This window comes from Lepisma saccharinum, chromosome 1, assembly GCF_977018435.1.
Source record: "Lepisma saccharinum chromosome 1, izLepSacc3.1, whole genome shotgun sequence".
Taxonomy (NCBI): Eukaryota; Metazoa; Arthropoda; class Insecta; order Zygentoma; family Lepismatidae; genus Lepisma; species Lepisma saccharinum.
The window spans coordinates 178,425,151-178,704,250 of record NC_139229.1 but is presented as its reverse complement, the minus strand read 5'-3'; the positions used below and the strand labels follow the sequence as shown (position 1 = coordinate 178,704,250).

The following is a 279,100-nucleotide window of genomic DNA, read 5'->3' as shown; positions in this document are numbered from 1 at the left end:
CACACGAGTTCAATGCAAGGATACTTCCGCAAATATCGATTGAAAAGTTTTCATCATGTGCAATTCTCCATTAAATGTTTTCGCCGAGTCGTACTACCTTCGTTTTCTTTGTTACAAACAAGTATTGTTTGCACATTACATGTAGGAGGAGAGTTGCATCTACATTTCACATTGGTCAGCTCCTTCTACTTACTTGAAGGAGCGAAAGCTTGTAGGGTAGTGTTTACCGTCCAGGAATGTCAATCTGATGGTCGTAGGTTCAAACCCTTCCGGTGGCAGAAAATTTTCGTAAGTTTCAGACCTATCCCATTGTGTTCATTGTCCACGCCGTGTGGAACGGAATGATTCAGTTTGGAATTAACGATGGGGGGAGGGGAAATATTAAATTGCAAAGTCTTCATTTCAACGAACCAAAAAGTGGACAAAAATTGGATAATTCTTATAAATATTCAAATTACATTCATGTTTTTAGTGGTATAATCGCAGGTAAAATCAAAGATCTTACATGGAACTAAGAACTAAGTCAAAAGGCATTTCGAACCGATCTAATACATTTCAAAATGTTATTGAATGTTTCATGTCGATAATTTGACCAATGTATCAATTCTTGACGCTGGTACGATATTTTCTGCAACTAACTCTTCTCTTCAGTCCCTTCTGTTCTTCTCTTCTCGTTCTCCTCTCCCCTCCTTCTGCTCGCTCTGCTTTTATCTCATATCGCCTTCCCTACTTTTCTCGCATCTTATCTCCATCCCACTCATCTCCACCTCGTATCTCCTCTCCTGTCTTAGATTTCCGACTCCACTGCACTCTTCTCCTCTTCTTTTCGTTATTCTCTTTTTCTCTCCTTTACTTTTCTCTCCACTCTCCTCTTCTTTTCGTTCTTCTCTTTTTCTCTCCTTTACTTTACTCTCCACTCTCCTCTTCTCTCATCTTTGCTCCATTTTCCTCATCTCTCCTAGAATCTTTTTCCATTTTCCTCACTACATCTCCTCTCCTCGTCTATCCTCTCTTTCTTCTCTCCTCTACTTTTCCTCTTCTCCTTTCGCTCTCTCTTTTTCCTCTCTTTTGTAACCTTTCGTTTTCTCTCACGTTTTTGTTTTTATTTCTTTCGCGTATTTTAATAAATATCTATTGTGCATGTGGCAACCCTGAAATTGAGCCTAACTCTACACGCAACCCACCAACGCTTTGTGTAAATTGGGTTGCCTAGTTTAAAATGTCGTTGTCCTAAAACTTTTGAGAGACACTGTACCATTTATGAAAAATTGAGGCTTAAATTTTTAAATTTGAATATCTAGTTGTTTCTTTTTAAAGAAGGTCATTGATACTTATAATTTTGAAGGTAATTTTTTGAACGAGCGGCTATTGACAACTTTAGCAAATCGAAGCTATGACGTCACGTATCCCTATTTGTTGTATGCAGTGCAAAGATGCTAGACACAAAACCTAACCTGCCTAAACTCTTCACATGTTTATTGTGCTGTTAGGAAGATTCGTGAGTAGATTAGCCAGGCCGCGTTTGGCTAGCTGTGGCTAGCCGCTGTCTATTAATCATCATTCCGAGAAACGCATTCATAGAATAAATAAAATAAAATGTAAAGTTTATTTACACAGCAAAGTAGCAGGCAATAGTCAAAGTCTCCCGGTTCATTATTGTTTTATTCATTACAAATTCAAGAAATCCCGTTTCCGGTCATTGCCACATCTCTTAGATAATAGCATACCCTTGTCTGTGATAATTGTCTTTGAAACAAAGTTATCAAAATTTTAATATGGTCTGACAACAACCAATGAAATGAATACAGTTACAATGCAATTTTCTCGGTATTTGAGCATTTGTCTTTTGTTTATAAACTTACTTATTTCTGCCTCTGTGTATGTGTGTTCCATTTTGTAATTTCATTTTGAATATATTGTTGCAACCACAATACTTCAGTTAGATCAAATCATAGGCTAATCCGCTAATGTGTAACACTCAGACAATCAAATCCATAGTTTATGAGTTAGGTTCCTTAATTTAAATTCAACTTGAACTCTTTCCATGTTTTGGTGTTGCTGTAAGCTTGTTGTTGTTTTAAATAACATTGTTTAGTATCGTCGCCCGACAATTTCGATCTATCTTATTCTCTCCCTCTCCTTTTCTCCCCTTCCCCCCTCTCTCTCTCTCTCTCTCTTTCCGCCTGTTTTTCTATCTACTTATCTCTTTCTCCTTATATATATATATATATATATATATATATATATATATATATATATATATATATATTGCTTTCTCTGTCTACCCTTCAGTAGTATCTGACCCCGCCAAGGCCTGTTTTCTCCATGGGTGGTCTTTTATTTGCACGTACTTATAACTAATTTGCACGTACTTAGAACTTATTTGCGCGTACTTAGAATTCATTAGCAAGTACTTAGAGTACTTTACATTTATGTATTTGCATGTTTATAACTTTTTATGAATATATATTTATTTATTTTATGAAAAATATGTATATAAAAGGTAATTAGAGGCACTAAACGCTATGCATATGGTTTTATATTCACTAGTGCAAAGTATGTAATGTATGAAACTATAATAATTAATGTTTATAATATTGAAAATAAGAGTTTATGGTTTATGAACCGCTATGAACGGTGGTAATGGCTGTAGGTACAGGTCCAATTACGATTGGGGACGGTCCCGGTACTCGAACCCGCGATATGTAATATTATTAATTAGTACTATGTTTTAATGTTATATGTTATGAAACACGATGATCTCAGACGCTAGACAGAATACTGTCTCCGAATCTCGACTCCGCTCTGATGCCAGACAGAGAGAATGAATTAATATTCCGCGCAGGTAGAGAAGAAAGGAATTTAGGGAGTGTGCGTTCAAGGTCAAATGACGTCAGAACAAAGAAGGAACCCGATTGACCAATCAGAGAACGCGTCGGTAGGTTTTCAGAACCGGTTTTTTCAAGGTTAACCAGTACGCAATAACAGGGGAAAGCTATGCAATACTGTAGGGCAGGGGAGGGATTGAGCCAGACAACAAAGGATGTCTAGAATGCGCAGCAAGGGTCAAATCTCTGAAGCTATGCGGTTTCCGCCGCCAATTAATATTCCGCTCAGGTTTGCCTCCAAGGCACAGGACGCTTTAGCGCAGGGTTTTTTTATCTGCACTATGAAGAAGGGAGAGCTATTAGGGACGGGGCCTACAGTTTTCACCATTTGCTTTTATCACGGGGTAACGAACCTAGGACCCTTTGATTATTGATTTAGGTAGTAAATGTATGTTACTGTGTGCTATTTAACTTAATTTTGAGTTTATTTTTTACCAAACTTTGACTTTATGTCAAACATTTTCACAGCTTATCCTTATTTTTACCAAAATAACACTATTTGTACTATTCAGGCAACACTTTTATTAAATTTTGGACTCACAAAGACATTTTTTCAACGTTTAATTTATTATTTTACAACTTTATATTAATTTTTTTACCAAAATAACACTATTTGTACTATTCAAGCAACATTTTTTATTAAATTCTGGACTCGCAAAGATATTTTTACAACTTTTTAACTTATTATTTTACAATTTTATGTTAATTTTTTTTACCAAAATAACACTATTTGTACTATTCAGGCAACATTTTTTATTAAATTTTGGACTCGCAAAGATATTTTTTCAACTTTTAACTTATTATTTTACAACTTTATATTAATTTTTTACCAAAATAACAATATTTGTACTATTCAAGCAACATTTTTTATTAAATTTTGCACTCACAAAAGACATTTTTACAACTTTTTAACTTATTATTTTACAACTTTATGTTAATTTTTTTACCAAAATAACACTATTTGTACTAATCAGGCAACATTTTTTATTAAATTTTGGACTCACAAAGACATTTTTACAACTTTTAACTTATTATTTTACAACTTTAAGTTAATTTTTTACCAAAATAACACTATTTGTACTATTCAAGCAACATTTTTTATTAAATTTTGGACTCACAAAGACATTTTTTCAACTTTTAACTTATTATTTTACAACTTTATGTTAATTTTTACCAAAAAAACACAATTCAATCTGTTCAGGCAACATTTTTTATTAAATTTTGTATTTACAAAGAGATTTTTTCAACTTTTAATTTATTATTTACAAGTTTATGCCTATTTTTTTACTCAAATAACACAATTCAATCTGTTCAGGAAAGACTTTTAGTTACATTTTCGACACACTAAGTGTCTGTTCTCAACTTCTATCTGTTTATTAGGCTTATTATTACTCAAATAACACAATTTCAGCTGTTCAGGCAACATTTTTTATTAAATTTATTTTAAAATTTTATACCTATTTTTACCTAAATAACACTATTTATACTATTCAGGAAAGAGTTTTAGGTATATTTTCGACACACAAAGTGTGTGTTCTCAACTTTTATCTGTTTATTTCACAAGTTTATTCTAATATTTACTCAAATAACACGATTAGATCGTGTCTTTTATTACATTTTGGACACACACACACACACACACACACACACACACACACACACACACACACACAGAGAGAGAGAGAGAGAGAGAGAGAGAGAGGGAGAGAGAAAGAGAGAGAGAGAGAGGGAAATTTTTTTCCAAGTTTACAGGATTATTCTCCACGTTTACTCAAATAACACAATTCAAATGTGTTTTGAATTAAATTTTGTACACACGAAGTGTGTTTCGTCAAGTTTTACCCTTTATTTTTCAATTTTATGCTTATTTTACCAAAGTAAGACCTCTTAGTCTATTCAAGAAAGAGTTTTCAATTATATTTTGGATGCACAAAGAGATGTTTTCAACTTTTTTACTGTTTTTTTGCAGGGTATGTATTAATTTTTATTTATTTTGTTTTGTATTATATATACATTTACAAATTTTTAACTTAGAGTTTAGTATTTACTTAAATCTTTTCAAAATCACTAAATAAAAAGTACTTTTAGCTAAAATGTAAGCCACAGAATATATTATTATTATTATTATTATTATTATTATTATTATTAGGGTTTACTGATTTCCACTATGCTATTTTTGGTTCTGTATTTCTATATGTATTTATTTAGGGCAGGTTACGCCTGCTACGTAGGAAAGTTTGTTTATTTTAGAGTTTGCTGAGTATTTTGTTACTTTTATACTAGGTAAAGTTTCCTAAATATATCAGGTAGGGCTCCATCCATATAATTTTGTTTTTGCTGTTTGGAGATGATGCGATCAGCATCACTCTCCATCTGCTTTTTATTTTATGTACCCAATATTATTTTGAGGCTTAGTGAATTCTAGAGCCTATTTATGCAGGAGAGAGGGCTTGAAAATTTTGATCTCAGATAACCCACAACTATTTGTCAGAGTATTTTAAAGGATATTTTATATTTATTATGTGCCACTAGAATATCAAACCTTGCTTAATTTTTATGTCTGTAACGCTGTTATTGTATTTCTAGCTAAGCCTTACTGGATAAAGTACACGAAATGTTTATCATTTCGACTATTTACCTTTATACGAGGCCAAATGTTTAGTGTAACGAAAATTATTGTGTGTCTATAAAGACTGAAATTCTTTTACCGAGGGGTCCACAACTGGACGCTTACCAACATTGTTTTTTTTTTCTTTTTTAAATATAACCATTTATCAATATATTGACAATTCACAGGACAAGACGAAGTTCACCCACGACTGACTATATGAACCATAGGTCCACTTGCTAAACTTTTTTCTATGCTAGAAGAATAATTTAGCCTTATAGCTATTTTCAAGGTATTTTGAAGTATAACTGGTTTTTTGGGTGCATCAACACTTGGGTTATTTCCATTTGGTTTATTACACTAGGCTACAATCACTATCTGAACACTGAAATCCTCTGATTGAAACTAAATGCTTAGGCTGTAACTAGGGATTTAGTATGTATATCGACAATTTATAGGACAACACGAACCTTACAAAGGATTATAGGTGGCGTAGGACCACACGCCAGAGCTTTGTTAATCTGCAAGAAGCACTTACAGCTAATATTACGAGGAAATGAGGTTGATTTTTTACTGTTTCACAAGAATGCTACCTTTTATACACCCAATATTTGCTTTTTCAAGTAACTATTTGTACCAGAAGCACTTACAGGCCAACTCTAACTAGATTTCGACTTATTCTATATCAGGTGCTAAATTTATAAAGAACTATGATTGTGTATATTTCTGAGGAAGTACGCAAAAGCAGATTACCCGATTAAAGTATCTGAAAAACAGATTTTTCTATGCAAGTATATTTTTATTGACTGGATTATTTAACAGATCAAACAGGAAGACTGCAAAATTTATTAAATCTAGTTCTATAGTATAGGTGGTTTCAGAGATATAAAAAAGAACAAATATAAGATTTCGCTTTTTTTGCTTCTGAGGCTAATCGCGACGCTAAGGGTAAATGGCGAGGAAATGTAACGGAGAGGAAACAGTCCCAAAAGTTTTGGGCTGCATGTAAGTTAATACCACAGAGATATTACAGTAGGTGTAGGTTCTACCACCAGAACTTTTCTATCATAATAATACTGGTTATGCTGTACTGTTAGCTAAAGATGCTGATATTTGAGGAACTTAAAAGCTTACTCACGACTTACTGTTGCAAAAGATCCGATGACAAAATTTAAAAATTGTTATCGCCCAGACAGGGACTCGAACCCTGGACAGATAGGTTAAAAGCCTAACGCTATACAAACTAAGCTACCTGCATTTTTAAAAAGTTAGTTATGTTAAGAAATATATTGAAACACCTGAGAACACTTTTGGTCTGGTTCGACAGAGAAGGAGACAACATTTCCAAATTTTTACAGACTGGGTGTGAAAAAACTAAATATGCTGACCAAGGCAGTAATTTATTTTATTAAAAAACATAAACTAACGTAACGTTTCAACCTTCTAGCAAGGTCTTCTTCAGACTCTGTATCAAGTACAAAAGTAACCAGATACAGCAAGAAGGGTAATATATATACACAAACATTACTCCCTCCAGACTATTTAGAAAGTTGTTTGGAACTTTCTAGCAGATGACTTTCACTTTCCAACTTTACTTTCACCTAAAAGGCTAAACACTTCCAAATAGAATGTGGTTGGACTTTTTAATCTCACGCTCTTTTCCCTTCATTTTTCTTCCTTCTCCTCTCCTCTTTTTCTCTTGTCCTTTCCACTCTTTCCAACATCTTCTTCCATTCTTTGTTTAACTTCAGTCCCCCATTCCAGTTCATTGTGTCTTCTTCGCCTTTCTTCTCTATTTCCTTGGCTTCCTTCCATTTTCTCACTAGCATTCTCTTCTCCCTTCCTATCTGCTTAGCCTCATCCCACTCTATGTCATGTCCTGTTTCTCTCGTGTGTTTAAATTTCTCTCTCTCTTAAGTCGTACATCATCCCTATGTTGTTTCAACCTGTCTTTCAGCCTTTTTTTCGTTTCTCCTATGTACACACTCTGACATTCTTTACATTTTACTTCGTAGATAATCCCTTCTTCTTCCTCTTCACTGTTTTCCTTTTTCTTGTTAGCATTCCTCGCTATTCATAAGATGCTTCTTCCTCCCTTCCTGTAAGTTTTAATTCCTGCTTTCCTAAGCACTTTGCATATCTTTTCTGTGGTCTTCCCCATACTCCTTATTCCAAACCTTCTCTCCTCTTTTTCTTTCTCTTCCAATTCTCCCCTGCCCGTTTTCTTACTTCTTCTGTTTATGTCCAGTCTATCCTGCTTCTCATAGCCATTCTTTTCCAGCTGTTTCCATAGGCTATTTATTTTGCCTTCTTTTTCACATTCTTTCATGCATATTTTCTTGATTCTGTCCTCCATATTCTTTATAAAATTTATTTTTGTCACCTCACTTACATCACTTCTTTTGTGGCAGAATACCCCTGCTGCACACTTCTTCTGATGCCAAGCGGTTTCAATTTCTTGTCCTCTTTTCCTTTTCATCAATATATCTAGATAGCTTAACTTGTCTTCTTCTTCTATTTCAAGTTCCAATAATATCCCTCTTTCTTCATCTTGAATTTCTTTGGCAAAAATGTCAAGCTGCCTCTTCGTTCCCTTCCATATGCCAAAACAGTCGTCCACATATCTGCAAAACATGAAAATATGCATGAAAGAATGTGAAAAAGAAGGCAAAATAAATAGCCTATGGAAACAGCTGGAAAAGAATGGCTATGAGAAGCAGGATAGACTGGACATAAACAGAAGAAGTAAGAAAACGGGCAGGGGAGAATTGGAAGAGAAAGAAAAAGAGGAGAGAAGGTTTGGAATAAGGAGTATGGGGAAGACCACAGAAAAGATATGCAAAGTGCTTAGGAAAGCAGGAATTAAAACTTACAGGAAGGGAGGAAGAAGCATCTTAGGAATAGCGAGGAATGCTAACAAGAAAAAGGAAAACAGTGAAGAGGAAGAAGAAGGGATTATCTACGAAGTAAAATGTAAAGAATGTCAGAGTGTGTACATAGGAGAAACGAAAAAAAGGCTGAAAGACAGGTTGAAACAACATAGGGATGATGTACGACTTAAGAGAGAGATAAATTTAAACACACGAGAGAAGCAGGACATGACATAGAGTGGGATGAGGCTAAGCAGATAGGAAGGGAGAAGAGAATGCTAGTGAGAAAATGGAAGGAAGCCAAGGAAATAGAGAAGAAAGGCGAAGAAGACACAATGAACTGGAATGGGGGACTGAAGTTAAACAAAGAATGGAAGAAGATGTTGGAAAGAGTGGAAAGGACAAGAGAAAAAGAGGAGAGGAGAAGGAAGAAAAATGAAGGGAAAAGAGCGTGAGATTAAAAAGTCCAACCACATTCTATTTGGAAGTGTTTAGCCTTTTAGGTGAAAGTAAAGTTGGAAAGTGAAAGTCATCTGCTAGAAAGTTCCAAACAACTTTCTAAATAGTCTGGAGGGAGTAATGTTTGTGTATATATATTACCCTTCTTGCTGTATCTGGTTACTTTTGTACTTGATACAGAGTCTGAAGAAGACCTTGCTAGAAGGTTGAAACGTTACGTTAGTTTATGTTTTTTAATAAAATAAATTACTGCCTTGGTCAGCATATTTAGTTTTTTCATAATCATGGAAACAAGGCTTAATGGAGTTATAAGACTGGGTGTATTTTTCCACTATAGAGGCCTTCACTATATGTAATTCGAAACGCTAAAGTTCAGCTAGCTTCCAAAATTGAGGTAAAGATTGTGTTTGGCGAGATTAACAAGTTACAATTATATCCAGTTACGGACAAATAAAGCTAAAACTCTCAGATTTACTGTACTAGCCAAGTTTTAGTAACATTTTCCTTTACTATAGTACTAATACCAAAGAAATAGGTATATTTTATTTATAATTTGACAAAATGTACTAGTATTTAATTCACAAAGTTAGGTAAAAAACAGTATTTTTTTAAAATATTATTACTGCCTTCAAATTTTATGTTATTTAGCCACTAACAACTGGTTTACACTGTTTGGCATACTTTAAATAGGAAAAGAAGGAATTATTTGTTTAGTATTTTTACTACTTTATATTTATTTAAGAAAACAATTCTACACTTTAACTTAATTTTAACAAATTGTTACTAATTTATATATCAAAGTTATGTTATTTAGAGTGCATAAAGGCGTATAAAGTTAATATTTGTACTTATCAGTTCAACTAACAATTATATTTTACACACAAAAGATAATGTTTACAGTTAAATTACTTGAATCAGAGAATAATATTGATTCATTCAGCACTAGTCAGTACTTTTATGCATCAGAAAGTTTTCTTAATTTTCTATTACGCATGCTATTTTGGGCTATTCTTAAAATGTATTTCTAGGGCAAACTGGTTTAATTTTCTGCTTATAATGCAAAGTTGACAGTTTTCGCACAATGCATTGTACATTTGTTATATTCTCTACTTACAATCCAAATATTATGCTTATTTAATGTATAACTAACTAACTCTCTAGCCTTCTTAAACCCGAATGTTCATGGCTGCACCAACACATGCCTTTCATCTGTCCATGTCCTGAGCAAGATCTATATACTCCTTTCCTTCCCTACCAATTTCCTTTAGGTCCATCTCTACATTATCCCTCCATCTTTGTTTTGGTTTTCCTATTGGTCTTTTATCATCAGGTTTCCCAACAAGAATCCTGTATACTCTTCTTTCCTCTCCCATTCGTACCACATGATCTACACACCTAAGTCTTCTTGATTTAATCATTCTAATAATATCTGGACATGAATACAAATTATGTACTTCTAATTTATGTAACCTTCTCCACTCATTTGTCTCCTCATCTGTTTTAGGCCCAAATATTTTCCTAAGGATCTTATTTTCAAATAGTCTCAATTTATGTTCCTTTTTCAATCTAAGGGACCAGGTTTATTTACTGTATTTAACTTTTATTTTTTGTAATTAACAAAAATTAAAAGCTTATACTGTAGTTATTATATCTTTTTCTATCAGCTTATTTTGAAATTAATATTATTAGTTATAGTCGTTGATTTATAACTATATTGCTTTTTTATCAATTTATCTAAGAGTACACGCAGACAAACACATGTGTACACACGTTTATGTAAATAGATATGCCTTTTTTCAATATTTTAGTATGAAGATTGCACTTTAGCTATTTAAGCAAGGGTAGGAAAGGTAGGATTTCTGAGAATTTGTTGCAGGATTTTGTTGTCCAAGTATAGATGAGAACTGAGCTGGGAGACTGTTTTGAACATTTTCATGAGAGTTTGCATGTGAACTGTATGCAAATTGAGCACTATTGACTGTGCATGCTTCTAAGTTTTGCTGTTATTTCACATCAACTTTGTGAGACTGTAGACAGTTTTCCTATTTCAAGTAGTTTTTATTGATTGTATTTGTATATGTTTTGGGGACTTAGCAGTTTTATGTTATGAGGCAGTTTGTTGTAGAATATTTTTACCGGATTGTTTTGAGATATTGAGTGTCTGCTGTTTTACTTGTAATTATTTTCCTTCTTGTGTTGTGTATTTGACTATATTTTGTCCAAGTTCGTAGTATTTAGAATAATTGTTATTGACTTGTAGATGTAGGGAGTAATAATTCTTTGCAAGATGCTCTATACTTTAGTTTGAACATTATTCTTAGTGTTCACTTTTGAAGCCTAAGTATTCTGGTAGTATTATTAATGTAGAGGTAAATTAGGCTGAAATGTAGGCATTTTTCTGATACATTATACTCACTTAGTTGTTTCAGCAGGTAGAAGTTGCATGATGGTTTACTGCTGATGATGTTAATTTGCTCTTCTTATGTACTACGTATGATGTAGCTTACTTGAGTAATTGGAATTTTCTACTGAAAAAAGGATTGCTTGTCTATTTTATTCCTATGTTGTTGAGTTTGTCCATAAGCAAGCCATGTTTTTACTCTATCCTATGCCTTGGAAGAATCTAGATATATTGTGTTGGCAGTTTTATGTTTCTCTAAGGTTTCAGCTATGTAGTTTTAAACTGTGCTATGGGTGTGACTATTAATTTCTCTTTCTGGATGCCATGTTGGTTTCTGTGTATTCCTCTTGCTGCTTGAATTTGACTTAGGTTGTTTGCTTTTTTTCTTAGCTCTTTATATGTTTATTTGTTCAGTATTTTTTATTTTTTAATATTCTTTTACATAAAAAATTCAAAGTACATTGTTAAAGTCAAAGTGTGTTAAAATTCAATTTTTCAAAGTTAAAGTTTTAAAAATACAATTTTCTAAAGTTAAAAGTTATAATAGTATATTTTTGTTAGTAGAAGTTTTTATACAAGGGCAAATTATGTTGTTGTTAATGTAAAATTTGTTAGTTAATGTAAAATTAAAGTAATTAAACATCAATTTTTGAAAGTTAATGTTCTAAAATACAATTTTCTAAAATTAAATGTTATAATAGTGCATTTTTGTTAGTAGAAGTTTTTATACTAGAGTAAATTCTTTTGTTGTTAAAGTAAAATATATTAGTTAATGTAAAATTAAAATAATTAAAATTCAAAAAAATAAAAATTACTGAACAAATAAACAAATAAAGATCTAAGAAAAAAAGCAAACAACCTTAGTCAAATTCAAGCAGCAAGAGGAATACACAGAAACCAACATGGCATCCAGAAAGAGAAATTAATAGTCACACCCATAGCACAGTTTAAAACTACATAGCTGAAACCTTAGAGAAACATAAAACTGCCAACACAATATATCTAGATTCTTCCAAGGCATAGGATAGAGTAAAAACATGGCTTGCTTATGGACAAACTCAACAACATAGGAATAAAATAGACAAGCAATCCTTTTTTCAGTAGAAAATTCCAATTACTCAAGTAAGCTACATCATACGTAGTACATAAGAAGAGCAAATTAACATCATCAGCAGTAAACCATCATGCAACTTCTACCTGCTGAAACAACTAAGTGAGTATAATGTATCAGAAAAATGCCTACATTTCAGCCTAATTTACCTCTACATTAATAATACTACCAGAATACTTAGGCTTCAAAAGTGAACACTAAGAATAATGTTCAAACTAAAGTATAGAGCATCTTGCAAAGAATTATTACTCCCTACATCTACAAGTCAATAACAATTATTCTAAATACTACGAACTTGGACAAAATATAGTCAAATACACAACACAAGAAGGAAAATAATTACAAGTAAAACAGCAGACACTCAATATCTCAAAACAATCCGGTAAAAATATTCTACAACAAACTGCCTCATAACATAAAACTGCTAAGTCCCCAAAACATATACAAATACAATCAATAAAAACTACTTGAAATAGGAAAACTGTCTACAGTCTCACAAAGTTGATGTGAAATAACAGCAAAACTTAGAAGCATGCACAGTCAATAGTGCTCAATTTGCATACAGTTCACATGCAAACTCTCATGAAAATGTTCAAAACAGTCTCCCAGCTCAGTTCTCATCTATACTTGGACAACAAAATCCTGCAACAAATTCTCAGAAATCCTACCTTTCCTACCCTTGCTTAAATAGCTAAAGTGCAATCTTCATACTAAAATATTGAAAAAAGGCATATCTATTTACATAAACGTGTGTACACATGTGTTTGTCTGCGTGTACTCTTAGATAAATTGATAAAAAAGCAATATAGTTATAAATCAACGACTATAACTAATAATATTAATTTCAAAATAAGCTGATAGAAAAAGATATAATAACTACAGTATAAGCTTTTAATTTTTGTTAATTACAAAAAATAAAAGTTAAATACAGTAAATAAACCTGGTCCCTTAGATTGAAAAAGGAACATAAATTGAGACTATTTGAAAATAAGATCCTTAGGAAAATATTTGGGCCTAAAACAGATGAGGAGACAAATGAGTGGAGAAGGTTACATAAATTAGAAGTACATAATTTGTATTCATGTCCAGATATTATTAGAATGATTAAATCAAGAAGACTTAGGTGTGTAGATCATGTGGTACGAATGGGAGAGGAAAGAAGAGTATACAGGATTCTTGTTGGGAAACCTGATGATAAAAGACCAATAGGAAAACCAAAACAAAGATGGAGGGATAATGTAGAGATGGACCTAAAGGAAATTGGTAGGGAAGGAAAGGAGTATATAGATCTTGCTCAGGACATGGACAGATGAAAGGCATGTGTTGGTGCAGCCATGAACATTCGGGTTTAAGAAGGCTAGAGAGTTAGTTAGTTATACATTAAATAAGCATAATATTTGGATTGTAAGTAGAGAATATAACAAATGTACAATGCATTGTGCGAAAACTGTCAACTTTGCATTATAAGCAGAAAATTAAACCAGTTTGCCCTAGAAATACATTTTAAGAATAGCCCAAAATAGCATGCGTAATAGAAAATTAAGAAAACTTTCTGATGCATAAAAGTACTGACTAGTGCTGAATGAATCAATATTATTCTCTGATTCAAGTAATTTAACTGTAAACATTATCTTTTGTGTGTAAAATATAATTGTTAGTTGAACTGATAAGTACAAATATTAACTTTATACGCCTTTATGCACTCTAAATAACATAACTTTGATATATAAATTAGTAACAATTTGTTAAAATTAAGTTAAAGTGTAGAATTGTTTTCTTAAATAAATATAAAGTAGTAAAAATACTAAACAAATAATTCCTTCTTTTCCTATTTAAAGTATGCCAAACAGTGTAAACCAGTTGTTAGTGGCTAAATAACATAAAATTTGAAGGCAGTAATAATATTTTAAAAAAATACTGTTTTTTACCTAACTTTGTGAATTAAATACTAGTACATTTTGTCAAATTATAAATAAAATATACCTATTTCTTTGGTATTAGTACTATAGTAAAGGAAAATGTTACTAAAACTTGGCTAGTACAGTAAATCTGAGAGTTTTAGCTTTATTTGTCCGTAACTGGATATAATTGTAACTTGTTAATCTCGCCAAACACAATCTTTACCTCAATTTTGGAAGCTAGCTGAACTTTAGCGTTTCGAATTACATATAGTGAAGGCCTCTATAGTGGAAAAATACACCCAGTCTGTAAAAATTTGGAAATGTTGTCTCCTTCTCTGTCGAACCAGACCAAAAGTGTTCTCAGGTGTTTCAATATATTTCTTAACATAACTAACTTTTTAAAAATGCAGGTAGCTTAGTTTGTATAGCGTTAGGCTTTTAACCTATCTGTCCAGGGTTCGAGTCCCTGTCTGGGCGATAACAATTTTTAAATTTTGTCATCGGATCTTTTGCAACAGTAAGTCGTGAGTAAGCTTTTAAGTTCCTCAAATATCAGCATCTTTAGCTAACAGTACAGCATAACCAGTATTATTATGATAGAAAAGTTCTGGTGGTAGAACCTACACCTACTGTAATATCTCTGTGGTATTAACTTACATGCAGCCCAAAACTTTTGGGACTGTTTCCTCTCCGTTACATTTCCTCGCCATTTACCCTTAGCGTCGCGATTAGCCTCAGAAGCAAAAAAAGCGAAATCTTATATTTGTTCTTTTTTATATCTCTGAAACCACCTATACTATAGAACTAGATTTAATAAATTTTGCAGTCTTCCTGTTTGATCTGTTAAATAATCCAGTCAATAAAAATATACTTGCATAGAAAAATCTGTTTTTCAGATACTTTAATCGGGTAATCTGCTTTTGCGTACTTCCTCAGAAATATACACAATCATAGTTCTTTATAAATTTAGCACCTGATATAGAATAAGTCGAAATCTAGTTAGAGTTGGCCTGTAAGTGCTTCTGGTACAAATAGTTACTTGAAAAAGCAAATATTGGGTGTATAAAAGGTAGCATTCTTGTGAAACAGTAAAAAATCAACCTCATTTCCTCGTAATATTAGCTGTAAGTGCTTCTTGCAGATTAACAAAGCTCTGGCGTGTGGTCCTACGCCACCTATAATCCTTTGTAAGGTTCGTGTTGTCCTATAAATTGTCGATATACATACTAAATCCCTAGTTACAGCCTAAGCATTTAGTTTCAATCAGAGGATTTCAGTGTTCAGATAGTGATTGTAGCCTAGTGTAATAAACCAAATGGAAATAACCCAAGTGTTGATGCACCCAAAAAACCAGTTATACTTCAAAATACCTTGAAAATAGCTATAAGGCTAAATTATTCTTCTAGCATAGAAAAAAGTTTAGCAAGTGGACCTATGGTTCATATAGTCAGTCGTGGGTGAACTTCGTCTTGTCCTGTGAATTGTCAATATATTGATAAATGGTTATATTTAAAAAAGAAAAAAAAACAATGTTGGTAAGCGTCCAGTTGTGGACCCCTCGGTAAAAGAATTTCAGTCTTTATAGACACACAATAATTTTCGTTACACTAAACATTTGGCCTCGTATAAAGGTAAATAGTCGAAATGATAAACATTTCGTGTACTTTATCCAGTAAGGCTTAGCTAGAAATACAATAACAGCGTTACAGACATAAAAATTAAGCAAGGTTTGATATTCTAGTGGCACATAATAAATATAAAATATCCTTTAAAATACTCTGACAAATAGTTGTGGGTTATCTGAGATCAAAATTTTCAAGCCCTCTCTCCTGCATAAATAGGCTCTAGAATTCACTAAGCCTCAAAATAATATTGGGTACATAAAATAAAAAGCAGATGGAGAGTGATGCTGATCGCATCATCTCCAAACAGCAAAAACAAAATTATATGGATGGAGCCCTACCTGATATATTTAGGAAACTTTACCTAGTATAAAAGTAACAAAATACTCAGCAAACTCTAAAATAAACAAACTTTCCTACGTAGCAGGCGTAACCTGCCCTAAATAAATACATATAGAAATACAGAACCAAAAATAGCATAGTGGAAATCAGTAAACCCTAATAATAATAATAATAATAATAATAATAATAATAATATATTCTGTGGCTTACATTTTAGCTAAAAGTACTTTTTATTTAGTGATTTTGAAAAGATTTAAGTAAATACTAAACTCTAAGTTAAAAATTTGTAAATGTATATATAATACAAAACAAAATAAATAAAAATTAATACATACCCTGCAAAAAAACAGTAAAAAAGTTGAAAACATCTCTTTGTGCATCCAAAATATAATTGAAAACTCTTTCTTGAATAGACTAAGAGGTCTTACTTTGGTAAAATAAGCATAAAATTGAAAAATAAAGGGTAAAACTTGACGAAACACACTTCGTGTGTACAAAATTTAATTCAAAACACATTTGAATTGTGTTATTTGAGTAAACGTGGAGAATAATCCTGTAAACTTGGAAAAAAATTTCCCTCTCTCTCTCTCTCTTTCTCTCTCCCTCTCTCTCTCTCTCTCTCTCTCTCTCTCTGTGTGTGTGTGTGTGTGTGTGTGTGTGTGTGTGTGTGTGTGTGTGTGTGTCCAAAATGTAATAAAAGACACGATCTAATCGTGTTATTTGAGTAAATATTAGAATAAACTTGTGAAATAAACAGATAAAAGTTGAGAACACACACTTTGTGTGTCGAAAATATACCTAAAACTCTTTCCTGAATAGTATAAATAGTGTTATTTAGGTAAAAATAGGTATAAAATTTTAAAATAATAAGTTAAAAAGTTGTAAAAATATCTTTGTGAGTCCAAAATTTAATAAAAAATGTTGCCTGAACAGCTGAAATTGTGTTATTTGAGTAATAATAAGCCTAATAAACAGATAGAAGTTGAGAACAGACACTTAGTGTGTCGAAAATGTAACTAAAAGTCTTTCCTGAACAGATTGAATTGTGTTATTTGAGTAAAAAAATAGGCATAAACTTGTAAATAATAAATTAAAAGTTGAAAAAATCTCTTTGTAAATACAAAATTTAATAAAAAATGTTGCCTGAACAGATTGAATTGTGTTTTTTTGGTAAAAATTAACATAAAGTTGTAAAATAATAAGTTAAAAGTTGAAAAAATGTCTTTGTGAGTCCAAAATTTAATAAAAAATGTTGCTTGAATAGTACAAATAGTGTTATTTTGGTAAAAAATTAACTTAAAGTTGTAAAATAATAAGTTAAAAGTTGTAAAAATGTCTTTGTGAGTCCAAAATTTAATAAAAAATGTTGCCTGATTAGTACAAATAGTGTTATTTTGGTAAAAAAATTAACATAAAGTTGTAAAATAATAAGTTAAAAAGTTGTAAAAATGTCTTTTGTGAGTGCAAAATTTAATAAAAAATGTTGCTTGAATAGTACAAATATTGTTATTTTGGTAAAAAATTAATATAAAGTTGTAAAATAATAAGTTAAAAGTTGAAAAAATATCTTTGCGAGTCCAAAATTTAATAAAAAATGTTGCCTGAATAGTACAAATAGTGTTATTTTGGTAAAAAAAATTAACATAAAATTGTAAAATAATAAGTTAAAAAGTTGTAAAAATATCTTTGCGAGTCCAGAATTTAATAAAAAATGTTGCCTGATTAGTACAAATAGTGTTATTTTGGTAAAAAAATTAACATAAAGTTGTAAAATAATAAGTTAAAAAGTTGTAAAAATGTCTTTTGTGAGTGCAAAATTTAATAAAAAATGTTGCTTGAATAGTACAAATATTGTTATTTTGGTAAAAAATTAATATAAAGTTGTAAAATAATAAGTTAAAAGTTGAAAAAATATCTTTGCGAGTCCAAAATTTAATAAAAAATGTTGCCTGAATAGTACAAATAGTGTTATTTTGGTAAAAAAAATTAACATAAAATTGTAAAATAATAAGTTAAAAAGTTGTAAAAATATCTTTGCGAGTCCAGAATTTAATAAAAAATGTTGCTTGAATAGTACAAATAGTGTTATTTTGGTAAAAAAATTAATATAAAGTTGTAAAATAATAAATTAAACGTTGAAAAAATGTCTTTGTGAGTCCAAAATTTAATAAAAGTGTTGCCTGAATAGTACAAATAGTGTTATTTTGGTAAAAATAAGGATAAGCTGTGAAAATGTTTGACATAAAGTCAAAGTTTGGTAAAAAATAAACTCAAAATTAAGTTAAATAGCACACAGTAACATACATTTACTACCTAAATCAATAATCAAAGGGTCCTAGGTTCGTTACCCCGTGATAAAAGCAAATGGTGAAAACTGTAGGCCCCGTCCCTAATAGCTCTCCCTTCTTCATAGTACAGATAAAAAAACCCTGCGCTAAAGCGTCCTGTGCCTTGGAGGCAAACCTGAGCGGAATATTAATTGGCGGCGGAAACCGCATAGCTTCAGAGATTTGACCCTTGCTGCGCATTCTAGACATCCTTTGTTGTCTGGCTCAATCCCTCCCCTGCCCTACAGTATTGCATAGCTTTCCCCTGTTATTGCGTACTGGTTAACCTTGAAAAAACCGGTTCTGAAAACCTACCGACGCGTTCTCTGATTGGTCAATCGGGTTCCTTCTTTGTTCTGACGTCATTTGACCTTGAACGCACACTCCCTAAATTCCTTTCTTCTCTACCTGCGCGGAATATTAATTCATTCTCTCTGTCTGGCATCAGAGCGGAGTCGAGATTCGGAGACAGTATTCTGTCTAGCGTCTGAGATCATCGTGTTTCATAACATATAACATTAAAACATAGTACTAATTAATAATATTACATATCGCGGGTTCGAGTACCGGGACCGTCCCCAATCGTAATTGGACCTGTACCTACAGCCATTACCACCGTTCATAGCGGTTCATAAACCATAAACTCTTATTTTCAATATTATAAACATTAATTATTATAGTTTCATACATTACATACTTTGCACTAGTGAATATAAAACCATATGCATAGCGTTTAGTGCCTCTAATTACCTTTTATATACATATTTTTCATAAAATAAATAAATATATATTCATAAAAAGTTATAAACATGCAAATACATAAATGTAAAGTACTCTAAGTACTTGCTAATGAATTCTAAGTACGCGCAAATAAGTTCTAAGTACGTGCAAATTAGTTATAAGTACGTGCAAATAAAAGACCACCCATGGAGAAAACAGGCCTTGGCGGGGTCAGATACTACTCCCTTCTTTCCTTCTTTTCTTCGACTGTTTATCTTTCTATCTCCACCTGTTTCTCCATATCCTTCCTTCTCACTCTCTCATCCTCTGCTGGACTCAAGATCTCGTCACCGAAGATTCTCCTTTCGGGCCATGCCTGGGCATGGGTATTTTTCGTGCGGTTTCATCTATTTGCGTATCAGAATCAAATGTCAAGAAGACCTTGAAACGATCAACTTTGAGTCGTTTGCTTAACGTTCAGTGAAGTGTTCCAAAGACTATCTCGTTGGAATTATCTTGACATCTCTTGTAAAGATAATTTTGGAGGGTATTGTAATTTGCGTCCTCCTCCGTAGTCGAGCGGGTTAAGGCGTTCACTCGTCTTGAGATCGTTCGCTGCGGGACGGCGTAGGTTCGAATCCGGCTCTGGTCGGAATTTATTCGGCCTACGTATAGGGCCGGTGGCAACCCACCATCGTGAGGAAATTGGGAAGCTCCGAGTGAGTGAGCGTAACCTGGTCAAGAAGACCTACAATAACGGCTGGGGGTTCGTCGGGCTGATCCCCGTCACCCCAACACTGGTCTGAGACCTCCACGCTATAACAGGTGACGGCGGAACAGTGTGGGAGGGAGACCAGCAGTCGGTAGGTAAGCCAAGGCCCACCGTGGTGCTGTAGAGCTATAGGGTTATGTTATTGTAATTTGTGGAAGGACTCCCGTTTATTAAATTTCCATTCCTTTTTTTAAAATAACTCCTGTTAATAAACTTACCATTATACATTTTACACTGTTGCTAGCCGAATTTTAAAATCTACAGCGATAGAGTTGGCCACCCATTAGAATTATTGCATAGTTATTCATGCTGTACTAGTTGAGCCTTCTTCAGGAAGGCCACTACTCTCGCGCAAGAATTAATTACTTTTAATGCAGTCCAATTAATAAATTAAATATTTTAAGATCATATTCCAAAATGTGTAGCTTTATCTTAGTTCATGGCTTTCTTAGACAATATTTAAAAAAGAAAAACTGCCTCCTGACAGAAAGGATCTGGCGCCTGAATTTGTTTTAATATTTTCTAACCCTGTGCATAAATATACCATGGTAGTAGTGTAATATGGAATGAATTATTTGTAAATTTCAATAATCAAATTTTCTCCTCGACGTTTTACCGAAGTACAGGTATAGGTAAAGAATCACCATTAACGAAATTTTATTTCCTTTACATTTCTTTACTGTTATTTTTGTGTCCTTTAGAGAGAAAATTAAAAGACTTACGTACTATCCTGCACCTGCCAGCATCTCTCCACTTTTGAATGGAAATCTGGTATTAAGAATTTTTACCTTAAGTAATCAGAATAGATTTCTCTTTCGCGTCGAGTCGTCAGTTTTTAATGTAGTTTCATAGTTACTGTAACGAGCTTCAACAATGAAACAATCACTGTTGAATGTTAAACATTGTTGTGTTCCAAATACAAAATTCTTCGGCCATACTTTTTCTGACACCGCAATCTTCAACAGTGTTAACTTCCAAATGTACACCTTCAAGTTACAAAGATATTTGCGGAATTTCCAGAGATGCACCGAGAAGTGGAGGATCAAGATCAATCCTAACAAGAGTGTCTCTGTATTATTTACAATGAAGAGAAAACTTGGACCACTGAATCTCAGACTGGTAAGACACAATATTCCCATGAGAGCAAGGCTAGGTACCTCTTGGACGAAGGTTTAACATTCAGGGAACATCTAAGAGATACCGCTAACAAAGAAAATGCTAGAATCGGACAATTGTATCCACTTTGGAAAGACACTGACGATTAAAAAGCGAATTACATCGTTCAAAGTATTAATAAGATCAATCCTTACGTATGCTTGTGTAGCGAGGCAACATGGCGCAACAACGTATATAAATCGCATCCAAAGTGTACAAAACAAAACACTTCGAATAATAACAGGTGAAGATAGATATCTTTCCAAATGTAGATTCGAGAAATGCTAGATCAAAAACTCTATTGACTTCATAAGAGAAAAATTAAATTTTGGACTAAGCAGTTATAGCGTCTGACTATCATGCGAGAGACCCGGGTTCGATCCCCTGCGAGATTTTTCCATCTGTTAAAGCGGCTCCGGCGCCCACCCAGCGTCGTATAAAGTGGCTACCTGGAGGAAACTCTGGGGGGAGGGTAAATTCGGCCAGGGGTGTGGTGCTGATCACATCATACCCACCTTCGGCCGTGATCAAGAAAGTGTTTGGCCCTAACTCCACACCCCCTATATACCTTCATGACGGCTGCAAAGCACAGGGGAACGCTTAAATGTAACATCACATAAAGTCAAACAGCATCTCCAAATCAATAATCAATATATCGTGCTAAAGATTCAATATACTATCAATAAATTATCTCCATCTAAATGTAGCAAAAGTAGATTGGGTCTACACCTGTGTGTATCTGACTGACTGTCATGCAATGCAATGCGTGTATTAGAGATTTTCTTACGTATCGCTTAATATCCTGGCCATGTACGTACCATACGGAAAGATTTCCTAGTTTATTGAAAGGAGGGACTCATCAAGAATTTCAACGCAGCAAGCATAAGGATAAAAGGCCAAAATTCATAACTCCAAATCAGGGCATCAAAGATGCTGTAACTTTAACAACCAAAATTAAACCGCTATGATAGTCTTGATATTTGTTTAAGGAACACATGATTGATTGAGTTGGTGTTTTAAGTCAAATTTATGCACAGTAAGGCTAATCGGGACTGTATCTACAGTTTTAAAGTGGGATCCGAACCACTCCAAGTATCGAACCCGGAATCCCTTGATTCCAAGGCGACGACACTACCACTGCGCCATCGTGGAGGCTCCGGTTTAAGGAGCACATCAAAAAGTTAGCATATAAGGGAAACACGCATTTTGGACAGCTGTACCCATTGTTTAAGAATGCCACAAATGACATTTTTTTAAAAAATAATCCCCGTGGGACGCAAGGCCCCTTCAGGTGCGAGGACCGGACCCTTGCCCACCCTTTGCTATGCCTCTGAGTAAGGTAATATCGCTGTGCTTTGAAATGAAAACGGTAGCTTAACTTGATTTGCCAGTTGTTTCTCGTTACAGAATGTTGGATGTTATTCGTCGCTCCGGCTGCCTATCCTTCCAATTGCAGCGAAGGTTATGTGGGTTAAGTCGCTCAATGGGACAAAAGATGTAACCGAGACCTTTCCCTCAGTTTCATTGAGGGTTAATTGAGCCAACGTTCGGTGGCAAGATGTCTTTCGGAGTGGCGTGATGTCTGGAAACTGGCTTCAACCGGTATCCACACAGTTTGGGCTCGGATCTCTGTGTGAAGTGTGAAGTGTAGCATTTGACCAGTTTGTACGGGACGTAACTTACTTATAAAAGCTCGAGAGAGAGAACAAAGTTTGCACCTTTCGAGGTAGGCAATAAAACAGTTTTATATTATCTTCTGTGTTAAGCTGAATTTCAAGTGCCAAAATTGGTGAGAATAAGAATTGCGTTTAGTGGAAAATTCACACTGGCGCGTGTGTGCATCAGGATGGCACTGAAGGGATGTGGGAAGCAAGATGGGAACGATATGTTGGAATTTTTATTAGTATGGAAACGCTTGGCGGAAGTAGCACTATGGTGCATTTAATGCATACAACTACACTGTACTATAAATATTACAACTTAATTCTCAAAGAGTCAAAGTAGTATCGAAATAAAATTTCTCTGTCCCGTTCGGGTACCAAATTTTCGTTAGAACAAAACTTTGGTTTGCGATTTTTCCTAATAATTTAAGGTCAGAACCTTGATACATGTTGCCTCCGTCTGTCGATATAATTCTGTACTGCTAGTGTACTAAATTACAATAATAAGCAACTATAATAAAAATGGGACGCGGACATAAGCTCACCGGCAAAAAGCTCACCACAAATAATGCAATTGTATTATAAAATAATAATTGACATTTTTTGACGGTGCCTGGTCGCAATTAGCCTTAAACCCCTAAAACGATGCACCGGTAGCTCCACGAATCAAGCACGCGCAGCCCCACAAACCATCACGCATAGCCCCACAAACCATTCACGGTAAGGTTAGGTTAGGCAAACATAGTTAAAATTTGGGGTCTTAATAATATCAGGAATATATATTTAGTTTCTTAAGTATTACATACCCAACGGATCCAGTCTTTCCCTTCATTTTTCACTATATGTTCGTAACCATCAAAGACCAATTTCTTTCTTCCCTTTTGCGTAGTTATTACTTCCATTCTTTTGTCCTGCACTTCCTAACACTACGCCTCTTGGAATTATAATGTTCTTAATGTGTTATCCTTTCATAATGTTGGTCTAAAGTGAAAGGAACAAACAGCCAATGACGATGGAGAGGGGTGATCCATTAAGTACTGCACATGGCCCCTATTGGTTGAAAATCACAGAATAGCTTGACGTTAATCACAGAATTTCGAATTATAACCCTGCGATAATTTCTTATTACTTTTTCTCTCCCTAAGTTGGTATCCGGAAACAGAATCAGTCTGACTTGAACCATTAATTTCAGAATTTCCTGTATTAAGCAAAGAGGTAACCAAATGTATTTAAAAAATATATCAGTGGACGTAGCTTCACAATGCAGAAACCCCGGTGTGAATATCTGTTCCAGTTTTCATGTTATAAACAATCAATTAGGGTTGCGGGACTTTTGAAACATTCTATAGAATAAATTTGCAATGGTTTAAATTATTTTGAATGCTTAAAGTTGAGAATTGAACATTTGCGTTTATTGAAACGAGAACCTCTGAAAGGCAGACTAGAACGTCTGTCAAGCTATTTGAGGGGTGTACCCCTGTACCCTCCGTTTCTGCACCAATGCATGTACCCACAGTAGTGAAGCATAAACAATTTTAGAAGGGGCCAAGAGTCTGATTTTGAGTTTTTTGTTGCAAGTCCACTTTTATGCGAAGATAGGCTATAATTGGGACTGGACCTACAGTTTAAAGTGCGGTCAGAACTACTAGGTGCCTCCACCGGGTATCGAACCCGAGACAAAGGGACAAGAAAGTCTGATATGGTGTATAGAAAGGACATCAGAATTTCTAAGTTTGTACATGGCAACAGTGTCGCATTATATTGATAGTTGGTAGTCATTTTGTTTTTCTGGACTGAGGGCGAGAGCGGGTGACAGGTTTTGGTGACCTTTGTATTGTATGCGTGTGTGTACACACACACACACACACACACAAACACACCTTCACCCTTCATTCAATGGTCACTCATCCTAAAGTGGTAGAAAAGCGACATAAAATAACAAAAATACAAATGCATATAGCCTGTAGCCTTGTAATCAAGGAGTTCCGGGTTCGATACCTGGTGAAAACACATAGTGGTTCGGATCCCACTTTAAAAAGTAGGTCCAGTTCTGATTAGCCTTACTGTGCATAAAGTGGACTTAAAACACCAATTCAATCAAGCAAGCAGCATATAACCTGTAGTATTACATGATGTGGTTCACATTCTCCGCACACGAATATTGTTCAAATACGGCACTGATTATACTGTACCTGTTTGAAATTGTTAACAATAATATGGCTAATTTAATTATATCGTCTGGTAGTTACGCTAATTACATCGGTAAATTTAAGTTCAGTGAGAACCAGTTCTCTGGCACGTAGTATTTCGTCTATGCTTGGCACAAAACAAGTAAGATTTATATGACAAAACACTTCTGACAAAAATTCCTCTCAGAAGTTTAATATAAAGATTTCTGAATTCTCTCGCACTGTCTCGAAACCTTTTTGCTCTGATAAATACTTCACATAGTTACTTTCGTTTACTTGTTTTCGTTGGAGACTTACATCATGACGTGCACGCACACACTGCATGACTTCCTTTTTAGGATCGCAACAATGAATTATCGTTCAGTGTTATATAGAATTTACGTAATATGCACGTACGTAACGAACATCACTTCGAAACCTGTCATAATGCATTAGAGAACTCGCTGCAATTTTTTGTACCTTTTAGTACTCAGAGATGGCAAAGCTTCTCTTCTCGTGTTGAGTAGATCGAAGCTTTCAGATTTTAATAGTGGCGATTTCAACCAATGCATCACATGAAAACAAACAGGGGCGGCGCCAGGAGGGCGCAAAGGGGTGCTTGCGCACTCCTTATATTTCTTCCGCAGCCCCTTCAGCACCCCCTCTTCAAAACTTATGTTCATCCAAAAACACCAACTCTTACAATGCATTTGTAAAGGTTTAAAAATTGTAATTTTACAGTCAAGGAGAATTTTATTTTGTATTTCACTACATAAGATGATTATGTGTGTGTGAATGTTTCCATTCTTTGACCACTTTCTTGGAGCGTATGACGTAATACAGATTCATCATGGAGGTCCAGACGTCAACACATATAATTTCATTTCACAGTAATTTATGTTAATTATTATAAGAGCGTTGCAAGAACATGATGAATTCAAATTGAAGAAGTGTTTTTCCCCTAGAGGGCAACACTATTAGGTAGAAAAATATGTCTCGTTTATTTGCCGCCCTTCTCTCCTCCCTGTGGAAAAATACCTTGCTTGCCTCTTCGTGGGAAAAAAGTTCTCCGGTCATCCATATCATTGTTCTTCCTTGAACAAACTATTCCTTTCAAATTTCCAAATATATCGTTGTTGTGCTAAAATGAAGCAAGTCGCTAGTGTTCTTTAGTTTCAATGGCATATTATCATAAATGACTAACAGATGATTAGTATTCGATTGAGTGGCTAAAATATTCATGCATATTTCTGGTTATCTTTATTTTCAACGTCGCACCCTTTAAATTTCATTCCGCACCCCTACATGATTACTCCTGGCGCCGCCGCTAAAAACGAACCTTAATAACAAGTGAAACCTTTCACACTGGAGATGTCACACGATGCACATATCGCATGCGACTCGGGGATCACTCGTACTGGGCGTTTTTGTTTTTTTTCAATAGTGTATCTGCCGTGTCAACGATCACTTTGGCCTGTTTCTTGATCGTGCGCAATAAATTATTCTTCTAAGCTGGACGGCAACATGACTACTTAGATGTGTACAGTATATTTGTGGTGAAGTGTCACGTGCTACTTGTCATGTTGGTGTGAAATCCCCGTGCCACGTGTCAATTGCCGTTTGTCGCTTTGTCAGTGGGTGCGAAATCTCCATAATTGTGACAGATGGCGCTAACTGGGTGGTTCCGTTCGATAGTCTTCTATTGCGATGCTTTTTTTGTTACCTAATCCGTCCCTCGGATATTACCGGGTGATCCATTTAAGATGTCAGAAAAATAAACCGTTATCTACAATAGGTTAATGTAGATATCTGTGAGCAGCTTGTTGTAATATAAGCACAAAGGATGTAAGTTTCGAGTGAGTGGAGGTTTACTGATTTCAGCTGGGTGGCGGCAGTAGCATATTCGAAAATTTCGCATTCCATACGACGTACTGTGTGCGCTATTGTGACGTAACCACCACCTTTGTTACCATGCACAGTAGAGTCGCCATGTGGCTGAAGTCTGTAAACCTCCACTCACTCGAAACTTACATCCTTTCTGCTTATATTACAACAAGTTGCTCAGAGATACGTACATTAAACTCTTGAATATAACGGTTTACTTTTCTGACATCTCAAACGGATCACCCGGTATTACATCTGTGTTACCAATGGACGGAAATAGGCCGAATTCACAATTGGTAATGAAAATTAAGGCCTGGCAGGTTTCTTACATTCGATGGCAGATGGTCAGTGAGACGATTGCAATCGCAGTCTTTTCCTGGGTTTCCAGAACGGAGTCTGTTCCCCGAATAAACACACTATTCTTAATTACCAGAAAATCTGGGTTCTACCAGCGATCAAAGGCGCAATTATTACTTACACAATATTCAGTCATATTACAGTTAATGAATCTTGTAGTATTTCTTAAATACCGGTACTTGCTTATCTTCACGAAGAAGAAAGATGATTGCATGTAAGAAATAGAAAATACAATTTTGAAATCGAACAAATCGGTTGAATTGCATCCTGTGCAAATATACTGTATAATGAAACATATGTACAATCAAAAGCAAATAAAATAGTAACCAAATTGTCCATCACTATGTTCATTCTTTCTGTTTTCCGCAATGTGAGGTTCAAGACTCGAAACAAGAAGCGAGTATTCAAAACACAGAATGCAAAGAATAAAGAATGAAAATAGTATGAACACATTTGCCTACTGTTATACTTACGTCAGATTTCAACACTTCTAGCACAAGCACGACTCTTATGTGTGTGACTGCGGAATACCAGAAAATTATCGCGATTCCAGAAATCAACATTCATGTTTCTGCTATTTGAAAGTTGAGAATATAATCTCCACCAGTACAATAAAGCAAAAGTAAAAGATTGTCCACTTCAAGCTCCCATTTACCTTTTGTTTATCAAAAGACATGTTTCTCAGAGACTCTTGTAAAATTATCTCTATTGTGTTGAATACTTATCATAGCCAAGACAATGAAAGCATATTCGGCGCAGATGAGGTTAAACGTGTTCAATTAGCTACTAATGTGCGAAGGACAAATAAATTTAAGTAGTTGTCGCTTCAGTGCTTTCTACGTAGCTAGAAGTAATAACAAAAACAATGTTTTCCTTTAGCAAGACGTCAAGTTGTTACAACGTAGCCATGGTATTCATAAACCATGTGTCTATCGCATGCTGTCGATCGAGAATATGCACGCTAATTAATTACTGTGATCCATTCACAAATTTTATAAAGATATTCAGTTTGTTCCATTTACATTTTGTTGGATTCCTTAAACATATGGGTACATTTGTTAAGAATTGGTAAGAATAATTATGACGAGTATATAGTAGTGTCAATGCCAGTTTTGGCTTCCCTTCCTCCTCTCCTTCTTCCCCTTCCCTCGATGAACTGAATAAGGCCGACAATTCTTTTAAATTAGGTTTCATAACTTCTTATCCGCGGCTTTCAATACATGAGGTACTTGTTTTTGCTCGTAAAAATCTAAAGATCAGACAGGCACCGTTCATTACATGACATGATGATTACATCTTAATACACTGTGATGATGAATAGTAGTATAGAAGTGAAAAGACGTTCGACATAAGGGCCTTATTTCACTTTTTCGGATACCGATAATTAATTTGCACAGATGGAATGAAACGTCGTTAATCCGCCACTGGACACGATACACAGTATTGAGAAAACGGGTCAGTTCGAATTACACGCAAGCGACACGTGCAGCCTGTCGTGTCACTTCGGTATGAAAAGTTCCATTTACTTCCGAAGGTTTGTTGCCAAATGACACGTCACCATTGTCACCTCTCACGTATCTCTTGTCACTTCGGTACGAAATCTCTCTAAAAGGTTAATTTCATAAATTGATTTGGTTTATTTTTCTGACACTTTTAGCTAATCGAGAGGATGAGGATGAATGGTGATACGATTAAATCGATGAAGGGACACTCACAAAGAACACCCAATCTCAAAGTCGGGATTAGAACCCGGGACCCTTGGCGTCGTAGCGCGCTGTGCTAGCCCTAAAAGGTTAACATATCCTGCTTTAAGCAGAACAGCGTGAGATGAGAATTGCAAGGATAAAGTCGGCGATGATTCCACTCGATCGAAAGTCGCCACCCATTTGTGAAGGTCGACCACTTCAAAAATTCTCCTCCGGTTTGAGGCCAGTGCTGATGCATATCTAAGTATTACCTGTAGTGCAGGCTGGACAAGTAGTAAGAGCACTTTCGGTGTCCCCGTAAAGGCTGTGCCGTTCCTGGCCTCCGTTCTCTTTGACAACCTACTAACATTCCTTTATCTAATCTTCTGTTTTTACAGTCTTTTTACAGTTTTTCATTCACTCTGTGAAACAAATTGTGGGAATTTTGTGACGGCGATAAAGGCCTCGTAGACCTTGTGGTTCGAGAGAGTGGGGATTAGGGGGGCGGAAGTAAGATAAAGAGGACCTCCTCAAACGGTTGGTTTGGTACCACAGTCACTAAGGTTAAGAAACTATGCTTTAAACCTTGTTCAATTTGTAATATGTAATAGATAAATATTTTTGGTAGGATAGAGTTGAAAAGTGTGACGACAATTTCAAAAAGTAGTCTTTTCATATCCAGCATTAAAAATTCCTTCTGTAATTTGAAACACTTTACACATTTTGATAGAAGAAAACGTTCATTAATCAAAGGGTACCTATTTGTTTTTCGAGTGTTAACCAAACGTTTATGACCACTAAGAAAACTAACACTTAAAAGGAATGCGATATTGCTCAAAATAATGTACGTAACCAATGTAATGTGTATAGTGGTGCAAGAGTCTCCATTTTATAGAAAGTATGGTTCGAAGTTTTGGCGTAAGTGCAACACAAATCCCCAACATACTGTTTGTGTAGTGTTCTTCACAGTGCATGTAAGATGGAACCATATTATTATTATTATTACCAATAATATTTTATTTGATAGATTTTTCTTGCATGTTAAAGGTGTCTTTCAGATGGTTGAACTCTCGTTAGGTTTTTAAGTGTAAAAACCTTATAGGTTGAAACTACAGAGAATACTTAGGAAACTCGATTTACCATAGTGCGAGGCTTCTTATTCAGTTCTATTGGAAGACCCAAAAACCAGTAACGCCACCACAGTTTTCATCTCTATAAGAGTGAGGTTCTCCCCCCTTCTCATTCAATTAATTATGTTACTAAGGATCTTCGCCTTTCAATCAGAAATTTTCAAATCGTCGTAAATTAACGAAAAAGTTTAGTTTATTCGCCCGCCTGTCCCTTTTGGCGTATTGCGGCGTGAGGATGGACGTTGATAAGATGAAATTTACTAAGAGAAACAAAGAAACACCCATGCGCCATAGCCCATGGATACGCCAGGCCTCGACCTTGGGACCGTCGGTGGCGAGGTCGTATCTCCGTACTTATGGCAGTTGGCCATCGATGTTGCTAGTTTTTACATTGATTGATTTGATTCATTTTACTTACCTTTCTGCCACTTTTGGCTAATCGCGAAGATTTGTATGAATGATGATGATAAAATTGATGAAGGGACACTCACAAAAAACACCCATGCCCAGGTCGGCACCCCTGGCGTCGTAGAGCGATGTGCTAACCACTTCACCAGCTTTAATTATAATCTCGGTAACTGCCACTATTATAATTTTGTGGCGAGCAGGCTTTTGTTTTCGTCTTACCATAGAGCAAGTTCTCAGCTTAACATGAATCCTCGATGGATTTACCATCTGCCTTCTGTTGTGTAACTTCTTATCTACTAGTGCAGAATTCTATTTTTGAAGTTCTCGATTGCATAAGACATATCTCTTACGCATGTCCGCACACAGGTAATTCTGCGTACTTAGGGTCCAATTAACACACATTACGTCGTTGTTTCTCCCCAGAAGATCACGCCCCAAGAATTGAAATGTCTCTTACGTTTATGTGCGTGGATCTAATGTAAATCATCGTGTCCTGTGTTCCCGTCGTCTTCAATATGTCGGTGCGCGTTTGGATTTTTTGCTTGTAATATAACGTAACTCCTACAATAATCTAATCGGAGACCTCTTAAATGCATCTAGTAGAGTGTCAAGCAATTTTATTATGGAGTCAGAACGTTATCATACCATTTTTTTGAAAAAAAAATTGGGCCCGTCGGAGAGAGAGAGTTAGCCATATTACTATCATGAAAGCACCTCAACACGATGCTAATTTACATAAAACATATACAGTCCGACAATTAAATAATGATACAGTAGTTATCGAATGAAAAGGAAACAGAATATTTGAACATTGTGTGTTTATTACTCAAATCTACATCCCTCCTGCATCAATACAGAAATAGGCACGGTTGGCCAACGATCTGCAAGTCTTCATGTGATGAGACTGGAAGATTGGACGTCAAAACCTGTTGGATGTTCCTGTATTCATTGGAAGAATACCTTTTCGCCGAAAATTTTGCTTAGGTGAAATATTTGCTTCTGAGGCATTCGGCGAAAGGGGGGTAAATCATCAAAAGTGCGTAATTTCAGCAGCAGCTTTACTTTCGGGAATAGGAAAAAAGCAAAGGGGGATATGTCTGGAGGACAGAGAGAGAATAATTAAATACATTCACTTGCTTCTGGACTAGGAATATCTAGATAACCACTGCTCGCTGGCACCGTGCATTATCGTGGAGCAGGTACCAACTTCCGGGTTCAGGATACTGAGGTCGAAGATGGTCAGTTGTCTTTCATAGCACTGGTCTACAAAAATGAACTTTTTTTCTTTCACAAAAACCAAATTAACTGAACCTAGAAGTATTTTCCATGCTGAATGTGAATATATTTGTAGATTTTTTCCATCAGGCAGGGTTTTTGTGTGACAGACGTATAAGGTTTTATGAAATCTGCACTTAAAGTAAATCTATATAATAAAGAAATAGATCATTCTGGCTTAAAACGTTGAAGATAATGGTTTACGGGCATATTTTGCATTTGGAATATATCTGTTCCTGGTCCAGCAGTAGTCAGCCAGCATACGGGGAGTCCATTTGCCTTGGTACTTTTCTTCCATTATAACATCTGCTTGTGGAAACGCTCGTTATGCTAATCGCTGACAGTCATAAGATTTTCTAGGTGAGAGTCTAAGAAGTGAATTTTTAAGGACATGTTGCATCCCATAGCTTTGTATGAATTCACAAGATCAGTCACTATATCACCATAGTTTTCTGCTTTATGATTTCCAAGAGACTTGCAACTTAAATTTTTGAACGACTGTCAGGCTGCTTTTTCCAGTGGATTTAACAGTTTCTCTAAATGTTTGTCAGCCATTAATGATCTTATTTGTGGCACTATAAATATTCCTTCTTTCAGTTTCGCATTGCTGACGTTGGGAATTTGAAATTTCAAGTACATAAATGCAGCAGAGTTTTCATCTAATGCTTTCTCAAAATTTTTCATAACTACCAATTTGATATACAATGGAGATAAATACACTTTTTCAGGATTCACTAAAGTGGTATTTGCCACATTTTTTTATGCTCAGGAATAAGAATCACATCAGGCCACAATTTTCAAATGTAGTGAGACATATTATCTCATTCACACAAGAAGCAGCAAAATTGAGTGCATCCAAGTTGCAAAGCAAGCTGTAAGGTAATCACTTTAAGTCTCCATCAACAGCAATTTCATATTCCCATGTGTCTCTTTAGTACTAACTGCATGCGCTACAGGTGCTGATGGTAATTCATTGCCAATATGCAGCAGCACAGCCTTCAAACTAACTTTGGAAGAATCTATGAACAAACTACATGAACAATACCTATCTTGAAAAGAAGCACTACATATGCGTTAAATATAGATTAAAGCATGCCATCGCAGGTCATAAAGAATGCTACAACTCAATTTCAAAAAGTAACTGTCACAGGAAAACTGTGCCTGATGGAAAAATTCTAATTACATATTTGAATTCAGGGCAAAAAAATACACTAGACTCGCCATTTAGTTTTCTTGTTAAAAAATCATATTGACCAGTGTAATCATTCAGAACACTACGATCGTAACAGCCAATTACAATTTCATCCTCTGGATCAAATACATGATGAATAATGCGTTTTCTGTTGTAAAAAGACACATTTTGGGGGGATTTTTACCTTCAATAATATATATATATATATATGTGTATATATATATATATATATATATATATATATATATACATATACACACACACACACACACACACACACAAAATATATGTAAAAATGTTACACCTTAAATGCACCATATTTAATCCGTTAGATGAAGAAAAGAAAGTGTTCAAGGGTACTATCGAAGTTGGGTGGGAGGGAAGAAATATCCAACTCTTACATATTAGGCCTTAATTGACACGTGGGTTCTGGGGTTCTGAATGAAACGTTGGGGTGGACAGTATCCAATTCTAGGTCTTAGATTATGGTGGGTATTTTTGTTAGAGGGGGATTGAGCATTAAATTGAGGGGGTATCCAATTCTTGTGTATTATTATTGTCTTAGATCGTTGCGGAAATTCTGGTGTGGAGACTAAGAATTTATTTTTGGAGGAGGCAATATCCACTCTTCCATATCAAGAATTGGCATGAAAATTTTGGTGGTAGGATTGAGTATTAAATTTAAAAGGAGAGATAGGAAGCTCTTGATAAAGTGTTAAATTTTAAATTGTCAAGGGATTTCTGTAGTGAAGAGAGAGTTCGAACATTAAATTTTGGAGACTGTATTTAGTGATATGGAATCCACACGTTTTCGACCCAGAACGTGCCAAAAGAGAAGCTGGAAAAAACTAAATATCTCTGGATCCTAAGAAAGTATTGACACCCATTAAATTAATATTCCTGAAAGCCTGCAAAGAAATGGATGTAAAAATTTTCTTGCTCACTTCGCTCTCAATGGTATGTTGCAGGAATGCGTGTTTGGCCCTTTACTGAGGTGGATGTGAAGTTTTATACTATAGCTGCATTACAGACATAAGCGATATTCTCGATATTCATTAATAACATCACTTCTTAAAATTCTTAAAATATAATGCTTAGTGTTTTTAGTATACTGCTTAATTTAAAGCAGGTGCATAATTTGGAACAAAAATATATCGAATCCACATTTCTAGCAGATGAAATCCACGTAATTACTGTCATGAGTTACTAAAATAATTATATCTACCTCAAGAAAACGGGGGTGGGGTGAGTTCTTTGAAAGAGGAACCGTATTATATTATCGCCCTGAGCTTAAGAATTTCTAGCTAGGGTTCTGTAATGTCACGTGAAACAATAATTGAATCGGCCATACGGCTGGAGCATGTTATTGGTTTGTCAAGGTTGAATTTTCTATCTTTATCTTAAGTTGTGTAACAATTTGTGTTAAATACTCAAATTGTGAGTTTTATAAACCCATTCAGAATCACTATTTATATGCATATTTACATAATTTAATTTACTTTAATTTAATTTAGTTTTAAGTTTTTTCGAAAATCGTAAAAAATATGGACTGTTTAGCATGGTACGTGTATTTCATTCAAATAGACATCAATTATTACGTATTCATCCAAACTATTTTGGGGGATTATGATGAACGATTTTAGGGGCGGTATTGAGTGATGGGCACCCATTTTTAGGGAGAAGGGGCAGATCAAGTATAGTGTTCAGTAAAGCTAAGAAAAAAGTTACTTTGAGTAGACACGCTGTCGTAATTAAATACTTTGTGGAGATTACGATATGGTTTGAGGGCGCGGATGATATGATTTTTGGGGGGGAGGACGCATGTGACGACATCCTCACGATATGGCGGTATAATTCTCAGCATGCGCATCGCAAGTTCATGAGATGTTGCCACATTGTAGATTATGGACCACACTACATCATGAACACGTTACCTCACAGACAGAATGCACACCTGGGACAACATAAAATCAGTCTCATTACTTAATTTTTGGACTGTGTAGATTTAAGCTTAACGCCCATTGACACGCGGCGGGGAAACGCGACAACAGAACTTCTGTTGTCTGCTTCTATTGAAATCAAATGGTGTAAAGCCAACTACAGGGATATAGCGCGGAATTTCCATGCCAGAAGTCTGCAGGTTATCTTGAAGATTATCGCCCACTGAGACACCGGAAACGTGTCTGTTGCCGTGTTTCTCCGCGTCTCAGTGGGCGCTAAGCTATAGACGAGAGAGAAGAAGTAAGAAGTAGACAAGCAACCACACACACAAAGAGAGAGCATTTTTGCTATTTAGTGTCGCTTTTTGACACGTTTAGCTAGTCACGAAGATGAGGATGAGTGATTTTTATATATGTGTGCCTGTATGAATGTTTTTTTTTCAGGCGGTACGCAACGGTACGCCGTGTCGGCACCTTTTAATAAGTAAGAATAAAACTAATAACATTTTATTTTAGCGAGAGAAGTGTACGTGGATGCACGATAATTTATGAACATTCAACAATATTTTGAGGAGTTCTTATGAAGAACACAATGACAATAACAGACTAACTTGAAGAGTACTGGAACTTTTCTTTTTTTTTAAAAAAAAAGAGTTAGATATACACACATATAGTCTTTAGTTTTTCTAGAAAGAAAGGTGCCGGTATTTTTAACTTGGTTTGTTGTGTTGACTTGTGATTGTGTTCATCATAAGAACTCATGGGCGTCAGCAAAGAGGAAGAAGTAAAAGTTGCCTTCTTCCCTGGCTTTTATTTTTCCTTTGTCTCCTTCTTTCCTTGCATCTTCTTCCTAGTTTTTGACCTTTTAGAGTATTACTCGTAGTATCTCTCTTCTTAATCATTTCATTTTCTATATAATCCCTCCCATTTTTTGTCTGTTTCTTCCATATTCTTTCTATCGATGTTCTGCTATTTCTTTACTCTCTCTTTTTCTGTTTTTCTTGTATAATTCTCTTTACTTTCTCTCTAGTTTTTCTATTCTTTTTCTTTCTCACCTCTCTCTTCTGTTTCTCTTTCTTTCTCTCTCTCTACTCTCTTCCCTCTGTCTCTCTCTTTCCTTCTCTCTTTCGCTCCCGTATCTTTCATTTTCTATATCTCTCTCGCTTCTCTGTATCTTTATTTCCCTATTTCTTTCTTTCTTACTCGCTTCCCCATTTCTCTCTCAAGTGTGGCTTCTTTAAAATTATCTTCCTTTCTCACATTCTCTACTGCTTCTATCACATCTTTCTTTAGTCTCTCTCTTAAGCACTTCTTTCTTGTGATGACATGTAAACATGATGTCAGTATATCTAACTGAAGGGAGCAGCTTTTTGATTTTTGATTTTTTATTATTGTTCATTATGTCACTTCACACAGCACACCAGTATTGTGCCCAGGGCAGCTGGTCATAACCCTCTCATAGACCCAGCTTTTCTAGAAAATTGACTATGAGTCAAGGTAGCTTTATGAGCCTCGAAGACCAGTGGAGTTGGTACTTCGTCTCATTGGCTTGTTTCGAGTAGGCAAAATGTCTACTGTTGAAAAAAGAAAGAAAAACACATGACCACCACTAGCCTAATCATGCCAGCGCCACATACAGGACAAAAAAATATGCATAGGAGATGAACGCGATTTGCATTTACCGCACAATACCTGCTGAATGCGCGAAAGTGAGGGGAAGGAGGACAGGGCGTTTTATGCAACTTACAGAACGTAACGCTGTGGTTTTTCACGTGTCGTTATATTTCGCGTTCGATTTGTCAGCTTACAAATACGATTCATTCAACCGTTCATAATTGCGCAATGAGTAATGCGTTGTATTATGCAGTGGTAGTCTCGACAACTTAGCCAGAGGTCGCCGTCTGAAACTCAGCGCCGACTCTAAAACACGGAGGCGGTTTGCTCCAGGTTAGACACAAACAAAACACGCAAGCCTCGCAGACCTGTGTGCTTGGTGCTCCGCCGTCATTGGCTTGTTTCGAGCAGTCGGCGTGCAGCCAAGGTAAAAGCAACGTGCAAGTAGGTCTGCTTAAAAAAGTGAGTGAAATGTGGAGCGCTACGTAGGTAATGCTCTCTGCGTGTGCAATGCTGAAGAGAGTGTTGTATTGTTGTCATCGTTGTGTAGCATGATCGGTAAGTTTTTATTGCGTTAATTTTATAATATCAATGAATTTATCGTGAATAGAACTGAATGAAGTATTGTTACACTTTTCACCTGGTAAAGAGTTGCTCTACGTATTTTTACTTGATAACCGTTTCACAAGAAACAAATTGAGTTCTAGATATACGGAATTGTAATTGGCCTTAGTTTTTTGTGTGCATGTGAACGGTAACTTAACTAATATAGCGTATAGGACATTGTTGTTAAACTATATGGTGCCGTAAACAAAAACTCTTTTTGTTTATTGGTAGTAAGCACTTTTTTGAATTTTATGTTGAGTCGAAAAGTGCCAAAGATGCAAGCTTTCGTATTGGAAATTTAGTCGCTGTCCACTTAGTTTTACGACTGAGAAAAATTGGGCTGTTTGCCCAAAATATCCACAACTATTTCTTAACAATAGTTTAGTTTATTTACTGCGATTGTCAACTTTCAATGTTTTTGAATGAACGTTTAGTGACAAGCAATGCATTACTCATTAACAATCTTCGTAGTGATTGTTGTAACAATAGATGTCTCTGTGGCCGTGCATTGTTTGGTCGATTCACGCTGAGGATTACATGTTCGAGCCCCGACCTTGTCGGCCATTCGTGTTCCTTCCGATTGTGACTGTCCTTTCATCAATTTAATCTAATTAATCATCGCGATAGAGGAAGAAAAGTGACTAAACTATACAAAGCGACAGACTACTCGCGACGACGACGCGTCATGACGTCCGGTCGACCAGCTTGACATTCTTTCCCCCTTCAGTGAGCAAGTACAATAAATGTGTAAATAAATGCTGTTATAGTAAAAACACACCTTTTTGTGTGCGATATTTATGGGGTATTTCGAATGTAACTGGCCCAGAAAATATTTCCAACGCCTCACGCCTGCCTCGCCCCACATATTTCCTTGTAGTTAGTGTGATGATTTGAACGAATATCGGAGAACAGGCATACTTGACCAGAACCTCTAACTTCCAAAACGTAACTCTGAACACGTTGGATAGCACGAAAGGAAGAAAGGAGAGTTATTTTATTAATGAAAAAATCAAAGTTAACATTAGCACAATGCAGAGATCCACTGCCATCAATTTCGGCCTTCGTGGAGTTGTTGACACGCTAGAAAACCAGGGGTCTTGAGGTTCGAACCCTGAGTATATGAACTCTTTTTTTTTTTTCTTTTTTTTTTGTTCCCTCACTTCATATATTCATCGCCCATCCTTCTCGTAGATTTTAATGCAGAGGCAGAGGAAATATGAAACGTGACCAAAATACAATAAATTGTTTTTAATGTTGCATGACAGCAGCTTCATATGACTACAAATCAGGTGTCCTGCACGAATTATTGAAGGTAATGCGTAGGAATAATGGGAGAAATGCTTCACTTAAAACTTACTCCCGCTCAGCCAAATCATTAGTGCTTTCCTGCGATCGATCCCGGATTAGATTCCCGGTGATAACCTCTAAAATTTCGGTGTTGACCCAGCATCGCCAGGAGAATTGGGGAGTTACTTGAAAAGAAGTGGCGGGCTCCTGTCTCGAAAGACAGAAAATAGCGGCGATGGGACTCGTCACCCAATGAAAAGCTAGCTGCTTGGCAGACCATGGAGTTTTAGTTTACCTAACATTCAAAACTGATTTGTTTGCTGTTAATCGGCACTTATTGTTGTATCGATGTTCCCCAGGGAAGTTCTCGTACTTTTTCTTAGCAATTTCTAGTTACTCAGACTCGTTAATAGGAGTGTCTCTCATTCTCTTCAAGCGCCAAAGCTAAAACTGTAGAAGTTCACTTTATGCACAAATAGGCTAATCGAGACTGGATCTACAGTTTAAAGTGGGATCCGGACCAATGTCCATCAACCGGATATCGATCCCGGGACCCCTTGATTGCACGACGACAGCGTTCAGGGTTGGCAAGGTAATTTACTCGTTACGTTTTTTTACGTAAGTTACGCGTAATTTACTAGTAATCTACTTTGCGTAGAAAACCAGCTTTTTACGCAGATGTAAAGAAATAATTTTATTTCTGAAGATTGTTTATACAGCCGCCGTACGCTCTCACCCTCACTAACACATTTTAAAAAATTGAGAAACCTGTTTTTTATATATACTTTTTGCACTGCTATTCTGTAGTCTGTATAACATAACGATTAACGACAATGTGTTTGGATTGGATTTCAAAGTTTTAGTAACAGCTTCAAATGACTTTCTCTGGCTAATTATGATGTGAATGTGAATATAACAGCTTCAAATGACTTTCTCTGGCTAATTATGATGTGAATGTGAATATGGCAGTTTGTAAAATTCCAATAAAAGAGCACATACAAATTTGGAAGGAAAGTTTTTTTTCCTTTTGTTTCTGCCACTGCCAATTGCCATATATAACAATAACCATCGCAAAAAAATGTTTTCTTTTAATTTTTATGTTTGGTTCTAGTTTTTACGTATTTTACGCGTCGTGTAGAAAACCTTTTTTACGTGTAATTGCACAACTCTGGTCACTACGTCATCGGGGATGCATGCCGAAATTAAACTTGTCAAATTGCATGTGTATGTCAGTCGCAAGTAACCAGGCAAATCAATAAGCCGTTTATATGTATGAGGAATTGCCTAGTTTTCAACGACCTGGGTTGCACGCGAGATATCGATCACCAGTACTCGTGCACTAATTCAGGACAGCTGACCTCTCCCTGCCCCACTCTTGACTTATCTGAAGATCTTGTGGCACCTTTTGAGACTGGCGAAGTATAAAAATGTATACCTATATTTTTAGTAAATAAGAAAGCAACATTCCTGTACATAAACAGGCAATTTCGGGTTCAAAACCGGTACAATTTTTTTTTTGAAAAATATGTGTTGAAAAATATGATCAAAAGCTGTATATAAAATTACATTTTGAAATACACATTTTAAAAATTTTGTGAATATAATCCTAAATTTGATTTAAAAACTACACTTTTACACAAAATAAACATAACCCTTCTAATCGTATTTATGTAGTTACCAGAGTATTAAGTTTACTCTTGTATCAAGGCGTCCATTTTACAAATATTTACAACAAAATTAATCAATTTTCCGTGAAATGCATAACTCGCAGCATAATTTTTAAAAAAGTGTCGCGTGGGTAAATAAACTCTAAATTTCGTGTTTGAGTATATTTCGCTTTTTGCAGTTCATTTCGCATCATTTCGTGGCAAATTAGGGTAGCAAAATGCATTACAGGATGTTATTTCACATTTCGTGTTTTCGTCAAAAACGAAATAGGCCTGTGCATTACTCTCTAGCATACCCCATTAATAGACTTGGAGTGACCCAATTAAAAATTTCTTGATTGCTATTTAGCGAAACTGTGACGTCTAGATTGGCAACCAGGATATTCGAATGTGATAGTTTCCAGTTTTGTGTCGTTTATATTTCCCACAACATGACAAATTCTTTATATTCCTTTATTTTATAATACTGTATTTAAAAGTAACGGGGTTGTCCTTTTCGTCCCTGTGTAGCGTGGTGACGTGTTTGTTTTAAAAATCAATCTCTCAATAATGGTCGTGTAGGGATCCAAAGTATAATAGTTAATCAATCATTCCTAGAGCAAGAAGCAAGCGTTTCTTTTTGTCCAACTCTTTCTTATTACCTTCAGTTTATTAGTCTAGATGCAATTGTTGAGAATAACATTTGGAGAGAACTTTGAGTCTGGTTTAAGTCCATTTTATGAACAGATAGGCTACTCGAGACTTCATCTACCGTTAGGACCGCTTTATTACAATACGACGCGTTATCACTACGCCATCGAGGAGTCCAGAATTGTCTCTCTGGCTTCACTGATGACGTATTGGTAATACAGTCGTCTTGTAATCAAGGATTTCTGGATTCGATACCTGGTGACATCAAATGGTACGATGATTCGGATTTCGCTTTAAACTGTAAGTCCAGTTTCGATGAGTGACGCGCGTCGCTTCGGTGTGAAATTACCCTAACTTGTAAAGCAGAGAAAACTAGAGAATTCTGCTGATCTGTTTATTCATCTGTAATTTAAAGATACAACGCACTAATACAATAAAGATCAGTGCTCGTACCAGACAAACAAAAATATATTTCTTGTGTAACTTCACTAGCATTCAATAATCCTTTTATCATTTGCCACGTCTTCAATCTTTATTCTAATGATCAGATTTTAAAAACAACCTCTAGAATACTACCCATATTATGGAAAAATCTATCAAAAGTGTTCTCTAGTTAGATTGACAATCATTTCATAGAATCTATTAACGAGATTGAACATTCAGTCTAAAATTTAGAGAATCTTCTCAAAACCATGTGAGCCACTTATTGGGACGTCATTCGGTGTAGTGGAAGCAGGTGAAGTGTGTTGGAGTCCCGTTATAGCCCCGTCGAGTGCGTGTCGAGCAGAGAACGTAAAACTTCACCGTTGAGATGATAATTTACGTGGGAAATAAAACGGAAGTAAGTTACCTCAGACCAGAATTGCAATATAGCAAGGATTTTTCATGCTTCCGTCAACTCGAACAAATATTTTGATAGAGTTCTGCTAGGACATAAACAAACAATAGAGTTCACCACTAATGGTGCGTTCTCTGCCATGTATCTGACAGAGCTCAGAGTTGTACATGCATTCATGAATCTAGGCCGCTTTTCTTTTCCTCGTATCTACTTGGAAGAGGACGCTACTACAGTGATGCTGGTATTTTTCTATTCAGCTGTTTCTTGACGTCATTATTCTGCTGCCTTAGTTTAATTGCAACAGAGGGGCCCCTCCGGTCGCCCGGGCAATCTACTTCCTTCCAGTAAAACAAAAAAATGCAACTTAAATGCTATTTTAGCCTAAGTATGCGTCTTTTGTATGGTATTTAGTAGTGTATCAAATGAGACTGACACCAGAAAATATACACGCCCTCTCTTCCTTCCCACTCATTTTTCTTGCATCGTCACTGAATCTCAAAGCTTATGAATGGTGTTAGCGGAAAGGGGAGGCGGACTAAAGAAGACAATGAAACTACCATACCACGACTATGAATATTTCTACTGCAATTCTATTACCATAACAGTTATTAACCGATACCAAGCTGCAATGATCGACGCTATTGTGCAAGTTTTAACATACATGGTACGAAGTCATGATAATTTTACGCATCGTTTCGTGTGTATTGTATTGAAGGCAATGACAAATATAGCCACAGGTTCAGCATTTGGTGTCTGGTTAAAATGCCGAATTGGATTGCTTTAAAGAATTTTCAAGAATTGGGAGCCAAACCACAAAAAATATGTCTTATCTAATTGATGAAATCACAAGGTCTCGTACAAAGGTCCACTACTTGGGATTTCGATCCCAGGACCCTATTTAAAGAGAGGGGTCCTGAGTTCTAGTCCCGGTTAAGACATGGATAGTTTTGTATAGAACCTCTGGATTAACACATAGAGAAACGACGTTAAATGAAAAAAAGGGGGGGGTTATGCTCAAAATGTGTTGATAAGTTATGATGTCCAGGTGTGCAAGAGGAGACTATTGAACTTCGGCACAACATACGAACATATTGTTGAATCGCATTCGTTCCTTCGTTGAAGGAAAATGCCTTTCTTACGAGATGTTAAGAGAATTTGTATTTTTGAAACTAAATTTTAAGTATTTAGTACTACAAAACCTTGCTAAAGAGTGTACCACGAGAACAAGGAAAGTGGAAATATACAGAAATAGTAAAAGAAGACACAAAATATCGCCTGTTCAGTTGAATTGATTGTAGGCATTAAGTAGGTGAAACGATTAAGAGAATTTCTTGACAGGATAAGATAGTGTCAATATACTATTACGTAAGCCCTTACATGTAATATCTTTTATAACCTACTTCAAGTTAATGACGGTCAGGTTTTCTTTCTGATATCAATCTGTGTTTCCAATCAAATTTCCATTTGAAAACTGGATTTGTTTGTTCTGATCCACCGATGGATTGCACTTCGTGGGAGCAGAAACTCGTTCTCCACTCAACTTGACACTGATCTGCTAATCGCAGCAGCAACCACCAAGTGGTAATTTACTTTTCCCAGCAAGCATTCCTGTTAGCAGTGTCGCCGATGAATTTACAGTCCATTGCATAAAGGACAGGTTAATTAAGTGCCAGTTATGCCCAGTTCACACCAATGCGAATTGCTTTCTATAGTAGCGCCACGATGTCTCCATACGAAAGTCACTTGGGCGAGCTTCGACGCATCCGAGCATTACAGGACAGTGATTTTCATCCGTGTTTACTTGTCAGGTACTTCACACGTGTTCTGCATACGTAACATAAAATGTCTTAAAAGCGGTATTAAGATATCATTGCAACTTTTATTTTTCGGGATGGGACTGCCCACCAAAGAAATTATTTAGCGTCGGTTTTCTACCGATTTTTGGCTAATTGCAACGATTAGATGACTGACATGATTAAATTGATGGAGGGGCAGGCCGGGATTCGATTTCGTGGAGCGCTGTGCTAACCACTCCAACTACCAAGTATTGTGGTATGGTTTCCTTAAAGAAAGAAAGAAGAAAATGGTTCCAAACCTTGATTCATCAGTTTTTGTAGGATTCGATTAGTGCCAAATTGTAAGCTTGCATTAAAGTCGTGCAAAAATTCCATATCACTCTCTCAATTTTATTGGAAAATTATATTGCTGTTCATTCTAATGCTATGAAGCATATATTATAAAGAAGAATAAATTGCATTCGGGGTGTAAGGGGTACCTTCCACGTAGTTGCCCAAAAGTCAACCTCACTTCCACGCAGTACACCCTGGACTGCATTTTGCAGACGAACGAGGCTCTGGCGACTGGCACTATAGCCAGTATAATTTTGTGTGTGTTGTCCTGTTTTTTGTCCTTGTGTGTGCCGAGTGTCCGTTTACAGCCTCAGCTTTTAATAGAAGTCAGAAAATTTTAAGATTTTTAGTTATGCAACGTTCGAGTTGTTATTTGTAATGGTAAGGGGCTGGCCCCCGTATAATGTGACGGGTGCAGAATAGCCTAAGTGCTGACGCACCCAAAATTTTAAATTCAAATTCAAAATAAATTGCATTCTTCGTTCACTTATCCATAAGTTTTTCCACTCTTGAATGGTGATTAATTTTTGTTTATGTGAACTGATGATAAGTTTCAATTACAGCGATACAGAGGTAGGCTCTGATTGATTAAACGAGAAATACGTAATGTTGTATTGAAGAACTACCATATGGCATTATAGTGGTTCGGATAAGACTTTAACGCATTGTAAGATATTGGAAACGGCTGTAGTACCCGTGGCAAAAGCTCTTGTCACTGAATGCTGAGAGCCAATAAAAGAAGTACCCCATTTTAAACTTTAGGCCAGGATTTGTCTGTAGATAATTCGCAGAAACGTTTGAATGCTATGAAACATGCGACAGTGTTAGGAATGACACGAGTTTTCACTTTACACTGTGTCAATTTCAGCGAGACAAAAATGCCAGCGTCAAATTCTTCATTCTAAAACGGTCCTTAGCCTTTGTGGAGGTTGAGGGCTATTTGTGCTTCCTTTGGCACCTCTTACCTTCAGAGGGCGTCACGTGCCAAAACACTCCCCAAGTTGTGTTCGCAGGTGCGTCACAGCGGCTCTTACCTTGCCAAGAATTACGTACTTCGCAGTGATTAGATTGGTCTTGTCTGTTGCGCAAAATAGATAATTATATCTTGGATGTCATGGAGCTCGCGGGTTTTCTCTAATTAGCATCTATGCATAGATAAACTCGCACGTTGCACAATATACCAAAGTGCCGCCTAACAGATATATAGCATTATCCACAGAGTGTCTGTCCCTTGTCCATCCAGCATATATCTTCCTTCAAGTATGCCATGGATGTTTGTGAATCATTTTTGGATATGGTTTGGAGACCAGTACATATTTCGAATGTAAGTGGGACGTTTTATGGACTTTTTTGATTATTATTTTGCGGATAAGAAAACAATTTTGAATATACATTTATTAGAAATTAACAAGATAAAAAATATATTCTCATGTTCGCATTGGGACTTCAACTGGCCTAAAATAAGTAATTTCTGGATATTTTTCATGAATAATTTGGATAGAAATAAGAAAATCCATGGAACAAGATGTGTCTCTCTCTCTCTCTCTCTCTCTCTCTCTCTCTCTCTCTCTCTCTCTCTCTCTCTCTCAGTGATTTAGCTATAAGTTCAAAGTGAGATTTACCTTTTGTCGACCTCCGTGGCAGAGTTGTTAGTGTTACGCGCTACGATGTCAGATCCTAGCTTCGAACTCTGGTTAATACATGGATGTATCTCTGCGTTTGTCCCTTCATCCATTTCATCAGTCCATCCTCACCATCGCGATTAATCCAAGAGGCATAACACCGACGTGGAATAAATAAAATTGAAATAGGAGAATAACTCCCAACGTCTTTTTGTCCCATTACCCAAATTCTCACGTCACTGTGCAAGATATTGTGGTATAATTTGAAAATAATGTAATGCGTTTGTCTTGTGCATCTCCTTTTACAACCTGGCACTCTTTTAATTTTCCGAAGTAGCTTTTTACACCCTCCCCCCTTGTTTTAAATTTTTAAGTAAGAATTTTATATTCGGGGTTATTTCCCCGCATACATTGAAGGGTTCAAATTGGCCTAATGTACAGACGCACCCAACAATTTTAATTCAATCAATCAATCAAAAAAGAGGGAGTGATCTTTGATGCAAAACTAACAATCACTATATTTAACCTATATCAGCTACTTAATCCAGCTTAACCTTCTTAGTTCTGCATTGTACATAACCTTTCTAACTGCAAAGAGAATCAGTGAAAACCTTTTTTTTATCTAGTGGATTTCCCTGTGTAGGGTTGCACAAGTATGCTGTATTTTACAAAGACCCATTGCTGATTTACATATATTTCCAAGTCTGAGTTTGTGTATACCTGAAGAAGAATAGCCTTTGCAATTGTAGTCAGTGCGAAGGTCTTTCCGCTCGCATGCCTGAGAACTGAGGGAATTCCAGGTTAGATCATAAATCAACCGCTCAACTCGCTCAGCCACCGAACCTATTAGAGAAGAATAGATACATCCTCATAACAGCCGCAAATTAACAAACACTGCTGGGGAATCACTCAAGATCTCAGGGGTCGCAACGCGTTTCTATAGCCACTACACTACGGAATTCGGCTGCTGGCTTTCATTTCCTTACCTGCTCTCTCATCCAACTAGAAACGAACTATAGGGATGATATCGGAAGAAGACTTGAATATATTGGGTTCGTCTTGAGTTGTAAATGTCTGTCTCGTTATTGGTCTCGTCTCTGTATATTAATTATAATTAACATTCGCCTGTTCTCACCTAGAAATGTGTAGGATAAAAAAAAAAAACAGTATATCACCGTGCAAGCTGCCACAACGTACATGAGTAATTAGTAAAACGACTTCTTTTGACATATATTTTTGTTTGATGCCTCATTTTGACGCTACGAGCCCTCGAAACACGAAAGTTTATTCTGAATATGTGTGCAATGCACAGGGTTACAATTGGCACTAACTTATTGACTTCGCATTTACTACAAACAAGATATGAGTTGTGTATAGATATTGGATGGATGTAAGCTTCATATTTCTGAAAAGTAAATTTGGTTTAGGTAAATTCGTAAATATCATATCAAAGAGTCTCTGTCTCATCTCGAGACGAGACCAGGACTTATTTCGGTACCATCCGTCCATAAAACTATTCCTCAAAACTCAAGGTGCTTTGTTGGGTGACGCACCTGTGAACAGGATGAGTTGCCAATAAGAGTGCTTCCTGGTATTTGCTGTTTCAGTGGGCGACCGTAATTTAGAAGCACGAATTCTAAATCTCATGTGCTGTCTTCCCCATCTTTTCAATAGGAGAATTTATGCGCATTTATTCGCGATTTCCTGAATGCGAAACCCGTTCTTGCTGCACAGAAAATGTGACGAAACTTCAGGAAGGGTAAACGAAAGTAAGTGCGAGGTATACGGACCTCTTATATCGCAATCGCCTTGCCAAGGACAAGGCCTGCTCGTTCATTGTGGTCCGCAACAACTTTTCGGAACGTCGTGACATTGAAGTATGTTGATTGAGCAACCGCTGAAGGTAATGCGCTAATTAAGCTATGCGCATTGTTTAGGAAACACACGTGCTACTCTTGATACAACACGTATACGAAAGTGTTTGGCTTTCACTTTGCAGATACAGCATAGGGATTTTCTTTACAGATTGTTCTAAGAATCCCCCTTCATGGAAATGATGCTGCTTATGACTCTACCCCTGGTTCAGTTACCCTAAAAGAAGATATAGGCATATTGGGGTAATGAAAAAATGGTAGCATAATACAGTCTTGAAGGTACAAACGCAATCCTTTGTGGTTGTTCTTGAAGCTTTTCTGGCGACGAATGGTGACATTTGTCGAGATATCAACCGCGTTAGTTACGGATATAAATCAGAGCCTTCGAGGGCTAACATCTTCAGCGAATTGAAGTGAAGACGTGCGGGTTTACTCTGCATGTCCGTCCCTCAAACTTAAAACACCAAACAACCTAGTGGTCATCATCTTTGCAAGATGATGCCAAAATAGTTACGGGTGTAATTTACTTTGCAAAGCCTTTACCTGCCCCCCCTCCCAATTTTTAATTTTTAATTATTACTGTCCTGCTGTTCAGAGATACTGAGTTACTAGATTAATACCAGGTGGTCACAATTCAATTTCTCCCCTTTCGAAGCAACGGATTGCACTGGAACTTGGTATAGAGGCTATGGAAACCACGAGGAGGCGAATGCTGACGATAAGATTGTTCAAATTTTGACCATCCAGGTGCAACTATACATTTTCGGCAGCGCATTTGCTACTCTCAGTTGAAAGTATTTTTTAAATTAATTCTTACGACAAAATTACAGTAACACCTACTACACGTGTTTTCGTTCATACTTCTGTTATTTCTACAATAGCAATACTTATTTTCGTAATGCAAATTATGTGATGTTCAAAATATAGGACATTTAGGTTGTTTTTTTCCCAAATCCTCCCGGATGCCGGACATGAAGAGTAAAATTTAGAATATGTCCGGAACAAATATGTGGTAATCGTATGTACAGTCACCGGCAATAAAAATGGGACACAGATCCTGAAATACTACCTTCCCTGCAAGGTGTTGTGTGTTGCCTAACTCTACGGCTGTAGTAGAAGTTGCCGTTTAAATTTGCTATTAAAATTCACTTATCGCCGTATAGTTAGGCAACACAGAACGCCTTGCAGGGAAGGTGGTATTTCAGAATGTAGGTGTCCCATTTTTATTGCCGGTGACTACAGTAGAATATAATACAATCATAGCAAAAGCAATTATATGAATTACATTAAATATATTGGCAATAATGTATCTTGCCTTTTTCCTTTGCTTCTCACCCGCCTATTTTTATCGTGCTTGCAGACTGACATGAGGGAGAAACGTAACTGAAGACAGGATGGACCCAAATGCAGTGCACATCATGGACTTCGTCCGGAAGTTCAACATCGTAACACTCTCCGTGATTGGCGGAATCGGCCTCCTGGGGAACGTGCTCGTGGTGGCCGCCATCGTTCGCAACTTCCGCCTCCGCTCCTTCACCAACCTCTTCATCCTGAGCCTGGCCGTCACTCACCTCTGCTGCATCGTCAGGCTTTTCCTCCACGTCTACAGCATCTCCGCCAGGAGCTGGCAATTCGGGATGTTCGGCTGCGTCGTCGACTCCACGGTGTGGGGGATCTTCCTTATCACGTCCAGCGTGTTCGTGGTCATCCTGTGTGTCACCAGACTCGTCAACGATCGTTGGCCGATCTCTTTCTCAAAGATTCCCATGTCCCGCATCCCTGTGATAGTGTCCTGCGTTGGATGGGTGCTGAGCGCCGTATTCATCGCTCCGTACCTCGCCTTCACGAAGCTAGACTTAAGCGGAGCGTTCTGCATCACTGATTGGTCCAACGACCGGAACCTTTATCTCTACACCTTCGTCATTGGATTTGCGCTTCCGGTATCCCTCGTCGTTGTAGTTTTCTTCTTGTATCTCCTGGACAAGTTCTGTGCCCCCAAGCGCATGGTGAGCTGCTCCCCCTATGAGGAGGAGACTGATAAACGCGCCACGAAGCTCGTGGTGGCGCTTTCCGTGACTCACATACTCTGCAGAATACCTATATATCTTGTGTGGATGAACCATGCGTTTCCCTCGATGTCCGTCACTCACAGTTTCAGCTGGGACACCTTCGTGCTCGTCAATACGGTGTCCGAGGTGATCCTCAACTCTAGTGTCGCCGTCACACCTCTGGTGTGCCTGTGTCTCAGCGAAGACATCAGAACAACTGTCGTGAAGATTCTGACCTGCAGCGACGTCAACCGCTACAGCAACGAGATACAGCTAGGTGACAGGAGTAGAGTCGGAAAAGGGGGATACGAGGGAATCGAACTAATAACCTGCCAGAAACCCGACGAGAGAGAATCGTCCCCACCAGTGATGAACGGAGGGTCCAAGAACCAAGGCTTTCTGCAGACTCCCAATGGGGATTTAGACAATGCTGCTTGAAGCACCATAACATCTTATGTTGCAAATGTTGACTGCTTTCCGCAACGTACAAGTTGTAGAAAAACCTTTCGTCCATGAGCTTGACAAAAATCAGTGTTTCTAGGTGACTCAGTGGATAAGGTAGATTTTGATTTGTAGTTCTTCTACAACGTATTCACAAATTCATGAATACGGTCGCTCTTCAAAGGAGCCTTAGTCATATCAACGAAATATTATTGCTCGATAGAAGTTACCAGTTTGTGAAATGGAGGTTATAATTACTGCAAGGACAAGATTCATTGCAGCTATAATATATAAATTAATTACATTGTCTTCCAAATGTTGTTTGCCTCTGCATTATGAAGGTGTAAGCACAAAGTAATGTTCTGTTAATTTTAGATGGTGCATTATATTCTGTGTGGCGAACCCCAGTTAAAGTAAAGAAGTATAGTAATCCTCAAAGCAAGGATTTGGATAGTATTTGCTCAACTGAAGTTGTTAAATCTTGTTTTTGATTTTAAGGAACATTTCTATAGTATGGAGCAATTTTGATATTTTGTAGATGAGAGAATTTTTGACATTTTTAGTCTTGATGAACTATTCTTTACTTACTGTTGATATAACTGATGTTCGTGAAATTTCGATAGGAGTGCTAATTGTAACATTAAGATTAGTAGGTATTTCGCATTTAGACATTTTGTGTTGATAAAGTATTAGCTTTTGTTTTCTGAAGTTTTTGTGTAACATTCAGATTGAAATGAACATAAATAAGATCCGCCAAGTTCTAAATTTTATTAGAGAATAAGATTGTATTATATTTTATTGCAAAATATACCGTATTGTTTGTACTTCTACCAAATTTAACAATCTATAATATTGTTAATATTTATGTAAGATTAATTTGTTTACATTTTGTTGTTATTTTGAGTTGTACCTCAGTATTTTGCATGTTTATTTGCAATAGAATAGAATATAAGCTTTTGTATAATAATTTCATTATACATGTAACGGGAAGACTCAGATGAGCGAATAATGTTTTGCGAGTTAAAAATACTCAATAAAGTACAAACTTCATAAACTGTGCACAAGTTGCATATACTTGTAGTATGATACTTCGTATTAATGTTTCGTGTATATCTCGCCTGAAAGTACGTCAGAGTTGCCAGCAACATATTGTTAATAATCTAAACAATTCTCTGTATCGTACTGCATAGTGCAGAACGTATACGAATCCTAGTCTATTTTGAATATATCAAACAAGTTTGTGTGTGCATGTGTGTGAATGTATCAAATATAATTTGCATCCAAAATTATTAATCTTTTTAAATGTTATGATATTCATAATTTTCAAAATGCCACAAAATCCTTGTGAATTAGCTTATTGTAAATATTTTGTAATGGTTTCAATTTCTATGAAGGAACCAATGGTGCATATACAATAGCAAGAATCTAGTCCGTGCCATGGTGGTGAAAAATGTATTCAGTATTGTTGATAGATAAGAATAAATCATTGTTAATATACATATTTCTGTTTTTGTAAGGGTTTCTGTTGGCACCCCAGTCAGTTGTATTGTATTACATTTTGGTTGTTTAATATAACTTTTCCGTCTCTTGAGGTTAATCACTGCCAGTGGCGTACGCAAGGGGGGCTACGGGGTTTAAACCTCCCCCTTGAGCTTGTGAAATGTTATGAAAAATGCTGTGAAAAAAAAATGACCAATTTACCACAGTCAACGATCTGGGACAATACTATTACTACTACTACTACTACTACTACTACTACTACTAATAAAAATAATAATTTGAATTATTATTTCCATGCAGCACGGAGAAAAGCACAGCATTCCAAACACATTCGTCTTTCAGAGAGAAAGCCTTGAAAATGAAATATGAGGGCAACTATGATTTAAAAGAAAGAGAACTTGTTTTGTATCTCAGTTGCAACAATGTTGAATACACTGGCTGGGATAGTAAATGTGGATAGCATATGCCTTCGTTTTGGAGGGCAGGATGCATAATAAAATATTTCGTATTTTTGGAGCTTTTCAGTCTATTAAAATTGTATTCAAAGACAAAAATGGTAATCGGGACTGACTTTAAAAGAGGTTTCGCATTTACACATTTTGATTTTTTAAAGTTCTTAACGGATTTTTATTTGAAAATTCTGATTTTCTCAATTTCGGTAGGGGCTGTAACCCCATCAGCCAGCCCTCTACGTACGCCAGTGTTCAATGAGCATGTGAACAATGAGAATTAACTAAAAGTTATTGGTTCGTTTTAAGCGGCTAATGTATAGACAAAGGCTAGGCGGACAAGAATACAGTCACCAGTCCGCCTTCCCATTGTTTACCGCAGCATTAATGTTGATTAAATTAAATAGGTGATCTAGAAAAAACAAGTTTGGAGAGATGCAGATTCAATGCGAATTCTGTACCAGGAGAATGAATTGCGTTATACCGTATAATTTATTTCTCGAAGATTGCTGCTATACTACAAGAAAGCAATTCAAAACTATAGAGTAAAAGTTCAACTGCGTGTTACAATCGACATTTACAATATTGTAGGGACAGAATACTTAAAAATTGTTGTTTTAACGGAAGGTAAAGGCATGGTGTAGTGGTTAGAGTTCTTGATTGGGCTGCTAGCGGTCTCAGGTTCGATCCTCCTCACGAAGTTTTTTTTTCAATTATCCTTTTATTAATCAAGAGAATTGTGGCATTATTTGTAATAGCAGTGAATAGTGGCTACATTTTCTGCATCTGGAATTTATTAAAAAAATAAATTGACACGTTCAAAGGGATATTTTCATGTATAAGATCGTGAATTGTGATCCTCTAACGATAATTGTGTACTGCTTCAAAGACATTGACAAATATTAATGAAATAACTATTTATATTTGTGGCAATTCAGGACATACTAATTTTACCCATTTCCCCACTCAAATATCGACTGAAAAGTTTTCATGTGCAATTCTCCATTAATCGTACTACCTTCTTTTTCTTTGTTACAAACGAGTATTCTTTGCATGTTACATGTAGGAGGAGAGTTACATCTACATTTCACGTTGGTCAGCTGCTCCTACGTGTTTTCAGGAGCGACAGCTTGTAGGGTACCTAATGGTTACCGTTAAGGATTGTCAACCTGATTGTCGTAGGTTCAAACCCCTCCGGTGGCAGAAAATTTTCGTACGTTTTAGACATATCCCATTGTGTTCATTGTCCACGCCGTGTGAAACAGAATGATTCAGTTTGGAATTAACGATGGGGTGGGGAAATATTAAATTACAAAATCTCTATATCAACGAACCGAGAAGTGGAGAAAAATTGGATAATTCTTATATATATTAAAATTACATTCATGTTTTTAGTGATATAATCGCAGGTAAAATCAAAGATCTTAACGTGGAAAATTTTATTTCGCTCTGAACTCAGCCAAAAGGCATTTCGCACCGATCTAATACATTCTCCAATTCATTTCAAAATTTTATTGAAGGTTTCATGTCGATAATTTGATCAATGCATCAATTCTTGACGCAGAGACGATATTTTCTGCAACTGCCTCTTTCCTTTCGTCTCTAGTCCCTTCTGTTCTTTCTCCCCTCCTTCTCCTCTGCTTCTATCTCGTATCACCTTCCCTACTATTCTCGCATCTTTTCTCCAACCCACTCTTCTCCACGCATTTTATCTCCTCTCCTGTCTTAGATTTTCGACTCCACTGTACTTTTCTTATCGTTCTTCTCTTTTTCTCTCTTTTGCTCTACTCTTCACTCCCCTCGTCTCGTCGACTCCTCTACTCTCTCATCCTCCTCTTCTCTCATCTAGTTTTCCTCCTCGTATCTCCTCTTGCTCCATTTTCCTCATCTCTCCTCGAATATTTTTCCTTTCTTCTAATTACTTCTATCCACTTCTGTCGTCTATTTTCTTCCCTCATTTACTTTTCCTCTTCCCTTTTCTCTGCTCTCCTCTCTTTTATCACCTTGCGTTTCAACTCGCCTCTTTTCATTTCTGTATACTCATCAGCGATGAAATACTAGAAAACCTATTTTTTTTCTATCAGAAAGAATTTTGTCATTTGCGATGTAATAGTGATATTTTTATAATTTTATACAATAATATTTGCTTTTATTTCTTTCGCGTATTTCATAAATATCTATTGTGCATGTGGCAACCCTGAAATTGAGCCTAACTCTACACGCTAACTCTCTAACTTTAGAGAGACACTGTACACGCAACGGCAAAATAAATAGTAGGCGAATTATCCATTATCTTTAGTGTTAGCTGTACATGGCATTCATAGATATGGAGAAAAGAACCCTTCCAAGAGTGGTAAGTAGGTTCAATACAAGTAAAAGTGAAAGATATGAAGGATTTTCTGAAATTTGTCAATTATGATGAAAAATGTTAATTATGATTTTTCAGAACCTAATTGTGTGGCAAGAGTAACGAATGAATGTTACGATACTTTGTTGCAGTAATATTTTACAATAGCACTGGGGGATAGTGTTTATATGTCCAGGATGCTTCAAGTTAAAATTATAACGTTAAACTCCATGGAATTTATTTAGTTTTATATTTTTGTGATAATAGAAAAACTAAATATGCTGACGAAGGGAGTAATTTATTTTATTAAAAACCTAAACTAAACGTAACGTTTCAACCTTCTAGCAAGGTCTTCTTCATACTCTGTATCAAGTACAAATTTGTACTGAATTTGAGTCTGAAGAAGACCTTGCTAGAAGGTTGAAACGTTACGTTTAGTTGGTTTTTAATAAAATAAATTACTGCCTTGGTCAGCATATTTAGTTTTTCATAATCATGGAAACAAGGCTTAATGGTGTGATAATAGAATATTTTTTTTGTAAAATAAACATTATAATTATCCTCATTACGGTAAAGCGCTGTTGACCAGCATCGTGTTGTCAATTGGGGAGCAACTTTAAAATTAGTAATAGTCTGCTCCGGTCAGAAAATAGCGGGAATGGTACTAGATACGCTACCCACACTATAATTTCATTAAATTGGGGGAAGAACTAATAAACTGGGGAGTATTTATTTCTGGCATCATATGTAAACAAGCTGGTAGGTTAAGGAAGATGTGGAACATGAAAATGCAATAGTCGTGATGTTTGCGAGGCTAAAATAAGTGTAGGTTGTGTTACAGCATTTGGGGCGAGATGCATTGCAGTTAACGCTTCGCATATTTCACATGCACGTGAGCAATTAACATCAAAAAAATCAACCGGGTTCGTCAAGAAGTGGAACGCGTAGACTTCGTTTCGTGATGTCTGCTTCATCAAGTTATTGAGATATGTCGAGTTCCATGCTAACCAGAATCTACAATGCCCTTTACAGCAAAACGTGGCGGCAGAGCAGAGCGGCTCAACGTCCTTGTGACGCTGACGACATGGCAAGCGGGGTGAGAAACCAAACCGAGAACATGACCACAGAGCAATGACGTCGGCGTCATACGATTTTCGGTGTTGCCAACTCTCTCTAGTTAACGCCAAATCTGGAAGATTTTCTCTACGAAAGGGGGAGAGAGAGAACAGTAAGTTTAAATTGTTTGCATGCATAGACGGCACAAGAGGGGTTCGAGAAGGTGATTGCGAACACCACGTGTTCAGGTCCGCAACCCCATTTTCATGTCAATTAGTAAATAATAACGGTATAACACGAAAGCAATTTTATTTCATTGCACATTGTAATAAATACACTATACTCTTATCGCTATCAACATTTAGGTTAATACTATTAGTATTTAGTACACAATGCATTGGATAAGTATTAAGATGAACATCACAATGTGTGTAGGTCAGACAGCTACAACAGTTATGCAAGATGACAAAACCATATTATAAATTAGAGTTGATTTTTCTCTGAAAAAGAAAATCTTCTAGTAGTAATTATAATCTTAAGTCGCTATATATTAATATAAATAAATATACACATGATTGTGTTATTTCAGTGATATATTAATCGCACCCTTCATAGTGTGGTAGAGCAGCCCTAGGCTGAACCTCGCTCAGTAGAAAGTAAGAAGACTATTCTATGCTAAATTCTGCACTCCTGGAATCCAGATTCTGGCGCCAACTGTGATTACTGATTACATACCCATGTTCTCGGACCACCAGTGTTTCAACACTAGAATAGGACCACTGCAAACAAATATTTCTAAACAATGTATGTAGTTCGAGGGCGTTATGTTACATATCCTTTAGGTTAACCCTCCATCACCCTGGGCTGTACTAGAATGGTATATTTTCCATCAAGACTCAAATTTACAGGTTGCAACTTGCAAGGCGCAGGGACCTGCCCAGGAAAACATTTCGGAGAGCTTTTCACAGGGTCACTCACTTTTTATTATTGCTGATTCAACACTGACAATAACTAGCATATACGTGTATGTTTATGAAAATTTAGAACTCTACACGCTATTCCCCCTGAGATTACTTTCGAATTTCTGCAATGAATATTGAAAGTTCCAAATAAATTTTCGACACTACTGGTTTAGAAAACGCAAACGCATCGTTGGCAACACTTATTTCACCCAAACCTGCCGCCTGAGGCGAATTCATGTAGACTTTTCTTCCGCTTCACCTGCCTGTGACGTCAGGAACACACCACCAAATGTGGCCAATCACAGTGCCGTGTCTCGCTCAGGTGATGACGGCAATCAGTGCAAACCCAAGGACAGACATGTGAATGTGATAATTGTCTGGAAGTTTCTCGCTACTACAAGAGTGCCGAAGAATGTAACATTTGCTTTCTCATGATAACAGGGCTTCGCAGAAGATAGGGTGAGGAGATATTTTAGTAGTAAATCATGTTGGTGTAATCAGGAATTCCCCTCCTTTTTTTAGGGAGTTGGGTGGGGGGGGGCAGTGTAAATTCATAATACTGTGCAATAGAACGTCTAAAATGATATGGGATCCATTAGACGTCTCTAGATGAATAAATCCATTTCATCCAGGAGCGCGGATCCACAGGAAGAGTTATGGGGACAATAACCCCCCCCCCAACTTCCCAGGATTTGTTATACTTTATCTATCATGCAATGATCTCTACTCATGTATTATTATTATTGTCGATCCAAGTGTTTCGAGGCGTGTTTAAGGTTAACGGTTATTTAATATTCGAGAATAGGTTATAGTGTCTGTTTTTCCATTTTACATACGCCTTGTGTTTATACGTGACTGTATTCGATTTCATCTCCGCCCCCTTTTTTTGTGTTAGAACTTTGAGGGATTTTTTTGTGCGTGAACTTATAACTCAAGTGTTTGAGCCCAGCATACCCTATGTTTTTCAAAATTTGGGACCCGTCCTGACTATGTTGACTTTCGGTTTCTTTCATTCACTTTAACTCCTCCACGGAGATCGGTTATCAACTTCTTGTATTATACAAAGTCGTTGACAGCCAGTGGTGGAGATAAGGGGCACCGGAGTGGACCGTGGCCCATCCTGTTAAAATGGAGCCATTTTCGTCATAAGAATAAATGAAAATATACAAAGAATGATGATTGATTTAAGTCCACTTTATGTACAGAAAGGCTAATGGGGACTGGACCTTGGGATCCGAAGCACTGTGTGCCTCCACTGGGTATCGAACCCGGGATCCCTTGATTACAATACAATGATGCTACCACTGCGCCATCGGGGAGACTCGCAAAGAATGATGAATATGACGTGAAACCTTTGAAGACTAGAATCTAAGATCTCTTTGTTTCGGAGCGATTTACTTACGCCTGAATCATAGAGGTCCATAGGTTTGTTACTAGTATTGTATATCATTTTGCGAAATGTAATAGCACCTAAAATTTAACACATATTCAATGTAATCTTTTAATAGCTAATTTAGATTTAATACAGTGTTTTAACTCCCTATTATTGGTTAATTAATTGTTGTTTGGAACATATAATAACAATTTGGCCGACCCAAATCTATGACAGCCATCCTGTGGCCCACCCGACCAGGCTATTAACTGTGTGTGACGTCAGACATACTGAAGAAAAAACAAGCTTTCCCAACAATTTTCCCGCGAATTACCCGACGATTATAGTAATTTGAAGAAATGAGAAGGTTTTCGAGTAAAGGAAAAAAACTCTGTGCATTAGAGATGCACGCACGAAAGGGAGAAATGAAGTAGGAATACCCAAATATATTCGGATCCAGATCTGGCCATCCGTAAAATGAAGTTTGGGAATAGATTCAATCAATAAATGAATATATATAATATACATGTTTTGTGATTTAAGTATTGCAATATTAAATACTTTATTATCAGTACTAATATTATTTTTAAGCAGGGTGTAAAATCGTCGGGATGGGCAATTTCCTGCCCAACCAACAATCTTGTCCTCAAAAATCCCCCCCCCCAATTTTTCAGAGGGGGAGTTTTTGCTAGAACAACCAAAGATAAGCAATTAGTTTTGATTTCAAATATAGTTTAAGGATAATATCGAAAACACACAGAAAGTAGTGTGATTGTGAGTTTTGAATGCTTTCACAGTTATATACATTATTTTTTTTGGAACTAACTAGTAGTGTATATTGATTGTTTCAAAGTAGTACTTAGTAGGTATCCTCTTTTTTTATCAATTAAATATCACTTTTTGACATATTTTGACAATTTTTTGTCGATGTTTTAGCGTTTAGCAATGTTTTTAGTACAATTTTCACTATACTCATTTTTCCCCCACTCGTACTTGGTAGGTATATTATGATCTTACGTGATACAACTTAACCTATCCTTTTTTTACGATTATTTAATTTTTTTTACGATCCTAAGTGATATAACTTAACCTATCATTTTTTTATTTATGCACTGTTTGAACGTCATCATTTGAGGATCATATTTTGTAGGTATTTTTTTTTATCAATCGAATATAAGTTTTTGACATATTTTGACAATTTTTTGTCGATGTTATAGCGTTTAGCGATGTTTTAGTACAAATTTTTACTGCACTTATTTTTTCCATTTATACTTGGTAGGTATATCACGATCTTACGTGATACAACTTAACCTATCTTTTTTTTTTACGATTTTTTAATTTTTTTTACGATCCTAAGTGATATAACTTAACCTATCATTTTTTTATTTACGCACCGAACTAACCTACAAGGGACTCTGTTTGTTTTAATATTTCAGTATTATAAGGTTTTCACAAATTTGATATAACCTAAAATGTGTTGGATGTTGATTTTTAGTATGTGGCAATTTTTTATGAATTTTAAAACTGCTCCGTGACCCTTTCGTTCTTCACGTCGTAGGCGAAGGACTTCTCTGCAATCAGGATGACACTGCATAGGGTATCCTCGGGCAAGGCATCGTGGAACTCGCAGACGACCTTGATGTTGGTTCGATCGTTGACCACAACCTTCTTCCTCTTAGATGTGTTGATGACGGTCATGGGTCTCCGGGCTTTGAATTCGCTGGGCGTGTAGTACATGTCCACGCTTCCCTCGGTCACGCGTTTGTAAGCCGAAAACGCTTCGTAAAGTTTGAGGTAATCGTCTTTGGTCACGTCGAGGTTGTAATTCTCGCGCGGGAACACTTCGTTACGTCCATTCTTCAGATAAACGTTCTTGATTTTGCAGTCGTCGAACTTGCTGGAATCTTTCTCCTGATTGTTATCGCGCCCGGTCTGAAAAAGCACTACGACGAAATCTGGCATGTCGAACTGTATGTTGTTGAACTGCGTCGTCACGTCGAATTCCATGTGACTTCCCGACGCCATCTTCTGCACGCACTGGTAACCGTGAAAGTGAATCAACACCTGCGGACTTTTCAAGATCTCCGCTTTGTACTTGAGGGCGTAGTTCGTTTCGTATTCCACCACCGGCATTCTCAATTCCATGCTCCGGATGACGCATTTCGCCGCTTCGGGTAAAGTGTTGGCTATCGGCGTGGTGCCGTCCGGACCCAAAGTAGCGTATCGCATCAGTGCGTCGTTGTCGTTGGCCGCTCTTCGAAACGTGACCCTCAGTCCACCCTTCCACATGATCTCCTTGTAGTCCGAGAAGAAACCAGGCAGCAGATGCATGGGAAAGAGCACCGTGTGACTTTTCGTCGATATTTTGGTCCCGGCTTCGAATCCCCCGGCCTGGTAGTACGCTGCGTCCGTTTTGGATAATTTCAACGTTCCCACTGCCGTCGACGTGATGCCTGGATAATCTATTCTGTCGATGACGGTGTTGTGTTTCCTCACCTCCACCTGCGAGAACAGGTGAGGCACGAAGTTGTCCACGAGTATCAAGTTTGCTGCTGCGGGAAACGCGTCTCCGCTTTCCTTCTTCACCACGTCGAATTGAAGGTAGAGGTCCGCTCTGTGAGGATGAACGAACCCATCGCCTACGTCCACGTCGTATTCGATCTCCCTGTTCGCCTCGTTGAGATTGGCGAACGTGCGACGGTTGGGAGGAAAAGATTGCAATTCGTAACTTTCGATTTGCTCCATTTTACATGTATGGTTATTTATTATACGTTGATCTCCACGATGGCAGTAGTTGTTGCACCTGCGAAATCCACCACGTCTCCTTTCTCGTTCGTCACCACCAACTCTATGTCGTCTATGCGGTTGCGACATACTGGAAAATAGATCGGCGAAGAGGGCGTGTAGATGATCGGTTCCATGAACTCGGAACTTGGTTTGAAAGTGGCTATGATTCCCGTCTGCTTGTGACTTCCTAACAATCCGTCCGAGGATTTCGTGATCATACCTTCCGCCACGTTGCAGTGTACGTTCAGAGTCTCTATGGCCAAAAATTTAGGAATGTTGGTTGCTACGTGCTTGATGCCAGCTTCGAGTTTTGTGTTGTTCTCGAAACCTAAAAGTTCTCCCATGGTGCCCAGGTCCACGGTCTCCGTCGCGGATAGGATTTCCACTCTGTGCGTGACCGAATTTTGAGAAAGATATGTGCCTTTGGGTAATTGAGCTTGCAAAGTGGAAAGATTGTATTGTCCTGGCGTGACGACGATGTGTTCGCTTCCGACGCTAATTTTGTTGTTGTGCTGGGTGACGTTAGGTATGAGGTACATGCTGTAGAATGCACGCAGAGCCACGGATTTAGGATAGACGATGTCGTCGTGCAGCGTGAGTTTCAAGATTGAAGATTCGCTCGTGAGATGGAACATGCCCATCCTAGTGATGCTGTTTGAGGTTCCACAATGCTTTCTGGAAATCCTCGATCGTAGGGTTATTTATTTTAGAGAGAAACGCGAGCACGGAGAGGCAGAGATGACCGCAGTTCACGTCTCCGAAATCTTGAATGCGTTCGTCGTTGTAGTATATGGAGGTTTTGTTCGTTTTCAGATAATGAACTAAATTTGTAGGTGGAACACCTCCGAAAGAATCGAAAACGAATGCTTTATCATCATTTTTGTGGTAACATATCCAATGCGTGCCTGGATTTTCTTGATCGTCCAAGTTGACTACTCCGCATTCTCTTCTTTTGACGGTTGAAGGTAACGAGTCGGACATGAAAACTCCTCTGAAGTGTTTGATTTGTAACGGTTCGATCAGAGATTCAATGTCTCGGTTGGTGAGTGCTTCTGTTTCTTTTTTTTAAACTTTCTCATCACACCCTTCCCCTTTTTCTTCTCCATGGCCAGGTTGTGACGTTTCTGTTCTTCCAATTCCGCCTTGTTCTTCTTCGAGTCGATGACGGTTTTCGCGATGGCGGCACTTCCGCCGGCCAAACTTCCAACGGCCCCCAATGCTGCCAGGATGGCCGGGATGCTGAATATGAAACCTCCGATTTTTTGCTGTTTCCGCGAACGCTGCAATCTTTTCAATTGAGGTGTGCTGAGCAGCAATTTCATTCCATGTCCTTTCGACAAGCAAGAACGTTTCTTCTCGCGTTGTTTCTTGGTGAGTAACCCATCGAGGGCACCTAGATTTTTAAGATTGGAGTATGGTATCTGGTACACGACACCCTTGGGCTTCATGTTGATGCTCTATGTGTTATTTTCACGGTATGTTATTTATATATATATTCTGAGATTTTTTTTGTGTAGTTTTTTTACGGTATGTTATTTATATATTTTTAAGGCCTCGCAGTCGTTACACAAATTCTATTACGTGCTTCGTTTTCTTGCCAAGAAGTTCCTTTGTCCCCTTGTACACGATTCGAGTTTTGTTCTCGATTAAAATAGATAGCTTCTCGTCGGATAACATGTTAGCGTATCGATCTGGTAAAAATAGACTGTATTGTGCGTTGAGCAACAGGCGTACCTTGGGACCATACTGGGTAGAAACGATTGAACCGGAAGTTATCGTGTAAGGTTTGTCGACTTCCAATTCCTGAATTTTTACATACTCGACTGACAAATTTAGCATTTGTTTTAATGCTTGGAGATCGCTCATTTTTTCAGTTGTCAGAGTGTTAGAGAGAAATTTAATTGCTTTTTTTTCACGATGTGTGTTATTTATATATACCGAAGATTATTTTTTTACGATGTGTGTTATTTATATATCAAGTTTTTTTTTTACGGTATGTTATTTATATACCCCACCCCAATTTTTGTTTCGTGTTCATGGCGATGGTGGTACCCAGTGCGGCGACCCGTTCACCCAGCGATGCGTCTCTGCTCACGAACCTTTCGAAAGCTGCGTGCTCTAATTTTCTGTCTGCTTCGTGACGTGCATCCAGATCCGTCTGCGTAGTGTTGTAAGCGATGTCGTGATCTTTGCATGCGGCGTCCAACGGATTCACACCCTTGTCTCCTCTCTCCAATCTTTTCTCGAGTTTGGTACCCGGCCCGCAGTACTGGTAGCCAGGTAGATGCATCTCGAAAGGTAACTTGTTGATGATGTCGTTCACGAGTCCCTTTCCTTCGGCCACGTTCCAAAATTTCGGAGGCAGCGTGTTGATGATTTTGATCAGGTAACCTATGCCCTTGTCGTCGTTCACGATAAAGTAGGAAAGTTTCGTGCTGATCATGTCCACGATGCCAACCTTCTCGTTGTAGAAATTACGGTTGCCTGCATTCTCTTCGCCGGCTATCACCAACAATCGGTCCACGAGTTTCCTGACGTCGTCCACCCAAACGAATTCTTTGGGTAACGTGTTGTAGCGTTTGACGCCGCTGCCTGTTTTGACCTGGTTCCAAATCGGTTTGATGAGATTCCTGTACTTCTCGCCGCTGCTCGATTTCACCCTATTCTGCGAGGCGTCGTTGTTCTGGTACAAGGCATCCGTCATGATCAGAATTTCCTTGTAACTTTGGTAATCTTCGTCGGTGTAATCTTTCGGCTGCTTTTTGGCGACGAGTTCCCAGAGTCCCACCGTACCCGGATACCTGTTCCAACTATCCTTGTCGCCTAAATTGACTTTAATGTCGTTGCCTTCGAAGGTCACCTTCGATTTCCCAATCTTCCACACCACACCGCCGCCTTCGCTGGTTTCCATGCTGGGATACAATCCGAACACTTCATCCTTGTCGAATTTCCCCGTGCTCAGGTAGTCTCGTGCCAAAGGTCCCAACTCGATTTTATCCGAAGACGACGACGTGCTGCCTATGGCTCGACGTCGTGCCGGTGCATCCTTCAGTTCGAACGGCGTCGAAGGAATGCTCGAAATGGGCGTGGGTACGGCGTAACTTTTAGCTGCGAGCGGTACGAGTTCATTAATCAAATTTTTATTTTGTTCCGTGACACTTTTAATTTCTTTACCTAGACTGCTGATGGCATCGATCACGGGTTGATCCTGACGTTTCTTCTCTTCGTAGAATCCGCGATTCTCGGATTTCCAACCTTTGAAGCGTTTCGCGAGGTAATCGCGAAGCTTGAGATTTTCGTCTTCGATTTTTCGTTTCGTCATGACGTTATTTATATACATCGTTTCTCACAACGTTGCAACGTTTAGAAAATCGTTGATTTTGTTTCTGTATTTTCCGTCGTTGGGTTTTCTCGTCATGTCGATCGTCGCGAATCCGAAATCGTCACCGTTCCAGCAAGTAGAGCAGCCTTCCGAAAATTGATTGTAGTTCATGTCTCCGCCTACGTAGTCATCGTACGCGTGCTTGAGGTTGGTGTGATCTTGACGAAACAAACATATGAAATTGGCGTTGTCGCGCACTAACTGTTTTGGAATTTTGGAAAACGTTTGAGCCAGGTAAAAACAATCCATTCCTTTGTGACGACCTTGCGTGAAAAAGTTGCGAATTTCATTTTGATTTTCCAGGATGGCGTCGTCGAACACAACGACTGAATTTTCACGACAATCGTCGAGTGGTTTTATTTCCGAGGCGAACGTTGCAATGTCCAGACCATCGTACAGTTTCATCAGTTGCTGGTATTTGGATTGCTCCAAACTTTTCGAGAACACGTACAGGTGCCTGTTCTTCCAATTTAACCAATTCGGTGCGAGGAGAAAATTGTCCACGAGCAGTGTCGTTTTCCCACACCCCGAAGGACCTACGATCAGACAGCGGATGCTGTCGGGAAGCAACTCGCCGTTCTTTTTCTTCGTTTGACTTTCCGGATCCGGTAGACGCTTCACCACGTTCCACGTACTCACAAGATCACTTCGTCCGCGTCGATCCAACTCTTTTCCGGAAGTCCCAGCCATTTGACAAACAGTTTGTCACCTTTCCTACGCAATACTTTCTCGATGAGGTACGTGTCGGGGTGTTTCGTTTTAGAGAGTTCCTCTTCGTAAAATCTTCCTTTCAAAATCTCGCCGCTACTATCTTTTATTATATACGTGTGTCGGTTTCCAGGTAAAACTCGAACCACCGTAAAAAGTTCCGTGCTCCAATTTTTTGTGAACCCCTTCTCGAAGGTGCGTTTGAATTTGCTGATCCTCACCTGGTCTCTAATTTTGTATTTAGCTTTTTTTGTCGTGGGTGTGTACTTTGGACAGTAAACTGTAGAAATTAAACGCTGCTCGTCGGACTTGGTAACGTCGGCTGGCTTCATGCCTATCGTTCTGTGCACCGTATCATTATAGGTGTCGACGAGTTCCGGCAGGATGTCGACCCATTTGTAATTTCCCCGAAGCGTGAATCGTTTCCACATGTGTGTTTTCAAGGTTCGATTGAATCTTTCCACGATGCTGGCTTTGATGTGACTGAAGCTCGAATAATGTCGAATCTTGTGTTTTTGAATAAACTTTTGGAATACGGCGTTGTAAAATTCTTTACCGTTGTCCGTTTGCAGAAACCGTGGTTGTCTCCCACCGCTTTCGCGAAAAATTGTCTTGAATGCTTCCGTGACGCATGTTCCCGTTTTCGCCTTCAAAGGTAGAGCCCATGCGAATTTCGAAAACGTGTCTATGACGGTGAGGAGGTACTTGTTGCCCTTGTTCAATTTATGCACGTTTTTCAAATTGCCGCTACTCATCTCCACGAGGTCACTTTGCCAGAGGTCGTCGATGCCCTTGGTTACCACAGCCAAACGTTCGTAGTTACGGCGTGCAGGTTTATGCAATTCTTCGACGATGGCTTGCCTAGACATTTTCTTAGAGATTACGTTTCAAGAGAAGCACAAGCGTGATGGGATTCAAAGAGGGTGGCACTTCGCTCGTGTTTTGAATGATCAGCTTATCGCCGGCACTCACGTCGAAAACGGTGAGATCTTCGTCTTCGTGTATTTCATATATGTTGCGCGTTTCGTTCCAACGTGCCAGAGGAATGTTTCCTGCTTTCTGGACACCACGATTCGATATCAAAGTCATGGTGGGAACGCTAGCTTTTCTACCGTGAGACCAGTACGAAAATTCGTTTATCTGAATCGTGCCATCGAGGAGAAACTTGTAGTACGGATGATAAGGATGCAACATGTACAGTTTGTTACCTTCGACGAACGTGGAGATTCTCTGTTGATTGGGTACGCTGTTGATTTCGATGGCTTGCAGAGAATGCAGTTTAGCGAATTTAGTGTCGACGCTAACGAGGTTGCTGTGAAGCTGACCCAGTGTGTTTTGTACGGGCAACAAATGTTCGACTATGGTATCCGTTACGGTAGAAAATGACGGTTTGATTTTCACTTCCACGTTCAACTGCTTGTAGTTTTCGTTGAGTTTTTGCAACTTGGCACCGAAAGAGGCCAGCGTCGATTCCTGCGCGGATTCCAGCACTCCAACTTGATCTCTGATGTTGACGACAATGTTCTGAAGGTTCTCGACTTGATTCAATTTTGAACTCTTCTCGGTAAGATCGTTCACGATGCTTCGCATCTCTGTAAACTGCGTGTGAAGGTCGGCGACGCTCTGCGAAGTGGGCAGCGTCGACACCAGCGAACTAATTTCGTCTCGAATCTGTTCCACGTTCGCCGTTTCCGTTTCTAGTCGTTTCAGCATTCGAGATATGTTTCTTTTCAAAGCGTGCAATTCTTTGGAGGTGGGGAGATTGGCCACTTTACTCTCGAGATCGCTCAATGAACTTTTGATGTCGCTCGAATCGGATAGTGCCGTCACCGCCGTTTTCAATTTTTCCAAATCTTCGCTCGAAGGCACGCTCGTCCGTAACGATTCCAAGTCACCCTGTATGTTGTCGAGTACGTGATGAAAATGAGCGAGATTCGTTTCGACGTTCAAATTTTCTAAATATTCGATCTTCTGCTGAACCGTGCTCAACGTGTCTTGAATGCTCGTCAACGCTCTCGCTTCAGCGTGAATATTTTTAATTTCTTCGTTGATCAATTCCAAGGACGCCTGAAGCGTAGCGATGGTGGTTTGAATGTGTTCGAAATCTCGATAGGCCTCCAATTGAATTTTTATGTTCGCGACGCTTTTACCGATGACCTGCAGTTCGTCCGACGATGGTAGGTTCGTCATTGTATCTTCCAAAGTCTGCAACTTGGATTTAATTTCTTCCAACGTGCTGGTGAATTCTTCTTGTAATTTGGAAACGACGACATGCAAGCGTTCTACATCAATATCGTTCACGACGGTTTGAAGTTCTGAGAAATTCTTTTCTATTGCGGAAGTTCGTTCTTCGATTTCGAGTTTCAATTTTTCCAAATCTTCATTTTTCGATTGAAATTGCTGTAATTTGGCCAAATCATTTTGAAGCGAATCCACGCTCAACTGTATATTTTGAACGCTGTCGTAAGAAGGTACGTCGACATAATTTTTTATGAGCGTTTTCAGTTCGGAATCGATTTTCAGAATGGGGTCGAGACATTGCGTTTGGAGCGTAGCGATTTCCGACTCTAAACTTTTGTTTAAGGTTTCCTGCAAAGCGATCAAATCGGTCCTCAACTTCTTAACTCGAATGTCCAACATGAGAATCTCTTCTGCGTGGTCTACACGCTTGGTGTTGCCGAAAATGTCGTTAGGCATTTTGTTAACGGTTATTTATAATAGGATAGACGATTCGTAATTCTACAAAAAGAGGAATAAGTTTGTCGTAATCTCCGAGGAGTTCTATGTAAAAATAATCTCCTGCAGACACATCGTACGTAATGTTAGAAAGCATCTTGTCGTGCTTGATTCGAAAAATGTTCTTGCCGGTAGAAATTTTGATTTCGCCTGCGTTTTCCGGATTCACGGTGATTTGAAGTTTCCCGTCGATCGGAATTTCGTAGAAATGTAAATTGTTATTAAAAACATAAAACATCTTGCCCACATCGTCATTCAGTTTCGTCCAAATGCTGTTGAGGTGAATGATCAACAGACCGTTGAGTTTAGGTAACACGGAAGGTAAGACTTCATGATCTGGTATGGTTTCCATAATGATCTGTTTTTTGAAACCGAACAAATTCATAGGCATGCTGGTTATTTATTCTCACAACGTTGCAACGTTTAGAAAGTCGTTGATTTTGTTTCTGTATTTTCCGTCGTTGGGTTTTCTCGTCACGTCGATCGTCGCGAATCCGAAATCGTCAGCGTTCCGAAAATTGATTGATCAACAGACCGTTGAGTTTAGATAACATGGAAGGTAGAAATTCATGATCTGCCGTGCGGTGTACAGTCTCCATTGTTTGCTTTCGGAAACCAAAGTGATTCATTGTCCTTGCTAGTTATTTATTGTGTATGTGAGATAGTTAATTTTTTTTATTTTAGTTATAGTTATTTAAGTTCATTTTTTTTCATTTGCATTGCCTACAATTTTTACTAATTTCTAAACGATAGTGTCCCCAAGGCAACGTGTGGATTCCACAAGACAAAATACATCTTTTATCGTCATGCGGATCTAATGCTACTTTCCTAACTTTGTTTGTTGTAATCACGTGGTCTACACTTTGGATTCTTTGTTCTATGCTTAGTATCGTCGATTGTGAGTAAAGGCAATCGATGTAATCGTGGAAGGTGAGTTTGTTCTCCACCGTATTTTTGCCCACACCTTTTGCTTTCTTCGTGACGCTACTCTCTGTTCTCATGGCATACATCTTCGAACGCAAACCCGCGAACTCAACAATAATATCACCGTTACATTCATCTTTCAGTTTACCTAGGACTTTTTTGTTGAGGGATGGAATTCCAAATCTGTTGGGTTGAGGGTACGCAGAAGTATCGAAATACTCAAGCATGGAAGGATTTTTTATGTCTTCGTATAGGTTAGGTGTTTGTATGCTGTAAATGAAGCTGTCGGTGTCCGTGTACAAAAGTGATATTTTATCATTGTAGAAGGGTTTCATCACGTCATAATGAAATTCGAACATGTAAAGTTTCGACAAGTCGAGAACCGTTGCGCCAACGTAAATTGGTTTTCTGAATTTCATCAATTTTATATGTAGATTGAAAAGTGCTAAATTCTCGTTGTAAATTTTTCTCGACTTGAATCTAGGATCGGCTATCCACTTCCGACATTTATTCTTATCGGAAATTAATTTCACGTCTACGTGCTTTCTAACATTCTCCATGGTCTTTCCGTACACCGCATTGTTCATTAATTTAAAAAAATCCTTGTCTAAATCGGAAGTGGCAGCTGTTCTATGTTGTGTGTTAGTTTCTATGTAAGGTCTTAACCACGTGGAATGTTTAAACTTTAGTATTCTTCTAACATTTACTATCTGAACACCCTTCCCAATCAAAAACCGGAGATTCTTGTAGTGGACGACGTATCTCTGTTTAGGGTCCAATGTTAACAAAAGCTTGTCTTGAACCGAGTCGGGTGGACATTTGATTTCGGGAGTCGGAGGCAAACCCGAAAACGTGTCGTGCAGGTGGTCGGAGAATTGGAGATCTACCTCTGCGAAGAAACCACACTCGCTATCGTCGAAATGAATAATGTCTATCGAAGTGGGATCTAACCATTCGAATCCCCCGTAAGGAAGTTTCTGAACCATGGCATGTCCGTAGAGATTATTAACGTCGGCGTAGAAGATGTAATTCGATGCTCGATTTGAATCGTAATCTTCTTTCATGTGTACGTTATTAGCTTTTGCATGTCTCTGTACGCATTGCACCATTCCACCTCGTATCCCTCTTTCGATGAATAGCAACATGTCAACGTCCGATATCAGTTCCAGCTTGACCTTTGTCTGGAATAACATTGCCGACCACGCTAATCCCGGTAGACTGTAGAAATACGCTGGATCTAATTTGTAAATATTCGTTGCCGTTTTCCTGAACGCTTGAAAAACATCCGCGAGTATCGTCACGTCTAATTTTAAGTAGGCATCGTGGTAGTCTCCGAGTGTCCTACATTCTAATTTCTCCCACATGAGTTGCGCATGTTGGTATTCTTCGTCCGTGATTCCTTTCTCTCTGAGTCTGCTGTAAAATTCTCTTGGAAGTGGAAGAGCGTCGTCGTTAAATTTAGAACCATCACTGACATATTCGTAAGGATAAATCCCTTTACGTCTAACGAGTTTTACGTCTACGTTGGGAAAACTAGCTCTAGTTATTTTAAATTGATCGTCGGTGAGTTTGTTCGCTAAAGCATCCAGACTTGCAGAGAGAAATCTATACGAATCCAGGAAGCACATCTCGATTGTATTTTTCGTTCCCGGAATCGACACTTGCTTGCTGAGACTAATGTAGCGTTCTTCATTCTCGGCCAAGACACCTATACGTTTCGGATCGTAGCCAAGATGTCTCACCAGGTGGTGAAAATCATATCCGCTTCCGTTGTGAAAGAATATGGGGATGAATTTAGGTTTCTGGATTTTAAGATTGCACGTGTTGCAAATTCCACCTATGTAGTTTCCGCTGAAATGATCGTGGTGGAATATTTTTTTGTTCTCATCAGTGAAACTTTGATCACATACCGGACACACCTCAGTGGAATTGTAATTTTGAAGTTCATTTTCAGTTAAAGGTGCCATCGGTTTTGATGTAAGCAGTACGCTACCAATTACCTCAACCTCCTCCACCATTTTTTCCAGGAAGTGTTCGATTACATTTGGCCCGCGGTATATATATGCTTCATTTATTTTATCACGTCGCACAACAACATAGCCGAAACTATTAGGTTGATGAAGCTGGTACGGCATTGTGGAGGAAAGTTCGGGATCCGGTTCGTAGTAGGAGAGTGGTTTGAGGAACGCCTCGAAATCTGCGACGATGATTGCAGGATGTTCCAACAATGCCTTGTGCATTTTGAATTCTTCGACTTCGTTCGTTTCGGGCATCAACATTCTAGCCGGTCTGTTGTCGCCGCAATAAATTTTATGTTTGGCAAGTTTCTCGATAGCAATTTGACGTCCGGTGTATTTTCGATAATCGAGTTGTTTTCGATCGTCGAACGTGGTTAGGCATCTCGGGCAAACTTCGATGTTGTTTGCATACTTGGTTGATTGACTTCTGACCAAACGTGATAGAGAACGAATTAGCATGTAGTGATGAACATCCTCGTTTGAAATGAGAAGGAGATTAATCACACGAGCATCGTCATCGTCGATATCGCTTATCCTGACGGGATGCACGAGATATTTATCTGACGTGAAGGAATATACATTAATAGCGATGCATTTTCCGGCACGATTTTCGAACTTTGTTATATCCGACAATGTCACCGGGTATTCGATGCCAGACATTACACTTTCAAAGTCGGTCTCGTATTGCTTGTAATTAGAAACCTGTTCTGGATTATTTGACCAATGAATCGGGTGCAGTGCAGCCAACACACACCAGAGGAAACACTTGTTATCGCTGTTCTGTATATTTAACACAGCCCTCTTGTGTTGAATGTTCGGTGGAAGAGGAACGTAGCTGGAAGCGCGAAGAGGCGAGAATCGGTTCACGTAAACGGTTAACGTGTGAGGACTTCCACACAGAGACCATCCCGACCCTTTAGCCTCGAAATCGTCATGTTTCTTAACCAGCTCGTTGGTAACTTTATAATAGAAGTTGTCCAAATTTTCGACGTCAGCAAAATAAAGTGTCTGGTTTTTTGTACGATGATAAAAAATACTCGTTGTGCCATCGACTTTCTCGTATTCGGAAAACAGAACAACGTATACTTTTATAGAGTTGTTTTCAAGTTTATCTTTTAAAATATTTAGTACAGATGTTTTCGTTTCATCCAAGAAACTAAGGATGTCACGACCTGGTTCTGACTTAATTGAAAAATCCTGGAGTTGGTCGTTAAATGCAGATCTAATTGGTTTGCGTTTATTAGATAATTTAATTTGCTTGGAAGTGGAAGCTTCCGTTTCTAAATTATCGATTTTCCTTTTCGATGTTCCTTGTTTGGTCGATGGTTTGCAAATTTTGAGATGTTTACTTAAATTTGTAATGCTGAACATCTTTCCGCATCGAGCACAGGGCTTAGAAGGTAACGAACGATTAATTCTCGAACCTGTTTTGTTACATCTTGCCCTGTGTGCCGATAAATTGTTCCTTGAGATTGGCTTCCCACAAGTAACACATTCAGTTTTATCATTTTTACGATTGAAACTGGTGGTGGATGCCATTGCTTTCTCCAAAATCACAGAAATCAAAAAGTCTAGTATATAGCAACACAATTTTCAGGTATGTTATTTTATATAGAATTTCTTGGAGTGATTACAAAACTCAAAAATTCAATCTACTGTAAATAGAATTTCAGGTATGTTATTTATATAGAATTTCTTGTGTGCAAATACAAAAACTCAAGAATTCAATCTACTGTAAATACAATTTTCAGGTATGTTATTTTATATAGAATTTCTTGGGGTAATTACAAAACTCAAAAAATGAATCTACTGTGAATATAATTTTCAGGTATGTTATTTTATATAGAATTTTCTCGGGGGGCAAATACAAAACTCAAAATCCGAGACAGTCCAGTTTAACGTGTTCATATTTGAAAAAAATTGCAAAATACCCCAACAACGTTTCAGCTACTAGGACCTCATTACCATGAGCCTAATCCTAGTAAGTCACATACACACCTGTTCTTCGTATCGCATATGCTAGTAAGTCAGATGACATATTGGGAGAATCACATTTCCCCCAATGATCCCACCACAACAAACGTCGCACATGCTAGAAGCATCACATCAAGCTTCAGGTATGCATCGTGGTAATCACCGAAAGTTCGGCAACCCAACTCGACCCACATAGACTGAGCATGCTTGTACTCCTCGTCGGTAATACCTGAACCTCTCAACTGGCTGTAGAACTTATCCTGGGGAGGCAGCAACTCTTCTTCGAACTTGGAAGGGTCTGTGACGTATTCGTAGGGGTAGACCCCTTTACGTCTGATGAGTGCGACATCTAAGTTTGGGAAACTTGATGTAGTAATGGCTAGTTGGTCGTCTCTGAGCTTCCCAGCAAGAGCATCGAGGCTTGCCTGGAGGAACCTCAGAGAGTCGAGGAACCGAAGCTCGATGCTGTTGCTTGAGTTAGGGATCGGCACCCACTTGCTGATGCTAATATAACGCTCCTCGTTCTGCGCCAGGACATTGATTCTCGCATTGTCGTACCCTAGATGTGTAACCAAGTGACGGAAATCATATCCCGAGCCATTGTGAAAAAAAACCGGTATTTCATCAGACGGTTTCTTATACTTGCAGCATAGCACGGCATAGAATTTAGTGGAGTATGTAGCCAATGCATCGTTGAGAATGGATATTATCTTAGCTCGCTCGCTCTCCAGAAAACTACGCACATCGCAGAAGCTGTCTGATGTTATGTTAAAGTCTTCTAATAAATGCTCAAACGCAATTCGGTCTGCTTTCTTCGTCAGCTTGACGCATTTGGTAGGTGGCGATGCATCGAGGGAGGTTACTTCTACCTTTCGCTTGGAAGGTTGCGGTAGAGATGTTCCAGTGCTCTTGCAAGTAAGCTGGTGTCGCTTGAAGTAGTCAATAGAAAAATTGTTTCCACACTTAGAGCACAGTTTGGTCGCACATATTCGCTTTCCCGGCACACAAGTACGACAGTGCCTTTTGAAAATGTTTACTTGACACAGTAATTTGGCACGTAGGGCAATTTTTTTCAGAACGCATAATGCAGAGATTTTTTGGGGGTATGTTATTTAATACCAAATGCTGTGCAATGCAAAATATAATTGCTCACTTTTTTTTTAACTATTTTCTATGACCTTACTTTGGGTTTTTTTTTCGCCAAATTATATGCTTCTAGTCTCCTATACAATACAATATACGTACAATATATTGTCAACGGTATTATATTTGAGCAGGCCGCTTGTCGCCTAAACACTACAGCTCACAGGTCGGGAAAATCTGACATGAAAGCAGATAATACGCTTATGCCTTATTTATATATAATTTTCACGGGGCATACAATATTGTCAACGGTATTATATTTCAGCAGGTCGCTTGTCACCTAAACACTACAGCTCACAGGTTGGGAAAATCTGACATGAAAGTAGATAATACGCTTATGCCTTATTTATATATAATTTTCACGGGGCATACAATATTGTCAACGGTATTATATTTGAGCAGGTCGTTTGTCACCTAAACACTACAGCTCACAGGTTGGGAAAATCTGACGTGAAAGTAGATAATACGCTTATGCCTTATTTATATATAATTTTCACGGGGCATTCAATATTGTCAACGGTATTATATTTGAGCAGGTCGCTTGTCACCTAAACACTACAGCTCACAGGTTGGGAAAATCTGACGTAAAAGCAGATAATACGCTTATGCCTTATTTATATATAATTTTCACGGGGCATACAATATTGTCAACGGTATTATATTTGAGCAGGTCGTTTGTCACCTAAACACTACAGCTCACAGGTTGGGAAAATCTGACGTGAAAGCAGATAATACGCTTATGCCTTATTTATATATAATTTTCACGGGGCATACAATATTGTTAAGAGCATTAGTTTTTGTAGAGCTCTCTTTTTCCATCTTTCCTCTAAACAGTGAAGCTGTAGAAGACACAATTAGCTAACCTAGCATACGACATACCTTCCTAATTAATATGGATATTGTCACACATTCCTCTTATTTTATACTGTTGTAAATAGAAAAAATTATGTACGGTAAATGTTTTGTATATTATAGGAAAAAACTGCAAAATGTCCCCCAATTTTAATTCGAATTTTATCGAATTTTTTACATATTTCCACGCCACCACATATTGTCCTATTTGCTTCTTTTACTTGCCTTGCTTAATTAACTCTCGCTAATTAGCATTTTTTTGGAAGAAGTCAACTAGAACAACATATGGCAGTATGAGAAATATGTAAATTAAAGAACATTTTAGCAATATATGGGCCCTAGCAATTAGCTTCGTCGACTAAGAGTACTCCTTCAAACATCTTCAGCTGATCGTATTACTAAACGAGGACGTTTAAAATTTTTGGGTGTTGAAAAAGTTTGACCCTACTTTTTTATTTCTATTGTTTGCTAATAGATGGCGCTAATAGTACCCCCTCCCCTCCCCTCTCCCCTCTTCTCCTCTGCTGTATGACAAATAGCACAAACATAAAAATCAAGATTTTGGAGAGCAAAACATAAAATTTGCATGCATCTGATGTCGAACCAGGAAGTTTTATCTTTCGGGGAGTCAACATTATTTTTTTACTCAGTCGTCATATAACATGAACACACGCAAACATTCACATGTGCTTTTATTATTTTGTGTTCGGTAAGTACAAGTATATTCTTACATAAATTATTGTTTAATTTAATAAATTGTAAACTCAAAACCTGCTATACTAACACTCCTTCTGTCTATTGAAAGCAAATGTTGCATGCATGCGGAAATAACACAGAAAAAAAAAAGCGGATGGAAGCAATTTAAAATCACTGGGGCAAGGTCAGTATTACGAGAGCATAAAAACATGTGCTTCCATTCAAATTGTTGTACAATTATTTTCCCCAGTTGCCCAGTTGGAGTTGGGGGGGGGCATAACACTGGTATTATTTGTAATCACAGTGCTTACTCATGTATTTTGTTTAATATTTTATTTCAAATTCACTGTCAGAAACTAGTGTTGTTAGTTTCTGCATGTAGGTTTATTTACTCTGTTGGTTGTCACTGTCAAGTTTTTAGTATTCGTACAGCATAAAAAGCTATAACCCCCCTCTCAAAATATATACATTGTATACGCCAAGATGCCCAATAGCCTGGCAACACATCATGAAAAAACATGCCAAGAAGACCCAGTGGGTTTATAAGTCAGTGCTGGCAATTCCTATTTGTAGGTTAGCTTAGCCAGTGAAAGATCATATAGTAGAATTTTTGTAGAGTGGGTGTTTGCAAGTTCCACGATGCCTTGCCCGAGGATACCCTATGCAGTGTCATCCTGATTGCAGAGAAGTCCTTCGCCTACGACGTGAAGAACGAAAGGGTCACGGAGCAGTTTTAAAATTCATAAAAAATTGCCACATACTAAAAATCAACATCCAACACATTTTAGGTTATATCAAATTTGTGAAAACCTTATAATACTGAAATATTAAAACAAACAGAGTCCCTTGTAGGTTAGTTCGGTGCATAAATAAAAAAATGATAGGTTAAGTTATATCACTTAGGATCGTAAAAAAAATTAAAAAATCGTAAAAAAAAAAGATAGGTTAAGTTGTATCACGTAAGATCGTGATATACCTACCAAGTATAAATGGAAAAAATAAGTGCAGTAAAAATTTGTACTAAAACATCGCTAAACGCTATAACATCGACAAAAAATTGTCAAAATATGTCAAAAACTTATATTCGATTGATAAAAAAAAATACCTACAAAATATGATCCTCAAATGATGACGTTCAAACAGTGCATAAATAAAAAAATGATAGGTTAAGTTATATCACTTAGGATCGTAAAAAAAATTAAATAATCGTAAAAAAAGGATAGGTTAAGTTGTATCACGTAAGATCATAATATACCTACCAAGTACGAGTGGGGGAAAAATGAGTATAGTGAAAATTGTACTAAAAACATTGCTAAACGCTAAAACATCGACAAAAAATTGTCAAAATATGTCAAAAAGTGATATTTAATTGATAAAAAAAGAGGATACCTACTAAGTACTACTTTGAAACAATCAATATACACTACTCTAACTCAATTTTTCCTTTGGTTATTTTAATTAACTTAAATTTATTTATGTATTTTATTGATATCAAAGATAATAAGATATTTTTCCCTTCTCTACAATCAAATAAAATACATTAATTTCCAGGGAGATTAACTGACTGATTCGACGCCCATGAGCATCATCAGTAAAGTATGCAGGTTGTGTATGTATGTGTGTTGGGGGGGGGGGGTGAATTTGTTGCAGGGCCGCCGAATTTTAGTCTCGTCCCGGCTGTACAATCTCTAGCTACGGCTCTTCAATTAAAGATGCACACTGCGCAAAAAAAATTGTGAACGTATGAGATGAACACACTGTTCAGATAACTCGTACTTACACCCAATTGACAACTCTTATGCTTTACACCCAATTACAACACCAGTCTGTTGTCTTAAGTCAAAAACCTCTCTTCCCCTGGGTAGTCTGAAAGAAAAAGGGAACGCCCAACGTGGGGCTCGAACCCACGACCCTGAGATTAAGAGTCTCATGCTCTACCGACTGAGCTAGCCGGGCATCTGATAAACTTACTACGAAAGGATGTATTCATTTTAGATAAAATGGTAGGCTTACATGCATTATGAAAATCTTTATTTGATAAGCTGTCCTAGCGGCACGACTTGCACGCCCTCGGAAATTATGCGAACTACATCCTTCGAAGTGATTTACATATTTATGTGGGATAATTATTGCTGTTGTAAAGGAGACTCGTAGGATTTCTTCTCATGGGGAGCAAAGTAAGATTTCATGTCTTGCCCGAAACTTATATTTTACCTTTTATTACTATTTCTATTATTTTATAAATCATAAATTCAAATTGAATTGTAAATATTTTGGCGATGTGAACAACTTTACACTTGAGTCCGCGTATTTAAATAGAAAGTGAATTCGCTTTGTTTCCTTTCCATAAACATCTATCACTTTGTTGATAAACACTGCTTTATCCTTTTTCACGATGCACAGATATCAGAGAGACCACAGCGAGGAGTATGCATGCTGGGAGTCTGAAGCCTCGGACAACAATCGAAGCTGCTTTCCTTTCTTTCTTTCTTTTCTTGAGACAACAAAGGTAGAATATGCGACGGAGAAATTTACATTTGCCCCATTCTGGTAACTCACTGCCAGGATTTTCAGTTTTCTGTCAGAATGGCAGATTGGGGGCACAAAAAATAATTGCAAGTCAAAATAAGTTTTCTAAAAACTAGAGGACGACGGAATTTGCTGGTAGTCGTTTTGCTGAGTTGTGGTCCACAATGATCCCTTCTTATGTTGCCTTAGAGTCGCAGCTAAGAGGGAATATTTCCAGTAAAAAGAAAGATTAAAAGAAAGATTGCTGTTTCGATGAAATGAAGATGAATTATCAGAAAATTCATCGCGACTTGCACATAAATGCGATGCCCACCTTGAGTTAGTACAAGCGACACTATCTGTTGAATATCTTATAATTTCAGAAGCACAGAGAGAACATTGCGGAGCCAGTGACTCTCGCCCTCCCCCTTCGATACCGCTAGCGGGGGGAGGGTTGACTGGACTGCATTTTGCAGGCTAACGAGGCATTGGAGTCTGTGCTAACAGCCAGTATAACCATGAACATGCGCAGAATATTTCCAAGGGAGGACCAACAAGGCATTTTCCCTAATAGCGTCGCGCCCTAAAAAAAAACACTCCTTTAGATTCAAGTGCACTGAGTCGTGAAGTTATTTGTTGTGCTCGTCGACTCGTACAATACAACTAAATATGTTACGTATTGTAACTGCGCTTATAATAATTAGCATAAATTAATGTGACAAATAAAATTGTGTGTTTGAAAAATAACAATATATATATATATATATATATATATATATATATATCATTTTCGAGGGACATGACGTGGCTCCACCTTGCCTCTCTTCCAGACGTCCGTGACTAATATCCTCTGTGAAACTTGTGTTGTGTGCTTTCAATATGTTTGTGATTGTTATTTCATCAATCTTCTTGATTAGCCAAAAGGAAAATAAATAAAATTAATCAATGAATTCCTTTAAGGAAGGAAGAATCACACACACACACACACACACATGTGTGTATGCCCATCCTTTTTTGTAAAATATCCAATTAGTAATTAGATGAAAAGATGAGAATTGTTGTTAAAAATGTTTTGTTGTGCTAGGGATCTGTACAATTTAACTGTATTACAACATTTACTCAATTTTCATAAAGAGGATAAGAACCTTACAAAAGTTAGTTCGAGATTTAGATACCAGATTTTCGTGTGGTCCTTATGGTAATATTGCTGACTTTAAAAAAGATTAAGATTGCAAATACAATACCTCCAATATGCCCCGATCCGTTCTTTAAATTTGAAATCTGAATGTGAATCGATACAATTCTTCACGCATGTGTCATCAAAAGTATAACCAAATTTAAAATTATAATATTAAACATAAAAGTTAAGGGATATAAATTTGATTTAAAAATTTCGCTCACCCTAAAAATTTATTTCTCTGATTTTTCTGGAGCTGAATTCGCTCACGACTTCTACTAATGAGTCTAGAGATGAGGCGATGTCCTCTATGGATAATAGAGAACCTGGCAACCTTGGCAAATGGCTTTACTGTTCTCCGTAATTTTGTGTAACTTATAGATATTTTAGTGAGTGATGTGGTGACTATTCTAAACGCATGTAAAACTGTAAGTAGTAGAGATAGCACTATGTAGAACATGAATTACCCTCCAAAATGCAGCATTGATACAGATATTCAATCAATTTAGCTCGTTTCAGTGACCTCCTACACGAAATGTAAACAAATAGCATTTCCAATCGCTACACAAGTTGCTACCTGTTCGATATATCGCAATGAGCTCCTCCGTGGAATGTGTTAAAGACGTATCAAAGCAAGAATCGAAAGTGCAGTGTTGTGAGCGTATTTAGTTATGTCATTTAAAATGTACACAGTTAAAATAAACATACTCAAAATTTATGAAATCCACAGGCCAAACGTGACGTAAATCTTGTTCCAAAGCGAGACCACACACACCATATAGTCCACAACAGAATCCACCGTGCAAGCAGAGGTACCAATTCTTGTTGACCTTTACAAAATAATCTAGGATTTAAAAGTTACGAACTTATGACTTATGATTTATGACCCCACCAACCTACCCCCCCCCCCCCCCGACACACCACTTGGTCATATTTCGAAAGGAATTTCACCATATCTATGCAATTTTTCTGAATTTTCTGTTAATCCTCATGAAGATAATGTTCTCTATGTCCTCGAACCGCTAAGTTATGAGAAGCCAAAATATGTGTTAAGTTGATCAACCTTTCTAAGATATCGCGGCATTTTTTTTTCTTTTTAGCTTCCTGAATATCCTAATATCAGACGGCTACCGCCCGGCTTATTTAAAATACTAAATATCTGACATATTGTTTCAATTGTAACCAGCGGCTAGCAGCCGCCTCCGCAATGTTCCCCTGAAATTTTGTATAATCCCAGAAATTCAACAGAGCCTTTGAGGCGAGCACATCATTCCATTACCGGTTGAAGATCTCCACACAGGTAGGATTGTGAGAGGCAGACTGACAGTCGGGACATAAGCTAAGGCCCTTCGAGGGCTGTCGCGCCATGGGGGTTGAGCCGAGCACCCACATTTTTGTCGGTGAACTTAGAATACGTAACAGATTTAGTTGTATTGTACGAGTCAACGAGCACAACAAATAACTTCACGACTCAGCAGGGGTGGCGCCAGAAAATTTTGACCGGGTGGGCAGGAACCAAGTAGTATTGATAAATTAGGGTGGGCAGATATAAAATGTATGATTTTCACAAACATGCCTTTTCAACAGGTGACGACATGGAGTCACTTCCTACTCTTTCCTAGATTGGAGTGAATAGAGGGATATTTAATCAGAAGATTTGGCGAACTGATTATCCGTGCACGCGCATCGTATGTGTGTGAAAACGAGATAGAGGGGTGGGGCTAATTAATGCAAGCAGAGGAAAATTGTGGAAAAATATAAGACGGCTCCATGGAACTTGCGCCGGTGTAACTTTCGCCAACAAGAAAAACCGTGGAAACACCGTGATGAATGGGGAAGTTGCGCCGAAGACGCATTGTTGCCAACCTGAAATCAAATACCCCAAATCGTCGAAGATAATAAATAAACACATACCAATGCGGAATCATACTTGTTGCTTATATTTCCAAGTTACATACATTAGAAATCATAATTGTTAGCATAATTTCGTTACATAACATTGATCATTGGTCATTCCACAATTACAGAAAGTCCATTACATTCTACATCATACAGAAAGTACATTATGAAACACATGACTAGAGACCGGATGTTAGGCAAAATGCCTATTCTTTCCTGTTAGAGATATGATGAAAACTAATGTTGCGAAGGCCAGGGGGGAGGATTAGCTTTGTTTAAAGGCAATTTAATATTGCCTATTTTGCCTATTTCATACGATATTGCCTATATTATTTCATAAATGCCAGATATTGCCTATTTTAGGCATTTTCTTTAAAATTGGGACATGACTGAACTCTGTGCATACAATTTCCTGTTCCCAGGATTAGTTTCCGATGCTTCCAAGAAATTTGAAAATAACAGTTAGCGAGTTATTGCAGCTAATAAGGACTTGGACAAATTAAGGGCAATTCAACAAGTTCCGAAAGGTGAAAATATACGAACTGAGTTAGATCCACATGTTCTGGCGTGCTTTAAGTATGCTCCGGTAACATCTGTGGAGGTTGAAAGATCTTTTTCAGTTCTAAAAAAATGTGTTGTCCGATCGCAGACATAACTTGTCAGTTGATCACCTGAAGAAATACCTTGTTGTGATGTGCAACCACAATTAGTGCTTCTTATTCAGAGACTGCCAAATAATACAGTACAAACTTGAAATGCATTTAAACAGTTTCTTAGTTCGAACTGCTGTGTGGAATATATATTGTAAATTTTTAAACTGAAATAAACCTGTGTGCAGTGATAAAGTGTATATTTAAATAATTTGCGTACTGGTTGGAAGTAGCCAACAATTTCTTTGGTCAGACTATTGTGTGTATAGCCATTATACAACGGAACATTTTGGGCTGATGTGACTCCTGTTTGCAGTGATTTATTAAGTACAATATTGGACTGCTCTCTCTAAAGATGAGCTCCTGGTTTATTTTAAGCAATTTTAAAGAATGTACAAGTATGTTTCTATATTTTTTAAACACCTATTTCTTTTTGTATGTCTATCTTCATTATTTTGAGTTAAATTTCATTGCCTTTTTTATTGCCTATTTGTATTTTAATGCCTATTTTACTGCCTATTTTGAACATTATAAGTGCTTATTTGCCTGCCTATTTTATATGTTTTTAGTGCCTAAACATCCGGTCTCTACACATGACAAACATTATCCAAGTCTTTGAACATACCCCAAGCTTCAAAGATATCTCCTCCAGTCCCCTGATTTTTCATATTCCTCTAGAATGTTCCTTATCCTTTGATCCAAACTGACGGCACACTTTCGTCGCTTTTCACGAACTCCTCCTAACTCACTGTCCTTCAATATAGTCGTCTGATGGCATGCATCTTCTTTTAACTTACCGAGGAAAAGAAAGAAGTTAGGCTGTCTCTTACCAATGGAAGAATTTAACTTTCGATGCCATCCCGCAACACTGTTGTTCAACTAAATAATCGTTGAACTGTGTTATGTTGTCGCTTTGCGGCGAATCCTCCATGATTGCAAGGAACCCAGCTTCGACATCAGTAACTGGGAGCTGTGCCAATGCAGCGCACATCTTGACATGTCGTCTAATATCTTCGTTCTTGGTGTACTCTTCGCTTGGACCCACTCTCTGAACTGCCCTGCACAGGGCTTGGTTGAAGTGGAAATTACATCCCTTTATATCCACTGGAGGCCAAGCATCCTGTGCTGGGGAAAATGCTGCAGGCAGCAAATGGTTATACGGTGTACGGTTTCTATTAATTAATTAATTAATTCTATTAATTACAACAAAACAAGAAAGAGATTATTATTACAATTTCTAAAGAAACTTACCCATAGCACTGATCCCTAATTTCTCCTCTTGAGGCGAAATTGATGCCCCTGGCTAATGAGCAGTGGCTTTCCCTTGGTAATTTCCGTTCATTTGAACTCCAATTCTCACACGATACAAGTATTGAAGTACTTCAAATTCAAATTCAAATTCTTTATTTACGTGGGCGAGGTTCAGCCTGAGGCTGAAGTCTGGTATTTATATTTATTGTCCTGTTCGTATTTCTATTCGCAGGGAAAGTGAAAGGTGTAATTCTATTCTATTCCTATGGAAAAGTGACAGGTGTTTTTCTGTTGCCTTACCCTATTATAAAAAAAAATGAGTAGAACAGGTAAAGGAATGTAAGTGGGCTTGGCAACACTTAACGCAAAATCCATCCCGGCGCAAAATCCCCGCCCCCGTTGATAAGCCGCTTGGCTGTCATTCCTATCTTCTCTGTGTTAATCTTCATATAACCTTCCTTATTTCTCTCATTTAAGTGTCCCTGCCCTTCAACGTGTCTCTCTGCCTATGCCTTTCGTTTCAACTGCTCAATGGGGCCTCCCCATGGCGCAGTGGTAGCGTCATTGCATTGCAATCAAAGGGTCCCGGGTTCGGTACCCGGTGGAGGCACAAGTGGTCCCACTTTAAACTGTAGGTCCAGTCCCAATTAGCCTTACTGTGCATAAAGTGGACTTAGAACACAAACTCAACTGCTCACTGTGTACTTCGCTTTCTAAATGGATATATTGTCTTAGCCCTTTCAATTAAAAATTAAGACTATACTTAATTAGCTGAACGCAGCAGATTAGAGTAATTGATTTGTTTTACTTAGCATCGCTTTCTTCTACTTTTGGCTAATCGCGAAGATGAGGATGAATTGTGATAAGATGAAATAGATGAAAGGACAGTCACAAACACACATGGGCAGATCACAAGAAAAGCTACACAGAGGATTATACTGGATGTGAGTACAGAAGCCAGAGGCTCGTTAGTCTTTCAAAATACAGTCCAGAGTGTAACGTGGAAGAAAGATTGACATTTATGTGGCGGATTAGAGTAGACTGCTTAATTCATGCGACAATTATGAAAAATATGGAACAAATTCTTTACAAATGCAAGAGACGCCGAAGGCTATAAGAAGTACGTGTATGTGTGAAACAAGAGCGCTGTCCCTTGGAGATTATCAAACCCTAATGCTTCATGGAGTGAAGCAACCTAGCAGCAAAACTATTTGAAACATAATTTTGGCGTTTTAGATTCGGAAAGCAAGTTATGCCAAAATTAGACATTTTCAGTTGCGCAAGTTTCAATTGTCCGTCTTTATTTGCTACTACTGACGTACTTTCCAAAACGAAATAACTTGTTTTTTCTTGCGAAACAATGTTGTAAGCAACTTACATTAAACATTCATAACAGAAAGTATGATGCATCCCGACACTAGTGAAAAATACTTTTTGGGTTTTGTTCATAATTCAAATGAATGAGTTTGAATGTTAGTTTTTAATAATATGAGTTTTTAACTGAAAAGAGCAGTGCTTCTTCATTGAAGCTTAATAATGAATGATCCTTTTACTTGGCTCATAGGGGTGTTCCAAATTGATCTTTTTTTTTTTAAATTAATGCCTGTTAGAAAAGCTTTAGAGTACCTTTTTCATTCTGTATTAAACTTTCCTCGTATAAAAACGTGAATTTTCACCCAAAATAAAACTAAAAAGTGTAAAAATAAAGGAATATGTGCAAAATGAACACCGAAGAAACATTGGTCGGGCCGACCACCCGTCCCCCTAGTCTGACTGCAGATCTCCACGCCCCCCTGTTGATCCGCGTGGGACGGAGGCCAGCAGTCGGTAGGTAAGCCAGGGCCCAATAGCGCTATAGGGTTACTTTTTATTCTTCTTTCGAGCATTGATGATATATTTTAAAAAAACAGGTCTTGTTTCATGAAAAATCTAAGAAATATATGTTCTGCGGCATATCGAAAAGAAATGACGTCGTTAAAATTTTGATTAATAATATCGAAATCCACTAACGTGAATATAAAACTCAATGTCCGTGTGGTAACGACATTCTGAGGGTCAAGTCCTTCTGATCGGATTTTCATTAAGTGATGCGTTTTCAGTGAGTAGTCTTCCAAGACTGGAGTCCGCGCTATTTCTTTCTAATGTATTCCAATTGACTTTGTGATGCTGGATCAAGAGCAACAATATAGAGTTTCAGTTCAATCAAAAGAACTCAAATGGCAAGTTTACTTGAAAATATTAGTCACAATTGTATTAGAAGAAAAATGCGAGCGCCTTTTGGGACTGAAACCGCACTCCCCTCAAAGTTTAAGAGAAGAAATATTCCCAAAACAGTATTTCTTTATATCTGTGTGTGTATGTGTAACCTAATTGTTTTTTAAAAAATTGTATCAAGGAAAAATACAAAGGATCATATGAACTAAATATTTGGCCGCACGAAGCCCCCCCCCCCCCACATCCTCCAAGAAAGAATCCTGGCTACGCCACTGCGTTGAAGTTAAAGATATCCCCTTCAGTTATTCATCACAGAGATTCATATCATCCTGACGGGGGGTCAAGAACAGTTTACTTTCTCTCGGTAGATAAGGTTAACATAGTGCGGGGGCAAAAGTGGCAAAAAGTGGGGGACTGTCCCCACGTCTCCCCTTATCGCCGCCACTGTAACTCAATAACAAAAAAATGGGAACGTATTTGGGGCGCAAGTTAAGTTCTTGTACATCGGCATGGGGAGGATTGGCCAAGTACAGTGCATCCGTCCACCTGTCTGACGTCATATCATTAGTTATAGTATTCTCGATATTTTTTTCACTAAGGGACCCGAAATATATAATTTGGGGGTGGGCGGGCATGGAAAAAAGCGCTGCCCTACTGAGTGTAAACTTTAAATAGAATTTAAAAACATAATTTTTGAGTTTTACTGCCCTCAAAAGTGTTGTTGTCCATATATGTTTCTCACTTCCATTTATTACATTTTTTGTATAAGCCCCATTGGACGTGAGACCCCAGGCGATCGCTCACTTCGCCCACCCCTTCCTACGCCTCTGACCTCCAACATGCCATTACGAAATTTTACCTTCCCATTTTGGAAGAGAATGCTTTATCGACAACAAAATCCACCAGGGTAATAAAAGTGTATTGTAATCAGAGGACAGCCCTGGTGAAAACAGTATCAGTGAATAAGCTCCCTTTAAATTTACCGTGAGGTATTCCCATTCCCAGGTAAAAGAGAAAACCGGCTACATGCATGTAGTGTGGCCGTTGTACGACAGATGGCAGCATCTCCCTTTCCTACTCGCCTCTCGCCAGATGGCGGAAATTAAACGAAGCATGACGTGTGGAATAGTGGAAAATTCAAGCAAGATAAGAACCGAACAGAACTGATGTTATGGGGACCCACACTTCTCCTGCTCCTTCAAGAATCGTGGGATATGCTATTTACAAAGAGTCTCGTTCTTGTCTCTAGTTACAAATGCCTATCTTGTTCTCGGTCTCGTCTCGATCTATAAATATCCAGTTTTTTTCGTATCGAGTCTAGGTCATTAAGGCAAATAACTTTTCTCGGAAAACCGTTTTCCTGTTTCGAAGCTACGAACCCCGAAAGAAAAGTAATTTTATCTTGAATGTATGCAACAACGTAGCACAGGCTCACAACTGCCACTGCGTTATTACGGTAAGGGTCAATCCATGTCAAATCATCCAGAATTTTGTGAAAATGTCACCCCCATCTCCGATCTTAATGAAATTCGGTATTCTTATAGAACTTTTGATGCTGATTACAAAAATAACAACTTTTTTAAAATTGGCCAAGGGGTTCAGAAATTACAGGTTTTTAAAAACCTCCGTGTACGCCACGTGCGGCTCCACTTCGAATGACACGCATTAGGTTATAAATTATAGTATCTTCTCTCAGGTTTGTCGTAGAAACTTGAAGTTTGATTTCTTTTGCTCAGGATAGTGTAAAGCTTTCATTTAAATAAGATTTCAGATCAGTGTATCAATAATCATGTATTTTATGTATAGTTTCATGTATTTTTTTAGAAAACTAAATGACTAACTTCAAGAGCGAATTTCGTGCAATGCCCCCCTTTCAATTTCCCCCAGATTTTATATACAGGTAGCTCAGAGTGGGTACTGATGCTTGATGGAAAAATTGGGATGGGCGGTTCAGAGACAGGGTGATAAAAAATAATTTGCATTAAAAGTTCATCTTATTAAAAATACTTATGTATTTAGCACAAAGTCTGAAGTAGAATATGTTTTGAGGTATACTATTCAAAATTTCTGTTCACTATGTGTGAAGGTGAGCATAGGCGTAACCTTGCGGGGGCAAAGGGAATCGTTTGCTTCCTCCAGAATTTATAGATTAATTAAAACCTGCAAGTTAAACATATTTTGTTAACCTTCTGGCACTTGAGGAACAAACAAAAAAAGAGTAATTATTGTGATTTTTCAAATGTATTTAGCAAATAATCTTTGACACTATTTTTATGGGACGGAAAACTTTATGATTATCTAAACCAAAGATAGTTCTCAAGTTACGTCCATGAAGATAGCATCGAAAAATACTTACTCTATTGTATTCTATGCATTGCCAAAAATTCAAGCACTATAAATTGTGCCGTTCTGTTTCATCATTTATTTGCAGTAGTAATATAAGTATATGAAGACATATTATGTACTAGAAACACAATTTGTAATTTTTACACAAATCAATGATCATTAACTGTAAGTCTCTTTCACAGTAACTGTAAAGTAAATAACAGTTACTTTCAAAGTACCAGAAACTGTAACTGAGTTACTTTTTAAATGAGTAACTTAAACTCGGTTACTTGTAAAAAGTAACTTCCCGAACACTATAAATAGCCTGTAGCCTAAGTTCAAAACAGTGCATATTTAATCTTCCAGGTGCTGTTGTATAGTACTTTGTAATCGCTGACAAATTGTACTGCGGGTTGTTGTCATTTCACCTTACGTGATTAATAAGAAAGTTATGCCTCTAATACTATATTTCTATGGAATTGATACTTCATTGCTGCACTTGTTACTTGATACTGTTGATGTCTATACAAGTCTTCTAAGTGATACAACCACCCCATTATAAGGAGATTTTTTGTGGCATGTGGCACGAAAAGCTTCATTTGGAAAAACTTCAATCAGCACAAATGTGTATTATTAATTCTTACTTCATACTACGTATCTCCGTGAAGAGATGATGATTATATTTTTTTTAAAAAATTGAAGACAGTTGAAACTAACTTAGATACAGTGGAACCTCGATTTTACGTTGTTCAGGGGACCAAGCTGAAAAAATCTTAAATGCGAGAAAATGTAAAACCGAGGAAAATTTCTTAGCAATTTGCTATGTTCGGATCACCAAGATTGAATGCAAAATGCAGGAAAATGTGAAATCGAGGAACTGAAATCTGGGTTCCACTGCAATTATTATTTGTAGGTTTTAATTAATCTATAAACTTTGGAGGAGGCAAATAATTCCCTTTGCCCCGCAAGGTTACGCCTATGCTCACCTTCACACATAATGAACAGAAATTTTGAATATTATACCTCAAAACATATTGTACTTCAGACTTTGTGCTAAATACATAAGCATTTTTAATAAGATGAACTTTTAATGCAAATGATTTTTTTTATCACCCTGTCTCTGAACCGCCCATCCCAATTTTTCCATCAAGCATCAGTACCCACTCTGAGCTACCTGTATATAAAATTTGGGGGAAATTGAAGAGGGGGCATTGCACGAAATTCGCTCTTGAAGTTAGTCATTTATTTTTCTAAAAAAATACATGAAATTATACATAAAATACATGATTATTGATACACTGATCTGAAACCTTATTTAAATAAAAGCTTACACTATCCTGAGCAAAAGAAAACAAACTTGAAGTTTTTACGGCAAACCTGAGAGAAGACACTATAATTTATAACCTAATGCGTGTCATTCAAAGTGGAGCCTCACGTGGCGTACACGGAGATTTTTAAAAACACGTAATTTCTGAACCCCTTGGCCAAACTCAAAAAAGTTGTCATTTTTGTAATTAGCATCAAAAATTCTATAAGTATAACGAATTTCATCAAAATCGGAGATGGTGGGTGACATGGCCTGGATGATTTGACGTGTAATGGACCCGTAAACAAAATACATTATAATTGCAAATAATCTGATAGTCCGCAAACAAGAAGTAGCATAGTAAATTTACATAGTTTAGGTATATATTTAAAATATATAGTCTCACTCAAGACCGAGAGCACATTTGTGCCAAGTCCCGAATACCATGTCTCAGTATTGTCTTTATAGGTCTGCCTCGTTTTTTTAAATAATAATAATAAATATTCTTTATACAGCGGGCGAGGTTCAGCCAAGGGCTGCTCTGCCACCTAACACTTGTCAATATGATAATACATATGAGATGATATAAACTGCGTATGGAGCAGTAAGCTAAACTTAAAAAAATTACACAGATACAAAAAAAATGAAGAAAGAAAAAATACATAGGAATTAGTTGCATACAAAAAAAAGTGTAACTAGAAATACAAAAGAGAATAGTAATAATAATACAATTCCATATAGTGAGTGACTTCATACCTTCAGCATGTGCCCCGACTCTGCCATTGTTCCATTAACAGCAGAGCTTTTACTTTACCTTTGAAACTTAATGGGTTGTTTACACTATCGATATTTGCTGGCAATGCATTCCATGCTTTGGGAGCCGAAAAGGAGAAAGATGATTTGTAGGCCGTGGTAGAGTGATGGGGTAAATCGAAGTTGTTCCGCTTACGCTTAGTGATGGATTTCCCTACGGGAATGCATCCACAGATCTGGATCTCACATAAGCTAGATAATGAATAACTATCTCTATTCTCATACCGTCTTTTTGCCTATTCATGTAATACTAACAATACAATATTGATTCATTTAAATAATTTAATCATCTCGTTCGCGTTCTCGTTTCGATTCTTCTAAAAAAAACAATACACAGCAACAGCACGATGCGTATGTTCAGGGGCGGCGCCAGAAATTTTCGACCGGATGGGGAGCAGTGTTGTCTACGGGACGAGACGGGACAGGCTTTTAAAAATTCGAGACGAGACGAGATTGACCATGTGTCATGAGACAAACTAATATTTTTGAGACGAGACAGCATTTCCACGAGACTTCCACGAGACGAGACAGGCCAAAGTCTCGTCTCGTGGGCAACACTAGTGGGCAGAAGCTCCATATTGATAGATTAGGGTGGGCAGTATAAATGTAAGACCATATATAGCATATATGTGTATGTAAGACGTATGTATATCCTCTCTCTTACATTCCCGATTTTCCTCTTACTTCATTTTCCTTTCCTTTTCTTGTTTTCCTCTTTATTATTTTCTAATCTATTCTCTCATCTTGTTCCATTTCCTTTCGCTTTGTCTCTGATGGACACAATTATTTCAAGGAAGTGTTTACCCATGCGCATCCTTACATTCTAATCACGTTCCTTCATGGATGTTAATACAGTGAAATAAATGTGAATTAGGTTTAAGCTTGTGTTGCAAATACAAGGCACACACTTGATTTTATGTATTCGGCGACAGTGATAGAAAGTGCGATGGTAGACAATCGTGAAGTTTCTCGTAATTTAAATGCATGTTCCTGAGCATAGTATTTTCATCGCATGAGTTTTTGACTGAAAGAGTTTTCTTACTCCTTCGGGGTTACTTTTCTTAGCATGCAACGTTTGTACAACTGAGAAATCTATCTGAATGTTTGTAGTAGCGGCGATTGGGTGCCAACATTTGAGGGGCAAGGACAATATACTTTTTCTTGATAGAAAAGGCTTAGCATAAAGAGTCCATAGTGCGGGGGCAAAAAGTGACAAGTCAAGCTCTATCCTGTGCAGCATACCCTGGAAACTTTATTCTTTCAGGGCAACGAGTCCCGCATCCTTTCTCGTGTTAAGTAACAATATATGTGAATCTGATGATGCTTTTAAAGTGTTTAAGGAATTATCCCTAAGCTTGTTAATTTCATTGACAGAATCTGGCGCCTGGAACTACTGTCAAAGTAATAATTTATGAGGGTTTGTATTTTGAGTGTCAGCATGTATTTGTTTTCGCCCCTTTCTTACTTTCAATCACCATTGAACCTTACCGCCGTCATTATCAAAATTAGCAGAAAAATGACTTAAATAAAACAAATCAACCAGAACTTACTCTTCCAAAAATGGAGTTTCATTAGTTCATACCTCTTAGAAAGTTGAGGTGGTAGTTTCAATTACACAGCGTTTCATTAGTGGATCAAGGCAGCTAATTTCGTGAACAATGACATTGTTTTCCGAAAGTCTCTAATATTTGTCTCAGCCAATCACCTTCTTGAAATGGACGCATCTTCTGTGGTGATAAAATGACACGTTTGGTGCGAGTTCTATCTGTATATTTATTCACCAATGGCATAACGCTGTCTCATTAAAAATGAAAAGGTCCTGTGTTCGACTCCCCCCTCCTCTGGTGGAAGCACAATGCACACTGGTTCGGACTACACGTTAAACTGTAGGCTTAGTCCCGATTAGCCTATCTGAGCATAAAAGTGGGCTTAAAAACAAACATAACAAAATCGTCTTCTGGATACTTCGTGACATAACTTTTTTTTCTTTACTTCAGCTGCATCTACAGATTCTGTTGACATTTTTGGTTGATTAATATGGCAACATTTATGTGTGGAATGAGGATTTCTAAATAGGATAAGCCACTCATTAGCAATTGAATAATTCTCTAGCTTTTTCCATACATAATTGGTTCATTAAAATTTATTTACTTAGGTATTGTAGTGATTATTGTGATTCCTACTTATTAGTAGAACGAATATAAAGTTGATATTTCGCATACCATATTGATATTTGAAGATGACAGGTATATAAAAATTGTAATGAAATAAAAATGGGACACTTCTGGAATTTCAATGCAGAGCTAATTAAAACCAGCACCCCCAGCTTCGGTCGAGATCAAGAAAGTATGTGGCCCTACCTCCACACCCCCTATACGCCTTCATGGCGTAGTGCAAAGCATAGGGGAGCACTTTACATTACTTTTTTTTTATTATACTTTCTAGCATACATAAACCTGAAGGTTTATGGCTGCAGCAACACATGCCTTCCATCTGTCCCTATCCGGGGCAAGATCAATCAAATCTTTCCCATCCTTACCGATTTTCTTTAGGACCATCTCAACGTTATCCCTACATCCTCGTCTTGACTTTCCTACTGGTCCCTTACCATCAGGTTTCCCAACAAGAATCCTGTAAACTATTCTTTCCTCTGCCATTCACGTCACATGGCCTGCCCATCTAATAATAATTAAAAAGTCGAAATAATGTATTGTATTGCCGGAGGAAGTAAAGCTAAGTTGATGATTTTATTTGTTTATTTGAAGATTATTTTAACCATACCCAGGCCGGGATTTATATACGTATGTGAGCTGCAGTCCTCAACTTCAACCTAAATTCTGATCTAATCTTGATCATACCATGCATAATTTTGAGCCTCCTAAGCCTACTAACTGCTTTTAATCATGGAAGTATTCATTTGATCACAGTTTTTGTTTCAATAGCTTTAATAATTACTTTCACTTTCTAATGACAAAATTTGCTTTAAGGAAAATATACATGTTATGAACACCAGAATACTCATTGATTGAATCATTCATATATCCCCAAGTATATGCATTTATTAAATTTGATTGGGTGGGCACAGGAATTTTTGGGTGGGCGCTTGCCCACCCGTGCCCACCCCTGTCGCCGTCCGTGCGTATGTTGTTTGGTTTTAGTGCGATTTTTGTAACTTACAACTATAAAATTATACTGAATAACATAACAGTGTGGAAGTTTATTTGATTAACGAATATTGAGTTAACGGACAGAAAACGTACTTAGTTTCAAGCTCACGTAATGCGAGGAGTGGCTAATAGATGGTGTTGGTGTCTTAAAGTACTCTTATCGTTGTTTTCGACCCATTGCCCATTTATTTTTCATTTTAAAATACCCTTTTCTTTGCTCGTAACCACAATAGACGGACTGATCATGTGACGAATAATGAAAGCTTGTCAATTAACACCATAGGTCCCTAATCAACTGCACAAGTTACAACTTTTTGGTACCACATGGACATTTCAGGAATTATTATTTGGACCGATCCTTTCCTGTCATGAGCAGAATTGGTTGTAATTAGTAGTAGGTTTTGTTATTTAATAAAATTAGCAGTCATTGGAAGGTTGCTTCCAAAGTAAAAGTACTGTTGATAGGCCATAACTCGCAGAACATGTACAATGCAGGTTGTTCTTTTACTTTTTTTTTACTAATTTTAATTAATTTAAAAAAAATAAACTTCATATGTTTAAATATGAAAATACAGAGGTTAGAATATTCGAAGGAAACTTATATGTTTGAAAATAAATACGTCACGAATAACATTTGCTCGCAACAATTATTGATATGAAGATTAAATGTCGAGAGAGGGGTTGACTTTGATTACGTTCTAATGAAAGCGCGTGCCCTGCACCAGTGCACAAAGTCGACATTGTTAGAGATGGGGCAAGCATAGTCCCAGAGGATTTACTGTTTAAAAGTAACTAGTAACTGAGTTAATACACTTACAGTTACTTTGTTCAAAACGTAACTCGGTGCAGATACAGTTAATCATTTCGGAAGGTAACTCATCTATCGCTATATAAGTTATACTCGTTGAAGAAGTTATATGCATGAATAACAAGGGGGCTGTTTTTTCAGTGTTGGTTCTCTGTAATTGGCATTATTATCATTAAAGTATAACAAATTCTACGTGTTTAAATATAGAAAAAAAGATACTATGCGGCAGTCACATTAAATATACCCACAAGTAAAATCACAGACACTGGGTTTGGCCAGGTATTCTCTCATCTAGTGTATCGAGTCGAACAGTATCCCAAGGATTTTGTAATAATATGAATATAATTATTGCTAGCAGGCACGTATCTATGAATATATTTCGGGGGGATGGGGTCCGAACAAAGTGTCTCAGAAATAATTATGATATAAATGTATAAATTAAAAAAAAATAATGATTAAATTATTTAAATTAATTAATATTGTATTGATATTATTACATGAATAGGTAAAAACACGGTACAAGAATAGAGATATGGTATTCATTATCTAGGTTATGTGTAGTTAAGATCGCCAAATTTGTATGAAAACAGCTACCCTGGCAAGGAAATTAATCTGAAATATATAAAGAATTGAATAATTATAGAAGGAAATTATATAATATCCAATTTACGAAAAGTAAATTCCTGATTAATATTTTATGCATATTATTATAATTAGTAGTGATCATAAATCTTCTTTGATACTGTCATTCAAAGCCGCATGATCCCAATGTAATCCTTGCATTCCAATAAGTTCGGCAGAAAAAAACTCTTGATTATACGTTCAACAAATGCTAAACATATTGACTGTACAGCGTACAATACATCGTATCGTCGCAAAGAGTTCTTAACATCTAACAATACTGTGATTACATTACTTTTAAAATTATGACACATGCTTCATTTTTCATAAAGATGTTTAACCCGCTTCCTGAAGTACATGACGTAACAGGAATCCTGCATAAAAAAAAACAACTTCTTCACCCTGCTCCAATAATTGCGGGGTACAAGCCAAACTGATAAAATTCTGAGATAAACACTTCAATGTATTTGGTTTGACAATCAGCTCTCGATCCTGTCTGTTATCTTATCAGGCTTTCTACGATCTGTGTTCTGGTAACAGTTTTAACGATTTTCCTAGGCATTGCTCTCTACCAGGTGCCATTTGTGTATTGTAAATTGTTTTGAATTATCAAGAATAACAAATGCATTCAGGAACATGTTCTCTCGCTGTTCTTGCTCTATTAATGTGTGCTTTTGGAGTTCGCGGTCAAGCTGATAAATATAGACGTAAGTAAAGCATACGTAGCTGTTAACTGAACCGACTTGTCTTTGTATTGAATGATATCTTTCTTCTGTGTTATTTGTCGTTCACAAAAAAGACGCATGGAGGAATTGACAATTTAGAGCAACGGTTTTAGCCTTACATTTACCATTCATACCCTATGAATTTATTTTGTTGTTGCGGATCCCCAGTGCTTAATTCAATATCTGAATTCCTGAAGTGTATCAAATATTTATTTGCAACCTTTTTTCAAGTACTCGGGATCGTCAAGGAGGGCATGGCGTTCCCGGATCACAGGTTAAGAACAGCTGATTTGGAAAGGGGTTAATATACTAGTAATTTTGGGCGTCTTTACAGGCATGTCTCTTCCCCCCCCCCCCTGGGGGGGGAATGGAAAATGTATTTTTTATTATACCTTTCTTTGAGTATGTATTTATTTTCCCTATTTTTTCTCTACATTTTAGTTTCTTTTCTGTCAAGAATGTCCTTCTGCTTTGTTTTCTTCTTTACTCTCTCTCTCTCTCTCTCTCTCTCTCTCTCTCTCCATCTTCAGAATATATTATCTCTCTCTTTCTGTTACTTACTTTCCCTCTCTCTCTCAGACTTCTTTGCTCTCTTTCTCTTTCTCACTTGAAACATCGATTATCTCTCTCTCTCTCTCATATGTGCTCTTTCTTCCTTACTCGAGCCCCTTTTTTTTTCTCTTTCCTCAAGCTTCCGTTCTCTCTCTTGCAGATTTTTATCCCACTTTAGAAAATTGGATTTTAGTCCATTATTTCTTTAAAACATTGCATCTCCGCCATCTGTAACCAAGTAATGTGCAAATAATAAAAATAAGGGAATAAATAGTACACCTCATAAATCGAATTGTCAAATTTCATCCACTGGAGGGAAATTATTTGTGTTTTTAGATTGATCATGCCGGAAGATGCACAGGCAGCCATTGCGCTCCGAATAGCATTGCTGACGTAATTCCCTCCCTCCTTCTCCACTTACCTTCGATATCTCACACGAGTTAAAATAAAAACAGGAAAATTTTGCATTGATAAGATAGAAAGATATACGATAAAACCCAGCTTTCTTCACGGTCTGTCTTTGTGTTTGGACTTTCATAAGTTCCATTTAATCATGTATCATTATCGACGCGAGTAGACGACGTAGGATGGACGAAGTACAAACCAATGGAATTCCAAGGCAGATTTCTGGAATGTTAACAGTGCCTTCAAAATTAGGCTTAAGAGACGACAGCGAACGTGATGTTTTTAAATTGAGACGAGATAGACGTTAATACTTTTGTATCAATTATTTCAAAACTCTAGACCATAGTTTCTCAACCTATGGGCCGCGACCCACTGCTGGGTCCCGAGAAAGCGTTTGATGGGTCGCGAAGTCGGGCTCAAAAATGTATTTACTGTGTCTTAAAAACCTATTACATTTAAATTAGTAAGATATATTGTTTTAACTATTTAAATTCAACCCCTGTTGTACATAATTTAAACTCTACATTTCTCTTATTCGAGCTCTACCATTGCTTCTTTCCGGCATCTCTTTGATGTACAGAGCATTCCCTGACATTCGCTACGAGACTCGGCGGCAAGTGGCCCGGCATCAGCGCTTGTCTTTCCCGGTGAACGGGTCCGCGACAGTCACTTATATTAAACCTCGTAAAAAAGTTTAGAGTAACATGGTCAGTGGAAAGTGGAAAGAAAAATGGGGAAATAAAGTATACAAAGACAATCCGCACACCATCCGTGAGTTAAAAGAGAGTATTGTACGAAAAATTGGGAGAATTACAGTAGACGAACTTGCACGTGTAAGTGCCAATGTCCTTCGGAGATGTCAGGAATGTGTTGCAGCAGAGGGGCATCATTTTTAACACCTTTTGTAGTCAAGGTTAGTACACAATATGAAAACTGTAATTTTAATAGCCGACTCTAGCGACTGTCGCGGACCCGTTCACCGGGAAAGACAAGCTCTGATGCCGTACAGCTTGCCGCCGAGTCTCGTAGCGAATGTCAGGGAATGCTCTGTATAACTCCAGGGAATCGGATATCTGTCGTTTTCGTTTTGGTCACAGCAATGAGTTCTTAATTATATGTGTGTCACATGCATGTCGACTTAAGAGCCCGTATCACCGCTGGTGACGATACCTAAAAAATAGGTTCTTGCGTCGACCTTCTGTGCTCGAACAGTCAAGTGTGTGGCATTTAAATTTTACTGAGTTAAAGATCAAATATGAAGTTAGTTATGTCGCGCAGCCTTTTTCTAAATATATTATTTATTACGTAGTTTTCCTGATCTCAATTTCGTAAAATTCACTTGCTCGCCAATTGTATGTAATAACTTAAATCAACATTTTAAAGCGCAAGAAAGCTTCAACTGTTCTTCTACAGCAAAGAAATGAAACTGATCTTACATAATTTTCTTTAGAATGCCTGTAGTTTGTCGACGTACAGAGCAATGTATGTAAATTTTAACTTCGACTTTTCTAAGCTGGTCGCGCTAGCCGTTTCCCCCTCTGTACCGCTCGCGCTCAACCCCGACCCCCACTCTCCACCGCCGTCCCTCTTTTCTTTCACAATCGGCCAGTCTTCCAAGAAAACCGCATGCTGAGAGCTAGGAAAAGAAAAAAGAATGCAGGGAAAGGTTTTGGGGGAGAATCAATGGTTTGGGCGATACTTATCAACAGATCTTCACTACGCTATAACCTAATACTAAATCACGATGGGGTTGTAGTGCAATGACAACAGTGAAGAACGGGGGATTTCCCCAGTATATTGTTCACAAATGGGAAGGGCTGGTTGCACAGACTCAAGTACACCTTTACAAAAGGTTTGCCTGCAAAAGAAAAATTGTGCCAAATTATAACTTCTTTTTTTTGTGAGAACACGAAAGTCCATTACCAAGGGATTTTTTTTTAGGGGGAAGGTGACTTTACTCAAAGTTTTTAGGTAAATATTGTGTAAATTCTATCTGGTGGTGGATTATCAACCAGCCACGCAAATGAATGACTTTTTAGCTGTCGATCATAAATAAGTTCAATGAACGTTCATTGTCAGTTTGAGATATTTCTGAGGGTCAATGGTAAAAAATACTTGATGATCTGTTATGGAAATAGTGCTATTTTTAAATATTTTGAACGTCCGTTCAATTTAATTTCGAATGTGACTCCTTTCATGATTTGTAAGTAGGGGGATAAAATATATTTACTTAATACTTTACTGCGTTATTTTATCACCAATTACATTTATATTACAGTCACACCCAAAGCAATCACAACATAAGATAGTTCTGTGTCATCATATACAAAAATACTTGTAGGCATAGGTCTTATGTAAAATAAAATACATTAATTATATGTTGTTTTTTCTTTTCCAAAGACATTATTTAGTGGAATAATATGACAGACTTACTATTGATAATGACCATACAATACACACCATAAAAAAATTTCACTTTCAACTTTCTGGGGCAGGCCACCGTCGGGGAGTGGTTAGCACATCGCGCTACGACGCCAGGGGTCCCGGGTTCGAATTCCGGCTTGGCCGCGGATGTTTGTGAGTGTCCATTCATCAATTTCATCATATCATCACTCATTCCCATCTTCGCAAATTGGCCAAAAGTGGCACAAAAAGCGAAGTAAAATAAAGCAAATCAATCAACTTTCTGGATATACGACAAATAACACTATTTCTGTATAAGGAATTTTAGGCGTGCTCAGATCCTCCGATTATCGGGAGCAAGGGCCTTGATAAAAGTTTAGCTGACGAAATAAAGCCCTCATTCCATCTCAGTGTTTTATTACATTGATGGGAACAAAACAGGTCGTGTGTGTCCCGACCCACCTAAAATCACTTTATTAGATGAATTTCAACTTCAGTGGCACCATTGTTCTCTGCTGGCGCTTTATTTTCCATCTCTGTCGTTCAAAGACTAATGTACGTTTAAACGTGGTTTAGTACCGCAAATTCAAAAGAACTACACATAATTTATTCATGTGCAATATATGGGCAATTTAATCTGCAGACACATACAGATAATACAACTAAAGAATAAAATATGTGGAGGTGTTAATAAGAAATTTGCTAGTGGGAGAGTCCAATTACATAGGAAGTAATACACTACCCTTTCCTTACGTAGTTACTTGGAACTTTCGTAGGTTTGAAAATAGTATTAACTTTTATTTCTATAAAAGCATAATGTTGTTTAAGAACGGTTATTAGATTCCTCTGCACTAAATTTCTAAGTGAGACTATTAAGGGGCAACTTCTCCCTCCCCCCCCATTTACTCACCGTATGCAAAGAGTGTGAATACTTTTTTGCTGAAATGGGAAAATGAACCACAGCAAGAAACTAATAAAATACGTCTGTTTTTATGAACAGCTGCAGAATTATCTACAAACTTGTTGAAATTCACAGTTTTGCTAGCTTGTACTCATTGGACGAAATACATACAACCAGGGACGGCGCTACAAGGAGGTTAGGGGGGATGAAACCCCAACAACAGATGTAAGCTCCCTTTAGCCCAAGATTTTTATAGTACGGTAACGGTAGACGCCTTGCGATCGAAAATTAAAGAAGTAGAAGCTATCTTACGTAATATTTTCCATTATAAAACTTCCCTTAGGGCAAGGCCATTGCAATGTTCAAGTACATTTCCTGCTTTTATAAGATCGCAAGATTAATACAACGTATTGTACGTAAAATCGTGGTTGGAGATGACAGCTGCAGATCTGCATGGATCAACAACGGACATTGATTATTTAATACGTACTAAGTAATTGTTAAATGACAAGTCTCCAAACTTGCCAAAAAAATTTACAGATACTCTGCTGCCTATCTGGTAGGTGGATGTGTTCAGTGGCTTTGGGATTGCTGTTTGGTTGTTGGAGGGTCAAACGATGATGATAATACGATGCCTACGAAGCTAAATGTTAACAATTATTATCCTATGTAAATCATGTCACTATTTTTGGAACGAGCGTTAAAAATTAATTTTTATAAGTTGGAGGATGTTACCAATTGTATTGTGAAGGTAACACTGAGAGAACAAATTCACCTACACTAGGAGACAAAAGCATTGACTATCAATATCATTGACATAAATCAACGGATACAGTTGCAGCTCTCGCACTGGGCACTTGTGATTAGTAGTGAAAATAACTACCAATAGTTTTATGTGTGTTTCACATCTGATTTTTCTCTATGGAATTGAAATTGGCCTCCGTGATGGAGTTGTTAGCACATCCGGGAGTTCGAATCCTGGCATGGATGCTCTTTGTGAGTGTCCGTTCATCAGTCTCATCATATAATTCATCCTCAGGCGGAGCACAAAGCACGACGCCTTAGGTTGTAAGACACGTTTTTATTACGTTAAGAAAAGAAAGAACATCAAAATCATCTCATCTAGGGTAATCCACCAACTGCATAAAACACAAAAGAATGTCTTCCGCCTGTTCTGCACATCTGTCGCAACAGGCTGAATAGCTATGCACTACTACAAAACATCATTATTTCCCTAGTTTACAGCACCATACAGGAGAGATATCCTGCTACTTGATGTTATAAACTATTCCATATAGTTGGTCATAGGCGTGCGCACGGGCGGGGGGGGGGGGGGGGAATTGCCACCTAATCACGGACGTTCAAAGATTTTTCCACAAAGGGACAAGAAAGGTATTTTTTTCATGGGGCATATTACCCCGATACTAGTGCTGTCCCCTCAAAAAACACCACTTGAATTTGAAATTATCGCATTCCTGCGTCCCCATTACATAATAATTAATGTAAATTACTATGACTGAAATCTAAATATACTTGTGAAATATATACTTTTAGGTTGACCTTCGTTTTCGAGGTGTGGTCATCTTTGCCCCCTTCCAGACGTTCCATGCCCCTATATTATTATACTTTCACCTAGAAATTTAGTGGAGAGCAATATTGTCGCTGTTATTAAACAATATTACACTCTAAAAGGAAAAATCGCAACCACAAGGGGACAGGGGGGCATTGCCTTATGCCTTTTTCCAACCTTGAACGGAAATCAATTATAAGGGGGGGGGGGGTAAGAGAAGTAAAAGAAAACAAGACTAGCAGAATCTACCGTGCGTCCATTTCGATCTGCAGCCGAGAGATCGGGAGAAGCGTGGCGGGCGGCGCTGACGGAGAAGCCGACATTTGCGGCCTGTAATGCCCGCTTATTTTTATAGACATATGCAGACATTTATATAAATATTGCAAAACGATCACTAACCTGTGTTATAACACGCAAAAGTTCTTCTGTAATTCATCCAAGTTCTGCTCTTATATACACAAATAAATACGCTATAGAAACGATGTTAAGAGCCACAGATAAAAAAGCATTTTAATCATGGTTTTGATCAGTAACGTCCTGCTTAAGTTTATATCCTTGAAAGAGTTTTGTGGCGATGGGAATCGTTTGGAGGTTTCGAATGTGCAACACTGTATCAGGATTACACTGCAGACGAAACCGATAAAAGTGAATGGTTTTCGTGAGCTTCCTCGCAATCCGAAATATCCGAGCTCGAGTTTTTTGTTCCTTCGCGACTAGATGAAGACAGAGTTGTAAATATAGTGGCGAGCAATGTAAACCAAGAGCGTGTTAATTTCGTACTGTGCGCAAGAGTGTTATTCTTGGTTACTTGCAGTTACTTGTTTGTGTTATTGTAGTGTGTATGTGTGACGTGTCAGTGAGACGATTGGAATGCCAGTCGCAAGATTCACGTTAGAACAAAGATTTTTTTATGTATGACACGTACCTACGTGAAAACAAACTCGTGTAGAGACGTGTGTAGGTAATTTGTACAGAAATTCCCATGTGTTTCAACTCCACACAGAGATACGGTTAGATATCTTGTCCTTAAATTACGAGAAACTGTATCGTTAAATTTTAAAACACCTAAGCAAAAACGACGGATTCTAACCGAAGCAAAACTCGATGATATTGGTGCAGCGTTAGAACGTTCTCCAAACAAACCTCTACGCCGTGTTTCACAAGAGGTGGGCGTGTCAAAATCATCGGCACATACAGTCACTAAGCTACTAAAATTAAAACCATACTCTTATAACACAGGTTAGTGCTCGTTTTGCAATATTTATATAAATGTCTGCATATGTCCATAAAAATAAGCGGGCATTTCAGGCCGCAAATGTCGGCATCTCCGTCAGTGCCGCCCGCCACGCTTCTCCCGATCTCTCGGCTGCAGATCGAAATGGACGCACGGTACTAGTAGCAGGACAAAAGGATACTCAAGACGGAATTAGTTTTCACGTCCATCTTTCATTATTTCTTCCAGACGGTCAGGATCACTTGCAGGGGGTTACAGAGGGACAATTGTCCCCTCCACTTTAAATTTTATACAAAAAAAAAAAATACATTTCGTTAAATTTTCTTTCTCGCTTCGCTCGCGGTACCTGCTTTTCTTGCAGTCTTGTCAACTTCCGAGCCGTAGCTAGGAAGTAGCGGAGTTGGCCCTGGGCGCCGAACAATCTGATTGAGAAAAATTGTAAAAGAGAATGCCATGCCGTCCCATGAAATTTTTTGCGCCCTATTAAATCAATCCTGTTTTCAACTTTCAAAAGTTTGGATCGAAAAATTTTCTTGCTCGCTTCGCTCGCTATCTCTTTTCTCCAATACATTGTAAATTACCAGAGAGAAAGTAAGAACAAATAATTAATTCAGACAGTTGCTGCTATAACAGTTTGGTTTGGAGGAAAACGAGCGCTCACATTTCAGAGACAATCTATATATTTTTTGCTGTTGGTTTGATAAGGGGCGGATGAATATATTACGTAATGTATTTAAATAATATGTTAATACCTAGGTATATATATATATATATATATATATATATATATATATATATATATATAATATACACGCGTGCGAGCGCACACACACACACACACACACATATATCACATCAATGCAAAAACTAAAACAGTGAGAAAATAAGATTTTTCTTTCCCGATCTGACTGAATTTTCAAGGTTTTTGCCCCCCCCCCTTATCAGAGGGTCTGCGCACGCCTATGATGTTGGTACCTTCTTCTAATAATAAAAACAAATTAAAATAACAGTAATATTAAATTAATAATTAAAATATTAATTAATATTGTTATTACATGAATGGGAAAAAGACGGCATAAGAATATCCATTATCTAGCTCATGAATAGTTCAGATCGCTTCAATTTGTATAAAAACAACTGCCCTGGCAAGGTGATTGTGAAACAAATAAGGAATTGAATATTTATTGAATAACGAAAAAGGATGTTAGATCCATTTGACGAAAAGAAAAGCTCTTAATTTAATATTTAAGCATATTACTTAAGTAGTGCTGTGCATAAATCTTATTTGATATAGTCATCCAAAGTTGTTTGACCCCAATGTAATCCTTCCCTTAGAATATGTTTGACGGAAATACACCTCTCTCGATTATACGACAGATGCTAAACAAAACAAGCATATTTACATTATTTAATTTTAGTACTTCGTAAGTCTCTCTTGGAAGATTCGGATCCCCTAAATAGTCCTTGGCTCTATTACATGTAAGTTGTATTGCGATGTTCGTCAATGTGTGTTTTTCTTCTTTCAGACACTCGGAACAAGTTTTGTCTTGTCCCAGGAAACATGTCGGGTTTATAAACGGTGGGGGCTGGAAAGAAAGGTCCGTTATGGTCAGACTCTGTCCTGCATGAATGGGGGGAGAGTAGCGGACAGGGAACCTTGTGGTCTGCTTCTTTCGACAGAGCAACCCTCCTTCGAAGGGGGAAATGGAATCAATATTGGTAAGACTAGGAACAATAAATGACATCTGTCCGCTGCTTTTTTCGAGCGACGCTGATACGGGCTCTTAAGGTGTCGCTTGATATTTCCGAAAGTATGGGTGTGTGTATATGCGGTTGCCATAGATGAAAATTACATATTTACTTTTCTAGAATGAAGTATGTGAAAATTGTTTAAGCAAGCGAAAAACAGGGCTTGTTAAAGTACTCGATGGCAGCAAAAATATGATTATAAACTGGGTGTCCAGGGGTCCCGGGTTCGAATCCCGGCCTGGGCATGGATGTTTTTGAGTGTCCATTCATCAATTGCATCATATCATCACTCATCCCCATCTTCGCAAATTAGCCAAAAGTGGCACAAAAAGCGAAGTAAAAATAAAGCAAATCCAATAAATCAATCAGTAAACTGGGTGCACACCATTACAAGTAATTCTGCCGGCGCCCATGCTTATGGGTCGCGGACTGATAAAGGTGGAGAACCACTGATCTGGAAAAACGAATAAGGTCAAGAGTTTTCACTCCAGACCAAGAGGAAAACGAAATTGGAGCTTAGTTCAGATGACCGAGAACTGTACAGGTTTTCTCATTCACCAGTCTCATCTAAATTTCCTCTCAGTCGTGAAAGTATAAGAGAAGCATTGGGGATCCTTCAAACCGAAGCGACACACGACACCTGTCACTTGCAAACAAACCTTCAGAAATAAATGCAATCTGTCCTACCGAAGTGATACAACCTGCATGTGACCTTTGCCTCTTGCGTGTCGCTCAATATTGTGCATCGTGTGTCAGTAGGTGAAACCCAACGTTCTAGGCCGGTCTTTTGACCTACTTTTCGCCTTACGATATTTTACTATAAGGCTGTCTCCCCTTACGATATTTTTCTGTAAGGCTAGACCGGTCCTTTGACCTACTTTTCGCCTTACGACATTTTACTATAAGGCTGTCTCCCCTTACGATATTTTTCTGTAAGCTTAGTTCTAGAGCGGTTTTTTGACCTACTTTTTGTGTAGACCCAAATGGAGAATTCAACGCCCGAAAATGGAGCTCGGTGGAGCTCGCAGTGTTACCAACTCCTCACTCGAAAAAATCACCAGGGTTTTTGTTTTTGGGTATAACCTAACCTAAAGCAAGGAGGTGGCAACCTTGCTTGAGGTATTTTCTCACAGTGTTGCCAACTCCTCACTCGAAAAAAAATCACCAAGGTTTTTTTTGGGTCTAACGTAACCTAAAGCAAGGAGGTGGCAATTTTGCTTGAGGCTTGCCTTACAGTGCATAAAGCAAGGTTGCCAACCCACTGGTACTTTTGCCATAGCCTTTTACAAGAAAAAAAAAAAGAGAAAGGGAAGAGTTAAACAACCGACAGCTTACCCACAGCCTTTTTTGCTCTAACCTAACCTAAAGCAAGGAGCTGGCAACTTTGCTTGTGCAATCAACCCGGTCGACCGCCCTCAAGTGGAGATAAGCGTTGCCAACTCCTCACTCGAAAAAAAAATCACCAAGGTTTTTTTGGTCTAACCTAACCTAAAGCAAGGAGGTGGCAATTTTGCTTGTGCAATCAACCCGGTTGACCGCCCTCAAGTAAAGATCAGCGTTGCCAACCTACATATACTAAACAAGGAGAGCGGGCACTGCCGTAAAAGAGAGAGAGAGAGATGGGTGGATGGTAATATAGTATGTGTGTGCGTGTGTGCGTATAATATGTAGCATTATTAACTAGAGTGTGTTGGCAATTTACTTGCAACTAAAAAAATAGAGATGCCAACGTTGGTGTAAGATGAAGAGAGAGAGAGAGAGAGAGAGAGATTTATGGCTGGCAACAGTAACGAGCGAATGTGCCATATCGTAATTTTCCAACTCCGTATATCGTGACCTTTGTAAACCCCTCTCGGGGGAAACACGATGTGTTATACACACGCGCGCGCGCGCCTGTATTGTGACGCAAACAAACAAACAAAATAATAATTGTTGTCTTTTAGGATACCTGGCCCCTATAACCTCGCGAGGGTGCGTGGTGCCCAACACAGTTCTAATGGCCGCGGCTAACAAAGCCATGCCTTTGTAGAGTTTCATGGGTTTTTTTTTTCCTCCCACCCCCTTAATTTGTTTAAGAAATTCGATTTGATCCTAAAAAACACTCTGCATCCTATTGGAGTGCTTTGGATGTGTTTTTAGATTAAAAATTTTGTAATTGGGGAATGTAGAAAAGCTATTCTTGCTTGTTGGCGATATTTGTTAAAACTGCTCTGTGACCCTCTCGTTCTTCACGTCGTAGGCGAAGGACTTCTCTGCAATCAGGATGACACTGCATAGGGTATCCTCGGGCAAGGCATCGTGGAACTCGCAGACGACCTTGATGTTGGTTCGATCGTTGACCACAACCTTCTTCCTCTTAGATGTGTTGATGACGAACATCGGCCTCCGTGCTTTGAATTCGCTGGGCGTGTAGTACATGTCCACGCTTCCCTCGGTCACGCGTTTGTAAGCTGTGTAAGCTTCGTAAAGTTTGAGGTAATCGTTTTTGGTCACGTCGAGGTTGTAATTCTCGCGCGGGAACACTTCGTTGCGTCCATTCTTCAGATAAACGTTCTTGATCTTGCAGTCGTCGAACTTGCTGGAATCTTTTTCCTGATTCTTGTCCCTCCCGGTCTGAAAGAGCACTACGACGAAATCTGGCATGTCGAACTGTATGTTGTTGAACTGCGTCGTCACGTCGAATTCCATGTGACTTCCCGACACCATCTTCTGCACGCACTGGTAACCGTGAAAGTGAATCGGCACCTGCGGACTTTTCAAGATCTCCGCTTTGTACTTGAGGGCGTAGTTCGTTTCGTATTCCACCACCGGCATTCTCAATTCCATGCTTTGGATGACGCACTTGGCTGCTTCGGGTAGAGTGTTGGCTATCGGCGTGGTGCCGTCCGGACCCAAAGTAGCGTATCGCATCAGTGCGTCGTTGTCGTTGGCCGCTCTTCGAAACGTGATCCTCAGTCCTCCCTTCCACATGATCTCCTTGTAGTCCGAGAAGAATCCTGGAAGCAGACGCATGGGAAAGAGCACCGTGTGACTTGTCGTCGATATTTTGGTTCCTGCTTCGAATCCCCCGGCCTGATAGTATGGTGCGTCCGTTTTGGATAATTTCAATGTTCCCACTGCCGTCGACGTGATGCCTGGATAATCTATTCTGTCGATGACGATGTTGTGTTTCCTCACCTCCACCTGCGAGAACAGGTGAGGCACGAAGTTGTCCACGAGTATCAAGTTTGCTGCTGCGGGAAACGCGTCTCCGCTTTCCTTCTTCACCACATCGAATTGAAGGTAGAGGTCCGCTCTGTGAGGATGAATGAACCCATCGCCTACGTCCACGTCGTATTCGATCTCCCTGTTCGCTTCGTTCAGATTGGCGAACGTGCGACGGTTGGGAGGGAAAGACTGCAATTCGTAACTTTCGATTTGCTCCATTTTACATGTATGGTTATTTATTATACGTTGATCTCCACGATGGCCGTCGTAGTGGCACCTGCGAAATCCACCACGTCTCCTTTCTCGTTCGTCACCACCAACTCTATGTCGTCTATGCGGTTGCGACATACTGGAAAATAGATCGGCGAAGAGGGCGTGTAGATGATCGGTTCCATGAACTCGGAACTTGGTTTGAACGTGGCTATGATTCCCGTCTGCTTGTGACTTCCTAACAATCCATCCGAAGATTTCGTGATCATGCCCTCCGCCACGTTACAGTGCACGTTCAGAGTCTCTATGGCCAAGAATTTAGGAATGTTGACTGCCGTGTGCTTGATGCCAGCTTCGAGTTTGGTGTCATTCTCGAAACCTAAAAGTTCTCCCATGGTGCCCAGGTCCACGGTCTCCGTAGCGGATAGGATTTCCACTCTGTGCGTGACCGAATTTTGAGAAAGGTATGTGCCTTTGGGTAATTGAGCTTGCAAAGTGGAAAGATTGTATTGTCCTGGCGTGACGACGATGTGTTCGCTTCCTACGCTAATTTTGTTGTTGTGCTGCGTAACGTTGGGTATGAGGTACATGCTGTAGAATGCACGCAGAGCCACGGATTTAGGATAGACGATGTCGTCGTGCAGCGTGAGTTTCAAGATGGAAGATTCGCTCGTGAGATGAAACACGCCCATCGTGTTTCAGATTCCACAATGCTTTCTGAAAATGTTCCACTGAGGGGTTATTTATTTTAGACATGTATGCGAGAACGGAAAGGCATAGGTGGCCGCAGTTAACATCGGTGAAACCCTGGATGCGTTTGTCATTGTAGTAGAGGTTGGCAACGCTGAGATACTTCACCAACCTGGCAGGTGGTGTGCCACCGAACGAATCGAAAACAAATGCATTGTTATCGTCAATTTTGAGGTAGCATATCCAATGTGTACCAGGATTTTTGTAACTGTCCAGGTTGACCACGCCATACTCCTTTTTCTTCACAGCAGAGGGTAGAGAATCGGACATGAAAACACCCCTGAAGTGTTTGATTTGTAACGGTCCGATCAGAGATTCAATATCGAAGTTGGACAGGGCTTCTTCTTTTTTTTATATTTCTTCAAAGCATCGAGGTTGCTTTTTTGTTTTTTGGTTATACCTTTCCCCTTCTTCTCCATAGCCAGGTTGTGACGTTTCTGTTCTTCCAACTCTGCCTTGTTCTTCTTCGAGTCGATGACGGTTTTCGCGATGGCGGCACTTCCACCGGCCAAACTTCCAACGGCCCCCAATGCTGCCAGGATGGCCGGGATGCTGAATATGAAACCTCCGATCTTTTGCTGTTTCCGCGAACGCTGCAATCTTTTCAATTGAGGTGTGCTGAGCAGCAATTTCATTCCGTGTCCTTTCGACAAGCAAGAACGTTTCTTCTCGCGTTGTTTCTTGGTGAGTAACCCATCGAGGGCACCTAGATTTTTTAGATTCGAATATGGTATCTGGTACACGACACCCTTGGGCTTCATGTTGATGCTCTATGTGTTATTTTCACGGTATGTTATTTATATATATATTCTGAGATTTTTTTGTGTAGTTTTTTACGGTATGTTATTTATATATTTTCAAGGCCTCGCAGTCGTTACACAAATTCTATTACGTGCTTTGTTTTCTTGCCAAGAAGTTCCTTTGTCCCCTTGTACACGATTCGAGTTTTGTTCTCGATTAAAATAGATAGCTTCTCATCCGATAACATGTTAGCATATCGATCTGGTAAAAATAGACTGTATTGTGCGTTGAGCAACAGGCGTACCTTAGGACCATACTGGGTAGAAACGATTGAACCGGAAGTTATCGTGTAAGATTTGTCGACTTCCAATTCCCGAATTTTTACATACTCAAATGACAAATTTAGCATTTGTTTTAATGCTTGGAGCTCACTTATTTTTTCAGTCGTCATATCAAAAAATTTCAGAGTGTTAGAGAGAAATTTAATTGTTTTTCACGATGTGTGTTATTTATATATACCGAAGATTATTTTTTTTCACGATGTGTGTTATTTATATATCAAGTTTTTTTGACACGTATATATATTATTATTTTTTTAACAGAGGAAGAAAGTTCGTGCTTCGGAAAACGCGAGGATGTGCGTAGTGATATCTTCCTTCTCCTGCATAGACTTGTACCAATCATCAGTATACCGTCTTCTTCCCTGCATCGCCTCGTTAAGTTCGTCCGACCTCTCTTCCAATTTTTCCCCTGCAGCCGAAAGCAGAATGTTGAGATCACCACACCTCAGGCCGCTGATCTCCCGAAGATGGTCCTTGAGAACCATTTCACAAGGGATGCGAAATTCCGGCGTCGTTCTTGCCATGATTAGAAGTTTATTAACATCTCCGTTTACTATCTTTTTGAATATTTTAGATAGTAGTTCGGGTGGCAAATCAGTTATGCAAGCCATGTTGTTTTTTACGGTATGTTATTTATATACCCCACCCCAATTTTTGTTTCGTGTTCATGGCGATGGTGGTGCCTAGTGCGGCGACCCGTTCACCCAGCTATGCGTCTCTGCTCACGAACCTTTCGAAAGCTGCGTGCTCTAACTTTCTGTCTGCTTCGTGACGTGCGTCCAGATCCGTCTGCGTGGTGTTGTAGGCGATGTCGTGATCTTTGCATGCGGCGTCCAACGGATTCACACCCTTGTCTCCTCTCTCCAATCTTTTCTCGAGTTTGGTACCCGGTCCGCAGTACTGGTAGCCAGGTAAATGCATCTCGAAAGGTAACTTGTTGATGATGTCGTTTACGAGTCCCTTTCCTTCGGCCACGTTCCAAAATTTAGGAGGCAGTGTGTTGATGATTTTGACCAGGTAACCTATGCCCTTGTCATCGTTCACGATGAAGTTGGAAAGTTTCGTGCTGATCATGTCCACGATGCCAACCTTCTCGTTGTAGAAATTACGGTTGCCTGCATTCTCTTCGCCGGCTATCACCAACAATCGGTCCACGAGTTTCCTAACGTCGTCCACCCAAACGAATTCTTTGGGTAACGTGTTGTAGCGTTTGACGCCGCTGCCTGTTTTGACCTGGTTCCAAATCGGTTTGATGAGATTCCTGTACTTCTCGCCGCTGCTCGATTTCACCCTATTCTGCGAGGCGTCGTTGTTCTGGTACAAGGCATCCGTCATGATCAGAATTTCCTTGTAACTCTGGTAATCTTCGTCGGTATAATCTTTTGGCTGCTTTTTGGCAACAAGTTCCCACAGTCCTACCGTACCCGGATACCTGTTCCAACTATCCTTGTCGCCTAAATTGACTTTAATGTCGTTGCCTTCAAAGCTCACCTTCGATTTCCCAATCTTCCACACCACACCGCCGCCTTCGCTGGTTTCCATGCTGGGATACAATCCGAACACTTCATCCTTGTCGAATTTCCCCGTGCTCAGGTAGTCTCGTGCCAAAGGTCCCAACTCGATTTTATCCGAAGACGTGCTGCCTATGGCTCGACGTCGTGCCGGTGCATCCTTAAGTTCGAACGGCGTCGAAGGAATGCTTGAAATGGGCGTGGGTACGGCGTAACTTTTAGCTGCAAGCGGTACGAGTTCATTAATCAAATTTTTATTTTGTTCCGTGACACTTTTAATTTCTTTACCTAGACTGCTGATGGCATCGATCACAGGTTGATCCTGACGTTTCTTCTCTTCGTAGAATCCGCGATTTTCGGATTTCCAACCTTTGAAGCGTTTCGCAAGGTAATCGCGAAGCTTGAGATTTTCGTCTTCGATTTTTCGTTTCGTCATGACGTTATTTATATACGTCGTTTCTCACAACGTTGCAACGTTTAGAAAATCGTTGATTTTGTTTCTGTATTTTCCGTCGTTGGGTTTTCTCGTCATGTCGATCGTCGCGAATCCGAAATCGTCACCGTTCCAGCAAGTAGAGCAGCAGCGTTCCGAAAATTGATTGTAGTTCATGTCCCCGCCTACGTAGTCATCGTACGCGTGCTTGAGGTTGGTGTGATCTTGACGAAACAAACATATGAAATTAGCATTGTCGCGTACTAACTGTTTTGGAATTTTGGAAAACGTTTGAGCTAGGTAGAAGCAATCCATTCCTTTGTGACGACCTTGCGTGAAAAAGTTGCGAATTTCATTTTGATTTTCCAGGATGGCGTCGTCGAACACAACGACTGAATTTTCACGACAATCGTCGAGCGGTTTTATTTCCGAGGCGAACGTTGCAATGTCCAGACCATCGTACAGTTTCATCAGTTGCTGGTATTTGGATTGCTCCAAACTTTTCGAGAACACGTACAGGTGCCTGTTCTTCCAATTTAACCAATTCGGTGCGAGGAGAAAATTGTCCACGAGCAGTGTCGTTTTCCCACACCCCGAAGGACCTACGATCAGACAGCGGATGCTGTCGGGAAGCAACTTGCCGTTCTTTTTTTTTCTCGTTTGACTTTCCGGATCCGGTAGACGCTTCACCACGTTCCACGTACTCACAAGATCACTTCGTCCGCGTCGATCCAACTCTTTTCCGGAAGTCCCAGCCATTTGACAAACAGTTTGTCACCTTTCCTACGCAATACTTTCTCGATGAGGTACGTGTCGGGGTGTTTCGTTTTAGAGAGTTCCTCTTCGTAAAATCTTCCTTTCAAAATCTCGCCGCCACTATCTTTTATTATATACGTGTGTCGGTTTCCAGGTAAAACTCGAACCACGGTAAAGAGTTCCGTGCTCCAATTTTTTGTGAATCCCTTCTCGAAGGTGCGTTTGAATTTGCTGATCCTCACCTGGTCTCCAATTTTGTATTTAGCTTTTTTTGTCGTGGGTGTGTACTTTGGACAGTAAACTGTAGAAATTAAACGCTGCTCGTCGGACTTGGTAACGTCGGCTGGCTTCATGCCTATCGTTCTGTGTACCGTATCATTATAGGTGTCGACGAGTTCCGGCAGGATGTCGACCCATTTGTAATTTCCCCGAAGCGTGAATCGTTTCCACATGTGTGTTTTCAAGCTTCGATTGAATCTTTCCACGATGCTGGCTTTGATGTGACTGAAGCTCGAATAATGTCGAATCTTGTGTTTTTGAATAAACTTTTGGAATACGGCGTTGTAAAATTCTTTACCGTTGTCCGTTTGCAGAAACCGTGGTCGTCTGCCGCCGCTTTCGCGAAAAATTGTCTTGAATGCTTCCGTGACGCATGTCCCTGTTTTGGCTTTCAAAGGTAGAGCCCATGCGAATTTCGAAAACGTGTCTATGACGGTGAGGAGGTACTTGTTGCCCTTGTTCAATTTATGCACGTTTTTCAAATTGCCGCTACTCATCTCCACGAGGTCACTTTGCCAGAGGTCGTCGATGCCCTTGGTTACCACAGCCAAACGTTCGTAGTTACGGCGTGCAGGTTTATGCAATTCTTCGACGATGGCTTGCCTAGACATTTTTTTAGAGATTACGTTTCAAGAGAAGCACAAGCGTGATGGGATTCAAAGAGGGTGGCACTTCGCTCGTGTTTTGAATGATCAGCTTATCGCCGGCACTCACGTCGAAAACGGTAAGATCTTCGTCTTCGTGTATTTCATATATGTTGCGCGTTTCGTTCCAACGTGCCAGAGGAATGTTTCCAGCTTTCTGGACACCACGATTCGATATCAAAGTCATGGTGGGAACGCTAGCTTTTCTACCGTGAGACCAGTACGAAAATTCGTTTATCTGAATCGTGCCATCGAGGAGAAACTTGTAGTACGGATGATAAGGATGCAACATGTACAGTTTGTTACCTTCGACGAACGTGGAGATTCTTTGTTGATTGGGAATGCTGTTGATTTCGATGGCTTGCAGAGAATGCAGTTTAGCGAATTTAGTGTCGATGCTAACGAGGTTGCTGTGAAGCTGACCCAGTGTGTTTTGTACGGGCACCAAATGTTCGACTATGGTATCCGTTACGGTAGAAAATGACGGTTTGATTTTCACTTCCACGTTCAACTGCTTGTAGCTTTCGTTGAGTTCTTGCAACTTGGCACCGAAAGAAGCCAGCGTTGATTCCTGCGTTGATTCCAGCACTCCAACTTGATCTCTGATGTTGACGACAATGTTCTGAAGGTTCTCGATTTGATTCAATTTCGAGCTCTTCTCGGTAAGATCGTTCACGATGATTCGCATGTCTGTAAACTGCGTGTGAAGGTCGGCGACGCTCTGCGAAGTGGGCAGCGTCGACACCAGCGAAGCAAGTTCGTCTCGAATCTGTTCCACGTTCGCCGTTTCCGTTTCCAATCGTTTCAGCATACGTGATATGTTCCTTTTCAAAGCGTGTAATTCTTTGGAGGTGGGGAGATTGGCCACTTTACTCTCGAGATCGCTCAACGAACTTTTGATGTCACTCGAATCGGATAGTGCCGTCACCGCCGTTTTCAATTTTTCCAAATCTTCGCTCGAAGGCACGCTTGTTCGTAACGATTCCAAGTCACCCTGTATGTTGTCCAGTACGTGATGAAAATGAGCGAGATTCGTTTCGACGTTCAAATTTTCCAAATATTGAATCTTCTGCTGAACTGTGCTTAACGTGTCCTGAATACTCGTCAACACACTTGCTTCAGCGTGAATATTTTTAATTTCTTCGTTGATCAATTCCAGAGACGCCTGAAGCGTAGCGATGGTGGTTTGAATGTGTTCGAAATCTTGATAAGCCTCCAGTTGAATTTTTATGTTCGCGACGCTTTTACCGATGACCTGCAATTCGTCCGACGATGGTAGGTTCGTCATTGTATCTTCCAAAGTCTGCAACTTGGATTTAATTTCTTCCAACGTGCTGGTGAATTCTTCTTGTAATTTGGAAACGACGACGTGCAAGCGTTCTGCGTCTATATCGTTCACGACGGTTTGAAGTTCAGAGAAATTCTTTTCGATTGCGGAAGTTCGTTCTTCGATTTCGAGTTTCAATTTTTCCAAATCTTCATTTTTCGATTGAAATTGCTGTAATTTGGCCAAATCATTTTGAAGCGAATCCACGCTCAACTGTATATTTTGAACGTTGTCGTAAGATGGTACGTCGACATAATTTTTTATCAGCGTCTTCAGTTCGGAATCGATTTTCAGAATGGGATCGAGACATTGCGTTTGGAGCGTAGCGATTTCCGACTCTAAACTTTTGTTTAAGGTTTCCTGCAAAGCGATCAAATCGCTCCTCAACTTCTTAACTCGAACATCCAACATGAGAATCTCTTCTGCGTGGTCTACACGCTTGGTGTTGCCGAAAATGTCGTTAGGCATTTTTGGTTAACGGTTATTTATAATAGGATAGACGATTCGTAATTCTACGAAGAGAGGAATGAGTTTGTCGTAATCTCCGAGGAGTTCCATGTAAAGGTAATCTCCTGCAGACACATCGTACGTAATGTTAGAAAGCATCTTGTCGTGCTTGATTCGAAAAATGTTCTTGCCGCTAGATATTTTGATTTCGCCTGCGTTTTCCGGATTCACGGCGATTTGAAGTTTCCCACCGATCGGAATTTCGTAAAAATGTAAATTGTTATTAAAAACATAAAATATCTTGCCCACGTCCTCATCCAATTTCGTCCAAATGCTGTTGAGGTGAATGATCAACAGACCGTTGAGTTTAGTTAATACGGAAGGTAGAAATTCATGATCTGTCGTCGTGCGGTGTACAGTCTCCATTGTTTGCTTTCGGAAACCAAAGAGATTCATGTTGGTTATTTAAGAAAAAATTGAGAACGTATCTAATATAAATAACACCACAAAAAAAATGTGCAATTTTTAGTAACCATCTTTTTTTCTTAGCAAAAGAATGGAGAAGAAGGAAGCAAAACGTGCATGCGACCAATGTGGGAAATATATATCCATTTCTAACTTGAGAAGACATCGGAAGGATGTGCATGGCAAAGGATCAAGTAAGAGAGAGCTCGATGTTGACGATCAAGCGCCACGAAAGAAGCAGAAGAGTGCCGGCGAAAGTATTCGAAATATTTTAACCGAGGAGACTTTCCGATCTGAAGAAACATCTGATCTAAACAACTTTTTTCGCTCGGTCAAAAGCAAGTTAATTTCGTCTATCACCGAAGCTTTGTTGCAATGCTCGTTGAAAATCCACCTCATCGTTTCCGTCATTTACGAAAACGTAAAAAAAGAGCGAGAAACTTTCCATCATTACACTGGTGTAAAGAGCCTCCACGCCGCCGGCGTCGATGAGGTGGATGCCATTTGCAACCAGATGATTGACGCTTTGTTGAACAAGCACGAGACTTTCCAAAAACGTGGATCGGGTTGGACACTTTGCGGTTCGCCTCACACTTTAACTTTGAAGGTGGCACGATACAACCCGATGGGAGCATCCAGCTACATCAATTTGCCCCCGGAAATAGCCAGTAAGAAAGCCATCATCAACATTCAAAATGAGGATAACAGATGCTTTTTGTGGTGCATCATTGCCGATCATCACCCAGCCGATAATAAGAAACATCGTTTATACCACTACAACAAGCCAGAATATCTCTCAGAATTTGAAAAACCTATGGCTGGCATTAATTACCCCGTAAATCTACGAGACATTAGTAAATTTGAGGCACAGTACAAGACAGATAAAAACGAAAATATAGCAGTACACATCTTCGGATTAGACAAAAACAACACCATCTACGTTCTCAGACACAGCAACATTAAAAGTAATCGTGTCATCAGATTACTCCTGATCGAAGATGATGATAATTATCATTACTGTCTAATTCAGAATCTTCCAAAATTAACAAGAAGTCAAATTACCACAGATCACCATAAAATTGGAGTATGCGACAGATGCCTGAGTATATTCTACGGTCAAGGAAAAAAGAATGCTGATGAAGAACTCCGAGATCATCATGAAATGTGTAGTAAACATTCGGCTACGACTATCAAAATGCCTTCTCGAGACATGACATTTTCCAACTACACCGCATTACTCTGGCATCCCGTGGTGATATGCGCCGACTTTGAAAGTTTCCAACTTCCACTCGCCACATGCGAACCAAATCCCAGCGTATCGAGCACCACCGAAATTCTACATCACGAAGCCTGCGCTTTTGGATTGATGGTCAACAACACAGGCGATGTTATTTTACATCGTGGCAATGATGCTCCACAAATATTCCTTCAAACCTTGAAGCAGATGGCCATACAATTCGCTCCTCCACTAAGAGAAGACAAAGCAATGGAGCCTCTTACCCAGGAAGAGAAGGAAGCATACGACCTTGCCTCTCAGTGTGATGTGTGCGAAAGTAACTTCACCCTCGAAAATGTCAAAGTTCGCCACCACAATCATCACACGGGAAAATATGTGGCCCCCCTGTGTAACAACTGTAATCTACAAATCAAAAAACCGAATTTTATTCCAGTATTCATTCACAATTTGGAGGGCTACGACGCCAAAATCTTCATAAAGGAGATGGGATGCGACGCTCAACCCATTAGCGTCATAGCTCGCACCAACGAGAAATTCATTTCATTCAGCAAGAAGGTGGACGTTGGAAATGGCAATCGCGTAGAAATTCGCTTCTTGGACTCCTACAACTTTCTGTCTTCGAGTTTGGCGACACTCGCGTCTCAACTCACCGACGATGATTTGATCGCCACCAGGAAATGTTTCGGCGACCAACATTTAGCACTGTTGAGACGCAAGGGTGTTTACCCGTACGAATACATGACGGATGCTTCCAAATTCTCAGAAACATCATTACCACCGAGAGAAGCATTCTACAGTCGTCTTAGCGACACCTGTTGCAGCGAAGAGGACTACCATCATGCTCAGCTCGTGTGGTCTACATTCTCTTGTCAAACCATGGCCGACTATCACGATCTGTATCTGAAGCTGGATGTTACGCTATTGAGCGACCGTTTTCATCTCCATCGCTCGAGAGGAATGGCAGCATATGGTTTGGACCCCGCTTTCAGCTACACCACACCGGGTTATTCTTGGCAGGCGATGTTAAAATCCACGAAGGTGAAGATAGAACTCATCAAGGACGTCAATCAACTTTTGTTTGTCGAAGAGGCAAAACGTGGTGGAATCGTCCAGTGTCCCCTTCGATACGTCAAGGCCAACAATCCATATGTTGCCGATTTCGATGCAGGGAAACCGACAAACTTCTTGGCATACTGGGACATGAACAATCTGTATGGTTATGCCATGTCCGAGACTCTGCCCATCGGAGAATACGAATGGATGAGCGAGCAGGAACTTCAAGATTGTTTGGAATGGAGCGAAGATCATAAAAATGGATGTTTCCTGAAAGTAGATTTGGAATATCCTGCATCGCTTCATCGAGAACACCATGGATTTGCGATGGCACCTGTGATGGAATCGACTCCGGAGAAGAAGCTAATGCTCACCTTCAAGAGCAAAGAGAATTACGTGGTGCATTATCGCCTCCTACAATTCTACCTCCAGCATGGATTGGTTTTGAAGCGCGTGCACTCGGGATTGAAGTTTAGACAGACCAGGTGGCTAGCACCCTATATCGACGGCAACACTCAACGTCGAGCATCAGCTTCTTCTTCCGCAGACAAAGACCTATACAAGTTGATGAATAACAGCATCTACGGCAAGAGCATGGAAGATGCGAGGAAAAGAAGAAATATCAACTTGGTCTCCGACCCAAAGAAAATAAACAAGCTCGTCGCTCAGCCCACGTACAAGAACTTCACGATACTGAGCGACACGTTGGTATTGATCGAACGTGCTCTCAGAAACATAGCATTCGACAAACCAATCGCCGTGGGAGTCGCAATCCTCGAGTTGTCGAAGCTGGCCATGTACAAGTTTCACTACGACATCATGAAACCACGCTATGGAAAGGCGATCGAGGTGGCGTACACCGACACGGACAGCTTCGTGTACAACATCCACACCGATGATCTATACGAAGATCTAAAAAGCATGAGCCACCATTTCGACTTCTCGAACTATCCAAAAAATCACGCGCTCTTCGACGACAGCCAGAAAATGACGATCGGGAAGATGAAGGATGAAGTCAACGGCCGCATCATCACAGAGTTTGCGGGTCTTCGAGCGAAAATGTATGCCGTGAAAATCCAGGACGAGACCGAAATAAAAAAAGCAAAAGGGGTGGGGCGTTCGAGCACAAACAAACTAACCGTAGAAGATTACAAGTCGTGCTTGTTCGACAAAAAAATCAAACGCATGACCGAACATCGGATCACGAGCACCATCGACCAGTTGCGTACATCCACGATCAACAAAATAGCGCTTGATCCCCACGACACCAAATTGAGGCTACTCGACTGCAACATCCACACCCGAGAATGGGGGTGCCATGACGAGGAAGAAACCTGCTCGCACCATTAGACTTCTGCATCAAAAAAGTACGTATTATTTCTTGCACCACTTTTTTTAAAAAAAAAACAATCATTCAGACTAATTTTTGCATTCACACTTTTTTTTATATTTTTCTATCATTTTTTTTAAAGAAAAATAATCATTCACACTTTTTTTATATTTTTCTATCGTTTTTTTTTAAAAAAAAACAATCATTCACACTAATTTTTGCATTCACATTTTTTTATATTTTTCTATCATATTATGTACACTATTTTGACGATATTTTTTTTTCTTTCAGATGCAGCACCCTACGAAAACTTTTTTACTTCTTACACTTTCTATTCTTAACCAAAATTTTTTCTTCTCTTCAATCATAAAACACACACATTACACACAGAGGTCCTCTGTAGGGAGTTATGGGGAGGAAAAAAAAAAGAACCCATGAAACTCTACAAAGGCATGGCTTTGTTAGCCGCGGCCATTAGAACTGTGTTGGGCACCACGCACCCTCGCGAGGTTATAGGGGCCAGGTATCCTAAAAGACAACAATTATTATTTTGTTTGTTTGTTTGCGTCACAATACAGGCGCGCGCGCGCGTGTGTATAACACATCGTGTTTCCCCCGAGAGGGGTTTACAAAGGTCACGATATACGGAGTTGGAAAATTACGATATGGCACATTCGCTCGTTACTGTTGCCAGCCATAAATCTCTCTCTCTCTCTCTCTCTCTCTTCATCTTACACCAACGTTGGCATCTCTATTTTTTTAGTTGCAAGTAAATTGCCAACACACTCTAGTTAATAATGCTACATATTATACGCACACACGCACACACATACTATATTACCATCCACCCATCTCTCTCTCTCTCTTTTACGGCAGTGCCCGCTCTCCTTGTTTAGTATATGTAGGTTGGCAACGCTGATCTTTACTTGAGGGCGGTCAACCGGGTTGATTGCACAAGCAAAATTGCCACCTCCTTGCTTTAGGTTAGGTTAGACCAAAAAAACCTTGGTGATTTTTTTTTCGAGTGAGGAGTTGGCAACGCTTATCTCCACTTGAGGGCGGTCGACCGGGTTGATTGCACAAGCAAAGTTGCCAGCTCCTTGCTTTAGGTTAGGTTAGAGCAAAAAAGGCTGTGGGTAAGCTGTCGGTTGTTTAACTCTTCCCTTTCTCTTTTTTTTTTTCTTGTAAAAGGCTATGGCAAAAGTACCAGTGGGTTGGCAACCTTGCTTTATGCACTGTAAGGCAAGCCTCAAGCAAAATTGCCACCTCCTTGCTTTAGGTTACGTTAGACCCAAAAAAAAACCTTGGTGATTTTTTTTCGAGTGAGGAGTTGGCAACACTGTGAGAAAATACCTCAAGCAAGGTTGCCACCTCCTTGCTTTAGGTTAGGTTATACCCAAAAACAAAAACCCTGGTGATTTTTTCGAGTGAGGAGTTGGTAACACTGCGAGCTCCACCGAGCTCCATTTTCGGGCGTTGAATTCTCCATTTGGGTCTACACAAAAAGTAGGTCAAAAAACCGCTCTAGAACTAAGCTTACAGAAAAATATCGTAAGGGGAGACAGCCTTATAGTAAAATGTCGTAAGGCGAAAAGTAGGTCAAAGGACCGGTCTAGCCTTACAGAAAAATATCGTAAGGGGAGACAGCCTTATAGTAAAATATCGTAAGGCGAAAAGTAGGTCAAAAGACCGGCCTAGAACGTTGGGTTTCACCTACTTGTGTCGCCTCGGACTGTTGTTACCACATGTACAGTGAATGCTTCTCTACAGACTGGATAGGGTCCGTGTCGCTTGTAGCTTCGGTCTGAAAACTCCCCGAGGAGCGAGCTTTTAGGAAGACAGTGCACCATGGAAGATGTTGCGTATTCGCCATGTTATAGCGTGTACAGCCGGTAATCCAACTTTTCTCACATATTTTTATACTTTTAGCTTTTAATATTTCGGTAATTACTTATATAGCAAACTATGAAAACCAGAATTTAATATGGGCCTCCCCGATGGCGTAGTTGTAGCGTCGTCGCCTTGTAATCAAGGGTTCCCGGGTTCGATACTCGGTGGAGGCAGATAATGGTTCGGATACCACCGATTAGCCTTACTGTGCACCAAGTGGACTAAAAACACCAACGTAATCAACCAACCAGAATTTTATTAAATTATTTTTAAAGACAGATTTATGTACACCGCTGACTGTTCTCCATCGCCTCCCTCTGACGACCGAGTTTCCTCCAGGATTGTGAGCGGCGAGAGCGAGGGATACGACGAGAGTGGCTATTTTAAAGCACACGGTTTGGTTGATTTGCTTTATTTTACTTAGCTTTTTTGCCCACTTTTGGCTAATTGCGAAGATGCGGATGAGTGATAATATGATAAAATTGATGAATGGACACTCACAAACATTCATGCCCAGGCCGGGATTCGAACCCGGGGCCCCTGGTGTCGTAGCGCGATGTGCTAACCACTCCGACACAGCGGTATTACACCAACGCTGCAAACAGCGTTGGCAAAAAAAGTTCCCTCCTGCATTCTGTGCCTCGCTTGCCAGAGGCAATCTAGGTCCAATGTTAGATAAGAAAAGGGGATTTTATGATAAATATAGCAATTGCCGAAAATTTGAAGTTGTTGGTCTTCTATTTTTGTTTTATTTGCATGCCTGCATTTTTTTATCTCTATTACATCTAACTAATAATAATTATATATATAAAATAAATAAGAATGTTGTGGTAAACCAAACCAAATTTTCAGAATACACCACTGTCAGTCATGGACGTCCGCAGGATTTTTTCCAGCGCGGGGCAAGGAAGGTATTTTTTTTCCAGGGGGGGCAAACAAGTCACTTTTTCCCCCAAAAGAGTGTTGTTCCCTAAAAAAACATTGCTTAAATTTTAATTTATGGTGTTCATGCAATAATTAACACATATTATTGTGGCTAAAATGAAATTTTATGTGTGAAATACATAATTTTTGGTTGACTTTCATTTTCCAGGGGGAGGGCACGGCCCCCTTGCCCCCCCTTCCGGACGCACATGCTGTCAGTTGCATTCTTGCAAGCAAACGAGACAGTAACTCGATCCTTAGTCAGGTGTGTGCTGTATGTTTTATTTATGTGTTTGTTTCTTCATCCATCTCATCGGATCGCAATTCATCCTCATCGTCGCGACTAGCAAAAATGGCAGAAGAGGCGACTCAAAGACAAATCCACATGCATTGAAATGAAAGACCATAATTCCAGAATGTGTGTACGAACGTACGACACCTCGATATTATTCGATTGCGAACAAGTTGTGTTTACTATTTCTTCCATCCAACCGATATTTCGCTCTTCCTCGTGTGGTAAAATATACCATTGAACAAGTTTACCCAACATAACGCTAAGTGAAACAAATCATTATACTAGCTCTGTAAATTACATGGTACTGTGAAATTCATTGACCGTGTGCATGACCTATTTTCAGTGATCCAGACTTCCAAGTGCGCAGCAGACACTGAGTGCATCGATAACTCCAACTGCGCAGGGACTCAAACATGCATGTGCCTTCATGATTATGTAATTAACAACGACAGAACGGAGTGTTTGCCTGGTAAGTGCGCAAAAGAAAAAGAACAGCTCAGGGTGACCTTCAAGGAGTGCTTGAAACTTGTAGGCGGCCCCCGTGGCGGAGTGGTTAGCACATGGCGCTACGACGACAGGGGTCCCGGGTTTGAATCCAGGCCTGAGCATGGGTGTTTGTGATTGTTTATTCATCAATTTCATCATACCATCACTCATCCCCATCTTCGCAAATTAGGCAAAAGTGGCACAAAAGCGAAGTAAAATAAAGCCAATCAATCAAACGATAGGAAGAATGAAAGAGAGATGGTGAGACACAAATGAAGAAATAGATAACGTGGGATAGGGAAAAAGAGAGAAAGACAGAGATAGAGAAATGAAGAAACATAGATTTAGCAAGATAGCGAGAATTAAGAAGAATGAGGGATAAGAAAGAGATAAATGGAGAAAACACAATATAGAGAATGAGATAGAGAGATAGTAAGACAAAAATCAAGAAATATTAAGAGATAGAGATAGGAGAAGGAAGAGAAATAAATATAGAGAAGGAAAAATTGAGAGAGAGATAGAGAGAAGGAACGATATAGAAAGAAATAGAGATGGAGAAATTAAATGAGAAAAGGGTAGCAACAGACAAAGAAAAGAGCAAGAAAGAAAGATAAAACGAGAGAAAGGGATTGATATAGTGAGATAGAAATCGAGACATCGAGGTAGCAAGAAATAGAGAGAAAGAAGAACTAAGAGAAATAGAAAGCAAGAGAGAGAGAGTGTGTGTGTGTGTGTGTGTGTGTGAGAGAGAGAGAGAGAGAGAGAGAGATTAAAAGAGAGGAAGAGAAAATAAACTATAGAGAATGAGCTAGCGAGACAGAAATCAACATACATAGGGGAAGTAGAAGATAGAGAGAAAGAGTGGAAGATAGAGTGAGATGGGAAGAAGGAAAGAGATAAAGATGGTGAGACTTTTCAAGAGAGGAACGGGTAGAAAGAGCAAGAAATAGCGGAAGAAGGAAAGATAAAGAAAAAGGAAGAAGGAAAGAGAGACAGAAAGGGTAAAGGGTGTTCAGAGAGATATAGCGAGAGAAGAATAATCAATTTAAGAACTATTGAAAATTAAGAAATTTTAAAAAATGGATATTGCATGTTGAAACAGTCGATTAATACCCAAGTTAGATTCCTAGAAGATAAACGCATTGTATCATCACACAATTTTTAAAAATTGCTCCTTTCAGAAAAATGAGGTGTGTCTACATACATATATGTATCTATTTGTATCTGTATTACTTCAAATACCGTGACATTATATACTGTACGTTTTTACGCAAGTATATATACACACACTCAAACACATACACCAGAGTGTGATGGTATCTAATTATCTAATTAAAATTATTCGAAAACAATTTTCAAAAATCTGCTCTAGCATAGCGTAATTGTTCGTTAAAAATTCTTGAAAAAGATATGGAAAAGCTGCATAGGTAAACATACAAAAATGCCATTTAATCAACACATTGTGTTATTATAAAATATTATTGAAGTATCTCTTAATGTATTAATAATATAGGTTAATAGTTTCGCTTACTAAATTTCGAGGTAAACAAGTCCTTGTAATACGAGGGTGGTTCAATAATTATTGTCCCTGACATATAAGCAGTATTATTTTTCCACAAAGTCCCCCTTCACAGTAATGCACTTCTTCCACCTATGCTGTAAAGCCACTATGCCAGCTTCAAAGAATGTCTGTGGCTGAGCCGTGAGCCATTCTTCCGCAGCGTCCATAACAGCAGCATTTGAGGGAAAATGCATCCCCTTGAGGTGCTCCTTCAACTTCGGGAACAAGTGAAAGTCACTAGGGGCGAGGTCGGGTGAGTAGGGAGGGTGTTCCAACACATGGAAACCAACAGCATGGATTGCGGCACCAGTAACATGGCTTCTGTGTGCTGGAGCATTATCGTGGTGAAACAGCACTTTTCGCCGCAACATCTCACGCCGTTTCTCCTTGATTGCTTCGCGTAACTTAGGGATTGGGACTGCATAATAGTCCCCAGTAACAGTGTGTCCCACCAGGTAGTCAATAAGGAGCACACCCTTCGCATCCCAAAAATTGTGGCCATAACCTTGCGTTCTGATGCTTGCACCCTGAATTTGCGGGGGGGGGGGGAGGTGAATTGCTGTGCCGCCACTCCATACTCTGTCGTTTGGACTCGCGATCATAGTGGTGGATCCATGTCTCATCCACTGTCACAAACTATCACAGAACTGCTTCAGGTCTGCCCCCATCAGCTCCAAACCAGCCCTTGAACATTGAACTCTGTCTTTCTGTTGTTCACGGGATAACATTTTGGGACCCATCGCGCTGACACCTTTCTGAATCCCAAGTGTTCATGCACAATGGTTTCCACTGAGCCTACAGAGATGTGCATGATGTCTGCTAACTGTTGCACCGTGATTCTTCTGTCAGCCATAATCATGTCATGCACAGCATCAATGTTTTCTGGGGTGGATGCTGTTGTTGGAGGACCAGCACCAGGGGCTTGTTGACAGCTTTCCCTGCTGCAACGGAAATTGCGGCACCAGTTTTTTACCACCTGGTAGGTAGGAGCCCCATCACTCAACACACTGACCATGTCCTCATGAATCTCCTTTGGGCTTAGCCCCTTTTCCTGGAGGTACTTGATGACAGCTCGTTGTTCGGTTTTCTCCATTTTTCAAACTAAGTGCCACCTCTCACATCAAAAACGAGAAAAACAAATTTACTATAGCACCTACGGTTCTGAAATTTGGCATATAGGCATCTAAGACATTAGGCTACAATATCCCCATCATTCATTGCAATTCATATACTTTAAGTATGCCGGGGACAATAATTATTGAATCGCCCTCGTATATGATGAGTGTTACCGATTTATCGTCCCTTTCACAAATCAACATATTGAATAGAATGTAAATAAAGAAGTTTGAATGGGCAACGTGGCAATTTTTTAAAAGTAAAACCAGCAGGAATCGGTCGTCCAGAATAGCAGAAAATATTCAAAGTGTAAATTGCCGCCTGATGATGTCCAAATGCATTAGTAAATAAACCCAAAATAATTTCTTTCGTTGCGCTTTTTTCAGTGCCGAAACGGTTCCTCGGCCAGTGCAAAGAAGACATCCAGTGCCAAGTTGAGTTTGGCCCGAACTCGGTGTGTCACATGAACAGCAGCAGCCTGACGCTGGGGGAGTGCGCATGCGCTGAAGACGCTCACTTCGCCGGCTCGAGGTGCTATAAGAAAGTCGGTAAGTATAGGTTCCTTTCTCTCCATAGGTCACGAACAGGGGTGCAGTACGGTGCATTGCTTTTTTTTCTGACGACAATGGTGCGACTGTATACTCCATCCCAGGAGTCTGTGAGCAAAGCGAAGGAAAACGAGTTCTCTGCGCAAGTACTGACTCAAGAGGGCTCGACCAATGAACTCGCGAGAAGGAAAGTGAGTGCATGAAAGGGAGAACATGTGTACAGCAGCTTTCTTCCCTTCTCTGTCGGTACGCTGCGTTACTCTACAGACTTCTGGGACAGACTGTAGCTGTGAGAAGCATAGTGCGCAGATCCTCAGTTATAAGCTAGCTCCCCATCTCCATGTTTCACTCCATAATTATAATACCGGGTGTCCGAATTGAAACGCCCTAGTTTCAACTGTCAGTAACTTCAAATGTATTTGATGCATCCAAATGAATTATTAATCAATGAATATATATAGTCCTAAAGTTTAGGTGAGAAAAGTAGTACATTTAGTATACTTAGTACATTTCCACATGCGCCCCAAGCCGGCCTCCGTGGCGGAGTGGTTAGCACATCGCGCTACGACGCCAGGGATCCCTGGTTCGATTCCCGGCCTGGGCATGGACGTTTGCGAGTGTCCATTCATCAATTTCATCATATCATCGCTCATCCCTGTCTTCGCAAATTAGCCAAAAGTGGCACAAAAAGAGAAGTAAAATAAAACAAATCAATGAATCACTGCACCCCACGAGTCACAGGGAGGATGTCCAGCCGACACTCGATTTCCAGCCAGGTTGCCTGTAGCATGTGTGGTTGTCCCAATGTCAACTGGAATCCTTGCCACTTTGGTTGAATACACCATATCCTTGACATACCCCCACAGAAAAAGATCGAGAGGGATAATGTCAGACGCAGGCTATGTAGAAATGTACTAATTACTACAGTGTTTACAGAAACTTTAGCACTCTGTATACAGTATTCATTATTGTATAATTCATTTGGATGCATTGCATCAAATACATGTGGAGTTACAGACAGTTGAAATTAGGGCGTTTCAATTAGGACACTCTTTAATACATTTTGTGATAAGACAAGAATGAACACGTCCAAACTCTAGGTCCAGTCTCGATTGGCCTCTGTGTAATATCACTCAAAAACATTTGCTTCAAAAGCAGTCACAAACAACCTTAAATTATTTACAAAAATGCAGATACAGTAAAACCTCGTTAATCCGGACTAATTGGGGGATAAGGTGACCGGTTTAACGAAAGTCCGGATTAACTGAAATAACCTAAAAGAACAGTAGAAAGTTCATTAAAACTCCGTTTATAGCAACAAAACACGTTTATTATGGTGTATTTAAAGGACATAGGCGTAAATACACTATAAAGTACAGTAAAATGTAAAGCAATAATGTACATACAATTCAGTACGTACATACGCGATACCCATATTATGATTATGTGCGATTGTTGACTTCTAGCCACTTTAAAACCTTGCATTCTGTTTTTTTTTTTTGGACTTTTGCCTGTCCGGATTAAGCGAAGTCCGGCTTATCGGTGTCCGGACTAACGAGGTTTTACTGTATTATATCTTCCTTTTCTTGGTATGTGTACTGTTATCTCGTTTCTTGGTAAATTTCTATGTTTTCGATTTATTAGCATGTGGGATGCTATATCTGCTTATATCTTGGCTTTGTAATCTTTTTTATGTATATGCAAGACAAGAAGCTACTATGTTGAGCTATCCATCATAACAATAAAAAACAAAAAAAAAAAAAGCTTAGGTATAACTCCACTGCAAACTATAAATAATTAAATATACTTCAATGGCGACTTTATGGAGCTAAATTACTATACACCCACACAATCACAACAACAACAACATAGTATGAGCCAGCATATTTGACTAAATATATATAATTGGCGGTGTTTTCTCGATGAATACTTCATTACCACATTCTCTAAGCTAAGAAGAGTATATTCCACCCTTACATCTCTGATCTCCAAAACGTTATTTGCAAAGTTGTTCGTGTGAGCGCCTTAATTCTTTGATATTATTTTTGTTAAAGAAAATATTTAAATTTCAGAAACCTTCACACCATACCTTTGCAGGGGTATAAAGGTTGCTCCATTAGCATTTTACGAGTTTCGTAAGACTATAATGGTTTTGACAAATAATTCTTTACATTATACATACTTTTGTACTAGAAACTTTATGATGGCTCATGAACAATATTTAATTTTAAGACATCTCGAAAAAATTGAGTAAATTAATTGTAAAGTCACAAACTGCGATTTTCTATTGCTTCCATCTAAGTCACACTGAATCAATTCAATAAAATATTATAAGTATAATTTTATCTCTGGTAAGCGTAAAGATTCTAAACAGTGATGGTCCAACATGTATATCATATCTGCAATGTTTAGTATTAAAAGATAAACATAAAAAAAAACTGTCTGCTGTAAAATTGCATTTTTTACTTATGTGTTTTTCCCGACCAGCCTAAAATTGCGGCCTTTGCTTTCAAAAGGATGCACACAGTGCCGGATCTGCAAATCTTGCCCCCCCCCCCCCGCAAGATATTACCAAAGGCCCCCTCTATCTACCTACCTTTACATAATTTATGTGTGTGTTTGTAATTCTGGATCTCATGTTGACTGCAAGTCACATATAAAGGACCTAGAGGGTGATTCGAAAGTCCATTAACACCTCCTATAAAAAGTAAAGGAGTTAGGCTGGGTACAATTGGTCATGATAGAAACAGGATAGGCTTAGGGGGAACCACATTGGTGTGTTCCAAGCGAACGCCCGCGATATTGGTGATCGCCATATTGAATTCAACTCAAAATTTTTAAATGGAAAGGGGGTGATGTGGTTGTTTCCTCACACCTGGAAAATGATACATTTGTTCCAATCATGCAGTCGTAACTTTTACCTGATTAAAGATATGTTGAAGAAACCTTCACCACTGCATTTCTGTGAAATTCCAGCCTGATTTGATTCTAGTCTGACTACCGCGCGGGAAAGCCGAGGTAGGTGATCTATGGTCGGAATTTTTCCGGCTCTGTCCCCGCATAAAGCGGATGTAGGGCCCACCCAGATTCAAATCAAATGGTACCCGGCAGGTGGGATAAAGGCAGTCGCAGCGTGGTGCTTATCACATCACCTCCAAGGTGGCTGATATCGAAAATATGTAAATGTGCCTTCATTGCATGGCGCTATATGCACAGGGAACTTTAACTTTACTTTAACCTGTATATATATTGTATTCGTTTCTGTACCCCTGTATAACTACGCTTATATTTTACATACGCATATACGAACCCTATACTATGCCAATGCCTAAGGCCCCCCCTAAAGGCTTACTTGCCTTCGCACCCCCCCCCCCCCCCGCACTGCGGGGGTTTTCGGCTTGTAGATCCGAAACTGGATGCACATGCTTGCCCAAGGGAGGTGATCACAAAGTCAAACATCTGCCAACCTCCGTGGCAGAGTTGGCGCGCTACGACGCCAGAGGTCCCTGCTTCGAATCCCGGGCTGGACATGGGTATTTTTTGTGTGTTCCTTCATCAGTTTCATCATATCACCACTCATCCTCAAATAAACCAAGTCAACCAAACGAAGTCACAGTTTAGTTTTCATCTTTCCTTTCAGAGCTAGGGGGTGACTGCAAGGGAGACAACGACTGCTACATTTTGTCCTATCAGCATCTTGTTTTCTGCGTCCATAGCGTGTGCACTTGCACAGGAAACTATCATCCGAATCAGGATAAGACGGACTGCATCCGAGATACTCGTGAGTATTGGGGAAATAGTTTTAAGAGTGCACAGTAAGGTGTACACAGCGTGTCATCCCACTAACTTAAAATTCAACTTTTGTAAACCTTGGTTTCGTATTCAGTTGATAATATTAGATAGTTTAGATGTTTTATTGATAACCCAAACTATATTTAGAAGAATAGATTACGATAATCATACTGTTATCACATTGACAAATAAATTATCTTACAATTGTCTGAAAGTGACAATGGCTCTACGCATATTGGCATGCAGTGTTTATTGGACAATATCCATTGTCTTACAATGGATAATATCCGGTAACAATGCAAAAAAGGGTAAAGTGCTCCCCTGTGCATAGCACCACGCCATGAAGGCGTATAGGGGGTGTGGGGGTAACGCCCCACACTTTCTTGATCCGGTCATGAGTGGGGGTGATGTGATCAGCACCACGTCCCTGACCGCCTTTACCCCCCAGGGTTTCCCCCAGGTACCCATGTTATTCGACGCTGCAAATAAATTATCTTCCTCAATTTCTGCACAACAAGAAACACTACTTCCTACAACAATAATTATGATGTAACGGCAATAGTCTTATAAAGTAAAACTTTACTGTCACATTTACTCAGGGTTTTTCTTAACACGAGAAATTGCAAAGTGTTATGAAGTTACGTGTTACCTACAGTACTCTCACCCCAGGAATAGTGCATTTCTTTCATAGATTTACATATAATTAATCTTTTTCATTTTGCCTTGTAATATGCTGGATGAAAATATAATACATGGGAAATGAAACATCCACGTTAAAAACACATTATGAAATTCTGATATACTTTTTTTTTTTTTTTGAAAGATCAGATGCTGATCAACGCTGATATATAAAGAAGCTTGAAGCTTGTTCAATTATCTTCATTTATATCTGTTTCATAGTTCCGTAAACATCCGGTTTCCACATTAGATAACCCAGTTCTCGAACAATCTACGATGCAGGAACTATTTAATGATTCATTTTGTATTTAGTACATTACCACTAATTGCAAGAAAATACATAGTATTTGCATAATCCAACTCTAGTGTATTATGCACTATTCTTTCAGATTTTAACCAAACGTGTACGAGCCATGATGAATGTGTCGCAGAGAACTCCCACTGCAATGGTGTTTGTGGGTGCCCGGTGAACTACGTTCCAAGCTTAAATAGAAATAAGTGCTTGAAAGGTGGGTATCGTTCGCTAATGCGCTGATGTGAAATTAAATGGGTGCGTTACAACCCAGTAGTGTCCGTGACTGTACATTGGAAAGTAGAGTGACTAATATTGACGGAATTGTCGGCATTCAATATAGCCTGTGAAGATTGGGAATGTAGGAACCCTAGCAGCTGACTCAAAAGGAATTAGTTCTCATGAAAAGGCTGAACAACTGCTCTAAGATTGAGAAAAAATAGCAAATATTTAATTGCATTTCTGTAGTATTGGATTAACCATTACCAAGATATGCACATTCTTAGGGCATCAATCAATGGAAAGCACAACACCAAATGCAGACATTACCTTGCGTCATTTTCTAATATTACTGGACGGCCCCAAATTGTAGAACTAACTGTTAAAGCTCTACCGTTTTAAGGTGTGGGGAGGAAGGTTTCTCATGATTACCATTGATAACTTAAAGTTCGGTGGAAGGCAACTTAAAAAAAATCACTTTCGAATTGTCGAGGGTAGTTATATTTGGGGTATGATCTTTAGTTTTTAGAAATAATGTTTTGCAATAAGTAACTGTAAATCATCTACTTTTTTCGGGTAGCGAGTGACGAAAGTAACAGTTACTTTTTCTATACGATTCAATAGTAATGACCAGATTATGCCTTGCTAAAAAATTGAGTTTGTTTGAAAGTCACTTTATGCACTGAAAGATTAATTAGGACTGTACCTACAGTTCAAAGTTGGAACCGAACCACTATGTACCTACACCGGCATCAAATCGGCGACACTTTGATTACAAGGCGACGATGTTACCACTTCGCCATCGGGGAGGCACGGTAAAAAAGTTGAATGTAAATGTTAATCTTCATATATGCATTTGTTTACGTGACTTAATATTTTACTATATGGGTTAACTTTGATTTTTCTCACTTCTGTATTTCGATATTAAAACATGAAATTAATTATAATTAAAAATATTAAAATTATTGTTTTTAAAATTAATGTTTACTTTAAATGGTCAACGGAGAACAGAACGCTTGGTTGTGTTTGCAGTCAGAAAAAAATAATAAAATGGAAGACTCGGGGTTAAGACATAGTAACTGACATTTTTGTCATTATTGAGTTTATTAAGCAGAAAGATTATTAGAAGCTATTCACTGGAGATAATTTGTTTTCGTGTTGTGTTTACAAATTTACAAACGCTGATGCGTTCCATGAGCCCAATGCAAATTGCATGACGAAAATTGAAGGAGCCTTTTTTCAACTTTGTAACTCAATAATGACCAAAATGTCATTTACCGTGCTTTACTCACATAATTTCAGTTAAATAATGAGCATGCAAGAAGTTAATATGACTTTCAAATGTCTTGCAGCTGCCGATAGAATAGGAGATACTTGCGACGAGACGATTCAGTGCACTGGGTTCCTCATGAACTCTGAGTGCAAACACTCGAAATGCAGCTGCATAGAGGACTACCACCCCAGTGGGGGCAAATGCTGGTATAAGACAAGTAAGTAGCATCGATTTTAATTGGTGTATAAGAATAAATGTGGTGTTCTCAAATGTCCCTTATGCATTCTTTGCTTTTGACATTCATACATCTGTGAAGTTCCCGGAGAGTACCTTCAGGAGGTTAAGAGTCACTGTTTGGAAGTAACAGTTACTTTGTCTTTAGAAATTCTGTTACTAGTTACTATGAAAAGGAAGTTGCTTTTTTGCAATAGGAGTAATGTTACCAACAGCTGCTTTATTACGACACTTAAAATGGATGCTAAAGTGAAAGGATTTTCATGGAACCGCGAAGCAGATACATTTAGAACAACCACGCTTTATCGTAAATTGTCATTTCTAATTGTACGCGAAGACATAATTGTTTTGGGTGATGGGCTTGGTCCAGTTTGGGAATAGGTGGAGGAGGGGCGGGTGCTGGTATGGTTCAACATGGAGATGGACATTTTCGTACCTTGTTTGGGGGGAGAGCGTCCCCTCCAAATATCACCCGAAAATTTATAATTGGAGTTTGTATTGTTTGATGGAGGCAGTAAATGGTTGCAGGCTGTCTGTGTGGAACTGTCCGTCCCTATCACCTACCACTAGTACCACTGATTCTACTTACAACAGCGAGCTGCTACGCTGTCACGGGTTCCAATCCTGGCCTGGACTTCGGTGGTTTTTGTGAGTGTCCCTTCATAAATTTCATCATATCATCACTCATGCTCGCCTTCGTGATTAGCTAAGAGTGGCAGAAAAGCGAAGTAAAATAAACCAAATCAACCAGTCAATCAATCGATCAACAATACAGTTCCACTCAGGTCTGCAACTAGTGTATTTAAAATCAAACAGAGGCTGCAAAATATGTTGTGTTACGTACTCGTAAACTTGTCGAACTTAATGTCGTAGAACGTTAAATTGTTGATCATTTCGTAGAATATTAACAACTCTGATCTGATAAACTCTAATTGAAGTGTGTTGACACGTGCATTTTAATCATCGAGTTTCACACACGACAAAAACATTTACTGTCACGATATGCAGTAGCAACTGCTTATATTCTATTAGTGACACTCTTTTCTTTGGTCTATTTACAGTGTTGGATGGATTTTGCGATCAGGATGAGCAATGTTATATAAAATCGAACGACACTAGCCTTGCAGTGTGTGAAGGGAAACGCTGTCGCTGCAGGGAAGGGTTAGAAAAGACTTCTGATGGTCTCGACTGCACTGGTGAGTGAGCTTGGAATTAATTAACGAGTAATTAATCCAGAAGTTGTACACCGACTAACGGATGCTATATTCAAGATGTTCCAGATTTCATTACTTTTAGTGATTCTAATTTCAGCCTGACTAATTTAGGAAATTGTGTACATTACTAAACAATGTTTCTTACATGTTTAAAGGCTTTTGTTATTAACAGGGCTTGGAAGTTGATGAAAACCATCATTTTTTCTCAGCCTTGAAAACAATGCTGAACCTGATATCAGTCCGTTTCCCTTCAGTAAGAACCAGAATACATTATTTTTATTTTGCATTTTTCGACCTTTTTTTTAGGTCATTTATCGGTATACTTTGCCGTTTTTGTTGCATTTTTCATTTTTAAGGTTACATATTTAAATATCCTGACATGGTCCTTTTTCGCCATGAATCGAAAATACGGTCAATGGAAAAGCACAAATATTATTCTTAAATTAAATGTTTGACAGTGCATTAAATAATTAATTGTGTTAAATTTATTTTTCCTCCAGCATACTTAAAATTACTTTGCGTGAAGACTACTTTGAGGTTCCCTTGCTTGCCTCTATTGTCGCTTTAATCTGCGGTTTTAAAGTAAAATTACTCCCCATTTAAAAAAAAAAAATCTGAAATACGCGAAACACAACTGTATTTTCAGATTCTGCCGACTACTATATCGTGGAAGGTGCACTCTGAAAGGAGGTGAATGACTGATACAGAAAATCCTTGCGGTGCATTTTATGTAACCTTGAAGTAAAACTAAAGAAAACTTCATTAGCAATTATCCCTTTGGTTCAGCAGTTCAAACCACCAAACCAAATTCATCATCTTGGAATTTATGAAAAAATCAAGCTCCCATTTTCAGATCGAAAATTACTTTTAGGTCATTTTTTACCATTTTAGTTAATTTTTTAATAACTTTAAGGTCATTCTATAGGTAATTTTTTAATATTTTTTATTACAATGCCTTTAAATGGGGGTGTATGCATACTATCTATATTTTATATGCCTTGCAGGTGGTAGCAGTTGGCTCTTACCAAACATCTACTTCCTTGTTTTGAGTTCGTTCCTTGTCTTCTGCACAAGGCACGAAACTTGATGCCAGACCAAATAAGGAGTAGGGGATGTATGCTGGACTTCCATTAAAGTTTGTAGTTGCTAGTGCCTTAAAAGACATGGACATATCGTAAACGAAGCCAACGTGTTACAATTCCGATATACAACTAAAAGCCTTTTTAATAGATTCACCATCATGAAGTTGAGGAATTGTGAAAGATGTGATGTTAATTGTAGCTGAATGTAGTCTTCAAGAAAAAAAGTTACGCAGAAGAGTAATTCTCTAATTTTAACAACACAGGTCTTCCTTATTCCATCTTGCAGTCCTCTTTCCTCATCTCATTCTTACCATTGGAGCAAACTAAATGGTGCCAAGGTACTTTCTGCCCATGAAAATTTCCCAAGAGTGGAAGATATTATATATATATTTACATATATAATATATGGTTTATATAAATCTTGTCCCCTCCCAATGATTTAATGTTGGCACTACCGATTCTTTCCATTTTTGACATATTCCTACATCCATCCTCACTTAGGTCCACGTTTACCTTCAAAGAATTATCACAACCTGCTTCTCTTGTGTATATGGTGCATGTTCGGTCCTTATTTTGTAGTTAAAAATTGCCTGTGATGCTATGTGTTATCCTATTAATGGATATAAAATTTCAGACACTGTTGTCTAATGATGGTAATGGCTATGAAAATTTTTGAATGTGTTTGCAATAGTTACCCTGCAGTTTTTTTTTATCTAGTTAAAGTGTTCATGTAATGCACTTGCACATAATTCGTAAAATATGTTTTACGCATGCCATTCAATTGTTGCACTTTTAACGTTGTACTGTGTTTGTATCTGTATTACTTTCAGCTTTACTGCTGTAATTAAAGCTATTGTTAATTTTCTATTTTGAGCAAATTATATTGTCGGCGGTGGGTAGTGTAGCAAAATACTACTCTAATGTCCATTGCAGCAAATTTAATACAAGTTCGAAATCCTGCGTTAACAGAATGCATTTATGAAAGGTGAAGGTGATGACAACATTCATGAACATCTTACGCCTACTCGTTAATTTCACTTTTTCTAATTCCACCGTAGGTGGTGCTTAATGTGTTCCAATTAGCCTCTCTCCGTAACTTGACATAATAGACCAGTAATTTTAAGCAAAAGAGAATCTTGCAAAAAATTAGTGTAATGATGAAAATTGTCGGAAAAGTTACTTTGGCCTAAAAGTTCCCAAAAATCCCATCCCTACGTTAACTCAAAATGGCGGATTTAAAATGGTGGCCAGTAAACAGCACTTGCCATCTTCGGTGATATAATAGTTATTATTACACTTAGAAACTTGGAACCAATGGAAATCGAAATAGAAATCTTCATAGAACGAGAACGTGAAGATCAAGGGAATCGGTATTTTCTTTACCATTTTTTTTATAGCAGTAGAAATATTATCCTCCAAATTAGACCTTTTGAACTTCAGTAGCGTCATTTTGTCTAATTTCTCTGTAACTTTGTGACCTATGGAATGGAAAACTATTATAAAATAGCACATATCGTTGCGAATAGTTTTCAAGTTATTTTAAAAAATAATATTTCATAGTATGGTAGTTATGTGAAAAAATATAATATATAATGACAAGTCATAATTTTGTTAATTGTGTACCTTAATTATCATAATTGCGTAAAATGTTGGTGACAATAATGTGAGATTAGCTTACAATTCATGAAACTAGCTCCCCACGACGCCAGAGAGAACCAAGGGTGGTTTCCTCCCCAGGTCATAAGATTCGATTCCCACACCCTTCACCAGTCTAAATTTTAACAGGTATTGCTAGTGAAGCTCTTGAGAAGACTACCATAATACGTTAGGCATTTCCATTCTTCCCACATTCAAAAGATAATTTTGTCATATGTCGTTTCAGATTATTACAAGACTCCATACAGATCACAGAATAGTTACAGCTACATTGTAGCTTTTACAAACTACTTTACAGACTAAGCAGGATTTAAACGATTTAATTCATTATCATTTTTTTAGAGTAACATTATGTTTTATTCTGAAAGTGTTCGTCTTCTTTCCACACTCGCACCACAGTGTTACTCTCACGAATTATTTTAGCGATGTTCGACTGTCCCATTTGAGTAGCTGTTACTTTTCTCTAACTGTACCGCTTTCATCCAAAGCCCATCCTTTATGGTAGCAAAGAAGGTGTAACGATCCAAATCTGCCGATGTTCTCTTTGTTGGAATGAATTCGTAGTGTGACAACAAATGGATTAGGCCTGTCTTTACCTGCAAGTTAGAGAATCTAGCACCTGGAAGAAAATATAAAAAAGTTAGAAAACAAGAACTTTCTAAGATAAGCATCAAGCTAAATTTTATTGAATAATTATCCTATACAATGGAACTAAGACATGGACTTAGTCTTAATAGTCCGCCATCTTGGTTGAGAGCTGAGGCATTGTTAACCTTGTCACTGTGTAGTGGAAAACGACAGGTATAGGGCCTAACTGTGAAAACTGCACCACACGGCACCTTCGAGGTTAATAGAGTCTAGAGTTAGCTGCAAAATCAAGTATATTTTAACTTAGACAGCTGATATCTTGCCAACCGTTACACGAGGCACGTAGCCAGGGGTAGGGCTAAGGGGACTGAACCCCCCCCGAAATCCTACAAATATCTAATTAAATGTTATTATTATTGTTAATAACAGAAATAAAGTTATAACCACAATGAAAACTGCATTACATCGAAAAAAGTTTAGTGTATAAAGAAGGAACCAGGTTATACGTGTATTTTTTATATTCTACCATTTAATCAAAAGAATAAAGGGATCCACAGCTTCCAAAACATATAGTTTTCTTTGTGACAGGCCACAGAATATAAACTTTATGAGTAAAATTTACCACTAACTGTTAAAGCCTTTTTTAAACGATTGTGTAAAAGTTAATAACAAAATACAATAACTATGATTTTTCAGTACATTAACTGTACAAAATAAAAGAAAAATCATGGACAATAATTGTGTTATGTATTCATTAATACGGTGGATCGAGTAGCAAAGTCTCTTCAATTATGTAATAATAACAATAAATTTGGACTGAAATTGATATATTTTAATAACTTATAATAGTTATTATTGTAAAATAATAATAATAATTTTTGTCATTATTATTTGTACTAATCAAGTTTTATCAATAGCCTGACCTCCTCTACAAATATTTCTGGAGACGCCCGTGCTGATTAGGGGTGAGCCCCCCCGAAATATAATTCTGGCTACGGGCCTGCGTTGCACCTAGACTAAAACCGATTGCAGATTTAGATTTTTGGCATAATTCTAGTGTGTTTTGGTATGTTACACTATCCCCAACCTTTTTTTAAAAAAAAAAAAAATCACATTCATCCAAGATAGCGGCTATGGTTCAAGTACAGTGTGTATCTGTACTCTGACTATGGTGACAATGCGATTGTCCATAAGCATTCACAATTGGAAACTAGATTTTTAACCAGGGAACTCTGTATTAATAGTTACATAATTGTGAACCGAATGCAAAAAATTCTACGCTAGTTCCCCCTGTTTATAATCTCTGTCTTAGAAAAATCAATGAACGTTTACTTCATTGTATATACAATTAATAATAGTGACATCAATGCAATGACATTAAACCAACAAAATTCACTTAATTATAGATTGAACATATTCAGACACACCAATACAATTTCTGGGTCCTTCTCCAAAGGGTAGATACGTGAAACTTGGCCTCGAACTCTTGTTCTCCTCAGTGAACCTGTCAGGATCAAACTTCTCCGGTTGGGGATAGATTTCTGGGTCGTGGTGGATGCCGGAAACAGGTATCAAAACATCCGTGCCTTTCTTGAGAGTGAAGTCACTTCCTGGGATCCTGTAATCCTTGGTACATACTCTATTCAAGACAGGAACAGGGGCAAACTTACGCAGAGTTTCTGGAAATATAGGACATTAAAAAGTGCTTTATTTATGAATTACTTTTGCCATACATTAATATTCATGTAACTTTTGCTTCGGGTACACGGATATCAATATGCCATGGTTCAGAGTGATTCACATAAACCTTAAATATTGTTGTTCTGTTTGTGTTGTGCAAATATGTCCATGCGATATTTGAGTACACTCTTCCTCGAAAGAAAAACAAAGGAGAAAGTCTAGAGAAGATAGTGTTGATGATGTAAATGACAAAATATCGTAGAAATTATGCAATTTCCTAAGAAGCTGCTCCATCGATTCATTGTAAGTGTGACACGTAGGATCGTCTTGCTGCAAACTGTGTTAACTCGGTATCATCAAGTTGTTCAACAAAATCTTTTGAATATACGACCCTGCTTTTTTACTTCTTACTGCAGTCAAATGAACCGATGATCCTGAAAACTGACATTGCAAGGAACCTTGTGGAGAACATGTGGTGTTTCTGTCCTTCAACATCTGGAGTTTTGAGAATTCACGCAGCTGGTTATGTGAAGGCACCCCTCGTTCGTAACCCATGATGTGAGGAGCATCTCTGGGTTTTGGGTGTATGTTGAGCCTATAACTACTGGCATTATTGCATATGTATTTCCTCATCTGGTTCTTATAGTTGTAAGGCATTCTCTTTGACATATTCCATAGGAGGACTATGGTGATTTCTATGGAGCGTTACGTAAACGTTGCCAAACATTGTCTACAAGTTCTTGAGACCTGACGGCCTGTGATCGCTGCGTTCCCCCTAGAGCAGCCATGTCAAACTCGCGGCCCTCGGCATCCTTTAATGCGGCCCGCTTAGACCCGACGTATAATTCATGCATGAAATACTATCTATACATTTGTAGTTACCCCCGCTTTTGCTTTTCTCAGCTCATGCGAACTTCACCAGATTGACCTATTTTTCCTACACACGTATGCATTCCATTAAGGTGTAGGTGTGGTGTCGACTAAACAAGCTGATTGACAGGCTAGTTCTGAAGTACAAAAGTATCTTTCCGGCTGGGGGAGGGGAACGTGCATACTTTCTGTCGCCTATGAGTCTGTTTCTTGATTGTGAAGGGTTTGCCGTGAAGATATGTCAGTTTCTGGTAAAGTTTCAGAGAACCAACCAAGGTCGTTGTCCAAGATCTGTAGGAGTAAGAAAAGGACTATAGAAGAGGAATGTAGACTTCTTCAAGTGAAATGGAAGATAGCCTATTTTTGTTGCAAAGTGAATAGTGAAAAGTTAATTCATTCAGAAGTATTTTTCGTCACGAAATACAGTTGCCAACACCAAGGGATCCAGGTTCGAATCCTGGCATGGGTGTTCTTTGTATGTGTCCCTTCGTGAATTTAATCATATCATCACTCATCCTCATCGTCGCCATTAGCCAAAAGTGGTAGAAAAGTGACGCTACATAACAAAAATCAAAACAAAATTTAAAAAATCAGAAATTCAGTTGAGGAGGGGATTAATGACTTAACAGGCGATATCAACGAACAATTGAAAGCAAAGATTGCTGGTTTTGTTGCATTTTCGCTCACAGTAAATGAAAATACAGACGGACTCAGTGGGGTAACTCAGTTTGCTGAACTCATTCGTGGATGCGATTGTCATCTCGATATGACAGAAGAATTACTTGAATGATTCCTCTCCGTGACACAATAAGAGAGAATATTTTCAAGAAAGTTGAGGTCATTTTTCAAAGTTTCAGTCTTCCTTTATCTTATAACTTTGTATGTCTCGTATATAAAGTTATAATTTGTAATTTCCCAACTTCTGAGGAATACCATGAATATTTTTACAAAGTAAAAACAATACATGATGAATTTGGAAACAGGTTTCAAGACTTCAAAGAGTGTGAAGGGCAATTTTCTTGTACTGCTCTGCTCCCTTTTCTTTTGAGGCTGCGTCTATGCGTTGTTCTCCATTATGAAGATTAATAAAACAGCCGAACGATCAAGAATGGTTTGCAAACATTTGTTGCCTCCATTGAGAGTTTTCTGCTCACAAAAACTTATTGCGGATATTGAGAATATGATAAACGAAACTATAGTTTCCCACAAACAGTTTCTTGCCAAAATGTTGGGACAATTGTAACCAATTTATACTTGAAACAAACATGTAAAATAGTACCACTGATTAATTAATTGATTGAGTTGTTTTTTAAGTCCACTTTATGCACAGTAAGGCTAACCGGGACTGGACCTACAGTTTAAAGTGGAATTTGAACCACTATGTGCCTCCACCGGGTATCGAACCCGAGACCCCTTGGATAGTACCACTGACTATGAAAGAATATCTGTTTGATTTTATTTCAATATAACATTATTCAGTTCTAAGTAGGGTGATATGTGAAGGGAGATGACGGCGAATTCCTCCTTCTCGTTTTTGCGTTCCCCTGTGGTTGCTAATTTATGGCACTTGAGGGGGGTCTATATATAATTTATATACCGATATTGCAATAATAACCACTGGAATCCCCCCCACGCTTTAGGGGCGAACCACTAAGTTCTGAACTTCAAGGGGCCGGGGTTCGAGATGTGCGGGCCGGAGAGTTTTGATAATAACATTATGCAGCCCTATTCACGAATTGAGTTTGAGATGACTGCTCTAGAGGAAGTAGGTTGTCTTCACCTCTTGCACGAGTGACATTATTCAAAAGCCCTTTGGGTCGAAGTCAGTGAATTTGTAATTCAGTACATCTTAACCTGAAAAACACGCTGGGAAACAGGGTGACCCATGCTTGCTGCCAGGGGTGCTCACAGGGGAAAATTATGGCGCAGGCTGCGCTATCAAGATTTCTTGGGGGATTTTTTTCCCTTCAAATAATATAAAATTCAACATTTATATATTTTTCCAAAATATATGGAAAGATTTTGGACCTTAAATGCACCATATTTAATCCATTAGATGAAGATAAAAAAGTGTTTAAGGGTATTATTGAGGGGGGGATATCAAACTGTTACATATAAGACCAAAATTTACACGTAGGTTATGGGGGATTCTGACGCATTAAATTGAAGGGGGTATCCAATTCTTCAGTATTATTTGTCTTAGACTGTTGCGGAAATTCTGGTATGGAGACTGAGAGTTAATTTTTTGGACGAGTCAATATCAATAGTAAGCCTAAAATTGGCATGGAAATTTTGGTGGTAGAATTGAGTATTAAATTTAAAGGGGGGCGATTAGTGGAGAGAGAGAGTTGATTGATTGATTGATTTGTTGTTTTAAGTTCACTTTATGCACAGTAATGCTAATCGGGACTGGACTTACAGTTTAAAGTGACATCCGAACCACTATGTGCCTCCACCGGGAATCGAACCCGCGAGCCCTTGATTACAAGGCAACGACGCTACCACTGCGCCATCGGGAAGGCAGTGGAGAGAGAGTTCGAACATTAAATATTGGAAACTGTATTTAACGATGTGGTATCAACACGTTTTCGGGACTGTATTTAGCGATATGGTATCCACACGCTTTCGACCTCGAACGTGCCAAAAGAGAAACTGGAAAAGACTAAATATCTCGGGATTCTAAGAAAGTAAGGACACCTCATTAAATTAATATTCTTGAAAGCCTGCAAACAAATGGATGCAAAAATTTTATTTCTCGCTTCGCTCGCAATCGTCTATTGCGGTGCGAGATTGTGTGTTTGGCGCTTTACTGAGATGAATGTGAAGTTTATACTATAGCTGCATTACAAATTTACAAGACATAAGCGATATTCTTGATATTCATTATTAACATCACTTCTTAAGATAAAATGCTTAGTGTTGGTATACTGCTTAATTAAAGCAGGTCCATGATTTGAAACAAAAATATATCAAATCCGCATGTCTAACTTCTTGCCAAAGGAAAATTTTACTTTAATAAGTTAACTTTGCTCTGAAGATAAAATCCATATGGGTTACTAAAATAATTATATTTATTCCAAGAAAAGGGGGGTGAGTTCTTTGAAGGAAGATTATCGCCCTGAGCTTAAGGATTTCTAGCTAGGGTTCTGTAACGTCTCGTGAAACAATAATTGAATCGGTTATACGGCTGGATCATGTTATTTGGTTTGTCAAGGTTGAATTTTTTATCTCTCTCTTAAGTTGTGTAACAATTTGTGTTAAATGCGCAAATTGTGAATTTTATAAACCCACCCACAAACACTATTTATATGCATATTTACATAATTTAATTTACTACATTTAACCAGGTTAAGTTTTTTCGACAATCGAACAATAACAAATATGGACAGTTTAACATGGTATTTCATTCAAATATACATCAATTTATTTCGTATTCATCCAAACTATTTTGGGGTATTATGATGAACGATCTTAGCGGCGGGTCTTGAGTGATGGGCACCCCTGTTTAAGGAGGAGAGGAACATCAAGTATATTATTCAGTAAAGCTAAGAAAAAGTTACTTTCAGTAGACACACTGTCGTAATTAAATACTTTGTGGGGATTATGATATGGTTTGAGGAGGCGAATGATATGATTTGTGGGGACGTCTGATATGATTTGAGGGAGACGCGTGACATGATTTTTTGGTTGATGCGCCATTGACCTTGGGGGGGGGGGGGATGGGCTTGCTGCTTCATAACCACACAAACAGCTATATGTGAACAACACGGCACTTCAAGGCAAATATGTTAGCGATTGATCCTTTATTGCACCTTTCAGCATCATAGGGCGTAAGTTTGATTCACAAGAAACCTAGTCCAGTCCGGTCCGGTATCACGATGTGTTAAATTTGTGGAGAGCTCCGACAGTTTTGTCTGGCATCTTCTAGTTGTTTATATGCACGGCCTTTAGTATTCTTGAATAGTTGGTTGCAGCTTTCGCCACACTATATTACGCTCATTATTACTATTATTTTTTTGGATTGCCCCTTTAACAGTTTTACACAACAATCTATGTTGACTCATCTCCTTGGAGAAATCACATTTTCTTCTTCTTTTGATAGGTCTCTGGGTACACACATGGTTTATTCTTTGTACACATGCACGCGAGGTATGTCACAAGGAATGTAATTGACGTGAACGAAGTAACATAACATCTATCATTATTTAACTACAGAACAGCACTTAAGCTTTATATGGATCACCCTGTAGGTTCTTGACATTTGCTATGCGGGAAAATACAGCTATTATAAAATTCAATATTTCACAAGCGAGCATTGCATGTCAATTATTGGAATAATGAATCCTAGAATTAATTAGATGTGTATTAGAAGAGTAATTATTACAGATATCTAGTACTTGGTCGAAATTAATACTTTTTAAATTGATGATCTTGAAGTCAAGTTATTATCTGAATAATAATAATACAAATATTATAATTTTAACAGTTTCATTAACCTAATTACTATTTTGACTATTGCACACAAAATGCTTTCTTACTTTAAAGTATAGCAGTAACGAAAAATGACCGAATTATTTGTACACTGGTACGAAAGAAAGTACATAGTTCCAGAAGTTCCAGTTGCACTCCTTTCCGACGACACGCTCAGTATGGAACAATTATATGCAATATACAGTTAAAAAAAAATCTAGGTCAAATTAAACAACGAATTCGACAGGATTACAAATATATCAACCGACTGTCAGGTTAAGCACAGATATGTATTACAGTGACTTTAACTTCGTTCTGTATTACATTAACTCAAAAAATAAATTTAAAAAAAGTAAAGTGCTCCCCTGTGCTTAGCACCACGCCATGAAGGCGTATAGGGGGTGTGGGGGTAACGCCCACACTTTCTTGATCCGGTCATGAGTGGGGGTGATAGGATCAGCATATATATAGTTTTTTGTACACACCTACTCTGAGATATCATAATACTAAAATCATCATAATAATTATTATTATTAAGCAAATGTCGAAAGAAACTGCTAAAATTCTTTCTTTTTCGGTCTTCGAACATATGTATTTAAACCTACATATGTGTATTTCAAATATAAGGCCATTCCTTTGACGTTGGCTGCTTTTAGCACAGCAGAATGCACTCCTGTTATGGTCTTTGATTTCACTTACCTTGCATGACTCTTTCTAAGTACTCCATTTCCATTATTGCTTCATAGGTGACTTTTCCATCGTGGCGTTCCAATGTAGCTTCAACTTCTGCTCGAACTTTCCGTTGAACATCTGCATTCACTGCGAGCTCGTACAGAGCGAAAGTCAGCGCTTTGGACCCAGTCTCGAACCCAGCTTCATAAAACAGCATAGCCTGCGCCATTATGTCGTCATTGTTAAAGTCTGTGAAAATGTTCGGAAGAAAGGGACAACGAAGATGAGAATTGCCTATACTGTATAATATACATTAGAAAACACGAACTATTTCCTTATCAAGAACGATGGTTGACCGAAGTAGTAAACTAAAGTTGAGGACTCACTACGAGTATACTACAACCGAGTTCAAAACATCCACAGATGATTGTATAACCATGTAATACAATCTTTCAGGCTTCCATTTGTTTCATCTGCCTATTTTAATTCCACTGCTACAGTTTAGTGACATAGTGCAATCAAGTACTATCCTTGGTACAATTGCTCCTTTTTCTAGGTCAGCACCAAAAAAGGACAAGCTACATACCATAGAATATCTAATCAAGATGACTCTTTTTTATAGGAATTAATTTAGATGAATATGTTGGCTTATTTAGTCATGCATTATGTATGAAAGAAAGCAGTTTACACAGACAACAAAACAGTGTCGATCGCAGAATAATCGCTTTTTGTGAATTTCCTACTAGTTCTACTTATAAACTAGAACATTACATCTCTCAGTGGTGATTTATTCATTCTAGTTTTTGGACTTTTAACCACTGTTATTTTTTAAAAGAGATTTACCTACGTTTCGGAGGCTGAATCTACCTCCGTCTTCAGGGTAGCGTGTAGTATGTTAGGTCACATAAATGGTTGCCGAGAAGGATTATTCTTGGTGGCCTAGGCTCCACCGCGTCTGTCGGTCACCAGGACCTCTATATACATAAAGTTGCCTGGGCCTGGGCCACTGATAATCCTACCTGGCAAACTTTATGTATATAGAGGTTCTTGTGACCGACAGACGCGGCGGAGCCTAGGCCACCAAGAATAATTCTCCAAGGCAACTAGTTATATGATCTAACAGACTACACGCTACCCTGAAGACGGAGGCAGATTCAGCCTCCGAAACGTAGGTAAATCTCTTTTAAAAAATAACAGTGGTTAAAAGTCCAAAAACTAGAATACATCTCTCACTCTACCCAAAACGAGAGTATATCTTTAAAGAAGAGTATGAAATGAAAATCTGAACTTACCTATTATATTATCTGAAGCCATCTGTTGGCCATTTATTTTAGGGTCTTCGCCATCTTCATCTTCAGAAACTTTACCATATTTCTTCAATTCCATCAAGATATCTAAAAAGTCATTCCGTTTCGCTTTGCTCTCTTCTCGGTGATTGATCGTGTTACTAACTACATTTCTGATGAAATCTTGGACTTCCTTTGGATTGAAAGGCAGCCTGAGTAAATTCATTATCTGAGGAGCAAAGAAGAAAAACCCGATGGCCCAGCAACGTGACATCTTCGGTTCGAATACCTTGAATCCAATTTTTCTAAATTCAGATTCCGGATCCTGGAGGCTGCAGCACTCTATTCCGAAAACACAGGAGCAGATGGAATCAGTTGTGTATTTGGCCATGACTTCCTGCATGTCGACCTCCTCTCCGGTCCTTGCGGGCAATTCCAGATGCTTCACAAGGTTTTCACTGCATCGGGAGATTAAGTGAAACATCTTTTTGAGTTTCCCAGAGGTGAATGTTGGTGATAATTTCGCTCTCATAGTTTTCCACCTTTGACCATTCATACTGAACAAATTCCTATTACTTAGTGGGTCAACTGTATCTTGGCATACGGATGTGTGGTCGACAAAATGGTTAAAGTCTTTGGCAAATACATTCTTCAGAATTTGAGGATCTCTGACCAATAAAGCTGGCCTATTTGCCATAAATACCCCTCCGAATGGGTGGTCCTTCAGTTGGAAATATAAGTCATAGAAGATTTGCGTGGACGTCTTTCTGAAAAGCACAAAATCGAGCAGATTTCCCACACATGGTGCAGGCTCTACATATGGAACTTTTCTCTTCTTCCAGTAGTCGTAATCCCTCGTTGCGTACCAATAAAGGAAGATTAAACCTAACACCACCACAGTTAACAATTCCAGAAGAAAGGAATCGAACAAAGGAGCCATTTTCTCTAAGTATGAGCCTTTGATCTTGGAAACCTAAATCCTGAAAAAAAAAAAATATTAACATTTTCTTATAGTTTTAAGCTTTTAATCTTGTTTCAAGATTAATAAAACATTTAACCTCTTTAAAGTTTCATTATTTTTATAGTTCGTGTTTTTAGTGTGCATACCGGAAATATCCAGAGAATTGTAGGTTTACGTAATAGATTCACTTGGCCTCGGAGCGAGTTTGCATCGAATATCACTTAAGTTTTGTTCTGCACGTATGTGGAACGAACGTCTGCCACCAGTGCTCAGATGTTGTGAGCGCGTACTACATGTAGTATAATTTGAGATGTGTGGTCATATACCTAATATTTATGAGTTTAATTAACAACTCTTGGAAATACGTATTGCCTTCCTTGTGGTAAGCGTGAACCAATTCCGAGCTGCGTCTACCCACTTGATCTTCTCGAACAAACAGTCTGTGTCGAGAAGGTTCGAACGGAAACGTCTCTAACAGGTATGTGGACTATTTTAACCTTTGTTATGGTTTTTGTGTTCAACATGTTCTATTAATTAATATGATCTCAAGGATGTCTCAATTTTTGCCTGAAAACGAATTACGATACGTTATAGTCATGTGAATAGCTGTGACTTTCGAGCTTGGCAAATTCAAATCCATACCGATGTAAGTATATTACGTACTCAGCTAGTTTACATTCAGACCTTCCATATAAGATTCTTTAATAGTTTGGAATAACTACCAATATACGTTATCCTGTATTGCATGTCAGTGTTTTCGTGTCGAAAATGATCGCTTTTACTTTATATATTTTCATTGTATTGCTGATACTAACGAGTTTTGACTTCATGGCATACTTCACCTTATCGCAAACTGTTTTAAGCTGCTTTTAAGTTGCTACAAAACCTGGGAAAATGAACATTGCTACGTTATTTATAAATATAATATTTGCTAATGTGTTTTCACACTTTGTCAACTTCATTTGAGTTTTTCCTCTTTTGCGTGAAAGAGGTGAACGGCAAATTCCTGTGTAAAACTAGAAAATTAACTCATGAAACAGTACACTAGCGGTTGCACTCCATTCCGTGCGAGTATGAGGTACTAAAACAAATGAACTGTCGCACATCTAACTCTGTAGCTTACGATGTTTCTAAACATTTAATGCTTCTGTCCCCACTGTATCTATCTGTGCATGGAATGGACTTTAAAAAATAATAAAAACGATGTTTCTGGGATTAAGTCTAGACCAAGCGCCCCTTCCACGTCACACAAACACACACAAACTCGCGTGCATGAGAGCTTTAATTTGTAATATTGTTTATTACTTACGGCACATTTGAGAAAAAGTATCTCGCACCCACACACACTTAGAGCTGACTCTGGCGAAAAGTAGTACTTATATCTATTGCTGTAAATCGTGAAAATCTCAGCACGCTAGATTGACTTCTGGAGTGACTTAAGTAAAATACTGTAGCACTTACCTGATTTAAATACTAATAGAAATCACTACAGCAAAGGTCTCTCTACTTTTGAATCATTTGACAAAAACTTTTTCAATGAGAGAATGTCTTAATGTAAGAAATGCTGTATCATTTTCTATCCTTTATTGATAACCCTTGGCTTTACTAGTTCTAGGTATGTTAATTCTGTCCGAAGTTATTGATAATGAAAGGGCATGGTTGGATAAACTTAGATTGGAGCAAATATAACAGGTTGCATAACGTTACAAATTACTTTTAAGACAAGAAGAGAAAGGTTTATTTTTGTAATGTCATGAAACTATCAAATGGTTCATGATGACACTTGTAAAATTGTGGATTTGGCGAGCAAAAACCAGAAACTACCGCTCTCATTACCGGTAAAAGATTACCCAGTAAAGAACCTTTTTGTTAATTTATTCTCAGAAATGGAAATCATTTTTTCTTGAGCTCCACAGCAAAAGGAAAACATTTTGCTGAACAACGCGAGCACCGCTTCAGTGATCGGCTCAATATCTCTTCTTCCTATTGATTAGCCATAAAACGCCAGAAAGCGACATAAAAGAAGACAAATGCAGACAACATAAGAAAGTGGATAATTCTCGCGTTAGGAAAGCGTGATCCGAGGAGACGCACGCATCAGTATCTGCCATCAATATATAAAATATTGTTAAAAAAATCTGGTGTACTGATAGACAGGGGTAGAAAAATACAGAGCGCCCAGTCGCCATGACACCTGAACCAAAATTCCAGTTCTAATTATTTTTTCAATAATTCAAGTTCACTTATGCAAATTACCATTATCTTTTTTTGAAATAAGAAATACAATTTTATGTTTTTTTTCATGTTTGTGTGTTTTCTTAATCACGTGTATTAAATCAGAATAATAAACATACCATTATAAATTTTTGCACTGTTGCTAGCCAAATTTTAAAACTTGCAGCGATATGGTAGGGTTGGCCATATATTAGAATGTATTGCATAGTTGTTCATGCTGTTACCAGTTGAGCCGTTTTTAGGAAAGCCAGTCCGGCTCAAGAATTAATTAATTACTTTTAATCGAATCTTGTACTAATTAATAAATGTTTTAAGGTCACACTTCACAATGTGTAGTTAGCCGACTTTCGTAGCGGAGTAGTTAGCCCAGCGCGTTCCGGATTCCAATCCCAGCACATCAGGGGGGCAAGCACCCCTTAATTTTCTTCCGCACCCCCTTCAGCACGCCATATTCAAAACATTAACTCTTACAGTGTCATATGTCGTAGTCACATTGAGCGCCCGAATGTTAGATATTGTAGTGAGACCGCTGTTATTGCATACAAAAGCATTGAAAGAGAAGCCGCATATCCGTACGTATTTTCCTGTATTGTCGGCAGTCTCTATAAAGATCAGAGGCCGTTGTCTTTTCTCTCGTCAGTATTGTTGTTAAGAATTGTTTCTTCTTTTGTTTTAAGTGTCCTGTTTGTGTTTTTCGATATTTGCCTACAGCTCAGTGAGTTATTTTTTTGGCATTGTTTTTAAACTATTTTATTGTCCGCCTACTTGTTGTTCCTCTTTTCTCCTGGAACAAAAATTTCAGGTGCTTTCAAGATATCATCAGGTCGTGATCGGGAAATTATTTAACGCGAGTTGTATCGTGACGGGTAGTTTACCTGTTAGTAAGTTCTGTATGTTCCACCTAACATGCAGACGAGTCACCTGATAATGTTCGCATGAGTATGTGAACACTCATGTATATGTTGTAAATTACGTACATATTAAATGCACACACACAAATATATTTATTCGAAATAATAGTTTATTTGATGTACGAGTATATACACACAATTTACTCTGACACGACTTCTTTCACGTCTGATAAGTTTTGTAGATATTTGCTAGCACTGACTCCCACGGTGTTCAACGGAGGCTTTGAACTCAATTGTTGTGCGTGTTGCATAAAACTGATAGCTAAGGGGCTGTTGGCAACACCTATAGCTCCAGGGGAGGTACGATGGTACGGCCGTACCCCCTGTTGTTTCACGGACACCGGGGTGACATTTACTGAATGCATCCTTTGGGGTAAACTTGTTCTTGTTCTTGCGCATATTTGTTGCTATCCAACTTCCACGTTGCAAAGTTCCGGCTGAAACACTTTGGAGATATGTAAGAGGAAAAAATGCCAAAACATCGTTACTTTTGTTTGCTGCTTCAATCAACTGTCAACAATCGCGTGGAACCTGTCCTCTAACGTCAACAATCCCCTATAAGATCCATTCTCACTTTTACGAATTAAATTGTCGGTGTTTCTTTTTCCGTTCACTGCTTCAGAACGCGGCAGGCGGCTGCTCGGAAGGGCTACTAAGCCAAGCATCAAGTCAATCTTGCAGCAGGTTTTCGCATATGTAGATCCAAACGTGCGCGCAAGAATATAGTTCCACTGAGACGGGTTCTATTCCGACACAACGCATACTTGCAAGAAAACAGTTATTTAATTTGTAATATACAGACAAAATAATACATCCATTAGCAGGTATGGACTAATTTGGTTCCAATCACTATGCAGACGAACTTAGAACCGCAGATTCGCCAACTGGAATGTGTATTGCGTTGGAGACACACTGAAACTTTAGAGCGAGTCGAGCGAGACTGAATGCGTTGCAGAGCACGTGGAATCGGTGATACCAGTGTTGCACATCCCACTATTTTAACCCTATGTTTATTGTAGAGCGGCGAGAATGGCTGAATCTCCCGTTCAGCGCGCGGTTTTACCCGAATGTTATTTTGGGCTTCATCCGAAGGGAAATGCTCTTCAAAGTCAAGCAAGTTGTTTTAAATGCATAATCCTCCTTGCGGCAACAAGATCAAAGTAAAACAGGGCGTGAGGTGATTTGCCGTCAATGTGCGCACGAATTGTATCACGGGTGTTGAATGATTTGCGGTTTGAGTTTAGCAAGAGGAAACGATTGTTTGACGACAAAAGAATCTCCGCGGTATTAAAATATATCGCAGTGAGAAGAAACATGTTTATTATTTGAACGAGACGTCCTTCAACTCGGCGGGTGGGGGAAGGGGAAATAAAACATGGAAGGATACCACCATGCAAAACCACCGCCAGGGGCTGAAGAAACCGACGATGAGGGGAAGTGGGAGGCTTATTGTTTCACCCACTGGCGGCAATGAAAGCTTTGTTGAAGACGCATATTTACTGTTCCGCGCAAAGAAAGGGAATTATCAGCAAGCAATGGACAGTCCAAGATTTGAATCCTGGTTTAGTGAAGTGATTCATAAATTGAAACCAGAGTAAAAGCGACAGACAATGCACCTGATTGTATATATCACCAATAACAAATCATGCTTTTTTGGTGGTATAACTTGAATTGCGTGTGTGTTACAGGAACGGATGTATTGCGTACGAAGCAACCACGTTTTTCATAAATGTATTTCTTTCTAAACCAAAAACAATAATTTGTCATTAAATTCAAGAGGGGCCAATTGTTGTTTACTTTTATTTCCGTTTATTTTTCTTTTTGCGTGCTCGAAATATACACACATGCTCTCATGTTTAGATGTTATTTCGCTCTTATATTAATGACACATTTATTAAATAATCTATGCGCAGAAAGTACTTCTAAAATTTATGTTTCAGCAGACAAAGAGAAGCAAAAATACATTCCGCTTGACATGCATGCGGGTTTTGATGTGTTGTGCGGTTGGCAATACTGTGGATTTTCTCAGTGTCTGCGATGTAAGCAGCTCGGCGGTTGAGGAAAGACTGACACGGAAGATTCTGAGCTCAGTTATCGCGCGGATTGAAACATAAAACCTGCTGCAAACTTAGCCTGACGCGCGGCTTAGACGTTTTTGAACATTTTAATAATCCGTAACAATAAGCGGCACGATAAACATTTTTTAAAAAATAATTCGTAGTATTACTTCCTTTCGGATACTCAGTTGTGATCTGGTAGTAAGTGAATCGCATGGATTACAGAAGAGTACGGTCTTAACAGTTTGCATATTTCTGAATTTTTCTTTCTGGTTTTCCGTTTTCGCATCCAATGAAAATTAGTAGAGCAAAGAAAAAACTGCAAGGGGAAGAAAATATAAAAAGGCAGAGAGAACGGGAAAAGCCTACTTACATGAATATATTTCTGAAACGTTCGAAATCAGGCGAGTTATTGAAGTCATTGAAAAAACGGCCTACTTCTAGCGAATCATTTTTGTATACATTTCCCGAACAGTATCATAGTGAAAAAAATTTTGCGACCCGAGTTTCTAAACTAGAGATATTGACACTTAAATTTTGGATAACCTGTCAGGTTTAGTGTTGTTTTTTCCTTTGCTTCTCTCCTGGCTTTTGCTTATGAAATCACAAAAAAATATTGCTGCAAGAATTGAACATTTCTTGGTAAAACTACGTATAGTGTTAGGTACAGCAAACAACAAAACGAAACGTGAGTTAATCAAGAACCGTGAAGTTAAGTTATTGAAACACAATGAGAACACGTAACATTTCGTCCCAGAGAAAAAAGTTAACCAAATCATACGTTTTGGGCTAGTATTTGAGTGAAGTAGTCGTACCTAATTCTATATATTTCTCATACTTCCGGTCGTTTGAATGATTCTAAAAGCAAGAAACAAATTATCTTTTCCCGTCCCCCAAAGAAAATCAAATATTACGATTAGACATGTAATTATACTGTTCGGAACTTTGAAGTTCCCGATTTCTTCTTTGTGGATTCTAGTTTGTTCTTGTTTTTTTTTATGTTGGTATGTATACTTAGGACCAAAAATCTTAATTTCCAGGATTAACACGGTAGCTAATGGGGAAGATGTTTGCAAAAATTATTATGCATTTCTTTAACTTTTCTTCTCAGGGGCAACAGATTACGTGTTTTGACTCTCAATAACTTAAGGTTTAATAAATGATATTGTATAGCCTACGCATTTTGTATTTTGTTTAACCAGACAGAAATGATCTGTGATAATATTATGTGTTATGTGAGAGAAATCGAGACGCGAGACCTTGACTTGGAATTTAGCATTTAAATGTCTGATTTTCTTACGCATATATTATTGTTGAAGCGAGCAAATGAAATGCCCATTTTAATGAAACACACCATTTCGACAACCATCGTAGAAGTTTCTCGAAGTTGACTTTGGTGAAATCAAAATTAAGAACCACCATGACACAAGATCGACTCGAGAAATTATTGATGATGTTTGTTGAACAAAACTTGTGCAGAAATGTTAATATTTCGATAGACTCAGATCATACGGCCCTCGTAGGCTTCTTTGGTAAACTCAACTGTTAACCTTGGTATTTTTAACATGCACAAACATTTCAGTACAAATAGAGGAAAATTAAATAAACCTTACGGCACCGGCGCGGTGGCTCAGTCGGTAACGCGTCTGACTACCATGCTCAAGGTCCCGGGTTCGATCCCCGGCCGGTTCAAATCCGGGAACTTTTCTAACGGTGGAAGTGGCCCCGGCGTCGAATAACATGGGTACCTGGGGGAAACCCTGGGGGGTAAAGGCGGTCAGGGGCGGGATGCTGATCACATCACCCCCACTCACGACCGGATCAAGAAAGTGTGGGGCGTTACCCTCACACCCCCTATACGCCTTCATGGCGTGGTGCTATGCACAGGGGAACACTTTACCTTTTACCTTTTTACGGCACCGGCGCCACAAGAAAACGGTAGATTTCATCTGCTTAGAGTGGATGGTAATATTTTGGAAAGGACAGAAATCAATGATCGATCATAAATTAACTTTCGTCTTTCGGAACACATATTGAAAAAATATATGTAATACCTCGTATCATGTACTAGGTTTTATTACAACAAATACAAAAGACATTAACAATATAGAGGCATTAATTATATTATTTAATTATTAAATATTAATAATTAAATGTTAATAGTTTCGTTATAAGCATATAGAAATATGCCTGTATAATATGGGATCCTTGTTACTAGTGCTGTATATTCCAAAAAGTTCTTACGTTAATTATACTGTATTATTAAACTTACAAAAAAATCGTCATACACATACTACATATAAAATTGCTAGAAAAAAATTAGTATAATACATTCTACTAGAAGATAAATCCAGGAACAAAATTATCAATGGAACAACGGAAAATCAGGAAATTTTAAATTTATTGAAATTCAATGTGAACAAAAATAGGTTACGCACTTACGAAAAAATAGGTTTGCTTTTGCACTTGTTTCGCTTTTCCAGTAAATTGTACATTAGTCACGTCAATTTGTAAAGTTATTGCAATATATAAAAGACGGTGTGAAACTGTGTAATCGATTTTAATTCTGTATAAGTACAGGGGTGGGGGGGGGCTGTTTTTCTTATCGTACCCCTTGTTCACGAATCCTGAAACCGTCAGTGGTTGGCCACTATACCCCGAAGATGTTCACTTCGCTGTGCGAACACTAATGCAAACGGCAGTACTTCTTTATTCGGCACCAGAGTGCAGCATATACAAGGCATGTTTAGGGGGACTCAAAAAGGTCTGCGCTACATAGTTGCAAACTTTAGCGAGAAGTAGCTAAACCTGGAGGATTTTAAGCAAATGAAAGCGCATGTCTAGTGTGTGTTCTTTAGCCACTTATTCGGGCAAACCAGTAAGTAGGCTTGTTCGTAATAGATACATTTAAAAAAATATATATCTAAAAGAGAATTGTTACAGTTACTATTATTTCATCGCACAGTACAGTTCTTGAAGAAATTGATCAATTCACCGGATTGCATGGATGGGCAAAGGACACTTCCAGGCGTTTGTTACCATTATACAAGCGACTCGCTTCCAAAAGACTGCCTCTGGAACGATTCGTCTCGTGCAATGCAAACATTGAAGTAAAAAGAAAGCACGGCTATCAGAATCTAAGAGTGGCAGGACAAAATGATACTCAAGATGGAATTAGTGTTCATGTATTTCTTCATTTTTTCTTCCAGACGGTCAAAGGGGGGTGGAGGAGGGGGAGCAGGGAGGCAATTTGCATCCTCGATTTCAAATTTTATGCAAATTAAAATACATTTCGTAAATATTTTTTTTGTAAATTAGTAAAGTTCAGAGCTGAAGCTAGAGAATGCGGCGCCCTATTAAGTTAATTTTATTTTCAGTTTGCAATAATTTGGATCTAAAATGTTCTTTCAAACGAAGCGAGGAATATCACTCTTTTCTGTAATACATTATAAATTACAAGAGAAAGAAGTAAGACGAACTATGTACTTCAGACTGTTACTGCTAAGCAGTTTGGTCTTAAATGCATGAGCAATTGTTTGGATGAAAAGAAGGTCGCACATTTGAGATATTTATATCATTTTTTTCTGTTGGTTTGTTATTAGGCGGATGAATTGATTAGGTAATACATTTAAATAATATGGTCTATATATGTATTAAAGAAAGTTTGAATACATACACAATTTAGTGTTAACATGTTGCATATATATTTTCTTATTTTTTTACGTCGCTCCATGTTGCATATGTGTAAAACATATGTTGTATATGAAAGTTATACATGTCATATGTACAAAAAGGAATTATATTCGTCATGCATTTTCTGTCTTTGAAAAATACAGTTTGTGTGCTTGTTTTCAATTATTAGCTAATGTGAAATTGAACGTGTTGAAAAATATTTCAAATCGTTTGTCCAACACAAATGCCTTAGCACAGACTTCTCTTTTGTGTGATTTACTCACTAGGGTAATGTCTTTGATATTACTACTACTGCTGCTGCTAATAATAATACTAATAATAATGTCATTATTATTATTATTAGCTATTATTATTAGGCTATTATTATTATTATTATTATTATTATTATTATTATTATTATTATTATTATTATTATTGACACATTTATCCTGGTACTTGCCGCCCCAGACAAAAAATTGTGGTTTCGCCTCTGGTAAAACATGCATGCATATTTCATGCTTTCTTTATTTTCAACATCGCACCCCCTAAATTTTATTTGCACCCCCTCAGCACACCCAGGTGATTAATACTGGCGCCGCCACTGCAGCACATGGTGTCACTTCATCAATTTCATCATATCATCACTCATTCTCACCATCGCGATCATCAAAAAGTGGCAGAATAAGCGACATTAAATAACAAAACTTATATAAAAGTGCATATTTTTATCTTAGTTGGAATCATGGCTTTGTTAGCCAATATTTGCAAATAATAATAACAATAGGCTAGCTTCTGAGAAAATGGGAATGGCGCCAATTATTTAAGTTTTGTCTACCCCTGCTGATAGACATACCAAATAATAGATCAACGTAACATAAAATGACCGTGAGAGACAGTAATCGCGCCAAAGTGGCCTGTCGACATCTAGAAAACAGCAAGGTGAACATTTGAAGGGTCAATGGAATTAACTAGATAAGTCAATGCTCGCCAAACTCAAGAAAAAAATGAACTTTCAATTGCAAAACGTTACTGAACATGTAAATAAAAAGGTAAAAATATGTACTTTGGTGAATGGAATTGTAAAATGTATGAAACGAAAGATGCGTGTTGTAAAGTCCAGTACGGCATCCATATGGCAGGAAATCACACCACTACCTCGATTACGAAAGAAAATTGACTTACCTGACCCTTCATTTGATATGTTCTAAAGCGACACAAATTATTTCGATGCCCGTCTATCAATGACAGCAATGCAAGAGAATGTCAACAATCTATTAATTTTTAATGTTACAATTTCTTTATTGCTCTACGAGGGTCACTATTTATATTTTGAGCCTAACAATGAAAAAACAGGAATTTGGCATTGAAAACTGCTTTATTGTTTTTCGAAGTATTCTCCTTTATGGTCAATACACTTTTGCATTCGTTTGCAATCTCCAAGGCAACATAAACAACACAAATGAAGCTATTGACAAGACATTTGAAGTACGTTATGGTCAATAATGCCAGACGATTCCGTGCAAACGTCAAATCGCGCCTAACTTCAATCAGTGTTGCCAAGGCTCCAAATATAAATAGTGACCCTCGTACAAACTACGAACATGGCGTTTGGTAGAATTGTGAATTATTAACGGCTATAGGAAACAAAGTCCTCTCTCGTACATTTAACAAACTTTTCCTATATTTTCTCGTGTATATAAAGTTGTCTCTCTTGAGTTCTTAGTCTATTTTATGCCCAGAGAGGTTAATCGGGACAAGAGATATAGTTTAAAGTGGGATTCAAACAACCTTTTGTTTCCACCGGGTATCGAACTCAGAACCTCTTGATTACGAGATGACGTTACAACTGTTTTTAAAATTTGAAAAGCATAACCCCTAAGCGGTAGTTACACCCGTCCTTCTATTTTCTCTGTTTTTCGTATATATCAGTTTTTACTCAATTCTCTGTTTTTCATATTGAGGGCAAACACAAACATCCATGTATTTACCGGGATTCGAACCCGGAACCCCTGGCGTCGTAGCATGCTGTGCTAACCACTCTCGCCACGGGAGTCGACACCACTACACAATCAGGAAGGCCATAATTGAGTCTCACTGGCTGGATGACTGATGTGATGCTTATTTCCATATTCCTGACTAACCAATCAATTTGTCTGTTTTAGTAATCAATTGAATCCAGAAACTACTAGACATACTAAGGTATAGTTAAGTGCAATAGAAGTTCTATCTACAGTACTAAAAAATATTTTTGCTTATTTTCAAAACATGATGCATATCATACGCATTTCTGGTGACTATCCTGACGACGATTCTGTGCTCCTGTCCTATCCTATAGGAACACAGAATCCATTGCATGACATGACCAGCTTATTCACCAGACCTCAATTGCATCGGCATTCTCGAAGACAGCTATCGTCATTCGTCTCAACTCACCACAGATTCTCCAACAGCTTACCGAGGTCGCCATACAAGAATGGGAGTGAATTCCTCAGGCTACACTAAAGCAGTGGCGTGCTCAAGAGGGGGGGGGGGGGTTGGTGGGGGTTATAAACCTCCCTTTGGCCCAGTATTCCTAAAAAAGAACGTCAAAGGTAGGATAAGATGGGAGAATGAGGGCTGACTACCAGAAAAAGTGTACATAACCCCTCCATTTCGAAAATCATGGGCACGCCACTGCACTGGAGTACGTGGTGCTAAGCATACCACGTTGTGTGGAGTGGTGCATACGTACTCTGGAGAACCCATTTGTTCCTGCAGAACGACTGCATCAGCGATGGTCGTTTAGATTGCCCACGCTCGTTATGCACTTCGGTTGCTTTAGCACGCTTTGTAACAGTACTACTGTATACGTTTTCCATCTTGTTTCGTGTTAAACACTTCACCTTTGCTTTGAGCAAAACGATAGAGAAGGGGAGAAAGCGACTGGGCGGAGCGAAGTAGTACACGCTTGTAGCGGCAGTCGCTTTTCCCTCTCCACGCAATTCCGTTCCCTCACACATGTTAATTGGTCCAGCATCTCGAGTCACTATTTGCGTAGAGACTTGCTTTCGTTCCCTTGCTCCAGATATTCACCGGGACAGTATATATGGCATTCCATTCTAACACCATTAAGCCTTGTTTCCATGATAACAATAACTATATATGCTGACCAAGACAGAAATTTATTTCATTTTAAAACATAAAGTAAACGTCACGTCTCAACCTTCTAGCAAGTTCTTCTTCAGATTCTGTACCAAGTGGGATGAGGCTAAGCAGATAGGAAGGGAGAAGATAGCACTAGTGAGAAAATGGAAGGAGACCGAGGAAATAGAGAAGAAAGCGGCAGAAGAGACAATGAACTGGAATGGGGGTCTGAAGATAAACAAAGAATGGAAGAAGGTGTTAGAAAGAGTGGAAAGGACAAGAGCGAAGGAGGAGAAATGAAGAATGAAAGGAAAAGGAAAAATAGCGTGAGATAAGAAGTCCAACCACGTTCCAGATGAAAGGAATTTTTTTTCTAAATCGCCTGTCAGGTGAAACAACAGTTGACAGGAAAAGGCCACCTGCTGGAACACCTGGAAAGGAATGTTCGAGATAAACAACTTTCTAATGTTCTTGTGTCTGGAGGGGAGTGATTCTTGTGTATATATATATTCCTGTTTTGTACCTTATTTAATTTGTCTTAGTACAGAGTCTGAAGAAGACCTTGCTAGAATGCTGAAACGTAACGTTTAGGTTATGTTTTAAAATAGAATAAATTTCTGCCTTGGTCAGCATATTTAGTTATCATTCCATTCCGCAAATATTAAATTATGCAATACTTTTTTGAAAACTGTATAGGCCTATGCCAGAAAGTTCATCTCTTTCCCGCTCCCGCCACCAAGTCTGCGGACCATTGCTGCAAACAAGGGCGCTCGCAGAGGGGCAGAAGGGGCACTTTACCCCCTGAGATTTCTGGAATTAATTAGTGAAATTGTAGCGATATTTTATAACAAAAATATTGTTTTTCTGTGACAGGCTGCAAGTTACAGCAACTATTATTATTACGTATTAATATTCATTGGCGGCGATTAGGAGGGGCGTGGTGGGGCAATTGACCCTCCCCACATTCTTTGCCACCGCACTATGCTAAACCTTATCTACCAATCGAAAGTAAACTGTCCTTGTCCCCCTCCAGTTTTTTAACCCAATCGCCGCCACTGTTATTATTATTTGAAATAGGGTTACTTACATTTAAACTTACAGTGTAAAAAAACAGCTTTTTGTCCGACATGAATTAATATGTCAAGTATACAGTTAAAAAGAAGTAAGTAATTTGTTTTGTTTGTTTTAACAATCGCATTTTTGTCTTGTACTCTTCTCTTGAATGATTTCAAATTTTTGTGTTTTGAAATAATTAACTTGTAATGTCAATTTTGTAAACAACTTAATTTTTTAATGGAAAATCCTGTTTTGAATCCACTTGAATTACAAAAAGGATTATTTAGTATCATGTTTATTCCTTTTACACCAAAATTATTTAATTTTAGAACTGCACTATGAATCTGAAACAAATTACGATTTGTAGAACATGGAACAAGGGTGACCATATCGGGTGCACATGTTCCTGATATGGTCACTAGGTAGACTTTTGGAATTTCGTTTTTTTGGGGAATGTAACATTTTTTTATGAAAGTCCATTAGCCTGAGAACGATTAAAGAAATAAAGGTTTTGATTTTTCAAAATGGCGGCTAGAAAAATTCTCTCACCTTAGCATGGCCATATCAGGGTCACCCACCTTAGTATTAGTAATAAAAAATAAAGATAATAGTAACAATAATAGAACTACTACTACTAGTAATAATAATACTAATACAGTAGGCGCCTTCTAGTTCGGTCACCTCGGGACCGAACCGTAGGCCGAACGAACCGAAATAATGCAAAAAAGACCAATGAATCCTAGAAACGGTACGGCCATATATTAAAATTAGTTACATGGTATTTTGCCTGTAGTATTATATGGATGTGAAACTTGGTCCCTTACATTGAAAGAGGAACATAAATTGAGAGTATTTGAAAATAAGATCCTTAGGAAAATCTTTGGACCTAAAAGGGATGAGGAGACAGGTGAGTGGAGAAGGTTACATAATTTAGAACTACATCATTTGTATTCATGTCCATATATTATTAGAATAATTAAATCAAGAAGACTTAGGTGGGCAGGCCATGTGGCACGAATGGGAGAGGAAAGACGAGTTTACAGGATTCTTGTTGGGAAACCTAATGGTAAGAGACCTGTAGGAAGGCCAAGACGAAGATGGAGGGACAACGTTGAGATGGACCTAAGGGAAATCGGTAGGGATGGAAAAGAGTATATAGAACTTGCTCAAGATAGGGAAAGATGGAAGGCCTGTGTTGCTGCAGCCATGAACCTTCGGGTTTAAGAAGGCTAGGGAGTTAGTTAGTTAGTTGGTATTTGAAACCATGTTCAAGTGTATTTTACTGTACAAAAAACAAACTACATCTGGCCTACTTAGTACTTACCGACGACGTGATGTTTTTCTCGATGTCAGGTGTCAACTACTTTCTTTACCTTCACCCACAAATGCAACTGTTGATAGCTGGTTCATTAAGTATGAAAATGAAACGAAAAACACAAAACACAACGGTATAAACACAGCCGAACTAGAGAGCTCCTACTGTAATACTACTACTACTACTACTCCTAATAATAATAATAGTAATAAAAGTTTCTTTGACTGCCCCCCCCCCCTGAGAAAGAATCCTGCGGGCGCCCTTAGAAACTTATGTTTCGTGCACAACCATGGAGACTGACTCTGCTGTTGCATGAGCCCTTCAAAAGAGCTTTAACTTTAATGAGCCATCTCAAATACCTGCTCTCTATGTGCCCGTGGCTATATGCCGCGAATGCGGCAACGGAGTATGCTACTCAAATTCCACTCTCAAAGGGAAAGGCGAGCTCTGGCATTATCCCCGGTGAAGGCGCACTGAACGGTGCTTCAGACCCAACTATAGACTGTACTCCCAGTTACGGTTAGTCCATCTGAGCACACAAAGAGGACTTTAACAATAAACCTTGGACCAAGCGGACGCGACGTGATAAGATATCCGTCGTGGTGAAGTGAATCCAAAGGACAGTTTGAAACCCAAGATGACACACGTACGGGTGTCTGACACTGACACTGCAGCATTCAAAAGAAAAAAAAAAGTAGACCAGTCAAAATGGCCACTCTAGCTGTTCTTGTTATACAACATGAAATGTCAATGACAAAGAAACCTAAATGTCAATATAGCATTGTAAAAAGGATTAAAAAAAAAGACGAAAACAAAAATGTCACGATATTTGCCAAAAATTCTATAAAAGTAGATAGTTATTAAATTATTCACTGTTTATAAACGATGGCCTTTTTCCGCCGTTCTGATGGCATCAACCGCCTTCTCTCCTTGACATCGTGACTGGCCATTATTTGTAATTGGACTTTGGTTATTTGGCATCTCTTACTGCTTCTACAGCGAAAGAACTAACATATACAGAGCATTCCCTGACATTCGATACGAGACTCGGCGACAAGCTGCCCGGCATCAGCGCTTGTCTTTCCCGGTGAACGGGTCAGCGACAGTCGCTAGAGTCGGCTATTAAAATTACAGTTTTCATATTGTGTACTAACCTTGACTACAGAAGGTGTTGAAAATGATGTCCCTCTGCTGCAACACATTCCTGGCATCTCCGAGGGAAATTGGCATTTACACGTGCAAGTTCGTCTACTGTTATTCTCCCGATTTCTCGTACAATACTCTTTTAACTCACGAATGGTGTGCGGATTGTCTTTGTATACTTTATTTCCTCATTTTTCTTTCCACTTTTATTCAGAACTGACCCTGTTACTCTAAACTTTTTTACGAGGTTTAATATAGTGGTCCTATGTGGAACGGGAACACCAGGAAATTTCGTTGCAAAACGTCGTCGCACTTCTCCACAATTCCTCTTTCCGAAGTAACACTCGACAAGATAAATCCTTTGTTGTAATGTAAACTTTTGTGGTGCCATATTAATCCACAATCTTCAACACACAGACACGACACAACACAACTTCTGAGGGAGGATTATACTGGCGTCAGTCTCCAACGTCAACAGAAGGGGAAAGAGAGCGAAGGCAGGGAGAGCGAAAAAAACAGACTGCAGCGTGCGACTGTCGCTAACCCTGTTCACAGGGAAAAACAAGCGCTGATGCCGGGCCGCTTGCCGCCGAGTCTCGTAGCGAATGTCAGGGAATGCTCTGTAGATATGTCCATGAATTTTTCAGAATTCGAATCTAGGACTCTTTACGTTCAGGGGTCTACGCTAAGCACTTACTCCGCTATCACGGTGGGTGGCTTTTCTTTAGACTGCCACAATAATTTCGACATTCGTCTCACACTGAATACATTAATTATATCTATGTATTTAAAGTCATGCCGCATTTATTTGTTACAAAAATGTACATGGTAAATTTTAAAAAGGCTCTTAACAGACTTCTTGAAGTCTCACATTTTAATTAATTAACTCATTGCCAAATTTTACAACATAATACTCAAGATACTTTCTCTGGAAGATTTCTTCTTCGTGTTGCTCGTCTCCATTTCTTGTCAGTGATGTGCAGCGGTGCCATTTGTGTAGTTGGATTTTTGTAGTCTTACCGCTTTCATCCAAAGTCCTCCCTTTATTGCAGCAAAGAAGGTGTAACAATCCAAATCTGCCGTTGTTCTCTTTGTTGGGATCAATTCGTAATTCGACAGCAGGTGGATTATGCCTACTTTAACTTGCAAGTACGCAAAGCGTGCACCTGGGGAAAATGTGTAGATGTCAAGATGTTAGGAAACAAAATCCTATGTATGTATACATGTAATACATTTTTAAATAGATCAAATGACTCAAGTCTAATTTTTATGATAAAAATACATACAATGTCCAGCATAAACAATTTCGATTTTATTAAATTGACAATTCTCACAAATTGTCCATAAAGTCACACATGGGAAACTATTTTAGAAGATTCACAATTAGTTGGCAGTTAGCAAAAATGAAGCTGGTTTTAAGAACTTATTACATCATTTGAGTGTCATTTGGACGGAGTTCTGACATTTCCGACACCGTCATTTGCGACACTAAGGCAAAAACTGTTGTTTTTTTCGTCATAAGCGACACTACTTGGATTTTCCGCTACGATTTCTAATTTGTTTACCAGAATTAGCGACATTTGCGTACGTGCAGCAGCAATAGCGTCTCTGAAGAAAGTATTTCCCGAGCCTCAGATCAGTGGTTGTAATGATCGATCACTTTAACCAATGTTTCTGGCGAAAGGTGCTGGAGTTTGGACTGACAAACGATTACAAAACGGATCCAGACGTGCGGCTGTGTATAAGAATATGTTCAGCTCTCTCTTACCTCCCTGTGGCTGACGTCGATGATGGATGGCTGTGTGTGATGGAAGATGTGCCAAACCCAGTGATGTGCGTCTACGCGTAAACAACGAAAGTCTACATTGTACACGTAGACTATTTTATACACGTAGATTATGTAATCTATGTAAACAACATGGCGAAAGGTGATAACTTACCAAAGGGCGCCCTGGAATTAAAAAAAATATATATACACAGCGTATCAGTTGCTGATGTGTGAGGAGAACTTTTCATATACTGTTTCTTCCAAATTCGAACAATTTCTCACCTAGGAAGAAACCTAATATAGGAAATATTCTAGTGTTTTATGGGGAAAAGACCACTCTTGCCTCACGACTGCAATCTGTTGTTGTTTTTTGCATACTATTTATCTTCTTCCATAGTTGGTAATAGAAGAGAAGAGAAATTTTGTTGTAAATAGGGTTCTTTTCATTTCGTTAGGAATCAATATAGTTGAAAATGTTACTTTCCTTTCATGAAAGCCTTGAAAATTAATTTTAATGCACTTTAGGTTGTCTACGTAGTCTATGTAAACTACAACCCTATGTAATCTACGCGTAGATTACGTGTAGACAACGCATGTAGACGTAAATTTATAGTCTACGGCACATCACTGGCCAAACCACGACATATTGAAAAAAAATTTGGATTATATCGTTCTACATTTCCATGTGGAACTGCTCCCAACAGCGGCACAGGACTAACAATGCAGTCGAGGGATGGAACCATACAGTTAATGTATTGACGGAAAAGTCAAGTCCTAACGTGTACCAATTAGTGAAGACTTTAAGATTAGAAGTTGTGTACAACAACTACTTATGTGAGAGGAGGGCCTTGAATCTTAAAGGGAAACGTAGACGACGTCAGTACATTACATTAGATGAGAGAATACAAAGAGCGTTTGCCGACTATGAAATGCATAGAGATCTTAAGCGCTTTTTTAGGAGAATGGCGTACGTTCAGAAATTAGAATGAAAATAGTAAGATGTTGGTTCAACTACAAGAGAAACGACACATTCTACATTTCTACATTGACAAGGGATTGCAGTCTGCTCCTATACTGACAAGGGATCTAAAAAATCCGTCATTGACAAAGGATAAATACATCCAGCTTTTAAACATCCAGCTTCCATGATGCACTGTGAAGGAAAACTAATAAAGGTTTTAAAAAAACACACCAGCTTCCAAGATGCTGCCAGTCCTAAGCCTGGATAAAGTGTGACGGGAAGCTATTTACACTTTGTGTCGCAGATGACGGTGTCGCAACTGTCATGGAATATATTTTCCATACAGTGTCGCATATGACGGCAGAAATGCTTGTGTCGCATACGACGGTGTCTCAAAAGTCGTGGATTCCATTTGGACTTAGTACTGTATTTAAACGTGTTAATAATTATTTAATGCAAGAGTTGGGGACATTGCAGGTGAATTATTAACATTAATTGTTCTATTGTCAACACAATTTACAATTATAGCACATTCTGGTATATTTGAAATAAACAAAAAACTTCCCTATACCTTCATGCAACTCAAATCTCTATCTTGCAATTCAATTACAGAGTTTTTATTTTTATATGGCACGGTTCAAATCCGAGAACTTTTCTAACGATGGAAGCGGCCCCGGCGCCCACCCAGCGTCGAATAACATGGGCACCTGGGGGAAACCCTGGGGGGTAAAGGCGGTCAGGGGCGTGATGCTGATCACATCACCCCCACTCACGACCGGATCAAGAAAGTGTGGGGCGTTACCCCCACACCCCCTATACGCCTTCATGGCGTGGTGCTAAGCACAGGGGAACACTTTACTTTTTTTTTTACTTTTTAATGCAAATTAATACTAATGATTTGCTTTCCCGTGGATAATCGAAATCTAATACCGGTCTAATATACATACCAATACAATTTCTAGGCCCTTCTCCAAATGGTAGGAATGTGAAACTTGGTCTCGTACTCTTGTTCTCCTCAGCAAACCTGTCTGGATCAAACTTCTCCGGTTGACGGTAGATATCTGGGTCGTGATGAACGCCGGAAACAGATATCAGAACATCCGTGCCTTTCTTGAGAGTGAAGTCACTTCCTGGGATCTTGTAATCCTTGGTACATACTCTGTTCAGGACGGGAAGAGGTGGATACTTGCGTAGACCCTCTGAAAACATGTAAACAATGAATTTTTTATTCCAGTTTTTCACCATACATGAATATTTACAACACTTATGCTGCGGTCACACAGAACGCTACGCGTTTATATATTCGTGAAATGCGGGAAAATTTATCGGTTGTCATGTATTGTTCAATTAACATACTCTTGTTAGGTGCTATACAGTCAACGCAAAAGTTGATTCATTCTGTTTTCAGCAATGTAAAGTTAAAAGATGGAAACAAAATCGTCAATGAGGGGAGGATCCAATATAATAATAATAAATAATAATTTCATTCCTTAAAACGACATAGAATGTAGCAGAAAAAGTACGAAAATAGCGATGGACATATTACCTGCTGTTAGAGCCCAACACATATATTTCTGCCATGCCATGCGCGACACAACTCAAGAAGCAGTGTTGCTAATGGAACAGATGAAAAATGGCTGCAGTGCGCCGATGCACAGCTGTTACGTACAACAAGGAAATTAGAGAATTCAGGACTATCTAAAGTTGAGTTTTAAATGTCATGCATTATACCAGGACTAGGATTAATATGTACTAACAAGTGGCTTTGTATGTAGCTACATACATATGGACTAAAAATTCGCAAAATATGGACTAACACATACGTAAAATTACCAAAAATGCTGCAAATCCACATGCAATTCTCGTGGCACACCATCAGCACAGGTTTGCGGTTAATGTGTGGTGTGAGATAGTGCATGACCATTTGATTGGGCTGTACATTTTCCCTGTTCGCCTGTTTGGGGGTACATATCATTCATTTCTTAGTGATGTTTTGCCTGAACTGTTGGAGGACGTGCCCTTTGCACTGATGTAAGGACTATGGTTCCAACCCGATGGGTGGTGCACCACCACATTTCGACAAAAATGTGCGTCACTTCCTCAATGGCTTGTTCCACAATCGGTGTATTGGTAGGGATGGGCCTGTGCCGTGGGCAGCAAGATCGCCGGACATCACTCCCCTGGACTTCTTTCTATGGGGAGAGATGAAACGCCTCGTATACGAAACACCTGTCGTGTCAGCCGAGGATCTCGTTGCACGCATTAATTTCGCCGCAGCGACGATAGCAGAGACCGCGGGGTTGTTTGCTCGCACTAGACAATCGTTGATTCGGTGTTGTCATCTCTGCGTGGAAGTTAATGGCAGACAGTTTGAACATCGTCTGTGATGTGGTTCCCTCGGCACCTCCACTCTGCACACAGTGAACATGTCAACATATATGCAACCTAGCGCAGCACCACCACCATCTTTGTTTTTCTACGTAATGGTGATGTTCACTAAGGATATTCGCTTTCTTCTTAGTTGTCAGTCTCCACATATCACTTTCCGTGGATAACACATCTCGCTAAACCCTTCCCTACCCCCACGACTTCAACAGACCCATTCGCTTCCTTTGGGGAATCCCCTGCGCATCAACTTCACACATCTGCCATGTGCTTTTTTTAATAGAGCATGCCGCATTTCTTTGTGGAACGCCCTTCGCCGCGGTCATATGGTTGGCCGTTGTGCCACTATTTGCTTGTAAACATAATTTTCCCACTTTTTCCCACTTCAATAACTCCGAATGGGTGCCGTTTTCGGCATTTCGTCACATGAACTTTTGTGTTTATTTTCACTTGTAGAATCACCTCCTAAGCGTTGGAAACGAACTTTAGTAACACCCTGTGTATATATATTATGTAGTACAGTAGATAATAAGATAAAACTGATTGTGATTACATGAAAAGTTAATTTTAGACTGATTTTATATAAAATAAAAAATTCTCTATGCCACCAAAAAATATGGGGATACGATACGGGGAAGTTTCGTAAGGGTCAGAGTCCCCTCGGTTCCCCTTGACACGTCCTTGTTGCATTTCATCCAGTGCGTTCTGGAAACGAGCTAATGGAACCAATTTTATATTCCACAAACCTAATGGTCTTAACAACTGACTGAAGTCAACTGTCACTGGCTTGTTAACTTTAATCCATCTTCCTATTTTTGGTGTATTAAAATGTTACTTTAGCCCTTCAATCCCCCTTACCTTAAATACCTGGTGTATTTAGATTTACCACCAAGTTCACTGTGATTGGACTACTACATGCGTAAATACACAGATTCTGTGAGGGAGAATTCACAGAGAAGCGACAGACCTCACATATCTCATGAGTAGAGCCCGGAAGTTTGGCAAAATGCCTCCTTTATCTACTGCATATATTGATAAACTTTTTCCGGATATACATTTTTTATGTTGTTTCGAATGTTTTAGAAGCCTTTTCATTTTGCCTATTTTGCCTATTTGGGACCCCACTGCCTATTTTTAATTATAATGCCTTTTTTGCCTTATTCAAGGAAATTTGACCATTTTTTTAAAAAAAAATGTGTATATAAATTATTTTTCTACCAAAAAACGTTGTTGGCATTTATTTTTCTTCCGTTTATTATGTGAATAATTTTCGCCTTATTTAAGTAATATTGAACTCCTGCATGTTTCAACATTGCTGAAGGAGAAAAGTGTGAGAAAAAAGTATTTCATGCTGAGTTAGGATATTGCCTTTCGGTTAACATTTCCTTGTGCATGATTGACTGCTGAAGTGGACAGGTTGATTTCGAACACAAAGAAGATATTTCTGAAATCTCCCTCTCGAACCCGAAAATTTAAGGAAGTTGCATCTGAGCTTAGTTTACCTCCGCAACCAGTCTTGACCAAAAGGGGTACCTGGATATCAGCAGGTATATATTATGCTAACAACCTTGAAAAAATCAGTGAGGTGATAGATGCTCTTTCAGAAAATGAAGCGGCTTCAATTCGTGAAGTGAAAAACCTCCTGTGCTATTCAAGTTTATTTTTGCACATAATGGTGCATTGCCAGAGACAATTACAATTATAGCATCCATGAAAATCTACGAGGAATCTATGCAGCAGATTATAGAAGTGCCAGGACAAAAGGGGCCAGCTGTTGCGGAAAAGTGCAAACGGGTAGTGAGTGCAAATGAGGACTTGAAACATTGAAAACAATTTGTGATATTCTAAAAGGTGAAAGTGCTGTTACCAAAATGAGTCCAGCTACATTAGCTTGTTTTATGTATGCTCCAATAACTTCTGTCGAAGTAGAAAGATCATTTTCTATTATGAAAAACATTCTCTCTGAGAGACGACTATCAATGAATGTTGAGAACTTAAAAAGAAACACCTTGTAGTTATGTGCAATCAAGACGGAGAAAATTGAAATGCTCTTCCCAATGTAGATTTTAACATGTTGCCAGAAATTATAGATAAAAGTAAGCGACTTCCAAATGTGCCTTTTTTTCGGTTTATTTTGCCTTTTTTTACATTTTTAGTGCCTATTTTCCACATTATAAATGCCTTTTTGCCTGCCTATTTTAACGAAAATAAATGCCTGAACTTCCGGGCTCTACTCATGAGGATTTCACCAATCGAACGCAGACTTGTGTGGCCTGTCATGCCGCCAGGGTGTGAAAGGTTGCTGTTGACTGACTCGTTCCCAAGTTACATGTGTCGTATGTAGCTTTGTCTGAAATCTCCCTTTTTGTTTGATTCAACTCACCTAATACGACCCTGTCTAGGTACTCCATTTCTACGATCGCTTCGTAGGTGACTTTTCCACCGTGGCGTCGCAATGTAGCTTCAATTTCCGCTCGAAGTTTCCGTTGAACGTCTGGATTCACTGCGAGCTCATACAGAGCAAAAGTCAGCGATTTGGACGAAGTCTCGAATCCAGCTTCATAAAACAGCATAGCCTGCGCCATTATGTCGTCATTGTCAAATTCTGGAGGGGAAAAAATACAAAAATCAAACTAAGAACATAACTGATGTTAGTAAATGATTAACTGTACACATATAACTCAAAATGCATAAAATCAAAGTTGATGCACTTTTGAGTTAAAGCCTAGTTTGAAATTATGATATCTGATCTTCTCAGCTGATGAATTTTTGGTGCATTACACAGAATAGAAAATGATAAAAGTACCCTTGGAAGCAATTCTGTGTGCATTTTGATGCACCAAAAGTGCATCTCTAGCAGTTTATGTACTTTAAAATATGTTTCTCGAGTCAAAATATTTGTGTCAATGACACATTTGGGAATCTCTGTACAGAACACTTTCATGAAAAAGCATAGCAAGAATTTTGTTTTAAAGCGAATCTAGTTTGGAGTGTCATTTATTTTTTAACATCTTGCAATCCGTTCGCACTCCAATGTAAATATAACTGTCTACTAAAACTGTTGACACTTCCATTAGTAGACTACAATTGTTTGTTTTGATAACAATTATTAGTAAATGTTCGATGTTCAAAGTGCCGACCAACCTATTCACCATATTAATCCATTCAATAGATCAAAGAAATTTATGCTTTTCATATTTGTACTACGACATTTGGATCAGACACGAAAGGTACGCACACCACAGTAACTATACACAGCTAAGTCTAGATCACGAAATAATAGTTATTTTTTAAAGAAATTCTTGCCTGCTGTCTTCCTTATTAGCTGTTAACACTAAAGTTCCTTAACAACATACACCCTAATTACAAAAGTTACAATAAAATCTGAAAAATTGAACTTACCTATTGCATTATCTGAGGTCATATTTTGGCCTGTCATTTTAGATTCTTCTTCATCTTCATCGTCTGACACTTTCCCATATTTCTTCAGTTCCATCAAGATGTCTATAAAGTCATTCCTCTTCACCTTGCTCTTTTCACGGTGATTGATCGTGTTACCAACTACACTCCTGATGAAATCTTGGACTTCCTTTGGGTTGAAAGGCAGCCTGAGGAAATTCATGATCTGGGGGGCCATGAAGAAAAATCCAGTTGCCCAGCAACGTGACATCTTCGGTTCAAATATCTTCGATCCAATTTTTCTGAATTCAGATTCCGGATCCTTGAGACTGCAACACTCTAGTCCGAAAGCACAGGAGCAGATGGAATCAGTTGTGTATTTGGCCATGACTTCCTGCATGTCGACCTCCTCACCTGTCCTTGCTGGCAACTCCAGATGCTTCACAAGGTTTTCACCGCATCGGGAGATTAAGTGAAACATCTTTTTGAGTTTCCCAGAGGTGAATGTTGGTGATAATTTTGCTCTCATAGTTTTCCACTTTTGTCCATTCATGCAGAACAAATTTCTATTAATTAATGGATCAACCGTGTCATCACAGGCGGATGTGTGGTCGACAAAGGAGTTGAAATCTTTGGCGAATACATTCTTCAGAATTTGAGGATCTCTGACCAATAAAGCTGGCCTGTTTCCCATAAATACTCCTCCGAAAGAGTGGCCTTTTAATTGGTTGTATAACTCGTAGAATACTTGCATACTCGACTTTCTGCAAAGGACGAAGTCGAGCAAATTACCCACACATGGTATAGGCTTCACATATGGAACTTTTCTCTTCTTCCAGTAGCCATAATCCTTCGTTACGTACCAATATAGGAAGAGTAAACTTGACACCACCACCGTTAACAACTCCAGGATGAAGGAATCAAACAAGAGAGCCATTATTTAAAAGCACGAATTGCCAATCTTGGAAACTAGAAACCTGCAAAGAAATTATCTTATTTATTAATAATGTGAATTTTATTTCATTCACGTTAATTACACCACCCCAAAATAAGTGATCTCAGGTTCAAATTTGAATAAGGCACGGATGTTTCATTCTCTTCGTCCCGTCATCAACTTCATTAGTTTATCATTCACCCTAATTTATCATCCATCGCGATTAACACAAGATGTAGAGAATCAATGCGAAATACTTAAAATAGAAAATATGGTTTCGGTCAATATGTACAGTTAACATAGAGAATAGAACCACGTGGTCCAGTCGGAAGCGCCATACGGAGAACCTGGTTCGATTCTCTGTGTTTATTTCAGGTAGTGGCTCTGGGATTCATTCAGCTTCTAATAAACGGGCACCTGGGGGAACAAAGTCGGCCGGAGCGTGGTACTGATCACATCAACTTCACAAATAGTCGAGATTGTGAACGTGTGGGACTCTACCTTGACATTTCCCAACATGCCTTCATGAACAATTACAATGTGCAGAGGGTAGTTTAAAGAAATACTTTATCTGGTCTTGTTAATGGATTTGTAAAGAACTTCCGACCTCTATGGCATGGCGGAGCGATTAGCACAGCGCGCTAGGATGTCGTTCATTACTCATCCACATAGGCGCGATTAACCAAAAGTGGCAGAAAAGCGATACTAAATAAAAAAAATAAAAAAATTGAAAGTAAATTATGCAAGGTTATCTCTTTCATGCAAATGCCGTTAATTCTCGATCTTTTTTGTCCCTTCTGTTTTTCAAATTACTGAGATCACCGTTGATTTGTGCAATGGTAAAAAACGTTATATGGTTTCCTCGTTTGGTGTAAAGATCAAGGTAGTCACAAAACTTAAGGAAAAGAAGAATATTCTACCATAGCTCTCGCCACGAAAACAGTCCAGTCAAGGTTGGAGCTTCCCCTTGCCTCCTCAACACCCTTGGCCCTCCAGGGTTTCCACACTTCTTCTAAGCTGCTCAGTCGACACTTCGCGCGTTGTGCGTATGAGGCTCATTTCGTCGGTTGAAATTGTTGCTTATTGGCAACACTGTAGGTGGTTGGCATGACCTTCATTGGACTGTTTTTGTGGCGAGAGCTCTAGTCATCACAGCACTGTCATGAAGCCGTTGGTCGTAAAACTGTACTCTGATAAACATTGCTCTTTGCCAAATGATGATAACCCTGATGCATGTTATGGATAACTTTCTGCGAAGATATTTTCTTGTACAGAATTCCAATTATAGTATTTTTTTTTTACATTTGCTCATGTTAAAATAGGCATATACACGTATCGTTCAGTTCGTGGCAAACTTGACCTTGTATTCCCGGGACATCATAGAATTCATTTGACATGATCAGATAAAACGAATTACAGCGCAATTATAAGATTGGCAGAATATGGCACTGATATTGAACTTATAAACTCATTTCAGAATCACGGTTGTATCAAGGTTCAAGTTCAGACCAACATCAATAAAAATTTGATCATTTCTACACAAACAGAAAAGTAAATGCATCAGTTGAAACAATAAATGCATGAAGTCTGTAGATCAGACCAAATCTTTTAAGTACATCATCGAGAAAGATACAGGAAGGTGCATTAAAAGAAGCATAAATTGAGGCATTGAAGTACAACTCGACATAGATGCTTCTTTGACGTTATAATTATAAACAATATTCAAAAAATGCATCAAACTATAAACCTGATTCTTGGTAAAAGCCCCAAAAACACTTGAGGGCATCAATCGATGTGTTTCTTATGCATCAAATAGATGTGATGCATTTAGTTTAGTGTGCGTATGCAAATGAAGAATACACAATGTAGTGGCATATTTAATAGAGGGTATCCTGATTTAGTACTCATCTTGCCGAAATGTGGTTGCATCGGAGAAAGAATTTTCAGTCATATTTTCTCTTACAAACACTACAGGTGCTGACGAAGGCAGTTTTATTATGAACTGAAAACACTTTAGACGTTACGTTTCTACCCTATATCAGGGTCTTCTTCAGACAGAGAACTAACTTTTATTTGCTGTAAATATTCTAAAATTTGGAGATTGCTATTCACTAATGTATTTAATGTTTATTTGGAAGGTGTAACTTTAGTTGTGTCTAGAGTGAATACATATTGAACGTAAACCAGAGGCGTGGCGTGCATGTAGCCAGTGTTGCCGCAGGTAACAGCAAAAAGTAAAGAATTAAAAAGTTGTTTCAATAAAGTGACAACATTGTTAAATACGTTAATGAACACCGTAGATATTGCATAGGACATTATTTCTGCAGCCGACAGAAGCAAAGAGGGAGGCCGTTCCGCTCCACTGAAGAGGCAACAAGGGAGAAGAGGGCGCCAATGCAAGGGAAGAGCGGGGAAGGACTTTATGGGGTTATTGATATGCCTGTTAAGGGCCCCTGTTGCCGTTCAGATCTACCGGAGCAGCCAGTGTTGTCACATCGGATTGGCAGAAAAGAGCTAAATCCCGCCTAAAATAGGAATACCATTTCTGTGAAGCAACTGGAGGTAGACTGCAGAGCCAAGGCTGGATTGAACTACAACTGAGACCAGTTAGGTAATAGACGAAAATATAGTTCCTTGGTGTGATTCGTCATTTGGACAAACCTTGCTCCAAAATACTAAGTTGGCAACAGTAGTACGTACAGCTGGGCTTCCCTTCAACAAAGTAGCCGAGTTCTGTCGTCTGCTCAGTGCTCACCACACAAACGTCAAACTGATCCGAGAAAAGTGTGGTTTTTCTTCTTCCCCTTCGCAGCTCATTGCAAAGAAACTGAGACAGATGAAGAATTGACAAGGGTCTACCACTATTCATTGGATTTTCGTGGTAACTGTCTCATGAGTGGTAGTTCTTTCTAGGAGTGTTTGTGGCTAAATCACTGTGCTGATTGCACAACAAGAACGAAATGAACAAGTATCTAGCTCTAAGATATGTTTTCTTAACCGGGGGGGGGGGGGGTGATAACATCTAGCAGGCATAATTGTCGTACTGATATCCGGTAAGTCACGCCACGCCACTGACGTAAACAATATGTCTTTATTGCAAGGCAGCCAAAAAAAATAAAAAAAACTTTTTAACGTAATTTTCGTTGTGCAATTATCCCGCATAGCAAACAGCAACACAACAATAATTATTTTTCTCATGTCTATTTCGGTTATCTTAAGTCGCTTTTCAACCTCATGGCTTGTTGCTATTAGTTTAGTCAGAGATCGAGGACGCAGTTCATCCAAAAGCAAAATGAATCACCCTAATAAAAATTGGGGTTCCAGGACCTGTTTATATGTATGAATAAACATTTTGCAAATTACACTATCTGTAAGTAGCAATTACAAATAGCACACTAATTATATTTTAAAAGAGTGTTAATAGTATTTTGCAATGCCATTCCTTTCGTTTCGTGGTCACAATATGTAGTTGTGCGGTAATAAAACCCAGTTAAAATATTGGAATTCTTATGGTTTCATAATTACGTATGATTACTTTTCAATTACCAACGGAGTTTCCCACTAACCTCATAAAACCAAGCAATCACTGGCAGCTGTTAACATAGCAACTTTTCTCTGGCAAGCGATTCGAGCAACTCGGACTTGGAACAGCAAGTCCCAGGCAACAAGGCACGTGACTTTGTACCCCAGCGAAGAGCCGCTGCTTGCAGTGAACCTCATGTTAGCTGATGGCGAATGCAGCACCCTCTAGTAGAGCAGAGTCCTGGTGGTGGTGAGATGGTACAATTCGTTCGTGTCGTTAAAGTGGTGTTTGTAAAGGTGGTGCTTTAATGCTGAGAATGTGCGTCGTTGAAACTCGACCCGTGTGCATTTTAACCTACATTCATGTGTTTCATTGGTAGATACTGGAACATCGTACACAGATCGCCCTGCTTGTTTTAACTGCCAGTGTATTCCGACATCTGACCTCTTGCATTGAAGATTCTGTGTGACAAATGAGGAACGTCGACAGCAGAATAATATCGTTCGGACGGAAATGTCTCATTAACAGGTAAGCCCAAGTTCCAATTACTTAATTCCGAATTAACCATGATACACAAGCATTTTCTTTTACTTGGTTTAATTTCTATTTATGTCTGTTAACACGTACATCATTCCTTAAAAAAACTTACAGCGTGTTTTCTGGAGAAGGATCTTTTTCCTTCCGTTTACCTCTACATGATTCTTTTGTTCGCTAGCAGCCATTCGTGGTATCCTTGGTCCTCCCTCGAGAAAGTGAATTATTCTGCATCGTTCAAGAAGGTTATGTTGTTTACAAACGCTTTCGGTTGTTTTAGCTCGCGGAAATGTGTTATTGTGAAGTAAAGTAAGTATCTTACCTTAGCGTGAAGGAGAACAGACCGAAGCTTCGCGCAAGTTACCTCCAACTTACTTCCATAATCGTTTCCAGAATAAAAAGCACTTCTATGAAACTTGAGAAAATCTGCAAACACGAAATCTGAAAACTTATGAAACCAAAATAGAAGTGAAATTATCGTTAAGTGTTGGATTTAATGGTGTTTGGTTTAGTTTATTTTACTTCGCGTTTTGTGCCTCTTGGCTAATTTGCGAAGATGGGGATGAGTGATGAAACGATGAAATTGATGAATGGACATTCACAAACAACCAAGCCCGACCGGGATTCGAACCCGGGACCCTTGGCGTCGCAGCGCGATGTGCTAACCACTTTTTTTTTATTTTTTTTATTACATTTTGCAATTTATTACATTACATTTGCAATTTACATTTCAACTCATTGGGCAAGTAAACATTACAGTAAGAAAATTAGCATACAATCTATTTCTTTTACAGTCAGGTACCCTGTGGTATTCTTGATGGAGGTAATTTACAAATTGTATATTAAAATCTGGTTGCCGATATGTCGATAGGAAATAGGCATAGTGTCCTAGGAGCCATTGTACACTTTTACGTTTTGTTTTTGGGTAATATTCAAAAGCTGGATATAAAAGAATATCTACAGAGATGTTATACATTGATGTTCGACAAATAGTACTCACAAGTTTCCTTATATAAAGCCATGATGTTTCTATTATTTGGCATTCACTCAGTCTATGGATTAAACTATCAGATACATTACATTTGGCACACATTGGCGTATTTATTAATTTAAGATCATAGAGTCTCTCTCCAGTGATTAATTTTTGGTGGACAATTATATACCATGCTGATCGGATTCGTGATGTAAGATGGTGAGCCTGAATATTATTCCATATTTCTCTCCACTTCATTCTGGGATTTTGCTCAATAATTTTACATGTTGGTTGTTCTAATTTACATAGTCTGCGATATATTTCCGATGTCACTGGTATTGTTAATATCGGAGATTGTAATAGGGCATAACTAATATCCACTATTGTTGACTTAAAATACCATAAAGTGTCTACCAGTCTAGTAATATCAATAGGAGCCTCTAGTGAAATATAGTCCAAAGCGCTTCTCAAAACTTTACTTGTGAGGCTGAGTGGATGCTGAATCAATGTCTGCGTGTCAGCTTGAATACGTAAGGCCTGGCATTTGAGTTCTATATTCACAAGATTCATTCCTCCCTCGGCAAAAGGCAAACAAAGTAATACATGTTTCACCCTCAATATCTGACCATTCCAAATAAACCAATTTACTGCACTCTTAAGTTTATTTATATCTAACTTCCGTAGTGGAAGGATTTTTGCCATGTACCATACCTTTGACAGTGCATAGACATGTACAAAGGTCACCCTTGATTGTAAACTAAGGCTGCGAAATTTATTTGTTTGCAATATCGCTTTAACCCCAGTTAATACTCTATCATAATTTAATTGGATCATACTTTGGATAGAGTGCGTATATATTATACCTAGTATACGTATCCTTTGTACAACCTTAAAATTACCTCGCTGCGAGTGAGAATGAACCAAATTTAAATTCAAAATGGACGATTTTTCTTGGTTTATTTTTAATCCCGACCATTTTCCAAATTTCTGTAATACTTGACATGTTTCATCAATATCAGTCTGTTCATTTATTAATACAGTAACATCGTCAGCATACGCTAACACCTTAATGGTAGTAGAGTGTATGTTAATTCCTTGAACTTTTCGGCCTATTTCACACAGAATGGGTCTCAGTGCAATACAAAACGCTAACATCGACAAAGGATCTCCTTGCCTTACACCTTTATAAATATAGAGTTCTTTTGTCAGAAAACCATTTATTTGAATTTTTGCTGTTGCATGACTATAAAGACTTTTAAATACTGAAAGAAAATGTCCACGTATACCGTAGCCCTGCAAAACGTTAAATAGATATTCATGATTTATCGTGTCAAAAGCACGTTCAAAGTCTAATGCTAATATAGCATTTTCAGAGTTTTTGTTCTGTAGTCTATAACATGTAATTATTTCACGCATCGTTTGTAAAACATTTGTGATTTTCTTATTTAAACCAAAAACATATTGATCCTCTCCTACTAATTTGTCGACATAAGGCATAAGTCTGCCAAGCATACATCGCGCCAATATTTTATAATCCGTACAAAGGAGGGTGATGGGTCTATAATGACCAGGTTCGCTTGGTTTTGGATATTTTGGGATTAGAATTATAATACCCGTATTGGAAGATTTACCCATTTGATACTTGCTAAACACTGCATTTATCCAATCCGTTATTGTTTGACCCATCAATTTCCAAAAGGTTTGATAAAACTTATTGTGTATCCCATCCCAACCAGGAGCTGAAAATGATTGCCCTACCTTAACCGCTCGAAACACTTCCTCACTTGTATATTCTTTGTTTAAGTTTTCACTTTCTTCATCTGTAAAAACCTCTGATTCGGATGCCAATTCATCCATTAAAGCTCCATTATGTGACGCTGGTTGGGAATATTGTTGCTCAAAATAATTATAAATGCAATTACGTATTTCAGGGGCTGAATTGATCTTTGTTCCCCCATTATCAAATATTTCACTAATACATTGTCTTTTAGCATTTTTTCTTTCATGAATTACATGGCTGATAGAGGCGACCTCATCGTTGTCAAAATGAGGAAGTCTACTACGAATTTTGACCCCTTGACGCCTTTCTGCAGTCATTTTTAACAATACAGCTTGTGTACGTTTGACTTCAGTTTGCACTTTTTTTCCGTCTGTTGCTTGCTGAATTTGTTCACGCAATACCCTGTAGTAAAAATTATATTTATTTGTCCACTCTCTCGACCGTTCCTTACAGTAACTGATACAAAATCTTTTTATACCCGGTTTGAGAATCTCCTCCCACCAGCGGATTATATCTATCCTCCTCAGACGGTGTGTTATCCATCTCGACCATTGGTCATTAAATGCTTGTTGGAAATTTTTCTCATTAAGAATTGAAGCATTTAATTTCCAACAACCGTACCCTCTCGGGACTATTGGAATGTCCACATTTATCATCATAATGACAGCACTGTGATCTGAAAAACATGTAGGTGTTATACTGATGGACTTTACGTTCTGACGTAATGTGGGTGTGACATAAAATCTATCCAAACGGGATGCACAATTGTCACGTATATACGTGAAACCCCTCTGCCCAAAACATTTGTCACTCCAGACATCTGTGAAGTTAAAGCCAGTTACTATTTTTTGCAATGAATTCGACGTGTTAAATCCAGGTCTTTGATCCTGCGGATACAATACACAATTGAAATCTCCCCCACATATTATGTGTTCTCTCCTACCCTGCATTTCAACAGCAACTTCCTGCGCAAAAAACTCATCCCTTTGTTTTCTACACTGTGACCCGGATGGAGCATATATGTTATATATCCATACATTTGCAACTTTTGCTGATATGATTCTATTATTAGGATGACATATCACATTTGTGAGGGGAACCGTATTACGTGTTAACAAAGCTGTTCCTGTCGATTGGAAATTTGCATTATTATGAACTCTTATCGTTGGGGAAAAATTGAAATTCATTTGTCCACATTCTTGGAGAAAGACAATATCTAATGATGCTTGTATAATAAAGTCCTCTAACGCCGCCTGTTTTGTAAGTGATTTCATTTTGTTTATATTTATTGTAGCAAAACGAAGGGTCGTCATCATAAATACTATGAACAAAATTTTTGGGATTGGGTATTCCCAATACTTATACTTCCACACCACTCGGCCACAGGGTCGGGCAATGGTGTTTGGTGTTTATAATTTTATGTTGTTAGGTTAGGACTGTTAGGGTTGGTTCTGATAGCAATTTTCGACAAGTGTGATGGTGCATTTGTTCTCTAGCTATTTGAGTGCGCATACAACCGGTTTTTACTAATGAAAAAGCGAGGAAAGTACTCTGAAATGGCAGGTTGTTTTATTTACGCGGGCCATACTTTTGGATCAAACATCTCCGTTATTTATGTTTTCCGCGCCTTGTAAACAATTCCCTATTAAGTAAAACATCGAAATCAACGAAAACATCAACGTAATTATCGAAGGGGTACAGTGGGTCAACGGCTTCCGATTCGTTTGCTGTTATTTTGGATACGGACTGGTGCTGCCATTTACGTGAGTGGAGTGCAAGGGGTATTATTCCGCCAAACGTTTTCGTTGTTGGTTAGGCGTGCCAGGTTAAGGCTCTTAGCATTAAAATAATATCCGCAAATGCTTAAGGTTAGGTGGGTCAGGTTTAGGGCTCTTAGCATTAAAACAACGCCCCTAAATGTTTCCAACACCTGATCAGGTAACATCATGATAGCAAAAAAAAACCTTAGAGCCTTGCATGAAAACCCACCGAAGCTCCTGTTCGAGCCGACGCTCGCGTAAGCTACTTTTCTAATCCTAATGTTTCCGGTAAGTGATACTTACTGAAGACTTTAACTGTGCTGATTAGTGTCCCTAATCTTCCAACTTACTTCCACAATAGTTTCCAGGCTCAAAAGCATTTCTTTAAAATTTGAGAGAATTCAACAGAATTAAACATTCAGGAACCACTAGCAACAGGTATCTATGTAGATTAGTTACAGTTTTCAAATAATGTATGTGTTACACTATTTAATTTATAGCTGTAAACAGCTAGAGTATAAGTGAGGATGCAAGAGAGCACTGAACGAGCAAAAAGTTGGAAAAGAGTAACCGACAATATACCCATTGACAATATTTAATATTGTTATTAGCAAAGAAATAGATTTAGTAAAAACATTTTTGCTAGCTCCTCTGCAATGCAAATCTATGTATAGGGTCGGCGTCCTTTAGTAGTTGTATTTACGGTGGGATAAACCCAAGAAAGGAAGAGCTCCCCTCCAGCAGCTTTGCTATACTTAAAACAAGCTCAACATGCCTACATGAGCTTTTTGCTCTAGTGTAGTACCCTGCTTAATCCAAGATTTTTGTAAAAATGCCCTTCAGAAAGGAAGAGCTCCCTCAGATTGATTTGTTTATACTTAAAACTTGCTCAACATGTTCATATGAGCTTTTCGCTCTAGTGTAGCACCTGCCTAACCCAAGAGTTTTGTAAAAATGCTCTTCGGAAAGTATTAACCCCCCTCAAGCAGATTTTTGTCTATAAACTTGTATCCATACATACACATACATATTTACTTCAGGTTTAAGTTCAATTGGATACCATTCAATTTGTTTATTTAATATTAAAACAATGCAATATGCAGAGCCCCTCTAGTCTAGCCATAACCTTGTTATGTATTGATTTTTGCTTCCCGAGTTGTGCGTAAATGGGAAAGAGCGAACAAACATGCTTCCATGTTTTTATAATCTTTTGATCAGTTCCATTAGTAAATGCCTGGGAGTTGTATGTCAACAGATATAATCTATATTGTGTCTTTTCAGAGAGTTATTCATTGTCATTAGTAAATGCCTGGGAGATTATATCTGTTGACATTACCTACACTGTGCCTTTTCCGAGGGAAATTACATGTCATTTGTCATGGAACTCAAAGAGAAATTCTTATCTACACTATGCTCTTTTCAGGAACCATCTATCATATTGAGGAATTGCCTTCTCGGATATTGTCATGCAAACTGGTTTGGTCTTGTCGCAACAGAATAATTGCTTTAGGCTTTTTGGCAAATGTGCTGTGTTATTTGGGTAGGTATAAAAGCTTTTCTGCTACGAGCAGAGGTACTATAAAATGGGTAGGTAATATATTTTCTGACGGTAAAGTGTTGTTTTATAATCAAAGGGCTTCTGTGTTTGAATCGGGCCTCTAGAATTGCTCTGTGACTCTCTCATTTCTTACATCATAAACATATGATTTTTCTCCTATGAGAATAACACTACATATGGTGTCATCGGGTAATGCCTCGTGGAATTCACAGATAATTTTAATGTTTGTCCTGTCATTAACCACAACTTGTTTCCTTTTTGAAGCGTTGATGACAAACATGGGTCTCCGTGCTTTGAATTCATCTGGTGTGTAATACATGTCAGTATTGCCAGTAGTAACACGCTTGAAGGAAGAAAATGCCTCATATAATTTGAGGAAATCATCCTTGGACATGTCTAAATTGTAATTTTCTCTAGGAAATACCTCATTTCTGCCATTTTTAAGATATATGTTCTTGATGTTGCAGCTATCAAATTTGCTTGAATTTTTTTCCTGATTATTGTGTCTTCCAGTCTGAAACAATACCACCACAAAATCAGGCATGTCGTATTGTATGCTGGAGAATGAATTTGTAGCATCAAATTCATAATAAGTACCAGAGGCAGGCTTCTGTACGCATTGATATGTATAAAATTGCAGAGGAATCTGTGGATTTTTTATTATATCAGCTTTGTATTTAAGAGCATAACTGGCTTCATATTCAACAACAGGGATTCTTAGCTCCATAGTCTGAATAATACATTTGCCTGCATCTGGTAAGGTATTAGGCAGAGCTTCTCCTGTAGAGTTTAATGTGCTGTACCTCATCAATGCATTATTATCATTTGCAGCTCTTCTAAATGTAATTCTTAAACCACCCTTCCACATAATATCTTTGTAATCCGAGAAGAATCCTGGCAACAGGCGCATGGGGAACAGCACTGTGTGGTTTTTAGATAATATCTTATCACCAGCTTCAAATCCCCCTATTTTGTAGTATGAAGCTTCGGTTTTGGATAATTTTAGAGTGGCCAAAGCTGTGGAGGTAATACCGGGATAATCCACTCTGTTTATAACAACGCCATGCTTTCTGATCTCAATTTCAGAGAACAGATGCGGTACAAAATTGTCCACCAATCTTATATTTGAATTTGCCGGATAATCTGTTCCATCGAGCTTTACAACATCAAATTTGATGTATAGATCTGCTCTGTGGGGGTGTATAAAGCCATCCCCTACATCAAGGTCAACCTCAATCTCTGTGTTGGGTTGATTTAAATTTGCAAATGTCCTCCTGTTTGGGGGGAATGATTGTAGCTCATAACTCTCAATATTTTCCATTGTATGTATTTTTATTTAAATGTTAATCTCTATGATAGCAGTTGTTGTGGCTCCAGCAAAATCAACTAATTCTTCTTTTTCATTAGTGACCATCAATTCAATATAATCTATTCTGTTATGACACACAGGAAAATATAATGTTGGGGATGGATTGTAGATGATGGGCTCCATAAATTCGGAATTAGGTTTGAATGTTGCAATGATGCCAGTTTGTTTGTGAGTGCCTATGCCATTTGATTTGGTGATCATACCCTCAGCCACATTACAGTGAATATTCAGAGTCTCTATGGCTAAGAATTTAGGTATATTCATAGCAGTGTGTTTGATGCCTGCTTCAAGTTTTGTGTTGTTCTCAAAGCCTAACAGCTCTCCTATAGTACCCAGATCCACTGTTTCTGTAGCAGATACAATCTCTACTCTGTGAGTGACAGAATTTTGACTTAATACTATACCTCTGGGTAATTGAGCATTTAGAGTGGATAGATTATATTGCCCTGGAGTGATGACAATATTTTGATCACCAACTGCAATTTTGTTGTTGTGGTGCGTAATATTAGGTATCAAGTACATGCCGTAAAATGCTCTGAGAGCTATTGTTTTGGGATACACTATGTCATCATGCAATTTGAGTTTCAATATTGAATTTTGGCTGGTGAGATGGAATACCCCCATGATGTTTCAGATACCACAGGGCCTTTTGAAAATTTTCAATTGATGGTTTATTTATTTGAGACATATATCTAAGAACAGATAAACACAAATGTCCACAATTAACATCTTTGAAGTTTTGAACACGGGCATTATTGTAATAAAGATTAGTTGATTTTAGATATTTTACTAAATTTTCAGGTGGAACACCTCCAAATGAATCAAACACAAATGCCTCATCTTTTAAATATTTAAGATAACAGATCCAGTGAGTGCCCTGATTTTTGAACTCATCCAAATTAACAATGCCACACTCTCTGTTGAGTGGTTGTTCCGGTAAAGAATCAGACATGTACACACCTCGAAAATTTTTGATGCCCAGTGGCTTGATTAAAGCTTCAATATCTTGGTTTGTAAGCGGCTCTTGTTTTTTTTAAACTTACTCATGGCTCTCTTAACACCTTTGCCTTTTTTCTCCATGGCCAGGTTATGGCGCCTCTGCTCATCTAATTCTGCCCTATTTTTCTTGGCATCTATTACTGTTTTTGCTATGGCAGCTGATCCCCCGGCCAAGCTCCCAACAGCCCCGAGAGCAGCTAAGATGGCAGGGATAGTAAATATGAATCCCCCCACATGTGATTTTTTTCTTGATTGCTGTAATTTTTTTAATTGGGGGGTGCTAAGCAACAATTTCATACCATGGCCCTTTGCAAGACAAGAGCTTTTTTTCTTGCGCTGCTTTTTGGTCAAGAGACTATCAATAGTTTTAAGAGATTTGAGACCTGCATAAGGTATTTGATACATAACACCCTTGGGCTTCATTGTAGGTTTATTATATACATGTTCACAGCCCCCACCCCAGTTTTTGTTTGGTGCTCATAGCTATGGTGGTTCCCAATGCTGCTATTCTCTCACTTAAAGAAGCATCTTTGCTTACAAATCTGCCAAATGCAGCCTCTTCTAATTTCTTGTCTGCAACATGTCTCTTGTCAAGATCAGAATGTGTGTTGTATGCTATGTCATGGTCTCTACAAGCAGCATCTAGGGGATTTACACCAGGATCCCCTCTGTTTAATCTATGATCCAGTTTTGTGCCTGGACCACAATACTGATAGCCTGGAATGTGTAGTTCAAATGGCAGCTTGTTTATAATGTCATTAACCAACCCCCGACCCTCAGAAATATTCCAAAATTTGGGGGGTAGAGTATTAATAATTTTTATGAGATATCCAATCCCCTTAGGGTCATTCACTATAAAATTAGACAATTTTGTGCTTATCATGTCCATAATTCCAACCTTTTCATTGTAAAAATTGTGGTTGCCAGCATTTTCCTCCCCAGCTATCACCAATAACCTATCTACAAGTTTCCTGACATCATCAACCCACACAAATTCTTTAGGCAGGGTGTTGTATTGTTTGATTCCACTGCCAGTCTTGATCTGTGACCATATGGGCTTGATTAAATTATTGTATTTTGCCCCACTGCTAGACTTGACTCTTTTTTGTGTGGGATCATTGTTCTGGTATAGAGCATCTGATTTTATTAATATTTCTTTGTAATGTTCATAATCTTGATCTGTATAGCTGCCAGGCCTTTTCCGAGTCATCAGTTCCCACAATCCAGGTGTGCCGGGGTACTTAACAAAAGCACCTTTTTCTCCGAGACGAGATTCTGAATAAACAATCAGATCATCTCCCATAAATGTTACTCTGAAATTGCCAATTCTATGTATGATGCTACCATCAAGCTCTGTGTCAGCATATAAGCCAAAGACCTCATCTTTATTGTCTTTAGGTGTGGTTAAATATTTTTGAGCAAGAAGACCCAATTCAATAGGATCCTGAGTAGCTTCAATTCTTCGAGGAGCAATAGGACTAGGTGTATGAATACTGGAAAGTGGGGTGAATGGATAATCTAATATGTTCCTTGCAGCTACAGGCACAAGCTCTGTGATCAAATTTTGATTTTGCTCTGTAACAGTTTTGATATTTTTACCTAAATTATTAATAGCATCAATTACAGGCTGTTCTGCTTGTTTGTGTTTTTCATAGATTCCTCGGTTCTCTGATTTCCATCCCTTAAATCTTTTTACAAGATAATCTCTTAACTTAAGATCATCAATGATTGGCCTTTTCATGGTTATTTATATACGTCTCAACGTCTAGAAAATCGTTGATTTTATTTCTGTATTTGCCACTACTGGGTGTTCTTGTCATATCAATTGTGACAAACCCATAACTGTCCTGGTTCCAGCACCTGCTGCAAAACTTGGAAAAATCATTGTAGCTCAAGTCCCCACCTACATATTCATCATGTATGTGTTTGAGGTTGGTATGATCTTGATGAAACACACATATAAAATTGCTGTTGTCTCGGATCAGCTGCTTCGGAATTTTAGAAAAAGTCTGTGCCAGGTAGAAGCAATCAATGTTTTTGTGCCGCCCCTGTGTAAAGAAATTTCTAACCTTGTTTTGATTATCCAGTATAATATCATCAAACACAACAACAGAATTATCGAGACAGTCATGAAGTGGCTTAACATCTGGTTCAAAAGTGGCAATATCCAATCCATCATATAGCTTCATCAGCTGCTGATATTTTAATTGTTCCAAGCTCTTAGAGAAGACATACAAGTGCCTGTTTTTCCAGTCTAACCAGTTGGGTGCCAATAAAAAATTATCAATCATTAGTGTAGTTTTACCACAAGCTGATGGCCCAACAATAAGACATCTAATATTATCAGGCAGCAAGTTGCCATTTCTCCTATTCTGCTGTTCAGGTTCTGGCAGCCTCTTTATAACATCCCAGGTGCTCATATTATCACTTTGTCTGCATCGATCCAGCTGTTTTCCGGATGACCCAGCCATTTGACAAATAACTTGTTGCCTTTTCTGCGGATGATTTTTTCTATGAGATATGTGTCAGGCTGTTTAGTTTTGCTGAGCTCTTGTTCATAGAACCGGCCTTTGAGAATTTCTCCTCGGTGATCCTTTATTATATATGTGTTAAGGGTCCCGGGTTTAACTTGAACCACTGTAAATAATTCAGTGCTCCAGTTTCTTGTAAAACCTCTTTTGAATAAGTGCTTATATTTGCTGATTCTTACTTGATCCCCTACCCTGTATTTGGCCTTTCTTGTTGTTGGCTGGTATCTAGGATAATAAACAGTGCTGATCAATTTTTGCTCATCAGATGAAGTTACTTCAGAGGGTTTCATGTTGATTGTGGAATGGACAGAGTTGTTATATTTATGTAGAAGTTCTGGAAGAATGTTAAGCCATTTATAATTACCTTGAAGTGTAAATTGTTTATACATAAGATTTTTTAAGGTTCTGTTGAATCTCTCTACAATTGAGGCTTTGAGATCACTGTAACTCGAGTAATGTTTTATTGCCTGGCTTTTAATAAATTGTTGAAACACTGAATTATAAAATTCTTTGCCATTATCTGTTTGCAAATAGCGCGGTGATCTTCCACTCTGATTGATGATTGTCCTGAGGGCTTCTGTAACACATTTCCAGTCTTGGATTTGAGTGGCACAGCCCAGGCAAATTTTGAAAATGTGTCTATTACAGTGAGTAGATACTTGTAGCCCTTGTTGATTTTGTCTAAGTTTTTCAACTGCCCACTTGCCATTTCAATCAAGTCGCTCTGCCATAAATCATCTATGCCCTTTGTAACTACTGGGAGTCTCTTAAAATTATGTCGGGCCTGTCTGTGTAATTCATCAACAACTAGACATAATATGTAAACAAGAATATTGCAACTATGGGGTATTCAGCAGCTGATACTGCAGGATTTTCTAAATATAATTTGTCTCCTATTTGTATTTTAAATTCCAGAGAGCCATCATCTTCAGTATAGGCTGTTTCTAATGTATTGGGGTCTGTAAAATCCTCTAACTCTACACTGGTGATTTTTGCTTTGTTGTCAGCATTTGTTATTGATAAGGTGGGGTAGTGGTGTGCCTGTGGCTGATGCCAATATTTGATCTTGATTGGTCTCAATGTGCCCCCAACAAAAAACTGGTAATAAAATTGTGCAGGGGACAGCATATATATTTTGCCACCTGGTGTAAATGGAGAATCATATTCTTTATTGGGGATGCTATACAATTCAAGAATTACTGTATGTTTTGGATTCTCGATTATGCCTGTTATTTCCTTTTCTGCTGTAAGCAATCTGCTTGTTACAGATTCAAGGTGCTCATTGATAGTTCTAACAACATCATCATGGCCTGGCTTTATTTTTATGTCCACAACAAGTTTCTTGTATTGTTGCACAATTTCTTGTAGCTGGGTGGCAAAAACAGACAGAGCATTTGCTTGATTGGATTCCATGGTCCCTAGCTGTTGGTTGATATTAGCTACAATTTGTTGCAAATTTTCAACAACTGCCAATTTTGAATTTTGAGCAGTAAGATCATGGACCTGTCTTCTGATATCCTCAAACAGGGCATGCAGTTCATTAATATGTTGATTGGTTGGTAGAGTGGCCACTGTCTGAGTGAGATGTTTGATCTCTGTCTGGATATTCTTGATATCTTCTGATTTCAATATGCGATTCACTGCCCTCTTAATATTTTTAAGTTCCTGTGATGTAGGAAGATTTGATACTGTATTTTGCAAAGATTCAAGTGCCAATTTTACATTGTTTAATTCAGAAGCATCAGCCACATTTTGCATAGCATTTTGGAGCAGGGCTATATCTGCCTGAGTGGGTGTGGATTGTTGTAAAATTTCAAGCTTTGTTTGGATATCATCTATCAAGTGATGAAAATGAGATAGCTCAGATTCAGTGTTGAGGTTTTCAAGCTTTGTGATTTGTTGCTGGACACTGACAAGGGTGTCTACAATCCCGGGCAGGCGAGATTCTAGTACATTTGCCAAATCACTTTGCACTGCTGCTATTGTACCTTCAAGATGGGTTATGGTACTTTGAATTTTTCCAAAATCTTCATATGTTTCAAGTTGCAGCTTGATATTTGCAACACTCCGAGTTATTGCATTCAAAGCATCAGAAGATGGCAAGTTGTTCATAAAATTTTCAAGTGTCTCAATTTTTTCTTTAACCTCGGCTATGGCATTGTGCAGAGGATCCAGGTTAGGTATTTGGAGTGATTGAATCTGTTCTTTTAGAGTGGAAATGACTAGATCAAAATCTTCTTGTGATTTTATGCTTTTGACAATTGTTTGGAGCTGTGTCTGGACATTATTTATCTGCTCTTCCAATTGCTGTTTCAATTGCTCAGAATTGGTGGCCTGGGTCTTAAATTTGGCTTGAAGAGCTGCTACAGCTTCTTCTAAACTTTGAAAATTATCTAATGTGGCCAGATCAGTATATTTTTGAAGCAATAATTTGAGTTCAGAATCAATTTTAAGAAGAGGGTCCATGCATTGTGATTGTAAATTTGTAATTTCTAATTGAAGACTGGCATTGAGTGTGGTTTGTAAAGCTTGTAAATCACTTCTTAATTTCTTGACTCTGACATCAAGCATCAGAATCTCATCACTGTGATCTTCATGTCTTGTATGGCCAAATATATCATTAGGCATTTTTGTTTTAATGGTTATTTATTATAGAGTATCTGATTCTTAATTCTATAAAAAAGGGTATAAGATCCAGGGACCTCAATATATAAGCAGTCACCAGCAGAAACAGTATATACAGTGCCAGAAATCATGTTTGAGTGTTTAATTCTGTAAATATTTCTCCCTACTGAAATCTTGACATCACCCTCAGGGGTTGTAATAAATTGCAATTGCCCACCTACAGGTAATTGGTAATGATTTAAATTATTGTTAAATATGTACAATGTTTTACCTGTTTCATCATCATTATCTGTAAATATGCTGTTCAGATGAATAATTAACAAGCCACTCAGTTTAGACAGCATATCAGGAGAGGGTTGTGGTGTTGGCAGGTCCATAATAGCCTGTTTTTTGAACCCAAATAAGTTCATAGGCATGTTTATTTATTTCAAATCATGCTCTGTAATTGGGCATTGTTTGCCACTTGTCAAATCACAATGACCCCATGGTAAAGTATGTATGCCACATGACAAAATGCATCTCTTATCATCATGTGGGTCCAGAGCCACTTTTCTTACAATATTTGAAGTCAACAAGTGATCCTCACTCTGAATTCTATTTTCTGATGTTTTGATTGAATTCTGGGATTTGAGGCAATTTTCATAATCTTCAAATTGGAGATCTTTTTCAACAGTTACTTTGCCAATGCCCTTGGCCTTTTTGGCAACAGCACCACTACATGTTTTAAAAGTGTACATCTTGGCACTTAACCCAGCAAATTTCACAATAACATCACCAAGTGTCTCATCTTTTAACTTGCCAGGCACCTTTTTGTTGTGGTGGTGTTGAATTTTTGTATGTTCACTGGTATCAAAATATTGAAACAATTCAGGCTGTGACATATCTTGATAAACATCTTCTGTTTGAATATCAAGAATAAAACTATCCGTGTCCATGTACAATAATTTTACACGATCACCATAAAAAGGTTTCAACACCTCATAATACAATATTAACATATGTAATTTGGCCAATTCCAATATCACAGCCCCTACATAAATAGGTTTATCAAACTTGATCTTTGTTTTCTTCATGTTGAAGAGTGCCATGTGCTCATCATAAATTCTTCTATAATTGAAATTAGGCTTTGCAACCAATTTTTTGCTCAGGCTGGGGTCCGTAATTATTTTAACATCGGTATGTTTCCTGACATTTTCTATGGTTTTGCCATACACTGAATTCACCATCAATTTAAACAAGGCCTTATCAAATTGGCTCTTTGCAGATGTTCGAAGCTCCGTATTTGTATCAATGTATGGTTTCAACCATTCTGAGTGCCTGAACCTTAAGACTTTGCCAACTTTGGTCACTTGAACACCATGTTTCATCAGGAATTGGAGGTTTTTGTAATATGTGACATATCCTTGTTTCGGCTCCAGAGTCATCATGAGCTTCTTCTGTTTAGAGCCAGGTGAGCACTGGACCTCGGGAATTGGGGGCAGATCAGAAAATTTATTGTGCAAATCTTCAGGAATTGTCAGATCAACCTCTAAGTACAGGCCATAGTCACTGTCATCATAATTCTGAAGATCTTCAATCTTGAAATTTTCAACCCATTCAAGCCCTGCATATGGCAATTTTTTCATCATAGCATGACCATAGAGGCTGTTTACATCTACATATGTTATATAATTTGATGGCCGTGCTGGATCATAATCAGGCAGCATAATATGCTTGTTATTTGCTCTGGCATATCTCTGAGAACATTGCACCATCCCTCCTCTTATACATTTCTCCATAAACAGATACATATCTTGATCGTGGATCAGATCCAATTGCTTTTTGGTGTTCAAAAACGTTGCGGCCCATGCTAGACCTGGGGCACTGTAAAAATACATTGGGTCCAGTCTATAATTTTGCATGGAAGATTTTCTGAATGCCTGCAATATATCAGCTAAGAGGGTCACATCAAGTTTTAAATAAGCCATGTGATAATCACCAAATGTCTTGCATTTTAAATTGTTCCACATCAACTGGGCATGGTGATAATCTTCATCAGTGATTCCAGATCCTCTGATTCTGCTGTAAAACTCTTCTTGTGGTGGCAGAGAACACTCATCAAATTTAGAAAAATCTGTAACATAGTCATATGGATATACACCCTTCCGCCTAATTAATTTCAGGTCCTGATTTGGAAACAATGCACGTGTGATTTTGAATTGTTCATCAGATAATTGAGTGGCCAGTGTAGCCAGGCTAGCAGATAAAATTCTGTAAGAATCAAGAAATCTTATGTGAATAGGAACACCATCAACTTTAATTATCTTGCTAATAGATATATATTTTTCATCATTTTCAGCTAAAATATTTAAATTCTGCTTGTCAAACCCCTCGTACCTGATCAAATGATGGAAATCATAATTGGATGCTCCATGGCAAAATATGGGGACAAATCTTGGTCTCTTGATCTTAATATTACAGCTATTACACAGGGCCATTAAGAATTTACCATCTGTATGAGAATGGTGTTTCACCTTGATATTTGTATCTGAAAATTCAGAATCACATACCGGGCATTTTTCTGTTTTGTTGAAATCTTCAATCTGTTCCTCTGTTAAAGGCAACATAGGCTTTGATTTTAATAAGATGTTAGATGCTATGTCACGGCACTCATTTTCTATTCTATGTGCAAATATTTTGATGGCATTTGGTCCCATGTATAAGTGTGGCTCACTAGCTACACCATCCCGTACAACCACATAACAAAAACTGGAAGGTTCATGTAGCTGGTACGGTGTAATTGATGATTCTTCGGGATCTGGATTGCAGAATGCAAGAGGTTTGAGATTTGATTCAAAATCACAGACAATATATGCGGGGTGTTCCAACAAGGCTTCAAACTTTTTGAATTTGCAATTTTCACTTGGATTGGGCATCACCATATGAACAGGTTTATGGTTCCCACAGTATTTCAGATGCTCAATTAACTTGTTTTTAGCAATTTCTGCATTCTCTTCCCGAACCCCTTTCACCATTTTTTGACCATCAAATACAGTTAAACATCTTCTGCACAACTTAAATATTTTTTTATATTTGTCTAGTTGTGTTCTCACTAAAGCTTCAAGATTATGTATCAGAGTATAATGGTATGTATCATCCCCTTCAATTAGGAGCAGATCAATCGGAATAGCAGATTCATCATCAAGTGTACTGATTCTGAGAGGTGCTATCGGGCAATTGCCAGTGGAACAAATAAATACATTAATAGATAATTGTTTGCCATTGATGTGCCTGGCCTTTTTTTCAAATTTATCAATATTCTGAACAGACATTGGATATTCTAAACCCTCCATTGCATCGTCAAAAAGATGTTCATGCTGTTTGTAATAAGTTATTCTCTCAGGATGCCTTGAAATTGGATATAAAGCAGCTAATATACACCACAAAAAGCATTTCTGGTCGGTATTTTCAATATTGACCACGGCTCTTTTGTTTTTGATATTGGCAGGTAATGGCACATATGTAGATCCTTGTAATGGGCTGAATTCAGAAATATTAACATATAACTTGTGTGATGAACCGCATAGGCTCCATCCTGATTCTTTTGCTGCAAATTCAGAGTGTTTAATATTCAATTGATCTATCAAACTGCTTATTATTTTGTCTGAATTTGCATTTGAATATACCGGTACAGTGTCTGTTATGTGGGGCTGTGTAAATTTTGTGCCGTTTGGCTTCTTATATTGTACAAACAATTTGAGAGACAGCTTATAAGAGCCATTTTGTGCATTAAGAATTGCCTGCAGATCAGAATTTATACTGTTCAAGAAATTCTCAATGCCACATCTTGGCTCTGATACAAACCGGTGATCCCTTAATTGGCCGTTAAAACTGCTACGGATGGGTTCATAGCGTGGCTGTTTTGCTGCTCTGGCATTAAGAGGTACTTCGTGCCTTCTTTTCAGACCAGATGTGGATGGTTGTGGGGGCAATGTTGATAACTGTGCAGAGCAAGTATTTTTATGTGTATATGTGAAGTATTGCATGCTGTATTTTCTATTGCATTTGGGGCATATTTTTGTGGGAGTTCTGCATTTGTCCGGGTTACAAATCTTTTGGTGTCTGGCCCAATTAGAGCTAAATATATTTTTATTGCATTGGTCACAATATTTTTGATTCGGCATTTTTGCTGTTGTTTATTATATACAATTTCCTGGGTTTCAATTCAAAACTTTATACTGAATAAAAAATATCAGTTGGGTTCAGCACTGTGATTTGTATGTGTATGTATGTGTGTATGTGTGTTAATATTTTTGGCTTTGGTATTTATATAAAATTTCCTGGGTTTTAAATCTAATCTCTATGCCTATCTTATGACAGGTTGTAAAGCCAATAGCTTACAAGTGGAAATATTCATTCACACTGACCTTCCGCAAATACCTGCACGAACATGCATATCTTGAATGGCAATAACCTTGTTATGTATAACAGGCTGGGACAAATATAAGCTTGACTCTAAATATGAGTGGATTACAACAAATATCAGATTTTATATTGTTCAATATGAATATTTAAACCGTAAGTATGAGAAGTACTGTATCAACACATCTGTTCTCCTCAACCACTCGCACAATACTGGCTGATGCAATACTCGGGAATTTCTGTAAATACTGGCGCTGAGGAGAAACATGCAAACCAAAAATCAATACTACCGTCTCGGGAATTGCACACATTGCCACAGAGGGGGAAACATGCAAACACGGAGCAATTCTAGAAGATCTCTGCATATTACATTGTTTTAATATTAGATATGCAAATTGAGGCTGGTATCCAATTAAACTTAAACCGGAAGTAAATATGTGTGTGTATGTATGGGTTTTTGCTTAATTTCTGGTGTGGCCAAAAATATATCAATTTTTGACAAGTTTATAGACAAAAATCTGCTTGAGGGGGGTTAATACTTTCCGAAGAGCATTTTTACAAAACTCTTGGGTTAGGCAGGTGCTACACTAGAGCGAAAAGCTCATATGAACATGTTGAGCAAGTTTTAAGTATAAACAAATCAATCTGAGGGAGCTCTTCCTTTCTGAAGGGCATTTTTACAAAAATCTTGGATTAAGCAGGGTACTACACTAGAGCAAAAAGCTCATGTAGGCATGTTGAGCTTGTTTTAAGTATAGCAAAGCTGCTGGAGGGGAGCTCTTCCTTTCTTGGGTTTATCCCACCGTAAATACAACTACTTCCTTTGCTCGCGTATTCTGGCGAATCGATAATTTACATTATGATGAAATTACATTGGATGCGATTTCTGCTGAAACTGCCGTGTTCGACTAACCGACGCTCTGTCGATGTGGTGACAACATTGCATCAGTAAATTCATGTGTGTACTGGTAAGAGTTTGATGTGCAGAATGTACCCAAATGGCCAACGAAACGTTTCCTTGGAAATTCCATTGCTGAAATTATGATAATCAAGAGATTGAAAGTAGCGGGTAAACGAGATTTTGGATTTTTTTATTAAGTGGATGCATTTTCAAAAACGAAAATCTAGTTATTGCTTTGCAATTCCCCTACAATTCCACCATCTAGGACGCCAGGGGGTCCGAGTTCGAATCCCGCTTCGGTATGGGTGATTCTTTCTTCATCAATTTCATCATATCATCATCACTCATCCTTTTGTTGCGATTAGCCAAAATTTGGATAAAATCGACGTAAAGAAACCAAATCAATCACTCAAAATTTAATCCACCTTTTTCTAGCTCCCAATTGTGATAGTTCTTGATTCACTTGTATTCACTACGTTTGTAAACCAAATCAGTAAATATTTTATTGCACCTATCGTCACCGAAACAAGGCAAGAAATCAAGTATAAAGAACTGACTCATTATTTAGGCCAAATTCACCAGATGTGTAATGTCGTGCACTCTTTATACATGGCTTCTTGTGTTGTTTGGGTGATAATTTTTGGACAAGAGAAGGTTTATTGACTGTGTTTACCTATACGAACGTATAACTATTAGAGACACATACATCAAAAACTGTCACAATCGAAAGCCAGGAAACTGACTTAAAGTTACATAGAATGATGTAGCACTAACTAGAATTTTCCGTTAATAAAAATACGCAGAAATAATTTTAAAAATTCAAAATTTTGGTAACCCACTCCTTTCACTCTCTCTGAAGAATACTTTCAGCAACATTTTTTTCCAGTGTAAAATTTGTTGGTTGTTCGGTACATTCTGCATATCAAACATTACCAACACATTAACATTCCTTACGAACGCATAAAAGTAAATGCAACAGTTGAAACAAAAAAAATGCATGAAGTCTGTAGTTCAGATCAAACGTTTAGGTGCATCATGAGGGTGCATCAAAAATCGCACCAATTGATGCATTAATGTTATATTGCCATAGAAAGAAATACTCGCTTGAATAACGTGGTGCATTTTGGCGTTACGTTTACAGGTGATACACATAAATGCGGCAAACTGTAAACCTAATTCTTGGCAAATGCCAAAAAACACACTTTAGTGCAAAGATCTGATGCATTTAGTTTTGTGCGTGGTATATGACTACAATGTCTCCAGGAAGTCGCTCACCCAATATGATCACAATGTTAAGAGTGCTGTACGGTAAAATGAAATTATGGTAGTTCCCTAAGATATATTTGTTACTTATATTTATTAGAAGTGTGTGTATTGGAATGAAGACTATTAACTCTTATGTGTCCTAATAGTGGCAAAGGACGCACACTAGACTCACGCTTTCATTCGCGTATTTTCATACGAATTGTTTTAGGCTGATAGTTCTCGTGAAGCGGGTTCATGCGAATTGCTCTTGCCATCCACTGTACCTAGATTGAATGAATGCTATATTATATTCTCGAGACAATGTCAGTCGCCCCTGAGCTCGCTCACATTTCTCTTATTTTACTCATTCACTTTACAACGAACTGAACTACAACAACGGTGTACGAAGTTTACGGCTGCATAAGCCTTTCGTGCGGGATTGCTCGGAAGAGTGAGCCAAGGGTCACGGTATCGAACCTTGGCGTCAGTCACAATACGGTCAGCAAGAAGCATCTGGACAAGATACATAATTCGTCTACCAGGTATGAACAAGCGAGAATAACCTAAATTCAATCATCCATATCTCCTTTCTCTCAGTCGGAGCAGGTTCAACCACAAGTATATTTAAGCTCTACCTAAATGTGTCATTGTTGCATACCTGTGACCTCAGATCTCTGGTAAAGGAGGGATTACAACAAAATATATATATATATATATATATATATATATATATATATTCATTCATTCATTGCTTTCTGCCTAATTGGCAGGTTTTTCACTGCAATCTCCAGCTTTCCCTGTTCTCTGCCTTACGCTTCGTAATAGCATACGACACAGTTAATTTAATATCATCCATAAGCTGATATCTCTTTCTTCCACGGACTTTTCTTCCTTCAACCATTCCCTCCAAGGCATCTCTTAGCAGGCAGTTTCTTCTTAGACAGTGTCCTAACCAGTTTCTTTTCCTCTTCTTGATGGTCTCCAGTATAGATCTTTTTTCACCAACTCTTTTCAGTACGGCTTCGTTTCTTACCTTGTCCGTCCATTTTACACGCTCCATTTTTCGCCATGTCCACATTTCAAAAGCTTCGAGTCGTTTCTCTTCATTTCTTCTCAACGTCCAGGTTTCTGCACCATATAGTGCTACACTCCACACAAAACATTTCACTAATCTCTTCCTTAGACCTATGTCCATGGGTCCACAAAAAACATTTTTTCTTCTATTGAAAGCTTCTTTTGCTATTGCGATTCTTATTTTCACTTCTTGTTTGCAGCTCATGTCACTGCTTATAGTGCATCCGAGGTACTTGAAGCTATCCACTTGCTGGATTCTTTCACTGTTTGCTCTCACATTAATATTCCTTGGTTTCCGTCCTATAACCATTGCCTTTGTCTTCTTTACATTAATCTTCATCCCATACTGCTCACAGCTGCTGTTTAACTCTTCTAACATACTATTTATGGTTATTTCATCCTCAGCGAATAATGCCATGTCATCAGCAAATCTTATGCAGTTTATTCTTCTTCCTCCTAATTTGACACCTCCTGTGCCCTGGAAACAAGTTTTCACTATATCTTCTAAATAAATATTAAACAAAGTAGGCGATAGGCAGCATGTTGTATAAATATAATTAGACTGTAGAAGATTAACAGTCGTAAAAGCTGGTTCGTATTTTTAAAAAACAACTAATATATGTTAAAACCGATTTAGTAGATAATATAAACATTGTGCAGTGGATATGACTCGTATTCTAAACATGCTACACTACCAGCCAATGCTAATACACGTATTATTGAACTTTAATATGCTTAATAACTACTCCGTTATATTATTTACCTTCGCCAGAGCTGCTTGTGTTTGCCTTGTGAAGTACGTTGAGAAATGTGGATGAGTTCTTTTAGTTCAAGAAGTTAAAAGTCGAACACACAAGATTCTTTTTACAGTGCAGTTTCCATTGCACATCATCACTTGCATAAGGTCACGTGTAATGTTAACGTACACACAGCATTATTTACATAGATTACATAAGCTGAAACCGGATGAGGAGTATCGTTGTGTACATGCAAATTAATATCACTGCTTGAAACAATTTCTACACAGATACATCTTTATCAGCAACTTAATAATTTCTCGTGCAGCATGCAGCAGCGATTCACACGCAAATACTTTACCTTTGACAAGCTGTTCGTTTATCCTTATTGCACGATAACCTCCCGCTTAGCACCTTATGCAATGAATGCCAACTTTCTGCAGCAACTTAATATATGGATGCTGGCTTTGGATTAGTTTCTAGGTAGTCCACCAGAGGGACTGCACCGTCACGCTACGGAGGGAAAAATCGCAAAAAAGGCGTCTCTTATATACTTTGTGTTACTGAAGCATTCTCTAAGAAGTTACGCAATCATCTTCGTAAAGACAACCTCGGAACAATAATAGTGGGACCACCTCCTGCAGCCCCGAAGCGTCGTATTTAATTGCATGTTTAGGCTGCTGGTAATGAGAAAGATCTGCTATTTGACGTCCAAGATTTTCTACAAGGCCAAATCTGTGCCAAGCGTCAGTATACTGGACGAAAAATTCCCAAGAAGGGCTTGGAATATGAAGATATCCATACATAAATTTTAAATAAATTATTCATTTTCTTTGTTTCACTCTTCAGCAAAGTTGAAAAATCCACACTAGTATTTTGAACTTACGAACATGTACAGCGTGTCCCGCTTATACGTATAATAAAAGAAAAATTCATAACGTCTAAACAAACTATCAGAATTATGTGATTGTTGTTTCATTTTGAAGAATGACTCAGAAATATTTTTTTAGCAACACATTCAGTGGTAGTTGAGCATGCGCAGTAGACAGAATGTCTTGAAAACTGATATTTTCGGTTTCTCAGTAGCCATTCGTCATGTGGTCGCCACAAGAAAATGTGTTTTGTGTTTTAACTTTGTCTGAAGTGAAGTTTGTGACACTTGTGCAGAGACGATTTCGTGCACGTTATGGTTTGGGTGCTAAAGAAGTAGTTCCATCGTACATTTCAATAAAGAAATGGGAAAAAACAGTTACGCGAAGTCGGTTCATTTCTCAAATCTCGTTAGAGACTTCCTGCACGACCATTTCAATGGAAAATGGATAGGAAGAGGTTCGAATTTTATTAAATGGCCCCCAAGGTCACCAGACCTCACTGTGTGATTTTTTTGTTGTGGGGGTGTGTTAAGGACAAAGTTTACTGTACACCGGTTAGAGATTTGCAAGACTTGCGTGAAATAATTGTGGTTGCAGTAAGCAACATTACCCCGCACATGCTTCAAAACGAGTGGCTTGAGGCTGACAACCGGTTTGACATTTACCGTGCCACTAACGGTTCACATGTGGAAGTGCGCTAGTTTTCTTGATTTGTAAAAAAAAATTCTGAGTTGTTCCATGTTTGTACAAAGTTTGGACAAAAAATATTGGTAAATAAAACAGTTGTGATTTTTTCTTTTATTATACGTATAAGCGGGACATGCTGTATATTAATCATCATGGGACCATTAACTTCCCTTAGCTTCCTTATATAACTACAAAAGATCCACCCTGTTAAGTTTTGGTAAATGTTTGAATTGTTAATATGTTGGTAAGTTGTTCATGTGTTAAAAATTGGAGATCAGACATTTTGAATTCCATAATGGGTGCATTAGAATCATTCTTAATGTGAATCCTCGTAATGTTTATTATACCAAAACCAAGAAACGTGTGTGTAAATTAGTGGTAAATTACCCTCTGTCCGCATACACGAATCATGCGACACACAGATAAACGCATTTGTGTTTACCTGTGCGTTTATCTGTGGTTGACACCATCGGTTGAAGCGAGAACAGAATACGAATTGAAACCGTAAAGGCGTATTTTTTTTTTCTCAATCTGTTTTTCAAACGTGGCAACATCGTAGCACCAAGCAGGAAAATGACGTAAGTGACGATATATCATCTAGTTAATATCGCCTGGACGATATTTTTTTTAATATCGCGATATATCGTCTAGAGGATCCTGGGGCAATACCGCTCTAAAAGCAAGATGGTGCTAACCATTCGGCTAAGCGGGTGGCTGGGTGTGTTTCCTTATTGGCATCTATGCGCACGGCCATGAAAATAGGCGGCTGGGCAGAATTGCGCTGGTGCTACATATGGGAACAGCAAAGCGAGAGTGGGACAAATGTCGCTGCTTCGCGCGCACTGTGTGGGAACCGCGCATACAGCCAACGAGTTCTTGCCCTACACGGAGACCTCCTGTGTGGCTTCACTCGTCCGCGGCGAGTCAGCAATCTAGCTATCTATGTATCATTGGTGGCAACCAGAGGAGAAGCGTCCGGTCATCGGGAGATGCGGCGATGACAAAGCAAAATAATAAAAAAATTGCTTTTAAAATATTTTAGAGAAGAATTAAAAAATAAGTCTGAATACTCGCATATTTGAGCGAAATTAGTCACTCGACGCCATGAAACAGATAGAAATACGCAAGAGATTCGCTAAGTTTTGCGAATCGAAAGGAGAGTCCAGTTCTACCTCCCGTGCCCAGCCGTCCCGCTACGTTTCCTGTTGAGTGCAATGGTGTCAGGCGGGCCAAGTCATCGCAGCAGGTCTGCGAATCCAAGGTCCTTCGACCGCTTATCCCCCGCTCTTGAAAGTCTGGTCATAAAAGGCCTTTTTTCAGCCCCTTTGTTTACAAACACGGCAGGCTTTCAGTGACGTCATAAGTAAGCAAAAGCATAAATTTCTCCACGGTTAGTGCTAGAAAGAGCTGGGGGGGGGGGAGAAAGCAGTTCTGGATCCATTGTATTTCCTTCACAGTATTTCTCCTTTCCATTTTTTTGTCAATCTTTTGATCCTGCGGTTCAAATATCGTTTTCTGAAAATAATGTTCTTACTTTACAAAACACGAAGTACTTCAATGTTGTTTTGTGTTTACTATGCTTACGAATGACAAGACTGATCAAGATTTTTGTTCTCGAGGTGACAGACATAGTTACTTAGACAGAACCTTTTCCCTAACATATCTTACTTTCACACCAGGGATGGTCAACAACATCAGGATTCCGGAAAATTTAAAATCTCGATTCGGAAATTTTACTGCCTGGATTTCGGAGAGAGACGTTTAACAATTTTTCCATTTTTCGGGTAGAATTGAAGAAAGTTTAGTCTTCCTTATTTCACGATCATATACAACGTAGAAGAAAATTAATTTGGCCATCTCTACTTCACACGTCTGTACGAACTCTGTTATCATCATTATCAATGCAGAAATCCCCCTTCCCCCTCCAGGGTTGAAAGATTGATCCTGACGTTTGGCAAGTCTTGCGATGACTACGTCAAAATGTCACGCTTCGCCACTGGTGGCAACGCCAACCTGGCTGCGTTGCCTGGTTCGAGCGTCAGACCGACCTCTCCCCGGGGCACTTTTGTGTCATCCGTAACCTTTCGAGCAAATACTGTCAGTTTGTATCACATGGATTACAAAGACCAACTCTACAACGAGATCTTTCATTCTCTTAAATCTCCGAGTACACGGGGTTGTGCTCCGACGTGGCAACAGCGCGAACTTCTGCCACCCGCCTAATTTCACGGCCGTGAGTTTAGTCCAGAAAGAATTATATTTATATTTTGTTATTTTTGGGATATGATGTAGGCGACAATATGACTATTGACAATGTCAATAATTGATTGATTGATTTGCTTTATTTTACTCTGCCTTTTTGTGCCACTTTTGGCTAATTTGCGAAGATGTTGATGAGTGATTACATGATGAAATTGATGAAAGGACACTCACAAACATCCACGTCCAGGCAGGCATTCGAAAACCCAGGACGCCTGGCGTCGTAGCGCGATGTGCTAACCACTCCGTCACGGGGGCCGGCATCCCTGTCAACAACAAGACTCTCATTGATACAAACACAGAGCCATGGAGTTATATATCCCGCTCTCTTTAGAACTTAGTTCTACATACCGTGAACGAAATTTCATCTTGTAGTAGGGCTATGGGCCGCCGAACTGCGATGGCATCTGGAATATTTTCTGCCTCTTTCTAAAAGAGTTGACCCACATAACGCACCACACCCAACCGCTGTGTGTTGGGAAATATAGCATTTCCTTTTGATTACAAGGAATACCGGAACTACACGAAGACATCCGGAATGATGCGAGAGCGCTTTCTGAGGCGACGCCATAGGTAAAAAAAAAAGTTTTCCGTAGAAACCTCCGCACATCTCTCATGGAAATTCAACACTGCGTGTTTCAGAAAGGCACACTGTAAACATTTGATTTCATAAGAAGTAGACAACGGGAAAATTCTTGGCGGTGTTGCGTTTCGGAGCGCCTTAATGGGGCGATATGCTCAAAAGTGAACCAGTAGGTTTTTCTTTGCATCCACTGCATGATTATACCCGCTACTATAATTAATTAAAAATCCTCGTAACTAGTGACATTCACTTCTGAAGTAACGTAAATGCAAATACTGTACCTGGTATTTACAACAGAAATCACTTCTACAAAAATCCCTCCATTTGTATTCTTCGGAGAGAACTCTTTCACTGAAGGGATATCTTACCAAGCATGAAATCTGGTTACATCATTACGTCATTATTTGATAACCCTTATTTCTTATTATGTTGATTTGATCCAAAGTAAAGGAAATGAAGGTCATCATTGGGAAAAATTATGATGCAGTAGTGTCAAAGGTTAAGTTGAATTTTCCGCACGCAAGATGTTTATTCTTAACTAGTCCTTGTTCAAGTTTTCCTTGATTGTAATATTGTCGATGTAGAATCACGTTGCGGTTAGCAGTATGAGTGCAGAATTTTCCTTAGGGGATGTTTAGGTGTAAGTTCGTATTTATGGAGGGTGTTTAGAAATTTAGAGACAAAATGACCAAAACTTGGGCCTTTGTGAAAATTTTGGGGCAGCGTTGAGAAAATTTGTGGACGGGGTGTTCAGAGAAGTGCGGATAAATGACTGGGCAAGTGGTATTTTTGCTAGTAACGGAAACTTCAAATAAATTGGAGATGTGGGGGACTGATGTGAACGTTATTCTACACACACACACACCTACCTCTCTTGAGGAATTTTGGGAAGCAGAAAGTACCTTGCTCAGCCTCCTCCAAAGCCAACGCCTGTGTTTTTTGCACGTAATCTTATGTGTACAGATCATGTTAAAAGTGTAGCAGTGGCGTGCGGTGACCATTTAGATAGCCGAAGCACTGAATATACAGGGTGTTTCAAAAAGAATCATCCGATTTCAAAAGGCTATATTTAGGAAACCAATGAACAGTTCAGTCTTTAGTTCGCGTCAAGATAGCAACCCATCAACAAAGAGCATTCTGCGTGCTCTGCTTCAACAAATATGAGTTTGTTACAACTATGCAACATGACTTTGTTGTTAATACGGTACTGCACCACCTACTGCTCACAGTATTCGACGTTGCACAACTTTAACAAACTCACATTTGTTGAAGCAGAGCACGCAGAATGCCTTCTGTTGCTGGGGCTGCGCCAGAAAGACACCTACCCTCAACAAAGTAAAACCTATTGTAAGTAAAACTTTATATTCCAGCATGTATTTTACAACTTACTGCAAGGTTCTATGTTCATTGGTTTCCTAAATATAGTCTTTTGAAATCGGATGATTCTTTTTGAAACACCCTGTATAATTTTTAAGTAAACAATATTAAATGAAGGGGGCAGGCTTGCCTTGATAAAAATCACAGCTGGTAATAGTTTAAATTAAAAGAATAGATATTGAAATATTTAGACCTAATATCAATTTTACTATAAGAAAAATGTTTATAGAAAATAACTAGTTTCTGGCTTTCAACTCACAACTCACCCTTGACACTTCGGTAGATCACCTCTGCAAGATCAACGGAATTGAAATTCCATCCTTCTCTACTGGGAAGGAAATTTGGTAATCACCCCCTCAAAGAACTGTTCCTTCTTTCTGAGTTCTCCTACTACGCGCGCTTCAATTGAAATAATTCCAAGATGAGACAGTCTCTCTTCTCCAGTAGAATTTCGAGACTAGCTTTTGATTCTCTTCAGCGCTGAAAACGACCTTTCTACTGAAGACGTACTCACAGGAATTGTACACAGTAATGACACTAACATATTAAACTGCTGAAAACGTTTGTTTAGCATTGAATTAGTGCTCAGTAGTTTTGTAAGTTCACGCATGGTTTTATTTCTAAAGGAACTGGTTAGAATATTGTCCATAGTTTTCATTTGACAACAAATTTAAAAACTTCTATTTAGAAACATCAAATCCAAGTGGTTATCAATGTTATCAAACACTTAGCAAAAGATGCGTTTATAGTTTATATTTTTTCTTTCACTTTCATATACATTCGGCAAACCAAACCCGTAAACTGAGGAAAACAGAAAACAATAGGAATTGAAACACTGCGATACACTTTCTGTCTCTGTATAGAGTAAACTAACTCCCTGTCCGATGCTAGCTTCGTTTGCAGCAGAAATACACGCACACGGCCCGTGACCTTGAGGTGCGCGCGCAACTGTCTGCCACTGCTGAACTGACGCGAGAGGGAGATCGCTTCGGCTCAACATCAGTGCAGCCCTGCAGGGGCTGGTATTTGTTCTATGTGTAGCGAAGAAATGGAACGGTTTTATCTAATTATTATTGAATAATCGTGTGATTATAATTACATAATATATTGTTACGTTGTTGCATATGCACGCCACTGAAGTCTAAACATAAACATTGGTAACGTTTCGTCCAATACCCAAAAAAATTTCGGTTTAGGTCAATCACATTTTTTCCAGTGTAGTTGACAGCTGCAGACGAAGTAAGAAATTAGTACTTATATTCAAGAAAGGTATTAATTAAAATTTAATATCCGGATTCGGAAAATTTACTCTCCGGATTCCGGATAGTAAAAAATCCGGATTTCGCCATCCCTAGAATCCAATGCTCTGAGTACGGGAACTTTAATTCTAACCACCCGGTATTTGGGTGCACTGGGGTACGCAGTGGGGCTGATGGGATACAAACCCCTCCGAAATGTTGAGAAAATCAACATTTTCAAAAGAAGTGAAGAACTCTGGGAAAAACAGAGTGATAAATGCACCCCACCCCCATTTAAATGACCACCGATTTTCATTATTGAGAGCAGAAAGTTCTAATATACGAAACATGTTATTTTATTATGTATATCGTTTCTCTAGAAAGCAACTATGTACTATCCACCTTTACACTTTCAGCTTCTCCCGAAAAAAATCCTGCGTACGCCAGTGTTTTGGTGGATTCCCCCCATTTGGGGGGGGGGGGTAGGGTAAGGACATTTAAAAAGTAATGGCTGGCAACACTGCTAGGCTTCCATGTAGTGCAATGTAAAGCGTGTGCAATGTTGAGTTCCTGAGGACCTTTAAACACTGTTACATAACTCCGTCCATCATTCAGCACCAAAAGTAAAACATACATTTTTGTCAAAAACGCACTACTTGTAAAGGATATACATGTGCAAGATCATATGCACACTATGTAGTAAAACAGTCCCATAATACGACAATCGGAAAATCATGGCAAGAGTTACAAAATTAAAGAGTTTGCTGAATAATTGTATGTATGTGGGGACACGGGGCAGTAGCAATTGCAATTCTAATATTTTAATGCCAGCTCTTACCTCAGTGTATACTCGAAAGTCGAAACACGAAGAGATCTTGCAGCTATCTAACGTTGCTGAGCTGGGAATTCTTGCCAAGAGGAAATAACATTGATTTCTGGACAAAAATATGGGGACGGCGCGACGGGTGAGCGAGGGTGGGCAAGCGCCCACCCAAAAATTCCTCTGCCCACCTGATTGCCCACCTGAACAAATTGAAGATGTAAGTGTTGAGGAAGATATGAATGCTTCAATAAGAAAAAGTATGTTCTTGTCTTGACTCCGTGCACATTTTTCTTCTGAATATTGTAGATATTAGAAAGTGTCATAAATTATCCTACAAGAAGTTTCGTTGTTTTTGGATAGACGTACATTAGCTTAATGAGTAAGATAATGAAAATAGTTAGAAAATATATTGTTGAAAATACCTGTCAAATTTATATCTTATTTAAAACTTGAAACATGATACAGTTAATACTTCTGTGGCTGTAGAAGTAGTGCAATATCTGGCTATACCACAAGTGCCCGTTTTCCGAGGTGGGTGAGAGTACAAAATCATACAGAATGGAACAAATATCTTAAAAAACCAAACACGTTATTTTCACGTGGTATAAAAAAGAACGTCGATCCATGACAATGTTTCATTTTCCTATCGTTTTGGGTAATGGATGTTTTATTTCGATAGTATCATAATAGTCTGAGGGTGCCAACTTCGTATAAACATTTGGGGAGGCAAAGTTGACAACAATATATAATACAGAAGTATATTTCTTTTATATGTAGTGTACATACTTCTTTAGGAATTTGGAGGACAGAAAGTGTCTCCCCCGTCTAAAGCCGACGAAATTGTAAATAAAAACTTTGTACAAGAGTTTTAAAGCGTCATGAACAAGAAGAATTGCTACGTAGCTACTATGATCTAATTTGATTATTGTTTTGGCCTAAATTACTTTCTACAATGTAGTATGTAAAAGTATTTGTTTTCCCAAATGCATCTTTTCACTGAACAATATCGAGAAATCTCCTTTTTTTAAAAAAAAATATTAAATATAAACTTCAGTAAGTTATTGCTTCTGTAATGGCATCGGTTTTTCGATATTCATTTTGTATAAATTTCTTTATTTTTACCATTTTTCAGTGATATATTGTGTGAAAATTCTCGATTTTTATGCTGGGCAAGTTTAATACAGAATGAACAAAATCGTGCGTTCCTTGTATGTTTTAAAACTTTCCCAATAGACATTAATAAAATGTATAGATGCATATGCACTTATCAATTTGGAAAACTACGTGAGTGAAGGTGAGATGTGACAATTTCGCACCAGGCATGCATTTATTGCAATATCGTCGGAATTACCTACGCATAATTTGAGAGTATGAATTTCTCTCCATGTTGCAAGTGGAAGCTGTTTTTAAAGTTGATTATTAAGCTAGATAACGTGTTTGAAAAATATGATGAATAAGTATTTACAGAATCCCATGTATTCCTTATGGAGAGAGAACTTCAAATTCAAGTCATGCCTAAACAAATTGGATTTTCAGACTCTTTCTAGCGCAAATATCATCTTCAATGGATCCTCTATCCGACCATATGTTTTTTCCGCCATCCGAAGTTTAATGTCTCCAAGAAAACGAATAAAATAATTCACCCATAAGCGTAATGCATTTCATTGTCTCCTACGGCCATTCTGGCAGTGTTGCCAAACCTGATGCGCATAAATTGAGCTAAAGTTCATTTCCAAGGAGCTAGATTTACGAAGGCTGGATAAAGTGCCTACAATTTTAATTTTAGTTGTCAAGTGGGTGGGGCGCTGCTATTACCGGTAACTTTAAAGAGATGAAAATCTATTCTTAGTTTTCTTCGTCTAGATCTGATGGGAATTCCCCATGATGGCATCAACTCGTGTGCAGGGCTGCTCACAGGGGGGTTTCATGACGCGCCTGCGTCATGGGAATTTTGTGGGGAAAAAATTTTATACCAATTCTATATATCTTCACACAAAAATGAGAAGATCGTATCGTTTGAACGACTTGTTATTGATTTTTAGTTTTAGTTTTCCTACGTACCTGTGGGTGATCGCATCGATTGGGTTGAAATGAAACACCACCTCTTATGCCTTTAGAATTGGATTGGATGGAGTGGGCGGGGGCGTCGCACGAGCAGATAAACTGTGCAGAATAAGGTTGAATAACAATGGCAGTGAGCAATTACCCCCTTCGATTTCAAATTTTATGCAAATAAAAATTCATTTTGTAAAATTGTCTTGCTTCGCTCGCATTATCTGCTTTTCTCGTTTTCGTCAAGTTCAGAGCTGTAGCTAGGGGCGCCTGGAGTCGGCCATGGGCGCCGAATGATCTAAAAAAAAGTTGTAAAAGAGAGAATGCCATGGCGTCCAGTGAAATTATTTGCGTCCTATTAAATCAATATTGTTTTCAATTGCAAAAATTGGATCTTAAAATGTTCTTGCTCACTTCGCTCGCATTCTACTTGTTTTCTGTAATGTAATGTATTAAAATAATATGTGTTGTATATTTGTATTGAATAAGCTTTGAATACTTACACAATTTAGTGTTAGCTTATTACATATGTATTTTCTATTTTATGTTGCTCCATGTTGCATATGTGTAAAACATATGTTGTACATGAAAGTTACACATGCATCTTCGGAATGCATTTATAATTAATTTATCTGCCATTCAAAAATAAAGTTTCTGTGCTTCATTTCCATATGTGAAATTGACGGTGTTGAAAAAAGTATTTCAAATTGTTTGTTCCAAACAAATTCTTTAGCGCAGACTTCTACCCCCTTTTTGCATAATTTATGAGGATAATAACGTCTTTGATACTACTACTACCAGTAGTAATAATAATATCTATTAAAAATAAAGCCATTATTAATGTTATTATTATTGGTACGTTTATCCTGGTACTTGCCCCCAACCCAGACAAAAAAAATCGTGGTTGCACCTCTGGTATTATATTTTTCCGCAAATTTTGTCTGACAAAAATAATTTGAGTAATTAATTCGGTATAAACGGGGGGTGGGAATGTTCTACCTTTTGGGGGGAGTACGTCATGGGCCTTGGGGTGGGGGCTGGGTCGCCCTCGTGTGCACCCGTCTCAACGTAGCGGATCATGATTCAATTTTGAGCCTGCGATTACTAATATCTACAAATCCAAGCAGCACATCGTATGGAAATAACTAGTTTATAACCTAAATTATTTTCGGACTTAAAATGAGGAATCCTTCTGTCTAATAATAATTTTGTACTTCACACTTCACACAGAATTAACTTGTTAGTCATGACTCAAGAGATTTCTATCACTTACATCTTACGTGTCACTGAAAGGAATACGTTATTTCACCTACAATAGATGGAGAGACAATCATAAATTTAGATTTTACATTTTGAAACAGTTATACATACATGACAAAAGACAAAGGTATAATATTTAAAAAGAAGTAAGTACGTACAGTAACTGAAACAAAATTAAACATATTTATCTCATGTTTGTGGAACAATTTGTTATGAAATCTAAATTCTCATAAGTAGATTATACGTTTCAGTACTGAAACAAATGTCTCAATAAATACGTTAGCTTTCAGGTGTTTGCATTTATATTTTTGGAGGGGTATCGTGGTTGGACGCAACCGCAGCAATATACTTTAAAATAATTTAACATAAATTAGGAAGCAAACATATATATGCAATAAGTTATCTTTGCTCTTTCTGAACACTCCTGCTGTTAGCTTTAAATGAAATGAAACTGAACAGATTTTATAATTATATTTTTCAAATTCCTCAGAATACCACTTTGAGAAATCTCTCAGATGAAGTAATTATAACGCTAAACAAAACAAAATTTTATCATGGAAGTGTGCATATAAGCCAAGAAAGTGCATAACATTTTTAACATTAGGATTGTTTCACCATGTGTATGTGTCGAATTAATAATTCCACAAATACTAAAAATAATAGATTCGTTTTTCGTATTTTTACATCAGTCTATTTCAGGCGTTTCCAGAAAATCATGGTATTAATTCATATTTGATAACAAATTACATAAATGAATATTACTAGGTCACATAACACCTTTATCAATAATGAAGCTTAATACCCATCTACTTGCCATAACACTTTGATACTATTACTACATTACAACTGAAGAACGGCCTCAGAAAATTGCTAGTTTTTCTAGCAAAAGTCTTCAATGCTATATTCCTTACCGGCTATTATCCATCAATTTGGAAACTACCAAAAATAATCCTCTTGCCAAAACCAGGAGAGAACATTCTTCTACCACAGAATTATAGACCTATAAGTCTTCTGAGCCATGTTAGCAAAATCTTTGAACATATACTACTCAGACGATTACAAGCTGTGGTGGATGAAAAAGGTTTGCTACCGTATCATCAATTTGGATTTCGTCAACAGCACAGTACTACTACGCAACTGGTCCGAGTAGTGGAGTATGTTACAGGAAACTTTAATCTCAGTCGACATACTCTAGGAGTATTTCTAGACTCCGACAAAGCCTTGGATCGAATTTGGCATTCTGGATTAATTGTAAAACTATCGGAATTGGGAGTTCCTATTTATTTGGTGCAATTATTGGATCAGTATTTACAAAAGAGACAATTTCAGGTGCAATTTTTAAGTGCTCGATCTACCGTTAAGCTCATACATGCTGGTGTCCCCTCAGGGAGCTGTTTTATCTCGACTTCTGTTTGCTTTATATACCAGTGATATCCCTGCTACTCATAGATGCATGTTAGCTACCTATGCAGATGATGTTGCCATCTTTACAAATAGCCCTTTACAAGATCTATGCTATAGCAGGATGAGACAACAACTATTAAGAGTTGGAAGATTGGTCTACTCGCTGGTGCATGAAGTATAATTCACTGAAGAGTTCTGCTGTTTTATTTACACGTCGACATAGACAACTACCAAAGATTCTACGACTCCAGGGGTCTTCTATACCGGACAAACCTTTTACCACATATCTAGGAGTGGTTTTGGACCGAAGACTAAATTTCCATAAACACATCTCAACTGTGACAGCAAAAGCACAAACTCGAGTTGGACAATTGTACCCAATTTTCCGAAATCCTACCTAGGGACTGACGACTCGCTTGCATGTGTATAAGATGATGGTACGTCCCACACTCCTGTATGCAGCACCAGCTTGGGGCCATCTCCGACCTTCAGTCATAAGGACATTGCAGATTATACAGAATAATGTTGCTCGACTTATTACTGGTCATAGTCGAGATACTCGTATCTCACAAATCCATGAGGACCTTGAACTAGATTATGTTCAATCTGCTATATATGCCATGTGTTACAACTTCTGGAGCCAGATCCAACAGCATCCAAATCCAGCGGCTTGGGGCATTGGAACTCGACCACAGGTCCGGATGTCCCACTCCATGCCCCGAAATTTTGAACAAATCTAAATTCAAAAAATGCTATTGTATTATTATGTTATGTGTTACATATACTCCCTTTTTATGAGTACTTCAAAGTACTGTTTTCAATGGAGCAGATTAGTGTTCCTTGATAGTGCAGCTATAAAAGCACAGATTGTGATTTTGTTGTTTCTTTGTTACTTATTGTTACTTATATATTGTTATCATTATTATTATTCTATGTGGTTATTTTATGTTTTGTGTCTTAAAGTGATGTGCAAAATGTAGTTTGTGATTAGAACTTTTCATCAGTGCACCGAACTATTGCATGGTGTGAAAAATAATAGTGATTATTTCCTTCCTCTGTCAATGCAAAATTATAACAAGGAACTCAACAATTTCAAATTAGTAAAATAATACAGATGAACTATTGTCCAAATCCCGGCCGACAGTCGACCCGGGTTATAGCAAGAGAAATGTTGTATATACACTACTTTGTAAGAACATGATAGTAAGTCAAGGGCACAATGGTGCCGATACTTACAAAAAAAACTGTTAATAAAGCATTGGCATTGGTATTGCCATAACATGTATTCCTCTTGCCACTTAATATGAAATATTAGAAATTGTGGTTGTAGTTGCACAGTTACAGTCTTCGTTTTCAACAATACCTAATTATTGTGAAATTATAGTTCAAAAGCATATGCATTCTTTGAACTCATCTTTGAAATTAGTCCATTGTTGCAAAATTATTATCAAACTTGTTTTGTTTTGAAAATTAGACAATAGCAGGGCAGTAGTATGTTCGAAAGGTAAGGGATGTATGTATATACAGTGTGTCCAAAAATATTGTTTACAATCTTTGAACGTATATAACAGACTGGACATTTTGTATTTGAAGCTGCAATGCCTACGTTGAGTGTGTGTGAGCGCGTGCAGGCATTCTGTGGTTTTTAGTTCAGTTACAGGCCGCCAGGTATTAGGCATTAGTGTTCACAGAATGGCAAAGGTGATCAATTTTTCTTTGAATCAGCGTAAGTGTCGAATATCCACCCAGATCTCTCTATTTAACACTGTTAGATTTGTACATCTGGGGAACTGTGAAGAACAATGTGTACGCCACAAAGCCACGGACACTGGATGACATGTGTCATTCGAGTGAGGTTACCTCTGCTTCTCTTTTCGTGAAAACCTTTAACTGCTGTTTGTCGATCTATCCATCTGTCTATAGCGTTGCAGACGATGTAATTCTGCCAGTGATCAGAAATGTGGCATCAAAAAAGCTCATACTTGCTGTTATTAGTGTTCCTGACGTTCAAAGAGTGTAAACACAATTTTGGGACACACTGTATTATATATATATATATATTTATCTCAAAATTGAAATATGTAAGGTAATGAAAGAGAATCTTTACCTAAATCTGCTTGTTTTGAACATAAAAATTAATACGTGCTTGTTTGTGCTTGTGAGCAAGAGAGAGTCTACTTTAAAAAAAAAACTGTGTTTTTAGAAGGGGTTGAAGGAATTGCTGTGTTGAATACAGCCACTTTCCTCGGGGGGGGGGATATAAAACTAATTATGTGTGATTAGGTATAATTAACTATCATATTAAGAATGTTATATTTACTTGATCAAGAAAGTGTGGGGCCCTAACTCCACACCCCCTATACGCCCTCATGGCGTGGTGCAAAGCACAGGGGAGCACTTTACTTTTTTACTTGTACTGCCTCGTACCTTCCAAATTGGCAGATAGGTTTTGAATTTACAGTTTAGTAAATGTACGTAATTGTTCTATAATACATCATCCGGAAATACTGATCGTTTCGAGAAGATCAACCCATTCATGAAATTAATTAGATCAAGAGAATTAATGATATTTCGTAAGTAGATTACAGATTTTTTACATTTTAGGAATTTCTTGCTCGTTCTTGGTTATTTCAGTTGAAACTTTACTGTTTCCGAAAAATATAGAGTCTAATTTCAAAGACTAATAAAAATGAAACTCTGAACTTACCTACTGTATTGTCATGTCATCTGTTGGTCATTAATTTTGAATTCTTCGCCATCTTCATCATCAGAAACTTCACCATATTTCTTCAGTTCCATCAAGATGTCTATAAAGTCTTTCCTCTTCACACTGATTGATCGCGTTACTAACTACACTCCTGATGAAATCTTGGATCTTCTTTTGGTTGAAAGGCAGCCTGAGTAAATTCATGATCTGGGGGGCCATGAAGAAAAATTCAGTTGCCCAGCAACGTGATATCTTCGGCTCGAATATCTTGAATCCATTTTTTCTGAATTCAGATTCCGCATCCTGAAGGCTGCAACACTCTAGTCCGAAAGCACAGGAGCAGATGGAATCAGTTGTGTATTTGGCCATGACTTCCTGCTAGTTTTCCACTTTTGTTCGTTTATGCAAAACAGATTTCTATTAATTAACGGATCAACCGTGTGATCACAAGCGGATGCGTGGTCGACAAAATGGTCGAAGTCCGTGACAAATACATTCTTCAGAATTTGAGGGACTCTGATCGATATTACTGGTCTATTTCCCATAAATACTCCTCCGAAAGAGTACCCTTTCAATTTGAAGTATAACTCATAGCATATTTGCATACTCGGTTTTCTGGAAAGCACGAAGTCGAGAAGATTACCCACATATGGTACAGGCTTCACATATGGAACCTTTCTCTTCTTCCAGTGGTCGTAATCCGGCGTTGCGTACCGATATATGAAGATTAAGCCTAACACCACTACAGTTAATAATTCCAGAAGATAGGAATCGAACAAAGGAGCCATCTCCTATAAACCTGCCTCTCCAGTTTTGGAAAATAGAATCCTGAAAGACAATGTATTTAATTCATGTTATTAACATGGTGTTGTGTTTCTTAAATCGTTGAATGAATGAATGAATGAATTTATTTATTTATTTTCTTCGCGTTTCTGCCACGTTTGGCTAATTGCGAATTTTAATCTTTGAAATAATAACAAAATATAATCGCATTTAGTTTTAATATTTGGTTGTGTATCCAGAGATTATTGCGTCTTGAATTGAGAAAAGATATAAAATTAAATATTAAATCTGGCCATGATAATTTATAAGGGTATCAATAAGGAACAGGACAAGTGAACTATGGAAGCACATCTCTTGCATTAATAATTATCGAACTCTTTTTTTCTTCTTTTAATCATGACTTCTTTGTGATCGTAATTGTTACTGAGAACCCTTTTAATTCAGCATCAGTCGTCATAATTTGTATTCCTTTCTTGTAAACATTAACGAAGTTTTATAATGTTATTAAGTTATGAAATAATTTGCTTTTAGAGGGAAGTATTTAAGATTGAACTGCATCAGTTCAACTACACATATATAATCCGTACGGCAAAAAATGTTAGGAAAGAGGATATTTACACTAGAACTGCGCGTCAAATCTCCTGCATATGGCGATAGCCAATAGCAGCGCACTGCAGCGGTGCCATGTCGAAATCTCAGGCCGCGTCCGAATCGGCAGTAGATGTCACCTAGAACACCGTTCCATCCGGGGACTCAGCCAACCTCCGTTGTCCGAATTCGCGGCAGACGCGGAGTCGGAGGGGAAAGCAGAGAGGAGCGACAGATGCACGCTTGAACTCGCTGTGACCCTGCGCTTGGCAGCCATATTCTAACTTTCACATTGTACAGACAACATTTACTGATTAGAGGATGTAAAACTGAGTTATACTTTAACATTTTATCGATAATACTGAATGTAGAAAAATTGTAAATGATGAAATAGCGTGCTACATTTTTAATATGAGTAGTAAATAGGTGGAAATCATTGTCATGTTTGTTTGGCGTCTGCCTTCTGCTTCCGTGCATTGCGCCTGCGCCCCAGAGCGCGGTGGGTGAAGTTCGGGCTGACACCTGGCGGGAAAAGTGACAACCGTACTACAAGGGGACATGTAGATTCGGACGACTTGGACGTGACTTCGACGGCACGCGAGAGCAACGGGAGAGAACGGGACGGAGCGCTTGCCAATCCGGACACGGCCTCACACGGAGAAGAGACAGCGTGGTTGAGCGAAACCAGCACATTGCCGTTTCATTGCTTCACATTCCAGTGATATACGTGCGTTTTGCCGTCCCTTGTGCGGATGTCGGTGGCCCGTTTGGAGGCCGGCCAGACGGCAACTCACGGCAAATCGCGTGTACCGCTAACATCGAAATGACTTCAAGATCTCAGAGTTACTGTTACAATTATATTCAAAATAAGCACGTTAATTTTCACGTGGGACGATGGAAATGTTGTCCTCACACGTTCACACTTCTGGCATGTTTTTAGGAAATTGGTGGCTGATCCCGGAGATTTATCTTAAATTTTATGCAATAATAGGCTAAAGATTTGCTCTAAAATGCCTGTTATTGCTCCTTGGCCAGTTAATGTAGGCGTTTACGTTTAAAAACCGTCTGGTGCCATTTCTGAGTGGAATTCATGTTTTATAGTGTTCTTTTGTGCCTGGTTTAGTCAAAAGTGCTTCTTTCGAAGATAACTGTTTTTTTAGTGCCTAATCAGTGAAAATGACGAAAAAAATGTTCATCACGCTTAGTGCCTATTTTGTATTTTGTGCTTATTTGCATGCCTATTTTGAGAATTTTTAGTGCCTATCAATCGTCATCCTGTTTATAAGCCCTTATTTATCCTCCCTTACTTTCCTAATAACGATGTGATCACGGATGGTGTAAATAATATAGGACGTTGAAAAGCAGTGGCTTGGCAAGGAGTGGACGAAGTGGGCTTCGCGCCTAAAGGGGCCTCACGTCACATGAGGTTGATATGAAAAATATAATAAATTCAAATGAGCCGGCCCCTGTCGCGCTACGACGCAAGGTGTCCCGGGTTCGAATCCTGGCCTGGGCACGGATGTTTGTAAGTGTCCATTCATCAATTTCATTATATCATCACTCATCCCCATCTTCGCAAATTAGCCAAAAGTGGCACCAAAAGCGAAGTAAAATAAAGCAAATCAAACAATCAATCAAAAAATTGAAGTGAGAAAAAATATGGAAAAGGCTAATTGTTGTGGGCAATAAAATTAAAAACATTTTGTTTTTATCTGATTTTAAATTCGAGCTAAACGTTATAATTTGAATCAGAGGCGTACCATACAGGCAGCCTTAGGGATCCCGAAAAAAGTTTAAAACAATATCGTCATATTTCTCATGTGAAACATTTACGCAAAAATTCACGATAACTTGCTTGGACATTTTTACCCAGTTAATCTTTTCTTTGAACAAAAAAGCACTTTGTCTTTTATTTTCTTATTTCTCTTGACCTTGCACTCCCGATGTTAATAAATTAACAATAAATCACCTCCAACTGCCACGAAGCAAGTGTGAGGTATTTATATTGTTGCGTTGTTTCCTTCCATCCTATAGCAGGCCCGTAATTTTTTGAGGGGCGGGGGGCAGATCCAAAATGTGGAACTATGGGAAGATCCGAAATGCTGTTGGATTGATTAAGTTATTTTGTAAGGCTCTCCTAGGAACGGGGGATCGAACTAGGGACCTTTAGGTGTCCCAATGGGTGATGTAGCTCATTGAACATTCATCCTCTATTCTAGAGCAACTCGCTACTCATGGTGTGAGCTTGATGGTGAGGTGCGAAAGGTAATAACTATACACTTGATGGCAAAACACAACACTTGAGTTTAAATCCCTAAAGACTGGATCAGCGTGGTTAATTGAAATACCTGTCTTTCACTGTGTGGAAGTGCTCGCTCAAGGTGTCGAACCACGGACTTGGTTAAAACAAGGTGTCCGTTTGTAGTGCAAGTCTGGAAGCCCAGACTTCACTCCCTTCTCCTAGACTTTTAGCTCGTACTTCTGCACCCTCTGACTGATAGCTTAGAACTAACCGTATCTGACTGACCTCCGTTCCCCCAGACATTTATTCCACTTAAATTTACTCAATAATGTTGACTCAGTTACCTGTAGACTCTTCCTTGATTGCCATTGTTTACACCTGTTCGCAACGATGGCGATCAAGGAAGCTCAAGGAACTTCGACAATGTCTGACAACACATTCCTTAGATGTTTCTAATGATTTCCTGGCTGGAAAGGTGATGGCTAAATGTCTGGAGTTCTTTGTACTTTACATTTCATAGATTCTACAGATTTTATGACAATTTTGGCTAATCGCGACGATGAGGATGATTTTGATATGATAAAATTGATAAAGGAACACTTACAAAGAACACCCAAGCCCAGACCGGGATTCGAACCCGGGACCTTTGGCGTCGTAGAGCGCTGTTCTAACCACTCGGTCACGGTGGTCGGCGAAATGCGTTGGAGTATTAGATGTGACCACCAATGTTATGGTAGCCTAGTATTGCAGCCAGTGCTAAGAGAAAAGCCTGTCCTCCAGCATCAGATTTCAGCTCCCGGAAAACAGAGAAATATAATTTTAGGGTGAGTGAAATTATTAAATATCATTTTCGTTCAGTAATTTATTATTATAATTATTATAAATATGATAAATTGCTGACGTATCGCTGAAAATATCGATTCACATTGAGATTTCAAATGTAAAGAACGAATGGGGGCCTCGTATTCTAATCCCTCCCAGGGCCTCGCGATATGTTGCTACGCCGCTGATTATGACCACCCTGTATTTTTCACCTTGAAAACTGGAAGCCTAATGTGCGTGTGAATTTTTCACTTTGCTATAACTACCAACAGTGGCGTAGCAACATATCGCGAGACCCTGGGCGAGATTAAAATGCGAGGCCCCCATCCATTCTTTAATCCTCGCTTGGTAACATACATTTGACACCTTTCGTTGGTAACTAGGGGTTATTCGAGACCCCAGAGGTTTCGTATACAAATCAAATATGATATGCATGCCACTTTCTTCCTCTGAGTATTAATATATGATGCATTACTTTATTATATTGCAAAATATTTATTTAATATTTACAATTTTGAAAGTAAAATTAAATAAAATTGCTCAGTTTAACGAGGCCGGATTCGACCAGATCCACACACACTTCCAAGGAGAGTTTTCACATTCTACCAGGTAACCAAGAAAGTTCATGCGGTTTTTACAACTGCCCGTAGTTTTCGTGGGGTAGTACGCAGTTCAGAAGCCAGGGGTACATGTATGTGTGATTGGCGGAAAGCTCATTCCTTGGCACGTCGGCTAACGTAGATAACATGTCGCAGTCGATAGTTCGGGAGCAAGTATTCGCAGTGACCATGGCTGTGTCGAATGCAGTAATCAGGGCGTGTTTACTGTATGAGTACAAGTTGGGCACAAAAGGAGCGGAAGCAGCAAGAAAAATATGTGCAGCGTTTGGAGAAGGTACAATTAGTGAACGGACAACGCAAAAGTGGTTTCAGACCTTCTCGAGTGGCGATGAGACACTGGCAGAGAAACCTCGATCGGGCAGACCAAAATCTCTCGATGTGGACCAACTGAAGGCAGCAATTGAAGAGGATTCACGTCAAACGTGTCAAGAACTCGCTCAACGATTTGCCGTAAGTGCTAAAACAATTCGTGTGCACTTACATGAGCTTGGCAAATCATGGAAACTGAGTAAGTGGGTCCCGCACGAGCTGACTGCTGCGAACCGTCTCCAACGACTGAACATTTGCGCTTCCTTGCTCACTAGGAACACCAACTGTCCAATTTTGGACCGCATTTTGACGTGTGATGAAAAGTGGGTAAGTACGATAACAAGAAACGCTCATACCATTGGCTATCGTAAAATGACAGCATACCTTTAACTGCAAAACCTGATATTCATCAGCGGAAGATTCTGCTGTGTGTCTGGTGGACTACGGCTGGGATTGTGCATTATGAGTTCTTGGAAAGTGGTAAAACCATCAACAAAGAGGTGTACTCCGCGCAATTGCAAAGAGTGGCTGAACAGCTTGCAAAAAAACAACCAGCATTAGTGAATAGGAAACGTGTTCTTTTCCACCAAGACAACGCTAAACCGCTTACAGCAAAGATGACCCTGGAGGTGATTTCTTCTCTCGGCTGGGAACTTCTGCCACATCCAGCGTATTCACCCGACATCGCTCCATCAGACTACCATATTTTTTTTGTCTATGGACAACCATATGCGCAATCGACATTTCCAAACTCGCGAGGAGGTTGAAAACGCGGTGGTGCAGTTTTTTGCGGCCCTACACAAAGACTTTTTCAAACATGGCATCTACAGGCTTGTACAAAGATGGGAGAAGGTTGTAGAAGCGGATGGTGGATATTTTGCAGAATAAATATAAGGTAAACACATTTGTTTTGGATCTTTTCTTCTTTGTACTAAAACCGCATGAACTTTCTTGGTTACCTGGTACACAGTTCTCACAATTTCAGATTCTCTTTCGTCGTCATCATCGAAGTCATCCATTTCTTTCAAAATTTGACACACAAGAGTAGCGAATTCATGGTCTGTCACCTTTTTGAATGGCATTTTGCATAAGTATAGAACAAAATTTTCGCACGCTTGGAAGGTAACAAGGGTGATACACCACCACCACAGAGGGTCGATTATTAACACCAACAATCATCTTTACAACAACTGACTGCACCTACTAATAAAGTTCATTAGAGGAAGATTACGTAATGGTGCTTGAAAAATTTCACAAGCATACCAACATAATAACCAAAAGGTTCACCAACCCCCTTACCATGTAAGAGTTAAATTTGAAATCTCGATACTAAATCTTCAGGGATACGTAGTAAATTATCATATTTAAATAATAATAAATTACTGAAGAAAATAATATTTAATACTTTCACTCACCCTAAGAATGTATTTCTCTGCTTTCCTGGAGCTGAAATCTGAAGCTGTAGGATGGAAGAAATAACTAATATTGCCCTCCTTGAGTTGAAAACAACGCAGGCATGTAAATGCTTAACACCTTGCTCCGTGTGACTTGGAGGTGTTTCAACATATTACAATCTTGAGTGCTTTTTATTCAAGAAAAGAATAAATGGGTAAAAATGTAAAAGCACGTAAATGTTTCACGTGAGAAATACGACAATAATTTTTACTTCTTTTTCGGGCCCCGTCTGTATGTTGCGTCCCTGATTTGACGTATTCGTTCAAATTATAACGTTTAATTAGAATTTACAGCCAGTTAGAAACACAATGTTTTATTTTTTTGTCCACAAAAATTAGCCTTTTCTGTCATTTTTTTCTCTTTTATTTGTTTACATTTTTCGTGCCAACCCTATGGGACGCGAGGCTCTTGGCAGTCGGCACTTCGTCCACCACTTGCTACGCCATTGACTATCAGTTATATCCCCTTCTGTAACTAATTTAAACTCACTGGCACACGTAACGTGACTTAACATAAATACTGTACCTGTAAAATCACTACAACCGAATTATTGCATTTGTCTCGTCTGGGGGAAATGTTTTCACTGCGAGGATATTGTCGTGTGTGTAAAAATCTTGACATTATCCAACCCCTATTTGATAACCCTTGATGATCCTATTTTTTGTTTTGTGTATTCTATTCTGTTCTATTCTATTCAAACTCAAGGAGAGCATGGAAAATATTAGCAGTTCTTCCTTCCTTCATACAGCTTCAGATTTCAGCTCCAGGAAAGCAGAGAATTAATTTTTTTAGGCCAAAAATTGATAAGAAGAGGTTATCATTCTGCAAACCTTACATTTCTTCCGTGCAATTACTTTGTTTTGAACTGTTCCCACATTTAACCAAAGTGTTCGTTATATTCTAGAAAAATTGAACAGTACAATATTATATATTGTCGGATTAGAATATTAACACTTTGTAGATTGCTGATTTTATATTCCAGGCTCGTGCACTGAGCTAATTAGCAATCTTTGCACAGATTGTGGAGCAAGTTGACAACTCGGCTATATGTACAGGCTAGGTCTCAAGAGGGTCGGGGGCAAGGGGTACGTTTTCAGTGTCGGCGCTAGTCATTTTGCCGCCCTGGGCGGTGGCGGAAGATACCGCTCCCTTTCGAACGCCCCCCCCCCCGTCATTACGCAGCAACGGGAAATTGAAAATCAATCTATTCCTAAGTAAAACACTAAACTATAAAATAAAAAATGAGACTTGTTACGGTATTTCAATACTATTAAGCACCAAAGGATATCTCACTCGACCACAGTTAAACTTTAAAAAATGAGACACTCATTTTATATTATTATTATATTTTATGAAAACTCTCTCTCTCTCTCTCTCTCTCTCTCTCTCTCTCTTAAACGTATCTTAAATGTAACAAGTATTAGGAAAGAAATGAAGGCTTGACTTCATATGTTTACCGTTGTAGGTCTGTTATATGATTCGATTTTTAAAAGCATTACATGTAATATTCCCGGATCTCCCGCTAGTGATCTAAGGTCTGAATTCTCTCCTGCGTTGTTCCCGCATAAAGTGGCTCGGGGGTTCACCAGTCTCAAATCAATGCGTACCTGGGTGCAACCCTGGGAGGTAAAGGCGGCTGGAGATTGGTGCTGATCATATTTCCTCCAAAATGGCCGAGATCGAGCATGTGTGTGGCCCTACCCCCCACGTCCCTTAAATGTGCCTTCATGTTCATGACATGGTGCCATATGCACAGGGAACTTTACCTTTGCATGTAATATTCTTTTACGGTATAATTCAGTCCTGTATAAAATGTAAACAAGCGTGTTTCAGACATGATTGACAGAAGATAGTATTTTTATTAGCATTAATTTTTTTTAAAAAAACTTTGTTCGCCACTTGCCACGGTTACCGACAAAGTTAATAAATTCGAAGTTCTACACACACATCATGACCCTTTATCAGTTTAAGGTCTCCTTTGGTGTTATTGTTTTCTTATAGGTGAAAGCACTTTAAGTTCATCTTTTAATTCAGTAGCCTTCATGTGTTAACATTTCGGCAAGTTTTTACACTTTTCAGACAAAAGATCAGATGGCATGTCTTTACACTTATTAATATCATAAAAGAAATTGAAAACATCACTATGATGTTTAAGCTGCTCAAATATTTATCTTAGAGCTAAAATAATCGTCTAGGACCTGGTAATAAAATCAACTTTGTACCGTTTTTGTGGATCTTAAACAGGTTCATCATAGTGAAACTGCTTCTTCTTTCGATTTCGGCCCTGTACACTGTTGCCTAGTTTTGGATCATCTATATCTAAATTCGATGCCAATTCTTTCTCATCAACCGGGACTCACAGGTCGCCACCCCCTTACGCCTCCACGAATGTAGAGAGGAAGACCCTGCCAGGCTGCCAAGTGGCGTCTAAGAAACTTTGAAAATCTTCATCACTCCTGCTTTTTGTCAAATCGTAGATTAATGTCTTGAAGACATTTGCTCATTACACTACGTGAAGTAAAAAGTCATACAAGGTAACTAGTGAGCAAAGGAATGTAAAGCCACACAACTGGTTTGCAATACACTGAGCCTCATGTGCGACCATTCGGCCATTTTTATTGTCGCCAATTATTTGAAGGAGCGCATCATAGACCTCCCACTTGATATCTCATCGGAGTTAAGGCATCGAATCTTCTCCCCCTTCCCTCTTGTGGCACTCATTGGTTTTAAAGTGAGACGTCTGTGCTACTGATATGTTCCAAGAGGCTCGGAGGCAGCGTTTACCCTAATATATTTGGCTATTACGGATTATTTTATTACTTACAATTTCATTAAACGACGGCTTAATAAAAGAAAACTAAAATTCTAGTCCTTACGATAATTTCCACAAATTTCCATCCCTGCCAGGGGCTTTACCGTCACATGTCGAGCCACTTCCGAGGGCCTCAGCTAGTCCCATAACATTCTATTTGATTCATGCGGGAAAGCATAATTTTAGGGGCGCATTCGCCCGAAATGGACACAGCGAGTCCGGCCTCACGCAGTGATGCCAACCCAAGCATAATTGTGCTAAACGTAGTACAATTTGAACTTTGTTGGTACCTAGCACCCTGGGTTACGCATAATGGTAAAATATAGCATCATCTACAAACATGTGTTCCTTTGAGACAGGTAAATTGAATTCAGAGGAATATATTTTGAAAAAAAAAATTAAAAAATCGTAGATCTTATTTGTTTCAAACAAAACGTAGCATAACGATCCAGCCACATCTGGTCCACCGTCTTATTTTCATCTTTTCTTTATCTTTCCTTACTTAGTTCACGAGGAACATTTTATTGAAGGAAATTGGTAGAAAGTTGGGGTCACAGATAAAACAAGCCGCCGCCTTTCTTAGTCGTCGAATTTTCTCAAAGTATTTCAAGCGTTATATTGAACCAATTATATTGGTTAAACCATTGTAATTAATTTAATGGGGGATATTACCAATATTGTTTAACTAATCAGCAACGCATGTTCACATCACAACTGCCCCCAAAATAGATGCATAAAATGAACTAGCAAAATTTAAGAGTTTAATCAGCACACTTTTCCTGATTGGGAGGTTGGAAACGCTGGACACACTGTACAAATTGAGTTTCACATCTGTTTCTTGTCCAGCGGGGGGTGTCCAACGAGAGGGAAAGGCAAGGTGAGGGTAGAAAGGCAAAGACAACTTGTTCCGAGGGTGAAAAAATGTTTCTATCACGGTGTTCTGCGTTTTCGTAAGTTTCTCGGTTTACTCCTGTTGCGTTGTGATTGTTGTTTTATTGTTATATTTTATCTTTTTCTTTTCGTTCATTTTATTTTTTATTGTTGCTTGATTGATTTGGTTCATTTCACTTCGCTTTTTGTGCCACTTTTGGTTAATTTGCGAAGATGGGGATGAGTGATGATATAATGATGAACGGACGCTCAGAAACATCTATGCCCAGGCCGGGATTCCAACCCAGGACCCCTGGCGTCGTAGCGCGATGTGCTAACCACTCCGCCACGGGGCCCGGCTTTCATTGTTGTGAGCGTGAAGTGAGCAAAGGGAATAATGACTTGTATTACTCTGGAATGCTACAAAAACAAGGATAAAAGCCTATTACCGGGCATAGGAAGAAAGAAGGGGCATCGGAACATTGAGGACTGCCACTCGAATTACATCTAAAGCATCAATTTACAATAAAATCAAGAAATACGATTTACAAGTTAGAACACATCAAGAGTTACTATTCAGGTTCGTTGATAGATGCAAGAATATGTTGTTACATTTTGAAAAATAACTTTAAAGGTTATATATTTTATATTTTAAAAAAGTCGCACCCATAACAACACGAACTCACACGCCTGTGCCTACCCTTCCAGCGACACCACGCTTCGCCACTGGTTCCTTCAAAATGGTGGGTTGGCATATATTAACTTCCAAGTTCTGTGATTTTTTTAAAACTCATGGTTTTCTTTGTTGTGTAAAATTTGTAAATGAAGTATTATTTCCATGCGGTTTGTGGCAAATGAATAAGGAAGGATGGGAGATTTATTGGAGTATGTTTACCGGTTTATATGTATCCCGGTTAATATCGCCCACGCCTCAACAAAAACAGCAAATATTCACCAGTGTACCTTTCGCGTCTATATGGTCTGGGGATTTGGATGCAGTGCGGAGGTTTAAGTTTCCTCCTGTAGATAGCACCGTTGTCATTGTCAACAATAACCAGGAAACTGAGCTGTTATATTGTTGTGCTGGAAAGTTGTGTGCTTTTGCGTAATTGTTGTGCTGAAAAGGACAGGACACACAGTAAGAATGGTGTACTCCTTGCAAGAACGTGTGTTTATCGTGAAAAGTTTTTGGGAAACTGATTCTGTTGTTGCTATGCAAAGGGCATTTAGAAACAAATTTGCCTCACGTTCTGCCCAGACAGGAACACAATATTGTCGCTAGTGAAGAAATGGGAAGAAACAGGATCGCTTCTGAGTGAGACAGGGAAGCATCGGACCCAGCGGGCAGGTGTTGTGGAAGATGCCAGTGCTCGAATCTTGAGGTTGCCCAAGAAATCTCTCCGTCGTTTGTCACAAGAAACCGGCTATAGCTATTCAACATGTCAAAAGGCAGCGAAAACTGCGAAACTAAGGGCGTACAAAATTACAGCTGTTCAAGAATTGAAGGATCCAGATAAAGTTAATTACTGTAATTGGTTTTTAATGTTTGTTGTGCATAATCCTGATATTCTGAAAATAACGTGGTTTACTGATGAAGCCTGGTTTCATCTCTCTGGGTATGTTAATTCTCAGAATACACTGATATGGGCAGCTGAAAATCCACATAGTGTAATCGAAATTCCGTTACACTCACAGAAAGTTGGGGTATGGTGCGCTGTCTCAGCATCACGTATAGTGGGTCCAATCTTGAATGAAACAGTGAACACAGAGCAGTACAGGGCAATATTCATGGAATTTGTTGAAAGTTTGGAAGACATTGAACTCACACAGGTTTTTTTTTAAGAGGATGGTGCTACATGCCATACATCGCATGACAGTTTGGCACTGTTTGAAAGTTTCTTTGCGAATAGGGTTATTTCAAAGGGATTGTGGCCTCCGAGGTCTCCAGACTTAACGTCACTTGACTTCTTTCTGTGGGGCTTCCTAAAGGGACGTGTGTACACAAACAACCCTACATCCCTGGAAATGTTGAAGCAGAACATTATCACTGAAATTGCGAACATTAGCGCAGAAACACTATGTCAGACAGCCCTTAACATGGAACGGCGTGTTCGACTTTGTTTACAGGAAGGAGGTCGACACTTTCAGCACCTTCTTTAAAGGTGAGATGTTATGTCTGTGCCATAATTTTTGTTTTATTTATGTTTTTTGTGAATACAAAAAAAAAAGAACTCATTTTCATTAATTCAGTTTAGCAAAAATCCAATACTTCAATGTTATTGTAGGGTACACTGGTGAATATTTGCTGTTTTTGTTGAGGCGTGGGCGATATTACCCGGGATGCATATAAACCGGTAAACATACTCCAATAAATCTCCCATCCTTCCTTATTCATTTGCCACAAACCGCATGGAAATAATACTTCATTTACAAATTTTACAGAACAAAGAAAACCATGAGTTTTAAAAAAATCACCCTAATATTATAACTTTGAAGTTTTCAATAGGCTTATTTTTTTCTTCTTTTCAAATTTTGGTGCCCTGAAAATTTGCCGCTCTGGATGGTATAAGGTTCGCCCCCCCCACCCCTTCCGCCGTCCCTGGGCGCTTTTCCCCAGGCATTCAACGCCAAGGGGCCCTCAATGCTCTCCGAGTTGGTTCTTCATTTACTATACTCTCTGTGGGGAATCTCTGGAGCGATAAACGGAAACAGGTCTCTGCACGAGAGGGCTCGACCAATGAACTCGTGAGAGGAGAAGCGGGTGCAGCTATCATCCATTTGCACCAGTGCGCACTACTTTACTCCACCAACTCGCTTTCTCCTCTTCTCTTCCGTTATGCGCGGCCTTGCTTCAGAGATTCCAAAGACAGGGTGTAGGTAAACGCAATAGATCATTGCATATTTTCACTTGATTGGTTATATATTTTTAATGAGTTGCTAATAAGGACAATATACACAACGGTTATTTTGTCACGGTATCTAGTGACATGTAAACGCAGTTCGATATAAATTATTTTTTGTTTATTGATTCATTTTATGTTCAAATATAAAAGTGTGGGGTACTTTATTTTGTGGATAAACTTGTATCCGAGCCAGACGTCGGGAGTTGGAGCCGGGTCTTTCCTGAGTGACAGCCGCCGCTTAGAACATGACATATTTGCACCAACGCGAAGATAAGGAAAGATTATTTTCGCCGCTACCGGGCTTGAGTCGCAGCGGGCGTTCGAACCCATGTTCACGGATGACCAGGAAAACCAGCTGGAGCCCAAGAAAGCAAGGATCGACGACGCGCACTCGACCGCGCCTTTCAAGACAATGGAGAGAGGTCATTTCCATCCCTCTGAAACAGAAGCCAAGCCACTAGAGCGTCCTGTTCAACGGAAGAATTCGAATCTCTTATATATAGGCAGTACTATGATTCCAGACACAGTTTTTACCCGGATTTCACAGAGAGAGCATCTCCGCGCTACACTCTCGCGTGATCATTGTTTTGTGTCCGTGGACTTTGCTTCCTTACGTACCGTGAGCGAATCGCAGATAGAGAGGTACCAGTGTGCGCCTTATTTTGGTGAAGATTACGCGGTGATTTGTTTTTGCCAAGCGTTAACTACATAATCATGGGCGGCTAAAGGAGATTGAGAAGGGAGTCTGTCGACTTCCCTGACCCCGCAACGATGCATCGCCATCTTCCGATGAAGCCAGTCAGCCAACGCCAAAGACGACACCAAAGCCAAACACTGCCCAAAGCCCGAAGGACGTTTTCAGAACGACGCCGATCGAAGCCCGTCACCAGAGAGAGAGATTGAAGGACGACTCCAGAACGACGCTTCCAGAACGACGCCGAATCGAAGCCCGTCACCAGAGAGATTCCGAACCGGCGCGTGACCTCGTAAACCCGACGCTAGTGACAAGAGGAACGCCCGAAGTTCTGAGGAGGTGCAAGTACACCATATCGTCGCAATTATTCTTCGTCGCGATCGACCTCGGAGGACAATTTCGCCACAAAGGAACCGTGTGCAAGTCCCGCGTCCAGGAGAGATGAAGGACCACGCCATGTAGCAGAGTCTGGTACAGTATACTTCAGAGGGTCTATGTCAATGTAAACGTGCATTGTTCGTATCAACACCGTACTGTTAACGCCGAAGTCTCACTTATTTGCAAAGTTACTCAGGAAACCCCGAATCTAACCCCCGCGTCTGATAATTTTTGGTATTGTTATAAAAAAGGGTAAATTCATGTTCAGATGTTCTAATTTAATTGTCTGCATTCAGGGTTAGAAGCTCCATTTCATTTCTTTAATATTTAGTATAAATTGTCAAAGTGTGCTCCATTTCTTGTGTAACCGACCGCCCCGTCGCGCCATTTAATTTGTCAATAGTTGACTGATGAGTCCTTTTTAATTGTGGAAAGCGTAGTTGTTTTTATTGCAAGGTCGTGTGCGTGAAATAGTATTATTTGTTGCATAGTGGTTTTTAAGGTAATTTTTGCTCGCGCCGACGATTGATTAGTGTATTCCGGCAGCTGGAGCCAATTAAGTTTTTGCATCACTATGTAATTGAGTAGTTGTTCTCATTGGACGAGAGAGGCTTGTGTGTAATACCCCCGTCCGAGAAACTTGTATAATGTCGTGCTTACGACTCGATGCATACGTTCATTCGAACGAAAGATTTAACCACGCCGACCCAATTGTCTTAGTTAACCGCTTTCCGAGGGCTGGCACTTAAGTTAATTTAAAAGAGCACAGGAGCTGGCAGACAAATGCCCTAAATTCACATAAAGGTTTAAAAAATTAAAAGGAATGATATGTTAATGAGATCCATGATTTGTATCCATACTTCACATGTAAAAATACCTCATGTGTGTGAAAGAGAGAAGAGTGAATGTTGTGAGAATTTGAGGAGGCTTTGTAAACAGTTGTTGATTGCAATATTTTTTTGTTGTTACAATATATATTCACTTTTTACCGTTCGTCAGTGTTGTTATTTGACGTTTTTCAGGTACCAGATATTATGCTATTAGTGTTTTATGATTGTTCGAATCTACACATCAAAGGTAAACAAAACAGTGTAACTTTTCAAGGTATTAATCTCCGCCTCGCAATAGTATGACAATAAATGACCGTCTCAGTACCGAACTTGATAACTGGACCGTGAGTCACGACCGGTTTCCCGTACGCATAACGACGTTTGGCCCCGTGCCGGGGTATGATTGACACGTCATTTCGGGGACCGTGAGTGCACTCGTTACAATTTAGCTTTTAATCCGATTTCATTACAAAGTAGGTGTATTATTATTATTATTAAGATACCTAAGTAATCCCTTTTACACCGTCTTTGAAACTAGAATGATATTCTATTTCCATCTTGAGAAAGTGGGCCACTCTGCAGAACTTAAAATAGATTTTAGTCCCTCCCTCCTTCCTCTTTTGGAACTTTTTGGCAGGTTCTCTTGGCAATATATAGAGCATTTGCAGACTTGGACTTACATTTGGGTGTACAGACGGACAGCCCTTCCCCCATTTTAGAAACACCTAGTAGTAGTAGTAGCTGGCAACACTGCTAGGCTTGTCTGGAGTGCAGTGCAGATGCATGCCATGCCTGAGAACCTTGAAACACTGTTACGTCACTGCGTCCATTATGCAACACAAAAGTAGCACGTGTTCAAAAAAAAAAAATGCATTGACCTTGAAATAATTTGCGAATCTCTGCTGCAGTCAGTCTAGGAAAAGTAGTAATGGGTTGTGTTCAAAAAGTATTTGGGTTGTGTTTACTTCGTACACCATCTGTTGCACACGCCGACAAAGTCACAAAACTTAGCCCCAGGAGCATGGACGTCTCGAAGGGGGCCACCCCCACCCCACTCCTCTGGAAAATTAATGTCCACCTAAAAAGTATATATTTCACACATAATTTCATTTCAGTCACAGTAATTTATGTTAATTATTATAAGGGTGTTAAAGAAACATAATAATTTCAGACTGAAGCAGTGTTTTTTTAGGGGAAATCACTATTGTGGGGAAAAATATGTCTCCTTTGCCCCCCTGAAAAAAACACCTTGCTTGCCCCTCCCTGGAAAAAATCCTGCAGACGTCCATGCCAAGGAGTTGTTCTTCACGAAGTTATCAAACCCTTCGTTTTAAAGCTACTGATACTCGAAAACAGCATCATCATAAGCTTTTCCGAGAAAACTAACAAAAATTCTGTTGCACCGAAAGACCTATCACATAGGAGGGATATTCGGAAAGTAAGTTCCGGTAAGTTGTTAAAATAAGAAAGACCATAGCCCCGTTTAGTTCACTGAACGTTTGGATACTGGGTCTTGTTTATAATGATAATATCGAAAATTATAAGAAGAAAGATTCATTAATATCGTGGTCTAAGCTCACATTGAGACAGGCGGAAGCGATTCCAGCTCGTCCGCTCCTTCCATTCTTCGCACTTCCGTCGCAGTGGGCACCAAGCGCATCACGTGACATAACGCTATGAGGTAAGTAAATGAAAGAAAAAGGAGCAATTTGGTGATAACAGCGCCAACATAGGTGTATGCAGATGGCTGGGCTCGCTTGCTTATGTGCTCATTGCATCTCGGATTTTTAGGTTCTAAAAAGTGTGCTTTTAGGTTCCTAAAATAGGTTCTAAAAATCCAAGAGTAGGTTCTAAAAATCCAAAAATAGGTTCTAAAAAGTGTGCTTTTAGGTTCCTAAAATAGGTTCTAAAAATCCAAAAATAGGTTCTAAAAAGTGTGCTTTTAGGTTCCTAAAATAGGTTCTAAAAATCCAAAAGTAGGTTCTAAAAATCCAAAAGTAGGTTCTAAAAATCCAAAAATAGGTTCTGAAAAGTGTGCTTTTAGGTTCCTAAAATAGGTTCTAAAAATCCAAAAGTAGGTTCTAAAAATCCAAAAATAGGTTCTAAAAAGTGTGCTTTTAGGTTCCTAAAATAGGTTCTAAAAATCCAAAAGTAGGTTCTAAAAATCCAAAAAATAGGTTCTGAAAAGTGTATAACGATAAAATCTTGCTAATTATCAGGTAAATCAATTAATCATCGTAATAAGCAATAATATGCATTGGATTGTTGCTGTTCACCGGGACTTGGACGGCAGAGAGCGAAGGACTAGCCTGTTTCCCGAGAAAAGAGGCCCGTTCTTTGGCTAACCTCTACTCGAGGTGCTGCTCGAGAAGGGTCAAAGAACTCCAAATATACGGGCGAAGATAGCAGGACAAGAGCCTACGACTTGATGACAATTCAGCAACGCTTGGACAGAGAGGGTACCGTAACAGACCTTTTGAATAGCAAATAAATAGACGCGCAGAGAAGGGAAACCCCCAGTTTTTACTCAGATTTTCTTCGGCGTGTTATCGTGCACAATCTTTCGCGAACCACCCGCGTAAAGTATCCGCTTTGTGTGTCGCACCGTTCCGTGTTGTGTTATTTCGCACGTGTCTGTGTACTATCAATATGGAGTAGAGACAGAGAAAGGCCCTGCTGGGGGGCGTCCGACCCAGTTGCCAATCCTTGAAGATGCGGAGATCCTATCTTATCGCCCGGAAGCCATCTATTGACCACGCCGCAAACATCCACGACTTCACCACGAGGACTTTAGCCTGAGCCGACAAAGGTAAGCCGGAATGGACGTGAAAATGGATAAGCTTCGTTCGCCCCGTCGTGACATCCAATGAACTCGCTTAATTACATTAAAAATCTCGAACAGACATTGCTTATTACGGTGATTAAATTGCATCAACTATCATTTTAACATGTAAAACCGTACAGCGTTCAATTATCCATTCATCCAAAGTATTTAACATTCAGATTGTACGACGCTATAAATTGTCAATATAATTATATATCAGTGATCCTTGTTAACCTCAAAATTAACAATATATAGATTAACATTCATTCAACAACAACAACTTAAAAGGAGTAGTGTTTTGTCGTACAGGTAAAGCTCCGACCGGAACATGTTTTTCCGTAAATGCAAAAGTAAAATGTCAAATTAAGAACAGTTTAAATTAATGTAGCTAACTTTAAACATGCCGCCGAACTATTATTGTATTAATTACTCATGTCTATTGGATTGCCGAGAAATGAATGCGAGTGTGACTGTGAGAATGAAAGGGGCAATGATGTAATGTTTATGCATGTGCTCTTTTATAGAAATTACAGTATATATAGAACTAACCCTGTGGTGTGATTTGTTCTACCCTATGTAATCTCTTGGGCTCCAACTGATGGCACTTACCCTGGGACAAAAGGTAAATAGGTTCTTAATGATTGCCTTTTGTTTATTTGTTTAATTGTTTTGTGGGTTTGACATTACCATTGTAATGTAGAACCAGATCGACGTCAGGCACGTTAAATAAATATTCGACGTCGAGCTAATTAAAAGATGGCGCCCGAACTGGTGACATGTAGGTTCGATGAGTAATCCCGAACATGCGACATGTAGGTTCGACGAGTAATTCCGAACATGCGACATGTAGGTTCGATGAGTAATTCCGAACATGTGACATGTAGGTTCGATGAGTAATTCCGAACAAGTGACATGTATATTCGACGAGTAATCCCGAACATTCGACGTGTAGGTCCGAGTAGGCCCGAATATGCGATAATTAGGCCCGAGTAGGCCCGAAGTTTAAATAAGTGTCGATAGTTGGAAGGAAGTTATTAATAGTCGCAAAAATGAGTTTATTGTGCCATAATTATTCAGCTATAGAGCTATGTGCCTACATGCCTTCGACAGGAACCAAGAGATTGATAGAGGTAGAAAATCAAATATTAATCACTTATTGCAGTTAAAAAATACCACGCAGGACGCCTAGAGTATGAAGCGTTTAGTTCTTTGTGTTGCTATAATCAGTAATTTTCTAGTTTAGAGTATTTAAGTGTATTTACGCATAGTTAGCATGTGAATTGAGTATTTAATTGTTTGTGCAATATATATAGTGGGCGTGAAGTAACAATGGTTAAAGTAATTTACATAGCGAGAGATTTTGGATTTTTATGCGGCGATAAGGATAAAGCATCGATCAAGGATGGTAAGGGGGGAGACGTAAAACCCCGTAGGGTCTATTTATGAAAAGGAAAAGAGAAATTTATATCTCGCTGCGAGAACGCATCGAATCCAAGGAAGAAGAGAGAGAGAATAACGACCGAGGAGAAGGGTGATGGAGAGAATAACTCGACAAAGGAAGAAGATTGAAGAAATGGACAATCCAAAGGAAGGAGAGGAAGTGACGTTACTGGAAGGCGACCAGGGAGGAGAAAGCAACCGTGCTCCGGAGAATACCGTTATCCCTGAAAGTGAGCAGCCAACGGCAGTGTTACCAACCCAAGGCACCATGGATGTTCAAGCGATAATGGCGCTCTTCACTACGATGATGAAGCAACATGAAGAAGGGAAAGAACGTCGAAAAGAGGAGAAAGAAAGGAAGAGAAAATTGGAAGAAGAAGAGAAGGAGAAGAAGAGAAAATTGGAAGAAGAAGAGAAGGAGAAGAAGAGAAAATTGGAAGAAGAAGAGAAAGAGAAGAAGAGAAAATTGGAAGAGGAAGAGAAGGAAAGACAAAAAGAATTGCGAAGAAGAGAGAAAGAACGACAACACCGAGAGATGATGGATCAGTTTCTACAAGCATTAAAAAGGAATGATGAGAAAATAGAAAAAGCCCAAGAAGAGTGTGTTGAAAGACATCGTGATAACTCGAAAGACATTGAGAACCTGGAAAAAACAGTGGAAACTGAAGTCAGGCAGATCCATGAACACCTGGCACACCTGGGAGAGAAGATAGAAGAAAAGAAGAATGACGTGGAAAAGAGAATGGAAGAGGAATTCCGAATGGTTGATCGTCGACTTGCAGCGGATTCCAGAATGGTGGAAGAAAGATTTGGACAAATCGAAACAAAGATGACCTCAGAAGAACAGCAATGGAGGAAGATAAAAAACATGACGCAAGACTTACGCCAAGACGTCACGCGAATCAAAGAAACGATGCAGAGAGAGACTTCTTCAATCGTTATTACGTCACCACGAACAAGGAACGAGGAAGACCAGCGAGAAACAACGCCCCTGGCGACATTAGCGCAGCAACCATCTCGATCGGGGAGTCAAGCCACAGGCGATGACGTCATGGAGCAGGATAGCAGTTGCTCGCGAGTCCACTCCGTGGTACAGACCAGTGTAGCCACCTCGGAAATAGGCAGGCGTGCCATCTTCTCGAAGTTTTCACTGGACAACTTTATGATTTTCGACCAAGAGAAGACAGAAACTTTGCCATCCACGTTTCTTCAAGAATTCAAAAGAGATTGCATTTTATATGGGATTCACGAAGAGGATCACCTGAAGCTCATCCAGAAACTTCTTCGCGGTTCCGCACGCATTTGGTTAGACCACCAGGTACCAGCGTTCAAGACCTTTAGCACCTTCGAAAAAGCTTTCATTGAACAATTTCAGTGCAGATCATTAGTAGAGAGGAAGGTTACCCAGTTAAGAAACAAGCGGTACGACGTCAACGGAAAGCTCACATACAAACAGTTTTTCTGGCAGAGGGTGAATGAATTCCGTTCGCTTAAGCCCGGAACCGAAGTGATAGAAATCCTCACGGCTATCAGAGCTATGTACCCGAGCTACGTACAGAGACAGCTTACAGGAGATGTGTTAGAAAATTTTGACCGAATGTCGCTTATCCTTGAAGACATGGATTTGCTGAAGGAGAACGAAAAATATCGATGGGAAGATCAATCAAGCAGAAGAGGTAATAATAATTTTGATAGGAAGAGAGGAGAAAATTTTCCAAGAGTGCAAATGGTGACTACACGCAATACATACAATGGACGTCGACAACAATTCAATCGACAAGAACAATCGCAATACAGTCCTCCAAGACAGCGAGACAGGGATACCAAACGCTCGAATCGAGGAAACTACCGTGGAGGCGGACAGAACACAAACGCAGGTTACCGAGGGCGTGGCGACATACGATTTTCAAACCGGGAGGAAGACAATCGTATGGAAGAAGGCAGAACACAAGCTATTCATTTAGTAAGAACCGCCTACAACAATGAGAAGCAAGAGACTGACGAGCAATGGCCTCAACCATCAACGAGTAGGGGACTCAATCCCAACGCGCCAGATTACCAGTCGAGCCTTTAAACTTGTAAATTATTCCGCATACTAGTGTAAATAATTTAACACAATTATGATATTATTATTATTATTAATATTCTGAGAACTTATATATATATATATATATATCTATATACATATCAATATCTGAGCATATATCATGTTATGTTTATGCCAACATTAATAACGTATTATTTATATTCTTATTACCCAGAATAGATATTATTTAGTAAAGAAACATGTATTTTAAATGGTTTGAATTGATGATAAGAAATATTTTATGTATTAACTCAATAATTCTGAACTATATCTCAAAGAGTGAATTTTCATCATAACTTAGAGTGTGAATGTAGTAAGTTTACATATGTATATGCATACATAATAGGATAATTCTCATAAGTGTTAGCAAGGTGTTTGTTAAATGACCAATGTTACAGAGTCAAGAACTGAAAATGAATGTTGAGTAATCCTGCAATTTTATGTTTGGTTAATATTAAAGGTAATGATGTAAAATTAATTGAAAAGTACAATTTAGTCTATAGAGAAAGACAACTATATATTCCAGGGTTCGAGTCCCTATTCGAGCGCCTGTGTGTAACAATTAGGCAAGATTTAACGTTAATTATTAATTGTGTTTTGATGAATTTCTCCTTCGCGTATAATCTTAAGCTCAGAAAAAATTCATGTGTAAGGAGAGGGGAATGTTATAACGATAAAATCTTGCTAATTATCAGGTAAATCAATTAATCATCGTAATAAGCAATAATATGCATTGGATTGTTGCTGTTCACCGGGACTTGGACGGCAGAGAGCGAAGGACTAGCCTGTTTCCCGAGAAAAGAGGCCGAGCCTCGGGTAAAGAAATATAAAAATACAACTTTGTTACCAATGGTCAGATTCAACTGAAATTAAAGACAGCCCAGCAGCAGATTATCATCGACGAAATCCCCAAAGCAGAATTTGATAGGAGATAAATTAAGCCCGATATTAAAGGTTAAACAGCTAGACTGGATAACAATAGCTACAGACTCCCTGGCACTGTCTTCGGAACGAACATGCAGGTTACAATAGGCCCGTTCTTTGGCTAACCTCTACTCGAGGTGCTGCTCGAGAAGGGTCAAAGAACTCCAAATATACGGGCGAAGATAGCAGGACAAGAGCCTACGACTTGATGACAATTCAGCAACGCTTGGACAGAGAGGGTACCGTAACAGACCTTTTGAATAGCAAATAAATAGACGCGCAGAGAAGGGAAACCCCCAGTTTTTACTCAGATTTTCTTCGGCGTGTTATCGTGCACAATCTTTCGCGAACCACCCGCGTAAAGTATCCGCTTTGTGTGTCGCACCGTTCCGTGTTGTGTTATTTCGCACGTGTCTGTGTACTATCAATATGGAGTAGAGACAGAGAAAGGCCCTGCTGGGGGGCGTCCGACCCAGTTGCCAATCCTTGAAGATGCGGAGATCCTATCTTATCGCCCGGAAGCCATCTATTGACCACGCCGCAAACATCCACGACTTCACCACGAGGACTTTAGCCTGAGCCGACAAAGGTAAGCCGGAATGGACGTGAAAATGGATAAGCTTCGTTCGCCCCGTCGTGACATCCAATGAACTCGCTTAATTACATTAAAAATCTCGAACAGACATTGCTTATTACGGTGATTAAATTGCATCAACTATCATTTTAACATGTAAAACCGTACAGCGTTCAATTATCCATTCATCCAAAGTATTTAACATTCAGATTGTACGACGCTATAAATTGTCAATATAATTATATATCAGTGATCCTTGTTAACCTCAAAATTAACAATATATAGATTAACATTCATTCAACAACAACAACTTAAAAGGAGTAGTGTTTTGTCGTACAGGTAAAGCTCCGACCGGAACATGTTTTTCCGTAAATGCAAAAGTAAAATGTCAAATTAAGAACAGTTTAAATTAATGTAGCTAACTTTAAACATGCCGCCGAACTATTATTGTATTAATTACTCATGTCTATTGGATTGCCGAGAAATGAATGCGAGTGTGACTGTGAGAATGAAAGGGGCAATGATGTAATGTTTATGCATGTGCTCTTTTATAGAAATTACAGTATATATAGAACTAACCCTGTGGTGTGATTTGTTCTACCCTATGTAATCTCTTGGGCTCCAACTGATGGCACTTACCCTGGGACAAAAGGTAAATAGGTTCTTAATGATTGCCTTTTGTTTATTTGTTTAATTGTTTTGTGGGTTTGACATTACCATTGTAATGTAGAACCAGATCGACGTCAGGCACGTTAAATAAATATTCGACGTCGAGCTAATTAAAAGTGTGCTTTTAGGTTCCTAAAATAGGTTCTAAAAATCCAAGAGTAGGTTCTAAAAATCCAAAAATAGGTTCTAAAAAGTGTGCTTTTAGGTTTCTAAAATAGGTTCTAAAAATCTAAAAGTAGGTTCTAAAAATCCAAAAATAGGTTCTAATAAGTGTGCTTTTAGGTTCCTAAAATAGCTTCTAAAAATCCAAAAGTAGGTTCTAAAAATCCAAAAATAGGTTCTGAAAAGTGTGCTTTTAGGTTCCTAAAATAGGTTCTAAAAATCCAAAAGTAGGTTCTAAAAATCCAAAAATAGGTTCTAAAAATCCAAAAATAGGTCATAAAAATCTTAAGTTAGGCTCGAAAGATCTTGAAGTAGGTTAAAAAAACTTAAAATAGTTAAAAATTCCTGAAAAATTTTGATTAGGTATAGTCACAGGCAATGATAATGGGACACCTATATCCTGAAATACGTACTATCTTGCATAACGTTATGTGTGTTGCCTAACCCTACAAGGATGGCAGAACTTACCTGTGGAAATTTGCTATTAAAGTCCACTCTTCGCTAAATATAGTTAGGCAAAAATCTTTTTTCATGTTATCCACAGTCAAACTCCGCAATTTTGTCTGTGAGGATCAGCTTGTATGCTGAAAATAATCTTTCAACAAAAACATAGTCAGTGGTGCAAACATCAATGCTGAAATATTAGTTTGCAAGGCGTGCATTCCACAATTCACCGAAGTGGCGCGAAAGTGAGCAAGACCACACAGATCAGAAGTTCGAACTTTGGACTGTACAGGTAACAGTGGCACCAGACATTTTGCTTTGTTTAGAGCTTTGAAAAATCACCATGGACTTGGAGAAAAGGAAATTGACAGAGAGTACGTTTCAAACACGTTCGTCATTGGATTTTTTCGTGACCAAACAAAGCGAAGGCTCTGTGTCACATAAAAATCCTGTAAAACCTTTAAAATATATATAAAAACCTTAAAAAGGCTTGATTTAAGTGCATATACCTAAAATAGGTTCTAACAAGCAAAATAGTTTTTTTAGGCACTATAAAACTTCATCAGTTGTCGCGTTTTTTTAACGAAACGCTGACATTAATTATTATTTCTTACATACCTACAAAAGAAAAAAAAGGTAAAAAACCTAAAATCCGAGGTCTACTTATGAGTATCCGACTACAATCTCCTGAATGAAGTGAAAAAAAAAATGTATTCGAAACGAACACTCCTCGGACATGGTCTTGTCCATCACGAAGTTGCATAGATGTTCGGAGGCTACCTTTATTAACTGTCGTACACATGTAAAGTTTCACAGAAATTATTAATTCCATTTAGTAGCATAATTTTAGTTAGTGTAATTTTTTTATACACACTATGAAAATCTCGCCAAACTACATTTTTCTGCTCATTCTCTTTTTTATAATTACATGGATAATTAGCTACTATTGTGTTGTTTCTGAATCACTAAAATTAGCAGAAATAACCAGATAATTTTAAATGGAAAATGTGCTCAATAAAACATAGCATCTACAAATCAAAAAATATTTATTTTATAGTATTTAGATTATTCTAACAGACCTAAATGAACAGTAGTAGCACACAACATTTTAAATGTCATCTTTCTGTTTCTCCTAACAATACCTAAGTTAACATATGAAACATTTATATCAATTTATCTTTAAAAATGGTAAAATGTATGTTCAAAATTTGCAGGTGAATAAACACACAGTCATCTAGAGAAAATCTTATATGTTGAAAACAAATATCTATATAACAATAAAACGAAACGTGTGTCAATACTTTTGTGCAAATTTGAACAACTTTTGTTGAAGACATTGTTTTCTTCAGTTGTTTTATTCCAACGTGCTTTATTTTCTCTCATCTCATAATTCGTACTCCTTCAGCTAGCTCATTTGAAGACAGTACACATGGATAGGAAAACTATAAACTTTTACAAACATGAAGGTAATAATGACATACTGATATATTTATATAGAAAACCTTATAGTTACATAAATGACTGTGATTAATGTATATGTGAAATGAAAAGGGGAACGAGATGAAATAGTTTACACTATTTTGATTATCTTTTCAACAAGGAAGTAAATTATACTATCCAGTGGCTGCGATTAGGAGGGCGAAGGAGGCAGTTGCCCCCCCCCCCATTTATCGCCACTTTTGTCCCCGCACTATGCTAAACCTTATCTAAAAAGGGAAATGTACTGTCTTTTCCCCCCCAGTTTTGCCACCTTGCCACCCCCCCCCCGGTTTTGGAACCCAGTCGCCGCCACTGATACTATCTGTTGAAACAAAAAGATACATAGATTTGGAAATCAGGTAGGAACGTTAATTGTAGACTACGATTTATATTATTTCACACTACATTATACCCAAAAATATTACTGTAATAATAGTCTCTCGTATATGTTTATATGTTACGATTGAAACTTTTACAGAAGTCGCCAGTTATTTAGATAACTAAAAACACTGCATGTAACTTTGTTTTTCTATTAGTGTTGTCTTTCTGCTGTTTTATTTGTCCCCTTTGGCTTAGTTTACTTTCTAGAACACGAGCACCACAACTATGTTAAACCACACTTAGAATGACATTTGTCAGACTTAGACAACCAGATGGAAAACCATAAGGACGACGAAGGATACCATCGATATGCTGATCTCTACTCCACCTGAAACAGAATAAAATCGAAAAATTAATAATTCAAAGATTACTAGAACCTGCAAAATGTCTATATTACCGTCTATGTGTTTAATTTATATGTTGGTTATATGTGTAGTGCATTATCAAGGGAAATGTTTCTGCCTTTCATACTTAGAAATGAGCTTTTCAAATGAATTGGGAGAGTAGAAGGTTTTGTACAACCTCTAGCTCGAGGTTACATTTTGGCGAAATTTGATATTTATTGCCATACTTAACAGAAGAGAGTATATATGCACGAATGCTTTTGTTAATGACAGTTTAAATATTTAATTTTTTTTCGAATTTGTATGGAATAGTTCGAAATGTGGTGCAAATGGAGTTGAGAAATGTTATTGGAATAAAGAACTGCCTTGGATTTTAAAATGAAATGCTTATCTCCATGTAAAATTTATCTTGAGTAGTGATGAAAAAATTGCTCGTGCGAATAAAAGGTATGGAACACTTGCCAGACCAAATATCAAAGAACATCGGTAATTGATGATGTGAAGCCCGCGAAACGTCTATAAAAGTGTAAATATAATCATTGACCCTTGACTTCACGTTTCTCCATTAACGTGACATCGCTGCTGATGTCCTCGTGTTTGTACATACCTTGTTGTAAACGTTGTTGTGAGGTATTTACAGCTATACATAAATATTTTTTTTTTTGAATATGTTTCTGCAAAAGTAACAAAATTTATGAAAAAGTGTCGTTTGAGTCATTTTTTGATGAATTTCAGTGGAGTGCAACCTTCAAACGACATGATAAATGGTAGATTAGATTACAGATTACTGAATCGTCATCTAAGGCTGCCTTTGCTTATTTCTTTTGTAATCCGCTTCACCTATTGTCGGTTTATTATGTCGCTAAGACATTCAGAAGTTGTCTTCACTGGTTGCGATATGCAGTTTCTTACGTTTTGCTCTCTTTTGCACTTAAAAAAATGTATACTTGCGTTTAAAACCGTAGACCTTTCTACATGTATTCCAAAGAAGTGTTTTCTCATTTCTCAACACACGAAACCTTCGCTATTGACTGGAAACTTCAACTGTTCCTCACTTCCAGAGATACAAGTTGGCAGTACTTCCTTCGTAAGAAAGCGAGAGATTGATTGATTGATTGAATTGATTTATTTTACTTCCCTTCTTGTGCCACTTTTGGCTAATTTGCAAAGATGGGGATGGGCACTCACAAACATCCATGCCCATGCCGGGATTCGAACCCGGGACCCCTTGCGTTGTAGCGCAATGTGCTAACCACTCCACCACGGGGGCCGGCAGGAAGCGAGAGAAATTGAAAATAAAAATTCCATTATAATATTGCTTTTGTTGCTTGTAAGGAAAAATGTTTGTAAAAGGTAATTGGAAATCTCAATTTGATATTTTTCAGATTCGGAATATCCCATTCAATATAATAGTAGGTAGCAAGGTCTGAGTTATCTCCTTATCGCGTAAGAAATATTCGCTGTAAAAGAAATAAATTTTTCCTGATTATTGCGAAAGGATACGTCTGCGCACAGGGGATCACTTCAAATCTTACGCTTACGAAGTTACAGCCATTTGAAATTCACCTTTATCAGGAGTCCAAAAACACACCTTTTCCGTCAACTTTGTTAATTTCTGGACACACACACTACTCGCACAATGAGAAGAATATTAGTAAAGAACCAAAAATAAGACATTTCAATGATTACGAGGTCTAAATACGTGGGCATTACAACCCTCACTGTCACATGAATGACGAAGCCTGATGTCAGAGGTGCTTATATCAAGTAGGTAATCGACTTGATACGCTAGTGGTTACAGCAGGTCCGACCATAGGTGCCGCCACATAAAGGCAAGGGGGCATTTGCCCCTCCCTGGCTTTTTCCTGAATGTTCGTTTTCGATTGTGCAAGGCAGTGAAGATATCGACAATAAATTTGCAGAGATGTACGTTCGAGTTCAACAAATTTGTGAGCACCTTGATGTGGTACTACTAACACGACCTCGCTGCACTTCACGGCAACAGTATCGTGAAAATTACCCATCAGAAAGTGTAAAAGTGTACTTTCGTCTACCTAATATTTTTATAATGTGTTCATATAGTTAGCTTTGTGTTTAGTGTTCCATAAATGAAACGTGCCTGCTTCAGTGTTAGAAGTTACTGTAAAATTTACAATATTCTCTAAGAAAACTGTACACAACCATTTTTATTATTTCAATTTGAATATTTTATTGTGCATAAAGGTAAATAATGATTATAAATTACACTTGCTTATGCCATAAATATATTGTTTAAAATTAATCATTCAAATTACATTAATTACGGCAACTACATCATGGCCGTTGCTACTTTATAAACTGTCATGATCATATTTTAACGGCAGTTGAGTGTCATCGAATCCAAGGTGCACCTAATTTTTCAACATAAAAAGAAACCTGCATGAGACACTCCCTACCCAAAAGTAAAAAAAACAAAAATTACGGTTTTAGACCGTAATTTCTTCAGTCAACTTTCTACAGGGTGCTTTACCCTGAGTTTGCCCCATCCTGCAAAAATTCCTGGCGGCGCCCATGGACCCAACTTGTTATTGATTCTTGGCACTACAATGCTTTCCAGGGATGCCAATCCCCCCAAGGCCAATTGCGCAATCCCCCCCCCCACACAAATTATATGATTCGCGCACTCACACCTTATAATAATCCCCACAAAGTAAAGCTCAGGACGATAATATAATACGGCTCCTCTTTCAAAGACCCCTCCCCCATTTTCTTTTGGTAAATATAAATTTTTCTGTGACGTGAAGTTAGAAATGCGGATTAGATATATTTTTGTTCCAAATGATGCACCTGCTTTAAATTAAGCAGTGTACCAACACTAAGCATTAAGTGATGTTATTAATGAATATCGAAAATATCGCTTATGTCTTGTAATGTACCTTTAGTATAAAAGTTCACATTCACCTCAGCAAAGCGCCAAAGAAACACGCATTCTTGCAACACTATATTGCGAACGAAGCGAGCAAGAAAATGTTTATATCCATCTCTTTGCAGATTTTCAAGAATATTAATTTAATGGAGTGTCAGTACTTTCTTACGATCCCGAGATAATTAGTCTTTTCCAGCTTCTCTTTTGTCACGTTCGGGGTCTAAACGTCGCAAAATACAGTCCTCAAAATTTGATGTTCGAACTCTCTGCACTACAGAAATTCCTTGACAACCTAAGATTTAACACTTTATGAAAAGCTTCCTATCTCCCCCTTTAAATTAAAACTCAATCCTACCACCATAATTTCCAAGCCAATTTTAGACTTACTGTTGATATTGAAGAGTAGATATTGCCTCCTCCAAAAAAATAATTCTCAGTCTCCACACAAGAATTTCGCAACAGTCTAAGACAATAGTAATACCAAAGCATTGGATACCCCCCTCAATTTAATGCTCAACCCCCCTAACTAAATACCCGCCATAATCTAAGACCTAGAGTTGGATACTGTTCCCCCCAACGTTTAGTTCAGTATGCCCCCCAGAACCCATGTGTAAAATAAGGCTTAATATTTTTTAGGTGGATATTTCTGCCACCCCCTCCCTTCGATAACATCCTTAAACACTATCTTTTCTTCATCTAATGGATTAAATATGGTGCATTTAAGGTGTAAAATTTTTACATATGTTGTGGAAAAATATATAAAAGTTGAATTTTATATTATTTGAAGGGAAACCCCCCCCCAGAAAAAAAATCGATGACGCAATCTGCGCCATAATTCCCCTCTGCGGTCACGCTGATGCTTTCTGCTCCAGTGTAGGATATATACAGGCTCCAGTCGACCCTGTATCTACCTCACTAGTTCCCAAAGTGGCTGGCTTACAGGAGCGCCGCGAAATGTTCCAATATTTTCGCAGAAATGACACATGTTAGTCTACACATAGTTTTAGAATCCTTCCATCAGAAATGTTCCAAATATGTTTATATTTAGTACTTCTTACAAATAAAATGCTTTTGAATTTGAAACATGTATTTATTTTTCAACTTAAGGCAAGCAATCTAACTAGGCCTACATTCTGACTTGGCGCCGCGGGAAAAATCTTGAAACAGTAAGGGGGCCGTGAAACGAAAAAAATTGGGAAACCCTGATCTAGCTAGTTCTTAGAAGGCCTTGATACAGGATAGAAATGTTACATGTGAAGTGTTTTCTTCCGTAAATAAATAAAGATTGCCTTAGTCGGTTTCTTTAGTGTTTTTTCCAACATGGAAACCAAGCTTAATCCTGTTTCCGGTGTTGAAATCACTTCAAGGTATTTTGAGATCTACCCGATGGGTAGGGATAACGTCGTCGTCTTGCAATCAAGGGGTCCTTGGCTAGATACCCGGTGGTATAGTAGCTCGGATACCACTTTAAACTGTAGATCCAGTCCCGATTATCCTATTTGTGCATAAAGTGTATTTGAAACACAATTCTAACTAACTAACTTCAAGTTATTCTGAAATAACGTCTCTACGCCTGGAGCACGATTTAATGGTGATTCCGAGAAGGCACTACTCAAAACCATGTACAAATCGCAAGGATCTGTTATAATTGTATTAATCGGTAAATCGCTTCTCCAGAACATCAAAATAATGAATCTCAAAATTACGCTCTAATATATTGCGGACTCGCATTTTATGCAATAATAGAATTTGTAATTCTGGCTTTTTACTCTGTCTAAGTTGATATTTCGTTATAAATGGCAACCATTGTTTGGTTGAACTTCACACTGGGACCACTGATTTGGTTTTGGACCATTGCTCCTTTTTTTATTATTTTTCTTTAAAAAAAATATGTTGGATTATCATCGTTTGTAGTTTTTCCCATATCAGTGTACTGTACATAAACTTACATATTTATTTTTTAATTATATACATTATTTTCATAACAAAAAACATTCCACTATTGATACAAATTACTTTTGCCATACCAAGAGTCCATATTTTCTAAAAAATATATAACAATATATAACCCAAGAACCATTGCTATGAGTGCTGGTCCTTCAAATTCTCTTATTATGGTGGCCGCGTGTACCAACGCTGATTATTTTCAAATTCAGATGAACGAGATCAATTTTAATCCACTCTAAATGAACTTACTTTAAAGATTTGCATTCCACCAACGAAAAATTACGTTCACGAGATTCCGTTCAACTGATCTGAGATTAATTTGTAAGGCTATACCTGATTGGTTGGCTAAAACATGTTAGCTTCCGAGCCGATCCGTCGTGATCAACACATATCAACAGGTGAATGACTATGAAGAGCGACGCATAGCGTTACGCAAAATTAGGAAGGAAAACATAACAACTGATGAAGGAAAAAGCTCAAAATCAAAATCAAACGAATACCATCCTTTTAAAATCATCATTGCTTAGCTGCATGGCTGGGGAGAGACCTGCGCTCGATCGCCAGCTCTAAAACTTCGAAGTAGACGAAGAAAGTGAGCGGAAACATCCATCGCGACACTTTAGGCTGCTCTCATACTGAACTAGGCTTCGTGGCGGTTCCTCTCTCGAACCTTTAGGCCACCCTCTGTCGTCAGCGTCCTCGAGCATAAATCGCCTTCAAAAAACTATACAATCGCAGCTATTACATTTAAAAAAATCACGAAGACAAAGCGTTCATCCTCATCTTTACCTTCCTATTTCCTTCAATCACCTTTCAATATCCTATGTCATCTGTTTCTTCACCTCGGCTAAAACTCAGTGGGCTAATGGGATACTCTGACCCCTCTCAGGTACGGGTATAGTAGTAGGAATACGTGGGATATGAAGCTTCGACTGTTATGTACTAAATCATTTGACAGGCTATGGAAAAGGGAGATTTTATAAATGAATAACATCTGTTTCCGAAGAAAGGTCTGCGTCTTCAGTAGGCTTCTTTATGGGCAATTATTTTCCTGAAGATGGTTTATTTTCAAGATACTTTTATAAATTTACATCTTAGTTACAGATCTCCATAAATAAAGGACAGAACAGATTTCTTTCTTATAATTAAATCTACGCGACTTTTGCAGTTTATTTACATAATATGGATCAAGCTGTCATATCAGTTATATACAGACGACCAGGCGCTTGCTTGGAACTTTATGAACGCTCCTTGACATAATGAAGCATAACTTCGACGTGACTGGCGAAGGTTTTAAGTATTGACTCCGATTTTAATATAAATTGGACATTATGGTCTGGCTTCAAGATATATGCAGAAATACAAACTGCTATAATTCGTAAAATATTAGAGACATCGACTTGATATCGGGTATGGCAACATGTTAGCATGTTCACAGGGCGAAACCTAACCATGCCAGATATCAATAATGAATTACCTGATCAATAAATAATAATCATGGAGACGAAATAATCTGAACTTTATTCTTCCGTATGATGGCATGTTAGCATGCCCACAGGGCGAACCTACTCATACGGCAGAATAACATTAAGTCCTGTTGCTTTATGCAAAAATTGAAAATATATTACGTATATGTTTCGAAGAAATCAAACTGAATTATCACAAAGTTGTGAGCAATCGTAAATTAACTTATTCTCACGCATGGTGACATGTTAGCATGTCCACAGGGCGAACCTACCCATGCGTCAGAATAACAGTAAGTTCTGAGTCGAAATTTAACATTATTTTGTGAAGATTTTATTCAAAATTTCAGAAAACTTCAAAATAAAGTTGAAATGAACTTATTCTTTCGTATGGTGACATGTTAGCATGTCCACAGGGCGAACCTACCCATACGACAGAATAACTATGTCTCTAAGCTAATTTGGGAACGAAGACTGAGTTCTTGAACCCTCCCATAAAGGGAGCTGAGTATTTAAGATGTTAATCCATCGGAGTCGGTGATGAAAATGCCCCCGAATTAGGTTCCGAAGCTGTATTTATACCCCCGCATGTCAAGCAGAGCGCCTCCCGTGACACAAAAGATAAACCTAGCTACAGCTGTGATATGCAGAACTAATTTGTGTATAATGGCAATATTCTAAAGATTAAACAGTATGTTCCATAAGGTTCATTTTTCTATGTCTAAAACAACAATTATGATCCTTAAAGTTTCTATAATATTCTCTACTATAAAGTTGTCACATTCTTAAAAACTTCTTCCCAATGTCCATAAGGCTTATATTATTAATAACTCCAACTGAAATTTAGCTCTTATGGCTTTCATAATAGTTTGATTCTAAAACTGAGAACACATATTTTTGACTAATTGTCAACAATGAAAGATTTTGCTTTCAAGAAGCTTGCAAATAACAAATTCTAAACTTCTCGAATGACAGAATTAGGTCATTAGTTCAACTATTAAATATCTCATCTTTCATAATGTTTTTATAGTGAATATAAAAAGTAAAATAATTAAGAATAATATTAAATATGACCGAATCTTTGATATGGTTCGGGAGGATCATATCAAACAAATTACAATCAAGAACCGCATAGAGTAGTGAGATGTGTTGAAGTATCAACATGTAGGAGAAGAAAGTAATTCGGGCTGCAAACTTCTTTGAATTTGAGAGATGTAGTACTAATCAACCTTGTCGACGTGTACAAGGATGTAGTAGAGTGTAAAAAAAAATAATATGGAAAAAGAACTGACGGCACAACACAAAATGAGAAGGAGAAAGCATGGAACCTTCATCTACGGGACTTTAATGCCTTACGAAATGCATTCGATTTTGATGCTACTGATGTCTGTGGTAAGTAGTATTTGATTTTTCATTTCTTAATTCATATTTATTTATATTGTCGTGTCGTGTAAATAGGCAGTAACATGTATTTTCGTAAATCTATACAGTCATATTTCCAACACCATGTAGCAATATCGTAACATTGCTCTGTTCTAATTTACCTTGCACTTGTACTAATTTACCTTGTAAAATTGGACACTGGATTGCATTAATAATTAAAATGCAAGGCTTTCCTGTAACCGTTTCTTTTCACTCGACGAGTCAGAAAATTCCCTGAGTCTTGTGAAAAACTTTAGTGGTAATGAACACTGCAGAGTGCTGTTTTTCCGAACGTTTACTTCGGCTGTACTGCCACACTCGATTGGCTCCGAAGCTGATCCTTAACTCAAACGAATGTGCCAGTTTCTGTGAACAAAAGTGTACACCCAACATCTCAAGCGTTTGTAGCCCTCGATATCACTTTCCGCTCTTTTTTATTAAAAAACAACTGCGTGCAGTCGAAGCGTCAGTATCGTGAACCAGGATCAGACACCAAAATGGTGGCGAATGGCCGATCAGATGATAAACTCGTGTTGATGTTCCTAGATCGCGATCAAGTGTTGAACCGTCTTCGTGCAATGGAATTTTCCAGTGATCCTTTCCCGATCCGAGATTAACCCTTAGTACGCCCCGCGGTCTGACGAAAGTAATCCCAGTTTCGCCGAGGCTTTGAGCGGGAAATTTGAATTCGTATACATAATGGAGAAAAATCGTAATAACTCTGGCACTATGGGACCAATCTACTTCGGATAACTTTTGTTTTGCAGGTAATACATCGGTGCATGCAACCATGTAAAATTTGGATGCCCCAACCGCGGGGGGGGGGGGGGTTACGGGCGGGGGCTGCATCCCCCGAATTTCAATTAAAAAAGCATGAAAATGTGAAGTTTGCCCCCCTCTACTCCAGCTACTTTGGGGAGAAAACCGGAACTTTTGCTTTTTTTAAAGAATGGACCTTCCGCAACAGAATGAAACTTGATTCATGTTCGTGGGTGCAATACAATTTGAATAATCAAGCAAAACGTAAAACTCTAGCGAATTTTAGCCAATTTGCATATTATTCATAAAATTGTTATAACTGACATTATGGGACCAATCTACTTCGGATAACTTTTGTTTTGCAGGCAGAACATCAGTGCATGCAACCATGTAAAATTTGGATGCCCCAACCGCGGGGGGGGGGGGGGTTACGGGCGGGGGTTGCATCCCCCGAATTTCAATGAAAAAAGCATGAAAATGTGGAGTTTGCCCCCTCTTCTCCAGCTACTTTGGGGAAAAACCGGAACTTTTGCTTTTTTTTAAAGAATGGACCTTCCGCAATAGAATGAAACTTGATTCATGTTTGTGGGTGCAATACAATTTGAATAATAAGGCAAAACATAGGGAAATCGATGAGCTGTTATATGATACGAACTGTTTATTTTGAGGCCTTTCCTAACAGAGGAGGGAAGGGAGTCTTTGCAATCGTTTGTTTTGTCTATACTTCTGGATAGACGCACGCTTTAGACTCATGCTTCTGGCCTCTGGCTATCGTCAAGCTTCATTGCATTTCTAACATAGAGGCGACAGAAAGCTGACACCGCCAAACCTCATCCAATCCCCTCTCTCCTTGCCCTACCCCCCTCCCCCGCCACTACTTCAGCTGGATCACCAGGTCTAAACACAAAGAAGAATGTGTGCCTTATCAGTACTAAATCACAGCGTTGGAAGCTTGGTGGAAAACAGCATCGTAAATACCAAGCATTCATTGTGTCTGTCAAGTGTCGAGCCAACACGTGTTTGGGTGAGCCCAAACACGTGACATATTCCGAGAAAGGAGGAGGGGGGATTTGGAATTTTCGTAAACACATGTTCCCGAACGAACTGTCAGTGTTTCAACCTCAATATACAAATATAAGTGTGGCAAACCCTCGATAATTGTACCTAAAGCTGTTAGTAACATATGTGTTACAGATTCTACAAGGGACATACTTTTTTGGTAACATCTGTGTTACGTGGGCGGACTAAAGGTTAAATTTTGATCTTCGTTCGTACACACGGCCATGATGGATACTCTGTGTATTGATGTGATATTGTTACACTGTTCTAAGGTATTCGTACCATGAATATTCTGCTACCTTTATCAGTTTGTTGTTCGTCTACTCTTTTTTGTAGAGAAAGTTAATTGTGTATGTTATGCTGTGCTGCCTTTTTGTTTAATAATGATGTTTACTTGCCGCTAAATGTTGTCCTTGAACTTGGTTGACTTATGGTTATCCTTACATTGAGCAATGGAAACAATCTTTGTCCCTGTTCTTACTGATTGATGTAGACAATAAGGAAACTTACCTGAGCAGGTTTGAGTCTCTTGATCCAGTTGGTATCCGGGAAGACAAGTGCATTTAGAATTTACACATTTCATTCCACTCAGATTTAAAATTCTACACTCTTTATCGCCCCCGCAAGTATCGCCATAAACTGAGGAAGAAATAAAATAACATTTAATTTAAAATTGCCTTCATTAGCATGAATACTGTAATTTCAGGTTTAGTTTTATGGAGTTGCAAATTCAATGTAAATATAAACTTTTTTTTACGACTCCAATTTTATGGGAATGTTATTAATGTTAAACATAACTTCGCTGTACATACCTTACCATCCGGCTCTACAGCCCCTGGTGGGCCCTGGCCTCTTCCACGACGTGCCACCAGTCTTCTCTATTTTGTATTCTTCTCCCACATTCTCTTATTTCCATCTTCGTCAGGTCCTTGATGACTTCATCCTCCACCTTAATTTTTGTTTCCCTCTTCTCATCTTTGAATACATTCTTTCTCTCATTATTTTCTTTGGCAATCTTTCCTCTCCCATTATTGCGACGTGCCCCATCCATCTGATTCTTTGTGATTTTATGAATATAACTGTATCTTGTCCATCTAGAATTCCTTTAATTTCTCCATTATTTATGATTCTCCACTAATCATTCGTCCTTACAAATTATTTTGTTATTTTTTACTATGTCTGCTATTTCCTGCATTCTTCCTGAAATCTTCAAGGATCTTACGTTCCATGTTGCTATAGGAAAGTCTTTTTCCTTTTTCTTTGGCAATGCCGTTCAACTCCAAGTTCATCACCTATCGGGATGGGAGGGGGTGAGGAGGTGAAAAATAAAATGTCAAAAATGACCTAGATTAGTGTCAAATCCATAGTTTTCGGAGTCGCTAAGCTAATTGGTTGCATTCACGACGACGAAATTTGAAGCACATATGACTTACAATCTGGAAAGAAATAATGTGGGGTAAGACACCCCTGGCACCCCTAGGGGTGGGGGTGGGAAGGGGTGACGTAAAAAATTAAAAAGACCGATATTAGTGTGGAATCCATAGTTTTCTGGGTCGCTAAGATGAATAGTGACATTCCCAATGCCGTTCAACTCCCAGACACCCTTGGTACCCCTAGGGGTGGGGATGGGAAGGGGGTGACATGCAAAAATAATCGAAAACGACCGATATTAATGTGGAATCCATAGTTTTTGGGGTTGCTAAGATGAATAGTGACACTCCCAATGCCGTTCAACTCCAAGACACCCCTGGCACCCCTAGGGGTGGGGGTAGGAATGCGGTGACATGTAAAACGACCGATATTAGTGTGGAATCCATAGTTTTCGGGGTCGCTATGATGAATTGTGAAACTCCCAATGCCGTTCAACTCCCAGTACATCCATCACCTATCGGGAGGGGTGAAAAGGAAAATGTAAAAAATGACCTACATCAGTGTCGAATCCATAGTTTTCGGAGTCGCTAAATTCTTTGGTGTACCCACCCTTGAGCAAGCAACACTATAGTTAGAATTCATTATTTTCCTGTCTAATAGAAGATTAAGATAAATAAATACCCGGGCAACACCGGGTAATCAGCTAGTTAATAAATAAATATAGGAAGTACAACCCAAAAAGATAAACATTTTTACATCATTATTTTACATATATGGAAGAAGGATGTTTAAAAATTTGAAAGTGTAAAAAAGAAAAGTTCTCTGTAGTTTTTGTCACAAGATGGTCGTCACCCTACCCACACACGCACAAACGCATTACATAAACACATACACACACACACACTCATAAAATTCAGTTTCTACTAAAGATTAAATCAACCAGTTTCTAGGATGGACAATGCAGCAAGTGGTCGGTTACCTCTGTCGTGGTAGCAGTGATGGTCGTCCGGGTCATAGTGGTATTCTTCCTGGCACACGCATATGTTGCCCTCGCAGATAGCGCCTTCTCCAAGTTTTCCCTCGGTGCACTGGATTGACACAGAACACGTGTTTTGGAAGTCTACAACTAGAAACAAAGAAAAGCATACTTCACTATGAAAAGCAGAAGTGTTTGCAAAATATGCTCCTGAACAGTATCTAATCTGAACCTTCAAATTTACCTTGTGAATGACATATAGCAACAGCAGTTCATTTGAAATAATATTCACAAATAGACAGCATGTAGAACAGTTTCGTATTGCATGTATTTTTCTAATTTTACGACGCTTTTCTACTTCTTTAGGCTAATCGCGGCAATGAAGATGAATGATGATTTAGATGACAGAGTAAGGGACATTAATGAAGGAACACCCATGCCCACGCCAGGACTCGAACTTGAGACCGATGAGCAGTAAGGGGACACCAGAACAAAATGATCCCTCTAAGGCAGTGGTTCCCAAAGCGTGCGCCAATATTTTAACTGCAATGACTGTTAAGTGTTATGAATATGAATTTAATTGGATATGATTGTTCCAAATATGTGCTTATTTAGCACTTCTTATGTGTAAAATGTTTCTGAATTTAAAATGTGTGTTTATTTTTTAACTTACGGCAAACAACCGAACCATACTAACTGAGCGTTGTAAGTGTTAGATAAGCCTACATTCTGACTTGGGCTCCGCGGAAAAATCTTCAAACACTAAGGGCGCCGTAAAAAGAAAAAGTTTGGAAACCCCTGATCGAAGGTATATTAAATTGAAACATGGTAAGTGATATTTTGGTTATTTTTGAGTTACAAAGTAAAATGTGCCATCCTTCATTTTTCGAGTGAAATTGCCATGTCATACAATTTGCATTGGACTCAGTGAAGCCTTCTGAAATTGGTAAACACAACACGAAAACAATTTATCTACAGTATAGCTTCTAATTACCTTTTTTCTTAATGAGCTCAGAAATAACTAAAATGGTACTTACCATGCTTTACACCAATTCCCTTCAAATCATATTTCGCATGAACATTGCAATACAACTACAAATACTATTACACACATCTTAAGTATTATTGAGAATTGATCTGGAAATTGTAAATAACAAATGTAGCACAGAGTAAAGGCAAACATGAGATAATGTAAACGATCATTTATTTTTAGCTTAGCCCATTCACGGGCCTAACTCATAGGTGCTGCAAGGCGGATCTGAAGTCTAAGGGCCTAACTAAGGGGTACGAAAAAGAGAACAAATTATTCTCGTGTTTCTCATGTACACTCACCTGAATTAGTACTCCGGCAGTTTGTTTCTTTATACAACATATTTGCAGAAGATACAATTCAATTTACAGGTGTATCAATATACGCTGTATAAAACACACCTTGTTAATAACTTCGTTGACCCTGTACAAGGCACGTACTGATAGGGTGCGTTCCGAAAGTCATAACGAAACGAACGAATCGAACGAAAGTAATTGGACTCGTGAACCTGGTGAAACCAGTTATTTTACAGACTTATGGGACGCTCTAGACGAAAGCGCAGGCGCAGCGTTTTGTTTATAAAAATTTTCCGCATGGCGTCCAGCGGAAGGCATTTCCATCTGTCAGAAATAAACTCTACTGCGGATACTGTTAATAATTTTAATCGCATTGTAAGAACAGTTGAGGCACACTCATCTTGTGCGTGTTGCTTCATATCGCTCTCTGTTAAAATTATAATACATTTTCTGAACTAGTGCAGTTTGAAGCCTTCATGCACCCGCGCTGTCTGCAGGCAGCAGACGTTTCTCACTGAACAAACCAGCTTCCTAGCTCGTGCGTTTGGTGAATCTCGTTCTTGCACGAGACGCACGGAATGCGACTTTTGGGACAGCATAATGAACCTCACGAAACGCACGGACGCACTTATGGAACGGCCAGTTGCCATAACTCGTTTAACGCGTTAAACTCCTGCGACTTTCGGAACGGGCCCATAGTCGTGAGCCTTGTTCGATTACTCTCAGGCCTTGACCATTCGGTTCAAACCATACGTATGGCAGGTACAGCCATCTCCACTGCATGAACCACATGCTGGCGCATGCGCACTTTTGCTGTCAGTGCTGTCAGTAAGGGGAAAATGGTGTCCACCGACAGTTTGTTTCGTCGGCGTGCTGTCTTGGAAATTCTTGTTATTGAAAACGTTGGAGCTTCAGAAATTCATTAGTTTACAGAACTTCTATGGAGATGCTTGCATGGATTACAGTACAGTGAAAAAGTGGGTGAAACATTTTATAGATGGTAACACAGACCAGACATTGTTGATAAGCAGACCGAAAACAGCTTCCACGCTCAACAACGCGGACCGGATTGACAAGCTTATCCAATGTGACAGGAGGATAACTGTACGAGAAATGCACATTATCTGAACATTGGACACAGTGCTATGCAGAACATCACAAAGACCCTTGTTTATCACCAGCACAATGTCATTTTGCAACATGACAACGCCCGTCCAAAGTTTCACAACGATGACGAGGTGAAGGATGAGGTTCGCCGCTGGTTACGTCATGCTGAAACGGACTTCTACATTTTGCAGCTGCCGGTACGGTGACGCAAATGTGTTGGTAGATCTGGATGTTATGTGTAAAAGTAACACAAGGTCCAAATTATGTATTGCCATAGGTAGAATAAAAATAGTGGTTTCTGACTTTGAGTAATAGTGTCGGTCATTCCACGTGAAATCACCCAATTGAAGGACAAAAAGTTGCTTCATAGTTATGGATTTGCTTAATTTTTTTAAACTCATAGATACTTGGTCTAATATAACAAATATGTAATATTAGACTTGTCCAACAAATATGTCGAAATTTATGAACTTTTGAAAATTTGAAGATTTTCAGAAATTGGGTGGACGAACGAACGCACCATGTGACACAAAACATGTCATATCTCTGAAACTATGTGGAGTATTGTGATAAATATCAAGTGTTTCAGTATAGGGTGTAAGAACCAATTTTTCACTGACATATCTATATTTTTTAAAAAAATGACCCTAAAACACTCACAAATTACCACTAATATGAGTACACATAATATTATCAGAAATGTTGAATAAGTGGGAGAAGCATTATTATGATGTTCATCCACTTTTACTTCACAGAAATTGTACTAAGACCAGATTTTTTGTACAGAATACATATGGGTCAGTCTATACCGAATGTTCCAGCACTGGTTGCTTGACCACTTTTAACATTGTCAATATTTTTGTTGTTCTAACACATATGCAAGGGTAGTTCAAAGCAGGCATTTTGTTTAAAAATGGTGGCCATTTTTTGTTTCATGACTTCGGGTATTTTTGACCTTTGCAGGCAGTTGCGATAATTATGGTAGCTCAGCTAAGAAAACTGATAGAAAGCTGTTGTAAACAACATTGTTTCATTCAAACATTATTTTATGTTCTGTGCCTTTTGGCATGTCTAAAGAAAATGGATGAAATTTAAATCCAAAATTGATGTTCAATTTTGAACAAAAATCAAAGTTTAGGATTTTTTTAGATAGTGCTGCCAACAAAAATACTGGAAATAGTTCATTTGGTTTGTTTGTTCGAGTTGGTGTTTTTTAAGTTCACTTTATGCACAGATAGGCTAATTGGAACTGGATCTACAGTTTAAACTAGCATGCGAACCACTATGCACCTCCACCGGGTATCAAACCCGTTACCACTTGATCACAAGGCTGCAATCTGAAAATGTGGACTTCGAAAAGCTTCCAACCTCCTTTTTCGTTATCCTAATGCAGACAGATTTCAGAAAGCATTGTCCTCGACTAAATAGATAACTAAAACATGGAGCTTTGACTTGTTTTGAACAAGAGTATTTAATGTTCGTTTGGACATAGTACTCAACTTAAAAATAGATTGAAGGACGTGGATAATACTAGTAGGTTTTTATTTTCACATTTTTTGTTCCGAATTTGCTACAGTTTCAGATGAGAAACTTCGCACTGCATGTATTGCCTGTGTAACGAAAACGAATATGATTTATCCTTCCAGTTTCCTCAGGTTTTAAGTTTCAGAAACTCTCTTAAATCACGTCAGCATCTTCCATAAGCGCTTTGGCAAAAATTCTTCTGGTTGCTAACTCTATACTAGGTTACAGTGTTTCTGATCTATGCACTGCCTTCTGTCCTTTCTTACTCTACCCATAATTGTCGCTACAGCAGAAGAATCTTTCTCAAAACTGAAACTTATAAGGAACTAACTCCGGAGTAGTATGACTGAGGTCAGACTTCGCTGAGTCAGTATTCTCAGTGTTGAATCTGAAACGGAATTAAAGATATATTGATGCTAGTGAAGTGATAGCGCTATTCGCAGCCCAGAAAATTCTACGCGAGTACGTAAAGAAGAAGGTACGTGGTTCTTTTTCTTATTTTCAGTACACGAGCGTCCGTGGGATATACATTTTAACCTATGAAAATTCCTAGGTACAGGTTCGACTTGTATAATTATTTAATGTAAGTGTAGTCCCCACCAGCCCTTCAGAATAATGATCTAAATTTCTATGAATAATTTTTTGTTGCTGGTTGTACAGTCACGGACACTTCTGGGTTATAACAATTCCATTAACCTTCAATCGTTACAATCCAGAAGTGTCCATGGAGGTAGATGAACAAAGTTGCTCCTTGCTTATGGGTGCTTGACGATTTTCTTACCCCACTGAGCCCATTGGTTACATATCCGACACATAATCCAACCTTCACTCTGAGCAGAGCGTAAAAAGATGTAACTCAAGTAAATACATTCTGGATTATCATTATTACTACCAGAACTGTCGTCCAGAAACCCATCAGATTTCTTCCCACATATGTTTTTCTCTCTCTATTTTTGCTCTTTCTTTTCCCGCTTTCTTTTTTTCATCCACTAAGATATTTTTGTGTGGATTCCCAGTCAGAACTACAGCAGATCTTGGTCCTTGCATTGTAATTGATCTTAGGTCAGATGGTGATACTGCAACAAATGTCTAACAACATGGAAGGTATTCCACTCGATCCTGGTTTGGAAAAAAAAACATTATCTGGAGGTCATGTTCCACAACAGAAGTTGCAGTTGATGATTCATTGCCAGAGATCCTTCAATGAGACCATAATCTCCCAATTGCTGTTACCACAACACAATTTCACAACAAAATGCCATCTTGAGTGAACGGGAGGAAACATATTAAAGTATCCCTATTGTATGCTTTAAATACTATGTGATTATTTTCAGAGTTACTATTCTCTACATACAAAATTGAAAAACTATCACTTGCCTTTCATCAAGAGGTTTTGCAATAATATTATTTTGCCTCGGGGGCATTTTTCTCTGGTCTCCCCAATTTTTACTACAGTGTAGTTTTCTTTAGCAGAAACTAACTTTTATATCAGCTAGATACATTAAATGATTCATCTGTTGTTGAATTTGAGTAAAATAGGTCCGTTTCTACGTAGATTCCAGACGGAAGTCGATTCTTTTCCTACCTTGCAACAGCTTCAAATTTTGTTAATTATTTGTCTAGTCTACATTTTCGTGGAATAAAAAAGAATCTCGGCTCTTTTATGGCATTACTTGAGCTATAAGATTTAACAAACTGCTTGAAATATAGTGCGTAAGTTTTTAGGTGTAGTACGTCACCAATTTTACGACTTTGTTCCTGGTATAGCATTTGAGCGAAATCTGTCAAAGCGTTTCAAGATGGCGATCGAAAACTTAATTTTCTCTACGTTGTGATCACTGCATATTATTCTGATATTTTCAAATCCCTTAACGGAGATTAAGGAACCAAACTTTCGCCAATTTTCAGGTATAGCTAAGGATATAGTTTGGCAATAAAACTTTGAAATATATTAATACCTGGTTGAGGAGAGATGGGTTGGAAAAGAGGTACGTCACGCATCTTTCGACCACACCATCTGTCGTAAAATTAGCTCTCGTGAGCTGAAAGGGATCTCTCTTAACCTTGTGTGTATAGAGTGAGGAGGAAAAACTAATTTGGACTTGATAACCTTACCAACCTCTTCCCTATGTATACGTCAGTGTCTCCCGTGGCTTGATTACGTGTATATAACGTTGATGTTTGTTAGTCTGTAGCGATATACATACCTTTAAGACAATCAGTTCCATCAGAATTTGAAACCTTTCCGTTCGGGCATGTACAACGATGTAAAGAGCATGTTGCATCCTCTGTTATACATTCCTGTGTTACGTTGCAGACGCCACCTAAACCTGAAATTAAATTTTAAAAGACGATTAGCATACTATTTTTCTTTTTTAATATGCAATTCAGTATTGCTGAATACAAGTTTGAAGTCCTCTAATGATACGTGATCTCACAGTGTTCTAGTATTTGCAGAAAGATAAATCATTCACACCATAAGGTATTTATATCCAAGGTTGTTAAAGGTTCATATTGGGTTCCGTAACAGCAATGGAACCTTTTTTCTCGCACAATTTAAATTCAGTCGAAGTTCCGTATTGTTTCAGTTCAATACGGAACTTGGATCATGTTTAAACTGATTCAAAATAAAACAGTTCCTGAACAGCATTTAAATTGATCCGGAAAAAAGGTTCCTGGACCGTATTTAAATTCATCCGAAAAGAAGGTTCCTGGATCGAATTGAAATACTTTAGAACTAAAAAGGTTCTTTACGGTCCAGAACCCATTTACTTGATTTTCTCTCGTGGACCGGAAATGAATTTATTTAAAATTCCTGGATCTTTAACAACCCTGATTACATCTACGTATAATTGATGACAGGTTGCACAAAGGAACAGTTTGACATTGGACAAAATCCTGACACTACAACTTATAAAGGATATAAATTAGTATTTACAGGACGTAAACATTGCTGTAATGTGTTAGAATGTAGCAAAGCCCTTTAACTGTGACCTTGTTAATATTCTGTGTGATTTGCATACGGGCATCACTACATATGAGTAACTGCGTCGATGATTCATGAGCTAAACGAAATCTGTAGGTAAGGGTGGCTACGTACGAACTATCTTCCAAGAATCTCCATAAGAAAAAATCTGAACGGTGTTTAGTCCGGTGATCAACGTGGATCCAGAGAAAAAAGTATTAAGGTTTCTGATAGACGCATGATAAGATGATGAAGAATTTGTATTTTGTAGCATATTATTGATTGGTTGTTATAGTAACCGTGTGTAAGATGTACGTGAATGGCTTCCAGGCATTAAAGTTATGTTCTTTAATTTGAACCTACGTGTTTTGTATACCTTGTGTAAGTATAGATAAGAAATCACACACAACACAAGACTTACAGTTTCTTGTCACTTATTTGTGGTAAAGACGGGTTACTCATCCTGCTGAATGTCGTTTGCAGTTGTACTAGGTGTCCCGATTAATAGCAGCCCGGCTGAGAAATATTTGTCTATGAGGCAAATGACGGCTATATTGCACCAGAAAAATGGAATAGTCCATTGTAACGTGAACCGTGGTAGGTACTCAAGGTCATCTGTACACGCACTTCATTTCTTTTCATGATCCTTGGCATGTAACAGACCGTGCTACTTTTAACCAGGACACCCTGAATTTGTCATATTGTAGAATGAGGAATTGTTGGAGCCCCAGATGAAAGAATGGGCTGTACACCTTGTCAAGTGGGCCTCAAAACACATTTCCCTTGGGTTCCCATGTTCCAGTAAGGTACACGACTTTTTCAAAATAGTGAAATAGCTTTTACAGAAAAACAGTTTTTTCGCTCTTGCATATTTCTACTTTTCATTGTTGATATATTAGAAATAAAGGTAAATATATACCCTGCGCATTGCCCGTACCATGAAGGCACGTAGGAGGGTATTTGCGAGACCAATATTTTTTTTTCGATCTCGGCCATACTGAAGCCTATGTGATCAGCATCACGCTTCTACCACCTTTACCCGTTCCAACCCAGATGATTGCCTCCCAAGTACCTATTGATTAAAGCCTTGATGAGCCTCTGAGTCCCTTTATGAGTCCGAATCCTATTCCTCCTCCGGGAATCGAACCCTCATAATCTGATGGTAGTCATACGCCCTATCGATGGGATAACAGCGATTTTCGTAGTGGGTGCTTTTGCTTCAAAATATGTGTCACAAGAACCCAACTACCTTCCCTTGACGTTACTTCTTCAAAACAAATTACTGTTCCGATCATTTCAGGTTGATGCATCTCTATGTACACACGCGGTACACTCAATTTTGTGTGTGGTATTCACAGCTAGAAGTTTGTAAAACGTTTTATCGGTACAGTTTAGTCTCAAAGAAAGTACTTTGAACATCTATTTTACGTCGCTTTTCTGCCACTTTTGACTAATCACGATGATAGGATGACATGATGTTTAGATGAAAGTGATGAAAGACGATTATAACGTACACCCATGAACAGGCAGAGACTCTTAGCCGGCCCCCTTGGCGGAGTGGTTAGCACATCGCGTTACGAAGCCAGGGGTACCGGGTTCGAATCCCGGCCTGGCCATGGATGTTTGCGAGTGTTAATTCATCAATTTCATCATATTATCCCTCATCTTCGCAAATTATCCAAAAGTGGCACAAAAAGCAATGTAAAGCAAAGCAAATCAGGCCGGGACTCGAACCTGAGAACTTCGGTGGGGAGATCGAAAGTCGACCACTTAGCGCGCTCGGCCACCAAGGCGACCTAAAGAAAGTAAAATAGGCCTTACATAAACAATAACATTGAAAACAATAACTTACCTTTCAACTGATAGCATTTGTCGTTTATGTTAGCCCACCCAGTTGGACATTGGCAAAAATTATCAACGCAAACCATGTTTTTATCATAACCTTCATTACATTGTTGGTCTTCTATGCATGAGCTTTTTTCCCCTTTCCTTGCAACTGAAAAAAACATGAAATGGATTCAATAATTACATATAAAATACAAGGGTAGACAAGTTTCTGAAAGAAATCAATTCTGCCACAAAAATTGTTATATTCATAGTTCATATTTTATATTTACCCTGTAGATTTACTTTTCGGCAATAAAAAAAGTGTAAACTGTGGACAGGAAACGTGAATGATGATAAATTTTAAAACGTTGAAATAGTAAAAAAAATTGCGAACATTGTTCCACTCATAATATATATTGCTTATAGTGAATGCAATTTCCTCCGTTTGTTTCATACTCATCCTATTTGTAAAATATTGCTGTGTCCTGTCCACCAAATAATAAATGATAATCTATTGTTTTTTTTAATTGCTACAAACGTAAAAGAGAAGTAACAAAAATGTGAAATCTGAAAATAAAGACGTGATTTTTTAATTTGAACTTTTAAGAAAATAATTGGGTCAATCATTGCACATATGTCATTCGTAACAAATTACCTAAGGATACTATAATCTTACCTTGATAGCACTGATCTCTTATTCTGATGTAGCCAATATCACATTTGCAGCTGTTGTCTTCGCAAACAGCATGATGCTCCCCGCAATCGCTGTTGCTGATGCATGCTCTCGCAAAAGCTGGAGGAAAAGTTACAAATGATATAATAATAATCACTCATATTTTCATACTAGAGAAAGCTACATTGTATTACAGATTTTCATTTCTCAGTTATGTAGTCAACATAAAAATTCCATAATATATTCTTGACGTTGCATGTACAAGGGAATCGCGATAGGTAAGAACCAATACTATTATACAGGGTGATCCAAAAAGGACTTTACAACTTTGTAAGTGTCCTAAAAAGTTTATTCGGAAACGTTACACAACTGGTTGAGCCACCGAAAGAGCTTATTTTTAGCTAAACATTCACGTATTTCCTTACAAAATGGCACCACAACCAGTTCTGTAACTTTTCCGAATAAATTGTTACACACTTACAAAGTTGTAAAGTCCTTTTTGGATCACCATGTATGGAACGAAAATGCGAGAGTTTATTGCATTGTGTGCTGGGTGGTGATAGGTGTCATGCATGACCCTCATACTTTACTCTCTCATCGGAAGTCACTAGTCTATATTTTGACTTGCTTTGATTGCCAAACATTCTAAACATCGTTTCTAAGATCGTATGTATCGCAGTTTCCCCTTTATATACACTATGAATCTTCTATAAACTCTCTGTCGGACACATAGTTAAGGCTTATCATATTTTTTACTACCTCGTAAAGTACATCCTTCCTTTTCCTTACCCTCTAAAATTAACTCAATCTTGGAATAACATACTACTTATCTGCTTATGAAATAGTTAATCCACCAAGTGATAAATAGGAGAGCAACCTGTGGTCGAGCCAAACCCGCTCAAGTAGGTGACAACGATATTATTATTCATCGTTCATCCTCATCGTCGCGATTAGCAGAGACAGAAATGTAGAAGAGCGACGTGAAATTTAAATTTATCTTGGTGACGCACGGAGAAATAAACTTATGGTCTCCCCACCGAAGGTTGAGGTTCGCATCCCGGATTGGACGTGTGTGTGTTCCTTTCTTAGTGTCCCTTCATCAGTTTCATTTCATTATTATATTTTATATTCGTCGTTGCGATTAGCCGAAAGTGGCAGGAAAGCAAAAAAAAAACATGCATACACCCGCATCCCACCACAAACTTTATTGAGCATTTACTGTTCCACCTAGCCCCGATGAATTTCAATTTTCGCCTTCTGTTATAATTTCAATATCGTATTCAGTACAACTTTATCTGTTTGAACTTGTTAATTGAATTGCTATTTCTTGAAAGTCTATTGTAAGAACATTCAGAAACTATTCATCAACATAGTTTTCATTTGTAAAGATGAATGTCGAATGCACTAGATTTTCTATGTGTTTCGTTGCATTAAGTTTATTCATATGTACAGTATTTGTATTGCATTTAATTAGCCAAGAAAAACGTTGTATTTCTTAATGATGTTCTGCGTACATGCCGTAAATTTTACATTTCCTTTTGTTTGTTTCTAAGTCCACGTTATGCTGAGATAAGCTAATCAAGACTGGACCTAGAATTTAAAGTGGAGTCCCAACCAGTGGGCAATGTGCCTCCACATGGAATCCAACCCAGAGCCCCCTTAATTGCAAGGAGAATGTTTGTTGTCATGTACAGTGAAGCATTTGGTTGTCGTGTACGCTTCCCAGAACAATCAGGCAGAGAGTTAAGCTTAACGCCCACTGAGACGCGGCAACAGCAAGCAACAGAACTTCTGTTGTCTGCTTCTATTGAAATCAAATGGTACAACGCTCACTACAGGGAAACGTGCGGAATCGAAGCGGGAATTTCCGTGCCAGAAGTCTGCAGGTTATCTTAACGGTTGTCGCCCACTGAGAAACGATCTATTGCGTTCAGTTGCAGAGTTTCTCCGCGTTCTTTAGACAAATCTAGTAGCCTTAAAAAAAAAAAAAACCACTTACATTGTGCCACGGGATTCACAACAGGCAGGCAATAGTTGTTGCGGATTTCAGTTCCGTTGGGGCAGCTGCACCTTCCATCGACGCAGCCGGTATTGTTTCCCACCGTCAGGCAGTCAGAGTCAGCATAACAGGCAGGCATTTCTGCAAAGAACAATACAAGCGATTAGTCTAGCTCTTAACATGCTTTTGTCCAGTAAAGAAGTACTGAGTCAAAAGGAAAAAGAAGCAATGAAGTCGGATAGAAAACAAAAAAAAAATGGAGACAACAAGAACTATATCTTACATTTATATATGCTAATATTGTCATAAATTATTGCTGTTCTGTACATTTTTAAACCCAATTACTTCTACACAATGAATTACATTGCAAATGAGGATGTCTCTGAGGTAGATGGATTTAGAACCAGAGTTTGCCACCAATCAGGGCCGGACTGAGGGAAAAATTTAATCAAGATGCTTTTGTTAATTTGACCCATATTAGAATAAAACAATGACAAAGAAATCCATTTCTTACAATAGTTTTTTTTAGGAGGTTAAATGTAGTGACTAAACAAAAAATAAGTCATGAATTCTTTTCTATTATAGCCTGTCTGTAATTCTAATTCCTTTTATTTAAGAAGGTGTAAAATTCATCTCTTCTCTGCAAATTCAGTCCTTCTTTTTCAAGGTTGGGAATTTTCATGTGTTTGTCACCCAAATGGGAGTCATTTAATATAGTTATGGGTAATAAACATTTTTGGTGATTCGTTCAACAAATAAATCGCATGTACCGCTTTGATCAAATATGAAATGAAATTGAGTACAGGATTCAGAATTTAATAAAACTTGAATCGACGGTAATTGAATATGTGCTGTCAGTTTTGAACATCAAGGAGAGAGTTTCTTCTTTCACAACACTTTATCGAGTTTGTGTAAGTTCGACTAAAGAATAACACTAGTTTTGGGAACTTGCTTACGTGCGAAAAATGTGATAAGTAGGTCTGAGCCGATACCGATGTCAATGTATCGGTATCGGAAAATATCGGTTGGAATTTATTTACCGATACCTGCCGATACTTTTCCGATATTTTGGTATATCACTGACTCCGCAAAAACGCCGTGAAATACTTTCGAGGAGTCTAATTATTCTTGAAATTATGCAAAATTTGAAGATTCTTTTTATTTTGCGACAATTTTCTGTGAATAAACTGAATTTTATGATACGTAACATGTAATTTAATATTCAGATGTAATTCTCAAATATTTAAAGCAAAATTTCTGATAATTTGATTCATCTACTTAAACATTAATCTATATTTGGAACAACTTTTAATTAAGGAGTGGTTATCACTAGATCTCGTATTTTAGGTTTTTAACCTATTTTTTTCTTTGCAGGTAAACAAGAAGTAAGTTACGACAACGTTTTATAAAAAAAAAAAAGCGAAACAACTGGTGAAGTTATATAGTGCCTAATATAACCTATTTTGCTTGTTAGAACCTTTTTTAGGTTTATGCACCTAAATCAAACTTTTTTTTAGTTATTTAAGGTTTTTCAGGATTTTATATCAAACAGAGGTGTTTTCTCTGTTTGTTGACAGAAACTTGCTTTCTCTTGATTTTCCTCCCTCCAAGTCCATGGTGAATTTTTAAAAGCTCTAAACAAAGCAAAATGTCTTGTGCCACTGTTACCTGCACAGCCCAAAGTGCAAACTTCTGATCTGTGTGGTGTTGCTCACTGTCGCACCAGTTCGGTGTTGCTCTGTGGCATTCATGCCTTGCAAAGTAAACGTTTCAGCATTCAAATTTGCAAAACTGACTATGTTTTTATTGAAACATTATTTTCAGCATATAAGATGATCCTCACAAGACAAAACGCGGAATTGTACTGTGAATAACATGAAAAGATCGTTATGTATTCAGTAAGAGGGCACTCTAGGACCGTTATAAAAGTCAACTATAATGTATAATTCTCGGTTTTTGAGGGCAACTTTGCAAAAATGGTACAAGTATATATTTTCTCTACGTCAACCTTACGTATTACTGCCTCTCACAACCCATACACTTATACACACAAATACCGTGCGTCCATTTCGATCTGCAGCCGAGAGATCGGGAGAAGCGTGGCGGGCGGCGCTGACGGAGATGCCGACATTTGCGGCCTGTAATGCCCGCTTATTTTTATAGACATATGCAGACATTTATATAAATATTGCAAAACGATCACTAACCTGTGTTATAACACGCAAAAGTTATTCTGTAATTCATCCAAGTTCTGCCCTTATATACACAAAAAAATACGCTTTAGAAACGATGTTAAGAGCCACAGATAATAAAACATTTTAATCATAATTTTGACCAGTAACGTCCTGCTTAAGTTTATATCCTTGAAAGAGTTTTGTGCCGATGGGGATCGTTTGGAGGTTTTGAATGTGCAACACTGTATCAAGATTACGCTGTAGAAGAAACCGTTAAAAGTCAATAGTGTTCGTGAGCTTCCTTGCAATCCGAAATCTCCGAGCTCGAGTTTTTTGTTCCTTCGCGACTAGATGAAGACAGAGTTGTAAATATAGTGGCGAGCAATGTAAACCAAGAGCGTGTTAATTTCGTACTGTGCGCAAGAGTGTTATTCTTGGTTACTTGCAGTTACTTGTTTGTGTTATTGTAGTGTGTATGTGTGACGTGTCAGTGAAACGATTGGAATGCCAGCCGCAAGATTCACGTTAGAACAAAGATTTTTTTATGTATGACACGTACCTACGTGAAAACAAACTCGTGTCGAGACGTGTGTAGGTAATTTGTACAGAAATTCCCATGCGTTTCAACTCCACACAGAGATACGGTTAGACATCTTGTCCTTAAATTACGAGAAACTGTATCGTTAAATTTTAAATCACCTAAGCAAAAACGACGGATTCTAACCGAAGCAAAACTCGATGATATTGGTGCAGCGTTAGAACGTTCTCCAAACAAACCTCTACGCCGTGTTTCACAAGAGGTGGGCGTGTCAAAATCATCGGCACATACAGTCACTAAGCTACTAAAATTAAAACCATACTCTTATAACACAGGTTAGTGCTCGTTTTGCAATATTTATATAAATGTCTACATATGTCCATAAAAATAAGCGGGCATTTCAGGCCGCAAATGTCGGCATCTCCGTCAGTGCCGCCCGCCACGCTTCTCCCGATCTCTCGGCTGCAGATCGAAATGGACGCACGGTATTTGTATGTATAAGTGTATGGGTTGTGAGAGGCAGTAATACGTAAGGTTGACGTAGAGAAAATATATTAACAGTAAGGGGTGTGTCTGATTCCAATATATCCAAAAATTCTAATTCAATTCAATTAAACGGTATATATTTTTAAAATGTTTAAGGTGTGGAGTTTGCATTTACCATTTCACATACTCAGACTCGAAATAAATCTACAAACACAAGTCACAAATGTTGCAACATATACTAATGTATGAAAAATTGTTAATTGTGTTAGAATTTCAAACTCAAATTTACCTAATCAAGAAACTTCAAGATATAACCTGGAACCAATGATTCACGCATAATTCTCGTAATTCAAGGAATGTTCAATGAGTAGCCACCCTTATGTTGTACGGTAAATTATACATACATACTTAATTTTTCATATCAACACGTAACTTTTGCTAGAAGCACAAACATAGTATGACAGTAGTTTGTGAATAAATTTGAAAATGATGTGCACAAATATAAATCTGATTACAAAATTTATATTTTGTAGTTATATAGTCTATACTTATTAAAATTTCTTACGGTTCTTTCGAAATTGTGTTCTTAACAATTGTAAATATTCATTATTTTTCAGGAATTTTGAACCATTTTAGTTTTTTTTGGAACATGGTTCATGATTTTTAGAGCCTAATTTAAGAGTTTTAGAATTTTAGGATTTTAGAACCTATTTTAGGAAACTAAAAGCACACTTTTTAGAACCTAAGAATCCGAGGTCTAGATATCACAGAGCGCTACGACACCAGAAGTTCCGAGTTCGAATCCCGGCATGGGTGTTCTTGCGAGTTCCCCTTCAATACATTTCATCATATCATCATTCATCCTCATCGTTGTGATTAGAAGAGGAAAAGCGCCGCGTAATAATAATAACATAAATCAAAGTAATAAAAATAATCTTTTAATTATTACAATTTTCAAGTATCGGTGGGAATCAGTGAGAGTATCTGTATCGGTTGAAAGTGGTATCGGCTCAGCCTTAGTGATAAGACTAAAATATCTATCATTCACACAGTATTCTGACCTTTTGGTCAACCGTCATCATTTCTTAGATACTAGGCATGGAGCTTCACATTCATATGGATCATTCTGATGCCCATGCCTGTTTAGTATGGATATGGTTCTTGACTTACGGATACACAGGCTGCGGCAATGAATCGGGTGATTTTAAGTACTCCACACTAGGACAAAATATTACATAACACATACGTACATAATTAAGACAAAATGAACCACTTTATTCATTGAAGGAGAACACCAGAAGAAAATACAAATGCAAACATTACAATTTGATTTATTTGAGAATAACATTACAACGATGGCCTTCATTTCGTTCCACAAACTCTGTCTTTGGGTAGAAATTTGAGCCACCTCTTCCCAGATCCGATTTTCAAGTTTATTTATGGTGAGTGGAAGTTGGCTAGAGGACTTTTGCTTTCAAATACCCCCACAGAAAATAATCACACGCGTCGTGATCCGGTAATCTGGCGGGCCAAACTGTTTTCGTAATTCGCTTTTAAGCGAATGCGCGCTGTGCCTTGTTCTACGGCTCCATCGTAACTGAATGGTAATACAGGGGCTGCAAGATGGTGGTAGCCACCTCTGATGCAAAAACTATCCGAACTAATTGGGGGACATGGGTGTTCGGAAAACTGGTTTGTTCGGATAATCGAACTGTACATGTTTATTTGCCAAAAAGAAGTACTGTACAGTAAATTTATTCATAAAAACAGGCATCTCTTTAAGTATGTATTACAAAGTAACGTACAAAGGCAACTTTAGTAGGAATATATAGTATGTGGTACAGTTTATTAAACAAAAATATGTACATATTACATACGCATTTTGCATGAACAATACACACAGTACACAAAATTAACGTTTAAAAAAATCCTTTATTTTGGTCTGTCTAAGCAAGCATACACGCTTACGAGCAGCTAAGTCACGTACTTTTTTCATTACAGATATCTGAAAGTGAGCGAGTACACTGTTCGGTTAAGCGGTCGTTCGGTTGACCGACGTTCGGATAATCGACGCTCTACTGTACTTATATCCAGTCTTGCAAAATCGCCCGATTCATTGCCGCACCCTGTATTTAATTTTCTTTTGTTCTGAGAAATTGATAATAATTATTGTGCACAAACATAAGTAAAGCACACGTTGGTCTTCATATATTTATTTTATTATAATAAATCAATATTTATTTTGTGTAATTTGTTTACAAGAAAAATTTCCAGCAGAAAGTAACTAAAAGTAGCTTAGATACTTTTCAAGTAACTATAACGTAGCGTCGTCGCCTTGTAATCAAGGGGTTCCGGGTTCGATACCCGGTGGAGGCACACAGTGGTTCGGATTCAACTTTAAACTGTAGGCCCAGTCCCGATTAGCCTTACTGTGATTAAAGTAGACTTAAAACACCAACTCAATAAATCAATCAATCAAGTAACGGAGTTATTTTTTACAATCAGTAACTTAGTTACTTTTAAGGAACGTTGAATACAAATATTACTAAAATAATGCGTTTCCCATCCGTATCACACCTCTATTGTCATTAGATCAGGACAAATCATCTGCACGTGTTGTAAGGCATTTCACACGTTAGGAGGATAAATTCATCAAAGGAAAAGTTTATACCTTCAGAAAAGATAGAAGGGGTTCGCACAAGGAACAATTATTCACTTTATACTTAAAATCCTAAACGATAAATTGTAAAAGGCAATGTAGCCAAGACAGAGCAAGAGTATGGTCAAAGTAGTAAGTAATCTAACCTTTGTATTTGTCATATTGTCGCAATATGCCATAGAATGAGAGAATGAATGTGAGATCGAGTGAAAGAGGGCAAGATGTAATGTCTATTTATCTGTGCTTTAATATATGTGTATATTCAGAAACACCGTAGTATTATGTAACGTCATTTCAGGTATTTAAAATCATATCCTCCTAGGTTTATTCTCGGTAACTCCGACTGTTAGGCACTTATCCTGACCGTATTATATTTCATGTAATGTTTAATTCGCCCAGCAGGTGAGGCGAGCGATTCTTCGTTGTTGCGTTGCTAAGCTCAGTTCAGTTGAGTTAATTGAGTTAATTAGTTAGTTATTAAATTAGCAGCCCGTAACACTGCACACAAATTATACAAACTAGTTTTACCTAATGTCAAGGGTGGCTGACGGCAGTTCCAAGGGCGCCTCAGCCCCTCCCCTGGCCCCTGCCTGACTACGCGCCTGTTAGACCCCCCCTAAGACACCATTCCCTAAAAATCCTCCCCACTAGTCAACCATTTACATTTACTTCCTGTCGGCCATTTTTGCTCACACCTACTTGCAATGGCAAGGGCGAAACAAGTCATTGCTTCGTCCAATCTACAGGAAGGCGTGGGTTTCAGGCGCCACGAGTCCTTTCGAAGAAAATCGTCAATGAATTACATTGTTTCAGAATTACATAATCAGAAAAATGTTAAGAAGTAGGCGTGAAAGTTCAATACATCTAGATATATTTTCCTTGATAGTTGGCTTGCCTTCGATAAGAGTACGGAACAAACATATGCGTCATGATTGCATGATCTGCAGATAAGGCTGTGTAATTCTTATGGGAATCTCTTCTCAAGGTAACCCTCCTCAAATAAGGAAAAAACATGTAACGTCTTGTCTGCTTAGAAAAGTCATTTGTCGTTTTTTTTGTTTTTTTAAATAGTAGTACACGTTGTGCACACATGTCAATCAGCTGCTGGTGGACCTGCAGCTCTTTCCAATTGTATTCCTAGAATCAAAAATGCCTCAAATACATGCCACGAAAGTTTCTGCAGACGTGCAGTCACCGGAAATAAAAATGGGACATCTATACTCTGCCCCGGGTATCTCTGGAGCAAGCGAATGAAAACAAATCTGCGCAAGTAGTGACTCGAGACGGCCCCACCAATGAACACGTGAGAGGGAACGGGATTGAGTGGAAGGGGAAAGGGAATGCAGTTAACAGCCTTCGCTGCCGCTATACGCGGCCTTGCTCCAAAGATAGCCGGGACAGCGTATAGATCCTGAAATAATCGCTTCCCTGCAAGACGTTATGTGTGTTGCCTAACTCTACGGAGACGGTAGAAGTTGCCATTGAGAATTTGCTATTAAAATCAACTTATCGCCGTAGAGGTAGGCAACACACATAACGCCTTGCAGGGAATGGTACATTTCAGGATCTAGCTATCCCGTTTTTATTGCTTGTGACTACATTAGGGTGGATCGAAAAATCATTTTTTTCGAAATCGGTCTGCGGCTAGTGCTTGAAGTTTGTGGTTGGTGGTCCTTATAACCCATAAAAAATTCCAAGTTGATCGGATAATATCTTCAGGCTGCGCTTTTTAGTCAAAATTTTAAATTTTTAAGAAAAAATGTCCAAAATTTGCAATTTTTCCTGATGGGTTCTCGATGTTTCTGGAGTGATTTAATGCTTAATATTAACGGTTTAGTGTGTTTGAATAAGGGAAAATGGTTTCTTAGTTCGCCAAAATTCGTCAGAAAACGCCAAATATACAGAAATGTTACGGATGTTGGGTAGGCAATAACCCGCTATAATTACTCGACCCCACCGACTTAAATTTACCAAAAACGATAAGGTAATAGGAAAGGAAGTAAACTGCAGCTCTTAGTTCATCGACTACTAATCGACTATCCAGCACTCACCACGTGGAGGTGGCTGCAATCGAATGCCGCCCGCCCACCCAGGTAGACTGGCCTATTTAGGTTTTAAAGTCCGCTTTGGTATCAAACTTTTGTAATATTTTCCTGTCCTCCAATCGAGCTCTAATATAGCCATCTCGGGAGTCATAACCACATACAGCAATTGATGCAGCAGTTACATCTTTGACGCAACGTTCCACTGCCTGGCTATGGCACTGCAGGTCAAAAAAAGTCTGCAGTTTTCCTAGGGAATCGTCTCTTCCTGCTGCGATCTCTTCTAAGTCTTCATTGGTAAGTAAGTGTGCTACTGGAGGCTATGTTATTTCTTCTTTTCCCCAGTACACTAAAATCTGTGTAATCTTTGGCATTAAAGTTAATCACTGGGGGTGCAAATTTTCTAATGGTGTTGTTTGCTTGGCTTTGGCTTTTTCTTGCTTCCAGGATCTTCTTCGCCGCGTTTTGACGCACATTTGGGCGACTGTCTGCCAACATACCAACAAGTATGTTTTCTGGATGTCCCCAGAAAGCATGATTTTGAAGACGTTCATAGAGAAAAGTCTTTAAATCGTTTGGTAAGTACTCCATTTTCTGTAATGTTAGCCACAGATTTTTTGATGCGTCCTTGATAGTTCCATTGCATTTGATGTAAAACCACATGGGAGCTGACTCTTGCAGGGCGCATCATTCGACTGTATGTATCAACGTCAAATCCATCACCTACTCTTAAGACACTGACAAAATTTGTCGTTAAAGTTTACGCTCCCCGCTCCCTCGTGGTGAGTGCTGGATAGTCGATTAGTCGATGAACTAAGAGCTGCAGTTTACTTCCTTTCCTATTACCTTCTCGTTTTAGGTAAATTTAAGTCGGTGGGGTCGAGTAATTATAGCGGGTTATTGCCTACCCAACATCCGTAACATTTCTGTATATTTGGCGTTTTCTGACGAATTTTGGCGAACTAAGAAACCATTTTCCCTTAATCAAACACACTAAACCGTTAATATTAAGCAACATACAAGCAATATATGTAATGCTTTGCCATTAAATCACTCCAGAAACATCGAGAACTCATCAGGAAAAATTGCAAATTTTGGACATTTTTTCATAAAAATTTGAAATTTTGACTAAAAAGCGCAGCCTGAAGATATTATCCGATCAACTTGGAATTTTTTATGGGTTATAAGGACCACCAACCACAAACTTTAAGCATTACCGCACACCGATTTCGAAAAAAAACTGTTTTTCAATCCACCCTACTGTACATAAGGTACCATTTTTCAACTACCCTGTTCCCAGCTTACGGCAAGAATTGTGCAAAGTTAAAAGTCACTAGCGAGCATAGAAAAGTTTGTACCTATTGTGGTGTGTCTGCAAGGAGGGTAACCCAGCTCGTCACTAAAGAACAGAAGGTGACAATTTCGCTTTGCTCTGTTCAATGATGTAAGGCTGTTAAGGTAAGTCATCGGTGTCGGGGACGTTGCGTACATTGAATATGCACACATTCGTGGGCTTTGAGTACAAGGGAAAGTGAAGCGTTGCTGGAAGTGGTAGGTGACATGAAATTTGCGTACATGTCTGAGGGCAAGAAGGTCATCTCCTACTTATCATTTTACAACCCTTCCCTTTATGCTTTATCCAGATTTAGGACTGGCACTTGTGTAGTACTACCTGTTGAGAAGAACATGTGTGGGCCACAACTGCTGGTTTAAAAGGTTTCTTTGAAAAACTATACACGGATTGATCGAGAACATTTTGTTATATCAAGATATGCGCTAACCACTCCACAAGTGAGGTTGCCCTGTAACGTATATGAGCAATGAACCCCCTTACGATATTCACTTCGAGAATGAACAATAAGCAATGCGCTTACCTTTTCGAAAATTTTGATGATATTCCTACGCAATAAGGAACGTATTTGTGGCCGTAACACGGCGAATTCTATTTTTATGAAAGGGAAACCGCGAGTCAGCCACACTGGTGCAGTATCTCAATTGAACACCCACATGACAACTCCTACCAAGGCTAAAACAGCGGGCGACAGGAAGAACCTCGAGGTAGAACCTTAATACCGAAAAAGGGACAAGCACAGTTGGTGCTCTTGCAGAACCTGCAGCAGAAGTCACCGTCCTCTCTGGTTTCTCCATCAGAGTGTTGCCCTGTGGGCTTCAAGTTTGAAACAAAGTCATTCTTATCTTTGTATCACTCCTGTGTCAAACTTCTGAAAATAATTACAAGATTGTGGCAGACACGGATGGGTGGCAATGAATGAGAGTTGGAATTAGATACGATAAATTCAAATTAAAGAGATGCATAACAAAATAACTCGTCCATGCATTCAGGCGTTTTCCCTCAAAGATGGAAACACTTCAAGCACGCAAAAGTAAAAGAATGGCGCGATCTTAGACAACAGAAGAAGACGTGACCGTGACTAACCCTGTCAGGTTTCAATGTTTCAAGTTCGTTAGTTTTTGAAGTGATTGGATAGTTTTTAGAATTAGTATTAAATTATGCTTTGAGTGAAGCGAGGTGTGGACTGTGCTTAGGTTGCAAAATTTGATGCAGTCTTGTTGTTGCTGTCTGCGAAAGTAAGATATGATCGCTTGAAATGGATATAATTAACGTAATCAACCTTTCTCGTCCACCGAAAGGAAGTTAGAGATAAGTGGGTTCTGGTCAACCATCCCTAAATTTGAACAAAGCTGTTGTATTTCAATCAAAGGGTCTCAGGTTAGATTTCTAGTGTGCACAGGTCATTGGTTGCGAATCCTCATTAAGAACTGGTCTACAGTACTGACTAGTCGTTTCTTTAAAATTACAGGTATGGTTTACAATTGATACGTTATTCATTATAATTTGGGCTGCATGAAACTATTTGGTTCAGTGATTTATTCACATATTCCAATACCCTCTTAACAGTTTCTCCTTCTTTTCTCAGACAACCCCCAAATTTTAAATAAAGGTATAATTTATTGTCGTATCAGCACTAAATTTATTCGAACACTCTGCTATAAAACTTATACTCCCAGATGAAAGAAAAATCTGGAAAAACATGTTATTCCCCACCCTTTCCACTTATTTGGCGAAAAAAGTAGGTGTTACATGACTTTGGTGAACACCCAGGAAAACAATGCACGAGCCGCGCCTACCACTTCACCACGGAGGTCGGCCCTAGTTTCAACAATTTGGAATCCGTTCTAGCTTGGCTTAGCTCGTGAAAACCTAACAAAGCACAAAAGAAACGCAGGTGTGCACGGGCAAACTAGACTCACGTTTTGCGCTCCCTGACCAGACATCAATCGGGACTGCTGCCAGTGCTAAAGCCGGCTAACCCATCTCCCACAGGTCTGGCGGTACACGGTTATCCAGATCACTATTCTCTGCACTACTTTAAGTATTTGGTTTGTCCGCAAAACACACAACACCTGGCACTTTCAGCATGGCAGGTGTTAATCCCACCCCTTCACCTTCTCCTGTATTCAATGTTCAGGAATTATGCTTGTACGCACATTCCATGTCTACGTAACCAATTCAACAATGGAAAAACCTAGAGCCTCTTCACTCAAAGACTGTGCCGTTAGTCAGAACACTAATTCAGAGCCATTCGGGACAGTAAGAGAGAAGACTGAGTTTTTTTACTTATCGTGATATGAGATAATAATTGTACATGCAATTTTAATATGAGTAGTACCTGTTGAAGCATCATCTTTAAAGCCAGAGGAACAGAAGAAGTTTGGACTATTTCTCCTGCGCATCAACCACCCCAAGTGTTTTGGTAGGATTTAGTACTTCTTTATGATTGGTGGTTCAAGTGTAACTTTATATATATATATATATATATATATATATATATATGATAGTATGAAATGGGCTAAGTGTATGGGAGGTGTCTGCTTCGCTCAAATGCAAGTCTGGATCAGTACTCCAAAGTAATGCAAATATTTCTGGACGTGACGCGTGCGCAATATAAGGAAAATATTATTTGTTTGTCATCTTTAAACTCGTTAACCCATTAGTCTCAAACAGAAGACCAGACAAAGATCTCGAGGTATCTGGCTACTTAAAAAAATTCAACTCAAGAACTCTTCGACTCCCCCTATCCCTCCGGAAACACTTGCTATATTCAATATTTTTATTATCAAATTGTAGATCACGTGATGCCTTAAAATGCTTGTCAGTTTCGTTTAGGCTACGAGATACTAGGCTCGTAGTAGTCTCGACAAGCATTGAAAATATCTGCAGAATTTGAAGCTCACGCAAGAGAGAGAGAGAGAGAGAGAGAGAGAGAAATCTTTTTTTTTTCATCTGCCAAATGCTCAAATGCAAAACCGGTGTAGTTCTTCTTGAAGGTATATTGCAGAGATAAAATTTTCAATTCAGAGCCTCTGACCTTGTGGTATTATCGTGTTCACAAGATTAGCTAATTGCCGGCTTCGTCACCTTTCTGTTCTATGCCACGGACTAAAAGATATATGTTGGCAACTTGTAGCACAAGCGATGTGATGGCTAAGTTCTAGCCAAACGCTAGTTTATGGAAATAGTTTTGAAAACGCTACCGAGAAAAATTTGAACGGTGTTCCTTAGTATTCTACAAGTCGAGGTTGAGGTCGTGATCCGAAGCTCAAAGTCCACCATATTTTTGAAAGTAAATTACACCAGGAGAAGGAGAGAAAGTCATTGGCAGCATTACAAGTGCAATTGAATACATATATCGATTTTTCAGTGAGACAGAGATACAGCTTCTCTCGAAAATGATTATAATTTGAACTTTACGACTTTGGATTGTACAGGGAGGTTATTTCAGTCGTTCACCGCCAGCGTGACGGCCGTTCGTCGGAGTCTTCATGCAACAGGTCCCGGCAAATTGCATTACAGGAAGTCCGTAACAGAAACCGCTTGTTTTCTAATGTTTCCACTTTTCACAATTACAGTTACAATTACAATTGAAATAAGCACGTACCTTGTCGCAAGGATGCTGGAAAAGGTGCCCTCCCAAATACAAATATTTCTGGCACCTTATTTCTGACATCTAATCTTAGATTAGACATCGCTACTTTATCCTCGGTTGTCGCGACAGCGCCGGCAACTTATCGGAGGTTGGGGGAGTTGTCAGCCGCGAGAGGGCGCTTCAAACTGCACGTATCGGCAGTGATGCCAACCGTAGGGACATGTCCCTACGCATAGGGACTTTTCACTAAATTTCGCCCGCGTAGGGACGTAGGGACAGATTTTGCCAAATGAGGGAAATCGTAGGTACTTTTTTCAATCTTGGAAAATTACATTTTATGTATTAGTTTATCTGGATACTTTAGCGAGGAGGAAAAAAAAGAACTAACTGACAAGTCTCCATCAGAATTTTGGAACATGTTATCGGTTACCAAAAACTTTCAAGGCACGTTCTTTTTTTAAAACATTTCCACTCTCGCGAAAATAGTGCTAACATTGACCCATTCTAACGTGGAAACGGAAAGAATATTTTCAATGTTCAGTGATACAAAAACAACAAAGGGAAATAAAATGGGACCAAAATTGTTAAAGACTGCAGGAAATACAGCATATATCACCAACCAACATCTATCTCTTCACAGCAACACCATGTATGACTTCAAATAACATAATCAATAGTAAACGACTAAACGTTATTCATTAGGGGTGTGCGGGATCCCGAAAAGTCAGGACCGGGATCGGGAAAAAAAATTACCGTCCCAATCCCGACTTCGGGAAATGACTTCCCGACTTTTCGGGATCCCGAGCAGTCGGGAAATACCGAATGGTCACTTTAAAAAGTCGTTAATTCTCGACGTTTTCTGCATTGTAAGTTTTTGGAACTTATCGAAAATTGTAAATTTTTATTCTAGAAATGCAAAAACAATCACTTAAAGTGAAAATGACTTAAATTTCCAGTGCTTCGGAAAATTTCGAACATTTCCCGTCCCGAAAATTTTCCGACTTGGTCGGGATTTAAAAAAATTACCGTCCCGATCCCGTCCCGACCCAAAAAATTCTGTCCCGCACACCCCTATTATTCATTAAGGCAAGAATTTACAATACCGGACCCTTCTGTAATTTCTATGCTACGTCTTATACTCACGAAATAATTAGTCGTGATGATTTATCTCAAGTTAACATGTTGGGGTGAGGTGAAAAAATTGTTCATTAACGTGTAGAAATTGTAAAATAAGCTTTTCAATTCTCGCAATGATTCTCCGTATACAAGTATGGTAGCCATATTTGTTGATATGAACAATTGACGTTTGCAATTAGTTACGCTTTCTACAGCGTTGCCACACTGTTGATTTCATACTTGGAGAGCATGAATTGTGTAATAATGGCGGAAGAGAACAGTAAAAAGTTGTTAATGTTGTACAGATTGTTAGGTTGAGTGTGCAGGAGGATGGCTGTGGGCTAATTAAAAAACTTATGGATTTCAGTATATTGCCCAAAGAACGTCCTTACACGTGACAGCGACAATCACGATGTAGAAGAACTAATTTGATTACAGGTAAATTTGGCAACAGTACATCAATCATAAAATTGCAGGATACGAAAATGGCGTCTTCGATGATGAACGTTTGCCGTTAAAGTGCTACGAAAATAAGATTTTTTATCGGTTCGTAATCACCATTAGCGCAAAACCATTCACGGATAGCCCCACTGACCATTCTCGGTAAGGTTAGGTTAAGTTAGGTTAGGCAAGGCAACCATAGTTAAAATTTGGGCTCGAAAAAAACATGCACGGGTAGCCCAACAAACCATTGACGGATAGCCCCACGAACCATTCAGGTACGGTTAGGTTAGGATAAGCAAACATAGTTAAAATTTGGGGTCGTAGTAATATCATGAATGTATATTTCGTTTTTTAAGTATTGGAAACACAAAATCTTCCGGTAAATAATGAGCAATCGTGCCGATCGCGGACCACTCAATTTAACTTATTTTGCAATTTCTACACGTGACCCACAAATTTTAACTTCAAATTCGTGATTAAGAGGCCTCAATTAGTGAGTATGCCAAATATTACAAAAATCGGGGAGGGGTCCTGTACTGTAAATTCGCTCCTTCATTAATTGTGGAAGCACAGAGCAGAAAGATTTGGTAAGTAAATGTGTATATTTTATCTTCTGTCTTGCATGCTCATGAGGTGTTTTTTTTTTAGTCGCTTTACGTGGAGCAGGAACATTTGGTCAGTTGTAGGGACATTTTGACTACGTCTGTAGGGACATTGCCGAAAAATGGTTAGCAACACTGTCAGCTACCAGACGTAGTCACTGTACGTTCATGTTCACTTCTGTTTGCGTTTATCAGTACGCGTGTTGTTTATACTGTGTTATTGTAATGTGCTACTCATGGCCAGTGTTTATTGTGTGTTAATTGTTATTCATTCATTACTTATGCCGTTAAACAAATATACTCTTGAACAGAGAGTTTTTATGTACGATAATTACGTGAAAACGAATTCTTGCAGAAAAGTGGTCAGGGAATTACGAGAGACAGGATCTCTTGAACCTAAGAAGGTTCAAGGAGGTCATTTTCAACATCTCTTATAACACAGGAGGTTAGTGATCATCATTATTATTACTTTTAAATATCATTTTACGCTTTCGGTTTGCTTTATGCGCCGGGATGCTGTCTTCCCTTAATGTCAACTGAGGATAAAGTAGCGATGTCTAATCTAAGATTAGATGTCAGGAATAAGGTGCCAGAAATATTTGTATTTGCGAGGACACCTTTTCCAGCATCCTTGCGACAAGGTATGTGCTTATTTCAATTGTAATTGTAACTGTAATTGTGAAAAGTGGAAACATTAGAAAACAAGCGGTTTCTGTTACGGACTTCCTGAACGCAATTTGCCGGGACCTGTTGCATGAAGACTCCGACGAACGGCCGTCACGCTGGCGGTGAACGACTGAAATAACCTCCCTGTAGTTACTTCCCATCTACCTCTTTTAAAGTGAGTTCTCACCATATATATTTTCAGCATTATATGCGAGTCTATGTTCTTCTGAAGGTAGCTGGGAAGATTTGATTGATTGAATTGGTGTTCTAAGTCCACTTTATGCACAGTAAGGCTAATCGGGATTGGACCTACAGTTTAAAGTGGGATCCGAACCAATGATGTGTCTCCACCGGGAATCGAACCCAGGACCCCTTGATTACAAGGCTGGGAGGAAACTGTGTTCAAAATTACCTGTGCATTTATCCAATATACGTTAAGTACAGTACCTTTGTGCAATCAGCGTAAAAGTTTCGATAGTATATTTACTGCCTTCGCCATCATTGCACTCTCTGTCTGGGAATGGATAGTTTTTGAGTGTTCCTTCATCAGTTTCATTGTATTATCACTCAGCCTCATCGTCGCGATTAGTAAAAAGTGGCAGAAAAGCGACGCAAAATAACCTAATACAATCAATAAATCCTTCACCATTGCGTAATTTGTAGCAAGTTGTATACTTATATATGGTTTTCGTGTCTGTGGGGGTGGGGCGTGGTCCAGAACTTATCAGCTAATCAAATACAATAAGGCATCCGCATTAAAGCCACAAAATTAAGTTACTTGGTTCAAATACTGAGTAAGGCATGAATATTTCTGTAATATCATCCATTTCATCAACTCACCATTCATTCTAAACGCTGCTAATGAACGACGGAGATGTAAAATGCTACTTAGTAATTTAATATAAATACTGATAGATCAAAACGAAATGTGAGTCAATTTTTACGGTATCTAATAGATGAAAAATGTGCAGTGAGAAAGAACACGCCCTCCAAAGAAAATCGTATGAAAGAAAAGAAAATATCAGAATACCAATATCGCATCTTGTAAAACTTAAATGCATAGCACTTACCTTTAGTCTCTACATTCTCTTGGCAGTGAATAAAATGGCCCACGAAAAGGCACTGTAAAACTATGCACAGCAATAATTTGTGAGGGGACGCCATGATATGTGGAAAAGTAACGGCCAAAATCAACACGAATCCTGTCAGGCGTGTTCCAGAGTCTGCTCGAAGCTCACCAGAATAGAGCCAGCCCTATCTCTGTTCACTTATCACAGCAATGGCTTTAGGTAAGCTTTGATAAGATAACACAGTCCCAACGCATTCGTGATTTCGAACTGTAACGAATCGATTTCCGAAATAGGAAGACTTCTTTCGTTTACATTTCCCAGGATGTCTTCTTCTTCCGAATTCAACTTTTCCTGTTCTAGCTAATTCATTGGCTTGGAAGTTCGGTTTTTCCACAAGAAGGCGCCAAATAATGTAAACTTGATAATTGATGCGTTGTTGATATGCACTGTAAAAGTTCAATGTTTGTTGGTTGGTTGAGTTGAGGTTTTAAGTCTACTTTATGCACAGTAAGGCTAATTGGGACTGGATCTACAGTTTAAAGTGAACTATGTGCCTCCACTGGGTATCGAACCCGGTACCCCTGATTATAAGGGACGACGTTAAAGTTTAATGTAAAGGTGCTTTTTCCTGAAAGCAAATGATGCGGCCACTGCGAGCAATCATCGCTGTTGTCTGCCTCAATGGCTTTTTCTTATAGCGGCTCTACTATACTCTATCCGCGGAATCTCTGGAGCAAGGCCGGCCGTGCATAGTGGTAGACAAGAGGGGGAAATAGAGTGGGCAGAGCGAAGCAGTACAAGCTGCTGCGAAGGCTGGTAACTGCAGTCTCTTT

General features: G+C 38.4%; 5 protein-coding genes, 1 non-coding gene and 1 pseudogene across 11 annotated transcripts; 3 read left to right on the top strand and 4 right to left on the bottom strand.

Annotated features, from left to right (window-relative positions):
• The first annotated feature begins 36,753 nt into the window (after positions 1–36,753).
• Positions 36,754–51,131, top strand: LOC146004582 (galanin receptor 2b-like). Its single transcript, XM_083143454.1, has 2 exons — positions 36,754–37,048; positions 48,504–51,131. Exon 2 carries the CDS (start codon positions 48,538–48,540, stop codon positions 49,627–49,629), a length of 1,092 nt encoding a protein of 363 aa, XP_082999580.1. The 5' UTR covers positions 36,754–37,048; positions 48,504–48,537; the 3' UTR covers positions 49,630–51,131.
• A 25,290-nt stretch (positions 51,132–76,421) lies between these two features.
• Positions 76,422–76,494, bottom strand: TRNAK-CUU (transfer RNA lysine (anticodon CUU)). Its single transcript has one exon. It is a non-coding gene; the product is annotated as a tRNA-Lys (tRNA).
• A 17,301-nt stretch (positions 76,495–93,795) lies between these two features.
• Positions 93,796–134,016, top strand: LOC146004572 (uncharacterized). Its single transcript, XM_083143447.1, has 8 exons — positions 93,796–93,984; positions 121,000–121,125; positions 124,206–124,367; positions 128,008–128,148; positions 129,227–129,346; positions 130,701–130,838; positions 131,917–132,051; positions 133,074–134,016. The coding sequence occupies exons 1-8, from the start codon at positions 93,900–93,902 to the stop codon at positions 133,154–133,156; spliced, it is 990 nt and encodes a 329-aa protein (XP_082999573.1). The 5' UTR covers positions 93,796–93,899; the 3' UTR covers positions 133,157–134,016.
• A 655-nt stretch (positions 134,017–134,671) lies between these two features.
• On the bottom strand, positions 134,672–160,198 carry LOC146004549 (cytochrome P450 6k1-like). Of its 3 annotated transcripts, none has more exons than XM_083143425.1 (5): positions 160,063–160,198; positions 144,380–145,353; positions 143,115–143,336; positions 136,823–137,074; positions 134,672–135,426 (listed from the first exon to the last, which is right to left on the bottom strand). In XM_083143425.1, exons 2-5 carry the CDS (start codon positions 145,311–145,313, stop codon positions 135,227–135,229), a joined length of 1,608 nt encoding a protein of 535 aa, XP_082999551.1. In that variant the 5' UTR covers positions 145,314–145,353; positions 160,063–160,198; the 3' UTR covers positions 134,672–135,226. The 3 variants fall into 3 exon arrangements, with proteins under 3 accessions (XP_082999551.1, XP_082999562.1, XP_082999555.1); XM_083143436.1 differs by lacking the exon at positions 160,063–160,198 and adding an exon at positions 159,713–159,862; XM_083143429.1 differs by lacking the exon at positions 160,063–160,198 and adding an exon at positions 146,796–146,863.
• A 1,434-nt stretch (positions 160,199–161,632) lies between these two features.
• On the bottom strand, positions 161,633–201,066 carry LOC146004519 (cytochrome P450 6k1-like). 4 transcript variants are annotated; one of them, XM_083143409.1, is made up of 5 exons: positions 200,986–201,066; positions 169,363–170,336; positions 168,344–168,565; positions 164,523–164,774; positions 161,633–162,012 (listed from the first exon to the last, which is right to left on the bottom strand). In XM_083143409.1, exons 2-5 carry the CDS (start codon positions 170,294–170,296, stop codon positions 161,816–161,818), a joined length of 1,605 nt encoding a protein of 534 aa, XP_082999535.1. In that variant the 5' UTR covers positions 170,297–170,336; positions 200,986–201,066; the 3' UTR covers positions 161,633–161,815. The 4 variants fall into 4 exon arrangements, with proteins under 4 accessions (XP_082999535.1, XP_082999527.1, XP_082999550.1 ...); XM_083143401.1 differs by lacking the exon at positions 200,986–201,066 and adding an exon at positions 196,665–196,844; XM_083143424.1 differs by lacking the exon at positions 200,986–201,066 and adding an exon at positions 196,330–196,353.
• Positions 201,067–216,746: 15,680 nt separating this feature from the next.
• Positions 216,747–217,319, top strand: LOC145987346 (histone-lysine N-methyltransferase SETMAR pseudogene; annotated as a pseudogene).
• A 19,704-nt stretch (positions 217,320–237,023) lies between these two features.
• On the bottom strand, positions 237,024–278,437 carry LOC145990353 (prion-like-(Q/N-rich) domain-bearing protein 25). The gene is made up of 8 exons (XM_083126054.1): positions 278,268–278,437; positions 261,522–261,662; positions 259,526–259,642; positions 258,875–259,018; positions 256,265–256,387; positions 250,104–250,250; positions 248,264–248,392; positions 237,024–238,182 (listed from the first exon to the last, which is right to left on the bottom strand). The coding sequence occupies exons 1-8, from the start codon at positions 278,359–278,361 to the stop codon at positions 238,115–238,117; spliced, it is 963 nt and encodes a 320-aa protein (XP_082982180.1). The 5' UTR covers positions 278,362–278,437; the 3' UTR covers positions 237,024–238,114.
• Between the last annotated feature and the right edge of the window lie 663 nt (positions 278,438–279,100).

What these genes read in the sequence shown, in the direction of transcription:
- LOC146004582 (XM_083143454.1), top strand. Translation starts at nt 48,538, where the DNA reads ATGGACCCAAATGCAGTGCACATCATGGACTTCGTCCGGAAGTTCAAC.
- LOC146004572 (XM_083143447.1), top strand. Translation starts at nt 93,900, where the DNA reads ATGCATTCAGGAACATGTTCTCTCGCTGTTCTTGCTCTATTAATGTGT. An exon ending in CAGAACGGAGTGTTTGCCTG is followed by an intron (nt 121,126 to 124,205) that starts GTAAGTGCGCAA and finishes CGCTTTTTTCAG; the next exon opens with TGCCGAAACGGTTCCTCGGC. An exon ending in TAGAAATAAGTGCTTGAAAG is followed by an intron (nt 129,347 to 130,700) that starts GTGGGTATCGTT and finishes AATGTCTTGCAG; the next exon opens with CTGCCGATAGAATAGGAGAT.
- LOC146004549 (XM_083143425.1), bottom strand. Translation starts at nt 145,313, where the DNA reads ATGGCTCCTTTGTTCGATTCCTTTCTTCTGGAATTGTTAACTGTGGTG. An exon ending in GGCTTCAGATAATATAATAG is followed by an intron (nt 143,337 to 144,379) that starts GTAAGTTCAGAT and finishes ACATTTTCACAG; the next exon opens with ACTTTAACAATGACGACATA. An exon ending in CTTAGAAAGAGTCATGCAAG is followed by an intron (nt 137,075 to 143,114) that starts GTAAGTGAAATC and finishes CTATATTTCCAG; the next exon opens with AAACTCTGCGTAAGTTTGCC.
- LOC146004519 (XM_083143409.1), bottom strand. Translation starts at nt 170,296, where the DNA reads ATGGCTCTCTTGTTTGATTCCTTCATCCTGGAGTTGTTAACGGTGGTG. An exon ending in CCTAGACAGGGTCGTATTAG is followed by an intron (nt 164,775 to 168,343) that starts GTGAGTTGAATC and finishes ACATGTTTTCAG; the next exon opens with AGGGTCTACGCAAGTATCCA. An exon ending in AGGGCCTAGAAATTGTATTG is followed by an intron (nt 162,013 to 164,522) that starts GTATGTATATTA and finishes CATTTTCCCCAG; the next exon opens with GTGCACGCTTTGCGTACTTG.
- LOC145990353 (XM_083126054.1), bottom strand. Translation starts at nt 278,361, where the DNA reads ATGGCGTCCCCTCACAAATTATTGCTGTGCATAGTTTTACAGTGCCTT. An exon ending in TCACTGCTACCACGACAGAG is followed by an intron (nt 248,393 to 250,103) that starts GTAACCGACCAC and finishes TTTCTTCCTCAG; the next exon opens with TTTATGGCGATACTTGCGGG. An exon ending in AGAGACTCAAACCTGCTCAG is followed by an intron (nt 238,183 to 248,263) that starts GTAAGTTTCCTT and finishes ATTCTGTTTCAG; the next exon opens with GTGGAGTAGAGATCAGCATA.